Raw genomic sequence first — 288,358 nt, 5'->3', positions numbered from 1 at the left:
CCCTACTGTCTGACTAAATAATAAAAATCCATAGTTCCCAAATTTTTGTTTTATTCTCCCAGCTATCTTTCTCTGTCTCTCAAAAAGTGAAGGCAGGCCCATTGGTAACTTCCTTTCTCTCCACCTCCTTATGTCAACAGAGATGTTGCGTGATACCCGTAAACCTCCAAGAAACTTACTAAAAAAGTTTAAAAAAGCACTCCTATGTACAATGCTACATATAATAGATGCGACAAAAAATGTATTTATAGATTTTATTTATGGCTGTAATTTGTAAGCACTGGAAAAGCACTGCTTGTGGAAAAGGTTTTCAGAATTTGGGAAAGACTGCAAAATACCCACTGAAGTCTAAATATAATATGGTAATAGTGCACCACAAAAATACAGAAGACGTAACTACTACAACAGAATGCCACACAACAAATATGCACAATGTTTCTTGTCACACGTAATCACTTCAGTAATATAATGGTAAACGTTGTTTGTGTATGATATAAATGTGTTTGTTGTTACGTCCATCTGGCAACACAGCTGTCTGTAGAATACAAACAATTGCAGCCTGATTACAATCTCGGCCCTAGGCAAGGATGCCTTTTTCTATATATAACCTATTGTTTCCAAATACTATCAGAGGAGACACTTCTACTGACTTTGAGAGGACCCTGCATGCTAAAGCTTTCTTCTAGCAGCTGATTGACTTCTCTATGAGAGGTATCTAGTCTGTAACCAAAACAGGGTCCTACACTTGTACCTGGTTAGGATTTGCATCATAGGAGTACCCTAGATTGTTATAATATTGTATATTTATATATATCCATACACACCTTTTAAAAGGAAACATCTCTGGTGGTTGGGAATATCCTCCTCAGTTCAGTAGATATACGCAATGTATTAGCTGTTGGCTGTCTAAGCGTGAAAGGATCTAATTACCACTGTGATACCCTACTCTGTAATTCATTTTTACATAACATGGGGCAAAACACCTCTAAAAACTGCAGATATGCAGTTACTCAGAAACCACTACTAAAGAGTCTCACACTAGATGGTGGGGATGTTACCTTCATGGTAGAGGCAACAAAGCAACTAGAACAATGATATTCTACTTCTGGTTTACCTTTGCAGCTGCAGATGATGTCCCAATGGTATTTCATGAATATGAAGTAGATGAAATACCAGCTGCGTACACTACATATGAGGCAATAGGAGTTCATCTCACTTACCAAGAACGTGCTAATAGGTGTAAAGGCACCCTTCCCCAACACCATCGAAAATGTGAGACTGGGCCACTCAGCAATGAGGGGGGTGACATTGCAGTCCTAGATGGATACACAACACATTGCAATATTTTAACCACTGCCCAAAGGCGGGGATTATATAATAATTTAGTCAAAATGTACAGATGCTTTACACAGTTTATGATGTGAACATTACCATTTACTCCTGTGTGGGCTGTACCACCGCAAACACAAGGAGATGATGGACAGAGCGCTGAAACTTTTCAGACACTCGCCCCCAGTCACAGATCTGGGTTGAATCCATCATCATTCTTTAGCTCACTTCGTCACCTCAGTTCAGACCCAGCTATATGCAAATCAGTATTGACCCAGTGCCTCATGGGAACAGTCCAGCCCAAACTGCCAAGCCAGGTTCTCCTTGAACCAGAAACAAGCATCTTAGGGACCGGTTTCTGGGTAACACCCTTCATCAGCCAGGCTAGCTTGAATCCAGTGGCAAAGTGAGCAAGGGACCCATGTCTGGGCATACCCTGCCAATTTAGGATGAACAAAGCAAACACACAGAGTGTTGTGGGGATTCGATCATGCACAGAACTATGGGCAGGAAACCAGGACCTCAGTGACTTGTGGTGTACCAAAAAAACCCACCTCAGTACCCAGAACCTCTATCCGACTAGCATCAGTGTCTCATTCATTCTCCGTGCTACAGCGAAGCTACCAATGATTAGACAACCCAGAACAAGCGACTTAGTGAACTCTCAGGAATAGTGGGAATCAAGAACTCTTTTTCATTTTTATTCATACAAGTCAACATCATGAGTAATCAGAGACACAGTAAAGTTTAAAATGTTTATTTTAACTGCGTCCTCTAAGATGCAGCATTTTGGCTAACATAAGCAGGCAAATGATTAGAAATAAAACAATCAGCATTGTTACAATTCCATAAAACACAAAAGGAGAAATTATATTCTAATGATAGTGGAAACATGTCTTAAAAGCGCCTTGTGTACCACCCTCATCTAGCTAGGAGCTAGGTTTATTGTGAGTTTCCTCTGTACAGTGTTGGGATAGGTTATTTTCGCAGAGAAGATTGTTTAGAGTTTGAATTAGCATTTTGTTGGCTTTGTTCCAGTGTATGTTAAGATCACCCAGGATTAGGTTGTTAGCGTCTTTGAGTGCGCAATGGGCAATCAGTTCGGATAAGTGTTCCCCGAATGTGGGGGTGTTGCCAGGTGGGTGATAGAGAAGGTGGCAGACTACTGGACTATTATCCTTAGTCTTAATGTTTGGCAGAGAGACATTCAAAGAGATATAGTTGCAGGTGCCCATCTCAACGATGTTGATGTCGTCCTTGTGGATGATAGCTACACCTACACCTAAGTGATCTTTTCAATCTTTGTTAATGATGGTAAACCCTGGGGGCACAAGCTTATCCAAGCATGGTGGGGAGATTTCATTTAGCCATGTCTCTGTGATGAACACAATGTCTAAGTCCTGGGAGAGGATGACTTCTGCTAATTCCATTGCATGCTTGGGGCTGATCTACAGTTAATGAGCATGCAGTTAGTGGAGAGCTTTTTTTGCTAGGATACTTTCCAGATGGGGCCCTAAGTATGGTGAAGAGGGAAGGGGTTGTCTTGTGATTTTAGGGGGTAGTCTCTTCTAAAGCCTGTTTCTGCGTAAGTGGAATGGAGGTCAGTGGACCGTGTCCGTGGGGCGGTGATGTGATGTTGAAGATGGTGAATCTGTGGGGGCGGTGGGGTCTGATCTTCCTCGGATAGTTGGAGGTCGTGATTCGTGGGGAGGGAGGAGTAGGTGGGGACTCAAGAGGGGATGCTGAAGGATCTCACCATGGGTGTGGGAATTGATGTTTGCTTCGCCTGATGTGGTAGGTTGACTGGGGAAAGGAGTTGAAGTGAGTGTAAGTGGGCGGAACAAAGTGCAAGGAAGAGAGAGTCGAAGGCCTCTAGGTTCTCATTGTTAGCCTGTATCAAAACTCTGCCATTTGAATAAATGGTCACAGATGTGTTACCGTTCCTAGTTGACTTGTTAGGGAGAGCGGTTGTCAGTTTACAGCTATGTGTGGTAGTCATTGTTTTAGAGATGTGATGTTGCATTCTTAATGTAGCGTTCCAGTTCTCAGGTCTATCCATGTGGATGATGAGAACCATCTTTATCTGCCCTTTGGAGGTGCAGTGTTAACGGATGCTGTCTGATTAGTCTATGTTTGAAGTTTCTTCTCGCTTTTGGGGAGAGGATAGGGGGTAAGCTAATTGTGAAGGAGTTCACGCCGTACGGTTTCAGGTGGATCGGCATGGTTGGGTTGACGAAAATTGGAGTGCCTGGTGACATTGTTGCATTTCTTTGAAGAGGGGGCCAGGCTTCTGATAGGGAGGGGGATCTCCCTTGCTCAGGAAATGTTGTCTGGGGAAACTGGACACGGCGTGTGGTTGACAGGCACGTGGGGGCCCTCACTAATACGGGAGCCTTGAGACTCGATTGGGAGAAACGCCACCGCATAATGATGGAGGAAATAGCGGGCTGTGGGTTCTAGTTGCCGCTATAGGTGTCTGTGGGTTCTAGTTGCCCTAATATGAGGTAGAAGGACGGCATCCCTCATTGATGTCGGAGCCGTGCGACAAGATTGGGAGAGTAGCCATTGCATAATGATGGAGGGAGTGAGAGTCTGTGGGTTCTAATTGCCCAGACTTGAGGTGGCAGGAGGGCAATGTGCTGGGGTCAGATGTGGTGACTTCTCCACTGCAGGTTGAGTGCAGAGTGAGGGGACCTTTTCTCTGACTGTCAGGTTCTGCTATAGAGCGATGTAACAAGAAAGGGGGAGATGCGGTGTTGGGAGCTTCAGCGGGGCGTGAGGGAGATTAGACGTAGGAGGGAAGGAGGTAGTGTGTAGGAGATTAGGCGCCTTTAAATTTGGATAGGGGGAAGGGCTTACCTGACCTATTGTACCGCCGCTTAGCTTAAACTCATTTCCAATATTTCCGGTCTCCTTAGAGGTTTGGGCAGTGGCATAGGTCGTTCAATTTTCACTCCAACTCTAAATTGATCATTAGTGAGAGCTGTTCTCCATTTTGTGGTCAGGCGTCGTTAGGTAACAGTAAGAACACCATATCTCACTCTGTGATTTCTGTCTTCACAGGGCCACCATTATGGGGTCAGGCTTCCTAGTTGTTTGATCACTAGTCTGTGCCTACTAAGATGCGCCTAGCTACAAGAGGCACTCACTTTGACACGCCTTGTTGAGCATTGCAGGTTGTTTATCAGGGCTCCCGGTCTCATTAGGACCCTTAACTGCTTTGGATGCGATCACTGAGGAGGCTGAGGGTGGCCATCCTAAGATCGGGCAAAACGAATAGGCGAGAAATGGTTGGGGAGCACAAATTGGTCAGCATGTTTAATGAGTTTGATGCAGGGGGGTGAGAACGGCCAGAAACAGGTCCACTTCCTTAGTGAGGACCAGGAGTAACCAGCGTCGCTAGAGCGATCCGAGGGTTCTCCTTTTTGACCACCATCAGTGGGTTAGGCATTCTATAAACTTCTAGGAGGACGGACTGATTCATCATCAAAGCCCTAAGGAAGTCGGGTTACGTGATATTTGATTTGTGCTTCACTAAGTGCCAAGGTGTATCGTTTATCTATGTGGAAACCCCGTCATTGCTTTAGATGCCACTCTCGATTTGCCGAGTTGGTTCCAGCATCAGCCATCTTGGGGACAGGCATTTGAAACCGACCCAAGCTCTGTGCCAGTCTGGAGTGGAATCGATCTCCTTTCTGGGCTTCCTCTGAGCTGATTGCAGGGGAGGGAGCTGCACTTTAATCCGCTAAATGCTTCGGTGTGCGGGGACAGAAAATCCGAGCGTGGAGAGTTAGGCGATTAAGGAAGGCCATCATGGGGACCGCCTGTTGCACCAGCTGGGCGATGCAGTTTGTGGAACGTTCAGCGGAGCTAAGCCAGTTGAAAGCAATTTATTTATTTATTATGCAATTTATATCGCGCAAACTAAACCCGAAGGTGTCAAGGCGCCTATCAAAAGGTCGAAATTGCAAAGCACCACTACAGGTATGCGCGTACAAAGAGGTGGGTCTTTAGGGCAGATCTAAAAGCTTGTAGAGTGGGGAGAGACCTTACTTCAAGAGGGAGAGCATTCCACCATTTAGGGGCCAGATTGGAGAAAGCTTTACCCCCCCATCTGGTCTTCCGAATACGAGGAATGGAAAGAAGAAGTCTGTTAGAGGAACGAAGATTCCTGCCAGGATTATAATGGGACAGAATAGATCCAATGCCAGTGAGGCTGGTTTTAGCTAAAGCCTTGTAGACCATGCACATGATCTTAAAAAAGATACGGTCCACAACGGGAAGCCAGTGAAGCTGCTTCCGGGCAGAGGTCGCAGAGGCACGTCGGGGTAGGTCGAGAACAAATCTGGCTGCTGCCTTCTGGACCACCTGCAAGCGCTGTAGCTGATTTTTATTCAGTCCAGCATACAGCGCATTGCAGTAGTCCAGACGAGAGCCCAGGAGCGCAACGGCAAGTTGCTTTCTTGCCTGCAAAGAGAGATAGTGCCTGATTTTCCTTAGTATATGGATGATACCCCAACAGGTCGATACAGTCCTGTTGACCTGTTGGCACATGCTAAGGATAGGATCGATCATAACCCCCAGATTTTTAGCCGAGGAGGTAGGATCAGGGCAGGCACCCAGTGAATCCGGCCACCACTCAGCTGACCAGATCTCTTCCTTTCCTCCAAAAACCATCACCTCAGTCTTCTCCCAGTTCAGTTTCAATGAATTGTGAATCATCCATTGGCCGACTGCCTCCATGCAAGATCTAAAGTTGGCGGCAGTCGACGTAACTGACTGGGAGAGAGAGACGAGGATCTGGGTGTCATCCGCATAGGAGACTACCTCCATCCCAAAAGATCTAATAAGTCTGGCAAGGGGGGTCACATAAATGTTAAAAAGGGTAGGACTAAGCGCTGACCCTTGAGGGACCCCACATTGCACAGACAGGGATGGAGATAGAAACTGACCCAGCATCATCCTTTGCTCTCTATGATCAAGAAAAGAGGAAAGGAGCCCCAGGACCGCCCCCCGAACCCCAATCTCCTTCAGTTGAGATGTTAATACCGAGGGAGAAAGGGTATCGAAGGCAGCCGTGAGGTCTAAAAGGATCAGGAGGGAGGTCTGTCCCCCATCTACCCGCGTGCGGATGTTATCAAGCACTATGGTGAGGGCAGACTTGGTGCTATGTTCCCTCCTGAATCCATGCTGGGATAGATCCAGACAGCCCGAACTCTCCACGAAGGCAGCCAGATGTTTATTTAAGTAGGCTTCTAACATCTTCGCGGGCGCCGGGAGCAGTGAGATGGGGCGAAAGTTTTTTTATACCCCAGGGTCAAGAGAGGGCTTCTTGAGCAGTGGTTTAACTACAGCATTTTTCCACTGCTGCAAGATACTGTATACCACTGATGGAACTCAAGACTCCTGCGGGATTGAACGCTGGGCTGACCTGGGTATATGGTGCTGGCGGAGTGATTGGAAGACTGAACAGTGAGTGACAGAGGGATTGCTGGACTGCATGGGTAGTGCTCAGTGGATTGTAGCAGTGCATGTGTTAGTGCCTGGGCCATTGCATCAGTACATGGAGAGTGACTGGATGATTACATTACTGTAAGGATAGTACATGCTGGATTTTGGCGGACTGATTGGATAAGTACATTGTGCTGGCTGGGTGAGTGGAGGAGTGCATAGTTAGTGACAGGCAGATTACTGGACTGCATAGGTAGTCCTTAGGGGATTGTTGCAATAAATATGTTAGTGCATGGGTCATTGCATTATCACATGGTTAGTGACTGGATGATTAGAGTGCTGCAAATATACCACATGGTGAATTTATAAGTGCTTGGGTATTGGCACAGTGATTGGATAAGTATTTGGTGCTGACAGGGTAATTAGAAGAGTGCTTACGGAGTGCTCACAGAGTGCTCACCGGGCAGGTCACTCCCCTCACAGCCGCACAGTCCCCCTGTGTGCCCTGTGCCCTGCCGTTGCTGCCACTCGTAACTAGGGTGTGCCTCTTTTTTGGTTGTGCATGCTTTTCTCCTCTGTTATTACTGTGTAATCTCTGCTGTGTTACTGTTTTTTCTTGTATTTTGCTGCCTTGTCCCCTTTTTTTGTCCCCCTTGTGCCTTCTGTGACCCCCGCTCGAGCGCCCGCCCACACCTCCGTGTTTCCTGCAGCTGTGTCCCCTGCGGCCCTGCCCTCTGTATCCCCATTGGCCACCCCGCTCCCGCCTCCCAGCTGCTCCACCCTCCCACACCCCCTCATATGGAGGCCGCGTCAGGACCATGCCCAGCGCCTGGAGCCCTGGACTCCGGAGACACCCCGACTGCACTACGATTGCATGAAGAGTGCACAGGGAGTGACAGGGGTATTGCTGGACTGCATGGGTAGGGCTTTTGGGATTGTAGCACTGTATGAATTAGTGCCTGTGCCATTGAATGCGTACATGGGTAGTAACTGGATGATTAGAGTGTTGCAAGGAGAGTGCATGGTGAATTTGTAAGTACATATGTACTCATGCAATGTCCCAGACACTAATACATTCATTGCTACAATTGCCAGAGCAGTAACTATGCACTCCAGCATTCCCCCTGTTGCTCCATGATCACTCTTCCAATCACCTTGTCAGCATTGTGTTGATAGAGCGCGCGAGGTCACCCAACCAATAATTTCGCCGCTTCCGGATTCGGGCCCATATATTTCAATTCACCATATACATTGATCGGGCGACTTCACGGGCTGCTACCAATTTGTGTGAATTCCCTACTGTTATTCCTCAGCGTACCCGACTTACCATCCACCGACACGGGTACCTATGACCACAATGGATCAGGGAGCTAGCTGTAAAAGGAAAGGCAGCAAAATACCAACTCAAATAATAACATTCAATTTTTCTGTATAATGACCACGGACAACTGGAAGTTTTTAAAATGTTTATCTAAAGTTCGTTTTCGGAAATCATGAGATTCACAAGAATAAGACAATCGATAATCAAAATAATGAAAAGTACATAACTATAGAGAAATAAAGTCAGGGTAATCATTGAAATGCTAATATGAGATGCAACGGGAATATACTATGCATTTAAGGCAAAAGTTCTTTAGACAGTTTAAGTAAGGAGGTTCTAGACCATATCAGAAAATGGCAAACCGCAATGCAAAATATAATTTCTAACAGGTAGGGTAACATGGGAACACGTTTATGAAATAAATGCAAATGACTTTACGTTTTCAATGGTTGCGGAAAGCATGGAAAATTAACATATGCAAAGGTGTGTCTTTATTAAAGCAAAAGACAGAAAAATAGAAAGGTGCAGTTTCGAGAGATTTTGAGCAATATTTATCTAGACTGGTGTGGAAACCAAACCCTGGCCACGGGTCAGTTAAGGACAGGAAACCCTCAAGGAAGGATACCCCTCAATGGACAGCAGGTGCAGAATGGACACCCAGGACAGGACAGGAAACCCTCAGATTAGGAATCAGGACAGGACCTCAGGACAGGACCCTCAGGACAGGACCGGCACCCACAGTTCGGAAGCAACGCCTGCGCTCCACCCTCTCTGCAGCTATCGATCAGGACCCCAATTGGGTCAGCGAACTCCCAGCAAAGTGCTCCGCCAGCACTTTAAGGTTCAGTAAAACCTTAGTCTATGGTCAATTTCGGACAGAGTGCTCCGCAACTCTCTGTATCTTCAGTCACCTATTGAGTGCGTTGGGTCAGTGACAGGTCAGCTAAACTAGACAAGTCGGACAATTTCCCTAGGTGAACCCAGGGTAGTTATTCTGTTTTGGGGCAGTGTACCACCCCCAAAAGTTGCAAAGTGTCAGAATCCCTCAATTTGGATTGGTCATAAGGTAGGATTTGGGTAACACACCAATCAGAACACTCTATTTGGATGCCTACTTTGCATCTCTGGGTACCGCCTAGCGAGACTGGGGTTCTCATGAGAAAGTCCAGGGAAATACAATGACAATATTACATTGTTTCGGAATAGGGACACATGACTCCGTCCTGCTGAGTTCGCAGGTCAGTTTCTCAGGAGCATCTTGCCCATCCCTGCCAGCTGGCTGAGTTCCACCAGCCACGGTTGACTTCTCCCCAGGCGGACGGTCCTGCGCAGAAAGGACCTCCAAGATGGCTTTCGGCTCAGTCAGACCCCCATTTCCCGCGGTACATGAAAAGTAAGCGAGAACAAATTAATACATAGAAATAACGGTATGAAAACACATCATTGGTTTTGTACTTTCAACTTATCACTATAAAATTATACTATGCAGTTTAAATGTTAGCTACATATACACAAACACAAGAGCATCACCACGTTATTCACGAAAGCTATGTATTACGCATGCGCATTCTATTCCCTCCAAATCTGCGAACACGTCAGGACACGTGAGTGTGACTGACGCATGAGCAGAAGCTATTTAAAAGCAGCGGCCATTTTAAGGACTCAATTAATCGTATTAGAAATACACATAGGCAAGCTTCATTTACCTCGTTTCAAACATGAAATAAAGATTAGTAAGACGTACACATTATTAATTGATTACACATGAGCGAGGTTCATGACTAAAGCACGTCGCGATGCGAAGCGTTGCTTCATCAATCCCCTCTTTGATGATATTTACTATCATCACAAAATAAATGGAACGAGATGCCAACTTCTCACACCTTATACAGCTCTATCTCTTCCAACAAGCGATTCAGCTTTTCTTTCTCATTTTTGGTAGGGTGAGAATTCTTCACCCTTTTGTATATCTGATTATTTATTTCCTCCATCTCAAGCTCATCCACACTTCGTTTCACTCCTCTCGCATTCACTTGATGTTTTCGGGTGTGCTTACGGCATTTGCAACAGACAAATATGAAGAATAGGATAAGACCTATAATTCCAATTGGCATCAGTACCTTGAACAATAAGCTTTTACCTAAGCTAGCAAGCCAATGACCTACATTTGAGAGACCATCTACCAGTCTCTTCCAGGCACTGTCAACCTCGAGTGGTTTGAGTTCCCTTTCCAAATTAGTAATGTTTTTCACATATCTTTTGAGCTGCACACTTTTGTCCGGAATATAAGTGCAACAATGTTGCGCCTTCAACATCCGGCAGACTCCGCCCTCTTTCGCTAATAAGTTGTCAAGAGCAAGTCTGTTCTGTAAAACCATTGATCTGATCGCAACCATTTCGGTATTGACCAGCAGAAATCCATGAGCTGTGTCAGTAGACAGCACATCCACTATGGTAGACAATTTGCAAATTCTGTGAGTGTTCAGAACCACTCCCACTCCAGGTATCAGTGCACTGAAAATACTACCCATAATTTCACCTACGCTTTCTCTTTTACTACGCACTAAGCCATTAGTATTTTCACTGCTTCCAGCAACTCCATTCACATGGTATATTTTCGGGAAGACAATGCCAAAATAGCTACTTCCATACCAGTGATCCGGCAATTTGAAAAAAGCCTTGTCCCCACAAATATAATAAATTCCAGGAAACACAGGCTCTGACCCATTTTTTGAAACCCCAACCCCCAATTACCTTGTAATTATGTTCGCATTCACTGGAACCAATGAAAATGTTATTATAATAGCTAGTCTTCTCGCGGTGAAGTCATAGCTTGCCTTTCTTTTCAAAATCCAGCAACAGAGCAGGTCCTGCCCCACCATTTGAGGTGCCTTCCATGTTCTCCGCCCATTTTGGCCTTTTCTGTTTTTCGTCATCTGCCTTTCTTTGTATTTTTATTCTCCTTTTCTCTGCCATGTTCAGGAACATCTTTTCCTGCTCACGCAAAGAACAAGTCAAGTTATCTCTGTGTGCGTCACCTATGTCGATATTACCTATAGTCAGAAAGTATTTGCCCATATAGCGAGTAACGTCACTTTTGGTATGTACAGAATTCAGGTTCCCACGTATAGGAAGTTCAGAGAAGATCACGTCATTGTTAGAGTAATAGTACTGTAATACAGGATATTCCATATGTCAGGGGCAGGTGATGGTATGTCACGCCTTCAGCTACAGAGGTAGGTAGCTTCATGCAGACATAGCAATCTTCAATTTCCATAGTCTCTACATAGTGTACTAACAAGTTTGCGAAAACATTTAAATGTGTCTTATTCTTAACTCCATGATAATGTAGTCCTCCCTCATCTGATGCTTCTAAGTCTCGTTTTGTTTGTTTCAGTGCTCTCTCATGTCTTGTTACACTCTGTGTTGTCAGCTCCTCACCGTCAGTATTTACAATTTCAGTAGGGTAAATATTAGTATTTTTGTTCACTGCAAAGGGAATGAAAACTGTTAGTCCTATCCAAACTAATATCAATATAACTATACTACATACACATACCTGGCAGCATTTTTTGCAACAGCTGCGACTAGGTCTACCATTCACGCTTGAATCAGACATTTTGGCTCAGAAGAAGTTTCTCGACCCCTCTTTGTGTATTCACACGAGTAGCTTACTTTGTGCAAATTCACGGTGGCTCGTCTTCTTCTTCGGCAGAGTACTCAGGGACGGGTTCTCCGTCGCTTTCGTCAGTTATATCAAGATCTTCAAATTCTTCCAAAACGAGCGTCCATTCAGGAGACTTGTACTTTTTGTTTTGTCTTTTTATTCGATCACTCCTTCTTTTGGAGGTACCTTCTTGTTGCTCAGCTATGCGAGCACTTCTCCTTTCTTCTGCACGTTTTTCTTCCACCGTTTTTATCCTTAGCCTTAATTTCTTTACGAAGCCAGGCTCAATGTGCTTTCTTTTCTTAAGTCTTTTAGTTGGCACTTGGACTTCGTTTTCTTCTCTTGCCCTCTTGTTTTCATTAGCTTGTGGCAATTCTGTTTCAGTTTCTCCTTCTTCTATCTGACTATTTCCAGGGCTAGCATCTATGTCTTCTGCCTGGTCACTAATCTGGCCTTGTTCAGGACAGTTTTGGGTTTGCCTTTCAAATGTCTCTGTTTCTGTTTCCTGAACACGTTCTTCTAATCCTATCTGATCCTGTTCAAGCACTTCGATCTCTTGATTTTCTTCCGCTCGAACTATTACGCTATGTCTAGTCTGTCCCTTCTCGCCATCTGGGGTCAGTGGAGGAGTATCAATCACTTGTTCTGTCCCTGTCTGACCTTCTCCTTCCTCAGTTTTGATGTGAATCTCAAGATCCTGAGGTTCTTCGCCTGTGCCTTGCTTTTCCTCTCTAGTCCACTCTCTACCTTCACAAAGTCGTTCTCTTGTTCTGATAGGGTCTTCGGTGAGATCAATCAATGGTATCCACTCCTCTGGCCATATGCTCGGCAGCTCGTCTTCAGCTACTTCTGGCTCAGCTTCTTGGACCCCTTCAGCAGGCTGGACTCTTGGTAGTTCGTCATCAACTATTCCTGGGCCAACGTCTGCTGATCCCGCAGCTTGACTGGTACTGGGCTGTACGTCGTCAGCTACTTCTGGTCTGGCTCCTGCAGAGTCCTCTGCTGGACGCCCTTATTCTTCAGGCTCCTCGTCTGGTAATACCTTCTGGGTGTGGCTGGCGTGTATCCAATGTGGAACCCCTGCACACTTTACTGCTGTGGTTGTTACCAGGATCACCTGACGCTTCTCTCCCCACCTTGGCTCCAGGCAGCTCTTCCGAGTATGCTTCTTTATCTTGACCCAGTCCCCCGGGACCAATTTGTGTAGAGGAGTCGTTGGATTGAGGATGGCGTCTTCTCCGATCTGGCGAGAGATAGAACGCACTTGGTCACCTAATCTCTTGCAGTATTCAAGCACCAAATCATCAGTAATACTCAACAGTTTGCTTCCTGGTACCCATGCTTGTCTCATCACTCTTCCCATCAGGATTTCATGGGGGCTCAGGCCTGTCTTGCGGTCAGGAACACTTCGGAGTCCCATCAGGACCAAGGGCAGGGCCTTCACCCAGGTCATGCCAGATGCATCACACAGTTTTGCTAATCTGTTTTTGATAGTTCCGTTTACTTGTTCCACTATTCCAGAAGCCTCTGGGCGATATGCACAGTGGAGTTTTTGTGTTATTCCAAAGGCCTTACAGAGTTCGTCGATTACATCATTCTGAAAATGTCGGCCTCTATCTGATTCAATAGTGACTGGAACCCCAAACCTAGGTATCAGTTCTTTCAGTAAACACTTAGCTACTGTCAGTGCGTCATTTTGGGGAGTAGGGAAAGCCTCCACCCACTTTGAAAATAGGCAGACCATGACAAGGACATATCGCTTCCCTTCACAACGTGGCATGGTGATGAAATCGACCTGTATTCTCACAAAGGGACCACCTGACCTCCCTATTTTCCCCAGTTCCACCATTGTTCTCTTGCCCGCGTTCATTCTTTGACATGACAGGCACCTCTGGCAGAGGGACTCTGCTACTTTCCTGAACTTTTTACTGTACCAAGTCTGTTGGAACACTAGAATCATGGCGTCCCTACCAATGTGTGATCCTTCATGTATTAATCTCGCCATTGTGCCAAGTAAATGTCTAGGTAACACAGGCATACCACTAGGGCCCAAGATGACACCATCCACACGTCTTGGTCTACACCCGTCTTCCTTCCACTTCTCTCTCTCTTGCCAAGGTGCCGCCTGCTGCCACTCTCTCACTTCATCCCATGTAGGCACTTCTTCAAACACTTGAAGTTGGCATCTGGTTCCGGGCCCCCCTCGTTTTGGATTTATGATATATCGATCTCTGGCGCACCATTGGGCCACTCGATCAGCAAAATCATTTCCCAGTGATACAGTGTCCATGCCCTTCTTATGAGCAACACATTTTACCACTGCCAGTTCCTTTGGTAACTGTATTGCCTCTAAAAGGTCTTGAACAACTTTTAAATTTCGAATAGGGGTACCTGATGAAGTCAGGAACTCCCTCTGTAGCCACAACTGGCCAAAGTCATGCACAACCCCATAACAGTACTGACTGTCAGTATACACTGTTATGCGTAGGTTTTTCCCAATTTTGCAAGCTTTTATCATTGCGATCAATTCGGCTACTTGTGCAGACTTTACGTCAAATAGATAACCTGCTTCTTCAATTTTGGTTACGGAGACTACCGCATAGGCAGCACTTAGGCCTCCTTGTTCGTGTCTTAGACATGAACCATCCACAAACAATTCCTTGTCATGTATAGGCAATGGTGTTTCTTTAATGTTTGGGCGTGGTTTGGTGCTGAATTCTGTTAAATCAATGCAGTTATGCTCATCATCCTCCCCCTCTTCCATATCCATGGGGTCGGGGAGCAAAGTGGCGGGGTTCAGAATACCGCACCTGACAATTTTTACATTTGCAGCACCCACGAGAATCCTCTCGTATTTAGTCAGCTGACTAGGGGTGAGATACTGAGTTTTCGTTCTGGTCAGTAAGATTACCACTCCATGTGAAACATACACAGTTACAGGATGTCCCATGACAATAGACTCACTCTGCTCCAAACTCGCGCAGGTAGCAGCTACTGCTTTCAGACATCCTGGTAATCCAGCAGCCACTGGATCCAGGGTGGCAGAGAAATATGCCACAGGCCTTCTGGTTGTGCCATGTTCTTGTGTTAGGACTGACAATGCACAATTATCTCGGGTGTCACAGAACAGAGCAAATTCCTTGTTATAGTCTGGCATTCCCAACGCAGGGGCTGTACACAGACAATCTCGTAGTTTGGTGAAGGCTGTTAAGCTTTCATCATCCCATTGTACAATATCCGGTGTTCCTCTCTTGGTCATTTTTATCAAGGGCCTAGCTAGGACTGCAAATCCCAGAATCCATTGCCTGCAGTATCCTATCACTCCCAGGAACATTCTGATTTCTTTCTGAGTGCGGGGTAACTGCATCTTTTGAATTATTCTCACCCTTTCTGATGTTACTTTCCTGACACCTTTCTCTATCTGGTGCCCCAGATATTTCACTGATTTTGCACAGAACTGTAGTTTGTCAGGGGCCACTTTATGTCCCTTCTCACTCAGGTGATTCAGTAGGGCAATGGTGTCAATCACACAATCCCTATGACTTTTAGACGCCACCAAGAGGTCGTCAATGTATTGCACTAGGACAGAGTTTCCAGGTAAGACCAAAGTTTCCAAACATTTTTTCAAGATCTGATTAAAGATAGAGGGGCTCTCTGTGTACCCTTGGGGGACCCTGTTCCAGACATACACGTGACCATTGAAGGCAAATGAGAAAAGAAATTTGCTGTCTGGATGCAAGGGAATGGAAAAGAATGCATGACATAAATCTATCACAGTGAACCACTCAGCATCTCATGGAATCTGATACAGAATCACTGCTGGGTTCGGGACAATAGGGCAGCAGGGAACCACTATCTTATTTACCTTTCTTAGGTCCTGCACTACTTTGTACTTGCCACTAGGCTTCTTGATGCCCATAATCGGTGAGTTACATGGGCTACTCATTACTTCCTGTATGATGTTTCCTTCTAGCAATTTTTGTATTTCCAGGGTAACACCTGCTCTCACTTCTGCATTCATTCTGTAGGGTTTAGTATTAGGGTATACTGCATTGTCCTTTATTGCTATCTGTATGGGGTCCACGTTTTTCATTAACCCTACATCTTTCCCAGTAAAGTCCCATACTTCTGGCTTCACTGCTTCTTGGAGTTCTTTGGGCAAATCCTGCATAGTCATTCGTTTAATTTCTGAGTCAGGTCTGATTAACATTAATTTATAAATGCCATCTTCATCTGGGGTCTGAATTTCAACACCCTTTGGTGTGCAAAAGATGGTACAGTTCATTTTGCACAGCAAATCACGTCCCAGTAAGTTCACTGGACTGGTGTCACAAACGACAAATCTATGCATTTCCTTAAAGTTTCCAATTGAGATCTCCATGGGCTCGGTAACAGGAGTACTAATCAATTGATTAGATACACCCACTACTTGGATGGCTTCTCCCGAGAGGGGTAGGTTTGGAACGTCCACTGTTCTCACAGTAGAACGGGTAGCACCAGTGTCCAACAGAAAAGTGACATCGTTTCCGTCAACCTTTCCTTCAATGTATGGTCCGGACTGGTCTACCCGCAAGGAGGCGCCAAGTACGCACTCCTCGTCCTCCCCTCTCAGGCCCCGTCAGTACTGGTCATCACAAAGGAAGGTATCTTTTAACAAATACTGCGAAGTTGCTGCATTTCTGTTCTCATTGCTTTCCCAGACTTCTACTTCATCACCCTCCGTAGACTTTCCCTTGTACACTTGCTTTGGTGCCCGGGGCACCTGAATCGTTTTTACCTGTGGTTGAGTCTTTCTTGGTCTTTCTTTCTGCGTCTGTGGAGTTAAATCAGGTGTTTTGGGGTTATCATCTGGCAGATAAGGACACTCGTTTCGCCAGTGTCCAATTTCTCCGCACTGATGGCAGGGAAATTTCTTCATAGCCTCTTCTCTGCTCATTTTGGGCCGGGGCTTGCCTCCTCCCCCACCCCCAGGACCTTGGTTCTGAGTGTTTTTGACCATGTTACTCAACTGTTTTTCCTGCTGTTCTGCGAGCTTTACTTGAGCCCACATAACCTTCTCCTTGAGAGCCTTTTTCTTTTCTGCCATCTCGTCCTCGCAGTACTTTGCGTACCACAGGACCTCGTCTATCTTTTTGGACTGCCAACAGATTTTGTTATCTTTTATCCACTGACAAATTTCGGGCCTTAAACCATTTACAAACCTGTAAATAAAATGCGTCATATCCTTCATCTCGATGTTATCTATACCACTGTATGTTTTAAACACCTGCAACAGCCTTTCATAATAGGAGTGCACTGTCTCGTCTCTTTCCTGCGTTGTTCTATCTATCCTGGTCCAATCAGTTTCCTTTGCGGGCACCTTATTTTTCAAATGCTGAATTACTTGTTCATATTTTTTCATCACTTCAATCGATGGTTCCCCTGTGTTAGAGTCCCTCGGGTACTCCTCACTAGGCCAGGCTATGGCTATTTTACACTCGGTCCATAGATCCACCGAGACCACAATGTCGAAAAACCCATCCAGGTCTTTCCACAGGCATTTTTGCACCTTTACGAACCTTTCCACCTGCCGGTACCAGTCAACTGGCTTCTCACGCAATTTCGGAAAATCGTTAGTAAAGGACACAATATCCTGTCTGGACCATGGAACGTGCACATACCTCCCACCTGGTACTTCCCGCATGGGGCATAACTGCTCAGGTGTGTCTACTTCTCTCAAAGCGAACTCAGGGGTCGCTTGTCTGGATCGAGCCTCATCTTTCTTTCGTGCCCACCTGTTTTTCCATTTTTCCACGTCTCCCCATTTTTGCAGAATTGCTAGCAACTCTTTAATCTGCAACTTTTTCCCCGACACATTCAGGTTCTCTATATCTTTGTCTGAGAAATCAGCTCGGTAAGGTTTTTGCAAGGGCTTGGATCTTGAAATATCTACCCCCATACTCGCTGCGGTGTCTGTTAACTTTTCGTGGAGCACTCGGGTACTTCGGGTAAGGCTTTTACAAATAAACAGTAACTCTTCTTCTGAGTAGGTATTTAATCTGTCCAATCCCACATTTCCTGCCATCAATTCCTCTATTTCTATTCTCAGCTTGTAGAGGTCTAAAGGCTTCGTCTGCGGAGTCTGTTTTTCTAATTCACGACTCCAATTTTCAATTTCTTCCGGAGTTACCAGAGAGACACTCCTAGTACCTGACGTGGACTCTAATTTAATTTCTTTCGTATTAAAAGGATTAGGCCTCTTCTGCATTCCCTTTCCTGTCTGTTTGTTTGGCAGGTCCAAAAACGCAACTTCAGAGTCACACTCACTGGACTGATCATCTATTATTAAGGGTTCCTGTCTGGGTGGTGCCATGATTGGGGTCATAACTGGAGGGTTTGGACTTCCCTGATTATTCCCATATAACGGAACCACTGGTCCAATTGTTACTGGGATGGTCAAAGCCTCAGGACTGGTATTTAACTGGGAGATTTTCTGAATTATTTCTGTTCTCTGTTTAGCTAGGGCTTCTTGCTCCCTTTCTTCCAGTATCCTTCCTAATGTTCTGTCAGGTATTATCTGTGGGGTCAGGTGAGGGGTAAAACTCGGGGCAGTAGGATGCGTTTCACTCGGTCCCCCACCATAATTTGGTTTTGGGAACAAAGTTCCGGTGCTAAATGACCTACGCTCTTCCTCATATGGAGGCTGTAAAAAGGGCATTCCTGAACTTGATGGCTTTTCTTCGTTCTCATAAAGAGGTCTGGGGAAAAAGACCCTTTCACGTGAATATTTTTCCTCCTGGCTCGCGGGCACTCTGGGATATATATTCCTCACCTCCGCGGCTCCGGGATTCTCAAAATAGGGCGGTATCTGACAACCTCCTTCCCTACTTAGGGATCTGTCCTCCTCCTTAATAGGGGGACGTCGAGGATTCTCTCCTGCACTGGAAGGTCGGGCTCCCTCATTATAAGGGGGCGGACTTCTCGTAAAGATATCATCTAACAATTCATCGTCTGACTCCCCAAGGGACCCCCAATGTTTACACTTTTCTGTCTTTTTCTCTCCCGCTGAAGGGTTACATGCTGGCATCATGGGAAACAGACCCTCAACAATCATGCTCTGTCTCCACTGTTTCATCTTTTTATCCCTGGTTTCTTGTTTCAGCCTAGGGTACCACTTGGTCAGACCTTTGTCCATTCGGGGTTTTTCTCTTTCAAAAGCCTCAATCTCCCATTCCTCTAATGCCTCATACTGCGTTAGTCTCGGTCTGGGATGCAATTCATTCATTCGGGTTCTCAAATTAAATAAAATCCTACCATTGAAAGTACCGTCTAACGGAAAAGCCAATATTCCGTCATCTTTTGTGTACTTTACCCAATTTTCCAACCACACACAGGTATTGTACCCTCGGTCAAACATCATGAAAGAGGCGGGGGTATTGGGTGGCGGAACAATCACGCCCTCTCTGGATTTAATCGGTTTGTCCGTTTTGAAGTAATTCTTCACCTTATTTACAAGGGACATTTTTCTCTTAGTTCCGTACATAATATCGTATCTATTTGCTTTCCACTGATCCCTTTCAAACCCTTGGTTTCTTGGATCGGGTCTAGTCTCTGGACAATACGAGTGCCACATACGATTTCTACGCTTAACTTTGTTTACAAAGTTACCTCTAATCAGAACCCGTCTTGCAATTCCGTGCGACCAATGGGGTGCACGCGTTCAAATATTTTCGACCAATGGGTGCGCGGCCTTTTCGCGAGACTGTTCTCACGCTTCGGCGTTCACCCTTCCTTCACAATTCCAGCCCCGCTACCCGCCCGCTGCTTCTACCAATCCCAGCGCGGCACGGAGTGACGTCAGAGACGCTTCGCGACTGACTCCCTCCCTTCACAAGGTAACGGAAACTTTCTTTCTTTCTAAAGTGCTAGTGCTTGGTTATTTTACAACGAATACACATTCGCCACAGTGCTCAAGTGTCTAGACAGGAAAGCGTTGTTTTACTGCAAGTAAACTACTTCCATTTACTTTTCACACGCTGCGGGTAGAACTCTTCCACCTACCCTTCACTCTAGCATCAGTGAACCTGTTACTTCCCTAGACCCATCCACTTTTCCAGGATATATCTGGGCCTAAGGTTTCCCAGCGGACCCTCTGCTTTCACCCAAGCTCCGATGAACCTGCTACTCTTCCGATGTGACCCTTACTAGGTTACGCCACTATTGGAATTTTGCCAATGAACCTCGTTACTAACATTTATTCACACATGTATTCAAGAAAAACCCTAGTTAGTGCTTCCCGGTCCACTTAACCTGCACCTAACTTTCCTCGAGCCTGCGACCTCAGGGCAAATGGATTCTATTCACCACTTTGCCATTCAATTCCCCGGGGAGTTCTGACAACACTGAACAAGACGGTTTACAAATGCATGGATTAATACATATAACAATATAAGAACAAGAATAACAATTTCCAAACAATTCATAAATTTCAAAAAGCAACACCTTTCAAGAGAGTGATCAGTTCCCTCGGAATGGCCGCTCTTGTAGCAGCATTAATATACTAGCAGCTACCGACTTGACTAGACTAACTAGTCCCTACCTAACCTTTAACTAGTCCCTAACCATACCTCTGCTACCAGAAAAACTGATAGAGCGCGCGAGGTCACCCAACCAATAATTTCGCCGCTTCCGGCTTCGGGCCCATATATTTCAATTCACCATATACATTGATCGGGCGACTTCACGGGCTGCTACCAATTTGTGTGAATTCCCTACTGTTATTCCTCAGCGTACCCGACTTACCATCCACCGACACGGGTACCTATGACCACAATGGATCAGGGAGCTAGCTGTAAAAGGAAAGGCAGCAAAATACCAACTCAAATAATAACATTCAATTTTTCTGTATAATGACCACGGACAACTGGAAGTTTTTAAAATGTTTATCTAAAGTTCGTTTTCGGAAATCATGAGATTCACAAGAATAAGACAATCGATAATCAAAATAATGAAAAGTACATAACTATAGAGAAATAAAGTCAGGGTAATCATTGAAATGCTAATATGAGATGCAACGGGAATATACTATGCATTTAAGGCAAAAGTTCTTTAGACAGTTTAAGTAAGGAGGTTCTAGACCATATCAGAAAATGGCAAACCGCAATGCAAAATATAATTTCTAACAGGTAGGGTAACATGGGAACACGTTTATGAAATAAATGCAAATGACTTTACGTTTTCAATGGTTGCGGAAAGCATGGAAAATTAACATATGCAAAGGTGTGTCTTTATTAAAGCAAAAGACAGAAAAATAGAAAGGTGCAGTTTCGAGAGATTTTGAGCAATATTTACCTAGACTGGTGTGGAAACCAAACCCTGGCCACGGGTCAGTTAAGGACAGGAAACCCTCAAGGAAGGATACCCCTCAATGGACAGCAGGTGCAGAATGGACACCCAGGACAGGACAGGAAACCCTCAGATTAGGAATCAGGACAGGACCTCAGGACAGGACCCTCAGGACAGGACCCTCAGGACAGGACCGGCACCCACAGTTCGGAAGCAACGCCTGCGCTCCACCCTCTCTGCAGCTATCGATCAGGACCCCGATTGGGTCAGCGAACTCCCAGCAAAGTGCTCCGCCAGCACTTTAAGGTTCAGTAAAACCTTAGTCTATGGTCAATTTCGGACAGAGTGCTCCGCAGCTCTCTGTATCTTCAGTCACCTATTGAGTGCGTTGGGTCAGTGACAGGTCAGCTAAACTAGACAAGTCGGACAATTTCCCTAGGTGAACCCAGGGTAGTTATACTGTTTTGGGGCAGTGTACCACCCCCAAATGTTGCAAAGTGTCAGAATCCCTCAATTTGGATTGGTCCTAAGGTAGGATTTGGGTAACACACCAATCAGAACACACTATTTGGATGCCTACTTTGCATCTCTGGGTACCGCCTAGCGAGATTGGGGTTCTCATGAGAAAGTCCAGGGAAATACAATGACAATATTACATTGTTTCGGAATAGGGACACATGACTCCGTCCTGCTGAGTTCGCAGGTCAGTTTCTCAGGAGCATCTTGCCCATCCCTGCCAGCTGGCTGAGTTCCACCAGCCAAGGTTGACTTCTCCCCAGGCGGACGGTCCTGCGCAGAAAGGACCTCCAAGATGGCTTTCGGCTCAGTCAGACCCCCATTTCCCGCGGTACATGAAAAGTAAGCGAGAACAAATTAATACATAGAAATAACGGTATGAAAACACATCATTGGTTTTGTACTTTCAACTTATCACTATAAAATTATACTATGCAGTTTAAATGTTAGCTACATATACACAAACACAAGAGCATCACCACGTTATTCACGAAAGCTATGAAATACGCATGCGCATTCTATTCCCTCCAAATCTGCGAACACGTCAGGACACGTGAGTGTGACTGACGCATGCGCAGAAGCTATTTAAAAGCAGCGGCCATTTTAAGGACTCAATTAATCGTATTAGAAATACACATAGGCAAGCTTCATTTACCTCGTTTCAAACATGAAATAAAGATTAGTAAGACGTACAAATTATTAATTGATTACACATGAGCGAGGTTCATGACTAAAGCACGTCGCGATGCGAAGCGTTGCTTCATCAGTGTACTTACCCAAAGAATGCTCAAATACCTAGCTCTTATAAATTCACCATGTACTCTAATCATCTAGTCGCTAACCATGTACTTATGGAATGAGCCAGGCACTGACATATGTAGTGCTACAATCCCCTGAGGACTACCTATGCACTCCAGCAATCCCCCGTCAGTCTTTGACCACTATAGGTGTTATAGTTGTTTGGATTAGTACATGGCTGGGTGTCACAAAACCCCACTCACCTGAAAACCAGGTACCGCAGGAACGACGAGATCCTCCCCTCTCACCTCCAAACCAATCATCCACACATAATGTATCTGTATGGTTGAAATCACAAGCGGCTGCGGCCGTTTCTGGGTTTTCATTTGAGGCTCCTGTCATGTTTAAATCATAAGCGGCTGAGGCTGCGTTTGAGTTTTCCTTTTGCGGCTTCTTGTCGAGCCCCCAAAGGAATATACCGAATTCATAGATTTGGTAATCAAATTTGGACCACAGACTCCGAGAAAGACATGGCGAGAAAGGGAGGGTGGATATCCCATGAGTATTACAGTAGAGAAATCCCAAGAAAGAGGAGCAAAGACTAGCTACAGAAGAACATATGCAGATAGGAGGAGTTAGAGGTCCTCTCACGAGAGAGGAGAAAGACAAAATATGTAATCTCAACTTATGTCTGTATTGTGGAAAGGGAGGTCATTTCACACGAGAATGTCCTGTGCGCCCTAAAATTGGAGAGCCCCAAAAGATAGTGGTGCTTGTGTGGAAAAGGCAAGATGCCTCTGTAGCCAGAGTGCCCAAACACTTTACCATCAGCTTAACTCTGATATTATCCAGTAGCAATCGAGTGACCCATTTCTGTCCTTTTGGAATCTGGAGCTACAGGAAACTTCGGGGACAATAAATTAGCCTCTTCTTTAGGAGTCCTTTGTATACAGAAAGAAGACCCTGAAACGGTCAGAGCAGTGGATGGGCCAGCATTTTCCTCAGGACTCATCACTAGACATACGGCACCTTTAAGTTTGGTTTGTGATAATGAACATTCAGAAGAAGTCACTTTTGATCTCATAGACACTCCAGCCTTTGGGGTAATCCTTGGGTTACCCTGGTTGCAAAAATATAACCCCAAGATAGATTGGGTACGGAGAACTGTGACTTTAGATTCCCATTTTTGCATCCAGAATTGTTACCAAGAGGCCGTTGATTGGGCTTCTCCGTTAGCCTGTGCCTCTTGTAGCATTCAAAAGCTTGACCACCTCCCCCTCTTTTATGACCAATATTCTGATGTTTTTAATGAGGTAAATGCCACGGCACTACCACCGCATCGCGACTTTGATTGTCGCATTGATCTAGAATCTGGAGGCATATTTCCCTGCATTAGCATCTGTGCTCTGTCAGAACCCGAGACTACTTATCTCAAAGAATATTTGGACAATATGTTGCAATGTGGTCTTCTCCCCTCTTCTTTATAGTGAAGCGAAAGGGAGGTCTTCGCGCCTGTATGGATTAAAGGTCACTAAATAAAATCACCATAAAAAACAAATATCCGTTACCCCTCATTCCAGTATTATTTGATCAAATCAAAGACGCCACTGTGTTCACAAAAATCAGTTTGCGAGGAACGTACCACCTCATAAGGGTGGAAAACGGCATTCCGGACCAAATTCGGACTATTTGAATACTGTGGGCTATGCAATGCCCCTGCGGGATTCAGGGGCCGGATGTAGGTCGGTCGGTAACGGCCGAAAATCGGTATTTTCGGCCGTTACCGAGCGGTATTCATGATTTGGTATGTAGGGGCATGTGTAACTGATTCGGTAAAATTACCGATCGGTAAATTTACCGATCGGTATTTCTACCGAATCGGTAAATATGAGATGTAGGTGGGACTCTTCTGAGTCCCACAAGCCTTACAGAATCGGTATTTTACCATCAAATCAATTTGATGGTAAAATACCGATTCCGGTGTGCATGCACATGTGTGCATGCACACCTATGCCATATGACAGGCAGACCTGCCCTTAGGGCAGGTATGCCTGCCACATGGCACCCGAGCCTATTTTGGGGGTGCCAGAGGGTGTCAAAGTGACACCCCCTGCACCCTTGTGAAATTCGGTATTTACCTATTCGGTAAATACCGAATCGGTAATGCCCATTCATTCCTATGGGCTTCAAATGCCTATTCATTCCTATTGATCACAGCCCTCCGCTGCGCGGGAGCGCGCGGGAGCATCCCGTGATAAGCCCGGGACAAGGGCGGGACCGTTTGTGACCATTAGTCGCCGGGAGAGGCTGGGCTAGGCCACCCCTCCTGGTCCTATGGTCCCGTGCTTCAGCACCCGCACAGATTGTTTAGTGATCTTGTTATTCGTTGATAGCATGACTGTGAGCAGTTACCAACTAAGGGCTGAATGTTTATAGAAATATCTTTTTGAATATCTGTACTCCCCTAGGGTGCTGCATTGTGTTATATCCAGGGTAGCATTGATAAGTGCTAAACTTACATCTAGTATTTAGATTTCCACCTTTCTTCATGATTGTATAGGAATGGGAAGGCGTAATACTTCGAGATCTGTCCCTGCACCCAAACAAAATGCAGCCGTTAACCCTCAGCTTCCTAGCTTGACGGCGATAGATCGCATACTGCAAAAAACAATCGGGGTGGTGGCAAACGCCATAGAAAATACAGAACGTCGCATGTCACTGCCTGTGGGTTTTCTTTCTACCTTGCCCCCCTCTAATATATCAATGTTTACCACCAACTCCCAAGATTCAATATTGGCACCTTCCTTTGTTTCCCTTCCAGGTATTCGTCAGGTCACAGCGGCTCAAGTTTTATCTCCTTTGAATAGTAATGTGCCTTCTGTGACATTACCTCTATCTCCACATGATAGGTTGTCTCAGACCCCGACTACCCCTCCATCCCAGCAAATGACTCCAAAAATAGCGAGAACTTTGAAAGATCATTAAGCTCGACCTCGATTTCTGAGGGAGACCAAAGCATAAACAGTCCCCGTGTAATCACTAGAGGACAACTGGCTAGGCTTAGGTCTGAACTTGTCTTTGGAGAAAACCTTTTTGACCAAAGATCTAAGAGGAGCGTAGGAGATGACAGGAAGAAGAAACAAAAAAGGGCTGAAAAGCATAAAACACCACAGGATAAGAACAATAGTAGCTATGTATCAGATTCTGCAATCACATTAGCTGAAACGGGTGGCCCTATACCCGGAGAACTCTTCTTGCAAATATTGGAGGCTCTGTTGGAGAAACCTTCTGCCCAACCAACAGTGGAACTCCTGACATTAATACTATTCCGCTGTCTGGTGAAAATCTAAACTTAGAAAGTCCTCCGAGTCCTCCTAAAGATATTCCTCTCATTGCCCACATTGAACAGATCATGAAGTCCCTTATTCTGCCGGTACATGAGAGGGTAAAGGAACTATCAAAAAGACTTGATATCTTTGAACAAGGGACTTTTGACAACTTCTTTTCAGTAAAGGCACTTATTAAGTTACATTAAAAAAATAGCCCTCCTTCTGACGAGCAGAAGTTGCAAGATCCGTCCCAAACACCTACTATCGTTCCTCCAAACCAAAAAGGTCTCCCTGGGATAATGGGTAGTAGTAATCTCCCAGCATCAATCCCAAAAAAGGGAAGTAAACCAAACCACGACAAACAGAAAAAAGGGACAAGGGGTGTAGAGAAAGTGAAATCTCCCAACCCCAAGGAGACAAAAACATCCCCACTAAGGTGGCAACAACAGAAAGTAAGGGTTGTATCCACACAAACTCAGAAAGACAAAAACACTCCTAATAATGTCGCAAATGAGAGGAAAAATCGGACTCATAGATCGGGTGATATAGATAGTGAACAGCTTAGCTTTCCCAATATTGACTTGCCTCCCGCAAGTTTGCCCTATGTAGTTGTTTTGGTAGGAGTTCCCCGGCTACTGCCTGGTAAAACAGAATCATACTCCGAATTAAAAAATAAAACTACATATTGGTTGAATAACAATATGTCTTTACCGAGGCAAATAGATGGAAAGGTTCTATTTGTTAGAAGAGTTAGCTGGTTGGGTAGTAGAGCAAAGGATGTCCCTGGCGATTGTATCCTAGTTAACTTTCGGGATACACGCGCCGTAAAGTTTATTTGCAACCATCATAATGGGCCTGGCAATAGTGGAATAAGAGCACTTGGTTTGGGGCACTTCTATCTGCAACAACAAGTGCCTTCACTCCAATGGCAAAACTATGGATACCCACCTTGGGGAGGGCTTCCCAATGATCATTGTATTCACCCCATCTTAAACTCTGCTAACAGGCGAGAACATTATGGCCCTGATTTAGGGTATTGACATATCAATTCCTCTTTATCCCACCCACAAGATAACCTTATAAGTGTCTTTAGCAGTATATCCAACTGACCAGGGAGATGCCCTGCATTTGGCCATATCCCCCGGGCTTATCCCAGCTATAGAGCCAGTCAAAACAGAACCTAACCCCCTCAGAGTACGACTGGACTCTCTAATAAACCATGCCCCAGATACTACTGAATTACTCAAGGTTATCAGCTGGAATATAGCAGGTATCCATAGAAAATTAGGCTCTCCAGACTGGAATAACTTGGTGGAGGCGCATAAGATTTGTATTTTCCAGGAGACTTGGAGCCTGAAACCGCTCCACAGAGCTGGCTATGTCACCTACTTTCTACCTGCAACACCCCCAATTACAGGGAAGGGCCGCCCTTTGGGGGGGCTTCTCATTTGGGTTAGCATTTCCCTTGGGCTGCCACATCACACAAAAGCAGAGCAACTCCCCAGACATCCTTAGAATCTCGTTGAGGGGCCCTAACAGGGGGCGAACCATTGAGCTATTTAACATCTATGCCAGGGGAACAAAAAATGGCTCTCTGTCTCCAATATTAACCATCCTTGAAAGTGAGCTCAGAGATTGTAATGATGGCATCCAAGTCCTGGTCGCAGGAGATTTTAACTGTACATACGAGCCCCTTGCGACAGAGGATATTTTGGACCTAGGTGAGGATGGTGTAAGGAGGGGTATACCCATGCTATCCATTCAACCAATAAAAAGATGGTCCCAAAGGGCGATTCAGCTAAACGCATTGACCATGGATTTCGGGCTGAGAGCTGTTAACGGCCGAACTACTTCGGACCCCATGGGTGCTGTCACATTCAATAGGGCGAACCATACGTCAAGGATTGATTACATCCTTCTTGATTTTATGCTTTGGAAGTTTGTCCAGGATATGGTTGTTCTACCCACTGTAGATAGTGACCACAACTCGCTTTCATTAACTCTTAAGAGTTTGTGGCACAGAAAAACTAATGGAAAAACACCTAATAAATTGGAGCTTGTCCCCAAAATTTTTCCATCCAATTGTGGAAGACGCCTTAAGTGGTGTAAAGTAGCCCTAGACGAAACCAAGCTAAAAGCCATATACACATAGCACTAACAACTTCGTAAAGGGAGTTGGATACTACCCTTCTAGCCCACCTAGTTCCGGGTAGGGTAACGCTTGTCTTCCAGGAAACCATCAAGACTGTAGGGAAATTATTCCTGAAGCAAGTGTGTGGGGGTAAGACCATAAGGACCCAGAAACCAAAGGGTGCCCGTGACCGGTCCACCTCCACATGCAGACATAAAAAGTCAGCCTTGATTAAGGCCATCAAAGGCAAGTCATAACCCTTGATACAGTGCGCTAGAAAAGAGTACAAGCAGGCTATAACAAATGAAAAAAAGGAGTGGGAAGACGAGTGTTGGCAAACCTTAAAAGAGGCTAGCTCTAGCAAGGATGCCAGGCACTTCTGGGACACCATAAGAGCCAGAAACAGACCAGATAGCGACCTCATTACATGTAACATCACTAGCCAAGCATGGTTTGACCACTTCTCAAAATTATATACCTGCCAGCATGGGACTAGCGTCTTAGCTACAACTAACACTCATGTTTTGGAGGGCGACCCAAATGAGTCCCCCTTCACAACTAAGGAAGTGGAATATGCTATTAGTACCATTGTGCCCCAAAAAGCAGCCGGCCCAGATGGCATCCCTGGGGACCTGCTTCGTTCGGACAAGCTGAAATGGGGAAAGTTTATTCATTCTTTGCTTACTGCAATCTATAGAGGTGCTGCCATCCCTGAGTCCTGGAAAGGGGCCGAGGTTGTGCCGATTTTTAAAAAGGGGCTGAGGGATGACCCCTCCAATTATCGGCCCATAAGTTTGCTAGACACAACCCAGAAGGTTGTTGGTAAGGTGCTGTTGGAGAGAATACTACAATGGATTTACAAAAATGAAATTCTCTCCGATTACCAAGCAGGGTTCAGGGCTGGGATGGGAACAATAGAGCAAGCGTTTAGATTAATGCTAATTTACTGGAAGGTGGTGGTCATAGGCAAAGGCAGTCTTTATCTCGCGTTTATCGACCTAAAGACTGCCTTTGACCTTGTGCCTAGGGAGATTCTTTGGGGAGTACTCGCCGACATGGGGCTCCCTCGTTACATTCTCTCCATGTTGGTCAGGCTCCACGAAGACAACTTTGCCCAAGTAAGATGGGGTACAGAGGGTGAGAAAACCAACAGAATCCCGGTAGAGAGAGGGGTTCGCCAGGGATGCGTCCTTGCTCCCACCCTCTTTTCATTATATGTTAATGGTGTGGTTGGGCATCTGCTAAAAGATCCTTCAGATGAACCATCCCTGGCGGGCGAGCGAATACCCACCCTCCTATTTGCGGACGACACGCTCCAGTTGTCCAAATCCCCTATGGGCCTTCAAAATCTCCTTGACAACTTCCAGACCTTTTGTTCGGAGCGGTGTCTAGTAATCATTACGGACAAAACAAAATATCTGGTGATGAACCCCCCAAAAAAACTTGGCCGAGCCCCTATGCTGAATCTCGTGCCTTTGGAAAGGGTCACTGTGTTTGATTATTTGGGCATACGAATATCACATACTATGTAGTGGACCCCACACCTTAGCAAAATGCTGCTAACCCATAAGAGGGTAGCCGGGGCATTGCTTAAGGAGCAGCGTTCCTGTTCAATAAGGCCAATAGCCCGAGTCATTGACATTTATAAAGCAAGGGGAGTTAGCTCTGCTCTTTACGGGGCAGAGTTATGGGGTACCAATAGTATAGATGAATTGACAAGGTCCGAAAACAAATTCTATAGGGTCCTTATGTCACTTCCCCAGAGCACCCCAATGATACCGCTAATCCTGGACCTAGGTTGTCGCCCCATTAGCGATCTGGCAAAGCTGCGGCCATTGCTCTTATGGGCTTGGCTGTGGCGAGTACCCAAATTGGCCAAATATGCTAAAGGGCTATCTGAAGTCATGTCATTGCCTGGATGGCATAAAGTAAAGTGGCTAAAAGATCTAAAAGCTCTGCTTGGCGATTTGGGCCTAAGTGAGGCATGGGTTGGTAGGTCCTGTCCTCCGAAAGCAATTCTAAAGAGTCTTTATTGGAAATGGGTTGCGTTTCGAACTAGTACTAACCATGCTGTGGGCAGGCTTACGGACGAATTTCTGAAGTTTAAGGATCTGTCGATCCTGGATCTCTACTTGGATATTATTTGGAAACCATTTGATAGGGCTCTCTACTTCAGGTTTAGGGCCCGGGCTCTCCCTGTGCGTGCCCTCTCAGCTCGCTGGAAACCCCCGGCTCAGACAATAGTATTTTGCCCTATTTGCCCAACTAGGCCAGAAACTATAGCTTATTTTATGTTTGAATGTCCGGAGTACATGCATCCAAGAAACAGGTGGCTTAAACCATTGTGTTGGTTGTTAGGCACTAGGTCTCACAACGAGGCGTTGCGTATCCTAATGGCAGACTCCTGGCCATTGTATGCCTGTGGCCTGTCTCAATTTCTTAAAAAATAAGAGAGTTTTCCCAGAAACCAGAAAGGACCGGGCATCAATAGTATAGAACAAAAATTTCCTTTCTGTGCTATTATACTTTTAGTTGGTGACCAAATGGCCTACACCATAGAACATAGTCAGTTACGAAATCACATTATAGCCCAATCCATTCAATGTTACTGTAGGAAGGTGGATATCTGACTATGGTTACCCCCAAACTTTTTGCCTGGTGTTTAGCTGGTTTTTGACATAGTTGGCCTGGGATCCTTCTATTCAGGGCCCCAGGCTAATTGCTCTCTCCTTAAAATGGACTCCATGTACCTTAGGTACATACACAATTGGAACTGGTTCACCTTATTGGCCCCTGTAACAGTGTACCCAGGTACCCAGGGCATAGGTGCTTCCAAGGCCTACCAGGGGCTGCAGCATGTATTATGCCACCCCTGGCCTGGCCTCCATATTTGACACAACTGGCTGATCACTCAGCTGGGGTAAGTTGGTGTAACCACCCCTTACTTAGGTGTAGTATGCCTATACCTAACCTAAAATGGACACATATGTTCCTATCAGCCACTCCTATGGAAGGCCTCATCAATCCTGGAGGCAGAGTGCTTGGAAATATGTGAGATGGTGCTCTGGTATGAGCTGAGCCTGTCTGCAGCTTTCGGAACCATGTCCTTTAGCTGTTTCATGATACTGCCATACCATATACTCTTAAGTGCATTATAATCCTCGCGGTTAAATGCTATCTTGGGTTTGGCTTTATCAAAACATGTCGAGTAAGGTGTCATACGAATTGGAATACTACCCCCTCGCCAGTTCTGGCAACGGGGGTAGCATTCCACCCTTCTAGAGGGACACGACATATACCTAGCCTGAACCCCGGTTAAAGTTAAACAGAGCCTCAGCATCACAAGATGGATGCTGCCACCGCAGACACAAGTCTGACCTCCTGCTGCTGGGAGTCCTTCCAGCGAGGGCAGCTTGGACAAAGGGTTTCCTGCCTTGGGAGGTGCTAGCACCACCCCAGACAGGATTTTGTGTATTGGTTAGGACAGGGCTGAATAGAATCAGACATGCCTGGGGCACACAAGGTGTCCCCGTGCATAGGCCAGTTCAAACCGTTGCTGGGGCCTTCCTGCCCCAGTCCTGGCGCGAAACTGGACAAAGGAAAGGGGGTGTAACCACTCCCCTTCCTGGTTCCACCCAGAGGAGGGACCTAGTAGGTGATCCGGCCCCCCAGATTCGAATAAGAGTGGGAGCTGTGTCCTGAGACTTCAGATCATCCTGAATCAACTTGAAATACAGAAGAAGACTGGACTTCGACATTCTGCTGCTCTGAAGACGGAAGAGAATCTCCCTTGTGGCCAAGGAGTGACCACCCTGTGAACACAGGCACCAACCAGCAACTCGACGTCTGCTTTGCCGCCACCTCCCGCCGGAGCCCGAGCCCAGAGCCTGACAAGACCCAGACTCCCAGACTTCTCACCGCCCGATCCACAGTCCCTGCAAAGAAGGGACCCGTGGAGGCACCGAGAGACGTGGGACCGGACATCTTGGAAGACCCCCGAAAAGCTGACTGCGCAGCATCAGAGGCACCCTCGACGCTGTGCTTTGGGGTTTGAGAAGCCCTAACCTCGAGCAGCCCTAGCACTAAAGATCAGCCCCCCAGCATCTCCACGATCTGCGTGGGGCCCTTTTGTACCATGCCACTCGATGCGCCATCCCGGCCACTTGCCACGTGGCTAGCGGCCATCTTGGCGACGAAATCTACAACTTTCACTGCAGGTCTGGTTGCTCCAGAATTGCCCCTGCTCCTGTGAAAAGGAGCACCCGCTCCGACCTTGCTGATCTGAGTGAAAAGCCTTTCTTGATTCCTGCGTGGCTTGCATTAGCCAAGGCCTGTTTGCTTCCATCCGGTTGCCGACACCGCCAACAGCGAGAAGCCTGCGAGGGACAGCTCGTGACCAACTCCTGGACGTCTTCAACCCCTCGTGTCCACGTGGCTGCAGAGAGAAGCTACACCTCGACGCCTGTTTGCACCCGACATCGCCTGGTTCCACTCTGGTTCCACGGTAGTCACTGGCTAGTGACTTTGAACATTGTCCCCTCTGCTTTCAGGTCTTCACGACTTCAGATCCACCCTTGGATCCACCGGAACTCTTCACCTCGAGTCGCCTGCAGCATCTTCAGCTCCAAGCACCATCGACCAGCGTGACGAAACCCGACACTACTTCGACCCTGTGCACCCGCTTCCTGTGGGTGAGGTAACTCAGCTCCGCCGGTGTTCCCACACTGGTACACACCTCTAGGGCCCGTGTCTTAAGTTTCATCCTTCTAGGTCACTCGAAAAGTTCCTTTTTAACTAACTTTGTACTTTTTACGCACCATTGACATTGCATTGGTATTGCGTGCACTTTCCGCACTGCACCCGAGTCCCGCGGGCCTTTCCCGACTTCATCACTGTTAGTCTCGAACAGCTCCAGCGATTCCCCAGGCCCTAAGCCTCTTCACTTTCCTCATAGTGGTCCTTACACCACTATTTTTGTATATGGTTTAGGTGGCCCCTAGGGATCATCCATATTCGTGCAACTTTTGTGTATTTAAACTGTGTTTTGTTTTAACGCTTGTGCTTCTGTGCTCATAAAGAGTATAGTGTATCTTTTGAGAAATACATCTATATATATTTTCAATATATATCTGTGTGGTGTCCTTTCATTTGGTATTCAAGGGGATTGTGTATGGTAAAACAGCTTGCTTCACATGCCTTTACAGAGTTTAGCCTAAGACTGCTTCGTCCATGCTACCCCTAGGATAGCTTGTATATAAGGTTGACTTTACAACCTGCACCATAAGGGTTGCTTGGCATGGTACAAGGTGATCACTAGAACTAGTGAGCATCATATACCAGGCCAACTTCTCACATTGGTGAGCAGCGGATTGGGATTTGAGCTTGCTGTTGTTTTACCATTACAATCTTTGAAAATATCATTTGAAAGATCATACAGGTACCTGATAGGTACACTAAAACAAGACTAGATATACTTAAGTTCTACTGAACTTAGTTGTTGTAGAGGATAGGGAGTAGCACACCCTGACTACAACTACTAGATAGGTTTTGTAGGAAAACACAAGTGTAGGTAGATTGCAACACATCCACCACACTAGAGCAATGTCTGGAGCAGAGGGATCCACTGGACCCATCTCTGTTGAGAGTGACCCTCCAAGGGCACCATCCAAATTTGCTATCTTTCCATTTAAGGAACTGAGGCAACTGTGTTCCATGAGAGGAATCAAAACAGGTCCTATTCCTACAGCAGGACACCTCAGAGAGCTATTAGACCAGTCTGAAGCTCTAAAGAACCCCAAACCAGGCCCCTCAGGGACTGGCGAGGAGGTTTCTCCTTCTGAAGATGATAACCCTGATACCCCTGCCCCTGTCATCCAGATAGATGAGGAAGACCAGACCCCTGGGAATACTCAGCCTGAGGAAGAAGAAGAGGAGGAGGAGGAAGAAAGTGATTCTGATGATGGTAGAAATAGCCAGGTGTTAGTCAGCAGGCTTAACCAGGCTAACTTAAGCTTATTTGGGACTGAAGGTGGGTCCAGCCCATTCAGACCCCCAAATGGACTTAACCAGGAGCATAGGAGGAGGAGGAATCACTCAGGTGAATCCAATACTTTCCATGTTTCTAAAGGTTCTCATGGTAACTCCAGAAGGGAGTTGACTAGCCCTCAGAGAAGGGAACATGAGGCCAAAATGAGAGAGGCTGAACTTAGGATCCAGAGACAAGAATTAGAAGTTGCCCTGGCCAAAGAGAAACTTGCTAGAGCAAGGCAGCCTAGAGAGAGTGGATTAGGATCCACTGGTGGCAGCACTATCCCTAAGGATAAAGACAAGTCCTATGACAATAGAAACCTGAGTAAGATTGTGCCCCCCTACAAAGTTGGGGATGATATCCACAAGTGGATGACTGCACTTGAGAGAGCTTGCAAAGTACAGCAGGTCCCTCAGGAGCAGTGGGCAGCAATCTTGTGGCTCTCCTTTGAAGGTAGAGGCCGAGACAGACTCCTCACAGTTAGTGATGGGGATTCTAGAAACTACCTGGTCCTGAAGAGTGCTCTGATTGATGGGTTAGGCTTAACCACTGAACAGTACAGGTTAATGTTCAGAGATACCCAGAAGACACAGACTCAGGACTGGTCTGAATTTGTTGAATGTGCCACTAAGGCTCTGGAGGGCTGGTTGCTGGGAAGTAAGGTTACTGACTATACAGGATTGTATAATTTAATTATGAGAGAGCAAATCTTAAGTAATTGTCATAATCAGCTTCTACATCAGCACCTGGTTGACTCTGATCTGACCTCCCCACAAGAATTGGGTAGGAGGGCAGACAAATGGGTCAGAACCAGGATCAGGCCTAAGAACCAGGGTGGTGACCAAAAGAAAGAGACTACCAAGCCTCAAGAGAAGGGTGGGGACACAAGTAAGGAAAAGACTTCCCCAGGGCCCCAAAACTCCAAGGGTGGGGGTGGGTCCCAAGACACTTCTTCAACCCAGAAAAAGCCTTATTGTCATGTCTGTAAATAGGTTGGGCATTACAAAACAGACAGCTGTTGTCCCAAGAATGGCATTAAAGAGAATATACCTCCAAAGCCAGCTCCAACACCTCCTGTTACTGTCAGCAGTAATCCCCCAGGAAGTGGGAGCACACCCAGGAATCTGGGTGGGTTTACTTTTGGAGGACAGCTGGATTCTGGCCTAACCAGGTCCCCTACCTCAGATACTCTTGTCTATGAGACTGGCATGGGGTTTGCCAATTTCACTGCTTGCCCAAACACTTTGAGCAAGTATAGACAGGAGCCCCTCATCAATGGCTTGAAAGTTGAGGCCTTTAAAGACACAGGGGCTAGCATCACCATGTTGGCTGAATGTCTAGTCCCCTCAAGGCAACTTTTACCTGATGCCACATATCAGGTGACAAACATTGATGGAATAGAAACCAATCACCCCATGGCAGTAGTAAATCTTAGCTGGGGAGGTGTCACTGGCCCAAAGAGAGTGGCAGTGTCATCAAACTTGCCTGTAGATTGTCTACTGGGGAATGATTTAGAAATCTCAGCCTGGGCTGAGGTGGAACAAGAAACCCATTCTAAAATGGTAAATCTCCATGGAAAGGTTAGTGGGGCCGTGATGGCTACAGCCCCAATCCAAGATGTCCTTCCTGAAAAGGTTGGTAGGGCTGAGCAAACCTCAGCCCCATCTTTAGCTAACTTCCCTCCTGAAAAGATTAGCAGAGCTGTTATGATAACAGCTCATACCCAAACTGAGTCTCCTCCTGAAAAGGTTGGTGGGGCTGTGATGGCCACAGCCCAAACTCAAACTGATACCTGGGTAGTGAAGCCTGAAATGATGGATCACTCCACCCAAAATGAGAGCATTGAGGAGGAAGAGAAATCTCCCTCCCACCAGACTTTAGGAAAGGATCAGCCTCCTCAGGGAACTGATCTTACCCCTGATGAAGGAACTGTCCCAGAGGTTGTTAGGCCTGGCCTGGCAGAGCCTCTGATGGCAGTGGACCCTTCTCAGGTGGGACCCAGTCTGGAGCAGGTAGCCTGCCCCTCTCTACCTTGCCTTAGTCAGCCCAGGGCTGCAGAGGACAAGAAGGACAGTGAGCCCCAAAGGGCCCCCTGTCAAATAAAGTACCCCCATCAACCGATTAGGAGCACCGTAACTAGTAGCCCTAGTGAGGTGAAAACTTTAAAAACTCCTGAGGGAGCCCCCTTAAAAGTAGTTAGGGACCTCCCACAGAGGGATTCTGTTGGGCACAGCCAAACCTGGGACCCCAAGGGCCCAAACCTGAGCTGTCCCTCCAGTAAGCCAACAAGAGGGACTCAGCCTCCAGCTTTAGGTAGCCAGAGGTTGACCCTGAGAGCACAGTGCAACTCAGTCAAAGAAAGAAAGGCACACATGGTGGAGAGTGATTGGAGGAAGCTGAGTCCTACAGAGGAATCTCACTTCAGTACTCCATCCCAAAACCAGCCTTTAACTTTGCAAAGACACACCACGGGTAGAGATTCCCTATGGTGAAGACCCTCAGATACCCTTAGGGTGAGGGATTGCTTAGTGGACCATGAGACAGGGGGTAACCAAGCCAGAGCTGGTACTTCCTTATATGGCCACTTAGGCAATATAGGCTTACCTGGTCAAGGATAGCCTTATCTCCTTTCGTTTGGGGGGGGGGGGGGGGGGTTATGTAGGAAGGTGGATATCTGACTATGGTTACCCCCAAACTTTTTGCCTGGTGTTTAGCTGGTTTTTGACATAGTTGGCCTGGGATCCTGCTATTCAGGGCCCCAGGCTAATTGCTCTCTCCTTAAAATGGACTCCATGTACCTTAGGTACATACACAATTGGAACTGGTTCACCTTATTGGCCCCTGTAACAGTGTACCCAGGAACCCAGGGCATAGGTGCTTCCAAGGCCTACCAGGGGCTGCAGCATGTATTATGCCACCCCTGGCCTGGCCTCCATATTTGACACAACTGGCTGATCACTCAGCTGGGGTAAGTTGGTGTAACCACCCCTTACTTAGGTGTAGTATGCCTATACCTAACCTAAAATGGACACATATGTTCCTATCAGCCACTCCTATGGAAGGCCTCATCAATCCTGGAGGCAGAGTGCTTGGAAATATGTGAGATGGTGCTCTGGCATGAGCTGAGCCTGTCTGCAGCTTTCGGAACCATGTCCTTTAGCTGTTTCATGATACTGCCATACCATATACTCTTAAGTGCATTATAATCCTCGCGGTTAAATGCTATCTTAGGTTTGGCTTTATCAAAACATGACGAGTAAGGTGTCATACGAATTGGAATACTACCCCCTCGCCAGTTCTGGCGACGGGGGTAGCATTCCACCCTTCTAGAGGGACACGACATGTACCTAGCCTGAACCCCGGTTAAAGTTAAACAGAGCCTCAGCATCATAAGATGGATGCTGCCACCGCAGACACAAGTCTGACCTCCTGCTGCTGGGAGTCTTTCTATGCGAGGGCAGCTTGGACAAAGGGTTTCCTGCCTTGGGAGGTGCTAGCACCACCCCAGACAGGATTTTGTGTATTGGTTAGGACAGGGCTGAATAGAATCAGACATGCCTGGGGCACACAAGGTGTCCCCGTGCATAGGCCAGTTCAAACCGGTGCTGGGGCCTTCCTGCCCCAGTCCTGGCGCGAAACTGGACAAAGGAAAGGGGGTGTAACCACTCCCCTTCCTGGTTCCACCCAGAGGAGGGACCTAGTAGGTGATCCGGACCCCCAGATTCGAATAAGAGTGGGAGCTGTGTCCTGAGACTTCAGATCATCCTGAATCAACTTGAAATACAGAAGAAGACTGGACTTCGATATTCTGCTGCTCAGAAGACGGAAGAGAATCTCCCTTGTGGCCAAGGAGTGACCACCCTGTGAACACAGGCACCAACCAGCAACTCGACGTCTGCTTTGCCGCCGCCTCCTGCCGGAGCCCGAGCCCAGAGCCTGACAAGACCCAGACTCCCAGACTCCCAGACTTCTCACCGCCCGATCCACAGTCCCTGCAAAGAAGGGACCCGTGGAGGCACCGAGAGACGTGGGACCAGACATCTTGGAAGACCCCCGAAAAGCTGACTGCGCAGCATCAGAGGCACCCTCGACGCTGTGCTTTGGGGTTTGAGAAGCCCTAACCTCGAGCAGCCCTTGCACCAAAGATCAGCCCCCCAGCATCTCCACGATCTGCGTGGGGCCCTTTTGCACTGTGCCACTCGACGCGCCATCCCGGCCACTTGCCAAGTGGCTAGCGGCCATCTTGGCGACGAAATCTACAACTTTCACTGCAGGTCTGGTTGCTCCAGACTTGCCCCTGCTCCTGTGAAAAGGAGCACCCGCTCTGACCTTGCTGGTCTGAGTGACAAGCCTTTCCTGATTCCTGCGTGGCTTGCATTAGCCAAGGCCTGTTTGCTTCCATCCGGTTGCCAACACCGCCAACAGTGAGAAGCTTGCGTGGGACAGCTCATGACCGACTCCTGGACATCTTCAACCCCTCGTGTCCACGTGGCTGCAGAGAGAAGCTACACCTCGACGCCTGTTTGCACCCGACATCGCCTGGTTCCACTCTGGTTCCACGGTAGTCACTGGCTAGTGACTTTGAACATTGTCCCCTCTGCTTTCAGGTCTTCACGACTTCAGATCCACCCTTGGATCCACCGGAACTCTTCACCTCGAGTCGCCTGCAGCATCTTCAGCTCCAAGCACCATCGACCAGCGTGACGAAACCCGACACTACTTCGACCCTGTGCACCCGCTTCCTGTGGGTGAGGTAACTCAGCTCCGCCGGTGTTCCCACACTGGTACACACCTCTAGGGCCCGTGTCTTAAGTTTCATCCTTCTAGGTCACTCGGAAGGTTCCTTTTTAACTAACTTTGTACTTTTTACGCACCATTGACATTGCATTGGTATTGCGTGCACTTTCCGCACTGCACCCGAGTCCCGCGGGCCTTTCCCGACTTCATCACTGTTAGTCTCGAACAGCTCCAGCCATTCCCCAGGACCTTGGCCTCTTCACTTTCCTCATAGTGGTCCTTATACCACTATTTTTGTATATGGTTTAGGTGGCCCCTAGGTCTCATCCATATTCGTGCAACTTTTGTGTATTTAAACTGTGTTTTGTTTTAACGCTTGTGCTTCTGTGCTCATAAAGAGTATAGGGTATCTTTTGAGAAATAAATCTATATATATTTTCAATATATATCTGTGTGGTGTCCTTTCATTTGGTATTCAAGGGGATTGTGTATGGTAAAACAGCTTGCTTCACATGCCTTTACAGAGTTTAGCCTAAGACTGCTTAGTCCATGCTACCCCTAGGATAGCTTGTCTATAAGGTTGACTTTATCAATCAATCAATCAATCAAGGACATTTATAGAGCGCACTACCTACCCGGAGGGTCTCAAGGCGCTTGGGGGGGGGGGGGTGCTGCTACTGCTCGAACAGCCAGGTCTTGAGCTTCTTCCTGAAGGAGAGGTGGTCTTGGGTCAGGCGCAGGTCGGTCGGGAGGGAGTTCCAGGTCTTGGCGGCCAGGTGGGAGAAGGACCTTCCTCCTGTTGTCGTTCTTCGGATGCGGGGGACGGCGGCGAGGGCGTGACTGGCTGATCGGAGGTGGCGTTTGGGAGCGTAGAAGTTGATGCGGTTGTTGAGGTAGCTCGGGCCTTGATCGTGTAGGGCTTTGTGTGCGTGGGTGAGGAGACGGAAGGTGATCCTTTTGTTGACGGGGAGCCAGTGCAGGTCTCTCAGATGTCCGGAGATGTGGCTGCGTCGGGGGATGTCGAGGATGAGTCTGGCTGAGGCGTTCTGGATCCGCTGGAGTCTCTTCTGGAGCTTGGCGGTGGTTCCGGCGTAGAGGGCGTTGCCGTAGTCCAGTCGGCTGGTGACGAGGGCCTGGGTGACCGTCTTCCTGGTCTCGATGGGGATCCACCGGAAGATCTTCCGTAGCATGCGCAGGATGTTGAAGCATGACGAGGAGACGGCGTTGACTTGTCTGGTCATGGAGAGGGAGGAGTCCAGGATGAAGCCCAGGTTGCGTGCGTGGTCTGTCGGTGTGGGTGCGGTGCCCAGGGCGGGGGGCCACCAGGAGTCGTCCCAGACGGAGGGCGAGGAGCCCAGGATGAGGACTTCCGTCTTGTCTGAGTTCAGTTTCAGTCGGCTGGTTGTCATCCACTCGGCTACATCTTTCATCCCTTCGTGAAGGTTGGCTCTGGCAGCGGCGGGGTCGTTGGTCAGGGAGAGGATCAGCTGGGTGTCATCGGCGTAGGAGATGATGTTCAGGTTGTGTTGGCGTGCGATGGGCGCGAGGGGGCTCATGTAGACGTTGAAGAAGGTGGGGCTCAGCTAGGATCCTTGAGGGACGCCGCAGATGACTTCGGTGGCCTCTGACTTGTACGGTGGTAGACGGACTCTCTGTGTTCTTCCGTCGAGGAAGGAGACGATCCATTCCAGTGCCTTCCCCTGAATTCCGACGTTGCTGAGGCGCTGCACTAGGGTGCGGTGGCAGACAGTGTCGAATGCCGCGGAGAGGTCTAGGAGGATGAGGGCCGCTGTTTCTCCGTTGTCCATCATGGCTCGGATGTCACCGGTGGCAGCGATGAGGGCGGTCTCGGTGCTGTGGTTGGCTCGGAAGCCAGACTGTGAGGGGTCGAGGGATCCATTTGTCTCGAGGAAGGCGGCCAGCTGCTTGTTGACGGTCTTCTCGATGACTTTGGCTGGAAACGGGAGGAGCGAGATGGGGCGGTAATTCTTGAGTTCGGTGGGGTCCGCTGTTGGTTTCTTTAGTAGAGCGCTGAGTTCGGCGTGCTTCCAGCTCTCCGGGAAGGTGGCGGTGTCGAAGGAGGTGTTGATGATGTCCCGCAGGTGGGGTGCGATGACGGTGTCGGCCTTGTTGAAGACGTGGTGAGGGCAGGGGTCGGTTGGAGATCCGGAGTGTGTGGAAAAGTAAATTTTGCCATGTTATATGTGCCTACGTGTTCCCCATACTATGCTATATGTGCATGATTGATATGCATGTATCCCCCTATGATCGATTAAAGACGCAATCATAGTTGTGTCCAACTCTAGTATGCCAGTTTCCAGTTCTCGTGAAAGCAACGAGTATTAGGCCTAAGTTGCCACTTTTCACAGTGTGCACGTTAATTCATTGAATTGTCCCCGTTCCTAGGCCTTAAAAGGGCCCGGACACCAGATTAAGCTCCAGTCTCCTGAACCCTCTCCGAGGAGCGATACAGCCCCCACCTGCATCCCTGACCCTTCACTTACTTCCTGCCTCACAGTGCCCGGCCCGGCCTGGCTCTGCCTGCCTGTCTGCCAAGAGTATGTTATGCTTCTAGTTATCAGTCCAGCCCTCCTTCTCTGCATTCCTAAGCTACTGAATCGCATCAATAGTTTCAGCCATGGTCTAGCCTTTCTGTCTCCATGTAAGAGAAATACTGTATTAATATTCATAGAATATTCCTAGCACACGCAATACATGTAGAATACTGCATGCACCAGTCTTAGTGTCAAGTAGCCTTTGCCCTGATAACTTTTGGATTCTATCAACATGTTCTCCAAACACCAGGTACCAGATATGCTATAGGTACATGTCGTCCTGACACCGCAGACTTTAGTCTCCTCTCCTAGTGCAGAAGTCATAGCCCCAGTTCTCCCTGGTAACACGTCATTGCCCGTTTGCGCGCACCACTAGGTTAAAGGTCCCAGCTGCTCAGGTAGCCCCCTCCATGTTTCCGCCCCATTTATGACACTTCTGTGACGTTTATATCACATGTCTATGTATACGCCCTGTACACGCCTTCTTGTTACACCCATTTTGTTCTTATCTTTTGCGACTGCTACGAGTTACGCCTACTGCTACGCCTATTGTATGCAATGTAATGTAATGTATTATACTATATATATGCTGCACTGTCGATGAGGCATTGCAGCTGCCATCCATTCTATTTCCGTGCAGGCTATCCCGTTCCTGTCCCTTCCCTTATGCCTGATTAAAGCCTGTTAGACTCAGATACCTCGAATCCTGTCTCTTATTTATTGAGCTATCTGTTTTATTCACTGTATTCAAAAATAGTACCGGTAATTAATTATTTATTTACCACATAATGGCGCCCGAACAGGGACTTGCCCTTTCCCCACATGCCGGCGAAGCCACGCAGGCCCCCTGACCCTCTGCAGCCGTGACGGAACCATACCGTGCACGTGCAGATATTTCTGCTTCAAGTATCCCTCAGGCCCACGGAGGAGACGGAGGTTGTGGTCCAGCATCCAGACGAGGCGGTGAGGAAAGCGGCGAGTCCCGACCAGAGCCCAAGCCGAGAGTACAAGGTCCGAGGTATCCGGAGGCCCACCTGTAACTGAAGTCCGAAGTTCGTAGTCCGACGTCGTAGCAGTCCAGTCCAGTCCAAGGCCTTCCGTTCTTGCTGCCCGGTGAGTACCGTTGCTGGGGTAGTATCTAGACAGGGTCAATTAATTTGTCTCTGGTCCAGTGGGTTTGGGTACACAGATCCAGTCCGAAGTGTTCACCTAGGTGGATACGGGTCCTGACGTGTCTCTTTATGGGACCGGTATGTTTCGTACTGTTTTAGCAGTGCATCTAGTAATTCTAGTAAGTTTCGTTCTCGAGAAATTCATGTGTTCCTGTTTTCAGTATATCAGGTAATATTCTGTCCGAACTGTTATTCTAATGTTATTTAATGTGTTTTCAATGTCGTGGTATGAGTGATTTGTTTTTCTATTCATTATTGTGTTTATCGTGTATTGTATTGTGTTTGGATTCAAGTCTAGAATGCCTCTGTTTTCCAAGTTACTTCAGTTAAAGACCAGAAAAGGGTTACTCGAGGAAGCAGTCCCTGTCCCTCCTAGGGACAGTCCAGGACATTTTATGTATCACAAGCATGGCTTAGATGCCATAATATATCTAGACTTGTGGGCGGACTATACCAAGGAATTAGAAGAGAAATATAGATGGCCCACATCCGGTACATGGGATGCCGAGTGCATCATGCGAGTAGAAGAAGCATTATGGAAAAAGAAAGCCAGACAGTCCCAGAAAGATGCCATCGAGTTATGGCGCAAGGAATCTCATAAAAGAACCGAAAAAGAATTCAGAAAAACAGAATTAAGTAGGGAATCCTCAGAAAGAGTTTTAATCGAAGTAGGTGAACGAGTTAAAGCAGAACAGTCAGACAGACAGAGAAATGCCCTTATTAAGGGTATGTATCCTCTTCTTGCCGAGGGCTTGCCAAAAGCAACCCCGGAAGCACCCTGTAATTTCCCGCCACCATTGGTCCCGATTAAGCTACGTCATAAACCGACCGCAGCTGATATTTTTCTCTCGTCCTATTTGGACGATACAGTCCCAGAATATGCAAATCCTGTTCCGCCTGCTCCCGTAAATAATGTAATTCCTGCTCCTCCAGCCACTGGTCCCGTGGGTCCAGTTAATGTTACAGCACCTGTTACAGCACCCCCGGCCCAGCCCACAGTACATGTACCCGTTTTACCAGTCGCTCTGCCAGCACGTACAGTACACACCGACGATTCTAGTTTAGGAGCCGCGGGGGGAGATTCTCCTGGTACCCCGCCTCAACACAGACGTATGACGCTACATGAACTAGCGTTACAGCGTACGCCAAAAGTGAATACATACGTAGATATCAAGCGAGCACTTACCGAATGTCGTTATGATCCAGTTCCAGGTGATGGTACCATGGTCATATATTCATTACGTTTAAGACGGGTGACCGACTATTTGGACACCCTGCCCGATATGAGAGAACATCTAGACAGAATATATCGTTTTATCCATACAGGAGTGAATCCAGGAAGTGTTAACGAAGCCATGGTTCAGAGAAAAGTCGAGACTCAGCTCATGCTTTTAAAGTTTTTGATTAACTGTTTAATAAGAGAGCAAGATTGTCCGGAAAAAGATCAAGAAGAAATGAAAGTCCTGACCAGGTGGAGTGACAATATAGCTGAGGGAAAACACAAGACACAAAATTGTATAGAGAGTATGTACAAGAAAATTCGTAGGGAAATAATAAAGTTACATGAGAAACGCGAAGCAATACAAGCAACCGAGAAAGAAGACGACTCTTTTACTGAAGAGGTAGACGACGAGAATCCATCCAGAATAGCGTATGTAGGTAGAACTAGACTTTCCGACCGACATTCACGCCTAGATCACAAGAAAGTTTTTCCTCCTCCAGCACCAGAACAGTGTTCTCTTGAGCAAGTATTCCAGGCTACCAATCGCATTCTGAAATCACGAATAGGTTATAGTGAGCTCAGTACAATGCATGAACAAGAACTAGCCCGATCAGCAGTCTGGTGGACTACTGATTCTACCACTTTTCCAGACGAAATAGTGGCACAAATGTTTCTGAAACTGCCCCCAGCCGAGCAGCGACTGGTGGGTAAGTATATGATCCAGCATCTCATTTCACTGTATGAGGAACAGCATTCTGATCCAGGTCCTCTACATGATGTCTTGAACGAGTTACTCCAGTACAGATGGAAAGGTCTAGGTACCGATTTAATTAGTGTCATTCTAGAACAGCGCCACAAATACCGATCGTTTCTGAATCCGCATTTTGTTCACGTCTCACCCCCAGAGAGTAAGCCCTTCTACATAGACAGACAGAACCCGTTACGAGAAGTACATCCAGTCAAGAAAGAGGGTGGTGGTCTAGAACGAGTATTTGTTTACACCCCCATCACAAAAATGGAACTCTTAGAAATGAAAAAGTTAATTCCTTGTCACGATAAAGATCCAGCAGGGTTCCACCGTGAATTAAAAGACATGCTCCGTATGGGAGAATACACGTATCCAGATATCATTAAAATGTTAAAGGTCCTGTTGCCTGCGGGCATATATGAAAAACTCAAAGAAAAAGAATGGGAGGTGGGAGAGAAAAAGGAAGATTGGGATGCCATCTCAGCCTGTAAACAGAAACAAGACGAAGATACTAGTGATTTTTATTCTAGATTTGAAAAATGTTTTATTATTAATAGTGGTCTGAAAACAAGTAGTGAATCATACCCTCATCTTTTTGTTACTAAATTAGTCGAGAATTCAAGTCCACAAGTTAAAAACCGAGTATTGAAAGTAGAAAGCACCTGGCAAGCTAATACTCCGTCACAGATGCTTCAAATGCTCCAGTACCACCAGAACAGAATCAGAGAAGAGCAGGAACACGAAAGGAGACGTATGAAAGACACGAAAATGAAAGTACTAGTTGCACAGTCTGTTCCACAAGACAGTCAGAAGAGGGGTCCGAATCAAGCCAGTCATCCTGCAGCTCCCGTTAAAGGGACCTGCAATTACTGTAAACAGCCAGGTCATTTTATAAACGAATGTGCAGTTCTGAAACACAACATAGCTACTGGTAAGACCAAAGAAAGACCACGTCCGCCTAGACAAGAACAAGTTTCACAGACTTCTCAGCCACCGCAGAATGCACAAGAGTCAGTTACCGCACCGCAGCCTATCGCTGCAACACAGCATGTTACACAGCAGATGTACCAGTATGCACAGTCAGAGTATCCAGATTATCAGCCATATTCATGAAACAGCCTAGAGAGGGAGGTAGGCTTGCCTCTCATCGAGATTCCTGTAGATCAAGAGGGTCCCTATGTACACAGTCAAGTATTAGGGAAAGACAGAAAGTTTCTGATTGATACAGGGGCAAGTAGGACTACCATCAGTCATGACGAGGTTCCAGGGGCTCCACTCTCAGGCTCTAGAAATGTTTCCCTTGGATTTTCAGGAAAGCCTATTGTTAATGAAATATCGAAACCAGTTACTCTAGAAGTCGGTCCATTGTCCCGAACTACAGATCTGTTACTCACGAAGTCTTGTCCAGAAAATTTGATAGGCATCAAGACATTAAAGGAATTAGGAGCAGTAATTTGCTGCTCCCCAGAAGGAGTCCGCCTGTTCTTGCGAGATTTTAAAGGTCATTATGTATTACGTGATTTTGATCCAAGATTATTGAATGTACCACAGCATTTATGGGCGCGAGGTCCAACTGATGTAGGTTGTATGCATATCACACCCCATCGTGTGACTCTAAAGCAAGGTGTTGTTTTACCACGAATCAGATAGTACAAATTGCCACCTGAGGCTGTAGCAGCCTTATCCAAAATTATTGACGAGCTTATTGCCCAAGGAGTGGTTGTAGAAACTGACTCCAACGTATGTAATTATCCTATCATTCCAGTCCTGAAACGTACTGATCCAAATGCACCTCCAGTATATCGATTAGTGATTGACCTTCGAGAACTTAATAAATGTATCATACCCCAGTACCCAGTAGTCCCAGATATTTCTTCTCTATTGACAGCCATTGATTCTGAAGCTACATTCTTCTCAGTTATCGATCTCAAGAACGCATTTTTCAGTGTCCCCATTCATCCAGACAGCCAGTTCCTTTTCGGATTCTGTTTAAATGGAAGAAGCTATAAATTCACACGAGCACCTCAAGGTTTCACAGAGAGTCCTAGTATTTACAGTCAAGCACTTAAAAGACAACTAGACAATATTCACATGCCAACTGACACTGCCCTACTCCAGTATGTCGATGATCTACTGATCACAGCCCGTTCTGAACGTGACTGCGAACGTGCGTCACTTACAGTTCTGTATTTTCTAGCCGAGATGGGGCACAAGGTGTCCCCTTCCAAATTGCAATTCTGTGTCCAGCAAGTGGTCTACTTGGGACACTTACTGTCCAAGAGGGGTAGGCAGTTGACACCTGACCGCATCCAGTTAATAGCACGTCTTCCACAGCCCAAGACACAGAAGGAGGTACGAGCTTTCATCGGCCTCACTTCTTACTGCAGACAATGGATTCCTCAGTATGCATTTCTAGCCAAGCCACTGATACAGTTAACGACACAGGAGGCAGCCGTATCGACTGTCCTCCCTTGGACCCAGGAACATACACTTGTTTTTAATGAGTTAAAGAAAGCTTTATGCCAAGCACCTGTTCTAGCAACACCGAACTACAGTAAGCCTTTTACACTTTTTGTCACTGAACGTGATGGTACTGCATTATCTGTTCTTACACAAGATCAAGCAGGACAATACAAGCCCTGTGCTTATTTTTCTAGCACATTAGATCCAGTGGCCCAGGCTCTGCCTGCGTGCCTCAAGTCAGTTGCAGCCACAGCTCTAGCCATCAGACAAAGTGATTCCATAGTGTTAGGACACTCTCTGACAGTACAAGTTCCACACTCCGTGGAAGTTCTTTTAAATCGAACCCAGACTCAACACTTGACAATTGCACGTTTAACAGGTTATGAATTGACACTGTTTCAGCCACACATAGAAATCAGACGCTGCAATATTTTAAATCCTGCTACACTGTTACCGTCAGTTACCTCAAATCCTGCCACACATGACTGTGTGGAAGTTGTTAACACTATGACAAAGCCAAGACAAGATCTGACAGATATTGCATTACCTGATCCAGACCTGACACTTTATGTGGATGGTTCATGTATGAGAACAAGTACAGGAGAACTTGTAGCCGCGTATGCAGTGACTACTGACACCGAAGTTATAGAAACACATCGTATTGACACCCTGTCTGCTCAAGCAGCAGAGCTAGTCGCTCTGACCCAAGCCTGCATACGTGCCAAGAACCTGAAAGTGAATATATACACAGATTCACGTTATGCATTCGGAGTCGTACACGACTTTGGAGTGCTCTGGCAGGAGAGAGGTTTCATGACTTCTCATGGAACCAAGATTCAGCATGGTCTCCTCATTCAAGCTCTGTTAGATGCAATACATTTACCGACAGCTATCGCTATCATGAAGTGCAAAGCACATACGAAAGTCACTGATATCATTTCCCAAGGTAACGATCTAGCAGATCGAACAGCCAAGCTCACCGCTCAGACTCCAGACATTCCAGTTAACATGACACTGACATGCATTCCAGAACAGACTACTTGTATGACAGTTAAGGACCCTACACAAGATGTCATAGATATACAGTTACATGCTACTCCCGATGAAATCAAGAAATGGTCCAAACAAGGAGGGGTCCAGACAGATCAAGGATGGTTGACGAAGGGAAAAGCCATATGGTTCCTCCCCGACTCTATGGTTCAAATCATTATTAACACCGCACATAGTCCAGCACATTTAAGAGAAAAAGCCATGTTAGACAGTATTCAGAACCTTTGGTTCAACAAGCATTTACGAGCAGCAGCCAAACAGAAAGTACGTACCTGTATGATATGTTGTCAGTTCAATCCAGGTAAAAGTGTCCCGGTGGAACAAGGTGGATTCCAACCTCCTGACCACCCTTTTGAGGTCCTCCAAATGGATTATATTCAGATGGAGCGATGTCGAGGTTTCAAGTATGTCCTCGTAGTTGTATGCGCTTTGTCCAGGTGGACGGAAGCATATCCAGTTCCAGATTACACAGCTGCGACCACTGCCAGGCAGTTGGTTCGTGAGTATTTTCCCCGCTATGGATTACCTAGGGTCGTGTATTCAGATAACGGCCAGCCATTCTCATCCGAGCTCATGAAACAAGTTTCCCTTCTGTTAGGGTACCAGTGGAAGTTCCATTGTGTACGCCATCCTGAAGCAGCCGGTCTCGTAGAGAGACATAACCAGACTTTGAAAATCCGCATTGCTAAAGTGTGTACAGAAAAAGGTGTAGATTGGTTAGTAGCTCTGCCAGTTGCTCTTTTTTATATGAGAATGGTTGCACATTCCAGATCAGGTCTGTCCCCGTATGAGGTCGTATTCGGCCGCCCTCCAAACATGTGGGGTACACCTATGCCTGAAAGATTACAGACGTTTCCAGTAATATGCTGACAGATTACCTAGCTTCCTTGATGTCTGCCCTACACTCTTGTCGTTCACAGGTTGCCGCTGCATTTCCAGACAACACTGAGGTGAAACCGCATGAAGTCGTTCCGGGAGAATTCGTCCTGGTGCGCAATTTTGATCGTTCAAGTCCGTTGGAGCCCCGTTGGAAGGAGCCCCAGCTGGTGTTATTGACAACAAGGACCGCCGTCAAGCTCGAGGGACGCAAAGGCTGGGTGCATACCAGCCACATCAAGAAATTCCATGGATTGCGACAAAAGACATTTATCAAAGACTGCCCTATTCTTAAGGACTGCCCAAAGACAGACTCTGAATTCAAACTTCCCCTGTTAGAGAAAACTCCGCAGCAGGAGTATCAAGCAAAACTCCGGTCTAGTAAAATAAGTCAGCCAGTTTAATTGTCTAAGTCCCTCTCGGGTGAAACGGTTAGACAGGTTCCTGACATGTATGAGACAGACCCACACAGTGAGAGAGTTAGTCAAAACTCTAAAAGATGTATTATCGTTCTATTCTTTTTGTTATTTTTGAGTCTTATGGTTACATGCATAAGTTATGCTTTACATTTATGTTTTCCTATTTCACATGTACATATGTTTTCTAATGTTATAGTAGAGCACACGTTTAGTGATCTGCCTCCTCACGAGCTATCCTATCGTCTTGCTATGCGTAACAACACATTTATCCGAATGTTGCACTATTCACACCAGACCAGCAATGCCACTAATTGTTGGGTATGTGGTCGACTCCCCCCTTTCCAGACACCGAAGGGAGTTCTGCCACTCTTTCCCTATCCGTTTTCACATAATGGTTCGTGTGGAGCAAGGTCCACGTTAACATCATCCTCCACTGATATGTCCTTTCTGAATCGAACATGTTTCCCAGACAAGCAAGGTCTTTCCCATAGAACAGGGTTAGATCTAGAAAATGAAGTATATGATTTAGGTAATTATTCCTCGAATTTCATGGTCCTGAATGTTCAGTCCGATACTACTCCAGATTTGCCTGCTATTTCAGTACTACCAGTCAAAGGCGAATTATGTGTCAGAAAGAATGGTTCCACACATGTAGGACATAGTGATTGTACTACTGTGGTCGAGTAAAGTGACAGTGGGAAATATATTTTCAAAGCCTCACGTCATTCTTATTTTGTGTGTGGTCAGATCGCATATGTCCGTCTGCCCCTCGATTGGGATGGAACATGTTATATTGCCTTCCTACTGCCACCAGTTTTTCTAGCCCCATCTGATTATCACAGAAACACACATCTAGTACACGTTAGACATAGAAGGGAGACCGAGTCCCCAATTGTCGATCAAACTGAAACTGCTCTAGAACAATATCAAGACTTCAATAAAGGTTTCTTTTTCTTTATAGGACCTGTCCAGAATAGTAAGTTAATACGTAGGTTAACAAGAACCCTTGAAGCAGTAGTGAATGAGACTACTTCCGCTCTAGGTAACTTAACCGAAGAACAATCTGCTATGCGTTTTGTTGTGCTCCAAAATCGTCTCGTTCTTGACGTCATACTGGCCGATAGAGGAGGAGCTTGTAGAGTCATCGGATCTAGTTGCTGCATTTTCATTCCTAATAATGCGCCGTCTGTTTATTCAGCTATAACCAGACTTCATAAAATTGCCCATCAGTTACACCAGAATCCAGGCACCTGGACATGGTCCGGTTGGCTCTGGAGTATCATATCTGCCTGGGGATGGAAAGTATTGTCATTCCTGGGTATTGCAGTAATGATCGTATTCAGTTGCTGCCTCTGTTTACAATGTGGCCCTGCGATTTGCGGCATGTGTGCTACCTCTTGTATTCCTAGTCCTAAATCCCGTTCCAAGACAATTCGAAATGAGCAAATGATGCTATATGAACAGATAGATGGTATCATGAATATTGATGTTTCCTGATGGAAACGTAGGGCACAAGGAGGGAATGTGGAAAAGTAAATTTTGCCATGTTATATGTGCCTACGTGTTCCCCATACTATGCTATATGTGCATGATTGATATGCATGTATCCCCCTATGATCGATTAAAGACGCAATCATAGTTGTGTCCAACTCTAGTATGCCAGTTTCCAGTTCTCGTGAAAGCAACGAGTATTAGGCCTAAGTTGCCACGTTTCACAGTGTGCACGTTAATTCATTGAATTGTCCCCGTTCCTAGGCCTCAAAAGGGCCCGGACACCAGATTCAGCTCCAGTCTCCTGAACCCTCTCCGAGGAGCGATACAGCCCCCACCTGCATCCCTGACCCTTCACTTACTTCCTGCCTCACAGTGCCCGGCACGGCCTGGCTCTGCCTGCCTGTCTGCCAAGAGTATGTTATGCTTCTAGTTATCAGTCCAGCCCTCCTTCTCTGCATTCCTAAGCTACTGAATCGCATCAATAGTTTCAGCCATGGTCTAGCCTTTCTGTCTCCATGTAAGAGAAATACTGTATTAATATTCATAGAATATTCCTAGCACACGCAATACATGTAGAATACTGCATGCACCAGTCTTAGTGTCAAGTAGCCTTTGCCCTGATAACTTTTGGATTCTATCAACATGTTCTCCAAACACCAGATACCAGATATGCTATAGGTACATGTCGTCCTGACACCGCAGACTTTAGTCTCCTCTCCTAGTGCAGAAGTCATAGCCCCAGTTCTCCCTGGTAACACGTCTTTGCGCGCACCACTAGGTTAAAGGTCCCAGCTGCTCAGGTAGCCCCCTCCATGTTTCCGCCCCATTTATGACACTTCTGTGACGTTTATATCACATGTCTATGTATACGCCCTGTACACGCCTTCTTGTTACACCCATTTTGTTCTTATCTTTCGCGACTGCTACGAGTTACGCCTACTGCTACACCTATTGTATGCAATGTAATGTAATGTATTATACTATATATATGCTGCACTGTCGATGAGGCATTGCAGCTGCCATCCATTCTATTTCCGTGCAGGCTATCCCGTTCCTGTCCCTTCCCTTATGCCTGATTAAAGCCTGTTAGACTCAGATACCTCGAATCCTGTCTCTTATTTATTGAGCTATCTGTTTTATTCACTGTATTCAAAAATAGTACCAGTAATTAATTATTTATTTACCACAAGTGGATGGAGTTCATCATGCGGATGGTGTCATCGGTGCTGATCGGAGTCCAGGCGCGGAGGGTGGTGGTGGGCGGCGTTGCTGCGGTCGTTGTGTGCGATGGTTGAATGCTGAAGCTGTTGTGTATGTCCGCGATCTTGTTGTGGAAGTAGGAGGCGAGGGAGTTGCAGAGGTCTTGCGATGGGGTGATGTCGTTGTTTCCGGCATTGGGGTTGGAGAGCTCTTTCACGATGTTGAAGAGTTCCTTGCAGTTGTGTGCGTTGTTGTCCAGCCGGTCCTTGAATGCAGTTTTCTTGGTGGCGCGGATCAGTTGGTGGTGCTTCCGGGTGGCAAGCTTGAGGGTGGTCCAGTTTTCCGGTGTTGGTTCCCTTCTCCAGACTTTATCGAGGGCTCGGCAGTTCTTCTTGGAGCTCTTGAGTTCGTCGGTGAACCATGGGGCTTTCTTGCTGCCGGGTCTGCTGGGCGGGGTCCTCAGAGGGGAGAGTTCGTCCGCGCAGTTGCTGATCCACTTCATGAGGTTGTCGGCGGCCTGGCTGGGGTTCGCTGAGCTGGCGGGAGGGTGCTGACTCAGGGAAGCGGCGAGCTGGTCGGCTGTGATCTTGTTCCAGCTTCTTCGGGCAACCTGTTGCTGGTGGTGGTGGATCGTCGTTCTTCTGAGGGTGATGTGGACGCAGCTGTGGTCCGTCCAGTGGAGTCCTGTGGCGTGGCTGAAGGCGATGTCTTTGCTGGATGAGAAGACGGCGTCGAGTGTGTGTCCGGCGAGTTGGGTGGGGGTGGTCACCAGCTGCTTGAGTCCCAGGTTTGCGAGGTTTTCCAGCAGGGTGGTGGTGTTGCGGTCGTCGTTGTTCTCCAGGTGGAAGTTGAGGTCCCCGAGGAGGATGTAGTCGGCTGAGGGGAGGGCGAGCGGGCTGATGAAGTCGGCGATGTCCTCGCTGAATTGTGTGCGTGGTCCCGGGGGTCTGTAGATGAGGGTGCCTCTGAGGGTGGTCTTGGAGTTGACGTGGATCTGGAAGTGCAGGTGTTCGGCGGGCGCGATGGTGTCGTCGGTGTTGGTCGTGATGCGATGGTGTTCCTGTGAATGATGGCGATGCCTCCTCCTGTCTGGTTGACGCGGTCTCTCCGGATGATCTTGTAGCCGTCCGGGATGGCGATGGCGATGTCGGGCGCTGAGGAGGCGTTCATCCAGGTTTCCGTGAGGAAGGCGACGTCTGGGTCTGTGGTGTCGAGCAGGTTCCAGAGCTCGACGGCGTGTCTGTGGACGGAGCGGGTGTTGAGCAGGATGCACTTCAGGTGGGTGCTGCTGGTGTTCTGCTCGGTGGACGCTGGTGCAGTGCAGGTCCGGATGCAGGAGAACTTGCAGGACTGGCAGATTAAGGGTCCGTGGGTGCGTCTCGGGGTGGCTCGGTAGCATCCAGGGGTTCGGCCGGCGTTGAGTGAGTTGAGGGTGGCGGCGTCGTACGTCCTGCGGGTGGGCTGGGGTCTGCGGGGGCCAGGGGTCCTGGCGCTGGGCGCGGGCCAGGCGCGGACGGGCGCAGACGGGCTTACCTTTGGCGCACCTTCGGCGCTCAATCGGTGCTCCCGCTGCGCGCATCCGCTGCGCGGTCGCTCTGGGGGCGTCATAAGAAGGGAGCAGTGAGGGAGGGTCCGCTGGGGGGCGGGTAGCGCGGGGACCAATCGGCAGGCGGGGGGGGCGTGTTCGGGGCTGTTACGGCGGGAAAAACTGTGGCGGGAAAAGCTGGGGGCTCGGCTGGCGGCCCTTCGGCGGCTGGGGCGCTGGGGCGGCCCTGCGGCGGCTGGGGCGTAGGCTCGGCTTCGGCGTCTGGCAGCAGGTAAGGAGGAGCGGCAGGGGGGTGTGGGGGCGACCAGGCCATGGGCGCAGTGGTCGCTCCTGGAGAGTGGAGTGGGTCCCCTTAAGAAGGGAGCGGTGAGGGAGGGTCCGCTGGGGGGCGGGTAGCGCGGGGACCAATCGGCAGGCGGGGGGGCGTGTTCGGGGCTGCTACGGCGGGAAAAACTGTGGCGGGAAAAGCTGGGGGCTCGGCTGGCGGCCCTTCGGCGGCTGGGGCGCTGGGGCGGCCCTGCGGCGGCTGGGGCGTAGGCTCGGCTTCGGCGTCTGGCAGCAGGTAAGGAGGAGTGGCAGGGGGGTGTGGGGGCGACCAGCACCATAAGGGTTGCTTGGCATGGTACAAGGTGATCACTAGAACTAGTGAGCATCATATACCAGGCCAACTTCTCACAGTTACACAACACAAATGTTCACTATCCAGCTCTCAAATTTTATTTTAATTGAAACATTTCATTATATTTAAAACCACAATTTTATATAGCATTCATGTTACTTTGTGATCAGGATCCTGTGCTCTGGTACATATATACAAACTATTCTAACAATCCCGATTTACGGTTTACTAAATCAGAGTCACTGGTCCTCCTGTCGTTAAACAAGATTTATGCTCAGGTCACAATATAATACATAAACCAAACATTCAATTATTAAAATGAAATTAAATATAAAACAGTCCTTTGTCGACGCGTTTCGGTGCTGTTTGTAGTATTATAACACCTTCCTCAGGACGGACACATTTTTTATAAAAACAGGTTTGATCTTCTTTCTATGGAATGAATGCACATAATTACTAAAAGTTTATAGAAGAGAACATACGAACAAGACATTGTGTGCTAGTTGTAATGTTGGGCTGTGATATGGTTCAGTTTTATGAATAAAACTGACAGGCTTACTTAGGTTAGTTGTATGTCGGTCCTTCTTTATCTTTAAGGGCCAGCGAAGATTCATATATGATCAGGAATCTTGTTGGATGTACGTATAATTCCACGATAGAAGTTTCTATAATTTTAGAAAAACTATCTTAAGCATAGAGCCAAATGTGATAACCGTAACTATCTCACATTGTTTTAGATTGAATTATAATGCCCACTTACTTAAAAACGGGTCAGCTTGATTTTGCGGTGTCTATGCTTTGGGTTACTGTGTAATTCAATCTGCACACGATGGTTCCGTTAGTTCATGTGTCCCAATTGCCTGTGAGATTAATTAAACATTTGCTTTCAATAATACCTTTATTCGATTTTAGCCCCCTCATTCTATAGCTTTAACTGGAGGCTCCATACCTGTTTGTTCATGGTATGTCGATTACTACGTCTTGGCTGTAATCCCACATCAGTCACTTTCGGGACGGCGATACCACTGCCAAGTTGATATCTGAATAGTAAGATTCACTTATTACACACATTTTTTTGGCATGTCATGTGCAACTACAGAGTTATTTCAAAGTTATTTCATCCTCACTTGACTTATTCCTCTGTTTCAGGACATACTTCATGGTTTCTTTAGTCTATAGTTGTATATTACTGCAAGTTGGTTGCAGGGGTCGTATAAATCGCTTTTCTTTCTAAAGCCTCCAAATACCATGTTTTTGGGGCTCAGATGTATGTCCTACCTGGCTGTTGTTACAGAGTATGTATCTATACATGACCTGTAGTCCGTCCAAAATGTAATCACTTTCCTTATATTCATGGTTCTACCCTGTAGTTCGAGATGGCATTTATTTAAAGGAATTTACATTTTATCTCGGGTGAGAAAGGTGTTTTTCTATCTAGCCCTCTTTCCCAGTTTCTATTTATGGGTTCACTGCACTATAACACCGTTTAAGGGCAGAGTATCTACCCGGCGAAGATACATAACGCTCCTATACCCCCTCGGGTTTACTCACGCTCCTTACCTCAGGTTTTCTCGTACCGCTCCCGTCTGACACCTTTCTGCTTCCCGTGCTGTATGGGAAGTGGTGCATGTTGCTCTCTATTTATGCTGACACCTAATCACTGGTAATTGGCGTAATTGGCAAAATTAGCCTCCGTTAATCCCCGGCACCTGTGTGTGGAAAAACGGTCGCCATGATTGTAGTTTTTTTCAATGCGTGCCTGTAGTTTTTCCTCACTACTCCTCTCCACACAAAATACTTCTCACGCCCAGACATTGCCGTGGTTTAATGGCTATAGCATCCAATCTGATGGTTATTGTCATTAATATATTATTTACTTCACACACGGAGTAATTATTGGAAGTTGTTTGAGCATCGACATTAATCTCCATGTACACCTGTGTATTTTTGTATACGTAACTACGTTTTTTTTTTTATTTATTAATTAATATGCCGGCTCTAATAGTGTTCAGTTTCGGCACAAGAGAGCTCATGTTCATTTGCTTGAGTAACTCCACGGATCTCGTCCCGGGGGCATATCTTAATGAACCTTCGTGGAAGGAGAAGTGAACCCAGTCCTTCTTTCATTTCCGCATGTCCACCCTCGCTCTGCCTCGTATTATCTATAATTTGGCTTAAGTAGTGCGTGAACCCATAAATAGAAACTGGGAAAGAGGGCTAGATAGAAAAACACCATTCTCACCCGAGATACAATGTAAATTCCTTTAAATAAATGCCATCTCGAACTACAGGGTAGAACCATGAATATAAGGAAAGTGATTACATTTTGGACGGACTACAGGTCATGTATAGATACATACTCTGTAACAACAGCCAGCTAGGACGTACCTCTGAGCCCCAAAAACATGGTATTTGGAGGCTTTAGAAAGAAAAGCGATTTATACGACCCCTGCAACCAACTTGCAGTAATATACAACTATAGACTAAAGAAACCATGAAGTATGTCCTGAAACAGAGAAATAAGTCAAGTGAGGACGAAATAACTTTGAAATAACTCTGTAGTTGCACATGACATGCCAAAAAAATGTGTGTAATAAGTGAATCTTACTATTCAGATATCAACTTGGCAGTGGTATCGCCTTCCCGTAAGTGACTGATGTGGGATTACAGCCAAGACGTAGTAATCGACATACCGTGAACAAACAGGTATGGAGCCTCCAGTTAAAGCTATAGAATGAGGGGGCTAAAATCGAATAAAGGTATTACTGAAAGCAAATGTTTAATTAATCTCACAGGCAATTGGGACACATGAACTAAAGGAACCATCGTGTGCAGATTGAATTACACAGTAACCCAAACCATAGACACCGCAAAATCAAGCTGACCCGTTTTTAAGTAAGTGGTCATTATAATTCAATCTAAAACAATATGAGATAGTTACGGTTATCACATTTGGCTCTATGCTTAAGATAGTTTTTCTAAAATTATAGAAACTTCTATCGTGGAATTATACGTACATCCAACAAGATTCCTGATCATATATGAATCTTCGCTGGCCCTTAAAGATAAAGAAGGACCGACATACAACTAACCTAAGTAAGCCTGTCAGTTTTATTCATAAAACTGAACCATATCACAGCCCAACGTTACAACTAGCACACAATTTCTTGTTTGTATGTTCTCTTCTATAAACTTTTAGTAATTATGTGCATTCATTCCATAGAAAGAAGATCAAACCTGTTTTTATAAAAAATTCGTCCGTCCTGAGGAAGGTGTTATAATACTACAAACAGCACCGAAACACGTCGACAAAGGACTGTTTTATATTTAATTTCATTTTAATAATTGAATGTTTGGTTTATGTATTATATTGTGACCTGAGCATAAATCTTGTTTAACGACAGGAGGACCAGTGAATCTGATTTAGTAAACCGTAAATCGGGATTGTTAGAATACTTTGTATATATGTACCAGAGCACAGGATCCTGATCACAAAGTAACATGAATGCTATATAAAATTGTGGTTTTAAATATAATGAAATGTTTTAATTAAAATAAAATTTGAGAGCTGGATAGTGAACATTTGTGTTGTGTAACATTGAATGGATTGGGCTGTCTAAATTTCTATCATGGGCATGGCATCTTAGAAGCAAAAGGCTTAAATGAAATGTTTAATCAGTTTTTTAACTAATTACTCGAAATGTTTTTTAACTTATAAATATTGAATGTAAACATTTGGTGTAAATAGATTATTTCATGTTCTTATTTCCAAAATGTGTTTTTAATGTGAAGCTTTTATGATATGTTTTTATCTAAATAAAGCCTTTTTGACTTGAATAAAATAGTTGTTTGGATTAGTACATGGTATTGGCTGGGTGGCTGGATAAGTGCACGGGAAGTGACAGTGTGATTGTGGGACAGCATGGGTACTACCTAGGAAATTGAAGGAGCAAATAAGAAGTGTGTACGTGGTAAGAGGACAGTATGGGTAGTGCATAGGGGATTGTAGCAGTGATCACTTAGCACCTGGATCATTGCATGAGTGCATAACTACTGACTGAAACATTAGAATACTGCAAGGAGAGTGCCTGCGTGAATTTATTAGTGCTTGGGTATTGGCAGAGTGTTCGGATTAGTGCATAGTAGTGGCTGAGTGACTAGAGGAGTACACAGGGAGTGACGGGGTGATTGCTGGACTGCATGGCTACTGCCATGGGAATTTAAGGAGTGAATGAGAAGTGTGCAGGTGGTTAGAGGACTGCATGGGTTGCATACAGGGATTCTAGCAATGCATGTGTTAGTGCCTATATCATTGCATGACTACATGGGTTGTGACTAGGTGATTAGAGTACTGCGATGAGAGTCCATCTGCATTGGCATTGTAACTTCCAGGTCTATGTTCCACTGTATAGTCCATACCCTGTAGGGGAATGGACCACCTCAGAAGTTTGGAGTTTTCACTCGTCATCTGCTTTAGCCATAAGAGGGGCTTATGGCCAGTCTGAACAGTGAAGTGAGTGCCAAACAAGTATGGCCTCAGCTTCTTCAGAGCCCAAACCACAGCAAAGGCCTCCCTCTCAATAGCTGACCAACGTTTCTCGCTAGGGGTCAGCCTTCTGCTAATAAATGCTACTGGCTGGTCCTGACCTTCATCATTCAATTGTGACAGCACAGCCACTACCCCCAACTCAGATGCATCTATTTGGACAATGAATTCTCTGGAGTAGTTAGGACTTTGTAGAATTGGTGCAGTGCACATGGCCTGCTTTAGGTCATCAAATGCCTTTTGATAGCTGACTGTCCACTGAACATTCTTAGGAATTCTTTTAGAAGTTAAGTCAATCAGGGGTTTCACAATGGATCCAAACCCCATGACAGATCTTCTGTAGTACCCAGCCAGGCCCAAGAAAGCTCTTACCTGAGTCTGGGTAGATGGAGCAACCCAGTCCATGATGGTCTGGATTTTGCTCTGCAATTGTTGAACCTGGCCTCCACGTACAAGGTGGCCCAGGTACACAACCTGACTCAGCGCTATATGGCACTTAGTATCCTTGATAGTTAAGATTGCCTTCTGCAGGGCCTCCAAAACATTTCTCATGTGGACCAGGTGATCCTCCCAGGTGGAGCTAAAGACAGCAATATCATCCAGATATGCTGTACTATAGTCTTCCAGGCCTGTTAGGACTTTATTCACCAACCTCTGAAATGTGGCAGGTGCAGTCTTCAAACCAAAGGGCATTACCACAAATTGATAGTGCCCACTAGGGGTAGAAAATGCTGTTTTGGCTTTTGCCTCACCAGCTAGTCTGATGAAATGATGATCAAATGATTACGCACTTATATAGCGCACGACTACACGTAGGCATCTCGGCGCTTGTACGAATACCGCCAAGGAACCCTTCCTGGCCTTTCCCTGTGAGGAGCCCAATCCTGGGCACCCCCAAGGTGAAGTCAGGCATCCTCAGCGTTGTTGGGGCCATTGTAGAGATTACGCAAGCTATTGATCCTCTCCCTGACCAACGACCCCGCCGCCGCCAGAACCAACCTGCATGAAGGGATGAAAGATGTAGCCGAGTGGATGTCGACCAGCCGCCTGAAACTGAACTCAGACAAGACGGAGGTCCTCATCCTGGGCTCCTCGCCATCCGCCTGGGACGACTCCTGGTGGCCCCCCGCCCTGGGCACCGCACCCAAGCCGACGGACCACGCACGCAACCTGGGCTTCATCCTGGACTCCTCCCTCTCCATGACCAGACAAGTCAACGCCGTCTCCTCATCATGCTTCAACATCCTACGCATGCTACGGAAGATCTTCTGGAGGATCCCCACCGAGACCAGGAAGACCGTCACCCAGGCCCTCGTCACCAGCCAACTGGACTACGGCAACGCCCTCTACGCCGGAACCACCGCCAAGCTCCAGAAGAGACTCCAGCGGATCCAGAACGCCTCAGCCAGACTCATCCTTGACCTCCCACGAAACAGCCACATCTCCGGACATCTGAGGGATCTACACTGGCTCCCCGTCAAGAAAAGAATCACCTTCCGGCTCCTCACCCATGCACACAAAGCCCTACACGACCAAGGCCCGAGCTACCTCAACAACCGAATCAACTTCTACGCTCCCAAGCGCCACCTCAGATCAACCAGCCACGCCCTCGCCGATGTCCCACGCATCCGAAGAGCGACAACAGGAGGAAGGTCCTTCTCCTACCTGGCCGCCAAGACCTGGAACTCCCTCCCGACCGACCTGCGCCTGACCCAAGACCACCTCGCCTTCAGAAAGAAGCTCAAGACCTGGCTGTTCGAGCAGTAACGGCACCCCCCCCCTAGCGCCTTGAGACCCTACGGGTGAGTAGTGCGCTATATAAATGTCTTGATTGATTGATTGATTGATTGCCCAGAGGTGCAGAGTGGGACTCATGATTAGAATAGGCACCGAGGCGAGAATTATCAGGTCCGAGGAAATTGAGCCCAAGACCTGCCGAGGCGGGAATTGAAACCTGGTCCCTGCCAGACTACTGCATCAGGGTCTGCCGCTCTAACCATTGAGCCACACTTCTCTACATCTCTGATCTGCCAGTAGCCAGCTGTAAGATCAAATGTGCTCAGAAATTTGGCTGGTTCCAATATATCTATAAGGTCATCTGCTCTTGGGATTGGATGGGCATCAGTCCTAGTGACTGCATTGAGACCCATGTAGTCAACAAAAACCTCATCTATCTCTTACCATCCTGGGTGTGAGGTTTTGGTACCAAGACCCCTGGACTAGCCCAAGGGCTTTCTGAGGCTTCAACACATCTCAAATCCAACATTCTATGGACTTCTGTTCTGATACAGTCAGTATTACAAAGCAATAACAGTCCCTACTACAAAAATGCAATGCCACTATTACTACTTCTGTGATTACTAATTAAAAAACACAATATGCATCACAACTAAAATGTGGTTCTAAGTATGTGCAATACCCCCTGTACTGTTAAAAATGATGGATTTGGTTTTATAAACTTAGTTTTTATGCATTCAAATAATTGATATTCGACAATTGTCTACAAGTAGTTTAATTCAAATCTTAGATATTTATTGAATGGTTTTTAATGGAATTTTATACTGAAATATTGTGATCTTATGTATGTTTTTATGTATGCTTTTATGACTTAATTGTCGAATAAAGTATGATGAAATTGAAATTGGTTCTAAGTATGTCAGTAGAGCACTGCACAAAACAAAAATTACTTAAAAACATCACATTTGCTTATAAAAAATGAGGGATTAGCCTCCACATATTAAAACAGTATACATTTCATTTACAGAAAAACAAAACAGTCAACGCAGCATTTCGGTGATTTCAAGATGTAACACCTTCTTCAGGATGGTTTTCTATACAAAGATTTTCTTTTTTAATTATTTACAGGCTCCACAAAACAATGACGTACAAATACAAATAATTAGCAATATCTTTATTTGTCTTACATTAAAAACTAAACAGCAATTCCGAAACGTAACCAAATTCCCCACACTTGTTTCTTTATCTGGGAATTGATTGAATATACCAACAAATACAGAATTACATGCATGATTAATACTTCAACATTCATTGTATTAAAAATTGATCATTATACATATCATTCTATCAATAAACTCATACTTGCCAGGAGAAATCAGACTTGCATCAATTTCTTAATGTACTCACAAGACAATAAGGACCAGTACAAAAAACATACCTCTAGTCTTTACTTGGAGACTAGTTATCAGGCTTTAGTTTAAAGTCAGCTGTATGATTTGCGTTATTGCCGGTCCCGGTATGGGTAAAATACTATAACCTATTAAAACATCAGTAAACAGCACCAACTCTTGTATCGATGTTCAAAAATAATTTTTTCTTAATCTTGAATAAGTACATATTCACATCTATGCATAACATCACAAACCTGCTATATGGCAGTCACTAGCAATACATGTGCTGTACGTGGGACGTATTTAATTAACTCTGGGCTCGCGCATCACAGTTGAAAAAAATAAAAATAAGGAGCTATTGTAAATATTGACAGTTCACTCATGATCTCATCAGTGAGTCATACTAAATTGCAGGTGACTCAGTGAAAATCACAAAAGATATGTACGTTTCCTACTAACATTGTGAAGAATTGTATCCGGAATTGGTGAATTTTATCTTCTTAGTGGTGCTAATGATTGCAGCTCCTTGGACCTTGCCCCACTGTGTCTGGTGGTCTCATTTCATAGCGCGGAGCCTCGACCTTTGACCCCAGATGCATTCACTTATAAACAGACTCGCATCGGCTACTGCTCGATATCCTGATTGGGAAGCTGTACGTGGATGTTGGCAGGGAGGCCATCAGACCGTTTGAAGGTACGTAATGGGAACGTCACCGATGGTCCCCGTAAACCGGGCTATTGTATGAGACCCCCCCAGTAGCGAGGCTTTAAGCCCGAATATACGGTACTAAGTGGCAATTTTGACCCCCCCAGTAGCGAGGCTTTAAGCCCGAATATACGGTACTAAGTGGCAATTTTGACCCCATCAGTAGGGTGGCTCTAGGTCGTGAGAAATGATACCATCTGGTAACATTAGGACTCCGGGGTTTACATAATAGGTGCAGCAACCCAAATCCCTTGAGAGATTAGAGGTAAACCTACTCCGCGATATCTACTGCGGTGAATGATATCGTTCGCCTTATACGTATTGGGAAGGATAAATGAGGAATAAATGCCCGTAAAATAAAATAGAGACAGGGCTTCACGATTACGTAACTCAGCAAATAATCTCACCAAGAACCCATTACGACCTTATCCTGGGCTGGTTTAAATACAGCCCATATTTTTATTAAACTTATATTAAATAGTGACCAACAATACAAAATGATAAACGATACTAAGTGGTTACATTAGGGCCCGGGGGTTTGTGGAATAGATGTCGCAATCCAATTCATTTGAAAGACTAGAGGTTAAACTATACCGCGATATCCACCGCGGTGAACGATATTATGCGTCATATATGCATTGGGAAAGAGTAATGAGGAATAAATGCCCGATAAATACAATAGATACAGGGCTTTTATGATTACGCAATAGAGCATGGAATCGGACCAAGAACCCATTATGACCTTATCCTGGGCTGGTCTGAGACAGCGCATATTTTAATTTTAGGAGAAAACTTAGATTTAATAGAGAACAACAATACAAAATGATTCGAATAACACAGCAATAAGATGTTAGAGATTTAATGAATACTAAAACATCTGTCATATATTTTCTTTATAGACTCTTAATTATAAAAAAAAAAAGTGGTCCAGACAAAGTGGGGCAAGGTCCAAGGGGGTGCAATCATTAGCACCACTAAGAAGATAAAATCCACCAATACCGGATAAAATCTCCAACTTATATATGAATTTCATTGATTTAAACTTGGTATTTACTAATGCATTTCTGTATTGATTACTGATGTGACACACATTTTATGACTTTGCATCTGTAAACAATGTTTACATTTAATAAACTTTCTGATATGGAAACGTAATCACTGTTTGTCTTCCTTTTGGAGTCCAATGTGCTTCACATTATTTAAATGTATTTATTTGTTGTCCAGTCTCACTTATGAGCTTTAATTCAACACATACAACTTTATGGGATCTACAATTAGCACCAAGAAAAGTTTAATATGGTCAAACTTGCACTCTGAAATACCAGCTATCACTAGCTCAGACCCAAAGGCGTAACATATAGAAATGCACGTACAATGAATGCTGCTTCTGTCAATATTTCTGACCAATGTATAAAAATCTAAATATCCAAGTCTCAAAGATCAGTTGGAAAAATGCTACAAAAGAACCCTTAGAAATATTTTTTTCCCAACATAGAAACAACACCAACAGAAACTCCACATGAGTGCAGCTAGCATTAGCCACCTTTGCTATGAAAGCTATCCACAAAGGTAAATCATTTATGTGAGTAAATCTAACAATATGATTTACTTCAACACTGATTAACTTTACACAATTGTCTAGTCAGAAACTTTGAGCGTAAAGTTACTCAGAAGTATAGCATAGAGTGGTGGAGTCAGAATAATCCTAATTAACAACTGTATAGATACTGAGTGTAACTTACAACTGTATTTTATGTCTGGTAAAGTCTTCCCACTTGGGCTTGAGTGTGAAGACTCTGCATGGCAGGAAACATGCCTTGACCATGAAGATGATAGAGGTGAGAGGTAAAACTTGCCACTGTCAAGCTTCACACAAAATGCATGCAGACGACCCTTCAGAGAAACTGGAACTACGTGCCCCCACTGTACCACTTGCATTACCACCACTACCCAGACTACCAGCACCACCTGCACTACCTTACCCACATCTACCACTTGCGCTACCTTGCCTGTCGTATAGTTCCTAGGAATCCTCTGGACCTGTGCGTTTTTTGATGACCTAAACTGAGGGCTTGGTGTCCAAACCGCTTCCGGACATCCCCACAGAATGTCAGCTGTTAAACCAGCTAGCTCTACAGTGCCACTACTACCCCTGTACCTTACAGTGGTGTAGGTAGTTTCTGGAATCCACTGAACACGACAACCCTGATTCCTCAGGGATTGTGGAAAACAGTACAGTACTTTTCGCTAGGCCTGGGCAGTAAATTCTCACGGAATTTGGGTAATTTCGCATTCCGCGGAGAACGCGAAATTGCCCAAAATTCGGCGTTCCGCAACTTCGCGAATTTCTTTGCTTGTTCGCGTTCTCAAAAGCATGTTCGCAAGACATTTCTTCCCGAGCACGCAAACAGCAATTGCGAACAGTAAAAAAGCATTGCGAACAAGCGATTCCGCGTGTTCGCAGAATTTCTGCGTGTTCCTGGAGATTTTTACCGTTTCGCGGAGATTTGCCTAACGCGATTACGCAAATTCCGCCCACCCCTACTTTTCGCTTAGTCACTCCTGCTTATTCTCAGAAAATACACAGGATGGCGATTAGGATGTTTCAATAAGTATTGGTCCAGCGTCAGTCTTGTGCAAAACATATTTGCTGAAAAAATCAGGAAACAGAAGCATACAAAAGAAACTGCAAGTACCAATATAGTAAATAGTATATACATTTTTGCCATAGCTTAGAAAGATGAACATATACAGTTCAGATAAGACAATAGCTCTTGCATATTCCTAAAATGCGCGCCCTAAGTACTTTGCCTAAATGTACCTAGTCTAGATATGTAGGTGTGGCATGTATATGTGTATAGTTATGTATGTATATGTAGCCAAGAATTCCCTCTGGAAGAACCATCCCCCTCACCTGATGGTGAAGAACTAATGACCGCGTCCTTGCTTCAAAAATGACGCCCCGCAAGGAATGTCAGACTGCTGCCTGTCGATAATTCGGCATGCAGGACCCCATATGAGCTTGGGAGGAATTCTCCTCTAATTTGCAGGGGGAAATAAGGGTCTTATGTACTTGAGTGGTCACTCCAGGGTTTCTTCTTAAATCAATATTTTTTTATAACTATCTTAAGTGTTTTTCCAAAGCAATCGTGCACAGTGGGCTGTTGGTCAAGGATGAAAAAAGTGGTGACCCTTATACAGAATAATTATGCCCTGCCTGAGGCCATGTTTATGTATGTCACGTACAAGGCTTCGGATAGAAGACTAAGAGCCTGATGTAGAAGAGACAGGAGCAAGCTACTAGGTAAAAGGTCACCTGTTTAGAAAGGGGCAAGACATGACAAGACTATCCTAAAGGACATGCCAGCCCACATCCACCACCTGGACTACGTTCCCCACATCCACCTCCTGCACCACCACCAAAACCTGTTCCACCTTCTCCACATCCACCACCTGCACAAATCCAAACCAATTTAAAACATGTGAATTCAATACTCAGAGAATGACTCTCGGCATCCGGAGCATTCCCCCAGTCAAACTTTCTATGTTCACACTTAATTACTTTTTTGAAGCTTGCTTTCTTCCAAAGCACCACATCCAATTCCACTGTACCCTGTGGAGACTGTATCCATCTTTTTGATTCCTCAGGTACAGAAAGTGATCTGAGGAACGTACTGAGGTTGCCTGGCACTAGCTGGTGGGTGGGGGGACTCGTAACCAATAGAGTAAAAGCCCCAGGGTTACCCTACCCATGTTTGCCACAGTTTCTGTTTGCCCTACTGCAAATAAATCTGTTGTACCCCTAACTACCTAAATCTAACATTGAAAAACCATAATTGCAGAGTCTGTGTGCCCACCTTGAGGTGCCATTAGTAGCACTGCATTGTCTCCCATAGAGCTCAGATCATTTCAAGGTTTAATCAGTATTATAATGAGTATTTGAAGTATGATTCTAGATGTTTCCTAGCTGAAGATATCATTATTAAATGTAATAGTGCACCCCGATGTTTCTCCTCAGAACAGTCAGGCTTGCTACATAAAAATAGCTTTTAGGTGCTGGTCACTGCGAGGACATCATTAACATTAACATTCTGTATGTCCTATTTAGGAAACCATGCACCTGCCTAAGTAGGGGTGCTTTATTATCATTTAAGTCCAAGATTTTGATCTGCCAAATGTTTTTTTTGACAGGCTGAATTCCAGTTTTGACACTGCTACTGTCAGGCTGCAATGGTAGGCCTGAAGCAATGTAGTGGATGGCCTGATAAGTGCTGCAGTCGACTTGTGGTAGTAAACTTACAGACCCCAGTTAGACCGCATGTCATACAGTAGACGCTCAAAGGCAAGTTGAATATGTCATTAAGGAGAATGAATATACCAAGGAGGAGCGCAGCCACTTCACTACTAGTAAAGTTCACATAGTTCCACAGCCAGCAAAGACAGAATGGGCACAAATATGGGGGTGTAGAATGCAAAGCTGGTCAATAACTGCAGTTCTTTTTACTGTTTCACGGAAATCGTAACTGTAAATGAGGTTGAACAAATATTAAAAAACATGGTAAGAAGTATAAAGGGAATTAGTCTATAAAAAAGAGGAAATACAAATGAGCCAATAAGGCTCCAAACCTAAGAGGCCACTGTTCAAAGTAGAATAAAGTCAGAGGGTGTGTGCAACTCAGGGTCCTTTTTTCAAGGACCAATGTCACTGGCCATTTTCACTGTTGGTTTTGATCATGCTTTGGAGATTGTCCTCCGACGCAAACATAAATTGTCTGGTAGCATTAAGACCAATCGGAAAACAATTATACAGAGGGGTAGCAAGGGAACCAGGGATCAGAGACAGACTGACATAAGGAAATAAGGCCAGACTCCATTTTAAGAAGACTGATGCTCCATTTGCTATATTTTTTAGAATCATAAGCATGTCTGCCTTTGATGTCTGTCCTTATCTTTCCAACAACCAGTGAAAGAGTCAAGTTATTTAGATATAGACATCAACAAGACATCGGGGGGGATTCTCAATCATGTTGCGTTGGGTTAGCATCACAAAAGTGATGCTAACCAGAACAAATCATTTCTCCTTATTTACTTTCCAGTGCATAACTTGTGCAACTCTGGAAAATACCCAAAAGTAACGCAAAGCATTACTTTGCATCAAGGGGGCATTACATAGGTGGTACATGGGCGCTTACTCATGCAACCACCCATGCTTTTTGATACTTAACCATATCTAATAACATTGCCAGACAAGGTTTAGTGCCAAAAAGTATCACTGTTTAAAAGCGGGCATTGTTATATGGCTGTTAGGGTCTTTGTCGACATTGCTAAGTAGGCATGTGCTCTCCTGCTATAATGCTGCTTTAGCGCACGTTACTACATGACTTTATTTTGCAAAACTCTGTGTGTACCTTTTACAGGACAACTGTCTGCTTTCTGCATTCTCTGCCTGTTCCTGAAGTTTAGTCTGAACACGGTGTGCAAGGTTGATAAACAATGCCCCTTGTTATTCTGGTCTGGTCAGACTCTAGTACCAAGATAAAACATGCTACACACAGCTGCACTGCTGGGCACTGCACTTTGATATTATGGGGATGCGTGTTGTTCAAACAAACACTTGGAGAGGGATCTTTTCACGGAGAAGAGATATGATGCTCCTATGAGTAAAACGTCCATCTAGGCACTAGGTATGGAGTCTTCTGACAAAGCCCAGAGATCTTCCTTTATATAATGAACTACAAATTACCATGGGGAGGGTGATTAGGCCTTATAATCTTTTTTCCACTGTCTGTATATAATGACATCCCCCTTTAAATTCTATGAAATTGTTACAATGCTAACTGTTTTAAGTTTATGCATTTTGCTGTTGGCAGTGGCTCATATACCGCATTATAGAGCACAATAGTTAAAAAAAACATTTTGAACTATAACCACCACAGTTCTTATTGTGGACAAGTATGAGTGACTTAAGCAATCTTTTACAGCTAGAGTCCTAGGTCCTGGCAGTAACTGGCTGACCCATTTGTATGGGGCTCAACGTGCACTTATAATCTCCCAGGAAGATCTCTGGGTGGGCGGACCCGATCCAAAATGCTCTTTGGTATTAAAATGTTTGTGCCAGACCTTGATGGTCTAGATGTTGTGGTGGCTTATGTTACCTTTGACGCAGATACTCATTCTATTATGTTAGAGGACCTACAAAAGACCTCTGACAGCTATGCAACTGAACATTTGCCCTCTGCCAATGATATGGCACTGCTGATTCTGGACGCAAGCTGGCTTCGTAAGATTGGAGATCTGCTACGAGAAAATCTGAAGAAAATAAAAGAATGTGGTCCCTCTCATCGTACACTGGTTCCAATACTTGGATTCAAGGGTACTCATACAGTCATTTTACCACCCTTACCTGGTCGCAAAGAAACAGATACATTTAAGTGGACAATGTCAAGTTACACCATCTGGCCAATTCTGAATAGTGTATCCCCTGCAGTTTCATGCAACGCTTTCTCCTTGACTCCTTGTAAGAGAGAACAGGAGTGTGACCCATAAACCAATCGGGATTAGGGTTCAAAGGTGTAAAGACAATACAGTATCCCAAGAGGTAGACTTCAAAAGACAATTTTTGTTGCATGCACAAAGCATTACATGGACAAGAGAAAAGGAGACACTCATTCAGATGATTTTCATGTAGAAATTATTTTTGTATTGTAATGGTTAAAGGAGGGTAAGGTCATATTCAAACAATTTATACTGCACAAAGTTGGAAAATTCATATGACAACCGACAAAACTTGGTGCTCAATATGTACAAGTGGTATGTGGCGACGCAAGTGAGAAGGTGGACAGCGTGAACGGCGCAAGGTGAGCAAGGTGAAATATTTATACAATGAGTGGCTAGGTGTGTGACAAAGTTATAGTGACTTTTCATCACAATTCACAATTTCAAAGGAGCCACAAAGAAGGATGCACCTAGAGTTGCGCTGTGGAGTCGACGGCGTTTCGGTCCTTGATCAATGTGGACCATCTTCAGGACATGGTTATCTCGTTTTCAGTGCTGTGCAGGAGAGGAGTCTCGATCAGGGCGGGGAGATCCGGCAAGGTTCGTCTGGCCGCAAGGGATCTGATTAATCCGGGGGGCCGGAGAGACAAGGGCGAGCGTCTAAGTTAATTCGCAGCAATGCTTGTAGATCCGGCGGTCAGGGACCTGGATAAGTCTAGGAGCTTGGTTCGGAATGGATCAGTATGGGCACACCAGCCGAGGGTCAGGCTGCCAGCGAGCCACTCATTGTATAAATATTTCACCTTGCTCACCTTGCGCCGTTCACCTCTACCATTCTACCTATTGGGATACTATCTCCTTGACTCCAGCGCATTTATCTTCTTCAACGAATCACCATATCGCTGAGTGTGAGGTGGTCACTAATATTGACCTTTTGCCTGTCCTCCCACCATCCTCATCCAACAACAAAGTCAAATATAGTTACCCTGCGGATGAGTCTCAAAGTGAGGTGCCAACCAGTCCTCGAACAACATCAAACTGATGCTGCCCTACCACCTTTGATGAACATGGGTGTAAGAAGTTATTTTGTGGACCATGCAAACTTCCCTTATGACGCTTCCTCCTCGACTTCCACATTGGCACTTCTACCAACAAAAACAAAGCATTTGTATCTCTTGGTTCACAAAGACTTATCTTGTCCCACCCTCGACCCACATCTGGTTGGTACTTATCCTGATTTTCCTCTTCCTGTCAATTGGATTTGTGACAGTATTTTTCTTGCTCATCAATGGTCATTATTTGCCAGAATGCTCTGCTGTAAACTTGGTCGATAGAACTCTGGCCCCTCACACATCATCCTGTATCATGAAACGTGATCAAGCTCTTGTGAACATTTCGGCTTTCCCAGTTGCAGATGGCTTCGTATGGGATAAAGCAGCATTTGAAATTCCTGGCCTGACGGAAGTCCTCGAGATACTATATAGTAACACCGGAAATGCTGGACTGCCATGAGGCACAGGGTCAGACTGATTTGCATATAGCCATGTCTGAACTGGGGTAAAGAACGGTGATGGATCAAGCCCAGATCTTTTGACTGGGTGTGAGTGTTTGATTGGTTCAGATGCTCCGTCCATCACCACCCGCTTTTTGTACCGCTTTGGTCGCCATAAGTGTGGCAGGGTATGCTCAGACGTGAGTCCCTTGCTCACTTTGCCACTGGATTCAAGCAAGCCGGGCTGAAGATGGCTGGAATGCCAGAAACCGGTCCTCGGAAGCTTGTTTCCGGTCCAGGGAAGGCATGGCTTGGCAGTTTGGGCTGGACTGTTCCCATGAGGCACAGGGTCAGACTGATTTGCATATGGCCGTGTCTGAACTGGGGTGGCAGAGTGGGCTAAAGAACGGTGATGGATCAAACCCAGATCTTTTGACTGGGTGTGAGTGTTTGATTGGTTCAGATGCTCCGTCAATCACCACCCCCTTTTTGTACCGCTTTGGCCGCCATAAGTGTGGCAGGGTATGCTCAGACGTGAGTCCCTTGCTCACTTTGCCACTGGATTCAAGCAAGCCGGGCTGAAGACGGCTGGAATGCCAGAAACCGGTCCTCGGAAGCTTGTTTCCGGTCCAGGGAAGGGATGGCTTGGCAGTTCGGGCTGGACTGTTCCCATGAGGCACAAGGTCAGACTGATTTGCATATAGCCATGTCTGAACTGGGGTGGCAGAGTGGGCTAAAGAACAGTGATAGATCAAACCCAGATCATTTGACTGGGTGTGAGTGTTTGATTGGTTCAGATGCTCCCTCCATCACCAGCCCCTTTTTGTACAGGTTTTAGAGATGACATTTTAACCATGATAGAAAGGTTTATTTTATTATCGTGGTTCGGAACATGCATTTGTGCTGTTGTAATTGTATTCTGTGTGGTTATCTCAGATATTCTGAACAACAGAGTGCACCTGTTGAAATAAATACGCTTTTTAGCGTTACAGCGGGCGCGCCGCTGGCGCGCAAGCCCGTCTGCGACCGTCCGCGCCGGGCCGTCGCCAGTCGCCGGGACCCCTGCCCTTTTTTCCGCAAATCGCATTGTGTATGCACGGGATGAGCTTTTGGCTTGTGAAGTTAAGTGTCCCTCTCCTGTCTGGGTTCCAAGTGAGGAGGCTGTTCACTGTAAGTATTGTGCCTGCCACTTCCCATCTAAGGTTTCACATTCCCGTTTGGGAGATGGTATTGTTCTAAAGCTCTTGAGCCTGAACTGTAGATCTCTAGCCAAACATCATGGAGAGGTTTTCGATCTCCTAACAGAAGAGGCCCCGGATGTCGTATTTTTGACCGAGACATGGCTCACGCCTGATTCGGTGGCTGAAGCCTGGCTGGCCCTTCCTTCGGGATACAGGTTATATAGTAGTTATATAGTTATATAGTTATATAGTATATAGTATATAGTAGAGTTATATAGTATATAGTATATAGTATATATATAGTATTTATATATTATATAGTTATATAGTAGAGGGGGGGGCATTGCAATAATTGCAAGGGAAGTTTACAGCTGCTCCCTGAGTAAAGAGAACATTGTAGGCTGTGAAAGTGCCCAGTTTAAAATCACATTGAACTATAATTTCACTCTGACTGGCCTCCTCATTTACCGCCCGCCAGGCCCATCTGGTCCCTTTAGAGAAGTTGTGCCCAACAAAGTTGCGCAATATGCATGCAGGACGGCTAATTTTACTATTCTCAGGGACCGCAACCTCCATCTTGATAACTGCAGAGCGGGTGACATTGCAAGCTTTCTGGCTGATCTGGAGGCCTATCAGCTAACCAAACAGATGCAAACTAGTACTCATGTGGCTGGTCACCTGTTGGACCCTATTTTCTCCAATCTAAGTTCTTGCACGGTTTTATTGCCCGTCCCGCAGGCATGGACCGACCACTTTTTGGTCCCCTTTACCCTGCGACTTCAGGTAAGAGGTGATGTGATTTGCCCAGCTCCTATTTTAAAGCATCCCCGTCCAAACCCTGGTTTTCACCGGCCCTGAGAGAGATGAAGCTCGCCTGTAAAAAACTTGAAAGGCGCTGGCGTCACTCCTACTGCCCCATTGCTAAAGAAGCCTTGCGGAAAGCCCAGAGGGATTACTATGCCCTTATTAGAACTGCGAAGAGTGGGTACTTTGCGGATAGGATTACTAAGGCCAACAACAACAACAGGGGGATTTTTTCTATTGTTAATAGTTTCCTCTACCCTTGTGCCGAGCAACCCACAGTGTCACCCTCTGTAGCCTGGTGTGAGAGCTTGTCCACGTTCTTCGATCAAAAGATAGCCAGGATTCAGGCCAGTCTGTGGACCACATGTCTCAGCGAGAGTCCCTTAGACCCTGTGCATCTCTCTTTGCCATCTTCCAGGACTTTCTTTTTTGAGGAGTTTATTTCGCCCTCTGAGGACGACACATTAGTGGTTGTTAAATCCCTGAAATCAGGCTCACCCACCGACCCTTGTCCAGCTTGGGTTCTCAGGGGGATGGCAGAGGTGGTTAGTCAGGAGATTACTCAAATCATCAGTCTATTCTTCAGATCAGCTACTGTTCCAGTTGACTGGAAGCAGGCCAAACTCCTGATTCTGCTAAAAAAGGTTAGCCTAGATCCATCGCTACCAGCTAACTATCGTCCAATCTCACTTCTACCAGCGATGGCCAAGGTCTGTGAAAAAATGGCCTTTCAGCAACTAAATGCTTTTGTTGAAACATCCCAGGCTCTCCATCCTGCCCAGTCTGGTTTCCGTGCCTCTCATAGCACGGAATCGGCTCTGGTTGAAGTTTCCGAGGCCATTAGGGACTGTTTGGACAATGGCGGCAGAGCGGCTCTAATATTATTGGACATCTCTGCCGCATTCGATTTGGTTCCCCATCAGCTGCTACTGTCATATCTGGCAGTCATTGGTGTCACAGGCTTGGCCTTTGAGTGGCTTAGCTCCTTCCTTGCATCTCGGTCCCAGCAGAAATGGCTACCCCCTTTTTCATCTTCAGCCAAACCTCTTTCAACGGGGGTGCCTCAGGGGTCAACTCTGAGCCCGCTGTTATTTAATGTTTATCTGACCCCCCTGATCATTTTGGCTGAACAACTGGGAGCAAAGAAAATCGCCTATGCTAATGTCACACAGCTGCTGTTCACTTGACCTGGCGATGACCTGGACATGGGTAGGATTCAGGCCTGTCTGTCTGTCCTCCGTTTTCAACTGGTTGGCCTCCGCCCAGCTGAAGTGCAATGAGGACAAAACTGAAATTCTTCTCTATGGTCAGTTTCCCCCTCGGTTCAGAGAATTGCTATGGCCGGCTGGTTTTCCACTGCCCAGCTCTGTGAACATCCCAGCCAAGAATCTCGTTTGAGGCCCACATTAAGAAGCTGACCTGCGGGTGCTTTGGCACCCTCAAGGCTCTGCGGAAAGTTTTTCCTTTTCTTCCTAATTCGGCGAGAGAGACAGTGGAGAGAGCACTGATCCTCTCGCGCCTTGATTATGCCTGCAGATAATCCAAAATGCGACAGCCCGGCTCTTATTCAACATCTCCAGGCGAACGAGCGTTCGACTCCACTTGCGTAGCCTGCATTGGCTCCCAGTGTCACAGCACATGATCTTTAAGACACTCACTTTTGCACATAAAGCCATTTACGGCCAAGGTCCAGCTTATCTGAGGAAAGGCTTTACTTTCTATCTTCCCAATCGGCCTCTGCGCTCCGCCTCTCAGTATTTACTGGCGGTTCCTCGGTTTCAGCGCTCTCGGCTTGGGGGCCAGTCAATTGCTGTTAAAGCCGCCACTTTGTGGAATGCCCTGCCTTTGATTCTTCGGTCTAATCCGAACTTCAGTCTTTTTAAGAAAGCATTAAAAACGTATTTGTTTAAACTTGCATTCTAAAGTTTTTCTTTTGTCTGGCCTCTAGCATCTCTCAACCCACGCCAGGATACTCATGTAGTAATTGAGCGCGCTACAAAACCGCATATAACATAACATAACATAAAGCGTCCTTGGCACAAGCTCGACTCTGGCCATCTTTCGACATGGCTGTCTAGCCACAGGCCTCAATTGCCGTCGGATATTGATACAGCTTACTCTTGCTTTAATGAGTGGGTAACTTCAGGCTTGGACTGTTGTATTCTGGCGAGGCTGGGAGGGAAATTTTGCGAGCCATCTAACCCTTGGTTTGACGACGCATTAGTCATGGCCAAAAAGGGTTGTAAGCAGCTGGAAAGCGCCTGGAGGCGCTCCTACGATCAGGCGGCAAAAGGAAATATCGTGCCGCAATTATTCAATACCATAAGCTTATTCAGCAAGCTTGAGCCAAGTTTGTGGCCGACAAAATCCTGGCCAGTACCAACCCTGCCAAAACTATCTTCGCTGTGCTGAAGAGTATGAAGAGCGGAGGTATCACGGGGACCTCTGCGATCTCCTCTAATCAACAATGCACAGAGTTGGCCATGTACTTTGTGAACAAAGTCAACAAGATCTATCAGGGTTTACCTACCCCTATCTCGCATCAGGCGGGGAGGGACACGGGGACTTTGGGTTTCATGGGGGCTAACACCTTGTCATTCTTTCGCCCGCTGACTCAGCTGGAGTTTGAGGAACTCTGCTCAAAGATTAAATCTGGTTCACCGGCGGATCCACTGATGCCTGCTCACTTTCGCCAGTTTAATTCGCTTCTTTTTCCGCTGAATTTCAATCTGGTCAACCTCTCTCTTTCCACAGCATCTGTCCCCAGGGCCTGGAAACATGCTAAGGTTATTCTTTTGCTTAAAAAACCCTTGTTGGACCCCGCAGAGCCAGCTAACTATCGCCCGATCTCCCAACTGCCATTCCTGCCCAAGGTGATAGAATCGCATGTGAATTCCATTCTATCCAGGTTTGCGGAGCAGAATGACATCTTTGACCCATCCCAACATGGCTTCCGTGCCCGTCACAACACTGAGTCTGCACTATTGGTTGTCACGGACTCCATTCGGGCGAACCTGGATGTCAGAGACTCAGCGGCCTTGGTCCTTTTGGACCTAAGTGCCGCTTTTGACACTGTCTCCCATGTGATACTCTTAAAACTCCTGCAGGAAATTGGCATTAGAGACATGGCTCTGGAGTGGCTACGATCTTTTTTGGAAGATAGATCATTCCAAGTTCATGTTCCCCCTTTCCATTCTAAAGAGCTCGCCTTGCGCCAGGGTGTACCGCAGTGGTTATTGTTAAGCCCCTTACTGTTTAACATTTATGTCCAGCCTCTGGCTGTGTTGGCGATAGAAAGGGGTTTGGCACTGGTATCATATGCTGACTAAGCATGGGCTGAAAATTCGTTCAGCTCGCGGAATTTGCGTATTTTCCGCGATTTCGCAATCCGCGAATCTCGCGAAATTGCGGTAAAATCCACAAATCAGCGGGGACGAATTTTCAGCCAAGCACTTACAGGGTTACAGCAGCAGGTGCAAAAGTTGAAGCTAATTTTGTGTAACCTTTTACAAAAGGGTTACAAAGAAATGAACTTCAACTTGGGCACCTGCTGCTGTAAGCCTTTAAGTGCTTCCTGGCACCTCGTTGCCTACTTGCAACTATTCTCTGACCCTGCTCTGACCCTTGAAGCAGGGTCAGAGAATAGTTACAAGTAGGCAATGAGGCGCCTGTCACGAAAATCAAACCTCAACAGGAAGCACTGACAGATATAAAAACAAGCATTTGCAATGCAATCGGTCTCGCATTAGGAAAGTTTGAGCTATTGGTCTTGCAAATGACAATTTTTTTTATTTATGTGTTGGTTTTGAAAATAGCTAAATTAATAGCTTTGTCATTTACAATGCCAATAGTTATAACTTTCGCAAATGTGACACCTAAAGCATTTGTAATGCAACATGTTTTGTATTTACGTGACTTAGCTGTATTGATATTACAAATTACAATGGCTTTTAATTTTTTTAAATAATTAATACTTAAATAAAAGTGATTTCAATTTATAATGGCAATAGCTTAAACTTTTGTAAATAACTTTTGTGAAGATTATGTTCAGTGTATTTTATTGTGACGAAAATCCAAGAACAGAAGTGAAATATTAACATCTTTTTGTGACATTTGTAATAAAGTTTGAAACATTGAGAGAACATATTTGAACCAGTTGTTGAATGGTTGCGCAGATTGATGCTGGGGTGGCGCTGAGTGGTGCTGTGGTGGTGCTGAGTGGTGCTGTGGTGATGCTGAGTGGTGCAGTGGTGGTGCTGAGTGATACTGGGATGGTGCTGAGTGATGCTGGGGTGGTACTGAGTGGTGCTGTGGTGGTGCTGAGTGGTGCTGTGGTGGTGCTTAGTGATGCTGTGGTGGTGCTGAGTGATGCTGTGGTGGTGCTGAGTGGTGCTGTGGTGGTGCTGAGTGATAATGTGGTAGCGCTGAGTGATGCTGTGGTGGCGCTGAGTGATGCTGTGGCGGCGCTGAGTGGTGCTGTGGTGGTGCTGAGTGGTGCTGTGGTGGTGCTGAGTGATGCTGTGGTGGTGCTGAGTGGTACTGTGGTGGTGCTGAGTGATGCTGTGGTGGTGCTGAGTGATGCTGTGGTGGTGCTGTGGTGGTGCTGAGTGATAATGTGGTGGTGCTGAGTGATGCTGTGGTGGTGCTGAGTGATGCTGTGGTGGCACTGAGTAGTGCTGTGGTGGTGCTGAGTGGTGCTATGGTAGTGCTGAGTGTTGCTGTGGTGGTGCTGAGTGATGCTGTGATGGTGCTGAGTGTTGCTGTGGTGGTGCTGAGTGGTGCTGTGGTGGTGCTGAGTGATAATGTGGTGGTGCTGAGTGATAATGTGGTGGTGCTGAGTGATGCTGGGTTAGCGCTGAGTGATGATGTGGTGATGCAGAGGGAAGAAAGCCACGAAAAGCAGTCTAACAAAGGGCAGGAGGGCAGAAAAACAAGGGAAAAACGAGTCTAACAGAGGGCAGAAGGGCACAAAAAAAAAGTCTAACAGAGGACAGAAGGGCAGAAAAACAAGGGAAAAACAAGTCTAACAGAGGGCAGAAGGGCACAACAAACGAGTCTAACTGGGCAGAAAGGCACAAAAACGAGTCTAACAGAGGGCAGAAGGGCACAAAAAACGAGTCTAACAGAGGGCAGAAGGGCACAAAAACAAGGGAATAACAGAGGGAAGAAGGGCACAAAAAACGAGTCTAACAGAGGGCAGAAGGGCAGAAAAACAAGGGAAAAATGAGTCTAACAGAGGGCACACGGGCACAAAAAACAAGTCTAACAGGGGGCAGAAGGGCAGAAAAACAAGGGAAAAACGAGTCTAACAGAGGGCAGAAGGGCAGAAAAACAAGGGAAAAACGAGTCTAACAGAGGGCAGAAGGGCACAAAAAACGAGTCTAATAGGGGGCAGAATGAATCCCACCCTGCGTGTTTGTCCACGAAGATGCCACCTTTTTGTGCAATACCTCTACTCAACTGGAGTACTTTCTACTGCCTAGTCAGTAAGTGCTCCCTCGTTGGCTTAATGTATAGGGGCAGATTTACAATAACTGGCGCATCCCCAGGGATGCGCCAGTTATTGTGCGCCGCAGCTCCGCCACCCATGGTGCGCCGCATTTACAATGCGGCGCACCATGTGGCAACAACGGCACAGATGCGTCACGCATCTGTGCCGTAAAAGCAGCGCATTGCTGGATCTGTGTCGCGCTTGCGAAGCAGCTCCAGCAATGCTCTGGGGGGCCCTATCTCCCCAACGCTGCATGAAGCCTTGCGCCTGCTTCAAGCAGGCGCAGGGTTTTGACGCAGCATTGGCCTAAAAGTGACTGAGTGAAACTTGTAGATTTCACTCAGCCACTTTTAGGAGGCGTTCCTGCGCAGGAACGCCCTCCCCTGTGCCGGAACGCCACCTGATGGCGCAGGGCTTTACAATGTGACGCATCTCTCAGATGCGTCACGTTGTTAATACCCAGCACCATGGTGCATCTTTTGTGCTGCTGCTGCGTCACAAAAGGTCTCGGTAGAGGGTGGCAGTGGTAAACCAGAGGGTGGCAGTGATGAACCAGAGGGTGACAGTGATGAACCAGAGGGTGGCAGTGCTGAACCAGAGGGTGGCAGGGGTGAACCAGAGGGTGGCAGGGGTGAACCAGAGGGTGGCAGTGATGAACCAGATGGTGGCAGGGGTGAACCAGAGGGTGGCAGTGGTGAACCAGAGGGTGGCATGGGTGAACCAGAGAGTGGCAGTGGTGAACCAGAGAGTGGCAGTGGTGAACCAGAGGGTGGCAGTGCTGAACCAGAGGGTGACAGTGGTTAACAAGAGGGTTGCAGTGGTGAACCAGAGGTGCTGTGATGAACCAGAGGGTGGCAGTCGTGAACCAGAGGGTGGCAGTGGTGAACCAGAGGGTGACAGTGCTGAACCAGAGGGTGGCCGGGGTGAACCAGTGAGCGCTGTGATGAACCAGAGGGTGGCAGTGGTGAACCAGAGGGTGGCAGGGGTGAACCAGAGGGTGGCAGTGGTGAACCAGAGGGTGGCAGTGCTGACCAAGAGGGTGACAGTGGTTAACCAGAGGGTGGCAGTGCTGAACCAAAGGTGCTGTGATGAACCAGAGGGTGGCAGTCGTGAACCAGAGGGTGGCAGTGGTGAACCAGGGGGTGACAGTGCTGAACCAGAGGGTGGCAGGGGGTGTTGGGAAGAGGTGTGGCGCCACGGCCAGGGTGACTGACTCCGGAATCTGGGGATCACGGTTCGATCCCCGGCACCGGCAGCAGATTAGCCCAGCACCATGTGACTCTGGGCAATAGCTTGCTTAATCTTCCCGACGGCCCCCAGCGCCTAGGGACCCTTACGGGTGATTGTGCGCTTTACAAATGTGGATTATTATTATTATTATTATTATAACCAGAGAGTGGCAGTGCTGAACCAGAGGGTGGCAGTGGTGAACCAGAGGGTGGCAGGGGTGAACCAGAGGGTGGCAGTGGTGAACCAGAGGGTGGCAGTGATGAACCAGAGGGTGGCAGTGGTGAACCAGAGGGTTCCTGTGCCCATACACGACCGAATGGGTAACTTCGCCATGCAAGCGGCTCGCGAACACGCAAAAAGCCCCGCGAACACGCAAAAAACCCCACGAACACGCAAAAAACAAACAAATCCGCAAATTCGCACGAATTCGCGAATTTTGCACATTGCGAATTCGATTTCGCCCATACCAACTTGATCAAGTTTAAGGAGGACCTATCTGTGATCGCGGATTGGATGGGACTGCACTGCTTACAGCTTAATGCTAGCAAATCCGAGATCTTGTTGTTTGGGAGAGATTAGGGGCTGTGGTCTGAAAGTTATTGGCCTGACCGTCTTAAACCTGCCCTTTTGCCCAAGGAGACAGTGAACAATCTTGGCATTTGGTTTGACAATGGCCTAACATTCGACGCCCAATCCAAAGCCGTGGCTGGGGCTTGTTTTAGTATTCTAAGGGGCTTGAAACCGAATGTCCGCCAATTCATTCTTCATGCGACAATCTTGTCTAGATTAGATAATGGGAACTGTCTATACTTAGGTGCGAACAAAGCTAGCGTTAAGCGTCTTCAAAGGGCACAGAATGCTGCCGCCCGCATGTTGATGGCCCTCCTGTACACTTGCTCTGTTTCCCATGTACTCCAGAAACTTCACTGGTTGCTGATAGAAAAGCGCATCTAATTTAAGGTGCTTTGCTTGGCGCATAAGATCCTGTCACCTCAGGCACCGGTGGGACTGACGGGGCTTCTAGAGTTTTATGCCCCGCAACATCCTTTAAGATCTGCCGCCTTAGTTTTGGTATGCACCCCACATGTTTGAAAAGCAAGAGCGGGCGGCCACTCCATCCGCAGCCTGGCCGCGCAACTCTGGAATTCACTTCCTGTTTCCATCAGAGTGATCCAGAATCACTGGCTCCCCGTCAACAAAAGAATCACCTTCCGCCTCCTCACCCACGCACACAAAGCCCTACACGACCAAGGCCCGAGCTACCTCAACAGCCGAGTCAACTTCTACGCTCCCAAACGCCACCTCCGATCAGCCAACCACGCCCTCGCCGCCGTCCCCCGCATCCGAAGAGCGACCACAGGAGGAAGGTCCTTCTCCTACCTGGCCGCCAAGACCTGGAACTCCCTCCCGACCGACCTGCGCCTGACCCAAGACCACCTCTCCTTCAGGAAGAAGCTGAAGACCTGGCTGTTCGAGCAGTAGCGGCTTCCCCTTCCCCCCCCCCCCCCCCCCCCAGCGCCTTGAGACCCTACGGGTATGTAGCGCGCTTTATAAATGTCATTGATTGATTGATTGATTGAATCATTTTGCGTTCCGGAAGGCCATTAAGACCTGGCTTTTTCCGGCTTAATGCTTTTGCATCTGGTTTTCGTCTGGGAGTTCATGGTCTGCGATGGGACGCCCCGTCGCTGGGGCAGCCATGCGCAATATAACTCTGACAAATAAAAAAATAAATATAATTTAGTAAAACTGTCTTTTTCTTAGCACAGCGATTGTGTGCTATTAAAGGATATGAAATATGTTTGTTTCACGGTGCCCCTGGATCCCTGTTTAGGGACTGCTAGTAACTCAAAAACATTGACACCACTTCAAATATATATTGAGTGTGTTTATGCAGGGCTAATAAAAACTGTCTTTTACATTCAAGCATTGGTACATTGAACTACAATCACTGGAGTCTCCTGTCGGTGTGGAAGCCAACCTTGTAGAGACTCAGTTTATGCAACATCGGCATCCAAAATCTGGACTTGAATTTTTATTTCAAATCCTTTAGTAGTTTATTTTTGATATACATGTTGCTTGAGTTCAAAAACCATTAGATAACAGAAGACAAGAGGCGTTTGGCAAAACAGGAACAGTTTATTTAATTAAACATTATGGCAGGGGGAACCGTTACTGGCACAGGGTCTGAGGGCTGCCTCAATTCACAATCTGTAAATCACTTTCCGATATACAAAACATGTTGAATTGTAAAAGTTTCCAGCTAACCATATATAGTGAAGAATGTTTAATGCTGCTTGTGGAATCATGAATTAATTTTCTAATGGTTACCACGGGTGGGTTTCAACCAGACATAGAAACAATGTGGCCAGTTGTTAACATGTCCTGCTCACCATTTTTTGAAGCGGGTGATCAATACGAATGTATGACGTTACAACGCATACATTTACAACCCATGCCCTTACAATACAGTTTTTACACCGCAACATTCCTTACGATGCATACATTACATTGCACACCATTACAACTACTTTTTTAAAACTACATTTACTACGCGTTCCATCACATCGCTTTCTACCTTACAATGCATACCATTCCAACACATACCATTACATTGCATTTAAGGTAAGTGTTGGATAGCAAAGGGGTAAACATTACTATTCTAACTCCAGGGGGTGCAACAGTAGGGTAAGGGTTGGATAGTGTAGGGGTACCATGCGTTTTAATGGTATGCATTGTAATGACATGCGATGTAATGCCTGCGTTGTAGTGGCCTGCGTTGTAGTGACATGCGTTGTAGTGACATGCGTTGTAGTGTCATGCATTGTAGTGACATGCATTGTAATTGTTGCGTTTTAGTGACATGCATTGAAAAGGATTTTGCGATGTAATGATTGCGTTGTGAATGTAGTGCAATGTGACGACTACGTTGTAAAGGTTGTTTCCCGATCACTAAGTGTGCTAAGTCCTGATGGGCTTTGTGTTCCTAATTCATGAGGCATCTGACTACTATGGTGTTTTTAAGGAGCGTTTGTCCCCCCCTGGCCCTGTATGCTTTACTGGGACAATCTCCCTTGTAACCCTTTTTAATGTTGCAATGCCTATCTGTGGAATGGATCAAGAGTTTCCTGCCTGAGCATTAGCCTGCCAGCTACGCACCCTCCCACCTGAAACCTATCAGTCAGCAATCCAAGGCCTTTATCTCAGGGCCTGCTTGACTACATATTTTCAATTTGGGGCTGATGTAAAGTTCAAAATGGGTGATTTTCCTAATAAGGATGAGATATCATGTTCACAGATGGATGTATTGTTTTGAAGATATCTGTAATAATCATGGGTCCCTCCTAGAGCAAATAAGGGAGCAACTATTGCTGTAGGTTTGCAAAACCTGACTCTTATTTCTCATTCTGTGGGTTTTCTAATTCCATTTGAATCAGTATTTCTTCATTCATCCCCTATTATGATAGGATCCAGTTACTCAGCATTTGAAGCTTTGATGCAGGGGGCAGTTACTTTTGTAATAGCTGCCTTTGAGATGTTTAACTCATCGGTGGCACTTGAGGTTATAGACGGTGTCTCCAGGCAGTGTCAGGCAGTACAGTCACCTCCAAATTGTAGGACTTACAAATATTTGTAAAATCCTTTAACTTACCAGGAACACCAGAACAGGTCCGTTGTCACATACACATAGAGTAATGTCCAACTGGGACCCCTGCGCACTCAAGGGGCCACACGGCTATTCTTGGCTGGCTATACACCATTTGCTCATCCTGACACATTAGATTTTGTAGGGTTTTAAATTACACAGTAGCCTTCTACAGGAGACTTGTACAGTTTGTGTTACGTACTATGATATGGAGACCTACTTTTGCAATGGGACCGGCAGTTCCAGCACAAGTATAAGCCATTAGTCAACAAATTATTAACGCTATCATGGGAAAAGCGACAGCATGAAGAGATTCCCAGCTGGGTTGCTTGCAAGATTACCAGTTAGAAGCAGTTTATCTCTTTACAACACCCCAAGACAAATATAAAATATTGACTTTGTGTCTCCCACTAAGGATGATACCACCCGACGATGGAGATCGCCTTCATTGGCGGTTCTTCCTGAGGTACTGAAACAAGTAGAAAATGAGCACAGAGCTGCACCAGCTCTGGACTTAGGATTAAATGAATATGGAACTTTCCCCAATCATCCGGAGCAACATTAAGGGAGAGGCTTTGGTTCTGGCCATATTAACCTTGGTGCTATGTCTGGAGCATTCCAGGAGTGTGTTTGCTCATCACATGGCTAGCAACAACAATCAACATGCTACTGCTACTAAATGAACTCTACATTCCAGAAAGAATAAATGCACAACCTAAGGTACAGGAACTACAGCCGCATCTTTGATCTGACTGAGCTCAAAAAAATCTGTACACTGCAAACATCACTGCTTATCTAGTGCTGGAGCTCACAGCTTGGAAACAGGTTACTTATCAGATAATGGGATAGTGCAATTGCCTCATGTATTCAAAGGTTCAACAAACAATATAATAATACCGGCACCTTGAGACCCTTTCAGGTGAGCAGCGCGCTCTATAGATCCCTGATAGATTGATTGGTTCTCTTTCAAAAGACTGGGATACCGAGACTCTAATTCCAATGTAGTCTGATTTACAGAATATCTGATTTGATAAATGAAGATCCTTATTTGAATTTGCTGAATTGCAAAGGACTGCCTTGTTATGAGCATTATTCATAACTACATACATAAATCTAGCTGTCCTAGGGACATACACAACAACACAGGGTAGGAGCATTGTGAAGCTCCACCTCCTAATAGTCACCCAGGCGTTGTAATCCTTGTCACTCACATCTCCAGCATTTGTTGCTAAGTGAAAATTCCAAAGCTGGACAAAATAATCTTTCCCAAGGTTCAAACATTAAACAGCCTTTTAGCGTAGAGCCTCCCTATAAGATACTATTTAGAAAACATAAGCAACATTTGCATTAAAAAATGTTTACAATATTTGAATTTCCACTTATCCCATAGTCTCCCTGATATACACTATATAGGGTACATTTTAAAAGGAGTAATTGACTAAAAAATATGTATATAAAATATTGTTATGTTCAAAATGAGTATACATTACTGGTATGAAATTAATTTAAATGTAAATTAAAGAAAAAATGCTATAGTATTATTAACTTAATTTTAATTTAAATCTTTTCTCAAGTTTGAATTAGAAGAAATGCCACATGAAGTGGAAAAAAACTTCTGGTGTGCATCAGTCATTAGCTAAAGTAGAATGTATTAAAAATATGTTAATAAATTGCTAATTACATTTATTGCTGCATGCTTTTTTAATGTGCAAAAGAAGTCAAATATGTTTTAATGTGTACTATTTTATTCAATTATCTATTAAATGAATTATTGCTCCCCCTCCACGCTCGGGACACCACTAGAAAAGAGATGCTGTGTGAGTGAAGCCCTGTAATTTATTACATCTCAACAGAAGCTTGTCCCATTTATTACAAGCAGATTCAACAAATATGAGATTCAAAATTCAGAAATGAAAACAATGAAATAAACTTGTTTAAATGAACAAGAAGCATTTATCCCGGCTGAAGGGGGTAATCAATATTACAATGAATGTCTCTGCTAAGTGTAAACCTGGTCTTTTGAATGTGGGAACCAACATTCCTCAAAGATGTAAATAATCCAGGCCTCTTGAAAGGGCACCGATGTGTATATTCTCTTGAATTCTCTAGAGCTGCAGGGTTAAGTTCTGAAGACTCCACCTCAGCACCAATGACTGAGCGAATGTGTCAACCCGAATCACAAAAACAGCTGGACTGCAACCAATAACTAACCCACTGAGCAATGTTTACATAAGACATGTTTCAGGGAATGATCAGCATGAGACATAACAGACACAGTTAGTGAAACACCAAATCCTCTTTCATGAATGAATAACACACTCCAAGATCACTAGAAAATAGAGTATTTATTTTAAAATGTTTATTTTAAAATTCTATTCTAGTGCACACAATATGAATCTTTACAGGTTCTCATGCCATCTCCCCTGCAAGAGTTCTCCTGTCCAGCTTGGCCGCAGTCTTCCAGCCTCTGTTGCCTTCGATATGTGTCTCGTCGGCTTGTTCTCTGCTTGTTTTTGACTCTTTGTTCTCATTTTTCTGCTTCTTCTCGTATCCTGCTTATTTTTCTGCCTCTTCTCTGTTTACTCCTGCCCTCTATTTTGCCTCTTTCTGCTCATTCCTGACCTTTTTAACCCCTTTCTGCTAATTTCTGAACTCTGTTTTGCCTCTTTCTGCTTCTTTCCTCTCTTTTCCAGTCATTTCCCTCCTCCCACCACCCAGCATCTTGCCCTCCCCCTTCAACAGTCCTCCTGCCCAGCTTGTTCCCAGTCCGTTACCCTGCTGCTTTAGGTTTGTGCCTTCACTGATCATTTTCTGGTCATTTTCTGTCTTTTCTTCTGCCTGTTTTCTAATCCTTTTTCTTCCTCTTCTCTGCTCACTCCTGCCTTCTATTTTGCATATTTCTGCTCATTTCTTTCCTTTGTTTTGCATCTTTCTGCTCGTTTCTGACCTTTATTTTGCATCTTTCTGCTCGTTTCTGACCTTTGTTTTGCCTCTTTCTGCTCGTTCCTGACCTTTGTTTTGCCTCTTTCTACTCATTTCTGACCTATATTTTTGCCTCTTTCTGCTCGTTCCTGACCTTTGTTTTGTCTCTTTCGACTTCTTTCTGATCTCTGTATAACCACTTTCTGCTTGTTTCTGAGCTTTGTTTTGCCTCTTTCTGCTAATTTCTGACCTTTGTTTTGCCTCTTTCTACTAATTTCTGACCTTTGTTTTGCCTCTTTCTACTAATTTCTGACCTTTGTTTTGCCTCTTTCTACTAATTCCTGACCTTTGTTTTGTCTCTTTCTGCTTCTTCCTAACCTCTGTTTAGCCACTTTCTGCTTGTTCCTGACCTTTGTTTTGCCTCTTTTTGCTAATTTCTGACCTTTTTTTGCCTCTTTCTACTAATTTCTGAGCTTCATTTTTGCCTCGTTTTGCTCGTTTCTGACCTCTGTTTTGCTTTTTTCTGATTGTTTCTGACCTCAGTTTTACCATTTTCTGCTTGTTTCTCAACTTTTCTTTGCCTCTTTCTGTTCATTAGTTCCCTCTTCTCGCTGTTTCCCTCCTCCTGCTGTTTTGCTCCTTGGCAGCCTCCAGAAAGACTCTCAAGACCTGGCTTTCTGATGGATCCACAGTGCCCAGATACCCCTAGGGGTGACATTGCTGTGCTATATAAATACCGATTGATTGGTGAATTGTAACAACAAAGATGGTAAACATTAATGCAGCAAATACATTTACAAATAGTGTAAACAGCAAATATTAAATGTTGCATTGTATTTTGAACACCAACAACTTTATTTACAACCTCTAGGAGCATTAACAAAAACAATCCCCTCTAAGTTTCAAATGTGGTTCAGGCTTGCATTCCTGAATCAGAACAACAATGCTATTTATCAGTTTGATACAATCCCACTATTTGAGCCCACAGGATCAGCTATGCATATGTGGTAAGCACTCCCGCTAGACAGACAGACAGCCAGGGAAGGCAGTTTGTCTCCCAGGAGCCTTCAGTTAGAATGGATGCTGTGATTGTGTCTGTTGTGTTCCCCCAGCTATTAAGTTCCACTCTAATCTTTAGCTCTCTGTGCACAATTTTTATGAGATAATTGAGTAGCTTCATGAAAAACATTCAGAAGAAACCATCAGCAGAGAGTGGTGAAAGGCCCTTTCAGCTACTTTTATTTAATTAGTCAGGGATCTTTCAAAAAGAAAATGTAATGAAACATGCAACCATCAATTTTCTAGAAAGATCTGCTATTTCATAATAATGATTTAAAAATGAAATGTTCAGGTCTAATGAACACTATGAATACATTTACACAAGTTTACTTAATACAGATGCAGGAGAGAAAAATGTGAAAAGAATAAGCACTTGATAAATCCATATTCACTCTTGATTATTTGATTAGCACATGTTGTTTACACAAAGGAAAGGCCCTAATAGTTTCTAAACAGTGACTTTCATCTTAAAGCTTTTTTGAAAATTATTCAATGTCTTGTTCTTTCTGAGTTGTTTAGCCTGTCTTTACTAATCCACAAAACCCTTTCATTCTTTAGCATGCTATACACATCCCACGTATGTAAGGAGCATATTTAAATATTCTGATTACTTCATATTGATCAACAGTGCTTTCTTTAGATAAAAATCGCCTAATTTTTTATTCAGGTGTCTCTAAAATACAACATTTCTTACAGAGCACATAATATAACGTGTATTTGTACATTTCACTGAACCTCCAAGGTTATGTTAGCATTGAATATAATATGATCCTCATTACCCACTAATTTTTATCAACCACAGAAGGATGAAAGTCCTGAGTAGATCCGATATTTGAACCTGTAACCATTAGATGAATCATCATTTCAGGGACTAGATGTATTTGTCTACTAAGTTACTAGAACAAACTGCCATGATGGTCTTGTCTGCTGCAGACATGCCAAAGATGAGGTTGTACTAATAAAAATGTTGTGTATATCAATTGTAGAAATGAAATTTTTTCATTTCGAAATAGGCCTTTGCATTAAGTACTGTTTTGTGTTCATATCCGGCCTCCAAAGGATGATGTAACATTTAGGAATGAAGATACAACCCAATAGTCCTGCACCTGAAGACAAGATGGCGAAGATCTCAACGGCGACCAAATACTTCCCCTGTGTGCTGAGATACGCGGGTATGAAAGAGATCCAGACTGCCAGAAACACAAGCATACTGAAGGTGAGCAACTTGGCCTCGTTGAAACTCTGAGGCAAATTACGTGCATAAAATGCAACCACAAAGCTGACAGTGGCCAACAAGCCCAGATATCCCAACATCAGATAGAAGAAGAGAACAGAGCCCTCGTCACTCTGGAGGATGGTGATGTCCTGTATCTGCATCTTCACTAGGAACGGAGGATCAAGGAGCAGCCAGACTGTGCAAATCAGGACTGGAGCAAATGAACACAGAAGGACCACACTATAGGGCACTCTGGTCCCGAGCCACCTTGAAGACCGGCTGGTGGGATCGCGAGCATTAAACGCTATAATCACTGTGATGGTCTTGGCCAGAATGGTGGAAATGCTGATGGAAAAGATAATCCCAAATGAGTTTTGGTGGATCATGCAGGTGGCCTTCATGGGCTGGCCAATGAAGGTGAAGGGAGAGAGGAAGCAGAGCATGAGGCCGATGAGAAGCACGTAGCTGAGTTCTCGATTGTTTGCTTTGACAATGGGCGTGTCCTGGTACTTCTTGAGGATGCAGAGAACAAGAAGAGTGATTAGGATGAGGAGGCTGGAGAGGCATGAAAGTGTGATTCCCAAAGGTTCCTCAAGGGAGAGGAACTGGAGAGTTGTTAGAACACATCGGGTTCGTTCTTCATTGGGCCAGTGGTCTTCAGGACAAGGCCAGCAGTCAGGGGAATCTGAAGGAGAGAAGGGATTTGATTACTGATTACAATTTCTCTAATTAGGAAGTGTCACATTGATACTAGGGAGAAAGTGCATCATTGTGAGCCAATAAAACACCCTTCTGTGGGTGTCACAATCAGTGCTTCAGGTCTACTAGTAGCCTTTAATTTACAGGCCCTGGGCACATTTAATAGACTCTACTAAGGACTTATAGGGAAATTATGTTTGCCAATTGTGAACAAGTCAATGAAACAGTTTTTAGGGAGACAGCACATGCACGTTGGCACTGGTTGGCATTGGTAAAGTGCACACAGTCAAGCAGGCAAAACATTTGGGGGAAGACCACTCTAAGGCTGACAGGTATACTAACAGGTTAGTGAACAGGTAATGCATTGTGATATAGTGTTATTGAAAGAGATGAGACTTTACTCTTTCTTAACATTTTGCAGAATGGGGGGTTCTAGTGGATAAGGGAATGTTGTTCCATATACTAGGTACATAGATGGAAAAGACTTTGTGATATAGTATGTTTTTTTCTGTATAAAGATAAAACTTAGCTCTTGCATAAATTGTAGCAGAATTGGGGTGGAACTGGTAAAGGTATTCAGACAAAATATTGAATTAAAAAATATCACCATACCAGAATATTGAGTCTAAAATATTGTGATAGGGAAATACAGATAGCAAGAATATCGATGTAAAGAATATCGATATAAGGTAAGTAATACAGAAGTCAAAAATATTGTTTTAAAAAATATTGTTTTTAAATATTGTTCGGTGCTCTTACAATGTATGTCACTGGTTCTAGCATAATCTGTTGCTGGGAATAGGCCCGTGGTTAGAATGGAGATTTCTGTGGGGTTCAAAGCTAGGAAATTTGATATCAGTTGGTTGAAGTGCTGCAGTATTGGTATGCCGTGTTTCTGGGCAGCTCTGTGTTACAAATAAACTTCACTCTACAATGACCAGAGTGTGGATGTCTTGTGTATAAATTACAACATTTTTATGTGGCGACGAGTTGCGGAACTGCCGCAGGGCCCATGCAGTGTTGGCATGTTCTTCCGATAGTCAGCTGGTGACTGCTACTTCTGTATTCTGTTTCTGGGATCCAGCCATTGTCTTTCGAGTTTTACACAATATGAGTTCCAGGTGTGGGTCATGGTAAGCAGCCATTTCATGGCATTCTAAGAATGACGTTTTTGTTTGTGCCTTCTCTTTGACTTCTCTTGTGGATCTTCTACCCTACGTGGTCCTGTCACACTCCGTGACCCCGGCCCCAATTGGACTACACTCTTCCATTGGCTTAGTGTTGTTGTTGTGCATCTCTTAGTAATCAATCTCTCGTATTGGAATTCTGCCTCTTTAATTGCTCCACTAATGCACACGACCTCAACGGTTATTTTTAAAAAATTCATCGTGCTGTTGCTCACGATCTCCCTGATGCGTACGCTGGTATATGTTATTCGTCCGATTTGCATGGCTGATTCATTTATTACTGTACATCATTTTTTCTATCAAGTTGAGTTAAGCTCATACACTGGTGCACACGGTCAGCTTTTTTTTTTTGTGTTATTGTTTACGGTGCAGAATTGATTATTTTTGTATTCCTCATCTTTATTGTTATATTGTCTGCATTATTAAAGAAACTATGCAGTCAGTAAATCCTCTTCCTTCATTTTTGGAATCTCCAGGTGAGCCACCTGTGGGTTCAAAAAACGGGTTGGATAAATTTGAAACTTACCTGGGGCTATTAGAGCCTCAAGGTTCTGCCCCGAAAGTAAAAAGCTTTTATTGTTTCATTCATTGTGGTTTGAGGGACATGCCATTTGTAAGCATTTACCCAGTATTGAAGACTCAGAATTGAACAGTTGAATGACTACACAGAGTGTGTAAAGAAAATTTAGAAACGCTTTGATGTTCAAACCAGCATTGTCTTTTTGAGACACAAATTTCCCATGCGGAAAAAGATGAAATTAATGAAATGAATGAAATGAAATGAAAATAATTTTTATGGAGCGCGAACAGCTGCCCTGAGGCGTCCAGGCGCTAGTGAATAGAATGAACCCTCTGCTGAAGTAGATCACTGGGGGGGTAGGTAATTTTTAGTTAAAGAGAAAGGTTTTTAATTGTTTGCGAAAGGTTGGTAAATTGGGATTGGACCATAAATGGAGGGGGAGAGAGTTTCTACAGCTTAGAAGAGTTGTAGGAGAAAGAACGGCCTCCTGCCCTGGATCTTCGTATCTGTGGGACAGCGCTAGGAAGGCTTTGGAGGAGCGAAGCTCTTTCTTGGGGTGGTAAGGAGTGACCAGAGAGTGATTGATCGCAGGGCCAGATTTCCAAAAGGCTTGGTGGGTGATGCACATGGCCTTGAACTTAATTATTTCCCTAACGGGGAGCCAGTGTAGAGTTTTTTGGCCCGGGCCTATAGGGTTTCTGCGGGGGATTCCAAGCAGTGTGCGGGCTGCACGGTTTTGGAGTTCAGGCAGTATTCAGGTGCCCCTAAATACAGGGCGTTGCTGAAGTCAATACGAGACTGAATTAGACCCTGGATGACTACCTGTTTTGCCTCAAAGAGGAGAAGTGGGAGGATTGTTTTCATCGTCCTGATCATACCAAAGCATGTTGCTAATAGTTTGGTGACTTGTGTGTTGAATGTCAGGGATTTATCTTGCCAAATTCCAAGGCTTTTTATGTTGTCTCTGGGTGCAGGGGGGGCACCTAAACTGGGGGGCCACAGTAGCTCTATGGTGAAGGGGGCTGAGGGGCCGAGGAGCATAAGCTCGGTTTTATCCCCATTGAGCTTTAAGCATGACTTCGGTGGAGCAGGGTCGCATGGGGAGCCAGATGTTATTTGGCACATTAAAGACTCGAGTGTAGCTGTGGGAGGTGGGCTATGATGTTATGAGGAGACTCCTCTGCTTCAGTTACTGGATAGAGTCATTGGGGGGTGGATCTGGGTCAATATCTAGAAAAGATGTGTAGATCTTGTTTACCTTAAGGAAGAAAAAATCAGCCAGATCGTCACATCGGGGGGGCTCATTGGGGTTGGCGATCGGCGGGGGGGGAAGCGTAGTTAAACTTTTTACCGTTTGGTACATTTCTTTGGGCTTACATTTGGCTGCCATTATTTTATCCTCGTAGTAAACCGATTGTGCCAGTTTTATTGCTGATTTATAGGCTCTAATGGCCTCTCTGTAAGTGGCTTTGTTCGTGGCAGCGTAGCTCAGGCGCCACTTTCTTTCCAGCCTCTTGCAGGTGCGTTTTTTGTCTCTAAGTTCTTCTGAGTACCAGGGCGCTGTTTTATGGTGCATTTTTGAGCGAGTAGTACGGAAGGGCAATATGGAGTCTAGAGAGTTCGTGATACAGTTGTCGTATTCGTTGTTGCCTTTAGAGGGATCGCCATTGAATACGGGCCTAGTTTTGGTAAGTGCGTTGGTCCAGTCATCCAGACAGAGTTTGGATGAATTCCTCATTCTGCGAGGGATATGGGAGGGCGGAGCGCACTTGCTCGTTTTCCAGGTGAGTGGGATCAAGAAGTGGTCAGTCCATGGAAGACGACTGAGAGTACCAATTGCTAGCTGTGTGCAATTGCTGAAAACAGGGTCTAGTAAAAGGCCTTTTATGTGTGATGGGGAGGAGACAAGCTGCTATAGTTCGACTGCCGCTAGGCTGGTTGTCAACTCTGTAGCGATATTGTCCTGTGTGTTGTCGAAGTGTATGTTGAGGTCGCCCAGTACTGTAAAATTTGCCGGTGAAGTGATTAGTTCAGCCACAGCAGATGGTAGCGCTGTATGGAATTGTTTGAGTGCTCCAGGAGAGCGGTAGATGAGAATGCCGGTGAAGCTTTTGTTAGGGGAGAATTCAATGACAAAGTGCATTGTCTCACAGTCTGCAATGAGCTCCGAGGGGCAACGGCAGGTGTAAATGTCTTTATAGATGATAGCGAACCCCCCACCTTTCCCCTGGACGTGGTCCAGGCGGGCAATCTGGTAGCCTGGAATAAGGGCTTGAACCAGGTTGGGCTCTGAGTCCTTGGTAAGCCATGTTTCATTCAGGAAGACTATGTCCGGCCTGAGCTCATCCAGCAGCATTGATATTTTCAAACTGTGTTTCGGTAGGGATCTGCAGTTTAACAGCAGCATGTGGTAGTCCCGCATTTCATCCTTGTGAGGAGGGCTGATGAGCTCTGTCTTACAATGAGGACACAGGTGGGGAATTTCCAGGGGGTGAAACGCTTGGCAGCATTTGGTTTTTGCAGTGTGCCTCAGTTGGTAAAGAGAATCAATGCTGTAGTGCCTCTTTGTTTCCAATGGTGGGTAAGGGGTGGGGGGGTGGCCCCTAGCCCCGGCCGGCCACAGACGGGTGCAGACGGGCTTGTCTTTGGCGCGCCTTCGGCGCGCTGGCGGCGCACCCGCTGCGCGTCCGGGGAAGGCACATTGTTTTTAAGGGCAGGGATGGGCGTGGCCACATGGCAGTGGGCGTGGCCTGTGGGCTTCTCGTGGAACGGCGGCAATTGTTCTCCGACCCGCGGCAGCACTTTAATCGGCTGCGCGGGGAGAACAGAACAGATTTAGGAGAGGTAGTGCCCAGGGGGAAGTGAACACTACACAGGTAAAAACAATCAATTACAGTTTTAAAAATCGAGCGTTGCTCCCGGCTTTCCACCTCAGGAGATTGGTTCAGCTAATGCGAGCGTGATGGTTCAGCGCGGCTTATATAGTGAAAAAGGGGCGTGGCCTCACAGCAGTGGCCGTGGCCTGTGGGCTTCCCGTGGAATGGCGGCAATTGTTCTCTGACCCGCGGCAGCGCTTTTATCGGCTGCGTGGGGAGAACAGAACAGATTTAGGAGAGGTAGTGCCCAGGGGGAAGTGAACACTACGCAGGTAAAAACAATCAATTACAGTTTTAAAAATCGAGCGTTGCTCCCGGCTTTCCGCCTCAGGAGATTGGTTCAGCTAATGCGAGCGTGATGGTTCAGCGTGGCTTATATAGTGAAAAAGGGGCGTGGCCTCACGGCAGTGGCCGTGGCCTGTGGGCTTCCCGTGGAATGGCGGCAATTGTTCTCCGACCCGCGGCAGCGCTTTAATCGGCTGCGCGGGGAGAACAGAACAGATTTAGGAGAGGTAGTGCCCAGGGGGAAGTGAACACTACACAGGTAAAAACAATCAATTACAGTTTTAAAAATCGAGCGTTGCACCCGGCTTTCCGCCTCAGGAGATTGGTTCAGCTAATGCAAGTGTGATGGTTCAGCGCGGCTTATATAGTGAAAAAGGGACGTGGCCTCACGGCAGTGGGCGTGGCCTGTGGGCTTCCCGTGGAATGGCGGCAATTGTTTTACGACTCGCAGCAGCGCTTTAATCGACTGCGCGGGGAGAACAGAACAGATTTAGGAGAGGTAGTGCCCAGGGGGTAGTGAACACTACACAGGTAAAAACAATCAATTACAGTTTTAAAAATCGAGCGTTGCTCTAGCTTTCCGCCTCAGGAGATTGGTTCAGCTAATGACAGGGGAAAGAGTTGATATAATATGTTTCTGCTCCTAGGAGGTGAGTGGCTGATTGTCATTTTGAACATTTTACAGACCAGTTGGTGAAAGATCAGTTTATTTGTCACTGCTCCAACAAGGCTATTAAGCAGAAACTGTTGTCACTAGATAGTCCTTCATTCAAGGAAACTCTACAGATTACCAAAAGCCTTGAGACATTGCAGTTATCAGTGAAGACATTCATAATACGGAAGACGGAAACTGTGAATGATTTAAGATAGAAGAGCAAAAGCTCTAGTAACACACAACCTAGGGAAAGCACGAAAACTGATATGTTTTTCCAACAATCAAATATGTGTTTAAGGTGTGGCAATCAGTCACATGTTAGGAGTGGAACTTTGTGTCAAGCAAAAAAGTTACATGAACAATTTGCAAAGCGTTAGGGCATTTTGCAAAAGGAAAGGAAAACAGTTTGACAAAAATAACACTGTAGTGGCTAATCTGGGCGATGAATTTTCTGAAAAGCATTTAGAAAAATGAAGACCTCCAGGACATGGTATTGGTGGTAAGTGTGGGTCCAGATGTGAATATATCAATAGGAGATAAATAGGTTAAATTGGTGGTTGATTTGGGTGCAAGAATAACTATGTTGACTCAGGAGTTATTCAATGAATTGAAGTTCTAGGTTACAATAGAAGGAAGATCTTTGGGAAGGTGTATGCCACAGTGAAAGAGTTGTGCATCCTTGGTGGGTTTCAAAGGTTTGTTTTAAAAGAGTTTGAGGCCCGGCACCAGTGAGGAGGTTTCTGTAGTAGATGTTGGCAGAGTTTGTATGCCTGAGTAGGGAGTGCACAGCGCTGCTGTGACACTCGCCCAACTCATTATCTCTAAAAACATGCGTTTACCTATATTCTGTCTTTATCATTTTACTTTGTTTATGAAGTGTGGGTAATTATTGCTGCTAGTTTTGGCTTTCTACCTCTGCATTTTAAAACTGCTCACCGGCGTCAGTGGTCTCCTGACGTCCCGCTCCTTAGTCCACCACACCAATTAGATATCTGACCTTCTGAGTCCAACGATACGACCCAGCGGCACTCCACGCTCCCAACCCAGGATTCAACAACAACTGCAAGCTAGCATTACCAGCCAACACCCACGGACCCTTCAGATGTCACCGCTGCCATCACACCTGCAGCACCGCCAAGACCACATACCCGGCACAAGCCGCCCGCAAGACGACAACCCAACTGAAGCGCCCGCAATGCATCCTCTCCAACATCCGATCCATCCACAAACACGCCACCAAAATCTGAGGGACCATTTTCATCGGGAGACCTGGGGGAACGCTGGGTGGTAGGAAATTTGTGTGAGCCCGGTGATGCCATACTTTCCCACACAAAATTGTGTGAAAAAACTAAATTTTTCAGCTAAAATTGAGGTTTGCAAAATTCTGGGTAAGGGAACGTTGAGGGATCCACGCAAGCCATATCTCCTTGGAAGCCCCCGGGTGTTTACTTTCCAGAAATGTATGGGTATGGTAGGTTTCCATAGGTGCTGGCAGAGCTAAGGTTAAAAAACTACAGCTAGCCACTTTGCCAAAAAAGGGTGAGTTTTCACTGCGAAATTGAGGTGTGACCACGTTACGTTTTGCTCCGTTTCCTGTCGTAGGCACTAGGCCGACCCACATTTTTCTCGGAAGACTTTGAGGAACGCAGGGTGGAAGGAAATTGGTGGATCCACGCAGATTCCAGAACTTTCCAACACAGTTTGCAAGGGATTCTGGGTAACAGAACCTGGTGGGAGGCAGTCAAGTCACCAAATCCTGGATTCCCCTGGGTGTCTACTTTTCAGAAATGTATAGTTTTGCTAGGTTTCCCAAGATGCTGGCAGAGCTAGGGTTCAAAAACAACAGCTAGCCACTTTGCCAAAAAAGGGTAATTTTTCACTGTGAAATTGAGGTGTGACCATATTCAGGTACATGCATCATTATAGTCATTTGCGATTTCTTAATTGCGATTTTTTAAGGAATCGCAATTAAGAATTCGCAAATGCCTATGCATGTAGAAATCTCAGAAAAATGTGCGATTTCTAAACATTCCTTAATTGCGACTCGCAAATTGCGAGTCGCAATTAAGGAATCCCTCCCCATTCATTCCTATGGGCCTAGAGGCCCATAGGAATGAATAGGAAGACATTTTCATTCTGCGAATCGCAATTAGCGATTTGCAAACGGAGAATGCGAATTCAAGGGTGCAGGGGTGTCCAAAGGACACCCTGATGCACCCCTGAAATTGATATGTGCACCCATGTTACGCACACACATGTCCCACAGTCCCGGAGGCATGTTTGTGCTTAACATGGGACTTTAAAAAATGCATTTTTATGCTTTTTTAAGAAAAATCGCCATTTACCATCACCTTACATGTGATGCTAAATTGCGATTCTTAATTGCGAAATCGCAAATCTTTTTACTTTCTTGCATTGCATTTAAGGAATCGTAAATTGCGATTCCTTAAATGCAATCGCAATTTTAAAAATCACAAATTTTGCGATTTCTTAAATTGCGAGGGGCTACTTGTTTCATGCATTCCAAAAGCAATTTTTGCGATCGCAAACGGCCGATTTTTGCGATTCACACCGTTTGCGATCGCAAAATGCTTTGATGCATGTGCCTGTTAGTGTTTTGCCCCATTTCCAGCCGCAGGCAATAGGCCGACCCACACAAGTGGGGCACCATTTTTCTCGTAAGACTTTGGGAAATGCAGGGTGGAAGGAAATTTGTGGATACACGCAGATTCCAGAACTTTCCACCACAGAAATGTGGAGAAAATGTATTTTTTTTGTCAATTTTTTAGGTTTGCAAGGGTTTTTGGGTAACAGAACCTGGTGGAAGGCAGTCAAGTCACCCATCCTGGATTCCCCTGGGTGTCTATTGTTTAAACAAATGTATAGGTTTGCTAGGTTTCCCTAGGTTCCGGCAGAGATAGGGTTAAAAAACTACAGCTAGACACTTTGCCAAAAAAGGGTCATTTTTAACTGTGAAATTGAGGTTTGACCATGTTGCTTTATGCGCCGTTTCCAGTCACAGGCACTAGGCCACCCCACACAAGTGGGGTACCATTTTTCTCGGAAGACTTTGGGGAACGCTGGGTGGAAGGAAATTTGTGGATACACGGAGATTACAGGACTTTCCACCACAGAAATGTGGAGGAAATGTGTTTTTTTTACAAATTTTTAGGTTTGCAAGGGATTCTGGGTAACAGAACCTGATGGGAGGCAGTCACTTCACACCATCCTAGTTTCCCCAGGGTGTCTACTTTTCAAAAATGTATAGGTTTTCTAGGTTTCCCTAGGTGCCCACAAAGCTAGGGTACAAAAACTACAGCTAGGCAATCTGCTAAAAAAGGGTCATTTTTCACTGCGAGATTGAGGTGTGACCATGTTGCGTTTTGCGCCGTTTCCTCTCGCGGGCACAAGGCCGACCCACACAAGTGAGGTACCATTTTGATAGGGAGACTAAGGGTAATTTTGATTTGTAAATGAACTGTCATTACCTATTGAATTTTTATGCATTTCTCCCTTCCAAATGAAAGACATTGTGTAAGAAAGAGGTAATTTTGAAAAATGACCAATAATTCTCATGCTAGTATGAGTATTCCCCATTTTGAAAATGTGCAAATATGTACTGTTTCTAAACTCTATAATTTGTACCCATTTCAGAAATACATAGGTGTCTTTCATACCGATTTTTCCATGTATACATTTTCAAAGAATAATTGCACTATACCCGGTACATAATAAAATACCATTGCAAGTTGCTGCAAAGTTTTTGACTCTGGGTTCGACGGGTTCTTGGTGAACATACAAGTCCTATATATCCCCACAACCAGGAGGGTCCAGCAGATGTAATGGTATATTGCTTTCAAAGAGCAATCATATTTACAAGAAGTTACAGGTGAAAACGTTGACCAAAAAGGCTGTTTTTTTCAACTATTTTTCAATTTTTCCTTAATTTAACTCTTAGTTTCTATAAAGAAACCTTCATGGATTTAGACAAATGGCCCTTTTATGAATTCAGAATTGTATCTACTTTTCTAAAATGTATAGCTTTCCAAGATTCATTATTGCTTTCATACTTATTTTTACCATTACCTGGAATGAGGTTGTAAGCACTAAAAATAGCCAAAATAGGATATGTCCCAGAAAAATGCCAAAACTGTGTGGAAAATGTTGGTTCTCTGACAAAAGGCTGTCATTCCCTAAAAGCTGGGAAAATTGTGATTTCATCCCCACAAACCCATTTTTGATCTATAAATTCTGATGAACTTGCTGCCCTCAGTAAATCTGCCCTCTCCTCCCAAGCTGACCTAGTTGAGGGGCAATCACTTACCAACGCTTACAATTCAAGCATCTCCGACATCATGGATAACATTGCTCCACTCCAACAAAAAAATGCTTCAACAAAGATATCCAAACCATGGTATAACGATAACGACAACTTAAACATGGAACACCGCAACTTAAGGGCAGCTGAAAATTCCTGGTGGTCCAATCCCTTCTCGGATCAACTAAAATTCATTAGAGAGATCAGGAGCTCTTACAACAAACAACTCAAGAGTGGTGAGACTGACTATTTCAGATACCAATTTAATAAAGCTGCAAACCGCCCCAAGAAACTTTTCAAATTGATCAATTGGCAATCAGTTATCGGTGATAACCACTTGTATCCTGGTGGCAACCCACCTTCATGCAACGATTTTGCTGCTTTTCTTCACATCTCCACTGACCTCACCTCTAAGAAGGCTCTATTACCTTCTCCCAGTACAGCCTCATCCATTGACCCCATTGAAAAGCACAATTTGACTACCCCGACCACCCAGAACAATGCGTCATAGGGCTCCTTTACCCCATTTAGTGAAAATTATATCTAGCAGTTTCTGCAGAATAACCAATTCAGTGACCCGTTGACTCCCTCCATCTTCAAAGAAATCAAGCTTGCACATTCCCAACTAGACAAGGATCCTTAATGCTTCTCTTTCTCAAGGCAACGATCCCTGACTGTCTAAAAGCAGCTCAGGTATCTCCTATACTAAAAAAAACTAACACTGTCAAATCTGATCTCAATAATTTCCTCCCCATTTCCAACATCCCCACCCTAGCAAAACTCATAGAAAAATGTGTACAATCCCAACGTTGTGCTCATATAGACAACTACCAACTCCTAGACCAACATCAATCCGGCTTTAGGAAGGGTCACAGCACTGAATCAGCTCTCACTCACGTAATAGATGACATTCTAAAAATGCTTGATCAAAACGAATCCTGCCTCCTGATGCTCCTGTACCTTTCCTCTGCTTTCAACACAGTTAATCATGACGACTCTCCTATCCATCCTGAAAAACAGAATGGGTTTCTTGGATCGTGTGCTAAAATAGTTCCCATCCTTCCTACATCACAGATTACAAAGAGTCAAGGCAAACCATTCTCTTCCTAAGCCCACTCCTATACTCATGGGGGTCCCTCAAGGGTCCGCTCTATCTCCTATTCACTTTAACCTTTTCTTAGAACCTCTTGCAAATTCACTAACCTCCTTGAACATTCTTTTTTACATGTATACGGATGACACACAACTCTATCTGAAAATGTCATCCCAGGAAAACATCATCTCACTCAATACTACCTTAACATCTACTCAAAACTGGTTAACCGAGAACCACCTCCTACTCAATACTTCCAAAACGGAATTCCTGCTCATCTTCCCTCCGAACCATATCCGCAAACTAGACCAATGGCGACTCACCTCACTGCTTTCAACTGCACTCCTCTTATCATAAACTCAGCCAAGTCACTTGGAATCACCTTGGACAAGCACCTAAATATGACAAATCATATCAGCAATGTATGTAAGGGATCACATCACTTGTTGAGATCACTCAGAAATATCCAACCTTTTCTTCCACTAAATGATTTAAAGCAGGTGGTCCAATCGCTCGTCCTGCCGAGGCTAGACTACGGCAGTGCTACACTCTATATGGCCTTCACAAATATGCCCTGGCTCCACTAAGGGGTTCCCTAAATGCTGCGGTGAGACTGGTCACAGATATCAAATGAAACAAGCATATATCCCCTGTACTAAAATCACTCAAATGGCTGCCCTGTGAAGCACGAATCCAGTTGAAGATTGCTGTTCTGATGTACAAAGCTCTTCACTTCAATACTCCCTTGTACCTGGCTCAAAAACTTCAACTATCCTGTGGGGTAAGAGCCTCAAGAAGCGCCTCTACCTTCCTCCTGAAACCACTCATTCTTAACAAAAAGAGAACTTGTCACAGAGCTTTTTCAGGTGCCGCCCCAAAGATATGGAACTCCCTTCCACCGGAGGTACGCAGAATCTCTTTAGTGACAATGTTCAAACTGGAAGCCAAAAGATTCCTATTGAACAAATTCTTACCCTAAGGGCGATAGGCTTCACTTGCCCATTGTCATCGTTCCTACTACTATCGTACCACCATTTGTTACGGCTCTTCTTTACTGCATAAGCATGACCCTTACTTGTCGTCCGCCTACACTTGCTGATTGTGCTACCCTCCGGGGTACATTTGTCCTGTAATCTGCGAATGTATTATTATTATTTTTCCTTACTTGTTGTGCATATTGCATTTATGTCCTTCCTTCTATTCATATTGTAAAGTGCTCTGATATCCTTCGGGATCTTGTTTGCGCTGTATAAAACTTTATAAATAAATAAATAAAATAAATAAGTAACTTGAGATTGACCCACATTTCTGTGCCACTTCTTCCACCTCAACCAGCGCATTTAGGGGGTCTGGAGTGACTACAAGGATGTCATCCATGTATGCTAATAATGTTGTTTGTAACTGTTAACCCTCACCTGAATAATAATGTCGTTCCTTGATAATTGTTTTATCAATGGGTCGATATAAAGGACAAAGAGAATGGGGGAACAGTGACAGTCGTGTCTTGTTCTTCTAGTGATTGTTATCCTACCTGACTCTAGGCCCACGATTTGAAGTTGGGCAAATATATAATGATAAAAATCCATTTTAGCCTTGATCATCCCTGGGCCAAACCCCTTGCACTACAGAGCTCCCGAGAAATAATTCCAGGACACTCTACCAAATTGTTTTACCGCGTTGAGGTGGATCCTACCCAAAGGGTCTCCAGTTACCTGAGCAATATCAAATAATGTATGGCAAGTCTGACATGTTCTGTGGTCCCTCTGCCAAGTATAAACCTGTGCTTACTAGGTGACATCTTCTGGGCATGCTGCGAGTATTTTCAAGTAGAGTTTGGCCTCAGAAATGATCAAAGAGATAAAACCGTAGGAGCCCAGTTTGTAAGGTGGCTTATCCTTTTTCCTCAAAATTACTATATTATTGCACCCACAAAACCAACTAAACTCCCTAAAACATATCTAGTAGCACCATAGCCAACTATGTATAAAATGTCTTATAAAACTCTAAGGGTATTTTATTGGAACTTTAAAGCATTAGTATCTTACTCCAAAGTAATTTGAATATAATTGAATTTAAAAATATTTATTAAGCGCACAATTACCAGGCAGTTTCTTGGCGCTGAAGGACGCGGACCCTAGGAGGCAGAGAAGCTGATGCTAAGGGGAGAAGGCTTGCAGGAATAGAAAAGTTTTAAGTGCCCCGCGGAACTTAAGATAGCAGACTGCAGATCTTATGTGGGGGGGAGGATGTTCCAGAAGGTAGGGGCAAGTAATATCAGATTCTAACGCCTTGATCTACTACTGGACCCTCTCCCACTAGAACACAATTCCCAGCAGGCTCTGCTACTGGGAGAGGACCTGTTGCTTTATTTTTCCCACCACCAGCCCTTCATAACCTACTACATCCATCTCTTCCTGCATTGTGGGGCATCTGGACCCTCTCCTATCAGATCACAACTCACAGCAGTATCCACAACTGGGAGAGAACCTGTTGCTGCTATCTTCCCGCTGCCAGCTCTCATTACAGGGTACCTCCTTCTGCATCACAGGATGCACACAGGCAGTGCCTGTGCAAATCCCAGGCCAAGGGCATGCCCTTCCATGCCTGCCCGAGCCCAGAGAAGGCTGGGCTGGATGACCCCTCTTTTGTTGCTATTTTCACGTAAGTCCTGCCGCTTCTTCACCACATCGCTCTCTCCTACCATGCCCATGTCCAGCATCTGTCTCTCTCCCTCTCTGGCATCTGCTCTCCTCAGCTGCCAGCCTCCCTGCTTGGCTCCCCCAGCACCCATGCAGTGTCTGCATGCTTACCCACTCCCTGTGTAGGCCCAGCCTGCTGCTGCCCTGAGCCCGCCTCATGCCACAGCATCACCAGTGCTCTCCCCTGTTATCCCATGGTTAAGTCGTCCCCTGTGACTTTGCCTCCTGCCACTGTGTCAGGTAACCCCTCTGCAAAGGTCCTATCACCCCCTAACTTCAGTTTCCTTGTCCCCACGGCACGGAGACCACACCATGAGCTCACAATGGATGCACGCAGAGGGCATGTTGTGCGCATCCCTGGACTGCACCCTTTGCCAGGACCCCAACCCCCACAAACCACTTCCACTTCACCTCAAACCAACTTTGAGCCCTGAACCCTAACCCCAGAAGCCAGGACAACAACACCTGTACCCATGCCTCCTCCAGGATTTCAGAAGACCCTTTCTCCTGCCATAACTGCTGCTTCACTTGCACCACCAAGGAGACCACCTATGCCTCTCCAATCAGCTACACCGTGTCACCCACACCCACCAAAAAGACTGATGCAAACAACTCCAGAAAGATCAACTACCTGCTAATCAATGCACACTCACTCAGAAAACATAGCACAGAAATCTGGGACATCATCACATCTCACATTCCGGATTCGGTCTTCATCACAGAAACCTGGCTGAACCCCTCATTCAATCGCCACTCCCGACGTATTCAAGATTTCTCACTGAGACCAATCCGACAGAAATGGCAGAGGCATGACCATAATCTAAAAAGAGAACCTCCAATGCTCAACCACCATAGATGACTCCACCTCCTTCATAGGACACCTCCACTTCCTAATCCATACAAATAGCAAAAACACCATCAAAGGTAACCTCGCCTACCAAACTCCAGGACCTTGCCTTGCCTTCTGCAATCCCTGACTTCATCACCCCTTTCCCCATTGACTCAAATCTGTACTTATTCTTAGGAGACTTCAACTTTCACCTTGAGAAAACTGAAGACGGCAACATGGCCGGCCTCCTAGAAAGAATGGCTAACCTCGGACCCAAGCAGATAGTCACCAATCCCACCCACACCGCAGAATACACACTTCACCCTATCTTTTCAGTCAGAAACTGAGTAAATACCCACACTTGGAAGAGCTCACCTGATCTGATCACCACTGCATCCACTTCATCCTCTCAGAACTCCCCAACATCCCTGCTCCAGCTACCAGTGAGATACGGCGCAGCTGAAAAAAGATTTCAGAGAAACAATGGCCTCAATTCCTGCCTACCCGCCACCACCGAAGACATATAACAAGAAAAAAAAGACTTCACAACCTGAATCACAGCAATCGCAGATGAAGTTACACCAAGGAAACCCATGTAAATGTAAATTGATACTTGAATATTGCACTACTCACCCGCAAGGGTCTCAGGCGCTTGTACAAATACCGCTGTGGGACCCATCCTGGCTTTCCCTGTGAGGTGTCCACTCCTGGGCACCCCCAAGGTGGAGGCCAGGCATCCTTAGCGTTGTGGGGGCCGTTGTGGAGATTAAGCAAGCTTTTGCCCAGAGTTGCAGTGTGGGTACATGGAATTTTTATTTAAGCCCAAGACCCGCCGAGGCGGGGAATTGAACCCTGGTCCCGGGCTTGACCACTGCATCAGGGTCTGCCGCTCTAACTATTGAGCCACACTTCTCCATGAACTCTAACAAATGAACACATCATCTCAAATAGTTCATGGCAGAACTGAATACCTAGAAACGCAACTGCAGACAGAAGGAAAGAAGATGGCACACTACGAAGACACTAGGGACCCAACAATGATTCAAAGAGGCCCTCAACCGATACCAACAACTCCTGAAAAACACCAAAAATACCACCCTAGCCACCCAAATCACTGACAGCTCTAACAACAGCAAGGAACTGTGCAACATAGTCAAGATGTTTACCAGCCCTTTGGCTACCAAAAACATCACCACACCCTTGTCAGCCCTCTGCAACACCCTTGCAGACTTTCTCTATAGCAAAATCCACACTATCTACCAAGACTTTGCACCCCAAATACAAGCCACGGACAGCATCAATATCTTTACTCAAACCAACACCCACCCACACCAGTACACCTCGTGGACACCCTCACAGAGGAGGAAACAGCATCCATCATGAGATCCATCAACTCTGCAGCCCCAGCATACCCCTGCCCCTACCACACTTTCAACCTTGGCATTCAACTCATCAACAAGCACGCACTAAGGTCCTCAATGCCTCTATCACCACAGCCCACTTTCCCAAGCAATGGAAACATGCCAATGTGAAGCCACTGCTGAAGAAACCATCTGTGGACCCAGGAGAACCACAAGCTACCGACCCAACTCCCTGCTTCCCTTCCCAGTCAATGTAATTGAGAAAGCTATCAACATTCAGCTAACTAGACATCCGGAAAATCACTTCCTTCTGGACCCATCCCAATCAGGTTTAAGAGAAAACCACAGCAGATAGGCATCTTTAGTCGCAGCCGCAGATGACATCAGAATATCAGAATACTGCTTTATTGCAGAGAAACTGCTGCACACATCCTCCTTGTCCTCTCAGCAGCTTTGATACCGTGTCCCACCACGCACTGATCAACTGACTCCACCAGATCAGAATTCAAGAAGTAGCCCTCAAGTGGATCACATCCTACCTCACAGTAATAACACAGAAGATCATCCTCTTTTCCTACTCATTGCTTACTAAGAACATCACCTGCGGTGTACCTCAAGGCTCATCCCTCAGGACTGACCCTCTTCAAAGTATGGGGAGAGGAGTTGGCCTAACAGCTAGGGCGGTCGACCTTGAATCTGGGGAACAGGGTTCGAGTCCCATCCTGTGATTCATCCTTTCTCTGACAAACAGACCCAATGAGCACAAAGATATGTTCCAAAGATGCATAAAATGCAGGATGTCTAGAAGAACTACACCTGTATCAAGCTCAACACAGACAAGACAGAAGCTCTCATCTTCATAAAAGGATAGGACCTCCTCTGAAATGATGAATGATGGCCATCTGAGCTGGGCGGAACCCCCAAACATTCCAGCAACCTCAACATCATTCTCAATAGCCAGCGTTCCATTAAGCAGCAGGTCAGCACCGTCTCCTCCGCTTCCTTCCTCACCCTTCATATGCTCATGTCTTCAAATGACTCCCACAGAACACCAGGCCTCCTGCCATACAAGCTCTTATCACCAGCAGACTTGACTACTGCAACTCCTTCTATGAGGAAACTTCAAAGCATCCGGAACACAGCAGTAAGAATCATCCTCAACCTCCCAGACTGACGCACATCTCCACCCACCTCGACAAACTCCACTGGCTATCAGTCTTGAAGGGTTATCTGTTTAAGTTGGCCACCCATGCTTACAAAAGACTACACAACAAAAGACAGTCCTACCTGAACAAATGAGTGCATTTCCACCAACCCACCTTAGAACTCCATTCCGGATCCCCGTCCCTAGCAGCTACACAACGCATCCACCAGGAAAACAGAAGAGGTCACTCCTTCTCCCTCCTGGTGACTAGAACCTGGATCTCCCTCTCGCTGCACCTCATAGATTCGCCTTCACTCCAGCAGTTCAGGAACGACCTGAAGACCTGGTTGTTCAACAAAAAATAACCGACAGAGTGATCCTGCAGCATAAATCACCAGCGCATCGAGACCCTCATGGGTAAAGCAACCGCGCATTACAATTCCTGATTGATTGATTAGTTGATTGATTGATCTCACCAACATCTACGAGTAAGCCATCTACCTGAGCTAATGTAGGTATATTATGCTCCCAATGTAAATCCCTGCACTTTAATGATACAAGGCAGCTCTGTGACCTAAGTGCCATCTCCCTTTTTAATGCTTTTGATGTTCCCGTCAACATCCCTTTGCTGTGTACGAATGGCCAATAAACTACCTACCGTCTCCCCATTTTCTTAGGTTTCTCCTCTGTGCAACTGGCAATTATATGCCGGCTTTCTAGCATAATACCTACTGAACATAACTTTTACCCCCGCCATTTTTTGTTGTATCTCTGATGCATCATCGCCTAGAGTAATCCCCTCAATATTTAGTATTTTCCAAGTAGCTAATTGATCATACAATTCCATAATCTCCTTAGCCTGTAGAAGATGCCAAACAGACTTTCTATGTGGACACGAAAAGTAAGTATCCCCGGGGCATGGAGCTTTAATTCAGTCCCATATATTCACCAACCCATGGCTTCGCATGAGATGTTTCATAGCTCAATACGCCTGAGGTTTTCTTCCCTCGTTCCTTCTCTCACCTCCAAGTGGTGGAATTCTTTACCATCTCATCTGAGAAATCAACCAAATCTGTTAAAATTTAAAAAAGACCTTCAAAACCTGTCTTTTCTCAACTCTTCAGTTTCCTGTGTGGAGACTTGTAGAATCCTAGTCTATTGGGACACAGATCAATAACTGTCATATCATGTTTCATAACATTAGCGCCAAGACATCTTTTTGGGATTAGAGCACTTTACAATCCATATAACATGACTGTGGCGCCTTAACACTTCCCATAAGCTAATGTCAGCATTAAATACCTCTTAAAGACACATGTCATCACCTTTATGAAAATACAAGGGTCAGTGACCTCACCGCCAACTCTTTCAGAGTTGAAATATGAGCAGGGACTCAGTACAGGGCAGGGAGCTCCATGAGACTAGAGAGAGCTTTTCTTTCTGAAAACTCAAGAATTAAGATCATTGTGCATACGGATGTGCCTCTACAATCACTTCCATAAAGTGATGTACCAAACACATACATTCTTATATTTATATAGGAATGTTCTGAAAACATAGCTATGAAAATATGATTCTTACAAAGGGACAAGTACCACGTCATTAACATCTTCAGCAACCAAGAACGGGCCCAGAAGAGGTCATGCATTGGTTTTTCTGAAACTGAGTTGCCTACAAGACACATATTAGATCATAAAATCTACAAATTAATGTATAAGTTGCAGACAAAGCTTCTTAGAAACAAGAAATGGCACCCACTGCTCTGTGTTTCCAAGTATGTGCTGCAGACATCACAATTTGATCAAAATATAATCAGTCAATCAATCAATCAGGGTTTGTACAGTGTGGCTACTCACCCCTGAGGGTCTCGGGGTGCAGAGGGGGTGAAGGGGGAGCTGCGGATCCATCTGGGTGCTGGCGTTCAGCCGAAGAGCCAGGTCTTCAGGTACATGAAATGAACCCACTCTGATCCTGCATTCTGAAGAAGAACATGTTCATGATACAGCCCAGAACAGCCAAGTTCAATGTTCATTCCCATTGCTGCTATACCAAAATGAAGCTTAGAACCTGTGGTGCCGAAAAAAGATTTAACGCTTAACTGAAGTACTTATACTAATTACAGTTTTGTATATATTGAGCTATAGTTCTTCTTTTTCCCAAGTCAAAAATGCCCCAGTCCAGGGACTGCTGCATAGAACACAAAGGTAAAGTGGCTTCAGCAACTCTCAGAACACAGTCCTGTATGCACGGTCCAACTGCGAAAATAACCTTCATTAATGGAAGGAACTCAAGACATTCTGAAGACAGTATAACTAAAACATATCCAGAAAAATTCCTTAGCACACGTTTTATCTGTTGCATTCAAACATTAATGGTATGAAAACATCCATGCCCTAGGGTGAGACTGGACAGATAGAAAGAACAGTTTGAGTCTTGAGAAATGAGGTAGGCAGGCAGGGGAGGGACATAATGGACATTTACTTTGATGGGTGACTTCAAGGAAAAGAAACAGAGAATAAAATTAAGAGCAAGAAAGAAGAAAGGAAGACTTAACAATGAGTATGAACAAGGAATGAAGCAAATAACAAACACATTCCCTATGAGCACCAGAAAACAGCATCCCCTTCATATTTTATGGAACATTAAAGAGTAAACAATGATAACCACTGACTATAAAACATTTGGAAAATATTGGAAAACACTAAAAATACCCCACCAGAATTTTCTATAAATAGAAACTGAAATTAGGAAAGCCTATGCATAAGATTTGAAAATGGGATGATGCTGCATGCCTCCTATAAACCAGCTTAACCCCTTCGCTGCGGCGGCTATTCCGCCGCAGCGCTAAGGGGGAGGCGGGGCCGCGTGGCGCTCCCGTACTCATGACGGAACCGCTCCGTCACGGCCCTCAGGTGAGCTGTGCTTTTGACGGAACGGGTCCGTCACGGCCCTGCCCGCTCTTTAGAACATCAGCGCAGGCGCGGAATTCGCGCCGCGCAGGCGCGGCAAGCGGGCCGTGACGGAACCGTTCCATCAGCAGCACAGCCCACCCGAGGCTCGTGACGGAACGGTTCCGTCATGAGCATGGGAGGGGTTAATGGATAGTCAGCCAGATTACTTGTTATACTACCTCTCCGCCTGCGTTTGTATCAATATATATATATTACCTACTGGCGATCGCCAGTAGGTATATATAGTTAGGATTTTTTTCCTATGGGATTTTTGAAAATTCTATGTCGAATAACTTTGGCGTTTGAGGCCAGAATTGGCTGAAATTTTCAGGAAAATGGAACATTTTGTTTCTGAGCAGCCCCTGAAAATTTGGGGGGGTTTCGTCAAGGGGGGGCCGAGAAAAAAGGGGGGTCCCAAAACGTGTTTTTCCCATGCAATTTTCCATAGGGCAGTTGGCCTCACTTTTAGCCTGAACGGCTGAATGGATTTACACCAAACTTGGCAAAATTGTAGGGACTGGTAGCCCGATGTGCCTTTGCTATGTCTCAAGATATAGGCTCCAGTGGTTTTTACGAAAATTAACTTTGAAAAATATATATTGGGCTACATTGGGCTATATATATGTTGGAGCCCAAATGTAGCCCAATGTAGCCCAATGTAGCCCAATGTAGCCCAAAGATGGCCACCAGAGACAAAAAAAAAAAAATGTAGCCCAAATATCAGCCAGATGTAGCCCAACTATAGCCCAATGACAGAATGTCCCAGAGTGTTCTAAAGAACAACTAGAGTGCTAACAGTCCTACTTATTACAAAGGTATGGCACACCTGAAGCCATCTTGATTGGAATAAAGTGGTAACTCTTAAAACATTTAATTTAAAAAGGAACAAAATGAGGGGGTTCATTTTGCCATAGAAAGTATGATTAGCGAATATATGACGAAATCCCGCATACCATCAGTCCGCAAAAAAAATCCCGCATGTACTATTAGGCCGCAAATTAAAATAACGAAAACTTTTAGAACGAATATGCCTTTAGCATACACTAAACAACTAAACTACCCTAAACCCTAATACACTACCCCCAGCATGACCCTACACTACACAAACACTACAACACTACCCTAAACCCTAAAACACTACCCCCAGCATGACCCTACACTACGCAAACACTACAACACTACCCAAAACCCTAAAACACTACACCCCAGCATGACCCTACACTACGCAAACACTACAACACTACCCTAAACCCTAAAACACTACCCCAAGCATGACCCTACACTACGCAAACACTACAACACAACCCTAAACCCTAAAACACTACCCCCAGCACGACCCTACACTACGCAAACACTACAACACAACCCTAAACCCTAAAACACTACCCCCAGCATGACCCTACACTACGCAAACACTACAACACTACCCTAAACCCTAAAACACTACCCCCAGCATGACCCTACACTACGCAAACACTACAACACTACCCAAAACCCTAAAACACTACACCCCAGCATGACCCTACACTACGCAAACACTACAACACTACCCTAAACCCTAAAACACTACCCCCAGCATGACACTACACTACGCAAACACTACAACACTACCCAAAACCCTAAAACACTACACCCCAGCATGACCCTACACTACGCAAACACTACAACACTACCCTAAACCCTAAAACACTACCCCCAGCATGACCCTACACTACGCAAACACTACAACACTACCCTAAACCCTAAAACACTACCCCCAGCATGACCCTACACTACGCAAACAATACAACACTACCCTAAACCCTAAAACACTACCCCCAGCATGACCCTACACTACACAAACACTACAACACTACCCAAAACCCTAAAACACTACCCCCAGCATGACCCTACACTACGCAAACACTACAACACTACCCTAAACCCTAAAACACTACCCCCCAGCATGACCCTACACTACGCAAACACTCCAACACTACCCAAAACCCTAAAACACTACCCCCAGCATGACCCTACACTACGCAAACACTACAACACTACCCAAAACCCTAAAACACTACCCCCAGCATGACTCTACACTACGCAAACACTAGAACACTACCCAAAACCCTAAAATACTACACCCCAGCATGACCCTACACTACGCAAACACTACAACACTACCCAAACCCCTAAAACACTACACCCCAGCATGACCCTACACTACGCAAACACTACAACACTACCCAAAACCCTAAAACACTACCCCCAGCATGACCCTACACTACGCAAACACTACAACACTACCCAAAACCCTAAAACACTACCCCCAGCATGACCCTACACTACGCAAACACTACAACACTACCCTAAACCCTAAAATACTACACCCCAGCATGACCCTACACTACGCAAACACTACAACACTACCCAAAACCCTAAAACACTACCCCCAGCATGGCCCTACACTACGCAAACACTACAACACTACCCTAAACCCTAAAACACTAGCCCCAGCATGACCCTACACTACGCAAACACTACAACACAACCCTAAACCCTACAACACTACCCCCAGCATGACCCTACACTACGCAAACACTACAACACTACCCTAAACCCTAAAACACTACCCCCAGCATGACCCTACACTACGCAAACACTACAACACAACCCTAAACCCTAAAACACTACCCCCAGCATGACCCTACACTAAACAACCACCACAACTCTACACTACACTAACACAACACTACACTACACAACACTACACTACACTACACAATCACTAACCCACGAAAAAATTAACACAAACCCACTTACCTCTCTCGTCATCGTGGTTTTCACAACGCAAATGCATTTACCATACATTCCTTTAAAACGTAATTCTTTGTAAAGGCATGCGCGATAAATGCACATGCGTTTTGAAAAAATGCGGGATAATGGTATGCGAGGTCAATGACCTTGCGGGATAATGGTATGCGGACTGAAAGTCTGCGGGATAAAAAATGCGGGAAAATGGCTGCAAACCATGATTAGCAGCAGACTTCCCTGGTGAGCACTAGCTTTACTACAGTGATCTAATGAGCAACTAGAGTGCTAACATTCAGAATTTATGGCAAATGTGTGACACATCTGAATGCCTTCTTGATAGAACCAAAGTAAACAAGCATTGAAAATGCAATAGATCTCGCCCTTGTTTAAGTTAAAGCCATTCTGTTTGTAATGAGGTGGCTTTTTAGCTTTGCTTTTATTAGTGTTTTTAAAACTTTCATGTAAATAACATGCATATGTATGCATATATGTATATGTATGCATGCATTTATATTTATATAGATATGCAGATTATATATGTTTATATATGTATATTACCTACTGGCGATAGCCAGTGGGTATATATAGTTAGGATTTTTTCTCTATGGGATTTCTGAAAATTCTATGTCTAATAACTTTGGCGTTTGTGGACGGAATTGGCTGAAATGTTCAGGAAAATGGCACATTTTGTTTCTGAGCAGCCCCTGAAAATTTGGGGGGGTTTCGTCAAGGGGGGGGCCGAGAAAAAAGGGGGGCCCCAAAACGCGTTTTTCCAATTCATTTTTCCATAGGGCGGTTGGACTCACTTTTAGCTCGAACGGCTGAATAGATTTACATGAAACTTGGCAAAATTGTAGATATGGTTTGCCCGACGTGCCTTTGCTATGTCTCAATATATGTGCTCCAGTGGATTTTGAGAAATTAACGTTTAAAAAAATATATATATCTGTGACAGCGCTCCGGTTAGCACCCCGGTTCGCGTACCTGACGCGTAACGGAACTTCGCGAAGCGAAGCTGATTGGCTCTCCGGTGTCTGTCAACATTCTAAACAGTCCGGAGCGGCCGCCATCTTGTCTCTCGGTACGATCGAGAGACAAGATGTGGTGAAAAACGAAGGGGGAAATGAAGGAAAGGGGGCAAGGTAGACCACTCCTGACCCCCTGGGATTGATGAGAGGGATATTAAAGTGCCCCGCGGGGCAAAAAAAAAAAACAAACAATTTTTTGCGATTTTACGCCATAGAGGCGCGTCCCGGTATGCGAACCGGGCAGCTCACCGGGCAGCTAACCGGGCAGCTAACCGGCAGCGTAGCTGTCAACATTGTAAACAGTCCGGAGCGGCCGCCATCTTGTCTCTCGGTAGGTTCGAGAGACAAGATGTGGTGAAAAAAGAAGGGGGAAATGAAGGAAAGGGGGCAAGGTAAACCCCTCCTGACCCCCTAGGATTGATGAGGGGGATATTAAAGTCCCCCGTGATTTTTCGCGGTAGAGGCGCTTCCCGGTACGCGAACCGGGCAGCTAACCGGCAGCGTAACGGGAGTCCGCCATCTTGTGTTTTTGGAGCGTCCGGTTCGCGTACCGGGTAGCGTCCCGGTAAGCGTAACAAGGGGAAAACCAAGAGAAACAGTAAAAAAAAAAATTAAGGGAATAGATTTCCAGCAAACTTGGCAAAATTGTAGGGACTGTTTGTTTGATGTGCCTTTGCAAGACCTCAAGATATGTGCACGTGTGGATTTTGTCTAATTAAGGTTAAAAAAAATATATATATCTGTAAGCGTGCTCCGGCACGCTTACGTTACGGGTTTTGTTTGCGCTGCAGAGCCGATACGTCACGGTTATGCGACGCGTCATGAGGCGTCTCACGTGGCTACGTGATACGTCACGTAATAAAGAATATATTTTACAGCTATAGATATTAGCTTTTAAAAAACCAATGAAATTCACTGAAAAAACCATAGGTTATAGACCATATATAGTTAGGAATTTGCATTTACAAAACCTTGAAAATTCACTGAAAAAACCATAGGTTAGAGACCATATATAGTTAGCTGGACATTTTATTGACATGAAACCAATGAAATTCCATATATAGTTAGTTGCACTAACTATATATCGTGCACCTGCAATCCACTGCTGATGATGTCACATATTACATCATTCATGACATGGTCAGTGACATCACTGATGACATCTCAAATGACATCACTGATGACATCACTGATGACATCTCAAATGACATCACTGATGACATCATGACACACCAATACCAGTTACTACATAGGCACTCACTGATTCCTATGTCTACACACACATTCACTCATTCACCCATACAATCACTCATACATACAGTCACTCATTATTACAACACTATCATATGCACTCATACACCTATGCAGACACTCACACACTGCCACTCATCCATGGAGTTACTCACACACCTAGTCAGTCCTGTAAAGAATCAATCACACTTCCATTTCCTCATCTATACAGTTAAACACAGAACACCATACTTCAGTGACATCACTGATGACATCACTGATGACATCTCAAATGACATCACTGATGACATCTCAAATGACATCACTGATGACATCATGACACACCAATACCAGTTACTACATACGCACTCACTGATTCCTACGTCTACACACACATTCACTCATTCACCCATACAATCACTCATACATACAGTCACTCATTATTACAACACTATCATATGCACTCATACACCTAGTCAGTCCTGTGAAGAATCAATCACACTTCGATTTCCTCATCTATACAGTTAAACACAGAACACCATACTTTTCACACATATACTAACACATACTTACTCTCTTATACAATCACTGATACAAGTACACATTGATATGCACAGAGTCACACACCTCCCAGCCAGCCACACACACACTCAGTCTTCCATACATCCACTCATTCTTCAATATGTAAAACATATTTAAACTTTACAAAAACACACAGACACTAGATGACGTCATCAGTGATGTCATTTGAGATGTCATCAGTGATGTCATCAGTGATGTCATTTGAGATGTCATCAGTGATGTCATCAGTGATGTCACTGACCATGTCATGAATGATGTAATATGTGACATCATCAGCAGTGGATTGCGGGTGCGCGATATATAGTTAGTGCAACTAACTATATATGGAATTTCATTGGTTTCATGTCAATAAAATGTCCAGCTAACTATATATGGTCTCTAACCTATGGTTTTTTCAGTGAATTTTCAAGGTTTTGTAAATGCAAATTCCTAACTATATATGGTCTATAACCTATGGTTTTTTCAGTGAATATACATATATATTACTGAAAACATCATGGGTTTCAAGGATGTTATAGTTAGAAATTAGCATTTAAAAAACCTTAGAAATTCAATGAAAAAAATAGGTTTCAGGGTGGTTATAGTTAGTTGGACATTTCACTTATACAAAATCATAGAAACTCCCACGTTATCGTTAGTTCAGCTAACTATAACTCGTGCCCGCGCAATGCACTGCTGATGACGTCACATATTACGTCATCCATGACATGGTCAGTGACATCACTGATGACATATCAAATGACATCACTGATGACATCATCCAGTTACTGTGTGATTCTCTAAACTTTAAATATGTTTTATATATATGCCAAGGTGTATTGAAGAATGAGTGGGTGTATACGTGTCTGTATGGAATATTTAGTATGTACGTGACTGACTCTATAAGTGAGTGATTACATGTGTCTTACTAAATGCATGGGTTATTGAATAAACTGTATGAATGTGTGTATCAGTATGTCTGTTGTTGTGTAAGCTGCTGTATGTGTTGGCCAGTAGCTACATGAGTGTCTTTATGTGTTATTGGTTGGTTGCCTGAGTATTTGTATGGGAGTCTGAGTGTCTGTGTGGGTGGGTGGGAGGTGTGTGACTCTGTGAATAGATGTGTGAGTGATTGATTCACTGGGTGAATGGTTTCAAGAGTGCACATGGAAACAGCTATATGGGCGGTGAGTGTGTGTATGGGTGTGTTGGTGAGAGATTGGATGTCTCAGTGGTACATGTCCAAGTAACTACATTTGTAAAAGGCAGTGTATGTGAGACTTGGATTATATAAATGACTATACGTAAGAGTCAGTGACTGTGGGAGTGGCTATATGGATGAGTGTGTACTTGTATCAGTGATTGTATTATAGAGTAAGTATGTGTTAGTATATGTTTCAATAAGTGAGGTGGTGTGTGTGTATAACTGTATAGATAAGGAAATGGGACTGTGAATCATTCTTTGTATGACTGACTAGGTGTGTGAGTAACTGCATGGATGAGTGACGGTGTGTGACTATCTGTATAGGTGTATGAGTGCATATGATAGTGTTGTATTGATGAATGACTATGTATGAGTGATTGTATGGGTGAATGAGTGGATATGTGAGTATACCTAAGATTCAGTGAGTGGTATGTAGTCACTGGTATTGGTGTGTATATAGTTTCAAAAATGGTAGTCTATATTTTACAATGGGTGTATCAAAGGTTATATTACGGTATGAGGAGATGCATTGTATTATCACATGAATGTTTTCAACAGTGATGTCATTTGAGATGTCATCAGTGATGTCACTGACCATGTCACCGCTGAAGAGTTCCAGGGAGGAAAGGAACAGATAGTTCCAGTGGAACGGCAAATAAGCTCCTCAATGGGAGTCTGCAAAAGCCATCGAGTCAATGCTCGGACCTCGGAGCATTGACTCGATGGCTTTTGCAGACTCCCATTGAGGAGCTTATTTGCCGTTCCACTGGAACCATCTGTTGCTCCAACCGTTTCCATCCCAGAATGAGGGATTGCCCCTGCCCCTGACGTGTTCCTTTCCTCTCTGGAACTCTTCAGCGGTCACTGCATGTATAGGCCGTTGTATTAAGCAATAACTGTCGACATTGTCTTCGTGGTATATATCGAGACATTAATCAATATGTCCTGATGATGATCCCATACTAAATGGGGATCGAAACGTCATCAACACTGTACGCTTGATGATTTAAATGTTTTAATGTAAAATCACCTAAAGTGTACCACAATACCAATTGTCTGTTTTAACTCGAATAACCTGCAGACTGCCCTCCTTCTTGCCTCTCACTTATATGTACGTCATATGGTTTTTCATATGTGGTAGTTGGACACAGGCTGAGTACTACTTGGAAATCATTTAATATCTTGGTTACATATTATATTTGTTAATAAAACCTGTCCGGCTGGACAGTGAATATAGATTTGATTCACGGTCTGTATTTATTGTTTTTTTCTATCTTTGTTAATGTTTGGGACCATTGTCCTTCGAAACAGTATATATTCCCAAGGTCCCAGACCGATTGCTACTTTGGGTTCCCTTGTCCCTAATAACAATGTGAGGTGTTAATGACCACTGCATCTGGTCTAGACTGCGGTTCGCAGGGTTCACAATTCAGATTGAGTGATGATTGTTTAATTACAGAATCCAGTAGTTAAGTAATTAGAAAGTCTATTCAAACATACACAATATTGTTTTATTAGAATATTGGACTGTTGGGAGCTTCATTGAAAACAATGGAGTAGGTCTGGGCTTATAATGGCTGGTATAAGGCTGGAGTTCCAACATTCCAATGATTCTTTGTTCACTGCTGTGGCTGTGAACAAAGGCTTCAGGGAGCCTGAGGGGATTCCAATCCCCTCGCTCTCCCTTAAGGCTTTCTTTTACTTGTTAGAACATTCTATCCTCTAGTGGCAGAATGTTCTAATAGCCTTATAGCCCTTCGTAGCTGGGCTTTACTGGCTATTAAAGTCCCCGTCCCTTGTTAAAGGTGCACGCCTTTGGCTTGGGCCTTTAATGTACAATCTTTAATGTCCAAACTGTTCCTACATTTTTTTAGAAGTTGCAACACTATTGTACAGCACCACGATGGAGTTGCAAATTCATATGGGAGTTCAAAAAGATATAACAAATAAATACAGCACTATTTTTTTAATTAAACACCACTTCTAAAGATAGTACTGACGGGTAAATTTAATGAAAGAAAACTATTACTCATATATAAATTACAATTTCACATTTTAAAAGCAGAGTTAACTTTTAACCCTTCCCCCATTCTGCTTCATGCCAGTTTCCATAGTAACGGTTAATGGAACATTCAACTGAACTCACAGGTCACAAGTTCACCATATTTTCAAGTTAACCATACAATGTTGTAAATACAAACAGCAGTTGTGGTTGACTTGGCAAAATATGATCATATCCTTTCTATTGTACCTTTCAAACATTTTTTACTAACCAATAAGAAGTATGCTTTTAAAAAAAGTAAAATGCACCCTATGTTTGAATGTAGAATGTTCTTAAACAGCCAATCAATTCTCAATTTTTTTTAAATTGCATTTTGTCCACCATTTTACATACCTCTCATTCTACCAACTGACTACGTCAGCTACAGACATCTCTTCATTACTTACAGCCATCCCTTCCAGATGATTACAGTGTGGATTGTAGGGCACAGCTATGTTTTCTGGTATTGACAAAGACCTAGCTTTGCAAAATGTGGATATTAAATGGATTGGACAGAGAGGATTAAAGAGGCATACATTAATGCCTTTGGTTACAACCTATTTGCATCTCCAACCCCCTGACCTCATGATTGGGCACTGTGGTGGCAATGACCTAGGCACATTGACTGGTGTAGGTCTGGAAATGCTAATGAAGGACACCTTTGCAGATTTGATGTTGCTTTCCCCCCAAACTGTCTTTGTATATGCCAAAGACATCAATGGAAGTGGTCCAATCAATTTTGTCCTACACAAATGTCAATAAAGCTGTTTCTGCGTACCTCAGAGACCAGAGTATGGTTCCATCTATAACAACAATCTACGTTTCCATATGAATGACATCTACAGAAGTGACGGAGTACACTACACTGATCAAAACAACAGAGTGTTTCTCAACAACCTGGAGCTCTGCATCCTCTCTTACATGTAGCTACAACAATCTCCCAATGAAAACAAGGGCTCTTTTTAGAGCCACACAATAACCCAACACATAAAAAATCTTGTTAATTTTTACTTGGAGTCATGCAACCAGAGTAACTTACGGAGCCGCGCACCCATTGCGTTCATACCAGTGGGCCATGCACAAGCCGCACACCCATCGCGTTCACAGTAAGGGGGCCATGCCGAGTGCTGCGCACCTATTGCGTTCACACTAGGAGGCAGAGCTGAGTGCCACGCTAGGGTCGCGACTCCAAACTTTGACGAAAAAAAACCTGTACACTTCCATTAATTTATATTTGCCCATGGTACCCCATCCCCCGGGGCATTGGCAAATCAATTTTTCTTTATTTTTAAAAAATGGAGGGGGACAACGTTGCCCCCCTCCTAGACCATTTTTGGCCCTGGGGACCCCAACCCCGGGACATGGCCAGACTTTTGCTTTTTAAAATCATTTATTTATTTATTTGGAGGGGGGCCACCTCTGGCCAATACCTAAATTCTATTATGGCCCCCGAGACCCCATCCCCTGGGCCATCCCTTCCTTTTTTAAAATATTTATTTTATTTTCACAGGGAAGGGGTCATGTGGCCTCCCTCCCGAGCCACTTCTGCACCGGGGATGGGCTCCGTTAGGGACTGTGGGGTGAGCCCCAATGCTCCACAGTCTCTCCGACTCCCCGCCTCCTGTGGGAGCTGCATTGCTTTTCCACAAGGGGGCTGCTGACATGCAGCACCCTTGTGGAAAAGCAATTCTGCTTTGCTTCACTGAAGCAAGAGCAGGTTTTCCTGCTCTCGCTTAAAGGAAGAAAGCAGATTTTTCTATGGCAGGGCGGGATCTGCATGCTCCCGCCCTGCCATAGCACACAGCAGTATCCTGGGGGTGGCACATGGGACACTGCAGGAGCCGGCCCTGGGGGGTCCCCAGGGCCATCAAGGGCTCCATTAAGGAGACGCGTGGCCCCCACCCAACCTTTAAAGCTCCAGGGAGGTGGTGATCCCCGGGGTAGTGTGGGTGGCTCGAGCCCCCAACACTAATTATTTATTACTGCCCTGAGGAAGGGAAGTTCCAAGGGCTTGGGGGGGGCACGAGCCCCCTGCCCTTATTTAATGAAGCCCAAGAGAGGTGGCGGTTCCCGGGGAAGTGTTGGGGTGACCCCCACACATTCTTTTTTTAAAAAGCCCCAGGGAGGTGGCGGCCCGCGCACATAATCAGCATAGCCCGGGGAGGTAGCAAGCCCCGGGGCTGCAAGGCCCCCCTTGGGCCACGCTTTTATTTTTTGACAATGCCCCCGGGACCTGCCCCACCCGGGGGCCTCATTAAAATAAAGTGCTGGAACCCGAGCTCCATTTTTAAAAATAAATTCAGCGGGATTCGCGACCCTAACACAAATTCTGCCAAAATGATATTAAAAAATGCTTTTTCTTACCCTGGGGGTCCTTGTGAGATCCCCTGAGCAGGCCTAGGGGGTCAGGGTATTTCTACCCTGCCCCCTTTTCTTCTCTGTTATCTTTGTTTTACAGTTTTCTTGTGATTCAGTTCTACCGAGTCACAAGAAAACTACCAACAGTTCCTGGTTTGGACTGTTGGCAGCCGATGAGAATGAAGCTCGTGCTCTGGAGGGTTTGAGAACCCACCACGCCCCTAGATATATAAATGTATTCATGTTATGATTTCTCAGAAACTACTGAACAGATTTACACCATTTTAAAAAAAAGGGCTCTTTCTCTACCAAGACCAAGACCTACCTTACTGCCAAATTTGGTGTAATTCCGTTCAGCACTTCGGGCTGTAGCTTTGTTTAAAGTTTCCTATGGAAATTAACATGTAGAAAATGCGTTGTGGGATGCCCCTTTTTTCTTGGCCCCCACTTGTCGAATCAGCCTGAATTTTTGTTTTTGTTTTTTAAAATGCAGGCCCTGGGGAAAGGGTCCCCAGGGCCCCAAATAATTTAAAAGGAGGGGGACCACACAGCCCGCTAGAAAAAAATGCCGGTATTGGGTCTAGGCCCGCCCCCTCCCTGCAGCAGTCAGCAAACGCGTAACCTGGCACGTTGTAAGTGGGGGATTAAGTCCCCTTAACCCCTTCGCAGCGGGGGTAATTCCCCCGCTGTGCTGGGGGGCGGGGGAGCGTGCACAGCGCCACGGTGCTCGTGACGAGCTGAGCACATCACGCAGCACGGTGGCGCTGTGCTCATGATGAGCTCAGCTCATCATTACCGCGCCCGTTTAATGGAACACTCAGCACAGCATGGGAATTAGCCCAGTGTGTGAGCGTTCCAATGGTCAGGACGAGCTGAGCTTGTCATGAGCACTGGAGCACCGTGCCTCATGAACAGCTCAGCTCGTAATGAGAACGGAAAGTGTTAAATACTGAGGTTCCGTGTGGGCCAACTAGCCCACCAGGTGCCTCCAGTATGCACCAGGGAGCTGCATTGCAGAGAGGTGCTCAGAGGCCATGCCCCTTTTACACATCTCTGCAACGCAGCTCTGTGGCACTTACTGGAGGTACCTGGTGGGATAGTTTGCCCCCAGGGACCCTCAGGACTCAAGGGAAATTATTCCCACAATTTACAACGCACCAGGGGACGCATTTGCCCAGTGGTGCACGGAGTGGGCGGGGCCTGACATACCAAGTGTGCAAATGCACCCCATGGCACATTGTAAATTGGGGGATTAAGGACCCTTCAGTCCTGAGGGTCCCTGGGGGCCATTGAGCCCACCAGGCACCTTCAGTAAGCGCTAAAGAGTGTGTTGCAGACAGGTATAAAACGGGGCTGGCCTCTGAATACCTCTCTGCAACGCAGCTCCCTGGCGCATTTGGAGGTACCTGGTGGGCTAGTTGGCCCCAGGGACCCTCAGGATTAAAGGGGACTTAATCCCCTAACTTAAAATGCACCACAATGCGCATTTGCAGACTTGTAACATCAGGCGCCGCCCCCACCCTGCACCACTGTCAAACGCACCCCATGGCCCGTTTTAAGTTGGGACTACACACTTCAGTTCAGAACTGCAGGGCCTCATTCTTAGTTGCGAAGAATAAACTGCAGTCTGCCGGTCTCACTTATTCTCTGGTCAAGCTAAAAGTTATGGTGAACCACACCAGCTACTACTTTATGGAGCCCACAGATGCCTGGGAATGGGCGGAGCAGCACCAGTATGAATCCCCAATGCTGGGAACACCAGGGACGTGCAGAATACTGGCTACCCTGGTTGCAGAATGAGTCATCTTTGGGGTGAGAATGGTGAGATCCCATCACCTGGCATACCTTTCCCAGCTCAGGCCCCATGAGGAACAGAGACAGGCACTCACAGGGGCCACCAATATGTGGGTAGAGAGAGCATGCCACTCCATGGATGATGCAGATAGGGCAGCATCAGAGGCTGGGTCAAGTGCCTCAGACCGCGCACCACCATGACTGGTATCTCCATTGTTACCCCACCAAGTATATTATATTGGTTTTAGTGAATGTGGGTGTGGTTCCTGCTGCCTGGGTGTTGCGCACCAGGAAAACTATTGCCTCAGTGAGCTTTTAACAACGCCATGATATCATGTCCTACCTACACTACATCATCAGAGTCACACATAGGTGGGGTTCTCAAAGGGACAAACCCTGATGGCTTAATACACACAATATTAGCAGTGTAAAAGACCACGATTTCACTTTTAATCTCATAGTTCTTAATGGTTGGCCAGCCCGCCTTACTCTCCATGGCCTTGCCACGTATAATGGTAGGATGCTTGGCACTGCATGCTACACTGCTACCATACATGCAGCCTGCCCCCATACCACTGCCCCACCTCCACTGTTTACCCCACATTACCTGGACTGGGTCTGTAGCAATGTTCAGGTGTTGTTTCTTTTTTGACAACAGATTTTATTGATTTCTAAAAGTTCCACAAGGGAGGAGCCCAGCGAGCATAATACAATCAGAATGCTAAATAAAGTATCCTCGGGTACTGTATAACTCCCAACCCAAAGGTCTGCGAAACATCGGACCACGGAAAACTATCCACCCCCCTTGATCACACCATAGAGACTTTGATAACGTTGTACACACAAACTAAAGGAGATCCTGTCCACGTCTTCTTAACACCAACACTTTACACAGCTAAATCATTCACCATGGGTCAGTCAATAGGGTCCCTAGTAAGTGTCTGAGACATTAAGGACAAATCTATACCCCTATACTTTGCCCACTTAGACCAAATCTTCCCATGTTCTGGAGGCACAGCCGTGCCTGGAACACTGCAACCTCCGCTGATATGCAGCTATCCAGGGCCTTTTTCCAATTGGCTATACCAGGCGGTGACGAGTCCTTCCAGTGCTATGCTATGTCACGCTTGGCCAGAGTGAGCCCCAAAAACAGCAAATGTCTTTTAAACCTGTTCCCCGATGTCTTCTGTGCTGTGTAGGAGTGCCAAATGAGGGTCTGTCGGGACATCCCACGCTAGTACCCATCCCATGCAAGATAGCACATCAGACCAGAAGTGCTGCAATGCACCGCAGCTCCACACCGTGTGCAGGAACGACCCCTTGTCCACACCACACCTGAGACAGATAGGAGACCCAATTACCCCTCTTTCCACAGATGGAGATGTGTGTCATAACCCTGTGGAGGTATTTAAATTGGATTAGTGTTTATCTGGTAGAGACAGCCGCGCCTCGGCCCAATCGTCGTCCGTCAGAGCTGGGAAGTCAGCCTCCCTAGTCATCCGGGTCCAGTGAATAGTGGTCTTGGTGTGTGTAGTGAGGGTTTGGTAAATATGTCAGATTTTGTGGGCCCCTAAGTCTCCCATCAGTAAGCGACCTTCTAGTGGTGGAACTCTGGTAGCGACTCTAGTCACCGAAACAGAGTGGTCAGTGCATGACGAAGCTGCTGATAGTGATGGAACTGTGACTTATGAAGGTCATAATCCGCCTGTAACCTTTGAAAGGATTTGAGAGTGGTCCCCTGCATAATATCACCAAGCTTGGATATGCCAATATCATTCCATCTATGAACCCCCACCAGCGACGAGACAGGCCGAAGGTACGTTCCCTGTCAGAGAGGAGTGGCACACGTCAACTTACCCCACCAACCCACGAACCTTACCACCTGTCTCCAAGTCCGAAGACCTACCCGGCAAGCAGGGGGAAGTGCCTCCAGGGGGGAGTTACTGTATAGGAGAAGTAGCATGGGGGTGACTGCCTTGGCCAACCACTGTACCACAAAGGCTAGGTCTGCCTGGGAGCCATACCACCACTCATTGATCACCAAGAGATGCAAAGCCCAATAGTAAGCACAGACATCAGCCACTGCAATTCCACCACAGCACGTGGACTGTGTGCACTTCACGAGTGCGACACGAATCGCGCCCCCCCTGCTAGATGAATCTATTGAGGAGTGCTTTAAGTTGGCGGAACCACAACGGGGGATAGGGAACGGGTAGTTCTGGATAACCCTGGACGTAGTACTAGGCTACACTCGTGGAGCGTGCATAGTTTGCGCTACTACGCACTACGCAAATTGCATGTAACACAGTGCAAAAACGCATAGCAGGCATGTTTTACTTGCTCACGGTCCTCATTGTCAAGTTGGCGAGCGAGCAAAATCAATATCCCGGCAATACTTTTTCCTTGTTCGCGATCAGCAACATCAAGTTGCTGATCGCAATCATGGAAAATAAACCTCCCGGCGAGATTCTTAACGCGGGGAGGTCAGGTTTCCCATTGCGATTGGTTATGTCTGCTCGCGACCGCTTGCGATGAGAAACTACCAGTCCATGTTGAGAAAGCTGCTACTCAAGTACAAATCTACTCAAGCGGCACTGTGCAAGATGCTGTTTTCAATGATTGCACAATGCGGACAAGCATCCGACACTGTGCAATCAGTGCGAACAGCATTTTCCCTACCGCACTATGAGGTTCGCGTAGCTACTCATAGCTACACGCAGCATGCGTAGTGCGAAGTGCACTTTGCGTAGCTAGGCGTAGCGCTATTACGCAAACTATGCCCTGGGTTAGTCCTGGAGCCTGTATAGTAGGCATGGCAGAGTCAACATCTTAAAAATTGCGGACCTGCTGTATAACGATAAAGGTAGTTGAGACCATATTGTTGTCTCATCCCTGTTACGGCGGGGAGTAGCGGTGCTATGTTGTGCGCCCAGGCATCACCAAAGCCCTCGCCCGCAATGATCAGTGAAGATGCCCAGGCTTGACTGCACTGTTTGCCATAAATAGAGAACAGTGTAGATTTGGATGGATTGGCACTGAGGCCAGATGTCTCCCTGAAGACTCCAAGGATTTGGAGAACATGAGGCCCGGAAGCCCAAGGGTCCATCATGAAGAATAGGACGTCGTCGGCATAAAGCGCGATCCTGTCCGAGTACTCTGGTGTCCAGTCCATCCTGTCCAGAGTCCAGTCGCAGCCACCCAGCTAAGGGCTCGATTGCTAAGGCAAATAAGAGAGGGGACAGGGGGCACCCCTGCCACGTGACCCTGTGAATCAGGAAGGAGGCCAAGCAGCAACCACCTGACAAATTGAGGCCGTGGGATCCGTATACAGTAATTTCACATATGCCAGGAACCTGGGCCCCAGGTTAACGGCTTCTAGGAACTTAAAAAGGTAGGTCCAACTTAGAGAGTCAAATGCTGAAGAAAATAGAAATCTTCTCAGGGGTCTCACTGATACACCTACAACAAAGAAGAAATTGGTACAGAAGCTGTAATATCAAAAAACAAATTTTAATAACCTCAGATGAGGGAGACTACTCCAGACAGTACCCTCAGGAAACTGTATGAGGCAGTCTAAGGAGTACAGAGAACAGGAGCCTAATATATGCTTAGGTTACCTTAGTCAGCATAAAACCAAAGGGAGGTCCTGGCACATGTAAGCATGCAAAATGACTAATATAGGTATACAAGATTTGCTTGCTCAACAAAGTGGGAGGAGAGTTATTTCTCCTTACATCAGCAAGAATATCCTGACAGTTATAACATAAGAGCAGGTGCATTCTACTGGATAGGCCCCTCCGAGCATGTGCAAGGCTTTGGAAGAGGGACACAGCACATGGCGAGCACATGGCTGACCTGACTAAAATGGCTGCCAAGTACAAAAAGGCTTTCAGCTCATACTAACAGATCCGTGCAATCTTTAACAACGCCTTGTCAATGTTGGGGCGGCCCAAACGAGGGGCTTCTGCTACGGCGCTGTGGACCCGCCTGATATTGTGCCATGTGGAGCGATGTGGCATGAAGCTGGACTGGTCTGGATACAGCAGGTCTTGAATACAGGTGTGGAGGTGATCCGAAGGACCGTTCCAAGTAGTTTGGGCTCAAAATTCTGCAAGAAGATAGGACGGTATGAGCTCGGATCTTCCGGAGGGCACCGGGTTTAAGAAAAAACACAATTTTGGTGTGTCGCCATCAGAAGGCAGAACACGCTGCTCCAAGGCTTTTTGTAATGCCCCAAGCATGTGGGTCCCAAGGGTCGCAACTTGCGAGCACAAAATCTCACACGTAAACCTGTTCGGGCCTGGAGCATGGCCAGGATGTGTATTGGACAACGCCACATGCAGCTCGCCTGGGATGATCGGCCTATCCAGTTCGTCTTGCACATCATCGGGCAAACGGCAAGTAGGGATATTGGAGAAAAAGGCATCAATGAGTGGCTAGGCTATGACCTTGTGCTCCTCACAGAGGGTTGCGTAGAAGCTAGTAAACGCCTGGACCATCGCCTCAGGGGAGGCGCATATAGTGCCATCTGGGGACCGCAGGAGAGGAACCCGTGCCAGGGACGTCCGAACCTTGCACAGCCTATGGAGTATCTGACTGGACTTGTCGCCCCACTGATAGATCCTGTATTGGGTCGCCAACCACGCCTCTTTAGCACCGTCTGTATGCAACTGATAGAGCTGCTGCTGGACTTGTAATAGGTTCTGATGGGTACTGGAATCAGCGCTCCCTCCCAGCTGGGACTGCAGGTGTATCTGACAGTCCTCCAGTTCCCGCACCTGCGCCCAGCATCACATTTGTTCCCCCGGAATGATAACTGATGTCAGCCCATCTAATCGTAGGCTTAAGGGCCTCCCAGAGAGTGACTAGGGTCGAGGAAGTACCCAAGTTGAGGCTGAGATATTCCACGATAGCGCAGTGCAGCATCTCTTGATAGTCGGCATCACAAAGGAGCCATGGGGACATGCGCCACTCATAGGAGACCTGATTAGTCTACAGTTGAATGGGCGAGTGGTGGAGAGACCCCTGGGGGGTATGGATGTGTGTGCCGCTCTGTGTAGGTAGCTATGTGGGAGGAATATATAGTCTAGGCGTGAGAGTGTTGGATGAACCGATGATGCACATGTGAACCTTGCCTCTGAGACATGAAGCACCCGCCAAGAGTCAGTCCAGCCCAGTCTGTGTGCCAATGTATTCAGTTTGGACCTTGGGGGGGTGTATCTGGCAGCTGAGCTCACCATCTGTCAAGGGGAGCAATGGTGTCATTCCAATCCCTACCCAGAATCTTCTAACCACCGGGAAGGTCCGCCCAGAGCTGGGTAAGTTTATTTATGAACGTCTAGCCTAATGGTGGAGGGGCATATACACTCCAGATGTGATCTGTTCACCGGCTATGGTACTGGAGATAATAATGAAGCGCCCCTGGGATCTAGCCCGTGTTGCATAACCTGAAGCGGTACTCAGTGGTGGAAGAGTATCACCATACTTCGTGCTCCCCTCATGAAGCCAGAGTGGTACACTGTAGTGAACCTGTATAGGGATAGACAGGGGGCTTTGGTGCCCAGAAGGTGAGTCTCCTGCAGGAACAGGATATCAACCAAGTATCACTTCACTAAGTGAAGCACAGCCCCCGGTTTGACCTTGATATAACAGTCCCCAAACATTCCATGCCAGAATATTGAGTTCCTCCAGCGGAGATCTATCTGTGACTTGAGTTATCTCTACCCTCTAAAGTATGCAGTGACCAATGGTGCAATGATGACCTGACATGGAGAAGTATGTCTGGTGCTCAAAACACAAAGCAAACAACCTGAAATCCAACATGACCCCGCCACCCCCATACATCCAAAATCAAGGAGTATCTGTCACTGTGGAATCCTCTCCTAGCCCCCCAACATGATGCCCCAGGCAAGTCCCCCAATGGATTTCCCCCCACCGAACATTACCCAAACCCTCCAGGGCGGTCAGCGACCACAGCTTCAATAGAATGTTCTGCAAAAAAGTAAAGCCAGAATATGCCCCTATCCAGAGCAGTCTTGGTCCGCAGTCCTCGATTGACCCTGGGAGCGCCAATTAGAATGGGACCTGTGGTGCCTTGTCGCCGTGTCCCTGTCCCACCGACCACCTCAATGGGATCCCTGCGATGAGTCCGAGACCAGCGGTGGCGGCGAGTGCGGCTTAAGAGTATGTTTCTCATTGGTCCAAGTGAAAATCTCCTCTGGGGAGTCAAAGAAGAGAGATTTGGCATTGTATTTCACCTTTAAGTTAAGTTCCTGAAGACGTCGCTTGGCTGCCACAAATGACTGACGTTGCTTCTGCACCAGCCTGGTATAGTCCGGGAAGACCATAATGGGATGGGATTCAAAAGACATTTTGTCCTTGTGGAGCCGGGCCTAGCGAAGGATCGCTGCCCGGTCGGCGTAGCTGAGGAGCCAGGCGACCACAGGCCTTGGGCGCTCCCCAGGACGCAGCCCCTTAGTCAAGGCGCGGTGTGCCCTCTCCACCACGAAACAAGGAGACATGGCCTCTGGTGGCAGCAACGCCTTGAGCCAGCCAGAGAGAAAATCATCCATGGAGGTAACCTCGCAGTCCTCCGGAAAACCCACAAGGCGGATGTTGTTGCGCCAGGCACTCCCATCTGCATCCTCGACACACGACGCCAGCTCTTTGGAGACCGAGGTAAGTTTGTCCACCTTCTTCTAGAGTGCGGATACAGTGTCCTCCACTGTGGAAACCCTGGTCTCCACCCCATTGATCCGGTCTACCGCCTTTTGAAGGTCCTGATGGAGAAACAACACCTCATAATAAACAGCCCCGATCTGGGTCTCAAGTGTAGTACTGGATTGATTGATAGCCGCAAGCCGTGTTGCTCTGTCGGAGTACAGGCCCTCAGCGACCTCTTCCCCTGTCGGAGGGGTGGTATATTGATCTATGGTGGGTGGCTTAGGGGCAGCAGCGCCGTGTTTATCCTTGCCCACCGTGAACAGGAAATCCAACAGGGGGCCCACGCTAGGCCTGTAGCCCTCGCCTGCAGGTGTGGAGGTGCTGGCCACCTCGCAATGAGGACAATGTTCAGCAGAAAGTGGAAAGTCGCGCAGCACCAGGTCTAGCTCTGGAGGGCGCCCCTGCCCCAGATAGACCCAGTTCGGTCCAGGCTGCAACTAGGCCGGGCTCCCAGTCACCACAATGCCCCACTCTGGACACTCTGTCCACTGGCTCCAGGGACCAACAGGGAAGGCGTTGGATGAATATCTCAGGGGCACCAGGCAAGTCAGGAGGGGATAGCCTCCAAAGCACAAGCAACTGCCTCAGAAGGGGTCCACGGCCAGATGAGAGGGCGACCACAACCCATGGAGCATAGGCCCCGGCATCCCCACAAGTATCCCCGGATGCACCAAACCTGCAATTCCAATGTATCTGCCGTGTTCACAAGGCGCAGTCAGCCACGGAATCCAGGGCCTCCACAAGTCCACGGGGGTCTCCTCTTCACCTCCTCTTCGTGTCCCACTGGAAGCCCAACAAAAGGGTCCACTGTGGTCCACTGTGGAGGCTGCAGGTAGAGGAAGCAAGCCACCAGCGGAATGTGCGGGTCAGCAACAGGCTGGTCCCAGCCACCACCTTCACGATCTTGATCCCCACAGATGATGGGTGAGGTCTCGCCGGCAGTCCACCATTCACTGCCGCCACAGCGCAACCACCCAGTGCATCCTCCATGTGGCTCAATCCATGGAGCAGCCGATGACGAGGGAAGGCTGCCGACCCCCACAGTGCAGAGGGTCAAGCCGATGCGGTCGTCAACACAGCCGGGGCTTCGCCAGGAGCCGCGCTGGCCCCAAGGGTCTCTGCACTCTGCTCTGTGCCACGCAGGGGGCAGGGGATGGGCCCGCAGCAAGGGCGCCACAGCCACAGTCCAACAAAAACACACGGCTGCAGACCCCCGAACCCCAGATCTTCCACTAGCCTCCGTCTGTTGCTCCACGGGGAGGTCGCAGTCACTTCAGCAAGGTCCACACAATCAGCCTGAGGCGATCGACAGCTGCAGCCCGGCCCACACAGCATGACCCTGCATGGTCTCCGCTCTCAGCCGCCGCCGCTTCAACACCAGATCTAGGGCCCCCTGTACACCACCGGCACCAGTATTCACCTCAGGGGTCCCGGTGTGCACCGCTACTCGAGGTCCGCAGCAGCAGCGTCTGGGGTCAGGATGACTGCAGGATTAGGGCTCTGAGACAGCAAGGGATAGCGCAGCTCTAGAAAGATGGGTCTGCCATGCTTGTCCACGATGCCACTCCCCCAGGCGTTGTTTCTATCATGGAATGTCCGAGGGATGGGTAAATCATGAAAGCAACATCCAGTAAATCAGTATACCAAAAGAAGGGGTACACACATAATTTTACTCCAAGAGACACACATTGCTAGGGGGTGGTCAGTCACTTCCAGATGCCCTGAAGAGGCCATTGCAACAACACAACATATTCCTGGTATGCCAGGGAAACGCTTATATGGGTTAAGCCGTAATACCCTTTAGGAGCACGTGGGTTAAACACTTGATACACGGTTTGAATCACCCCCGGAAGGACGATATGTATTTGTAGTGGGACAATTGGATTGTAAAGATGTCTTGCTGGGGAATATTTATTAAGTATGGGCGAAATTTGCAAATTCGCGTTCCGTGAATACGCGCGAAATCGAATTCGCAATCCGCAAAATCCGCGAATTCATGCGAATTTGCGGATTTTTTGTATTTTGCGTGTTCGCGGGGTTTTTTGCGTGTTCGCGGGGCTTTTTGCATGTTCGTGGGACGCTTGCATGGCGAAGTTACCCATGCGGTCGTGTATGGGCACAGCACCCTCTGGTTCACCACTGCCATCCTCTGGTTAATCACTGCCACCCTCTGGTTCACCACTGCCACTCTATGGTTCACTCTTGCCACCCTCTGGTTCACCCCTGCCACCCTCTGGTTCACCACTGCCACCCTCTGGTTCAGCACTGCCACTCTCTGGTTCACACCTGCCACCCTCTGGTTCAGCACTGTCACCCTCTGGTTCACCACTGCCACCCTCTGGTTCACCACTGCCACCCTCTGGTTCCTCACATCACCTCTGGTTCACCACTGCCACCCTCTGGTTAACCACTGTCACCCTCTGGTTCAGCTCTGCCACCCTCTGGTTCACCACTGCCACCCTCTGGTTCACCCCTGCCACCCTCTCGTTCACCACTGCCACCCTCTGGTTCATCACAGCACCCTCTGGTTCACCTCTGCCACCCTCTGGTACAGCACTGTCACCCTCTGGTTCACCACTGCCACCCTCTGGTTCACGACTGCCACCCTCTGGTTAACCACTGTCACCCTCTGGTTCAGCACTGCCACCCTCTGTTTCACCACTGCCACCCTCTGGTTCACCACTGTCACCCTTTGGTTCATCACTGCCACCCTCTGGTTCACCACTGCCACCCTCTACCGAGACCTTTTGTGACGCAGCGGCAGCACAAAAGATGCGCCATGGTGCTGGGTATTAACAACGGGACGCATCTGAGAGATGCGTCACGTTGTAAAGCCCTGCGCCATCAGTAGGCGTTCCGGAGCAGGGGAGGGCGTTCCTGCTCAGGAACGCCACCTAAAAGTGGCTGAGTGAAATCTACAAGATTTCACTCAGTTACTTTTAGGCCAATGCTGCGTCATAACCCTGCGCCTGCTTGAAGCAGGCGCAAGGCTTGATGCAGCATTAGGGAGATAGGGCACGACGCAGCTCCAGCAATGCGCTGCTTTTACGGCACAGATGCGTGACGCATCTTTGCCATTTTTGCCACATGGTGCGCCGCATTGTAAATGTGGCGCACCATGGGTGGTGGAGCTGCGGCGCACAATAACTGACGCATCCCTGGGGATGCGCCACCCTTTGTAAATCTGCCCCTATACATTTAGCCAACGAGGGAGCACTTACTGATTAGACAGTAGAAAGTACTCCAGTTGAGTAGAGGCATTGCACAAAAAGGTGGCATCTTCGTGGACAAACACGCAGGGCGGGATTCATTCTGCCCCCTGTTAGACTCGTTTTTTGTGCCCTTCTGCCCTCTGTTAGACTCCTTCTCCCTTGTTTTTGTGCCCTTCTGCCCTCTGTTAGACTCGTTTTTCCCTTGTTTTTCTGCCCTTCTGCCCCCTGTTAGACTCGTTTTTTGTGACCTTCTGCCCTCTGTTAGACTCATTTTTCCCCTTGTTTTTGTGCCCTTCTGCCCTCTGTTAGACTCGTTTTTTGTGCCCTTCTGCCCTCTGTTAGACTAGTTTTTGTGCCTTTCTGCCCCGTTAGACTCGTTTTTTGTGCCCTTCTGCCCTCTGTTAGACTCGTTTTTCCCTTGTTTTTCTGCCCTTCTGCCCTTTGTTAGACTGCTTTTAGTGCCTTTCTGCCCTCTTTTAGACTCGTTTTTCCCTTGTTTTTCTGCCCTTCTGCCCTTTGTTAGACTGCTTTTTGTGCCTTTATGCCCTCTGCGTCACCACATCATCACTCAGCGCTACCCCAGCATCACTCAGCACCACCACATTATCACTCAGCACCACCAGAGCATCACTCAGCGCCACCACAGCATCACTTAGCGCCACCACATTATCACTCAGCACCACCACAGCACCACTCAGCACCACCACAGCATCACTCAGCACCACCACAGCACCAATCAGCACCACCACAGCACCACTCAGCACCACCACAGCATCACTCAGCACCACCACAGCATCACCCAGCACCACCACATTATCACTCAGCACCACCACAGCACCACTCAGCACCACCAAAGCATCACTCAGCACCACCACAGTATCACTCAGCACCACCACAGCACCACTCAGCATCACCACAGCAACACTCAGCACCACCACAGCACCACTCAGCACCACCCCAGCATCAATCTGCGCAACCATTCAACAACAACTGGTTCAAATATGTTCTCTCAATGTTTCAAACTTTATTACAAATGTCACAAAAAGATGTTAATATTTCACTTCTGTTCTTCGATTTTCGTCACAATAAAATACACTGAACATAATTTTCACAAAAGTTATTTACAAAAGTTTAAGCTATTGCCATTATACATTAAAATCACTCTTATTTAAGTATTCATTATTTTAAAAAATTAAAAGCTATTGTAATTTGTAATATCAATACAGCTAAGTCACGTAAATACAAAACATGTTGCATTACAAATGCTATAGGTGTCACATTTGCGAAAGTTATAACTATTGGCATTGTAAATGACAAAGCTAATAATTTAGCTATTTTCAAAACCAACACATAAATAAAAAAAATTGTTATTTACAAGACCAATATCTCAAACTTTCCTAATGCGAGACCTATTGCATTGCAAATGCTTGTTTTTATATCTGTCAGTACTTCCTGTTGAGGTTTAATTTTCGTGACAGGCGCCTCATTGCCTACTTGTAACTATTCTCTGACCCTGCTTCAAGGGTCAGAGCAGGGTCAGAGCAAGTAGGCAACGAGGCGCCAGGAAGCACTTACAGGCTTACAGCAGAAGGTGCCCAAGTTGAAGTTAATTTCTTTGTAACCCTTTTGTAAAAGGTTACAAAAAATTAGCTTAAACTTTTGCACCTGCTGCTGTAACCCTGTAAGTGCTTGGCTTAAAATCCGTCCCCGCTGATTCGTGGATTTTACAGCGATTTCGCGAGATTCGAAGATCGCAAAATCGCAGAAAATCTGCAAATTCCGCGAGCGGAAGGAATTTTCAGCCCATGCTTAATATTTATGCACTGAATGTAAAGCAAGGTCAATCAGTAGCCGACCTCTCTACACTGCTAATTGTCCAAACCCATTTACCCACTCCTAGGAGCAGACTACAATTATGTTTTAGACATACAAATTAATCTGTCACACTCCCTGCTACCTAACTCCTGCTTAGCTGGTACAATGTCCTACCTATCCCAGTGTACTTCATATTGGTCATTGACTGATAGCTGGTACATGTTACACTAAAGCACTAGGGAATCCTCCTAGTACTCACCAGCACATGAGTTACTTGAACGCCTCAACCAGGTTCTACAAAGTTGCACCCTTCAGCTGAGTTTCAATGGGGCAGCATATCAGAATATTTAGAAATAAACCCTCTCAAACCACAACACAACCCTTCTCCATGTAGCCTGGGGAGTGGCCATAAATGCTTTGGTGTCTTACATTGCAGATAACTGGGGTTCTGCCACCAACCGGCTAGTGGATTGGGTGGTATTAAATTCAGTCATACGTGACACACTGTGGTGGGCATGAGACATGTCATTCAGCAGTAATTAATACAGATAAAGACTGTATTAGAAACCCTTGAAAAGGATGTATGGGATTACCCCTCCATGAGGGCCACCTTGACTGATTGGAGAGAGTGGCGTTTGTGCCTGATTGCGGTGTATTGGTTACGTGGCGCATTACGCTACGATGCACACTGAGGGGGACAAGGCACGATGTTTGTTGGTATGGCTACTGAGGAATGCAACTGCCACCACCCCAGTGAACATGATTTGCATCTCTCCGAAGAGACTAACAACTAGTCAGGGTGAAACACATGAGGCATTTTGTGCTTATTATTGTATGCTCTATAACGACCCCCTATACAGAACCACAAATTCTGGGGATCAGTTACATTGCCCACTCTGGAGCAGGGGCACTGTGAGACTTTAAATGCTGGCTTAACACAGCAGGAACTCTGAGGTGTAATTCAAACCTCTCCTGTGTGTAAAACCACAGGATTAGATTGATTCCCCATTGAGTTTCATAAAACTTACGAAGGATTTTTGGCCCCAGGTTGCTGGAGCTATATGCGGCTACCCTTACTGTGGGACAACTTCTCCCGACCCTCCATGAGACATTGTTAGTCTCACTCCCAAAGCTTGGAGCATTGATTGGACCTGGTTCACTTAAATAAAATGTGGTCCAAACCAAATAGATCAAAACACTTAACATCCTTAGATTACATAGGACACTGGAGGAGGCTGAAAGTCTCTGGCTTTTTGTGTGGTGTTAGACCTAGAAAAAGCATTCGATATCTTAGACTGAGGGTATATGTTTGCGAATCTGGATGCGCTGGGCATTAGTGGCAGAAGTTAGCACCCTAGAAAATACCTTTGCACAGTCACTACAGCCAGGGTGACAATAGGGCAATGGATATCGGTTGATTTCATGGTCGGCAAGGGTATGCGTCAAGGCTGCTGCCTCACCTCCCAACTATTCTCCATGTCGATGGAGCTGCTAGGCCGGAGACTCTGGCAAGCAGGCCATGACTGGGGCATGCTGATAGGAAACATGATTCCTGTAGTCTTCTTATTCACTGATGATGTTCGAATCTAGATCTGAGACAATACATTTGGTATTTTTGAAACATTTAATATTCTGGGCTCCTTCAGATCAGCTTTGGCACAAGGGATATTTTGGTCGGAAACCTGCTTGTACCTGATCCATCCAGATTTCCCCATGCAGCACGCTGTGGTGGACGCTCATGCCCTCCAATGGGAGCCCTGCACATTTAGGTATCTGGGTATCAATGTTTATCATACGTCCTGTGACCTCATAGATGGGAGTCTCATGAAGGCAATCGTGTATCTCCACTCTCTATTAACCTTCTGGTGCTCCCTTACCCTCACAGTGCAGGGCAGAGGGCGCTTTTTAGGATGGTAACGCTTCAGCGCATATTATATAATTTTGTTAACTTACCGGTGAGCATTCCCTTGGCGGTATCATGAACTCAAAATATGGCCTTAGAGCCTGAACTTTGAGGATTACTACCTGGTATCTCAGCTATATCTGTCCACCCGCTGGCTGGCAGGGAGAAACATAGTGCAGCTGGGATGAGCCCCTGGAATGTGGAGGTAGCAGGTATTATGTCTACCTAGGGCAGTACTCCCCTCCCCTACTAGTGGTCTACTACAGGTAGCTTATGAAAGTGTGAGAATTCAGAGAAGAGATAGTCTGGGAGGGATTGGAGCTTTGGAAGTAGGTGGGTGTATGTACCCTGGGCAACCTGTTCCTGGATGGAGCCCTTATCCCCTTTGCTCAGCAGGTGGACACTGAAGGCCTCCCAGTAGGCCACTTTTTGGCCTATAGGAGGCTAGTGTGTGAAATGGAGAGATTATGGGGTACAGCAGATTTGAAACCTTACCCGCATTAGGTGGTACAAGCCATGTACACAGTGGGTTTCGACCATTGGCAAATTACCTGGCTGACCAAGCCCTAGCTCCTACTCTGCAGGATCCTCTGTATACTCTCTGGTGGGCTTGGGAGGGGGACTTTGTCCTAGCTTTAACCTCACCTCAAAAGAATGGGCCAGAATAGTGTTGTGCCCTCTAAAGGTTTCCCAAAATGTCCTCTTCTAATGTACACAATACAACAGCCTGCACACCTCATCCTGGCCATGTTCCATAAAATCTATCCACAGGCTTCATCTGCCTGCCCGCGCTGCCGCACAACAGGTTGGGATATGCTCCATTTTTCTAGAGCTTCCCGATTCCTCACAGCCTTTGATAGGAGTCTGTTGTATTCTACCTATTGCATATTCCCATGTATGCCTTAACCCACTTAATGCCCTTCTTGTGGAATGTCTCTGCACTGTGATGCACTACGGAATGTTGGGTGCTGGTTGAAGATAAGCACAGTTATGATGGGGCTGAGCTGACTGCAGGCTGCTCCTGGTGGGGCTTATTCCAGGATACTTAACATCTTACAATAAATCTTCATGAAATACCTCAACCAGCTTGGAGTCAATTACTACATTTTGATGGCGACGATTTGATCTTACCTACGTGTTCAACTCAAGAAAGCAAACTTCAAGAAGGCAAGTCTTTCAAAATCTTTATCTATCTTCCAACTTCAAACAAAGACTCTGGCACCAAGCCCCACCAGTGACCATTTCACCGGTCGCCCCCAACTTCTTCGTGCCAGATTCCTGTTCACATGTCTCAATAATTGGACTTTTCAACCATATCACATAACCAGTTTGGCTCTATGGATTAGCTGTTGAATGGGCCTGCCATACGTTGTATGATATTCAAGCTCTGTTCCTTTCAATCTCAAACAAATCCAAAAATGGGAGTTCATCCTGCTTACGTCTCCCTTCTACCTCGCACTGCCAGCTAAGTGATGTTGCGCAAGGACACCTGTTTATGTCAAAACCCCATCCATCAATAAGGCCCTAATGGTTTGGTGTTTAATTGAGACGCAGACTTTACAATTCCTGCTGCCTTCTAGTACCTACTACTCATACAATATCTCCAGAGGGATGGTAAAGGCAAGGATTCATTTCTACAACCTACGGTGTATTTTTAAAACTGCTGTGGCTGTTTTCAACATTTAAACTTCTGCTGCTTTCTACGTGCCATGTTGTTTGAAACAAGTGTAATCAAGATTTAAGTGCAGTGCTGGAGTGGCAGTGTTTCCACAGTATCTCAAGATTGTAACAGATTTCATCCAGTTGTTATGCCTTCAAGTGGTTTAAGACGTTTCACAAGCCTGGTGATAATCAATGGTTCAGTCACACCATTCATCTCTTCAAACTTGGCTGACATCCCTGTTATTGAATCTCATACTTCTTGCCATTTCCTGCCACCTCCTGCTGCACTCACAGTACCTCAACTATGATGTTAAACTGCCTCAAAAATCAAGAGTTGCCAGCTCCTGCTTCCACGACGTCTAGCTGTGTGCGCTACAAAAGAGTACCTACATGACATTTTGAAGTGCTCTTTGCGTCTAAAGTAGGAACAAAAATTTCTACATAGGATCCTGCAATAAAAGGACCTGTCAAAATACTGTCAACTGTGAACATATTCGACTAAGTAAACATCGCACGAAGCAGAGCTGTACACATTTACAACGTTGATACTTCAAATCAAGCAAGTATGCAGCTACCCAGTTATGAACTTATGGGGTAAGTCTATTTTTTCTCAATTGTGGCCCAGTCCTCTCCTCGACTTTTGGGCAGTTCAAGCAGTCTGAAGAAATAGCAATATCTTTTTTGTAAAAGTCCCAACCTTCAAGATGTCTCTACAAACTACCTAGTACATTTGATCTACAGTAGCATCCGGATTTGTTGAGACATATTTTTGTCTTTTACGGTCTCAGGCACTTGAAATATTGTACATATCAACCGCTGTGCATATTTTTGAATTCAAGCACGAGTCTCACCCGGCACGTGCACACTCACCGGCAATTTTTTCATGCTCAGCTATTCCAGTCTGATCACTGTTCTCGAGGCTCCGTTGCTACAGAACCTGGAGCTCTGTAATAGACGCATTGCAGCACGCCTTCACCAGGAGCCATCCGGCGCAACGTACAATGCGTTCGGCACACTGTGATTGGCAACGTGCTCCTCTTGTGCCTCTGCCGTTTTCATTCTATTTACCAATCACATGCAAGGTACGCACCTTCAATTATTGTTGTTTGGGAATCACCTGTCATTCCCCAGTGTAGATGCTCCCCAGTGAAGACACGTATCTACCCGAACGTTACTTCAATAATTCAAAGGTACTTTTCAATTTCCACGCGCTAAGTTATCTTTGGGACCCTTCAAGATCTCCTCTTGTGTTTTCTATTGAAACTGTTTCTAGTGCTATATAAATGACGTTCTGCAGAACACTGAGGAAAATAATTCTCTTTGAACACAGAGACTTGTCAGTTGTCAAAGCTTCACAGGAAAGCACAGTCAAGTCAAAACAAAGTCTCTTAATTTATTGTTAACAGCGACACTTGGTGGATATTGGTAGTATTTTGAGTGCTTCCATTTCTCAATATGGATTTCTTTCCAAAGGCAAGCAGAACGAATCTCTTGAAATAATTAATTGAGGATAATAAAACCTTCTGTCGCACCTCTAATAACTGTCAAAATGTCGGAAAAAGTATATCTGAACAGGCTGATACATTAATGAAACACCAAAGGGAGTTCATCTGTCTGATGGTGGTTGAATGCATAGCAGCAAAACCAATCACATTTTAGAATTATATTCTCAATGTATGGTAGACTGTGAACTCCATTTTAAATTCATGTACATACTCCTTGTTGGAGTTCTTGGTGTTTTTTTATTTTTTCCAGTAAAGGGACGCCTCGACTCGAAATCAACTACAAAGACCACATTTTGCTGTCTTGAAAGGTACTTTTGGAAGTCATGCCATCTTCAGGTCCTATCAAATTTCAAGTTCTTCTCAATTGTCAAATACCATATTACTCAAATTACATGCTCTCAAGATTTCTATTACTCTACATTCTCACTGTATTTTATTTATGAATGTACTTGCATACTTTCAATTCATCAATTATATCAATAGAGATGCATGTGATAGTTCTATTACTCCATGGTTTAAGTGTATTTGCATGCATGTTTGCAGGTTTCTCTATTTGGGATTGCGCATTTCAAATTGTCTTTTTCTATGTGCACGGGTGTCTGTTGCATTTTCTAGTTGGACTGTAAATTTCAATTGTTCATTTATCAATGTGCATGCATGTGTTCATTTACTCAAGTACGAGGTTCAATTCTATTCTTGTTTTCAAGTTGTGCAGTATTTTTCTGCCAAGGTCTGTACAGTTCAATTCTCAATTCATATACTCAAGGACGGGGTTCAATTCTATTCTTGTTTTCAAGTTGTGCAGTATTTTTCTGCCAAGGTCTGTACAGTTCAATTTTCAATCCATTTACTCAAGGACGGGGTACACTTCTATTCTTGTTTTCAAGTTGTGCAGTATTTTTCTGCCAAGGTCTGTACAGTTCAATTTTCAATCCATTTACTCAAGGACGGGGTTCAATTCTATTCTTGTTTTCAAGTTGTGCAGTATTTTTCTGCCAAAGTCTTTATGGCTCGATTTTCAAGTTGTTCAGTAGCTCCCGCCTTCCAGAATCAAAGCCTATTGAATAAAAATTTTCACTTCCTTGTCCCAGCTACTCTAGAAGTTCCATGTCTATTTCACCTGTCAAGTGTGTCAATTCAACCTGTGCTATGCCTTTGGTGAGGGCAAGCATGTCTCGAAGTGCTCCTGCACACATCCATTGTACCTGCCTACCAGTTAGTTTTACAGTGCATCAAGAATATACTATTCTTCCCATTTTGCAGTACCTCCTCCCCTCTGTCAACCAGTGCTCCAAGTTTTGACATAGGACTTTAGATCAACTAGATTAAAGACACGTTGGGGACACGCACCTTAACTTGTACTTTAAATGTGCCTGGGAGGGTGACGACTCTATTTGTAGACATATTTTATACAGTGGGTAGACAGAGCCATGAACTTTTACGACGCAGATGTTTCATTTCAAGCACATTTGCTGCAGTGAGTCAATTTTAAGAAGTTTTGGTGTGTGGTTGACCTTACAGCCACCCGGCACATCAGTTCGGTAATGTGTCGCCATCTCAGTATTGGCGCCTCACATCAAGATTTTGGTCCTCTTTCTCATTCAAGATGTTCACCATCGGTGATGGCAGTGTTGAACACGAGTTCTATCTCGTGTTTCTAGCCCTAATCCAAGGAAATATTTTACGTGCCTTACTTTCTTCTATGTCGTTGTGGTGCATGTCAAGTCCACTGGTCATGCGTGTTTACATGAGCACGACTTTGACTCCCTGGAATTAATTTTGCCTCAACATTTACTCTATTTCTCTTCATGTGCCTTTAAAAAAAAAAAAATCATAATAATAATTCTCACGTGTCTGACAGTGTGTCTAGGACATGCTTTACAAGCCAGGGTGTTTACCTCATGCTCTTCCACACCGGCAAAGTTTTGTTTTCCTGCCATGATGTTCTTGTTAACTGTATCTACCTTGGACTTCAATGCTTCACTATGTGCAGTGTGGTGGTATACTTCTTAATTTCAAAATGCTATTATTTGCTAATGTATGGTTTCAAATGTTACTGTAAATTATTCTACTGTTATTTTTGTGTTTTTAATTCACATGCATGCCTGGACTTGACTTTAATTTTTCAAGTCAAATGTTTTCTCAAATTGTTTTCTTACAAGGTTGCATGTGTGTAATTTTGTTCAAATTCAATGGTATATTTCTACTTGAGGTTGTCCAGGTTGCACTTTACTCAATCCTTTATATTTTTCGATTTGTGCATGTCAGGTGACCTCTGCTTGAAGTTTTCCAGGTTTGCACATTCTCAAACTTATACATTTTCAAAAGTGCTATTACATACTGTTTAATGCCTTCATCCCTCTATTTTCTATTTGTGCAACGCTTCTCAATTAGCCTAGCATTTTCACGAAGTATTGCAAAGCTCAACTCCTCGATGTTTTCAATTTCTATTTGTGCCGTTTTCTCTATCTATAATTGCACATTTCAATGTATGTCTTGTTGGGAACGTTTGTCAAGTTTTTATTGTTTATTTTGCTCAAGGTTTTCCAGTTTGTACATTCTCAAAAGTCTTAATATCAATTTTACAGTATTCACTTGGTGGGATTGCAGTTCAATCTAGTTTCTAGTCTATTGTATGAGTTCTCGCTTATCTAGTCTTGTTATTTTACATCGTTGTTTACAGGAAAGGAATGGGTCAATTTATATTATTTATTCATTTCCTTCTCTGTATCACTATGAGTTTTGTACTCTTAAAGTCAAGTTGTTTTACATTATATTTAATTTAGTTTCAATGCTCCTCTGTTAATTGTTTTGTTTTGGAAGAAAAGGAGGTATGTTGTATTCTACCTATTGCATATTCCCATGTATGCCTTAACCCACTTAATGCCCTTCTTGTGGAATGTCTCTGCACTGTGATGCACTACGGAATGTTGGGTGCTGGTTGAAGATAAGCACAGTTATGATGGGGCTGAGCTGACTGCAGGCTGCTCCTGGTGGGGCTTATTCCAGGATACTTAACATCTTACAATAAATCTTCATGAAATACCTCAACCAGCTTGGAGTCAATTACTACAGAGTCATGAATGCCCTGGCCACAATCACAGGCCGCACTGATCACAAAGGCATGACTTGGAGCATTTACAGGTACAGAGCGACTGTGGGCCACAAACTGCTTCATCAATTTGTCATTGTTTATGATGCATAGATTAATAGCAATGAACTGGAAGGCTGACATGCTGCCAAAGGTATCCCATTGGCTGTCAGTGACTCTGATGTGTGGCAGGTCCAAGGCCACAGTGCTCCAGCAAGATGAGGTGCATGGGATATGGAAGAGCAATGGACTGGGATGATTTGCTGACCACCCTCTCGAGCCCACAGGACAGCCCCATCACCTCAGACAGGTCAGCCACATGCTGCAACAGCCTGCCTGACTCTTTTCAGGAGTATAAACCCCTCTTTTTCACTTCCCCCTCTTAACCCCTTCCTTGTGTTGCCACCGCGCAGAGAAGACACACTTTGAGTCATATATGGTGAGTCTAACCCACACTTACCACGCCACTGGGAATCCATGGGGTAGACTGCGGGCCATGAATACACAATACATGTTTTACTTTTTGTTGTTCCCTTTCACAGGTTGACACAGGTAGCCAGGTAGAGTTTTGTAGACTTCCTTATTGGTTCCATGTAAATATGTACATCAGTCCTTATTCCTGTTGCCAGCTTTCACACCAGCCCCACCAGGAGCAGCCTGCCTGCTGCTCAGCCCATCTCCAAGTGCCTCCACTCATCCACTCAGGCACCCAAGCATTCCATTCATCGCAGTCACACCAACATTCCAATACCAGCTCTCACTCTGGCTGAGCAGCTAGGAGAAAACTAGGCTGGGTAACATGCATACACATTATGAGGATATAACAGTAGCCCATTCTTTTTAAATAAAAAATGAAAGTGTAGGAAACCATGGGAATAACTAATAACAGGAAAATATACAGAATATGGAAAAGTTCAAACTCAGGGAAGCAAAGGTAAAAATAACTCCACAAGAGAAAGAATGCTGCATAACTAGAAGGGAAAGGAAAATAATTGCAAGCAAGATAAACCATTGACAAACCATATACCCATCCTCCCAATAAACAAATCCAAAATAAAGGGTGGACCACAACCCAGGACAAGCACCCAAGACCAACTGGCAAGATGGGTGAGACAAAACACACATGTACCACAAGAGGACAACACAATGCGTACACTCAGTGACGTGCAGGGCGACTTACACCCAACAACACCTGAAGAGCAGGGCCACTTACACAAACAACAAACACATGAAGTGAAGGGCCACTTACACAGAACAGAATTACACAGAACAACAAACACATGAAGCGCAGCGCCACTTACACAGAACATGCGTAATTCGCTGAGTTTTCCTACACTGAACTCAGCGAAGTTACAAAAAAACTCTGCGAAGTTCCGCAAGTGGCAGAGTGCAGTGCAATCAGCAGTTTGTGCTGGTATTCCTGCAAAATCTACCCGAGCAGCAGCACGTGTTCGCAAACTTACCGCTCGTGAACGCAAGCGGGGAAAAAACTCTGCTGCACATCGCAAAGTGACGTTTTCTGCACTCCGAGAGCTCTGCGGAGTGCAGAAAACTCTGCAAACTCCGTGAACGTAGTGAAGTTCACTGCCCAGGTCTAAACAACACGTGAGGTGCAGCGCGACTTACACACAAGAATACAATATGTGAGGTGCGGGGTGACTTATACACCCAGCAACAACAAAGTGAAGCACGGGGCGACTTACACACAATCACCAAACACAAAAAGAAACATTGAGTAAGAACCACATAGAAGTTGAGAACCACCCACTAAGAACTAAAACCACCCTTGCATAAGGGAGTACCATGTAAGCTATAACCATAACCATACTTCACGTAAAGAATACCAATATGACAACCACCCACCAGAACTCAAGAACCTCCTATGTATAATGAAGCATATCCTGTGACATCACAAAACCTTGAAGAAAAAAACTTTGAAACAATGTGAGCACTACATAAATACCTCATGTAATATTATTAAAACCTATAACTCTCGCCGGTGAGCGACCTCTCACCCGAGTTATGCTATTCTGGGCACACAGCAAGGAAATTCAGGGCTGGCCTGGAGACACCAAGGGAGTTCAAGAAAATCTGTGTTTTCCCCAAATTGACCCACAGGCTGAAGGCACAGGAGTCACAAGGGGACCTCTAGCAGTTTCACAAAACAACAGTTTGCAGGGCACAGACTGTGAGGAGGCCAAAGTCCTTTAAACTAAATATGCACAGAGTTTGGGACTATTGATAGCCTAACATACTTAGCTGGGGGATGCCAACAAGCATATGCACTTGCAAATGTACGTGGTGCGCAGGGTTCAGGTTATGAGGACCTCATGAGGGATACTGGCCTTAAACTCTGTGTGAGGGCAGCTAAACTTCAAAGAATGTAGGAACCCACCTCCTGTGTTGCTGGAGCCTTTGGAGTCTGCAGGAGCTGAGGATCAGCAGACCAGTCCGTTGCATAATGGTGCCTGCAAATGAAACAGAGTGATTCCTTCACCCCAAAGGGAGATACATCAGTTGTCCTTGATGCTCCATAGATCCTGCATGGAGCATGTATGGTGCACGGGCACACACAATGCTTTGGACAGAGTGGGAGACGAAGTCAAGCCCATTCGAAGTCCAGCGAGGTCCAGAGTGTCCAGACGGTTGAACGTCAGTTGTTTGTTGATCAGAATCTTGTCCATGCCGAATCTAGAGTCCTACAGCCAGGTAAGCCCTATTGTACCGACGGGAGAGGGTTGGACAGATTATGGGGACCCTGCACGGGGAGGGTCGCGGCAGTGGGGAGGTTACTCCCCTGTTATTTTGTCTAGTTTTGCACCAGAGCAGGAGCCGATGGCTCCCAGGACTGGTTTGAACTGTACTATGCACAGGGACACCAAGTGTGCCACATATGTAGACATTCAGGCACATTGGATGTACACCCACCCAGCCCCAATACACTAAATCCTATCTGGGAGGTGGTCACATCTCCCCGTGAAAGGATGCCTATTGTCCTGCCTTCCCCTGCTCGAGTTTGGCTCAGCAGCAGGAGGGCAGAAATGTGTCTGTGGTCGGCAGCAACCATTTTGTGCTGCCCTGGTCGAGAAGGCTGGTGCCGGGTAGACCAGTGACCCTACGAAGCTTGCTTCAGAAGGGTGGAATCATACCTCCCTCACCGGTTACCGTTGTGGAGGTATGATTCTAAGGTGTTTGAGACCAAACATAACATGTTTTGTTACAGCCGGTTTCGAGGCTGCATTGTATGCGAACACCTAATTCATCTCTACCTATATTTCTGACTGCGTCACTGCAACCCTGTAGAATTGTCTCCGAAGGCTGCAGAAAATCACATAACAAGCAACCCAGAACTGTTTTTTCCCTAGTTAGGGCTTATAAGCCAGAGATGTAAGATAGCAGGGGCAACATTTATTTAAAGAGATGGTAACTTCATGATTCAATCATCTGTTACTAACACTATGGCCCTCAATCAACAACCTATTCTCTTGTCCAATAAAGCAGCTAGCCACATCTACATGGGAGACTACAAAGCAGCTAAATTCAGAGCAGAAATTACACACTTCCAGGTCATGTTGCAGAATCTGCATATTCCTCAAAATAACTTTCACTGTTTAATAAGAACTGATTACTCACCCTTCTCTCACAAACTAACTGCAGTCATTCAAACAACTCAGTGATGACTAGGAGAGGGTGGTACATTTTGCCCTGTTGGGGGAGTTTGTTAAGTTTTGCACACTTAACACTCTGCTTGAAGTGCGGAGGGTGGCAAAAACTCTGCCAACCACTACATGGTGAAGTTTATCACCCACCCCAAAAATATACAATGGAGGATGGCAATTGAATTGGAGCTCACCACACTACAAACAGAGTTTCCGCTTCAAGAAATACACAAATGATTACTTACTTAATCTTTTGATGTGCTACTGTAGGGGGGGGACTCTAGAAATGTCTCCCACTTCAAAGCTGGCAACAAGTATAAGTACTGGGCCATAAGAACCAAGTTTTCAGTGCATTCCCTGACCTGTGAAAGACTCGGAAGGACTGCTGTGCTGCTCTACTGAAAGAAGGACTGCTTCTCTGCCGCCCTGCTACTCTGCTGCACTGATCTGTGAGAAGGTCTGGACCTGCATTTTGAACCCAGGGCCACCTGAGTGACTTTAAGTTGGTTGGCCTCCTAATCAGAGCCCCAGAGACAGAAAAGGCTTCAACCACCTTAAACCATGCACTTGCTGAACCAATTGGTTTCTGCTCAGTGCAAAGTTGTCTCTGCACTGAAAATCACTGCAGAGACAGCACTGACACTTTTCAGGCGCACACTCTAAATATGCTATTTTTGACCAAGACATGATCACAAGAAAACACTCTGGCAGTTCTAACCTACTGGTCCCACTAGACTGCTCAATCAAATGTCTTGACCAAGAGGAGAGAACAGGTGAAGTGGTTCTGACTATTAGCATATATGCTATCCAAGCCAAATGAATTTGATTTGAAAACCTCTCCACATTTCATGCCTGGAACAGAAATTCAAGACAAGACCACAGTTCCAACAAAAGCGCAGATTATCTATCACATATTGGGGGATAATAAATAAGCCTGGGCGGAAAATTCCGTTCCGCTTGCGGAATTCGAGTAATTTTGCATTCCGCGGAGAACGCTAAATTGCCCAAAATTCTGCATTCCGCAGCTTCGCGGAATTTTGTGCTTGTTCGCGTTCTCAAAATGCGTGTTCGCGAGATGTTTCTCCCCGAGCATGCAAACAGCGATCGCAAACAGGAAAAAAGCATCGCGAACAAGCAATTCCGCGTGTTCTTGGAATTTTTGCGTGTTCGCAGAGATTTTTTACCATTTTGCGGAACTTTGCGTAGCACGACTACGCAAATTTCGCCCACCCCTAATAATAACGCATTTATTGAATGAGGGGCAAAACTAATCACTGGCACAATTCTTTTGTTAAGAGGATATTGACATACACTTGAGCAACCCTATGGACTCTAATGGCTCTCAGCTAAAAAACCTTGTTAATAGAATCAACATGACACATCTTTAAAAATATCCATTCTGCTTATAAATAAGGGTGTCCTGATGGCTGAACCTTTCACCGATGAAAACCCCTTCATTTAATCCAAGTTCTTTGGTACCTTGTCCAGAATACTTGACATTCATGGCACTCCTTATACTGTAGGAGTGATGCGGACACAGAACAGGGTTCTATCTCATGTTTAGCGATTCCTGATAAACCACTGACTCCAAGGAGGCTGCAATGGTCGCAGAAACAAAGGTGAAGAGATCTAAGACAAGAAGACATTTTAAACATGTTTTTCTAGGATTTTGGTAAATAATGCCATAGACGTTAGTGCTACTCCATGGACCTGCTTGAGTCTTGAAATTATTAGAAATGCAGTCCTTGGGCTTGTACTTTTCCAAACATGACCACGTCCCACTCCAAGGAGCACTAGTTACGCATGTGAATCAGACTTAAATGGTACTTACCTGTCTCATTTGAAATCTCACCAGCAGAGCAGGGAACACAGTCAAAGCAGCAGACAGGCCAGCCTTTCCTCGCAGACTGTCTAAACCCAGGGAAGCAGCTCTCACTGCAGAAGGAACTGGGAGCCTGGGGGGAAAGAACAGATACAGAGTGAGAAATTAGAACCATAACACACATGATAAAAAATAAATATATAGAGTGACGTATGTCTTGGTGCTAAATGATGATACCACACCGTATTGACCATGCAATAACACAACATACCATACGATTCCACAATAAACCAAACCATGCAGTACCCCACTGTAGCACAGCACACTGTAACATATCATACCTTCTGCTCAGCAGGAATCCAACAACGTCTTCTTATCATAAATAGAAATACATCCCGACTTCTAATCCTGCTTGACCTCTCCACAGTCTTTGACCCAATCAACCATCAAGTTACTGGTTAACACCCTAGATACATGCATGCACTTTTCAGACACAGATCATAAATCAAACACATTGGGATAAAAAAAATGAAAAACTCCCCAACGCTTGTGGAGTGTCACAGGGCTATATCTTCTTCCCAAACATCTTGAACCTCTACATGCTGAAGGACAAGATCAAGATCGATTGATACTCTGAGAACTCTACTTGAAATAGTCTTCAACCAACGACATTCAGAGACTCCAACATGTTTTGAGCTAATCCAAAATTGATGTCAAATACCAAGGTAAAGCTCAAACTGACAAATACTGAATTCCTCTATTCATCCATCACTCCAAATATTATCACTACTGATGTTTCAAAAATTAGACAGGTAATATTTTGTTTGTTTTATTTAACGCTTCACCAACAAAACCAGGACAAAATAGTACCAGGGTCTGATTTATTCAAAGTGAAACCCTGCTTTACAGATGCCCATTTTGCAAAAACAGTTCAACCACTGTAGGGAGGCAAACATTTCAGCAGATTGAGAACATCATGGGTGAGTGGTCATATGTGCGTTCCGCAAATGTGTTGAGGCTTACCCCACTAAGTACAATACGGCCATTACAACTGCAAAAGTACTTCTTGAAGAGTATTTTCCCCGATTTGGTTTCCCCAAATTATCTGGAGTGACAACGGGTCTCTTTTTAATGGGAAAGTGATTGAATTTGATTTGTGAAGGTTTACAAATTAAACAGAAATTTCATTCTGCCAATCATCCACAGTCAGCAGGTGTAGTGTAGTTCCTATATTCCCACTAGGCGCTGCGCATTGGAATAATACATCCTGTAGTTTAGACGTAGGACTGAGGTCGACTAGGTCTCTACCAAATCTATTAGACTTAATTGTGAGTGCCAGCTAGCTCAGAGGTCACTAGAAACTTCCTCGAATTTACAAGAAGGGATTAGTTTCTGACAACCGCATAAACATGACAACTTTGTTTCCCAAGAATAAGAAATCAATCTCTAGAGTCGCGGAAACAATAGATAGCTATTTTACTCAGTCATTAGTGCATGCTTCGTTTCACAAGAGGTGCTGAGAAAACAGAGAGATGGGCATTTTCAATAAAAAGTATTTATTAAACAGTCTTCTTTCTCAAGCATAAGAAATGTACTGCTACAATCATAATACTGGTAATAAAGTATAGAGTATATAATACGAACAGTATTATAAAGTAGTATTGTAAATGCATGATATGGTTTCTAAGCCATACATTTCCTTAAAACAGGTAAAATACATACAGTGTTAAAATGATGGCTAAAAGTACTCAACTGGTGCTTCTAAAATACGCCTACCCCGGTGTACCTGACCTAAGTCTAGCACAAGGGAAGAAGTAAGTGAGGAGTAGTTTAAGCTTAGTATTTTCTGCCAAGAATCTAATCAAGAATTCTCTAAGGGTCTAATCAGCTCCGTACCTTGGTTTAGAATGAAGGAGGTCTTGTATCTCTCTCTCAGGACTCGATTTCCCAGCAACCCACAAGGGTAGCCTGGAAACACTGGAGCTGGATTTCTCGGCAGGAGAAAAGACAGAGTCTCTCAGTGCATCAGCTGGAGGGTCGGCTTCCTTCGGCACTTGCTGCTGCAGGGCATCGGGCAAGTAGTTAGTCGATCTGCTCCAAACCACCGTGTGTCTGCTTGGACAAATCTAGGCATATTTATACTATGAAGGTGCCGAGTTTGACGTGTGATTGGACTTAATAACGTCATAGAAGACTTAGTTCTTCGAAAACTCCATGATTTCCTAGGTAAATTAGTATTCAGGCAAGGGGAAGTCCCTAGCTGCTGAAGGCGGGTTTTTCGAAGAAATCGTTGCTGATTCTTGAAACATAGTGGAAGTTGCCATGCCGTATTTGGGCTTCATAGGCTCAGTCTAAATATGGTAATGATTTCTATGGCTATATAAGGATAGGATAATCCGCATCTATATAAGGGTATGAATCGGCAACATTTACACTAGGGTCCTAGATTCATTTACAACACCCACTCCACGATCTTAATTTCAATAAAACTAAACCTGTAAGCACTGAACATATCTAAAGCTGGTGTATACAATCCCACCCAAAATACAACATATAAAATTGAATTTGAAAAGGCTTGTTTGAATGTAATGAGTATAGAATAAGCAAGTCTTTTTAGACATGAAGCACAGCATACATTCTATCATTGTAAAATATATTCATGAAATGTGTCTGAAGTTTTACAGAAGGGAAAAATACATTTTCTTGACCATCCCATATCATACTTTATAAGACATTTTTGTTCTGATTATTGGGCCAAATATAGTCATTAGGAAGTTTTTCAAAAGAAATCTTGTTCTCTGAGAATAGTTCTACTTTAAGCAGATTACTCTGTGCCAAAAGTTCTATTTAGGAAAAAAGTTCAAATTAGTAGATTGTTTTGAAAAATGAAGGCCGAATTTCAGAGTTCAGAGAACGCTGTGTGAAATAATCAAAAGTTATTCTCAGGAGTGTCATGAGAAAACATCAGATCATCTAGGCTGGCAAAGAAACCGTCTACCGCAGTAGGTGAAAGTGGAACCACTTCAGTTAGCAGATGAAAAGTGCAGAAGTGCGGATTATCGCCGTCACCGTTTGATGCATTAGCAATGTTCGTAGTAGATGGTACCTGTATGCCTGTAGTTTCTCGTATCTCACCCTCAGTTAGACTTGCCGGTGAGACCTCAATGAATGCCGTCATCAGAAAAGGCAGCCGTTGGAGGCAACACGATGCATGAGCCGTTACTGGACCTAGCAAAGCGTCAACATCCGATGGCAGTACTGATGGAAGTGTAAGACAAATGTCCAACACGCATTCCTGTCCGCAAAGCAGGCATCGAAGAACAGGTAAGATGCAATCTTGGCAGATTGGTCTGAACGATAGAAACCAGGTTGTGTTCAGATCTCTTAAACGAGCCAAGCCAAGAAACTGTGAAATTCTCTCACGATACCTCATGGCAAGGAGGCATTGTTCCATGGTAGTCTGGGTGTTGCTGGTAGCCGGACTTTCCATATCGTAGCAGAAGGAATAAATATAGAATTCCTGCTATTAGTCCGAAGATTAAAGGCAGGCCGTCGAACACAGAGTGCACGAAATTTGGAAAAATGCAGAGGACTGCTTAAAATGGTGTTAACAGTCCTAAAAAAATTGTCTTAAATACATGTGCGATGCCGCTGGCATCAGACATGTTTAAGATTTGACTTAACATTTCTGCAAAATGTACTGGGCAGTTTATTGATAATAATACATGTATCTCTGCAGAAGACATTGCAACCTGCAGATCATACGTTTCTCTAGACGAGGTCAGTGGGACTTTTTTTGTAAAAGAATGACTTTCATTCTGCTTAAAGTATCAATTTGTATAGAAGAGATATTCAGTGAAGGCCATAAGTCTGTCCCTCTGTCTGCCTTGTACATTGGATACAATACTTGCATACAACAAGTGACCATGTACGACATACTAACTAGATAAGCTTTTCCTGGCAACACGCCACAACCTCTGTGATCATTCAGCATAACGTAACTGCCATTGGATAGTTGCCTGAAAAATGTGTTCTATCACTGTGGGGGGTGTCCCATGCAGATGGCATGAAAGGTTATTTTCAGAACCGTCATAGGCTCCATGTAAATTAATACCTTAGCACAAAAGTGTATCGCTTAGTGAGTTCATGCAATTATTACCACTAAGGAATACCTCTTTTTCCTTATTCCAACACTTATGTTTGTAAGGTAAAGTCCAGGTCGACTTAATGTATTCTTTACCCAACCTTTCATACAGCCCGCTGGTATATGCTGTAGACAATACTCGAACTGGAAAATCTTCACTGGTATCGCAATGCTGCAATCTATTATCCATTCAATGACAGGCTTCTCAGAAACTGTTAAGGGTAATCTTTCCAGTTTTTCAATGCTCAGCACCGTATAGTCTGCTCTTTTTTGTGCCAAAGACATTTGTTTATCTGGAAGGTTAAATATAGAAAACAATGACGTTGTGTTGATTAGACGCCATGGCACATAGCCTGAACGCAGATTTTTCAACGTCCAGCCCAGCTGCATTATAGAATGTAATTGAGACTGGCCATGTTGTAACATTAGCAAGTCCTTCTCTGTTATGTCAATTGCAGATGATACAATGCTGTCCAATGAATATATTCTGGGCGACAGAGTTGTTAACCCATTGTCTACTAAAGAGAGTGTTTTCTCCAAATTAATACGATCAATTTCTCGTATTCTTTCTGCAGTTTCTATTTGCGTCACTTTCCAAGCCTCGTTGTACGCAGCATATATACCGGCGTATATGAAATCTTTTTGACGTGGTTTGCGAGGCCCTTTTAAGAAATCTCGCAAATCATTGCCTTCTTTAAGTAAAGATAAGTGTTTTTTTATTTCCGGAAGTGAAGATTTCTGTAGCCACTCAAGGCAAAGTTTTCCTACACTGTATGTTGTTACTATCCCTGGATGCTGTCTCTGGGAATATCTTGGATCTGGCCTTTTCATTTTGAACCCCTGTGTTTTTTCCAGGAATATATCATGTCAGTTATTAGTGTCTGTGGGCCAGATTAACAATTTTTTCCAATCAGGATTAGTTCTGTTCTATTTTAAAATATAGGGTACGTCTACCTCCTCTTCTGTAGCATTATCACTGTCAGATGTGGGTTTAGGTATAGACAGTTTATTTAAATCTTTTATCTTAGCTAGGCTAAGACAAGAAGTTTGTTGAACAGTGTCATTTAAAAACATTATTTGTTCTGGTATAATGCAGGCTCTGAACAGGGCTTCTAAACCTTGCACCTGCCAGTCTTTTGTGCCCCAGACTGTTTTTGTCTCGATGTTGTCTTTCCAAAAGTCAAAACCTAATGTAGACAGCTGAGCATAAAAGTTTGCAGAATACATTTGTTTAGTATTGGTCAACATTGTTTTCATTCCTGTCTTTTTCTCATTTTTTAAATAAAATGTTTCTGAATTTGTAACATTAAACCCTGTGAAGTATGGAAACTTTTCATAAAATGTTTTTGAGCTGCCTTTTAGCGGCGTTGGACAGTGTTTCCATTGATTATATGTATAAACATGTCTAGGGTTTGCAGATTTATGCAAATAATGGAGACCATAATGATTAAAACAATACATTTGTTCATAATCTGATGAACCTTGTAAGTATTCATGTTCAGTAAATTTAGCTGACATCTCTAAATCTTCATCATATTATTAATAGCCTCAAAGTCCCAATCATCAGAAAATGTGTTTGGTGAAACAAAGTCACTTAAAGAGATCTTGAACTGGTGCAGAATCTTCAGAAGCTCTACCGGGCCATAGATGTCATACTCAGTTTTGTCCCATGCTATACCACCAGGTATAGGAATGGCTGTGATGTTCATTGATGACAGATCTTTTCTTTCACGATGGGAAGATATATGAGGTTTCAGGACCAAGATGATTTTCTGACTTTCTGTGTCCATTGTATTATATTTTCCATCTATCATTCTTCGCAAGCTCAAAACCAGAATGAGCCAGAGGAGGAGGAAAAGTACTCCTAACAGAATCCAAAAGTTTTATTTGCGGTCTCATCTTCGGGCTCACTGGGATCCTCAGAAATTGTATCAAAGTTGATGAAATAGCCAGAGGCAGTTCTGTCAATTGTTGGAATTGCATCTGGATTGTTGTTAATCTTTGCAGCTGCTTCTTCCTTTGTCATATGTGTATAGTCAGAGGCTACATCATTGTAGACAGGTGTTTCTTGACGAACTGTTATTTGGGTCTCAAGAGGCACGAGTTCCATGGCTTTGTTACATAGTCCTACTTTTCTCACTGCAGGTTTATCAAAGGTGATAAGTCTTTCAGTTTGAACCTCTTGAATAGTAGCGAGATTTGGTCTTCTGCTACTTCTTGGGAGTCCACTTGGCCTACTACTTATTATTTGCCACATGATTGTGGTTTGACCAGGTCGATGGACAAAACTTTGTTCTCCTTTTTACCAGAAAATGGCGGTAGTACTACTGATCTTGTTCTTTGGATTGCCAAGACAGGTACTGCTTTTCTGTAAGAAGGCACAAATTCCTTCTTCACCGCGATCTTCTCTCTGACTAGATCTCTAATCTTTAAATCCAGACAGGTCTTGCTGGGACAGGTGGTTTTTCTACAGTGGAGGTTGGCTTTTGTGTTGCGTTACTTAGACTTTTTCTTGTTTCGTTCAAGTCCTGTAAAACAGCCAAACGATCTTTGACATCAAAGGGTTTTTGTTCCACCATTGAAGTTTGACAATCGAGGTATTCGATTAACATTCTAGTACCAAACAGTAATTCATATGGAGTGATTCCACCCAGAGAATGTCTTGGCAGATTAACTAAGTTGGACACTTATTAGATATTTGACCCACCCATCACCCAAACCTAATACCTTAGCTGTTATGGATTGCTTTAAGTCACGTTTTTTTTCTTTCCACTACCGCATCACCCTCAGGATGGAAGGGACTAGAATACCGCAATGCAACGCCCAAACTAGTCATGGCCTCCTTGTAAGCTCGAGAGCTGAACGCAGGACCCTGGTCAGAATATAGCGTGCCTATTGCGTATGTGCCGATAAAGATTCGCAAATCCTTTATAACAGTTCTGGCGTCAGCCGAGCGCTGGGGCCACATCCAAATAAATCTTGTCCTAGTAGTTGTGGGACCGCATCCGTTCAACGTAACGTTTGCGTGTAGATAGTCTAATGCTGTCTAGCAATGGTATCTGAACTGGGCTGCCTACTCTGTAGTCAGGTATCTGGTGGTTTTCCCTGCTGCGATTTCTGTTGCAGTTAGGGCAATAGATTGCGAAATTGTACACATCAACTCCCAGTCCCGGCCACCAGTACATCTTTTCTAATTCTATTTAAGATTTCAAGATCCCGTGATGTCTCAGACCCTCTCCCATATGTGCTTCGTGTATGAAAGCAGCTCCCGATTACTGTTTGGAATTACTCTGTCCCCCACTCCAGGTATTTGAGCAAAAGGAACAGAGTTTGAATCAATTATGTATGTATTTGTGAGTGGATAGTTTAGAGGTGACGCTGCATAGCTGCCTTCCATTCAGGTTTTTACTGCTAGTAACATTTTACCGTCTATTACTCTTTTCGAACGAGTGATTGTAGCTACGGAAGTCGTTTGCACAGCTGCCTTTGCGGCTTCATCAGCCAATTAATTCCCTGTAACGTGAACGCCATCACGTTGATGACTCAGTGTATGAATCACGTGAGTCTTTTGTATGTCTTTCTGCAAAAGAACTACTTGTTCCCACAGCGTTTTATGCTTAATCGTGCCACCTTCTGAATTTTTGAAACCGTTTCAAACCCAGTTCTGCAAGTGTTTGTTGTAAGATTCAACTCAGAAATACGAATCGCACACTATTAGTGTTGGGAATTCGCGATAGGTTTTTTCAAGCATCATCTTGAAAGCTTGTAGTTCAGCTCGCTGAGCTGTACAGTCTCCGAGTGATTGAGTTTTAATGACCATAGGTCTGAATTTACCTTCGCGCCAACGACCTTTAACGATCGCGCACGCAGCACTATAGGCTTGTTTTCCCCCAACTGCGGGCTGTGCTGATCCGTCTGTATAGACTATACATCCGTAATGTTCTAGAGGCAGAATCTCGGTCGGCAGGGGACATTCGTACTCGTATTATAGGAATTCTTGTGTTTTTAAGTAGGGGTCAAACACGTATTCAACGTCTGTTGCAGCAAGAGAGTTAACCCATTGTATTCATCTTGGATGTAAAGCTTTTGCATTGGGAATGCTTGGTTTTGTCACTACCTCTAAGGCAGGTACAGGTGCAACGATCATTATGCGCTGACCCTGTGCAAGAGCTCTCTCTTTTGCTACTGCAGTTTGAACCGCTGTCAGAATTTTTTCTGTAGAAGTGAATTTTATTTCCGCTTGTGTGTACACGTGTGATTTGTATGCTATTGATACCTTTTCACCTTCATTATAAGTCAGGTACTTGTATCCGCATCTCACTGGGATGATTCAGATCACAAGGTTGCGTGTATTATCACGTGTATCTAATTGTGTTTTTGCTAGCATGTCTGTTTGCACTGTACGCACAATTTCTGTGTGCTTTTTAGTCCAATTAGTTGGTTTGAAATCAGGTTTGATTAGTTCGTAGAGGGGTTTAACCCTTTCTGCGTAATTCAGAACAAAAGTTCTTCCAAAATTCAGGAAACCTAGAATTGACGGTAATTTCTTCAGCGTTCTTGGAGTTTGGAGCAGCACACATTTTTCTAGAAAGTTTCCTGCCAGGCTTTTGCCTTCACTTGATAACTCATATCCTAAGAATAGGACGTTGAGGTGGGCAATTCGTGATTTCTTAAAATTGAATTTGTACCCTTCAGAAGCAAACCCAAGTATTATGGTGTTCACTCTTTTCAAGTGCACGCCCAAATTATCATCTGTAAGATAGATGTCATCGACATATGATAATACCTCATCATCGTACATTTGTAGTTACCCTGGCTGAAAATAACCCTGGACTGTTCTTGAATCCCTGGGGGAGACAGCTAAATTGTCGCTGTGTCCCCATAATTGAGAAAGCGGTCAAATGCCTGCTTTCAGGTCCTATGTTTTGACAGAAAAACCCATTTGAAATGTCTAATATGGTTTTATATTTTTTCCGCACAATGTCATTCATCAGTGCTGCACTATGTGCATTTTGTACTGCAAATGTTTTACAACAGGAGTTAAGATGTCTGTAATCCAAAACTAGACAATTTGAATTGTCTGGTTTGGAGACAGGAAACAAAGGACTGTTCATTGATGAGGTGCATGTTTCAATCACCCCTTGATATTCAAATTGATTTAAAATCTCCCTTAACTGTTTCTTACAGCCTGATTCATGTAGGCAATAGCGCTCGCAAAAGGGCCAGATTCTGAGAATCTGGCCCTTTGCGAGTGCGATTTTTGCATTTGGTATTCACAATCCCAAATGCAAAAATCGCTATTTAAGAATTTGCATATTTGCGAGGAATGGCATTTAAGAAATATCTAATAGAGATTCCTCAAATGCTATTCATGACACATCAAGAAATTGCGATTTTGCACTTTTGGGGCCGCTATTTACCGAGAGGTCAGACCTGTCGGTAAATAGCAAAAACTCAGAAAAATGCTTTTAAAAGCATTTTTCTTAGTTGCATGTTGGACACACACATGTCCTTTGGACATGTGTGTGCGCAACACCTGTTCAAATGTGCATTTTAGGGGTGCTACAGGGCGTCCTTTGGACACCCCTGGCACCCTTAAAATCGCTATCTTATTTGCGAGTAGCAAATTGCTACTCGCAAATAAGGGATACTCCCCATTCACACCTATGGGCCTCTTGGCCCATAGGAATGAATGGGGAGTTTTTGCGAGTAGCAAATTGCTACTCGCAAATAAAGAACATGTAGGAATCGCTATTTTATTAGCAATTCCTACATGAATGCCGTTTTGCGTGTCCTCAATAGCGAGTCGCTATGATTCGCTATTAGGGCCACGCAAAACGGCATGTACATGAATCAGGCTGATAGCTTCTTGCTTAACTGGATACTGCCTTTGTGCAGTAGGTTGATTTTTTAACTGGATTTTATGGTGAGGGGAATCCTCATCCCATCCTGTATGATTTGTATATCATGCTGGAGATTGGGCCACAGCCCATTTTCTGGCATATGTGTATTTTTTATGAATAGGAATGTGATTTGAGAAGGCTGGCATAATTACTTCCTCACCATGTGGGAACTCGCTAACAAATTCAGAAGGCCAGTCTTTTTCAGCTAGAAGTATGTCATAGCCCTTAGAGAGTTTCTCCCAAAAGAATGCTCTTATTTTTCAAGTTATGTCCCCCTCCATCTGGAGTGTTACTTCATATAACTTGTGAGGTACACTAACCCTGGTATTGGCAGTTTCAACCTGAATGCATTCATCGAAGTCCACTGTCTCCAGATGATCCATCAGGATCCTGTGAACTATTGTGTCTTCTGCTGCAGTGTCTAGCATTGTCTGGGCCCACTCCCTGTTCTTGAGTTGTGTCCTCAAGATCCTCGGCATGTCTGATTTTTATGCTTGCTACCTTCTTTTTTGTGAATTGTTTTTTTAAATTTTTTGGAACGTGCTGTTCTTCTTTGGACTTCACGCGTTCCTCTTTCTGTTCTTATCGTCCTCTCCTCTCTGATTTCTGCGTAGAAGTCTGAAAGGTACAAGAGGAACGAGTATCAGTATCTTGATATCTATCAGGCTTTCTTAAAGTATCCCTATTTCTAAGGTTACACCTTCTTTCAGAGGGTTCCCGTTGGGGAGACCTATCTCCCTTCTGGGGATATCTTCCTCTGGACTGAGAATATTTCTCCTTAGGAAGTGACGGTTTAGTATTTTCCCACTTCTTTTTAGGAGTAGTGAGATTATTTTTAATAAATACCTTTTCATGATTTTCAGTTAGCTGGGGTTTTAATGGTTTCCCTCCCAAACTATCTCTTCCTAGTTCTTCATAAGATTTTTCAATAATTCTTGCAAGCTCATATGGTTGGTCTGCTATATTTATTTTAACTTCTGGTGAATTGCCACAGATGCTGCTTCACCTTTGATGTTGGCTAATAGTATAACCGAGATCTGTTCGAATTCTTTCAGTAATTTCATACCTAGATTTAAGGCCGGTTCTGGACCGTATTCATTTTGAATCTGTCTCAGAACGTCTGGTATCACCACCATGGACGGTATACCATGTGTTTTTGTGTAGATTGAAGCAAAGACTGTACCCCAAGTGTCACAGTCCTCCACATGTGGTGCTATCCCCATTGGTAAACAGATTGTCAGAATTCTGTGTTTCTCATGAGGTGTACCATCAGGGAATACTGCCCCAATTTGAGTAATTTTTTGTGCTAACCTAAAACGGAAATTGTTCCCTTTTGGCAGGCATTTTACCAATGACTGATTGTATAGTCTGTGGTGTGATTTTGTTTGCGTTCCCCTGGTGAGGGGTGTGCTGTGGAATCTTGACTGAAACTGAAATTTTCAAAAATCCAAGAGATGACAGGGTTGAAATGGCTAGATGCTCTACCGTTAGCTCTTCTGTCAACAAGAACTACAGCCTGTTCTAGAACACGCTTGTCACCTGACAAGGTCATGTTTGGACTTCTGGCAAGTGTCTGGGGTGTTCCATGTCCTCGTAAATACTCTGATATTGAACACACGAGCTGCTTGACTATCTTGGCCAGCTATTTCTATTCACCAACAGGTATGGTAATCTTTACCTCCTATACCAGAGGGGTCGGCCACGACATTCAGGCAGGCGATTATATTTTGGTGGAGCCCTGATGGAAATGTCCTGAGCAGGTTCTGGTGGTGACACGGACGGCTGTAATGGTTGCTGGTCCAATGAACTGGGTGCATGCCACCCATTGCTGGAGGATTCCTTTGCCGTTGTCATATGAACAGTGGGTATTGTCGACAAGGAATGTGAGCAAGTGCCCAGGATTGTCCCCTTCAGCGATGCTCAACTAACCTGGACACAAACAGACAAGGAGAATGACGATGTTTTGAATGACTCTGTCCCACCGGAAATACGAGCTATCCAGGAGCCTTTGTTCATTGATCACACAGTGCCTGGGGCTGCCAGGTACAAATTGCGTCCTCGACTGAGAGCTACTGAATCAAAGTAGAAAAAAAACTAGGGACGGACTTAAGATAGGTAGTACCGAACAACTTTACCAACAAATACATGAACTAAGGGAACATTCTGTACTTGCAGCAGGTCACTCCTACGTTTGGGGGCATGTTTGTTTAAGGAGCCAAGGTGGCTCCCCCGCCCCCATTAGTTTTCCGAGCCAGATGGCTCCAGCAAGTGCCATGTTATTTTAAAGAGTCCCTAGCAGGGCCCAGAGTGCACAGTTGTGCCAGGGCCCATTTTGTCCTTTCCGCCGCAGTTCATTAGGGGACACCTGGTTATTTCAGAGCCTAGAGGGCTCCAACGTTAGGCAAGTTGTTCTGAGGGCCAGTGAGAGCCCATGCCGCAGTTTTAACTTCACAGCTGCCTAGCAAGTTTAGGTATTTCATTCAGGGGATATGTGCTTTTAGATTCAGGAGTGGAACGCACTCCTTCGCCCCTACCTTGGCCTTCCACAGCTGCGCAGCACTTAGTGCTAGCTGCAGCGTTTGGGCCTCCCAGTTCTTGTTCACAGCTGCCCAGCAAGTAGTGTGCAGCTGCCAAGTTTAGGTTTTGGCGCAGTGGCGCAACCTTGACTTTCGTTGCTTAGGCAGCAGCCCTGACTCTCTGGACATAGAGCGTTTGAGCCCCCTTATTTGAGATGGCCAGTTGGCCAGGGGGGATTCTTACATTAATAGGGTGCAGGCCCTAATGTGATTTATGTGCTAATGTGATTTATGTGCTATTGTGATTCAAGTGCTAATGCTTTTGGGTTCTAGGAAATGTATGAGGTATAGTATGTTTTGCGCACCCTGTTTTGATACCTCTAGATATGGTTCATGCATAGGAGGCTGTTTTACCTGTTTAGGTTTGTGTTATGGAGATTATACTTCCCTGTGTGACTTACACCCGTAGTGCAATGTTTACTTAGGCGGTTTGGGTCTATTGTAGTTAGACTCGTGGGATACTGTGCATGATGGATTTCATGTCACAGACTGTTGCAAACTACAGTGAGTACCAGTGTTTACTGGTTGTACGTTTTATGGCCTATCTTACTTTTACCAAGTTATCTATTGTACTATTTCTTTACCAAGTGCTGATGCTGACAGTGGTCCATGTGGCCATGTCATATGTAAATAATCCCTTGTAAGTATTGCCTGTGCCAGTTGGCACCAATTATATTGTGTGATTACTATCTGATGTGTTTTGAGAATACAAATGCTATTTTTGATATAACCTTGTGTGGAGTTACTTTTGTGGGGGGCCTGGGATGTTGTTGCTGTTGTGTGCGTGCGCAAATGCTTTACACATTGCCTCCGGGATAAGCCTTACTGCTCATGTCACGTTGCCAAGGGGGTGAGCAGGGGTTATTCTTGGCGTGTAACTTCCTTGCCCTGACTAGAGTGGTGGTTTCTGCCTGGCTTTGGCGCGAGCCTCAGCCAACCAGAAATCCCATTTCTAACAATAACATAAGTGGGTTGGCAGTGCAAGGAATTGACAGTCCCAGAGAGGCCAGTTATTACCCTGCTTGTTGCCCCATTGTGAACAGTACAGATACTTCATTGCATATAAATTGTTCAGGAATAGATTTTAACAAACATATGGTTCTCTTAGTAAATAAAGAGGATCCAAGTACTTTCAGAATGAACTCCAGGTACGCTGCTGTGGATTATGGGGGGCCGATTTATGCACACCCAGGGTTTTTCTTCTTGCCCAATGGGACCTATTCCAAAGTCTATAATGGTTCAGACGATGTAGCCCTTGGAATGGTATTGTCTTTGGGCGTGTTCTGTGAATATGCCAAGCGTCAAATAAGATGGGTTAAAAGGACACTAAAGAAAGAATTCTGTGAGGGAGTGACTTATATAGAGGTCAATAATTACAGCAATGGTATCACCTTTAGATACATCCTTTCCTCTATTTTCACATTGGGTGATACTTCCTTGGCCAGGATTGAGAAGGCTAGAGGATACTTTGGATGTAGCTGCGAATTCTATTTAATACTACAGTGGCAGCTTTGTGCAACATCACCTCTCAGTTGGAGAGTATGTGGATATATTTGGAACAGACTAGATATGCAGTGGATTTTATTCTAGCTAAGAGTGAGGTAGGTCATCCCCTCATAGAAGACTTAGTTCTTCGAAAACTCCATGATTTCCTAGATAAATTAGTATTCAGGCAAGGGGATGTCCCTAGCTGATGAAGGCAGATTTTTCTAAGAAATCGTTGCTGATTCTTGGATCATAGTGGAAGTAGCCATGCCGTATTTGGGCTGCATAGGCTCAGTCTAAATATGGTAATGATTTCTATGCCTATATAAGGATAGGATAATCCGTATCTATATAAGGGCATGAATTGGGAAAATTTACACTAGAGTCCTAGATTCATTTACAAGGTTTGGTTGAGAAGTACAATGGTCCTCTCAAACTGAAATTGGCAAAAATCCAAGAGATGACAGGGATGAAATGGCCAGATGCTCTACCGTTAGCACTTCTGTCAACAAGAACTACAGCCTGTTCTAGAACACGCTTGTCACCTGACGAGGTCATGTTTGGACTTCTGGTAAATGTCTGGGGTGTTCCATGGCCTCGTAAATACTCTTATATTGAAATCACGTGTTGCTTGATTATCTTGGCCAGTTAATTCTATTCACCAACATGTACGGGAATCTTTACCTCCTATACCAGAGGGTTGGCCACGACATTCAGGCGGGCGATTATATTTTGGTCAAGATCTTCCAGAGGAAAAAAAGTCTGGAGCTCTTATGGAAAAGTCCTGAGCAGGTTCTGGTGGAGACACAGACGGCTGTAATGGTTGCTGGTCCAAAGAACTGGGTGCATGCCACCCATTGCTGGAGGATTCCTTTGCTGTTGTCATATGAACAGTGGGTATTGTCGACAAGTAATGTGTGCAAGTGCCCAGGTTTGTCCCCTTCAGTGATGCTCAACTAGCCTGGATACAAAGAAACAAGGAGAATGACGACGTTTTGAATGACTCTGTCCCACCAGAAATACAAGCTATCCAGGAGCCTTTGTTCATTGATCACACAGTGCCTGGGGCTGCCAAGTACAAATTGCGTCCTCGACTGAGAGCTACTGAATCAAAGTAGAAAAAAGATTAAGATAGGTAGTACGGAACAACAGTACAAACAAATACATGAAATAAGGGAAAGTTCTGTACTTGCTTTGCCTTTGTTGTTTGAAAATTACTCAGGGGAAAAAAATATACTTTGAAAGTATACCACCTTTATCGACGTGGGATAGATTAGGAGAAGAGCTTAGGACAGAGTAAGCTCCACTGCTGGTGCTTAAGAACACCAACTTATTGATGGACAATAGGAGCCTGTGCCAGTGAGGCTCTAACGAAAACTAGGAACATTTACATTTGCTTGCATTTTCCTTCTTTTGAATTGACTATGCATTCCTTTGGCAGTAAGGTTGCTGAGGATTAACAGCCAATGGTTACTGTACAACGTAATATGATGCGGTCAAGGAAAAGTAAAATAACATGTGTTGTTCTTTGATACTGGTGATAATACTGTGTGGGGTGTCATGGGTTTTTGAAGATGCTCAAAGCGTGCCTTTACGCATTAAGTGTAAGGTTATTTTCCCGAGATGAACTAAAAGAACTGCCCCAAGTAATGTGTTCTTGGAAACACATAAGAGGTTCTTTGGTGCGGGGACCGCCTGTTACCCCAACCAATCTGTCACCAGTCTGTGGACTGCATATCCATTGTCACTCGTAAATTACACATATACTCTGCCACCTCAGTTTACAGAAGTGAAAGGAGTGTTTGGCTTTGGTTATACCATAGAAAGCCACTGGGAGTGGGTTATCCTGGTTGTTATATGGAAAAACAGAACATAACTGTTGGACTTGGCCCTTCTGGCAGGTTCACCCCTGAACTTTTTGCCTTTTTATTATTACATAATTATAGCGATTTCTGGTCTTTGCGCACTTTAGCATTGTGGCCCAGTGTAAAGTGTGTGCACTCTCTGAGTGCATGTGGTGAGACTGGCCTGCCCTCCCATAGGAATGCATGGGGAATATGTGTGTCCATGGTAGTTCCTGATGTGTGGGGAGTGCAGGGTCGAGTTTGGTATGTGCGAACTCATGAGATTAAATGCTGCACGATGATGTGCGCAGATTTATTGTGTCTAGTGTAGAAGAGCCACTTTTAAAAGATGGCATGTCTGTGCAGTGAATGTGAATTGACTGTCTGGCTTGTGATTGGCTGGAGCTGGCTCGTGTACCTGGCTCCAGGAGTCAAGATGGGTCTGCCCGGTGGTGAATGGGGAAACCTGCATGTCGATAGCAGGGAGGAGTTGCACCTGGGACCTGAATAGGGCTCAGCCTTCCCTCCACAATGCTGGCTCCACCCCCTGTGGTGTGTCTGATGTCCCTGGCCTGTCCTGTGAAACGGAGGTGAGGGGCTGAGCAAAACAAAATTGCTCCAGAACCAGTTGCATCTGGTCCACCCCTTGCCTGCACCTTTGGAGACAAAGGATTTTGTGTATAAAAGAGGAGCTGTGACCCCATGAAAATGTTCTTGTGTTCAACTCGAATCTACCAGGGGCGTGCTGCTGATGGGGCCCAGGGGAAGGCTTGCCTCTCTGGGACCTGCCCAGCCCCTGGATGCTGGAGGAATTTCCTTGTTGGGAGCTGTGTTGCTCCATCTTTGCTGCCCAGGACTTCTGGAACCTATTGCCTCTTTTTTGGACTTTACCAAGGCTTGTTACAGCCTTCCTGCGCTTCTTTTCCAGACTGGGCGCAAATCTGATTTGCTCCCCCCAGCGAGGGAGAGCCTGGGGGATGAGCCGTGCGGCGCTGCAGACATCCCCGAGGGTGCCCACCCCGCTTATTCGATTCATCATGGTGAGCAGGTGCCCACCCTGCGTTATGCCCTTTTATTTAAAACTGCAGGTGCCCACCCTGCATTGAGGAAGAGTGTCCTTATTTTGAAGTACGGGTGCCACCCCGTTCATGCCGCCATAGAGTCACTGCCGCAGCCCGAGCTGCTTTGCGAAACGTTGCCGGGCCGCTGCCTACCGTGACCCGAAAGTGATGAGGTGGGTGGTGCCAGTGCCTAGAGCACGTCTGGAGCCTCGCGGGCTCCCATGCAAAGTCCTGGTCCCCGAGGAGAGATGACCGGGTTAAGCGTGGAGCATTTATGGGGGCAGGGCTCCCCAAAGTGAGGGAGAGCCCTGCCGGCGCCACCGAGAGAAGCAGAGGGGCTCGAGGCACATTGCCGGTGTCTGCCCTGCCGCCCTATGAAGAGAGCCTCCCCCGCGCCGAGCCGGTAAGTGAAGCCAGCTGGGGGAGGGTAGTAGGGAAGCACCACGTCGGTGCCTCCCTTCAGGGCAGCCTCGCTTGACAGAGGGCTGCCCCAATGAGACGTCCTTCATTTGTGGAGCCCCGGCGAGTGGGGCTCCATGTCGCCTGGGGCCAAGGTGGCTCCCCCGACCCCTATTAGTTTTCCGAGCCAGATGGCTCCAGAAATGCCATGTTATTTTAAAGAGCCACCAGCAAGGCCCAGCGGGCACAGTTGTGCCAGGGCCCATTTTGTCCTTTCCCCCGCAGTTCATTAGGGGACACCTGGTTATTTCAGAGCCTAGAGGACTCCAACGTGTGGCAAGTTGTTCTGAGGGCCAGTGAGAGCCTATGCCGCAGTTTTCACTTCAGGAGTCAGGAGTGGAACGCACTCCTTCGCCCCTACCTTGGCCTTCCACAGCTGCGCAGCACTTAGTGCTAGCTGCAGCGTTTAGACCTCCCAGTTCTTGTTCTCAGCTGCCCAGCAAGTACTGGGCAGCTGCCACGTTTAGGTTTTGGCACAGTGGCGCAACCTTGACTTTCGCTGCTTAGGCAGCAGCCCTGACTCTCTGGACATAGGATGTTTGAGCCCCCCTTATTTGAGATGGCCAGTTGGCCAGGGGTGATTGTTACATTAATAGTGCGCAGGCCCTAATGTGATTTATTTGCTAATGTCCTGTAGTGTAGCTCCTATTTTCCCAATAGGCTTTGCGCATTGGAATAGTACCTACAGCAGTAAAGGCCTAGACCAGACGTTAACTAGGTCTACTACTGTCGATACTAGACTTAAGTTTTGGGTTTGCCAGCTAAGCTCAGAGTTCGCTAGAAACTTTCTCGAATGTTCAAGGAAGGAATTAACTCCCCTGATTAGACAAGAAGGGATTTAGTTTCTGACAACCATAGAACATGACAACTTTGCTCTCCCCTAATCAAGAGTCAATCTCAAGAGTCGTGTGAGCACAAGGCAATTATTTTACTCAGTCAGTACGTGCATTCTTAGTCTCATCAGAATGTAGAGAAAAGGAAGAGACGGGCGTGTTCAATAAAAAGGTGTTATTTATTGATCAGTCTCTTTTCTCATACATGAGAAATGGATCGATATTATGGCAATACTTATAGTTAAGTAAAGTGCATACATTAAAAGCAATAGTATAAAATAATACTGTAAAAACATTGATATGGTTTCTGAGCCATATGATGTTTGAAATGATTAAAATATATTTACATACACATATACATTTGACTAAACGTACTCAACTGGTGTTTCTAAATACGCCTACCCCGTGAACCTGACCTAAGTCTAATGCGTGGGCGGGAATAGAAAGTTACAGTTTAAGTTAAGTTTGTTTTTGCCAAGTGAATAACTAAAGAATTCTCTGTGAGGGGTTATTCAGTTCTGTACCTGGAAGTTAGGATGAATGAGGAATGGTGTCTCTTTCTCTGCTCTCGATATTCCAGGCTGCCTGCGAGGGCTGCCCAGAAACGCCGGTGCTGGGTCTCTCGGCTTGAGATAGCAGCGCGTCTCTCAGCGCGTCAGGAAGGCGGGGCTGCTGCCAGCGGGGTCTGCTTCTGCTCTCGGCTTCGGCAAGTATGGCTGCTCCGTCTTGTCACCACGCCTGTGTTTGCATAGGGCAAGATCGGCAATATTTATACCTTAAAGGTGCCGAGATTGACGTAAGGATGGACATAGATACGTCAATAAAGATGTCATACGACTTGCTCGTTAGCACATTCTTTACTAAAGTTCTCTGTGAAATCAAAACAATGGCCGCACGGATTTACCAGGTTGTCATAGGTTTGATTTGTTATGAGAACGTCGTATGCCTTATCAGGGGCTGGAGGAATGTCGCTTGTCTAATTAGATCTCAAGCGTTATGACCTAATCAGATAACACGTTCCTGTGCCGTAGTGTGACTGCGTCAGATAACGGTATCTGCATCATGGGGGCTGTTCTTGCCTCATGGGCTGACTGTTAGTTAACTTGATAGTTAGTTTAACCAGAATAGGGTCAGGAATAGGGGGATCGATTCAGAACCTATAGAAATACACGACACCCACTCCACGCTAACTATGGTCATATCTACTAATCTATGCATAGTATAACATAGTACAACATACTATAGAGTATAGTGTATACCTTACCACCCCAAAATACATAAATGCATTTTGAAACTTTCAAATATACTGAAAAATTGCAGTCATATATATTGTATGCACTTAAGCTATGAATTAAATGCAAAGTAAACACGCATTTTTATGCATTATTGCTTATTGGTATATGAGAAATACACATGAAATAGCTCTTAATATGGCTATACAGAAAGGAAGTCCGAGACCATTTCATCACATAATAAAATATTTGTGAACATACCAGCGGGCAACTAAAGTTTATAAAGTATCTAAAAATAGAAATCTTAGTTCTCTAGGAATAGTTTCTTACTTTAAGCAGAAGATAAGTGTCCCGAAAATTTTGTAAAAAATAATTTGGAGCTGCTAAAAAATTGTTGTCCGTGAACTGGTGGGAAAAATTGTTCATGTGACTTTATTTTTAAAGTTGAAGGCCGAATTCAGGGAACGCCGTGTGCGAGCTTGCTCAAAAGTCTCTATTTCTGTTCTGGAGAGAACATCATATCATTAAGGCTTTCGAAAAAACTGTCAACAGCTTCATGGGAAAGTTCCACTAAGTCGGAAATAGGTGTAACCATGCATTCATGCGCATGATTGTCTCCATTGACATTCTGATTTGCATTGCTGACAGAAGGTCGTACCTGATCGATGCTGCTTTCATCTTGAACTTCACTACTCTTCAATCGTAGTGGTGAAGATTCCAGGAATGCCGTCATCAGGATTGGCAGCCTTTGAGGGCAGCACAAAGCGTGAACCTTGGTAGGAACCAACAGTGTATCTGCATCCACCGGCGCATCCGATTGTAGCGTCAGACAGGTGTCTAACACGCATTCTTCTCCGCATAGCAGACACCTTAGTACAGGTAAAACACACCTTTGCCACATTGGTCGAAATGATAGAAACCAAGTCATGTTCAGGTCTCTAAGCCGGGAGAGTCCCAGGATTTTTGATATCCGGTCCCGGTATCCAATGGCTAGGATCGTATCTTCCATTGTCGCGAGAGTTTGATCTGTGACATGGGTTGCCATAACGAAAAATAAGGACTAAGAATAGGATTCCTGCAATTAGTCCCAGGATCAGGGGATGTCCGCCAAAAATCGAATGGACGAAATCTGGAAAAATACCCAGTATGGCTTTGAATGGTGTTAATGCCATCGAAAATACTGTCTTAAATACCTTTGAGACCCCTGTGGTATCAGAAATATTTAAGATTTCGCTCAGGATTTCCACGAAATGTACGGGGGAATTAGTTGATAATAATGTATGTATCTCTGCAGTCGTCCTTGCGACTTGTAGATCATACGTTTCTTTTGATGACGTGAGCCTTGTAGGCGTCTGAAGAAGCACTGTTTTCATTCTGCTTAAAGTATCTATTCGAATAGAAGTATTTTTCAAATTGGGCCATGCCCTTGCCTCCCTGTCTGGAAAGGAGCTGGGGAACAAAGAACGTCCACAGCACTTGACCTTCGCCGTTGTAGTGACTAGATAAGGAGTCCCGGGCATAAGACTACAACATCTGCGGTCTACAATAAGAATGTAACTCCCATTATAGAGTCTTTGAAAGAATGGTTCTATTTCAGTTGCAGGTGCGCCTTGCTGGTGACATGAAAGGTTGTATGAATTCCCTTCACAGGCTCCGTGCAAACTAATACCGTTACACAGAAGCGTGCCGCTTAGTGACATAGCACAATTGTTGCCACTAAGAAACACTTTCTGTCCTTTATTACTGACACATGCATGTGAATAGGGTAGGTTCCAAGTTGTTTTAAGGTACCCCTTTCCCAATTTCTCGTACATGCCAGCCTGTATATATTTTTGGCAGTATTGAAACCTGAAGGTTGAGATTGGAATATTTATTATTCCGTGGATTATCCATTCACTGACAGGTCGTTCTGACATTGTCATTGGTAATCTTTCTAGTTTTTCAATGCTCAAGATTGTATAATCAGCACCCTTTTGCGCCATACCGATTTGTCTATCAGTAAGGTTAAAGATTTGGAATAGTGACGTTGTGTTGATTAAACGCCAAGGCACATAGCCTGAACGCAGATTTTGTAACGTCCAGCCAAGCTGTACAATGGAACGCAATTGTGACTGACCATGTTGTAATAACAGTAAGTCTTGCGATAATATATCGATTGCTGAAGACACAATGCTGTCCAATGAAAAAATTCTGGAGGACAGAGTCATTAACCCATTGTCCACTACAGATAGTGATTTTTTCAAATTAATACGGTCAATTTCCCGTATTCTTTCTGCTGTCTCAATTTGAGTAACCTTCCAGGCCTCATTGTATGCTGCATATACAGAGGCTGCTATGAAACGCTTTTGACGCTGTTTGCGTGGTCCCATTATGAAATCACGCAAGTCAGCACCATCAGTAAGTAAAGTTAGGTGTTGCTTAATTTCAGGCAGTGTGGAAGTTTGAAGCCATTGAAGGCATAATTTGCCCACACTGTAGGTTGTTATTATCCCTGGGTGATGTCTTTGGGGATATCTTGGGTCTGGCCTGGTCATTTTAAAACCCTGTGTTTTATTGAAGAATCTATCTTGACAGTTATTTGTATCTGTGGGCCAGATCAACCATTGTTTCCAATCAGGATGTGTTCTGTTTTGGTTTAATATATGGTTTACGTCTATCTCTTCATCTTTAGAAGTGTTGCTAAACCGTGTCGGCTTTGGAATAGACGGGTTATTTAAATCTTTGATTTTGGCTAAGCCAAGACAGGTGGTTTGTTGAACAGTGTCATTTAAAAATATCATTTGTTCTGGGATCATGCAGGCTCTAAACAAAGCTTCTAAACCCTGTACTTGCCATTCTTTTGTACCCCAAACACTTTTCAAATCAACATTTTTGTCCCAATAATCAAATCCAAAAGTATTCATTTTTTCAAAGAATGAATCTGAATATATCAATTTTGTGTTGGTTATCATGGTTTTCATCCCTGTCTTGTTTGACAATTTAAAATAAAATGTTTCAGCATTACTTGTGTTAAAACCTGAAAAATATGAATATTTGTCATAAACGGTTCTTGAGCTCCCTTTTGGAGGTGTAGCACAATGTTCCCATTGATTATAATTTAAAACATTTCTAGGTTGTGCAGATTTATGCAAAAAATGGTTACCATAATGGTTATAGCAATACATACTATCATAATTTGTAGAACCTTGCAAATAATCATGTTTTGTAAATTTAGCAGACATTACTAAGTCAGACATCATGTTGTTAATGCTTTCGAAGTCCCAATCATCAGCAAATGAGTTTGGTTTTGCAAAGTCACTCAAGGAGATCTTGATTTGGTGTGGATATTTCAGGATCTCGACCGGACCATAAATTTCATAGTCAGTGTTGTCCCAGGCTACCCCACCAGGTATAGGATTGGCTGTGAAGTTGGCTGAAGAAATTTCTCTTTTCTCGACGTGTGAAGATGTGTGTGGTTTGAGGACCAAGTTGATGTTCTGACTTGCTGTGTCCATTTTAGCATATTTTCCCTCAATGAAGCGTCCCAAAGTAAATACCATGATGAGCCAAAGTATGAGGATAAATGCACCAAAACCCACCCAAAATTCAAATCATGGAGAAATCAGATATGTTTCTTTCAGTTGTTTCAAAAGTTCCTTAGCTTTGTCTTTAAAGGATTTTGATGATGGCTGTGTCTTTGATTCACTGAGGCTTTCAGAGGAATCATCGAAGTTGATGAAGTACCCGGATGCAGTTCTGTCAATTGTTCCAATTGCTTCAGGATTTTTGTTTCTTGCATTGTCACTCGGTACTTCATTGTAGATTGGTGTGTCTCTGCTAAATGTTTTTATTTGGGTTGTCAGAGGTCTTAGTTCTATTGCATTGTTGCATAGTCCTTGATGTTCTTCTGTAGGCGTTTCGAATGTGATGAGCCTCTTAGTTAGGACCTCTGTACTGGTAGCAAACCTTGGTGTTCTGCTACTTATTGGGAGTCCACTTGGCCTACCGTTTGTTATCGGCCACATGTTGTGGTTTTACCAGGTCGATGGATACAACTCGGTTCTCCTTTTTTCCAGCAAGTGGCGGTAGTACAACTGATCTTGTCCCGTTGACAGACAAGACAGGAACTGCTTTTCTATAAGAAGGCCCAAATTCCTTCTTTACCGCGATCTTCTCTCTGACTAGATCCCTGACTTTTGGAATCCAGACAGGTCTTGCTGGGACAGGTGGTGATTCTTCAGTGGTCGTTGGCTGTTGTTTCAACTGTATGTTGCTCAGGTCTTTTCTTGTTTTGTTTAAGTCCTGTAAAATAGCCAAACGGTCTTTGACATCAAAGGTTTTTTCTTTCACCACTGAAGTCTGACTATCAAGGTCAGAGATCAACATCCTAGTTCCAAATAATAATTCGTACGGACTGAATCCCTTCAGAGAATTTCTTGGTAAGTTATTTAGACTACGTTGGACACTTATTAGATGTTTGACCCACCCAGCTCCCGAACCTAATATCCTTTCCATTATAGATTGCTTTCTGCCTTGGTTTTTTCTTTACACCATCCCGTACCCTCAGGAAGGAAGTGAGAAGATTCCCGCTGGGCTGTGCTCATTTGGCCATGTTTCCCCCCCAGGCTGGTTTGCCTGAGTGAAAACAATGGTCGAACGTAGCATGCTCTTAGCGTATATGCCATTTAGACTCGCGAATCTTTGTATAACAGTCCGGACGTCAGCCGAGTGCTGGTGATCTACATTATAAGTGGAAACTAGCCTGTATATGTTAATCGCAAGCCATTCTTTTTACTGGTGATGTTATCTGCAGTCAGATTCCACCGTATTATATTTTTTCTCTCCCCACTGCGATTTCTATTGCAGTTTGGGCAGTTTTTTACAAACATGGTATGATGTAGGCTCATGCCTGGCCACCAGTACCGTGATTGTAAATCTTCCAGAGAATCTTTTAGTTTGAGGTGTCCAAGACCCTCACCCATATGTGCGTCTGCGATTAACAAGTGTCTCCTGTCCATGTTTGGAATCACTCTATCCCCCACTCCAGGGATTCGAGCAAAAGGGACGGAGTTTGCATCGATTATGTATGTATAATTGAGTGGATAGTTGATCGGTAACGCTGAGCAGTCGCCTTTTGATGACGTTTTCACCGCCAGCAATGTTTCACCGTCAATGTATTTTAATGTACGCTTTTTTCGAACTACGGGAGCCAATTTAGTGGCTGCCGCTGCGGCTGTTTCAGCCAATGAATTCCCTACAACGTGAACGCCATCACGCTGATGACTCAGTGAGTGAGTCACGTGAGTCTTTGGTAGTTCTTTTTGTAAAAGAGCTATTTGTTCCCAGAGCAGTTTCTGCTTTATTGGTGCATCTGTGTCATCTTTGTAACCGTTTTGAATCCATGTCTGCAAATCGCTGTTATATGATTTGACGCAGTAATATGAATCTGACACTATAAGTGTCGGGAATTCGCGATCCGCATTATCCAGCGCCATTTTCAATGCTATTATTTCAGTTTGTTGTTCTGAATTAGTTTCTACTGAGTGTGATTTTGTTAATAGAGGTTTTAATATACCTCCGCGCCACATTTCTTTTGTAATCTCACATGTGGGGTTGTATGCTTGTTCTCCCCAAACGGATGGTTGAGCATGTCCGTCTGTATAGATTACACAGGCGTAATGTCGTAGAGGCAGAATGTCGATTGGCAGAGGATACGTCTTTTCATATTTTAGATTTTTTAATTCTTCTAGTTCTGGATCAAAGTAGTAGTCTACTTTGTCCGTTGTGATTGAATTCACCCATTGTATCCATTCCGGATTCAATGTTGTTGTTGGTAAATTACACGGTGTTGTTAGTGCCTCAAAGGCTGATTCTGCTGTTCTGACTGTGATATGTCTACCATCAGCTATGTCTTTTTCTCTAGCTATTGCGGTTTGAACTGCACGAATGATTTTTTCTGTATTACTGACTTTCTGTTCAGCTTCTGTATACAAGTGTGATTTAAATGCAATTGGTACCTTTTCTCCCTCATTAGAGGTTAGGTATGTGAATCCGCATCTCCCTGGGATGACTCGAATCACAAGATTGCGTGTGTTATCACGTGTTTCTAATTTTGTTTTAATTAGCATGTCTGTTTGTAAGGATCTCAAAATTTCTGTGTGTGTTTGAGTCCAACTGGATCTTTTAAAGTCTGGTTTTAATTAGATCATAAAGGGGTTTGACCCTTTCTGCGTAATTTGCAATGTATGTTCTTCCGAAATTTAGGAAACCTAGAATTGACTGTAGGTTTTTTAGTGTTTTAGGAGCTTGGATTACGGCACATTTCTCTAGGAAATTGTCAGCCAGGCTTTTGCCTTCTCTTGATAACTCGTATCCTAAGAATAGGACCGTCAGATGGGCAATTCTGGATTTTTTGAAGTTGAATTTGTAACCCTCTGCAGCGAACCCAAGTATTATGGTGTTCACCCTTTTCAAGTGAGTCTCCAAGTCATCATCTGTTAAGTAAATGTCATCGACATAAGATAATGCTTCATCATCATATAGTTGTAGTAATTCTGTTACTCTCGCTGAGAATACCCCCGGGCTGTTCTTGTACCCCTGGGCTAACCAACAGAATTGTTTTTGAGTGCCATTTACTGAGAATGCAGTTAAATATCTGCTCTCTGGTGCTATGTTTTGACAAAAGAATCCATTGGAGATGTCCAAGGTTGTTTTGTATTTTTTGCGCACTATGTTATTCATTAGTGCAGCACTGTGTGAGTTTTGCACTGCAAAAGTTTTGCAACATGTGTTAAGGTGTCGGTAATCCAAAACTAGACGGTATGAATTGTCTGGTTTGGAGACCGGAAACAAAGGGTTGTTCATTTGTGAGGTGCAAGTTTCAATCACCCCCTGGTATTCTAGCTGATCTAGTATTTCATTTACTTGTTTTTTAGCTTCTTGCTTAATTGGGTACTGCCTTTGTGCAGTAGGTTGTGATTTTAACTGGATTTTGTGAGGAGGAGAATCCTCATCCCATCCTACATGATTTTTATATAAAGCAGGTGCTAAGGCCACTGCCCACTTTCTAGCAAGTGTGTATTTGTGTATTTTTTATGAATCGGGATTTGATTCGAGAAGGCAGGCATAATTACTTCTTCGCCATGAGGGCACTCCCTGACAAACTCTGGTGGCCAGTATTTTTCAGCTAGAAGGATATCATAGCCCTTGGAGAGATTATCCCAAAATAGTCCCCTTATTTTCCTAGTCTTATCTCCCTCTATACGTAATGTTATCTCGTATATCTTGTGGGGCTTGCTAACTCTGGTGTCTGCAGTTTCCACTTGAAGGTATTCATTCGTGTCCACTGTCTCCAGATGATTCATAAGGACTTTGCGAGCTATGCTCACCTCTGCTGCGCTGTCTAGCATTGTCTGAGCCCACTCTCCGTTTTTCAGTTGTGTCCTCAGTATTCTCGGCATTGTTAACTACCTTGATACTGGCTACCTTCTTTTTTGGAAATTGTAATTTCTTTTTTAGCTGAGCAGGTTCCTTGTCTTTGGACTTGGCGTGCTCTTCTGATCGTCCTCTTCTTTCCGATTTCTGCGAGGAATTCTGAAAAGATTGAGAGGGACGTGTATCAATGTCTTGATATCTATCAGGTTTTTTAATATTATCCCTATTTCTAAGGTTATATCTATTCCCAGAGGGGTCACTCTGCGGTGACCTCTGTCTTTGGTTTGGAGATTTCTCTCTTCGCCTAGGAGACCTTCCTCTGGACTGGAATTTCTTTTCTTTAGGATTGGATTGTTTATTTCCATCCCAGTTCTTTTTTGGTGAATTATTATAAAAAAATATTTTTTCTGGACTTGTAGTCAGTTGCGGTTTTACTGGTATTCCACCTAGACTATCTCTGCCTAGTTCTTCATAGGATTTTTCTATGATTCTGGCAATTTCAGCTGGTTGGTCTGCTATATCTGTCTCTTTTAACCTTTGGCGGAGCGCCACGTTTGCTGCTTCACCTTTTATGTTGGCTAGTAATATAGCCGAGACCTGCTTGAAGTCTTTTAGTAATTTCATACCAAGAGTTAAAGCAGGTTCTGGACCGTATTCATCTTGAATTTGTTTTAGCACATCTGGTATTACCGAAATGGATGGAACACCGTGCGTTTCTGTGTAGATGGAAGCAAAGACTGTACCCCAAGTGTCACAGTCCTCAATGTGTGGTGCGATTCCCATTGGGAGACATATATTCAGAATCCTGTGTTTTTCCAGCGGGGTGGTGTCAGGAAACACCGCCTCTATTTGGGTGATTTTCTGTGCCAACCAGAATGGTATCTGTTCCCGTTTAGCTGGAACTTTACCTAGGCAGGATTGGATGTTCTGTGGTGTAATTTTATTTGTGTTCCCCTGGTGCGGGGTCAGCTGTGGAAGTTTAATCGCTGGCTGAATTGTAGAAGTCCGCATTACATACTGAACTAATTGTCTATGAATTTTTAGTAGTTGTTTTAGCTGTATTAACAGCTCTGCTGCAGGCATTCTATCGATGTCTGGATGTGGTGTGTATCCGGCTAAGACCGGCCACGTTGCTCCTGGTCTTCCTAAAGGACCGAGCCTTGTGATGTGATTGTTATGTATTAGGGCGCCATCAAATAAGAGCAAATGCTCTTGGAATTTGAGTGGTACTTCCACCTCCTCGAAAGGAGTGTACGTTTCAGGAGGTTCCTCTACTTTGTAATAGTGGAAGTACTTTGTTACAGCATTTGCTGCCGGAAAATGTATCCATGAATAGTATACCTCTGTCTGCCGATATTCGTGTGCCTCAATTACGAATATGACTGTGCCACCTCCAGGTGTCAGTCCATTTTCTATAAGTTTTAAGGTTATAGATCTCCTTTTAATGACCGGAATGAGTGTTATATTCGGGTCTGCTGCTTGCATGGTAGCATCAGCATCTGCGAGTTCAGTTGCTAATCTGACTGCCTCTCTTTCTTCATCACTGTCTGTCATTTTACCGACAGGATGGTATTATGTTTGTTTGCAGATCAGGTTTCTTATGGAAACAGAGATTAGATGCACAATATTTTGGAACAGTGTATCCTTCAACGTTGACTAAACCAAGAACCATACATAGGAGTTCCCTCCTGCGAGGTTTTGGAGGATATAACCTTTCACCCACTCCAGACGTCTTTGGAGTATTTGGGAAAAGGGGTCTGAGTGAGAAAGCACGACTGAGTTACTCTAAATGTCTTACGTTAGTTTTATCGCCCTTCCAAACATGTTGGGCGCCATGTAGTGTAGCTCCTATTTTCCCAATAGGCTCTGCGCATTGGAATAGTACCTACAGCAGTAAAGGCCTAGACCAGACGTTAACTAGGTCTACTACTGTCGATACTAGACTTAAGTTTTGGGTTTGCCAGCTAAGCTCAGAGTTCGCTAGAAACTTTCTCGAATGTTCAAGGAAGGAATTAACTCCCCTGATTAGACAAGAAGGGATTTAGTTTCTGACAACCATAGAACATGACAACTTTGCTCTCCCCTAATCAAGAGTCAATCTCAAGAGTCGTGTGAGCACAAGGCAATTATTTTACTCAGTCAGTACGTGCATTCTTAGTCTCATCAGAATGTAGAGAAAAGGAAGAGACGGGCGTGTTCAATAAAAAGGTGTTATTTATTGATCAGTCTCTTTTCTCATACATGAGAAATGGATCGATATTATGGCAATACTTATAGTTAAGTAAAGTGCATACATTAAAAGCAATAGTATAAAATAATACTGTAAAAACATTGATATGGTTTCTGAGCCATATGATGTTTGAAATGATTAAAATATATTTACATACACATATACATTTGACTAAACGTACTCAACTGGTGTTTCTAAATACGCCTACCCCGTGTACCTGACCTAAGTCTAATGCGTGGGCGGGAATAGAAAGTTACAGTTTAAGTTAAGTTTGTTTTTGCCAAGTGAATAACCAAAGAATTCTCTGTGAGGGGTTATTCAGTTCTGTACCTGGAAGTTAGGATGAATGAGGAATGGTATCTCTTTCTCTGCTCTCGATATTCCAGGCTGCCTGCGAGGGCTGCCCAGAAACGCCGGTGCTGGGTCTCTCGGCTTGAGATAGCAGCGCGTCTCTCAGCGCGTCAGGAAGGCGGGGCTGCTGCCAGCGGGGTCTGCTTCTGCTCTCGGCTTCGGCAAGTATGGCTGCTCCGTCTTGTCACCACGCGTGTGTTTGCATAGGGCAAGATCGGCAATATTTATACCTTAAAGGTGCCGAGATTGACGTAAGGATGGACATAGATACGTCAATAAAGATGTCATACGACTTGCTCGTTAGCACATTCTTTACTAAAGTTCTCTGTGAAATCAAAACAATGGCCGCACGGATTTACCAGGTTGTCATAGGTTTGATTTGTTATGAGAACGTCGTATGCCTTATCAGGGGCTGGAGGAATGTCGCTTGTCTAATTAGATCTCAAGCGTTATGACCTAATCAGATAACACGTTCCTGTGCCGTAGTGTGACTGCGTCAGATAACGGTATCTGCATCATGGGGGCTGTTCTTGCCTCATGGGCTGACTGTTAGTTAACTTGATAGTTAGTTTAACCAGAATAGGGTCAGGAATAGGGGGATCAATTCAGAACCTATAGAAATACACGACAGTCCAGGCAAGCATGGCAACAGGAAAGGCACATGGTTCACCGACGACCTCAAAGAACCGAAGAAATTCTGCCGAACCCTCAAGAAAGCCTGGTGCCAAAAACAGACTACAGAAAACCTGACAGCCCTCAAGAACGCCACTCGCAAATACCACCAGCTGATCCGCACCACCAAAAGGACATCGTTCAAAGAGCGGCTGGACAACAACATACACATCAGCAAGGAACTCTTCAGCATCGTAAAAAAGCACCACAACCCCAGCACCAGCAACAACGACATCACACCATCACAAGACCTCTGCAAGTCCCTCGCCAGGTTCTTCCACCGCAAAGATCGCCGATACACATGACAGCTTTGGCGCCCAGACCCCACCTCCAGCCACCGAACCAATGCCCCTACCACCACCCTCAGCGCTTGGACTCCCATCAGCACTGAAGACACCACCCATGTGATGAACACCATCCTCTCCGGCTCTCCCTCCGACCCATGCCGTCACCAAATCTTCAACAAAGCCGAGAACATCATAGCACCCCAACTCCGGAACATCATAAACATCTCCTTCACATCTGCCACCTTCCCAGAGAGCTGGAAGCACGCAGAGATCAACGTCCTATGGAGGAAACCCACAGCGGACCCCAAAGACCTCAAGAACTTCCGCCCCATCTCTCTTCTCCCCTTCCCAGCAAAAGTCATCGAGAAAACCGTCAACAAACAGCTGACCGCATTCCTCGAGGCAAATTTTTCCCTCGACCCATCCCAGTCTGGATTTCGAGCCAACCACAGCACCGAGACCGCCCTCATTGCAGCCACCGACGACATCAGGTCCCTGCTTGACAACGGGGAAACAACCGCTCTCATCCTCCTGGACCTCTCAGCCGCCTTTTATACCGTCTGCCATCACACCCTGATAACCTGCCTCCACGGCACTGGGATCCAAGGAAAGGCCCTGGACTGGATCACCTCGTTCCTCTCCGACAGAACCCAGAGAGTCTGCCTCCCCCCTTCCGCTCAGCGGCCACCGAGATCATCTGCGGCGTACCCCAACGCTCAGCCCTACCCTCTTCAATATCTACATGAGCCCCCTCGCCACCATCGCACGCAAACACAACCTCAACATCATCTCTTATGCCGACTACACCCAGACCAAATACCCTGCCACCGCCAAAGTAAGCCTCCAGGAAGGAATGAAAGACGTCGCATAATGGCTGAAACTCAGCCGTCTGAAACTCAACTCAGACAAGATGGAGGTCCTCATCCTCGGACCATCCCCATCCGCCTGGGACGCCTCCTGGTGGCCCACAGCACTGGGCACCGTACCTACACCCACGGACCACACACGCAACCTGGAATTCATCCTGGACTCCTCTCTCACGATGACCAAGCAGGTCAACACCGTCTCATCCTCATGCTTCAACACCCTGCGCATGCTCCGAAAGATCTTCCGGTGGATCCCTACCGGAACTAGAAGGACGGTCACCCAGGCCCTCATTACCAGCCGAATGGACTACAGGAACGCCCTATACGCAGGAACTACACTCAAACTTCAGAAAAGACTCCAGCGCATACAGAACGCATCCGCACGACTCATCCTCGACATCCCTCGCCACAGCCACATATCTGCCCACCTGAGAGACCTGCACTGGGTCCCCGTCAGCAAGAGGATCACGTTCAGGTTCCTCACCCATGCACACAAAGTGCTCCATGACATGGGCCCCGAATACCTCAACAACCGCCTCAAGTTCTACACACCTACCCGCCAGCTCCGCTCCGCTAACCTTGCTCTCGCCACCATCCCACGTATTCGCAGAACCACCACCGGAGGAATATCGTTCTCCTGCCTGGTGGCTAAAACGTGGAACTCCCTCCCTGCCCACATATGACTGACCCAGGACCATCTCACCTTCAGGAAACACCTCAAAACCTGCCTATTCGAGCAGTAGCAGCACCCCCCCCCTCCCCTCAGCACCTTGGGACCCTTACGGGTGAGTAGTGCGCTCTATAAATGGATTGATTGATTGATTGAGTGGTGTTGTCTGTGCTATAGTTGGTAGTCAGTGTGTGGTCGGGATCAAGAACATGGAAAATAATCTTACCAAACACATTTTATTTATTCTTAAAAATGTCAGGAGAATGGAAAGTGGGAATTAGAGTTGGTCCCTTTTTGGCAGCTCGTGCTAAAAGGAGGGACTGTTAGAATAGACCCATAAATTCTTACGCAGTGACTTGTATGGGTTCGCATTTACGGCACCATTTTCTGTTTAGATGTCATTGTGAATGATGATCTAAACTAATCCTTTACTGTTTCTGCAATAATGAACTGTTTGTGCCAGTGCAGAGCTTTGCCACCCAATAGAGGCCCTCTCCCACTTGTCTGATTACAGGCCCAGGATGAAACAACCTTGGACTGTGCTAGTTTGTGCAAGATACAAGACCTGAAACCTTTTTTGAATTTCACTGTCCAGCTGCGTCTGCCTGGAAAATTCCACTGTGTGCGTGTCTTTGCCCAGCTATGAAATGTCCATAATGTATCTCTCTGCTTCCTGTTCTTTAGTTCCCTCTTTACCACTCTTCGAGACTGTGCAGACGGGGCTCCACTCTGAGTGAATCTGAATAAAACAAATATTGGTATATTCTCCACTGTTTCTCTGACTCTTCATTTGATATTGGAGTCTGAGAGGTGGTCTGAGGTGACCCGGGTGGCCAAGCGGGTCACTTCTTTCAGTGTTAGTTTGCTTGCTGTTGGTGTGGTTAAATTTAACTTGTTGGTTGATTGAGAGAATGAGACCACATCAAGTGGCAGTGGTGGCTAACAGGACGGATATGTGATTAAATCTTGGTCGTATTTTAGGTGTCTCATCATAGAAGTAGGTTATAGGCCTAACAATCTTGATTTAACCTGGTAGTATGCTGTTTAGTTTCACTTCCCAATCGGTGTTTAGATGATAAAGGAGAGAGGGGGAAGAGGAACAGTAGCAGGTGGTACAGTATTCTCAAAAGATTGCCAATCTTATGATATCTAGCCAAAGTAAAATCTTTTAGGGACTTCAGAGAATCTTGAAAAAGAATGCAAAATGCAGGTTGGTTGGCATCTGAGGATTTGTGAGAAACTGGTTTGTTGGTTGCCTGGGGTGTGAGCCCTGGACAAGCAAGAGTCAAGATCCCTTGCAGAGTGAACCACAAAAAGCCACAAAATACATCTGTTCTTAACCCTGGGTAACTTGGCAGAAAAAGCAGTCAGGCCATGGAAATGTATTAATGCAGCGCACAAACAGTATTAAATTTAAAACCCAAAGCAGAATCCCACACCAATTTAGAACCATTGAGTCAATTCTAATTAAATATTTGACACCAAAATGACAAAAATTCAATCAGTAGAACTAGAGTTATAAAATTTTAAAGTTTTAAGTAAAACGTAGTACCTAAAAGATCAAAGCGCCAACCATCAACATCTATTCATGCCAGACAGAGACAAAGTGAAAAAAATATGTCTGACCTTGATAGAGCACGGTTTGAATACAAGAAGTGGATTAGGCTCAGTCAGCACTAATCTTCAGACTTAAAAGATTTTTTGAGAAAATAACATGAGAAAGAAACGTTCAGTGGGGCCAGGCTGCAAGTGGTGTCCAATGAGGGAGCATTGTCATTGGAGAGCCTTGGATCAAAGCTGCAGTGAAGATCTTATTGCAATGTTGAATATCTCCAGCAGCTCGAGGAAGTGGGCTTGAACCAAAATACAATTTCACAAGGTTCTAAACTCCTTTGGCAAAGGACCGCTGAACAGAATTTTCTGCTGCAGAGAACGAATGAGAAGCCTTGAAGTCAATCTGTCAAGCGATGCACCTTGGGCGAATAGGCGAGCAGGTTGGTACTGATGTTCTCCTGATTTATAGAGCAGTTTTGGCCAAGAAGTTTGTAAGTCCTCAGTTTTAGGATGTGGCCATCAGGGCATATTTAGCAACACAATCAAGGGTCCAGGACTGGTGGTACACCACTTGGGGGATCATGACTCACTCTGGCTGGGTCCATGTACAGTACCAAGATTATGGAGCCTTTTGTGTCCATGTGGCTCTGACAGGAGGCCAGCAAACTACCCCTTAGATTCACTCTGGTATTCCTGGGTTATGCTGAAAAAGCATGGTTCCACAGCTGGGCTGGCCTCTGAGGGTTCAAGGCAGGCTCCAGGCAGCAAAGCAGTCCTTACAGAAATAGTCTTGCAGAGTACACAGCAGGTCAAAACAGTAAGCAGCCCTCTGAGAGACCTTCCATAGTGAACTGAAGGGTGGGTTTGAAGATCATATTTTTATACCTTGGTTCCCTTCTTCTGGAAAGTGGAAAATGCTTCTAGAAAGGTTCTTTGAAGTGCATGGAATTTTCAGCCAACCCGCCCTGGCTTCTCATTAACTGCAGTGACAAAATGGAGGTGCTACGTTCTTTTTGTGAAGGCAGAGCACCTCTTATTAAGATGTAAGTCGGGCTGCGCTCAGCTACGTTCTCCTATCCTGACAGCAGATGGCCCCTTTGGGCTCTCATATTCCCTCTATTTTGTAACTGTCTAGAGGGAATACACAAACACCTCTGACCACTTGATCTCAGAACTGCACTCTCCCCAGCAGCTCTGCTGTCTGGAGCGCACCTCATCCACCTCCTCCTGGTAGGTGTTTGAGGATGCCCAGGTGGGCCTCATGCTCACTCATTACACTCTGCCCGTTCTCCCTGCTCCTGGAGTCTTAACATTTTCTTCTTTTTTCCACTGTAATTTCCAAATCATGCCTTTCTGTTAATTGTTTTTGGATTGATTGCAAAGTAGCATTGCCCCTTGGTTTTTATACTTGTGTTTTGTCACTCCCGCTGCTGCATCCCCTGTGGCCCCTTCCACCTGCCGGGTCCCGCTCCCCCTCCCAGCTGCAAATCCCTCCCTCTTTCCAATTTGTGGTGCCCGCTGCGCAGTTGCGCCATTGGCGCACAGCTGGGGCCCCAAAGGCAAGACCAGCGCCATGGACCCTGGATCTCGAGTCATCCAGTTATATGATGCCTCCGCCTAATCATACTCAACCCCGGATGGAATAACAACTGCCAGCAGGCCACGCTGAGCACGACCCCAGGACAGTTTTTGTGCCACAATTGCCACCAGTCCTTCACCACTGCCAGACTGCCAACAGCACTGACACCCTAAGATACATCCTCCTCAACGTGTGGTCCATGCACAGACATGCTGTGGAAATCTGGAACCTCCTGTACTCACTCTAACCCGACGTCACCTTCTTTACAGATACCTGGACCAACGCCTCTTCAGCCCCTGACATCGCCATCGCCATCCCAGATAGGTACAAGATTCAGAGGAAGGACTGCCCCAACCACCTGGGAGGAGACATCGCCATTCATGCACAAAAGCTCCCTTTGCATCACCACCTCCAGTGAAAACTTTACTTCCACTGAACATCTGCACTTTAAGGTCCAGACCAGCCCTAACTCCACACTCTGCGGCACCCTTTGCCTGCAGACCCTCCGGCCCCCAGACTTCCTCGCTGACACCATCACCGACCTCATCACACCCCACCCCATTGCCAGCACGGACTACATACTCATCGTAGACCTGAACTAACATCTCGACAACCCCAGCGACCCCAACTCCACCAACCTCTGTGACAACCTCGCCAACATCGGACTAAAGCAACTCGTCACCACACCGACCCACAAGGCAGGACACACTCTCGACCCCATCTTTGCTGGGGGTACATCGTTCACCTCAGCCACACCACACAGCCCCCTTGGCCCACCCACTACTGCGTACACTTTCTTGTCAACAAACCTAAGCCACCTGAGCCTGCTCCACACCCCCATGTAGGAACTGGAGGAGAGACACCAAAGAACAACTTAACTCCACCCTCAATGACAGCACCCCCACCGCTGCAACTGACCCTAACTGGGCAGCCATAGAATACCACATTTGGATGGCCAACATGGCAGATAAGCTTGTCCCGCTATGCAACCCTGACAAACAACACCACAGAAAAGCAGCCTGGTTCACCACTGACCTCCAAGAAACCAGACGCACCTGCAGATGCCTGGGGAAACAGCAAGATTCTGGAAAACTACACCACCTACAAGAACACGAAGTTAGAATACCATCAACGAATCAGAACCACCAAAAGAACCTTCATTCACAACAGAATCCTCGCCAACTCCAGCAACTTCATGGAACTGTTCAGCATCATCCAGGAATTCACCAAGCCCTGCAGCGAAGCCACTGACATCACCCCCTTCCAGGACCTCTGTGACAAACTCTGATCTACCTGAAGATAAAGAACCTCTACAACAACTTCAATGACCACACATCTGCCCCCACAGTTAGCCTGCCCTCCGGCCATGCCAACCTGGCCACCATCCTTGCCTGGGCACCGATCAAGACAGAAAAGACTACAGCAACCATGAACGGCATCCACTCCAGGGCCCCCATAGACCACTGCCCACCATGCATATACCACGGAGCTGCCATCACCATTGCACAGGTATTACAACAGACCATCAACACCACCTTTGAGACTGGCTCCTTCCCTGATGACTGGAAATGCTCAGAAGTCAGACCCCTGCTCAAGAAGCCCTCAGCAGACCCAACACTCCTCAAGAACTACCGACCCATCTCGCTCCTCCTCTTTGCGGTGATAGTCACTGAGAAGACTGTCCACGCAGAACTGACAAGCTTCATCGGAGACAACGCGTTCCTCGACCCTTCTCAAATCGGATTCAGTTGCAACCACAGCTCCAAGACCGCCCTTGACATCCACAAGCTCCTCGACCAAGGCCACAGCGCAGCCCTGATTCTACTCGACCTGTCAGCAGCTGTCATCACTGTCTCCCACTGCAATCTCTTGGTCTGACTACACAAAGCCGGAATGCAAGGCACAGCCCTCGACTGGATCCAATCGTTCCTCACCGTCAGAAGCCAAAGGATCAGAATGCCACCTTTCCTCTCTGAACCCACGGAAATCAACTGTCAAGTATCAAACACCTGAACTTTGATTTTCCACAGGAGCAGATGATATTTCCTCGATCCCCAACCCTACTTCCACGAACTTCAATGCTCACGAGCAGCAGAAAGGAGGAAAGGGGATAGGGAAGAAAAGAGAGACTGCCACTGCTTCACTTCTTCTGGACTGGACTGAAGTTGTGCTCCTCAAAAACTCCTGGAAAACAAATACACCATGTAACAACTACCATTGCATACAGTAACCCACTTCTAGTAACCTCCCATTGTTACCTGTCCTTCCACAGTGGTTTTCTGCTCTCTATGTGTACACACACTCTGACCATCGGAAACCCCCCTCTCTCCAATGTCTACCCCTTCCCCCAGAGCAACCTCTGCCACGGAACCCCCAACATCCTGTGCTGGGCACCCGCAACCCTCACCCCAAGCTCCCCCGTCATCCTCCTCCTAACAAGAACAATAGCCCATCTCTCCCTGATCCCTCACTCCCCATAACCCAACAAGTCACATCCACTAACAGTATAAGTCATCCTAACTCCGCCACCGCTCGCCCTCGCCAAAGAGATCACCCCCAGCTGCCACCCACACCCCGTCAAGAAGAGACAGATCGCCGCCTCGCCAGTATTGAATGCCTACTCTCCACCTTACTACAGGGCATGAGTCTCATCCTAACCAACAACTCGTCACTCCCCCTCCACACCTCCTTCATCCCCTCATCCCCCCATACTCCCCTTTAACCTCTGAATCCCCTGCCCCCGAAGCAGTCAGTCCCCCTCCTATATCCCCAGGCCTCAAGACCAAGAAGGGCTTTCGAAGCCATGTCCCCGGAGGAAGCGATCAAGCTGGCCTCCTCCTATTCCTCCCCTCCAAATCTCAACCTGCACTCCGCAATCCAGGTAATCACCTGGACCAGAACAGAGCTTCCTGTCCAGAAACCCCTCAGACCCCCCTCCTTCCTCATCACCATCCCCACGGAACCTATGAAAGAGACCCACCGCACTAACTGCATGCTCATAAATTGCAGGTCTGCCACGAAACACGCTACAGAACTAGCCAAATCCATTCACACCCATGACATTGACATTGCCTTAATCACTGAAACCTGGCTCAATGACTCCTCGCCTCAACGTCGCCGCCAGACTACTAATATGTTAAAAAAAAATCTACCACATTTCACTGCATCTGAAACCTCTGAACTGGCTTCCTCTTGAAGCCAGAATCCAACTCTAACTGGCATGCATCACTTACAAGGCTCTACACACTAAATCCCCTCAATTTCTCACCCAGAAACTCATGGTGTCCAGAGGAGCCAGAAAGTCCTGATCTGCCAGAGACCTTTTGCTCCAGCCACCCCACTTTCGAAAGAAAAAAACCTACAGTCATGCATTTTCTGGGGCCGCACCAAGAATCTGGAACTCACTGCCGCCCATCATCAAAAGAATTCCCTCTCCGGTACTCCTCCGATCCTGGATGTGCTCATTCCCCGAGGTTTCTCTATCATCAAGAAAGATAGAATAGACCAAAAAGGCGGAGGCGTGGCAATCATAAACAACAATAACCTATCGGTGTCCGAAACCGATAACATCATATACAACTCATTCAAATGCCTAACCGCCAACATCAACACCTCCAACAATAACCTAGTGCACTGCCACCTCCTATACCATCCCCCAGGCCACTCCGTCACATTCACAGAACACCTGTCAGACCTAATCGCACATTGCTCTCTCTGAGATACCAACAACGTCATTCTAGGCAACCTTAACGTCTACTGGAATGATAAAAAACAATTCTCTTGTACAAAGCCTAAATGACCTTCTCCTTTCCAACAACCTCACCCAGCACTGTTCTCAAGAAACCCACAACAAAGGAGCTATCCTGGATGCCATCATCGCCAATCATGACGCACTCACCATAGATCACATCCTGCCGGTCGACTGGTCAGACCATCACCTCATCCTATTCCACCTCCCTCATCAAACCTTGCCTCTGCTCTCCATCTCTATTCCCCCTTCATGTTTGAGAAACTTATCGCAGATCAACACAGAGGAGTTAGAAGAGAAAATGTCCTCCTGCCTGCCCATCTCCCTGGAAGGCCTCTCTACTGAAAAACTCACAACCCACTACAACGTTACCATGTCCTCCATCCTTGTTGAACTATCCCCCTTGAAACTGAAAAATCCGGGAACATTCCCTCTAGATCCTGGTTCAACAAGGACATTAATGAGGAAAGAAGGCAACTTAGAGCCTCAGAAGGTCTCTTGAGAAAGGACCCGTCCTCCAACCGTCTCGAGGAACTCAGAGTAGCAAGGAGAAAGTACAAACAACATATCAATAACAAAAAATCCAACTTTTTCTGCTCCGCGCTGGACAAGGCCAAACACAGACCAAGAGAACTCTTTGACATCATTAAAAAACAAACGTCTAAGCCAACGACAACCCTCAAAAACCATATGCGACAACTTTTCGCCAGCTTCTTTAACGAAAAAATCAACTTGATGGAACTCTCTCTGGGCCTTAACCTCCTTCCCCCTGAAAAAGACTGCTCTCCAACAAGCGAAATCTCCACAAAAATGCGACCAGCAACAACCTGGTCTTCCTTTGAACCCATCTCAGAAGCGGAGATCCTCAAATGTATCTCCTCCTCCAAGCCATCGTCTCACAACCTCGACCCCATTCCCTCTCAAATGGTCAAAGAGCAGAAACTCACCCTGGCTCCATTTTGGTGCGAAATCATAAACAGCTCCCTAAAAACTGGCACCATTCCAGACTGCCTTAAAGTCAGCCAAGTCACTACTCTTCTGAAAAAACCAGGCTTAGACGCAACTGACCTGAATAATTTCAGACCTATCTCCATATTCCCTTTCCTTGCCAAAGCCCTTGAAAAATGTGTCCTCCGTCAACTGAAGAAACATATTGACACCATAAATTTGCTTGACCACCACCAATCAGGCTTCAGAACAGGCTACAGCACCGAAACCACAATTCTCAACATCATGGACGACATCTTCAACTCCCTCGACGCAGGCCACTGCTGTCTCCTCATCCTCCAAGTCTTGTCACCTGCTTTTGACACTGTAGACCACAGTCTTCTCAACAAAGCTCTAAAAAAACGGGTAGGTGCAGAAGTAGTGGTCCTCCAGTGGTTCTCCTCCTTCTTCCAAAACCGCTCCCAACGAGTGAAAATCAAATACTTTGCCTCCAAACTTGTCCCCGTAAACAGAGGCGTCCCTCAAGGCTCCATTCTCTCCCCTCAACTGTTCAACATATACATGGGACCTCTCACCTCCATTCTGAAAAAAGCGAATACCCCCTTTCAACTATATGCAGACGATACACAGATCTACCTGGAAACCTCCTCCATTAATTACATTCAAAGATTTATCAATACCCTCAAAGAAGTCCAAGAATGGCTATCAATAAACTACCTGAAACTCAATCAGGGAAAAACCCAGATCCTCCTCGTCTCCAACAAGGAAGAAAACCCACAAATCGTTGAATGGTTGAAAGCCATTATTGTCCTCAACAGAAATCTCACCCCGGCAACCTCGGTCAAAACACTGGGAATCACCCTTGACATCAAACTATCGATGTCAAACCACATCAAGAACTCCGCCAAGAGCGCCTTCCTCAATCTGAAGCTCCTTAACAAAATCAAACCCCACATCCCTCCCTCGGACCTCAAACAAGCCACCCAATCCCTGATGTTGTCCAGACTGGACTATGGGAACGCAGTTCTCTCCGGTACAGCTCGCTCTCACCTAGCCCTGCTCAAAACCACCCTCAATGCTGCAGCCATATTGGTCTCCGGAATCAAGAAATTTGGCCACATTTCTCCTGCACTCAAAGATCTAAAATGGCTCCCAGTCAAAATGCGGGCCAGCTTCAGAACTGCCTGCCTCACACACAAAGCCTTGCACACACGGAAACCAGAATACTAAGCCTCCAAACTCAAGAAAGCCAGACAAGCAAGAAGCCTCAGGAGTTCCAACTCCTTCCTACTCATTCCCCTAAAAAGGCGTAAACAAAAGACTGCTGCCCGCTTTTTTGCAGGAAACGCTCCGAAAATCTGGAACGCCATCCCAGTCAACATCAGAACCATCCCTTCCTTTCCAAAATTCAAATGCCTCCTTAAAACCCTCAACCTCTACCGCGCCTTCCCGAACACAATTACGTGACGCTCTCACCTCCACAGGCTGCACCTGACAGCGTGCCCTCAACGGGCAGCCTTCAGTCATCGACTAACCACTACCCACCTCCTACACTATCTCTGAACTCTCATCCCCTGGGTCGGCACCGCGTAGAGAACTTTTCCAGCATCAGTCTTGCCTTTCCCTAGGATTTGAGGCTACCTCTTGACCCCTCTTCCTCATTGCCACAACTCAGCCTCCTCAACCTCTCTACCTCAACGGTGCACCTTTGGCACTCAGCAGAACTGTAAAGCTTCTTTTTGAACTTTTTCCGTATTCTTTTTCCTACCATGCCTTTGTCCTGTATTTTGTCTCCTCTTCATCATGTTGTAAAGCGCTCCGATTCCCTTGGGTCTGGCTAGCGCTATAAAAAACCTCTAAAATAAATAAATAAATAAATAAATAAATATATAAATAAATATACATAACTATATCTACATGCATGTATTCTTATTATAATGGTATTTTTATGCTGTGAAGAAGTTGAAATGAATTTTCCAACAAGGAAGACTTGAAATTCCAAAACGTTCTTTTGTCCTCACTTTAGTAAGGACAAACTTCCTCTAGATTTACTGTGAATAGTCTGTCAATTGATTTTAATACTTAAGCTCTTAAATGGCTAGAGCTAAATTGCAAACGCGAACAACTGTCTTTTGCTACAATCTTCTCGATGAATAAACTCGATGAGTACTGAAATATCTGATAGAGACTTATTAAAAATATTCCCTGAGGAGATTTTTCCTCTGAAACCTCCACTGCGCTGTCCTCGCAGATGGGGAAGCAAATATTTCTTTAAATAAGCTTCCAAACGGGACTCGTCTCCTTCTCTCACAACTTCTCTGTAAGCTGAAGCTAGAGATGCAACTCCTCTCTTGCAGTCAAAAAAGAACTCCTTGGCATGGATGCAGAGCAGCTAAACAGGAAACGCTGCCTTTTTCTGAGAAACTGCAGTTGAAGTGCGCAGCGCTATTAGGAAGCGCATCCGAGGAGAACTGTGGGGGATCTGCCTGCGGAAACACTAGACCGCCAACTGCAACCACAGTCGCGGGTGGCCGTCTTGAAATTCTGCATCCACGTAGAAGTTAGCAATCGAAGCAACAAGGCAACCTGCCTTAAAGGAATGGATCTGCGAATCCTTGGATACAGGTAACAGGGCTTATTACAGCCTACATTGCGATCTTTTAAGAGTTTCTTTGCACTAAACTGGCCAGTCCTGACATCAACTGCGGAGTCCCACAGGGATCATCACTCTGCCCAACCCTCTTCAACATGTACATGGGCCCCGTCGCTGCCATCGTCCTACAGCACGGCCTCAGCATAGTCTACCATGGGGATGATACCCAGCTCATCCTCTCCCTCACCAAGAACTCCACCACCACCAGACTCAACTTCTAGGAAGGAATGCAGGACGTCAAAGCCTGGATGAGCAACAGCTGCCTGAAACTCAACTCAGAGAAGATGGAAGTCATCGACCTCTGAACCACCCCATCGGCATGGAACAACACCTGGTGGCACACATCCTCGGCAGCCCTCTACCCCCATGAACCATGCCATAAACCTTGGCATTGTACTTGACTCCTCCCTCTCCATGAACCGACAGGTCAACGCCGTAGCCTCAAGCTGCTACAACCCCCTTCGCATTCTCCATAAGATTTTCAAATGGCCCCCCGAGGCAAGGAAGACAATCACCCATGCACCCATTACCAGTAGGCTGGATTATGGAGGAAACACCCTCTACGCCGGCATCAACAAGTCTCTACTCTGCAAGCTCCAGACAATACAGAACACCGCTGCAGACACGTCCTCTGTATCCCTCAACACAAACACACAGTCGACACCTACGCAAGCTCACTGGCTCCCCGTAGAGCAAAGAGTCACCTACAAGATGCTCATCCATACTTACAAATGCCTACACAACACTGTTGCCGCCAATTCCAGTCCCAGATAGGGAATAGAGTCCACCATGTGGATTCCAGACAGCCATTCTTCCCTAGGGTTAAGTGTAGAAAATGATGGATATAAAGGTAAGATGAGCGATTTACCCACATTGACTCGAAAGTCAGACATTTGGATGAAGGAATCTAGTAATATTAAGAGGAGAGTTTAAGGCTTGACGTAGGGGTTATAGTGAAATTTCAAATTGGTTGTTTAAACTTCATTTAGGCTGCAATAGCATGCCTGGGTCAGGTTCTAAAGTGTACAAAGAGGGTATGAAGTCCCTCAAGGTCTGAGTAAATAACGAGAAAATGTAGTTGGGGGAATTAACGCCACATGGTGGTCGTTCCATGTAGGAGGCAAAGAAAGGGAGGGGAAATGTCCCTTAGTGGAACTCAGGCTCTCACACACCTAGCAAGCTAGGTGTCTTGCTTCATCATATGAGCCTGCCCCTCATCAGGGCGGCACTACAATACCTGACGGGCACCCAGTACAGGGCTCAATGGCGGTGTTCTTTTGGGTGAGGGGTCTAGTGTGTGTAGATGTGGGTGGGTGAATTAAAACAGATCGGTTAGTCCTAGTGAAATTTTACTCTGCAAGGTAAACTGCCTGAGTAAAAACAGAAAGAGTGGCAGTTAACTAGATCTAAGGTTTCTAGCTGTGTATGCTCTACTCTCTAGAGGTCAACATGTTTCGTGCTCCAAGCGTCAAGAAGATCGAAGCACTTCATCAGGACCAAACATAACTATCTACACAACATGATAAGTGGGAACCTACATACCATGTAGTAAGGACGGTACCCACGACTGCTGCCTATGAGGGTTCGCAACAGAGTCCGGCGGTCTATGTGGACACCAATGTTTGTCCTACGCTCAATTAACGCATTGTCCCTGACCTACCCTGTCGCCGGAACCGAAATCAGGTTCTAAAGTGCCACTTAAGTGGGTGTCACAATAAGTGCTGGAGGCCCAATAGTAATATTTAATTTACAGGCTCTGAGTATATGATATGCCACTCTATCAGGGACTTATAAGTAAATCAAATATTCTAATAGGGGTAGGCCAATCAACTCATGTTTAGGGGAGTAAGAACAAGCATGTTACTACTGGTTAGCCGTGGAAGAGTGCACAAAGTCCTAAGGCCAACAAAAACTAATTTAGGCACTAAAATGGAGAAAAGTAGAAAAAGGTTTGGGGAAAGATCACCCTAAGGCTGACAGGTCTAACACGATTGGATAAAGACCTTACAATGGTCATTTATGGAGATAAGTAGCCTATATTTCTGGTTATAGTCTCAGATGACCATAAGGTATTTTGTTCCCTTTGAGTCTAAGAAGGTAATGTCTAGTGTATTAGTCCAGGAGGGTATATATTTCATAGGGGGAATATCACTTACAACGCAACTTTTACCACGCAGTGCCTTTACGACGCAACTTTTACAACGCAAACCATTACAACAAAATGCGCTGGGGGGCGCTCTAGGATAGGGAATGTGTTTAATGTACTATCCAACACCTTCCCTACTATCCACGGGGACTGGAGTTGGAATAGTAAATTAAACAATTCCCTACCCAGCGCCTAAAAGCATTATGTGTTGTAATGGTATGCGTTGTAAAACTCGCGTTGTAAAAGCATGCGATGTAAAAGCATGCGTTGTAATGTCGTACATCCATTTAATAGAAAACGGTTGATCAGTTTACATGGATCCTAGTTTCACAATATGCTGTTAGTAACTATTTAGGGTTTTTGCATTAACCATCAGGGTTGGATGTTTCTGGAATAAGAGCGTAGTTTTGGATAGGTGGGGGGGCAATAGAATCTTTAAGGTGGTGTTACATGCATCCTGGAGTCTTATCTTAAATTAGGCTCTATTCGTTTTTGGTTTGTTACATAATATAATAATGGGAAAAGAATGTAGATGATTAAACAAGAATGGGGGGTTATTAATTAGCACAGGAAAGTGCTGCGCCTACAGTGTGTCATTCTTTGTCAAATAGTAGAAAATTGAAGCAGTACAACAGGTTCGAAATGGGGAAAAAACCAAAGCCTGTGCACACGCATTCATGTGATTTAGAAAGTCCCAATAGAAATATTCTTTTGTTCCCTTTTTATTCTGGAAACAACACAGGGTTCAGCCAACAGGTGTTTCATATTTTAGGGTGGGACCCCCAGACTTCTTCAGGGCTGGAAATGACAGAAAAAGGACTCATAACATTTGAGTGTTTTATGAAAACATGTCACAATTGGTGCACACTGTGACAGTGTGTGATCTAGAGGCGTTTCACCCCAATATCTGGGTGCTCATTGATAGAATTCCCATTGGGAAATTTCATTCAAAAGAAAACGAAAGTTGGAATCAAACGTGAAGTAACCCCCAGGATGTGGGGAAAGTGGAAGGTGAATAGATAGTAGGGCCAAGTTCAAAACCATAGTGTCGTATCGTTCCCAAGGTGCTGGAGGTGTGAGTAGAGACAGACAATATGGTGGCCTACGGGGGAGAGGTGAAGTGTGGCTCCCCTAGAGTCAGACATCCTGTTAAGTGAGTGAGTATTCCATGCATGTAAAATGTATGTTTAAGAGTGATACACCGGAAGCTCAACTTTCAAAAAGGCCTACGTGTATGGCTACTTAAGTTGTGAAGGTCTATGCCTATAACACCAGTAAAAACAGACTTCATCACTCTACACTGATATATGCACGATGGTTACAATTACAACAACCATTCAGACTAGTGTGCCACATAGCAACGCCTCACCTAATATCTGGTCTTAATTCCAACCTGGTTAGGTCTTTCCAAAATATTAATGCAACTCCCCAATCTATTGGGAATGATAGGTCCCATTAGTTTCATGAACATATCAAATCTTAGAGATATTTTTAAAAATCAGCCATCTTACCTTTAAAAGTGTAACATTCTCAATTCTTACGAAAACTGAGAGTATTTATGAGATGTTCTGAACAGCGCTGTGTGTCTTGTGCAACTGTAAAGACCAAAAGATCCAATTTCAATATAAAGACAGAGCCTGGGAAAGGGGCTACGCAAAATTAAACAATTTCCGCTGGAGCATTCGCTTGTAAAACACTATACTGTGCAAAACGACCTGAAACAGGTATGTTTCAAAGATCAAGGGGCCGATTCACAGAACTAACTTAAGACAAAATCCTAAACCTACTACATTTGGTATTTAGAGAAGGCATTTAGTAGTAGTAAAGTTAGGATTTTGTCTTAAGTTTGATTTAAGACAAACTTAAGACAGACTTAAGACAGACTTAAGACAGACTTAAGACAGACTTAAGACAGACTTAAGACAACATCCTAACTTGAGTCTAATTCAGTCCCTGGTTCATCCAGATCAATCCGGCTTCATGCCAGCGTGAAATACCTCATTCATGTTGCAACAGCTGCACGGCATCCTGGGTCATGCAGCTGGGATCCGGGAAGATGTACTTGTGCTCACGCTTGATGCAGGAATGGCTTTCTACGGGGTTGAAGTCTGACTAAACAAGGCTTTGGTCCTCTCTTCCTGTCATGAGTATTGATGCTCTACTCTGATCCCCTTTCCCAGGTAATGGTAAATGGAACCACATCCTAGGTTTTTCAGCTCCACCATGGCACACAAAAGGAATGTCTGCTCTCCCCAGTGCTTTGCCCTTGTCTCGGAGCCATTGGCTGCTTGGATTTAGAACTGACCCCCTGATCAGGTGCTTGATGGACTGTGGACTGGGAGACAGGGTCTCCCTTGATGCAGATTACCTTCTACTCTATGTCGCTGACACAATCTTTATTCTTGAAAGAATAATGAACACTCTCACTTTGTTCCATCAATATTCCGGTTATGCTATTAATTAGAGTAAGTCCCCGATCTATCTTCATCATGGCTGAGTACCTCACTTACCCCATGACTGTGACCGCACTGACCCCAAAACTGTTAGGCTTGTGTTCCTACAGACGTGTTCTGCTACTTGGGATTTATATTACCAGAGGACGAGGCACCTTCCACACTCATCATCTGGAGTCACTGCTTCCATACTGGTGGAAAGACATCCAACATTGGAGAAGCTTGCCTTTGTCACTTATAGCCTTATTTAAATTGATGGTTCTGACTCATTAGGTCTCGCTAAGCCAACGCATGCGCTGTCGACGATACATTTAGTGTTTGGACTTTCAAAAGTCCTACCAGACGCTTTTGCTGTCCTCAAGCGTGCGGGTACGTGCACAATGGTGAGCAGAGGCGCCGTATGACTTTCCTCTCTCATCATGGCGCGCGCACACCACTCGCCAGTTTGCGTGTTTTTTTAAAACATTTTCCTTTTGTGCGCGTGCACGCGCGCACACAACTCCCGGTCACGGCCGCAAGTCTTGCTCGCGATCACTTTCACACACACCATTTTTTTTTACTGAGCACAAGGAGCCTACGACAAAGCAAACTTCAGGGCTATGAGCTCAGGATGAACACATCGACCCCAAGGTAAGCCAGCCTTTTACTTACTTGTTCAGTTTCCTTGCCCGTTTCATGAAGCCGGCTGCAGAGTGATGACCATGTTTACAAGTGTCCACCGGGCTCCCTGCAAGACCAAAGCCCCCTCCTGCAGCCTCTGCTCTGAGCTTTACATCACCACGACTTTTAGTCAAGTGCACCACGATCATCTATTTTAGAAAAAAAGAGGTTGCGTGCTCATCTTGCGGTCACAGTGACGTGTGCTTACTGTTCTTTCGTAGTGATGTCACACGTGGCAAAGATGGAGCACTGAGATCACAGAAGTCTCATCTCAGCATGGGCGCGCTTGGTTTACATGCAGTCTTTCTCCCCCGCATTACTTTTCACTCAAAACTACTCTTTTTCAAGTCTGATGCTTGCAGTCTGCTCAAGATCAAACAGTGTGGCAAAGGTGAAGTGCCGAGATCATGGAAGTCTCATTGATCCTGAATTATCAACAATTCTATCCACAGATCACTCCTCCCGCTGTTTTGGTCTTGTGTCTCCCAATGTCATGCCTTGTTGTGAGGGTGTGTTAAGATGACGCTCTATTATCTGCGTGTTGTGCTTGACTGTGTCAAGGTTTGGCTTGGCTTTGGTGGCGGGAGTGGGGTAGCTCTGGGCCGGTTAGTACATGCATGTATAACCCGCTGGTCCCTGGATCAGAGCCTCTCTTGATACACACTTGACAATAAGCAAACACCGCGGAAGCATCTGTCACCGCAGTTTCACTAAAGCGCTGCCCTCCTGCCTTCTTTACTATGATTTACACATGTATCCGTTACTGGTCAACAACCAGCGCCCTTTGTATTCCCAGCTATTTGTGCTTTTGCATTGATGTCGTTTGTCATCTCATTGGCTCACTCCAGTGTTACAGAAAGGGAAATACATACAACACATATCCAGGCTTTCACTACGATGACGTACTTAGTTATGCCTCAGTGAAATGTGAAGCAATATTTGCGCTTATAAGATGTCATCACGGAATCGCTATTAATTATCTAAGTACATTTTTTTTAAACTCGGGGCTACAACGATATAACAGGTTTTGATGCTTTCACTGACACCGTCAGTGAGTTACCTGACATCTACTTCCAAGTTGGTGAGTCATCCGTGATGTCACATAGACACGGACATTAACTCTGCAGTGTTGTGATACGTGATGTCATAGTGGAGCAGATAGGATGGTCATCATTTTAGTGACATCATCAGTGGTGCCACTGTGAAATATGCTAATGTTCATTTTAGTGAGGTCATAAGTAAAAAAATATCTGTTTTCCCTGCACTAATTTTTTAATCACATCATCAGTTCTATTACATTTGGTCAAAGTAACAACATTTTAAATGTAATATCATTAATGAGTTTAAGTGAACAGTTTATCAGGGATTTTTTTCAGTGATGTCATCGGGGATATATATATTTGTTTTATTTTGGTGATGCAGTTTGTGATGTCACATTGCAATATGTAACAATATCTGCATTTGGTAATGTATCAGTGACGTTATGTCATGTGAATCACACCAATACCTGTCCTTTGGTAAAGTTGCACCATAACCATAAAAAAATACAAAATATTTTCTAAACCACATCATGAATGAGTGACAGGTAACAATTAGACCAGCGACTAGAGATGGCGTACCATACATTGTGATTTAAAATGGTGTTACTTATGCATGCACATACATCTTTCTGCTGTATTACAATTGGCTTTCTTCTGTTTGCATCTCTTCTTTTAGATTGATAATGCGGTTTATATAAAAATTCATATTACCTATAGTTAACCTGCTATCTAAAATGTTCAAGAAATTTGTTCAGGTGGACCAATTGCATGGCAGCTTAAGAATTCAAAAGCTGTTTTTTTTATCACGGACAGAATTGGGTTAAAAACAGGGATTTACTGCACTGTAAATGATTCAAAGACATACAAAAGAAAGGTAAACACTCTGTTTACTAAAACATACACCTACAAAATAAATGTACCCAAACAGGCTGTTCATTTAGCACTTCAACAAAAACAATCTTTAAAACGTCTCCCAAGAATTTGTTAGCACCTAAACAAGTCCAGGGAGGACCTGGCTTGGCAGTTCGGGCTGGACTGTTCCCATGGGGCACAGGGTCAAGACTGATTTGCATAGGGCTGGGTTCAAACTGGAATGGCATGGTGAGCCAAAAAACGATGGATTTAGGCCCAGATCTCTGTACTGGGGTGAATGTAAGACATTGTTCTGCATTCTGTCCATCACCTGTTGTTTGTTTTTAGCACCTACACAAAAAACAATCTTTGAAATGTCTCCCAAGAATTTGTTAGCACATAAACAAACAAGCACTGGCATAGCCAATAGGTTTAGACTTCGGGACCTTATAAGTGATTTTGCCACGAAACAGTTGCACCAGGGAAATTGTGCTGGATAACTAAACACCTATAAGGTCCCAAAGGCGAGACCTATTGGCTATGCCAATGCTTGTTTTGTTATATGTGCTTTAAAACACACCCTACCCTGTCTGAGAATCATATTTCCAGGCTATCAAACGCAAAATCAACACACCGCTTTGGAATGGAGGTCCCACACAGATAGCCTCAAGAAACTGACAAGGAGCTAGTAGTTTCTTACCTGTAACTCCAGTTCTGTAGTAGGGGTATCTCTGTTATAGTCATAATCTAGTGAATAGTCCCGCCCATGTGCGCAGACCCCGGAGCAATCAAATTAGTCTCTTAAGTTGTCTTGTTCTGCAGTCCTGCATAGACCCTTAAGAGAAAATCAAAGACAAATAATGCAGCCTAAAATTACAAGGCTACACTGGCCAGCACTTCATCTTGAAGTGAAAAAGATAGCCAAATAATTTAAAATTTTACACACTTTGTAAAGTTTCACACCTAAAAAAACTCCTCTTCACAAAAATCCCTTGTCATGATAGAGAGGAATGGTTGGACAGACAAGCCCCATAGGAGTGCATATTGAGGTGATTTTTGCACTTCAATTGATGGTCCCAGTCGTGATGATTTACGCTGAGGCACCCAGACTTTGACACTGCCTGGAAAATCAGTGGTGGTTGGACGGGTTCCTAAAGACAGACACGAGGTTGCTACATGCATTTGTGTCCTGCCACAATGTTTATTATTTACTGGCATTGCCTTACTGTTTGCCTTACATTTTATTCCTGCCTTCCTAATATAGCCATTTCTCGTCTCAATTTATCGCTTTCTTTAAAACCTCAGGAAGACACCCCCATATTAAAGAAATACTGACAGATTTCTATGCTTCTCTATTCAGCAAAACCATTAGAGACCCAAGTTGCTTAACATCTTTGCTCTTTTTTTGAGGAATCTTGTTTCCTTGATTCCAATCAGGGTGGCTTGCTTCCTGCCAATCCAACAGAGATAGTCATCCTCTCTCTAAGGTTTGACATGAGGAAAGACATGAATAATGGTACCGCTCAGGTCCTGGAGCTATTACTTCTCTCATATGGTTTCCACTTTCTCCGTGGGAACTGTATGCTTGTTTGAACAACATACACATTGAGATGGTGCTAGGCTGAGTCCATGCACCCCCTCCGGATATGTTGGCTGACGGTCCTGCTAGGTAAAAGTACCCTTACACCTAAAAGGGTAACCAATGGTTTGTGCAACCTCAGAACATGACCACCCTGACTCCCCAGGGAATTGTGGTAACAGATCTAGAACCTTTTACCACAGGTTGATAGACAAGAAAGATACAAGGGGACGTGTCAATGTATATTGAACAATTGTGTTTCCTGTATAGAATATATGCGCTGCAGTGATTAATGGACAGAAGCAAATAAATTAAACCAGCAGTATGAGGACATTGAAAAGAAAGAGCAAGTCCACCATTGTACTAAAGAAAGCAGTATGTGTATATACACATAAGTGCTGTGTATAGTGTACTGCTACTATGTTCCCCTAACTTAGTTGCCTAAAGCGGGTGTTCTGCCAAGAATCCTTTACTGGATGATCAAATTCCCCATTACCTGAAGGTAAGTGTGTGCAGGTCCCCATTTTGGTCACAAGTTGGACATCCATCTTCACAGAGGATGAACAGGAATCAGCTTGGTTGAGACTCAGACAACAGCTATAACCTTGCAATGACCGTAGAGTGGTCCTATCATTTGCGCACGGAAATGCATATGTATTTATACCCATACTTCTGTGCAAAGGCTTCCACCATGCTTGTATTTAGTTATTGTCTTGCGATAGTCATGTTACCTCATGGTTAAAAAACAAGCAATAGCTTTTGTGCAATGTGTATCTAGGCCATGCACCAAATGTTCAAGATGTTGTTAATGTGTACTTACAAACTGGAATTTCTAAGCAACGTGGATTCAGTGAAACTAATCCTGCAATGCCGTGCAAGCAAATGTGTGTCAAAATTGCAGTGTTTCTCCTGGGCCTAACCCAACCACGTGACACCCACTCCTCAGATATGAGTAGACAAAAGTTATCTATTATTTATGATATCAAAACCAAACCAATGCTACTTTTTATATGAATATCTGAATAAAAGATGCTAACATTATTAGAAAAGCCAAAGAATACAGAAAGTCATCATTAAAAATACAAAAGTGAATAAAAGCTAATTATAAAAATATATTTAGGATATTAAAAACAAGCAGAATTAAACATTCCCACTGAATGGAATAGCCAATTGTTTATGTTTTCCAAGAAATAGGCAAACCATTTCTATTCCCAGTAACTGGAAATGATGATCCCAGAGACACACATTGGAGCAGGTTTACAGAACAAACACGTTCCCATCCCAGCCCAAAGCAGCAGCAGGAGGTTAGACTTGTGTCTGTGGCAGCAGCATCCATTTTGTGATGCTGAGGCTCTGTTTAACTTTAATCGGGTAAAGCAGTAACTACATGTCTTCTCCCTCTAGAAGGGTGGAATGCTACCACTGCCGCCAGAACTGGCAGGGGCGGGTAGTATTCCAAAGTGTTTGACATCTTACATGACATGTTTTGGTAAAGCCAAACCAAAGTTAGCATTAACCGCGAGGATTATAATGCACTTAAGAGTATATGGTATGGCTATATCATAGAACAGCTATAAGGACATGGTTCCGAAAGCTGCAGACAGGCTCAGCTCATGCTAGTGCACCCTCTCACATAAAACCAAGCACTCTGCCTCAAGGATTGTCGAGGCCTGCCATAGGAGTGACTTATAGTCTGGAAGTATGACAATGTAGAATGGTTTAATCTGTTCTGCATAATCTGCGTAATCTGTATGTTCTGCCAAAATTGTGTAATCCAAATATGGATTGTAACATTTTAAACATAGCTGGAGTATGTAACAATGCACACATCTCAAAGAAATGTGCTGCAAGGCTTTTGCGTTAATTCGACAGCTCATACTCCAGACTCAGGACATTGAGGTAGGCAATCTTTGATTTTTTAAAGTTAAAATTGCAGCCCATGTGAGCAAATCCCCCAATTATGCAATCCACTCTTGTCAAATGTATTGAAAGGTCATTATTCATCAAAAACATGCCATTGACGTAGGACAATGCCTGGCCATCAAATTGATGTAATAGCTCTGTCACTCTAGCTGAAAACATCTCAGGGCTACTCTTATATCCCTGAGGTAATCAACAGACTTGCCTCTGAGAGCCCAGTGTGCTGGATGCAATAAAATACCTGCTTTCAGGAGCTATTTTCTGGCAAAAAAATCCACATGAGATGTCTAGAGTTTTTTCGTATTTTTTCCGCATTATATTGTTTATTAGTGCCCTGCAGTGCGCGTTTCGTACTGCAAATGTGCAATTAGCTGTGTTTAAGTGGTTGTAATGTAATACTAGAAGAGTAGAATGATCAGGTTTCATCATAGATAAACATAAAATTATTAATTATAGAGGTACAACTTTCTATTACACCATGGTATTTAAGTTGTTGGAGTAATTCCCTAATTTGCTGTTTAGCCTCATTTTTAATGGGGTATTGTCTTTGAGGTTGTGGGGTCACCTCAGTGGTATTTCATGATAAAGGGTACAGTCATCTCATCCCACATGGTTGCAGTATAAAGCTAGGGAATGCACTAATGAAAATCCTTGGCATATGAATGTTTTATGTGTTCCAGAATGAGGCTGAAGAAGGCAGGATAAATGATCATTTATCTGTGTGGGCAGTTCATTCCTTTTCAGTCACAAGAATGTCATAGCTAAATGACAAGTTCTCCCAAAAGAGAACTTTAATGGGTCTCTTTATGTTCCCATCCATCTGGAGTTGCATCTTGTATAAAAGATGTGGAACACTTACCTGTGAATCTGGTGTTTCCAACTGGATATGTTCACTAAGCGCTACTGCCTCCAGAGAATCCATCAGTTTCCGGCAACCTATAGTGACCTCTGCTCTGCTGTCCATCATGATCAGAAGCAGCGTCCTAAATATTTGTGGCATGCTAGATATCAAGTCCAGCTACCTACTTTTTTTAAATTTAGGTTTAGATGTTTGTCTGTATAGTGTATGAAATTATACTATTGATAAATTATCAACATCAGAATGAGGAGTGTAAAAAGCTACATCTGGCCATGCTGCTCCCTGATTGCTCCCTCATTGCTACGGGGCCTAGTCTAATGTTCTCTGTTGTGTGTGGTATGGTGCCATCAAACCAATTTCTGTGTTCTTGGTATGTTAAAGGTATTTCTATTTCTTCATATTGTGCATACTTGTTTGGAACTTCATCTTGTGTGCATGTGTGAAATAGTTCTATTGTTTTGTCTGCTGCTGAGAATGTATCCTATGAATAGAATACCTCTGTACTATACGCTTCATGAGACCCAACCACGAAGATCACATCTCTATACATTCTTGCGATACTATGTTGTAACAGTTTCTGAGTAACCACATGTCTGCAGTTCTCATCGATGTTAAGTTTGTCATCGAAATACATAATTGTGAGTGCATTTCAGAGAGGGTAGCACAATGGGAACATCCTTTTAATAGTCTAAGCTTGAACAACAACATATAACCAATCCAGAGGGGTTACTTACTCATCTGAGGAGGATAACCCCTACCACCACAGACATCTCCAATGAACAGGATTTCGCTGGCTGGGACCTCAACAATAGCATTTCAGCATGGAAATACATTAGTATTGATACCCATGCTTCCAGGTTGAGGCATCAGCCAGGCTCACATTTGATTTTTGTCTTGTGATAGTCATGTCGCCTCATGGGTGAATAACAAACAACAACATTTGCACAATGTGTATCCAGACCTTGCACTAAATGTTCAAGATATCATAATAGTGTACTTACAAACTGGAGTTTGTAAGCAACGTGGATTGAGGGAAACAAATCAGGCAAGCAAATGTCTGTCAAAAGTCATTGTGAAGAAAATAAGGCAATTTAAGAAACATGTAAAATGGCAGGGCTTCTTTCCAGTGCTTATGCAGCCATGTGACACCATGCCATAGTGATCGTCCATGTGAGCACCACAGGATTGCAGGGCACTGCCCTTGATTGATTGGCCTCCTTTCCTAAAGAACTGGTCCAATCAGTAAATCTTCCCCCGTTTCACTCCGTTAAGGTTCAAATAACTTGCGGTGTAACCCAGGGATTCCTCTTACCCCCTTGTTTGTTCAATATTTATATTTGCCCTCTAATACATTCCCTTCAGGAGGAGAAGATGAAAATATACAGCTACACTGATGATATACAGCAGATTTTTTCAGGCATTTTTTCAAATATTATGCTTTAGAATCAGGCATCGACAAATAGTCTCCATCTGAAGTTAAATGCTGACAAAAATGAAATTGTGGTCAGGAACAAACTGCATCAATTGAATCCCTCCCTTTGCCCTCCTGGGAATGGATCACTTCCCACACCCAAGGAAGCTGTTTAAAGTCTTGGGATGGTCATTCATGAAGATCTATCCCTGAAACATCAAATACGAGCTGTGTCTTCCTCCTGTTTACTTCAACTTCGGAGAATAAGGAAAATTAGAAGATGCCTCATGGTGGTACCTGTCATCCAATAGCCTAACTGATATCCCGGATTGATAATTACAATGCGCCATATCTGGGACTCCCTATTGACCTCAATACCATGTTGTAATTAGTTCAAAATCAGGCAGCCCGGCTGGTCTTCTGTCAGACTAGACAATGTTTAATAAGTTACACTGGCTTCCAGTACCTCAGAGGACCATTTTCAAATCAGCCTGCATTATTTTTAAAGATCTTCAGGTTATAATCCATCCTTCCTGCCCTCTAGAATTCATTGCTACACCCTTAATCACCATCTTAGATCAGCTCATCATAATTCACTCACTGTCTGAAGAAGTAAAAGAAAGGAGCTAGGACGGACCCGATTTTCTGTATTGACGCCTCACACCTATAACATTCTATGCCCCAACATAGGTTCATCAGGCAATTATGTGGGATTTAGAACATTCTTAAGCTTAGGGATAACTCAACTGCTAGTTGCTGCTTCACCACTACCATAGAGACAAGAGACCTATGAGTTCCCTATTGCATAACAATGTTATCTTCCTTGCCAAACTTACCATATCCAAAGTAAACAATCACACACAATCCCACACTTACTCATCCACGGGCCCTTCACTACCAATACAAGAAGTAAAGGGAAGACATCCATGAGAATACAGACAAACTCCACGTCAATGATACATCTATCACGACCAATGGTGGCTTTCTCTCTACCCGTATCATATCGAAAGTGAAAAAAACACACATAATTCCATACGTACTCATCCACCGGGCCCTTAATTTTCCGATAAAACAGATGCGCCAGCCCTTTTATGATATTCCTACCTCAGTGCCCCCATGCACCAGTTTTACTCAATACTCTCTAAAAACTACATACAGAAATGGTTTGCTCAACATTCTACTATACATTTGTATCCTTGCATTTCTATTTCTACTTACTGACCTCAAAGATGTAAGACATTTATGAGAGGTTTGTGGCCAATGTGGAGTACATTTGCCCCTAAGTGGAAACTGAAAAGCTGTACTCATTCTCAACAAACAAGTGCCTCAAGTTTCCCAATCATTTTATTTCTTCATATTTCTTGGACATTGAGTCTAAAATTATTGTGCTTCCATTACCTCCATAACCTGAGTCAGCATATCATCTGAACCTCCTACGAATACGAGGAAAAATCTTGCACACTTCCTTAATGTGGTGACCAAAAGTATGTTTTTCCCATGCAACACTCGACTGCACTCCTTTATCTGCACACTAAATGCAAAGTTTTATTTAACATGGCTCTTAATGATTCTACCTTCAAAATACATCTACTAACAAGTTCAAATAGGATTCTGCTGGAACTTTGAAGTAGATTGTCCTCTAAACGTATAAACACCTACTGATGAAGGTAAGGGTTTTAAGGCTTCGCTCCTTTTTCAGAAATGTAACCTACAAGAAACATCCACTGAGCCTGATTCGTATTTACACACATTCCATGCATATAGAGAACTAGACCTTGATATCAAGTCTTATCCCACATCTCTCCTAAAAAAATGAAACTAACTTCCACTACACATCAGAACCTCCTGCTTAATTCTTAAGCTCCACAAGATGTTGAAGATGTTGAACACCAGCAGACTCGACTACAGCAACACACTCCACACCGGAATAAACAAAAACATCACCCGCAAGCTACAGAATATCCAGAATGCCGCTGCAAGACTGGTCCTCAACCTACCAAAACACTGCCACATCTCCCAGCACCTGCGCACACTCCACTAGCTCCCCATCGAAGCTAAAGTCACCTTCAAGATACGCACCCACGCACACAAGGCCCTCCATGGCATCAGACCGGAATACCGAACAGCCGACTAAAATTCCACGCACCCCAAAGGACCTTACGATCAAGCCAACTCTCCATTGCCTTGGTCGCCCACACCAGAAAGACCAGATCGGGGGGCAGCTCCTTGTCCTTCCTCACGGCTAAAGCCTGGAACAACCTTCCGCTCCATCTCAGACAGACAACATCACTTCCCATCCTCACAGAAACCTCAAATCCTGACTCTTCGACAGACCCCCTCCTTCATGAAATGGATCCTTCACACCCTCTTACCTTTAGCGCCTTGAGACCCTTATGGTTGAGTAGTCGTGCTTAACAAACGTCTGATTGAATGATTGAAGACCTAGCTTTTCCAGTAGCGCCCCCTTCTGCCTTAGGCGAGGCATAAACCATCTGCTCAGTTCCAGAATACCCTCCCAGGTGATTTTGCACAACGGGGTACACTTACCATAACTACTCTGTTTCCAAACATATCCAGCAGCCCAAAGTGTCACCTCTAAGACAACTGGAAAGGCAATCAAGGACAGTGCACAGTGCACAGCGCACTGCACCACACCACACAATTGGAAAAAATACACCAGAAAGCCTTACAAGCATGGAGATGAAGACACCGGCTCAGGAGGAAGGCATAGTTAAAGACAACAAAAACAAATAGTGTAAGTACTGTAATGACAATCACAATCCTAATATCACAGCCAGTGTGGCTATCCCAGCACACAATTCTGCAGCCATTATTAACAGGTGCCATATAGATACGCTTTGCCTATATGCTGTGTTAAGTTAGCATGAGCTTATTAGAAGTTTCAACTCCATTTTTCCTTTCTGCTGCTTTTGCACACGACACATAAACTGTTGTTTTAGCTTTGAGCCTAGTAGAGCGCTTTGATTCACACGAGAATAATATGTTATTACTCTGATATCAGCTTTGCTTATTGAACTGTGTCTGTACAGTGAGTGCTGAAGCATTCAAGGAAAACTCGACACAGTGGTTGTTGTGAGGTCTGATCTTCGCACCTTCCTAGACATAACATACATGCAGCGGCAGCCAAATTCTGGCTTGAGGCGCGTTTTATATTGCTTCACGCAGCGCACCCACACACACTTGATGATGCTTCGCATGCAGAGAGCTGGTGGAAGATGATGTGATCCCTTACCACTAGGATCTGAGGTATGGGGCCGCCCTGCTAAAACCCAAAGAGACCTTCTTAGATATATTATAATATGCTAATTAGGGAGGGTGAGAATTAGGTGTTGTTAAACCCGATTCATTTCAGCATTTTAGCATGTTGTCACCTTTCGCATTCTATGGACTAGTAACTATGCTGATTACTTTGCTTCTTATAATATGTTTGCTGGTATTATATAAGATACAGCGCTTGAGAACCCTGCATTAGTAAATAAACATTTCAAAAAAGCTTGCGTCCTCATTTACTCCTTGTTCTGGATTGAAATGATTGTATGACGAAAGAGTGTTCATGTGTTCCACGTGACCTGAGGTATTCTAAGTTCATGTTCTGGTTTGTCTAAGCATTGGGAGTTTGTAATGACCAATAAGACACTGTTGCTAGTCTGGTAGGGGATTTTGGGTACTAAGATGAGTTTTGGCACACCCTAATTCACTGAGGTTCCAAGTCTCTTTGCACAGTTCTGTAGGAGAACAGGTTCCCTGCTACAAAGACACAGGCTCAGGAGGAAGGCATAGTTAAAGACAACAAGAACAAGTAGTGTAAGTACTGTAATGACAATCACAATCCTAATATCACAGCCAGTGTGGCTATCCCAGCACACAATTCTGCAGCCATTATTAACAGGTGCCATGACACGTACTAGAGATGGTGCATCCTTTTCTCACCATTTTAAAAAGCTTGAGAAAACAACAACAAAAGGGCATTCATTAATCCCCAGGGCTGAAGGTTTGGAAACTCTATAATGAGGAAGGACTGAAGAATTGAAATACACAGGCAGAGCAAATGCCGCTTTGAGAATGGCTTTCAGGCATTCTGTCATTCTGTAGAATGACTAGCAGAAGTGGTCAAATTGAACTGGTGCTTGCCGGTGGGAGCCAAAAAACTAGCAAACAAACTATGGCTTTAGGCCCAGAACTCTGTACTAGGGTTGAATGTTTGACATTGTTCAGCATTCTGTCCATCAATTGTTCTTTTTGCATCTGTCTCCATAAGTGGGATGGGTATGCGTAGATATTGGTCCCATGACCCCTATGCAACTGGAGTCAAGTTAGCATAGTTGATGAGGGCTTGTACCCCAAAACCGATTTCAGGATGCTTGTTTACGGTCTGGGGAGGACCTGGTCTGGTGGGTTGGGCTGGACTGTTCCCATAGGGAGCAGGGTCAAGACTGATTTGCATATGGCTGGGACCAAACTGGAATCGCATAGTCAGCAAAAAAAGATGGATTTAGGCCCGCTCTCTGTATTGAAGTTAATGGTGGACATTGTTCAACATTCTGTTCAACAATTGTTCTCTTTGCATGTGGAATTGCATCAAAGTCTGTTGGTGGGTGCAAAGGAACTCCCATGCAGCACCCATGGAAAGCCTCCCAGGGGAAAAGTAAGGCAAGCAGCACTTTGTGTTATTTTCTGTAACAAACCAGTACAACGTGTGACTTGCGGTGTATTGTACATCTCACCAGTAGACTTTTCATTGGGTCTGAATTTAAAGAGTACACAAAATCTTTGTTAATCTATGCTCATGTCCTAGTGAAATGGCATCCCGGAGTCTACCATTCAGGAGAGCAAAACAAGCAGAAGAAGAATATTGAGCCTGACTGGCTCAATATTAATTTCAAATATCTAATATGTTCTTAGATTATGTATTCTCTTGTGTACTCTTTATTTTCTTTTTTGATGGTGAAGAGGGATGATAATGGTTGCAGGAGGATTATAGCTAGCAAGGGGCAGATGGTAACCTTGTCAGATCTTGGCAGGCAGAGCATACATTGACCCCAGTGGTGGTGCTTTTTCCATTATTTCTATTCTTGTATTTTCAAGAATGTTTTACTTAAATGACCACTGAATACTAACAGGTCTCCACTGCAAAAGCCCCATTCCTCAGCTGTTGCTCACTCCTCCATTCTCTCAGTACCCACACTGAGACTTGCAGAAGTGCAAATAACACATCAGTATACATATGTGATGACTCCTGCTCCTAAACCAATCCATGCGGGATACTGTCAAGCTACTTAAAGTGTGGTTTCTTTCTAGAGCGACACGGCCTTCAAGTTATTTCAAAAGGACTGACTGTTATTCAACCTTGCCTCAGTAACACAAAAGAAAAGGAAATGCCTTTTATTTGAAAAGATTAGTATTTTTCATAGATAAGCAATTTGTGAGAACAGTTCTCAAGAGCCCTAAGTTTCTTTCTGACTTGAAACATTTATTTGCCCAACTCTGACCACACTGTGCTTCAAATTTAAAGGGTTGCCTGCTAAACAGTTTGATAAAAAAAAGGGAACACGGGATCCGGAATCAATTTGGTCCTTGCATTAAGTGGTACTAGCTGCCTCTTCCCACCAAGAAATCCCTCAACGATTCCCACCTGGTTGTCTCCTGTGTTCCACATCATGGCATCTTCCTCTATCCTGATCTGCTTCCCTTCAGGGGCGCTGGAGTCATAGGTCACCACCTTCACCAGCCTCATGGAACCTTCAGAGATTAGCTGGATGTTGATAAAATCAAACACCGCCGGCACATCACCATTTTCATCAAACAAGATTTCCTCTCCAGAGCTGGTGTTAAAGCGCACACTCTTCACATAGTGCAGCATCTGAAATTATAACCAACAGGACTCTGTGAAAATATTAAACACACTGATTTATTTCATCTTCTCTATCAAGATGATTCTTGTATGTAGCAAGGTTATTGGGTGATTGTAGTGTAAAATATATAATAGGCAAAGAAATCCAGACAAATGCAGTAGGCAACGTACCTGGTGGTGAGGACAGCTTTGGTCCACGCTCCATATGTGTTACCCACATGGACAGGAGTAAAATGGATCCCCTGCATAGTTATGCTTCACTTCCACAATGATAAGCACTAAGCACACAATATCTTGTTATTCAACTTCAACGGATCTCCATCCACCCCACGCTGGGACTGACAGACCAGAGGTTTAATCAAAATATGTCCCTTTTAGGGTACGAAAAGCCTGCAGGACACCAATATATATGTATGTGCAATTTAACCCTTTAGAGCCTGTAGCATCCAGCCCAGCTCTGGAGCATATCAATCACTATACCACAAACAGAGCTCTGGATAGCATGTCTTTATTCTTCAGCATGCAACCATTAACTGAACGCACTGCCATAGTCTTTTTTGAACATGCCAATACACACCCTAAATACCTCCTAACTAATTGCGTAACTTTGTAAGGGGTCCACGTAGGACCACAAGGGTCCTATTGCACTTAATCACATGACACAACAGGTCCGACTTTGTTAAATAAAAAATACGAACAACATATATACATTATAGTTTCTCAATGAGCCATCGATGTGCTCACATCAATCTTCCAGATAAAGTAGTATGATTTGAAGGAGTCACACTGTCATCTGGCATTGTAGATGTTGAGTCAGATGAATGAACTGGGAAATCAGATGGGTTTGTCTCAGTCATAAGGTCTTGAGCCGACGAACATTCACACCGATGGTTGAACTCTGATGAGCTTCTCATAATGGACTTTTAGGGACATTGAACATTTGCCATATGTTCATTACTTGCCACAACTCTCCATGGTTCAACATCAAACGACTTGTGATGACTTGTGTTTTTTCACAACTCTTAAAGCTTCAGCATCCAGCGGAGTGGTAATCTTTTGTTTCTGTTGTTGTTTAACTAGGACCCAGTCTCCATCCTTGAAACCAGTGCCCGAGCTCATAAGCCCTTTCTGCATCGACCTTCATGATACTTTTGTGAGAAGTGTCCGTGACTTGAATCTCGTCAATGTCTATCACTGGGATTGTGGTCCACTGTGGTAGCTCTGTCGCAATGGCTCGTCCCTACATCAAGGTGGTAGAACTTTCACCTGTTATGGAATGGGGAGTCTATCGATAGGCATGTAGAGCAGGTCGTACGCCTGAGCTGAGATTTAGTCCTTTGAGCGCAGAACATTGAACCACTTTCTTCAGGGTGCTCATAATTCATTAAACCACACCATTGATCTGTGGCCGGAGAGGTGTGCTTTTCTGATCCTTGACAATCAAGCAACTAAGGAAGTCCTTGAGCTCTCTGCTGTTAACACGTGAACCATTGTCAGACTTAAGAATGGAGGGAACACACCACGCTGCGAAAATATCATCCAGTATCTCAATGACTTTATCATGGGTGATCAGAGATAAATTGTCCATAAAGGGAAGACTTGAGTACTCACCAATAACTACCATGAGATGATGACAATTGTTTAAGGGTCCAAGAAAGTCAACTGTTATTCTCCCTCGCGCTCATTTAGAAAGGTCAGACATACTTAGCTGATGCTATGTGGTTATTGGAGATGAGCAGTTACACAGGTGACACGTAATCAGGGAGGAAACCACACTCAGGGGCATATTTACAAGCAGATTTAGTGACGTTCCGGTGGCAATAGGGGCTTTGCCTTATTTGCAAGAGGTTAATCACCATGGCTAAATGCCGCCCTGTAAATAACGATACAGAAAAGGGGGAGTGGTGATGAACAGAGTGTCTGAATTAAGCAGACCACTCTTACCCAGTCCAAAGATCAGGGCTTGATCCATCACCGTTATTTATCTCACTGCCCCATCCCAGCTCAGAACCTGGCTATATGCAAATTAGAGTTGTTCATCACCACCCCCTTTTCTGAATCATTTTGCCCTGTAAATAAGTCACCCTTTCACACCATACTTAGCTTAAAAGGGGTGGGCAATGGGTGCTGTGGTGGGCGTTCCACCGCAACATCCATTGGTTTTGACGCTGCCCCATATTTACAAGGGTGGTGCCAGAATTAAGGCAAGGAAAAGCTGGTCTTAAACTTGTGCAATGAGGATAAATGCTTTATTTCTCCTCATTTTTGCAGTTTCTATGTGTGCTGCTCAATGCTTAATTTAGCACCAGCGCAGTGGGAAACACATGGCTGTACCGTAGTCTTGTAAATACGGTGCAGCCCTGCGTTTCTGGAGTGGTGAAGCACGGTGTTAAGCCAACAAGGCTAACGCCGCACTCCGTCACTTTATTGTAAATATGCCCCTCTGAGTCTGAGGGCTCTCTTGATGGCTACAGTGCCGGGGAATCCTTTGTGAGCCAGTTCATAAACCTGTTAGCTCAAACTCTCCGGTATGACAATCCTCGAACCTCTTACTATAATGCCTTCTTCAAAGAAGACAGTCTCTGTAAACCGGGTGTGTTGCACACATTGTAATGTATTCATGGCTAATAATCAGAATATATATTAAATACTTGTAATTGATATGAGGTAATTGGCAGTTTGCCGCTTGCTGCTCCAGGTGCTTTAACACAGCACAATCTTTTGTGAACAGATATGTACTCTACAACAAACATGTAAGAGTTTATATATGGATATATACATATGTGTACAGAGTGAAATGGCAGATAGGTACTGGGGGTGGTACAAGGATATCTAATGAATGTTGATTATACATAAACAGTGTCTTATCGGTTACCATGACTTCAGAAAAATGTTGCCTATGGTACTGGCCAGTGTAAAGACTATCCTGGAAGCAACGATTGATCAAACACTTGATGAAAATAGGTGTTTGATTTCTTTATAGTGTTTGGTAATATACATTTTCAGTTGAGGAAGACCCTTGGACCTCAGTTTGTCTTTCAGATGACAGTGCCTGAGTAAGTTAACCAGTTACATATCCATTCACAGTAGACTGTTTAATGTGTTCTCTTGTACATGTATTCTGAACCTCTGCATGTGTTGTGTGGTGGGCTAGGGAGAAATTTTTAAGGCATCGAAGTTCAAAATATCTGTAAAATAAAATGAAAATTACTGGGCTGGTATTAAGGTGACAGCGACCAATTTTTCAGTCTAATGCTGGAACGTATTTGTAGAGATACGAAAGTTGTTAGAAGAAATTATTATTATTATTATTATTATTATTATTATTATATTTATATTTATAGAGTGCGCAGCTACCCGGAGGTTTCCCAGCACTAAGGACAGGTTGAGGGAGGGCACAGTAGAGAGACTTCGGGCCTGGGAAGGATAGCCTATTGGTTAAACAGCCATGTTTTTAAATTCATACGGAATTTGAGGTAACAGGGTTCTGTACGAAGGTGGAGGGGGAGAGAATTCCAGATGGAGGGCGCTAGATAGGAGAAAGAGCGTCCACCCATTCTTGCTCGATTAATCCTGGGTACCTGAAACTTATACTGGTTTGAGGAACGGAGGACCCATGAAGGGCAGTATTGGTGAACTAGGGTTCTAAGATAGGGTGGTGTCTTGCCTGATTTAAATCTGTGCATATAGCACATGGCTTTGAATTTAGTGCGGCTTTCAATTCGGAGCCAGTGAAGGTTACGTAAAGAGGTGGAATTGGAGGATTTGTTAGGCAGTTTACAAAGTAGCCTAACCGCTACGTTTTGTACCATATGAAGTTTCCTCGTTACTTCTTTACAGGCTCCGAAGTACAAGATGTTGCCGTAGTCCAATCTAGATGTTATCAGAGCCTGGACTACGTTTTTTTGTGTGTCCTGAGGAAGCATCCATATAATCTTCCTGAGCCACTTAAGGATAGTGAAACAGGTAGCAGCGACTCTAACCGCTTGCTGTTTCATGGACATTTGGTCATCAAAGATGATGCCGAGGTTGCGAGCAGTTTTCGAGGGGGGGGGGTAGAGGCCCCATCTGAGGCGGCCAATCGTGAGGACCCCACAGGGCTACATTTTTACCAAAAAGAAGAAGTTCAGTCTGTCCCCTGTTGAGTTTAAGTTTATTTTCATGCATCCATTTGGCAATGTTGTTGAGTCCAGAGCAAAGGGAGGACGGGTTAGAGTGTGCATTGGCGGAAAGTGAGTAGATCAGCTGGGTGTCATCAGCATATGAGTAAATAGTCAACCCAGCTTGTTCCGCAATGGTGGCCAGGGGGCTAATGTACAGGTTAAACAGTAGGGGCTTCAGGATCGAGCCTTGAGGAACACCAAACTGAGAGGTATTCGAGCCATTCAAGAGCAGGCCCAGAGATGCCGCAAACTTGCAGGGTGTTGAGGAGGATGGTGTGGGAAACCGTGTCAAACGCGGCACTGAGGTCGAGTAAGATGAGTGCCAAGGTTTCCCCATTATCAACCTGCCGGCGTATGGTCTCGGAGACACCTAGAAGTGTCCATTCTGTCGAGAATCCTGCCCTGAAACCTGACTGAGAATTGTGAAGGAGGTTCCTTGATTCAGTATATTTAGTGAGTTGTGTGATGATGTGTTTTTCTAAAATTTTAGAAAAGACCGGAAGGAGCGAGATCGGGCGGAAATTTGAGGGGTTTTATGGATCTGCATTAGCTTTCTTTAGCAAGGGTACTATCATAGCATGTTTCCATGCTTTGGGAACCTTAGCTTCACTTAGGGAGATGTTTAGGAGCTCCAAAATGAGAGTGAGGGTAGGAGTGTCCAAGGTTAGTAGAACTTGTGGGGGAAAGGATCCATGGGAGAATCTGATTTGATATTACTAATGATCTCACGTAATGTGGACATGTTGAGAGGGTCCCAGGTTACTAAATGCTGATAAATATTGCTAAAAATGTGGTCCTGTAAGGCATAATCAGTGTGAGTAACCGATTTAAGAAGTTCAGGTGTTATGGGATGGGGGTTGGGTCCTCGAAGCCAGCATAGATGTTGTTTATTTTGTTAATGAAGAATTCTGCTAAAACGTTGCATTGTGTAGAGTCCAAACATGGGGCTTTGGATTGACAAGTAGAAATTGAAGTATAGAAGTTGAAATAGGTGCGCAAGTGACTGGAGACTAAGAAGCTGATAGCCATTCTCAATTTTGGAACTTGATTAAAACAAAAGACAGACAAGCTAAACAAAGATATACAATGATACACATAAGAGAAAGTCTATCCATAACAGTATTCAACTGGAAAAAAAGAGGTCTGTTATTACATTTTCAGACACATACACCACAGACTCAGAAGGAGACAGCTCTAGGGTGTCAGATGGCCCCGGACCAAACCAAATATCCACTAGAGTCATGCAGGTAGAGAACTATCAGAATCCCTCCCTTTTTCTTTTTTACCCAGAGGCCAGTAGAAAGGACGAAACCAATGCCAGAGACAGACCAGAGGGAGCTGTTACCATCAAGACCCTCGACATCATTATTTGAATACCAGGAATCATCAATACTAGAGACCATGAACGAGACAAAGGACGCAACAGATAATACCATTCCATTCTTTAATTTGTCATCAGAAGACACTGGTCAAAAAGAATATGCCCTACTAACCAGAGGACTTTCCTTTGTACGTAGTACTAGAAACAAGACTTTCAAGTTAAATCAAGATGTCTTCTCATACATCAGAAAGAAAAGAAAAGTTTAAAAACATTCTTCATGCAAACACCTTAGAAAACCAAGAATATAAGTGTTCAGGTTGCAAACAAAAGTCCACATTCGTGCGCACCCGTGATATGCTGGGTCCGGAGGTTGCAGTAATTCAGAAGGCAGTATACACCTTAACACAATCACTGAATACATTCCCCCATCCCCTCCAAACTGACCACAAGGTAGGTAGCTTTCCTTAAAATCTGCAAAATTCAAAAATGACGCTAAAACCCAACAACAAGCGAGGGGGCATAGTTGTTATAGACACCTGCAAGTATACTGACAAAATACACACTATGCAGTTCCAGAACATTAAAGAAGAGCAAACCAACGAGAATGTGATATTTTGAAAAAAAAAAAGGTAGAACAACTCACTAAGAGAGCGATAAAAGCAGGGGCCATATTTCAGAAGGAATGTGAATTGCTGATTAGGGAGATCCCAGTTACACCCGTCCTGTATGAAGTTCCAGAACCTCATAATGACATAGAATCAACTCCATTACAGAAGCCCCATCCAAATATCTGGAAACATTTATTTGTCCAGGGACTATTCCCTATGATTTATATCTTAGGGATACAATGGACATTGTCTCTAAAGCTGAAAATGCGTCTTTTAATCGTCATCGAGAGATCTTGTTAACATTATATATTGAGGCGCTGGATACAAATATTCCACAGAAAGAAGCGATAGAAGCATTAAAAGCCTCATGTGAAGAACACCTGGGGATAGACCATTTAAAAATAGTGTTTTTCAACAACTACTTTGAAGTTAACGGAGACATCTATCAGCAAATCAAGGCAAATCAATGGGACCAGCATGGGGTCATCTCTTGCCCCCAGCCTTTCGAATAACTTCAAGGTAACGTACTAACGTAGACACATCTACAATGAAGCAGCATCCATTTTTTAGAATGTGAAATATTGGTCACATCTCATAGAAAACATTTTCTTTGTATGGTCAGGGGAAGAAGAGGCTCTGCAAGATCTCAGGAGTACAGGGCTACCTACAGGTGAGTGTTTACAAGAAACCTACTGTGCAGAACACCGTATTACAGCACTCCAGTCTCCATACTATTAGCCAGGAATACTCAATACCGTTTGGATAATATCGGAGGATTAGATGTAATTGTTCCACAATGGAGGGGTTTACGCAACATGGAGAAGAATTGTAGAGCAGACTATTGCACGGAGGTTATCCCAAGCATCTCGTCAAACACCCTTATCAAAGAGAAACATATTCCAATCAATACTCCTTCCTACAAGGAAAGAATACATGAAAAGAAGATAGACTAGCATATACTCTTATCAATCCAACATAAATTATAAAGTCAGGAGGATTTTTGGATAAAATGGAACATTTTGAATACCAACGTATTTGCGTTCAGGTGCAGTGCAAACCTCAGGGACAAGTTAGGCCATACCAGACTGAGAGAAAATGTTGGAATCTAATAAGGAACCTACGGTGGCACCACTTTGATATTAGGCAACCATCATTGTGGCACATGCCACGCATGTGAAACAGCTTTGGTGACAGAGCAATGGGCATACAGAGGTTGTATTTACACCCTTAAACACATGACTAACTGTAGGAGTCATAATGTGTTATGTCCGTGTGGCCTTGGGTACATCAGAAAAACAGGCCGAGAGTTTAGAACTCACTAGGGAGACCACAAATCAGCAATCAGGACTAAGAAAATACAAGTACCTTTGGTCCAATACTACCCAGAAGCACAACATTCAGGAAATGACTTTAAGTGGCTCATCCTGCAGAAAACCAAGCAACGGATAAGGTGCCAAATGACAGAGGTGCAAAAAGAAAGGTAAACCTTTGGGATGTTCTTCCTTAGTACAGTCAAAGAGGGTCTCAATTAAGAAATAGTGTGGACAGTTACTTACCCAACACTTGAGTATCCCTTCTTCTAATCATCTCAGCTCACCCATAGAGCAGCAATCAACGCTGTTATCACCAGTCAAGAACCTTACTAAAGATATAGGTGGTCATTAACTTGGAGCCTTGATAAGATTTTTTGCGAAATCCATTCATCAACAGGACCCCTTTTTGCCTCAGGCTTAGATCTTGTCCAATTACAATACCAACATGATAGGCAGTAGCGGCGGCCTCTCATGCCAAGAGAGTGGCCATTAAAAAGTTTATCTTTGGTTATTATCCATTAAGTTATTTGTAGCACAGTCCGGGATATGAGTGGTGTTTTCACAATGAAAAATTATTCTCTGGGATGGAGAAGTGTAGGGGTAAAATCACAAGGTCATAGCTGTCTAGGTTTCAGATTGCTTATGTGTGACATTTTTATAATTTTAGTGTAATTATGAGTGACATTCAATGACTATGAGTGACACTTTCTTGCTAACAGTATGATGTCACCAACACGTAACGGTAGCATGGCATAGCCCACAGCCTAGGTTGGATACCTGTTTGCCATGAAGGGTGGTAGAGAAACAATAAATTAAACAGAGATTCTCTGCATTTGTCAGGCCTAACCACCATGACTGGTAAACAATCAAAATAATGGTACAATCAGATCATGGTCAATTGTCAGAGTGTGTCCAGCCTCTCTGCCACGTGTGACCTGAGGCTGACTACAGGATGTGAGAGGGTCCCAGTAGGGATCTACTCCCTACACAGTCCTCCAGTTAGGCCCCTCTTTTACTGCCATTTACACTGACCCCTTTTTTGGCATGTTTAGAAGCTTTATTTTGCGGCTGGACATCCTCATCTAATTGAAGCAATGGTTTGACAGGGGGTGCTTTTTCACATTCATTTGGTGAGTGTGTGGTTTTGTGTTTCGATCTTCAAATCTCTGAGGTGTGTTTGGCCTGCATATGAGCTTCTATAATAGTTGGATTGTTCTGCATCAAAATATGCTGAGGCTCCTATTCCTCCCATTGTACGTTAGCTCCATTTTGTTGCCGTTGAGAAAAAGCTCAACTTTTATGCTTCCATCGCAGCAAAGGGAGAAACTGAAACTGCACTGTTTTATCGTAATTCAGGATACCTTTATTTTACTTAACTATCTCACGCACTGCAGTAATGTGGGAACATTACTGCAAAGGTGTGATTCTAATGTGAGATGCGTGGCACTTGACAGGGATGCAAGATTTGTAGTATCCATAATTAGTTGACCCCCACCTCTCTTGATTACGTCTCCTTCCCCTTGTAAAATTAGGCAAGCCTTTTGCCACCCCAGATATATGGAGTATACCTCTAATCCACAGGCATACTTCCACAATGAAAGATTTCTTCCAACTGATTCCTGATATTCCTACCTGTATACTAGGCCAGGTGCAGCTGGCTTAGTATAATTACAGTGATCTTTTGTGTGTGTAGGACTTCCAGCACCCTTCCAATATGGTGCCCATACTCCATTGGGTTACGTCCTTTTTTTCCGACGCACCAACTTGCCCAACAAAGCTGCACAAGTATGTTTAATGCACTCAAGGCCGGAGTGGAAACCGAAAGCAGCCCAGGCAATTATGTGGGACCAGCCACCACCAGGGTTATGCGCATCGCGGTGGAGGTATCAACAATGTAGGTTCTTACTACACAATCTGTATTTGATATCGTAATCAGGTAATCAAGTTTTTTTGGTCTGACCATGGTTGTATTTGTTTTATTGTTTATACTGCTTACATATCATACCCTATAGGCCTACCAAAATCTATGTTTGATATTGTGCGGTTCTGAAGAAGGTGGATCAGCAGTGTTTTTTACCCACCGAAATGTGGATGACTGTTTTGGGAGAGATCCTGTACTGCAACAAAACAATGGCAGAATGTGGAAGTCTGTCCTCATTGTAACTTGTAGTGCATGTGAAGTGTGGTTGGCATGGGGTCGAGTGGTACACAAGAGAGGCTTTGTTTCCTGTGAAGGAATGAGTGAGTGGATTGTGAGATGGGACTAATAACAGTTACATACATAGGGACTCATTTATGAGGCCCCTTGCGCCATCGGAGCGTCACTTTTTGTGACGTTCCGTGGCGCAGAAGCCTGTGTGATATTTATTAGGCAGCACTGAGCCACTTTTTTTTGGCTAAATGCTGCCTGATAAATATCAGTCCCTATAACGTAGTGTTCTGCGTTAAAGGGGCGTGTAATGGGTGTTGCTGGGGGCGTTCCCAGCAACATCCATGGCCTTTTGACCCTGCCCCAGATGTACAAGAAATCGTAAATCTGAGGCAGTGCCAAAAGCTTACGCCTCCCCAGGGGAGGAGTAAGGGGGGCGCAATGGGAACATATATCTTTATTTCTCCTCGTTTTTCATTTTTCTATGTGTGCTGCATTCTGCAGCACACGTACAAAGAGGAAAAGCCTCTTTTGATTATTTTTGTACAGAAAGGCTTCCCTTCCTGTCCAAAAATGATCATTCCCGCAGCGCAGGCACGCTTGCGCCATTGTGCAAAGGTGCCTGCGATGGCGCAGGCAGCCCATTGTACGCCGGCGCATGGGAAAAGGACAGGAATGCGCCATATCTTATAGAATCGGCGCATTCCGGCCTTTTTCTTTTTCCGTAGGGAAGCGCAGCGGGAACGCCTGCGGCACTGACTTACGGCAACACCTCATAAATGAGGCCCCTGATATTTATTTAAATGTACAAAGTTTGTATTGAAAATGTACAAAAAATGTCTTTTGATGATGTGGAAAAGAGAGAATATGATATTTAGTAATTCAAAATAATATTATGGATTTGTAAATGGCATTGTATGGTGGTATGCATTCACCTCTGTTAAATACTGATCCAAGGAAAATATACAAATAAAATAAATTAATATGACAAGGCATCTATGGTCCTAAATTGTTTCCAGTCAGTCCACTGAGCACTTTGAGTTGCTACTGAAGAGATAGAGGTCAAGTGGGATTTTGTGCTTGTCTTTGTATTGCCTTTTCATTCATAATTGTGGTATCTTCTGAGGAAAAACAAAGGTCTTTGCCATATATTTGTTTTTAACATCATACGAACTGGACCTGAGCCGGAGGGACCTCTTTGAATTTCAAAGTATAACCCTGTTCCAATATCTGTAGCACCCCTCCACCTGAAACATTTTCTTGCTATTTCTTAAGAAAAAGGATACATGTTGTTCGCCCATGAGCTCGGCATAATCAGGAACACTTCCTGGGCGTTGGTAGAGGAGGGGGACACTGGCCATTCTGACCCCTGCTAGCATAGGGTTGATTGCACTTGTTCCTTCAAGCTTCAGTGTTAATCAGGAAGGCAGTCTGATGCCTTTTCCTTGTATTCCTACAAGGAGGTTCTGATTTAACTTAGGTTCTGAAGAGTAGTTTTGCTGGTTTTTGATTTTTACAGGCCCTTCAAAGCCTATCCTCCAGTCCATCTCCAAAAATGTTCTTCCAGAGAGAAGCTAGTGGTTAACCCTGCCTTCCAAGCACCACATGGTTTCCAATCCCGTAGATAGCTTTGGCAACTGGCAGCCACTTTGGAAACCCCAGGAAAGGTGGAGCTTTGAATGCATCACAGGAGACATAGACAAGGAACTTGGCCAGCATTTCCATGTTGGAAAAAGAATGGCTAAAGTTAGAGTATGAAAGTATTTTACTAGGGGTTGAGAAGAATATACTGCATGTAGTGTTGCTGTTAAGGTCACATTTACTCCTGAATAGTCATTTTTCAAGGCTTCTCTCACTTTCAGGTTCACAAAGTCTGTCTGCAGGACATCTTCAGCAAACACTATGGAGACACCTGTGAGATTAGCCAATATTGGGTTTATCTTTCGAGCTGTAGGAATGTTCATATCTCCCTTCGCCAAAGGGTAAAAGTCACTCAGCCTCTGTGGAAGATTGCTCTGGTTTCCTCCACTCTCTTGAACGTAAGCCCATCCCTTCCCTTTGTGTAGACAAATAAGTCATAGGGAGAACAGTTAACTGTTTAAATAGGCCAGTGCTAGTCACTTAGGAGTCTAAAGATTATTGCCCAGAGACATAAAAAGAAAAGAACAGCTTTTTGAATACATTTACTCCCATGAGTGTTTTCAGGGACCTGCACCTCCTCCTCATCAAACTTAGGAGATGACAATGAGGGAATAGATGATGGGAAGAAACTTTAACCGAAGAAACAGACGCTGTGGGGGAAGTTGCAGAGGGCTGGGTCCTGCAGTTATTCTTCCAGTTGTGAGGGGCATCTGACAAGGAAACATCACCATATTGCATTTGTTCCCCAGAATGCTCCAATCCCTGAAATCAGGAACAGTAGTAGCCCTATTTTGCCTGAGTCTTTTCTCATCACCACCCTTATCTCTTGAACAATGGCACCGTTTACACGAGCGCTTCTTGTGCTCAATGATGCAGAAGACAGAACAGAGGAAAGACTGTCCTTATGTAGTGCATCCGGAGGAGCCTTTCTGTCCTGACAAATGCCTGGCCAAAATGAATAAAGAAAGAATATATACAATAATACATTCATTATTTCAATATCAATTACTATATAAAATAAAAATCTTTATAATTGAGATTTAAATAATGTGTTAGTCAACTTCACTCATTGATTTTTCAAGAAAGTTTATGAGGACAGCCTGGAAGCCCTATCTGTGTGTAGAGGGTCAGAGAACGAAGACAGAAAGAAATACCAGAGCTCTCAGTATCCAGGCCTCCATTGGCTTCCAGAAGACTGTACCTCTTGTTTCTTCAGTGTGCACACCCCCTTACCAAGGGAAACACGTGCCTGAGGACAGGCAATCTCAACGCCACCAAAGAAGGGTCACCACAAGACCCCAGAGGGTGAAGATGAAAGCAGAGCGTTAGCTATGGGACAGGCAGCAATGTGAAGAGGCTGCTGGGGGAGTGAGGCATTAGCCTGGGACCACAGCAGCACAGAAGATCCGCTTCAGGAGGGAGATGAGCACATACACCTGTTGCAGCCCTAGTGTTTATCACAGCACTAAAAAAGGCAGCAGGGCACGCACAATAACTGATCGCACCCCCCCCCCCACAACCTCATTTACGCCTAATTTAGGCAGGCGCTGGGTTAAAATCATGAAAAAAGTATTGAAATATCTGCAACATATTGGAAAGTATTTTCCTACAATAAATGATTCAAACCCTCACTTCCATTATATCTGATGGCATTTAGAGGGGAGCATATACTATATATATAGAACAAAGAAGTGGCTACCTGCATAAGAGCTCATCCCTTTACTCCTGACACAGTGCCTCGCGCAGGTTCTGACTAAGCAGGAGCTAAAGGAACTCCAAGAGACCTCAACTCCCAGAACTTACCTCAACGTGTCAGTAGAGCAGGCAGAGGAACAGGAAGTGTGATGGTCACTGCATCGCTGTTGCCGTATTGGTAGGAGGGACATGGAGAAGGGTGATAGCGTGTCTTTTTGTTGATAGGGTTCAGGTGGGTCATGTGGTGCCTGGGTAGAGTGTAGACACCTCATATAGTAGGTAGTGGTACGGCAGCATGGGTTGAGGAGGTAATGTTGGGTTCTGGAAGCTCATGACTCCCCTGTTGAGTAGGTCCGGCCGGGCAGCTTTGCAATCCTACAGCTGACATAGACCTTGGATGGAACCGCAGCTCTGTGACTGATGTAGTAAATGAGCTACAATCTCACCGCAGCTGAAGCAGTAATCAAAGAGAGTGCACAGACACCTTTGCAAGCAATAACTGAGCTCCATCTGAAAGCCAGTGAGGCATGCAAGTGCCCCAGACTGCACCAGGAAGAGCACTGATGCTCCCCAATTTATCGGTCCCTTTGATCTTTGGTGTGAAATGTGTCTGTGTTTGTGGATTTGGTTCCATGCAGATGCGTTACAATTATCGCCTGAGTCCTAAATATTGTTAGCAAAAATATCACCCCATTTCAATTCATGATCCAAAATCTATACCCATTACTAAAACAATAATTAGGGCAGGATATTTATGTCAGAAATATTTTTTTGTACAGAATATTCAGATTTTCAACTACTTGGGCTGGTCTGTTATGGTCCAGTAGGTACATTTGGTGTTGGATGAAAGTGGGTTAAGAATAGATGCTATTTGGCTAGAATAGATTAGTAATTTGTGGATACACCTGGGCCGAGCATGGAGTTCAGCATTTCTCAGAAGCTCTGTGTGGCCCGTGAAAGAAGGAGCTTTGAGTGAGTCGTCAGGCAGCACATACTGAGATGCTGGGCTCATCTGTGGCTAAGTGCTCACACTGCCAAAACCACCTTGGGTAATCCAAACTACTGGCCACTCAGAGGTGTTATGTGATCTATGAAGGTCAGAGGGCAAATCACAGCAGCTGGATCACAGAATACAAAGCTCATACGAAGAAATCAACATTAGGTGGAGTGAAGAGGTGTGGCTCACTGGTTAGAGGCGGCAGACCTGTAAGCAGAGAATGGCCCGGGACCAGGGTTCAATTCCCGATGCGGCAGGGTCTTGGACCAGGGTCAACGGACTCGATAATTCTCGCCTCAGTGCCTACTCTAACCAGGGAACACACTCGGTAACTCTGGGCATTAAGCTTGCCTCATCTCTACAAAGGCCCCCCACAGACGCCAGGGATGCCTGGTTTCACCCTGGAGATATCCAAAAAGGGACCATCTCACAGGGAAAACCAGGACGGGTTCCCCAGCGGTCTACAGCGCCAGGACACTCGGGTAGAGTAACAGTGCGCTTTATAAGTATACCACATTTACATTTTCACTACTGATAAGAATGTGATGGTTTCTGGAATGAGTCCAAAGGATGTTGTCTGGAAATCAAAGTCCAAGGTGAAGCAAGGCCTATGATGTCAGTTCATTTTAGTATTTTAGCAACAATAATGGGGCGACCCAGTGTCCCTCAGAACCTGGGCATACGTGTTAAACAAAAACAATTGGTTCAGTTGTGGTATATAAATTACTTTATAATACTTAAGCAGCACAAGTTTACTTGTAGAAAACACCAACAATTTAAGGAAAGAAAATGACATAACACACACCGAGATATAGAATTAAATGCTGTATTCAAAAAGGTCAACTATCCAAGGCTGTCGCAATATACCAGTTCAATTGCAAAAGGAATAGGTGACTGTGGTGAAAAACGTGACATGTGGTTATTGGTGACATAAACAGTATACTATATACAAGACAATTAAGCGTGAAACAGAAAGGGGAAAATAATTTCTGTTTGTCCTTATAATTGTGGCACATAAGCTACAAGATCCATGAATTATTTGAGCCGTAATCATGATCGTTGTGCAGACATATGTGATGCGTCGACGTTTAAACCCTGCAAGTTGCGCAATTGTGTAAAGTGCGTCAAGATCGGTCTTCTTCAGGACAGGAGTGGGGAAAGGCAGCCGAGTTGAAGATGCTTGAGTATGTCTACAGTAGTGAATGACCCTGTGTTACTTTGTAGCCAAAGAACCAACAGTGCCCGGGCACAATCATTGGAAGACCGTTACCTGTTACGCCAAGCCACGAGGGCCCCCCAGATCTTATCATAACTTGTGCTGTCACATGCCATATCAGATTCACTATTAAGAATTATATGTTTCAGGCACTACGTAAATGTCGGAGCATTTACATCTTTCCAGGCCCTACATATCTCGCGCCTTGCCAGGATAATGACATAAATGATGAATTTAGAAGACAGTTCATTAAGGTGGTAATCTATCTTAAGTCCGAGAAAAATAATCCCCGGAGTGACCTCCACTTGTTGATGGAGCACGTCCTCCAAAAATTCCTGTATCTTAATCCAATAATGTATTATCCTTGGGCATTCCACGAACATATGGAAATCATCCACGGCCAGGTGCTTACACCTAGGGCAATGGTATTCTAGGCCCGTGATCTTAGCTAGTTTTCTTGGTGTTATGTATACTCTATGTGTAGTGTATCGATGGTTTCTTTTGAGGGCAGCAGGTTTAACAACTGCCTGCAGCATAGTAAAGGAATCCCCCGAATGCCCTTAATGTTGTTGGAATTTAGACTGGTGACATTACCCCATAGTTTTTGAAGTTCAGATTCTGTCACTCACCCGACCTCTAGCATGGCCCAATACCAGAAGGAGACCTCCCGCTTCCAATTACCCCTCCTTGAGACTGAGTCGAAGTTTGGGTTTGATTGTCCACAGACCCAGGATTTCGTTGTCCACCCTCCTGACAGCTGATAATACTTAAACCTGGTGAGTATCTCACCTGTCATACTAGAAAGGGACTCCCAAATCAAGAGCTGCAAATCTTTCTGGAGGTCCCCCCAACAGATTGAACCTGCCATTTTCAGGGGCCGGGACAATTGATCGTTAAGACAGTCCGGCATACCGGGAGAGTCCCAGATCGGGGCCTGGAATGCATAGTAGGGGATTTTTAGACTTTTCCTAATATATAGCCAGTTCTTCAAAGCAACACCCAGGATCTTAAGCCTAACTTTTTTGTAGCACTTGGGTCACCAAATTTAAAAAGAAAAAACTCTTGCTCCTGAGGAATATCATGCAATAAGGCCTGAAACAATAAACCCAGTGAGGATGCATCCGTCTTATTGGCCAGTATTCTGAAGTTCTTAAAATGAAATGAGTGACAGTAAATAAGTAAATCTGGTAGAGCTAGCCCTCCCGTGTTTAAACCTCTCCTTAGCTTTTTCCGGGAGATTCTTGAAGACTTAGTATTCCAAATAAAGGAGCTAATTTTTCCTTGTAGTTTCGCGATATCTGGTGTCATAAAGGATAACGGAATTGAATTAAATAAAAAAGTTATTTTTGGCAAGGTGATCATTTTTATCAAGTTAACCCTCCCAAAGATGTTTAAAGGGAGGCTTGACCACCGCTGAAGCAAATCACAGGCATCCTTGGAAACTCTAGTCCAATTTATTTTAGGTATATCTGCAATTTTTTGAGCCAAATATATCCCCAAATACCTCATTCGTGGTTTAGCCCCTAATGTTCCCGCATCTTGGTTCCATTCCATGATCTCAGTTTTGTCTTTATTTATTTTGTACCCCGAGATTTCCCCAAATGATTCAGCCTGATCTACTAATCTCGGGGTGGCTTCAGCTGAATTAGAGGTAAACATAAGTAGATCATTGGCATATAGAGCAAATTTCCAGATCTGCAAATTTAACAGGTTTAATCATAGGATCGGACCTAAGCTCACAAACAAAAGGTCCAATATATGAATTGAAAAATAGAGGTGATAAGGGGCACCCTTGCCTGCTGCCACGGGAGATTATAAGCCAGTCTGTTAAAAGTCCGTTAACTAGAATTTTTGCCCGAGGGCTAAAATAAAGAGACCTGACTGCTGACACAAAATTAATAGGAAATCCAAACCCAGATAAAGCTTTCCACAATTATGACCAGTTCACTTGGTCAAAAGCCTTAGCGGCATCAATGGCTACTAGGGTCAATGGAAGCTTCTTATCCATTGCCACGTCTATTGCCACGATAGCTTCAAAGGTTAATTCGTTTAACTGCCTATCAGGAATAAAGCTCCTCTGATCCGGATGTAAAATTGTTTTGATAACTCTTGCCATTCTCGCTGCCAAAACCCCCGCAAAAATGTTGTAGTCCGAGTTTAGCTAGGAAATTGGTCTATAAGACTCAATTTTTAACAGATCTTTTTTGGGCTTCAGGATCAGGGTAACTGTGTCTTCAGACCATGATTTAGGAACAGTCTCTCCTGATAGGTAAATTCTATTAAACAGAATAGTTAAAACATAAACAACCTTATCAAGAACTATCAACTATAACTCTATTGGAAGCTCATCTGGGCCAGCTGCCTTACCCCTGGTCATTTTCTTAATCTGGTTTTTAACTTCACTCTCTTTTATGCTTGAACAGAGAAAAGCTCTATCCACCTCAGATATCTGAGGCAGCCCTAGCTGGTTCAGCCAATCTTCCGCTCTCTGAGGTATAAAACAGGTGTCTTCTTTATTCAGATCTTGCATAAATATTCTCGCCTCCTCCCTAATTTGATCATCTTCATGTGTGATAGCTCCTGTACTACGCTGGGATAGACTTTTAATCTGATGTCTAACCCTATCTGACCTGGTTTTTCAGGCCAGAAAGCGCCCACATCTTTCACCGTAGGAAAAGTTTTTAAGCTTACTGGCGTCCCACCTATCTTTTAAGATCTTATCTAGGCTTGCTTGAAATTCTGCCCATAAACCATACAGCTCACTTTGTAAGCGTAGTACAGTATTCTGCTGGTCTGCCGATGCCCTCTGGAGTTCCTGTTCTTTTTGCTTAATCTTAGAGAGGCGTTCTTCCTCTGTCCTCCTCCTAGATTTATTTCTCCAGATCATCAGTGTACTTAGAGATCCTCTGAGAAAGGGCTTAAATGCCTCCCATACCACCTGATCATTTGTGGTACCACAATTATTCCTCTACCTGATTCCCTAAGTCCAACTTAACCTCATCCTTTAGTAATATAGACCTATCTAGAGCCCACCTTCTCTGACACTCTTTTTGCTTAAGGTTAACTACCAACTCCACCACAGAATGATCAGAGAGTAGGGATGGGATATATAGGATAGAGTCTACTACTGAAAAAAGAGACTGGTCTAATAGGAAAAAGTCAATTCTGGAATGGTGTCTGTATTTCCGGCTGTCCCTCTGGGCTGGTCACCCCCACGCACCACGCACACTCCTCGCGAGTGAGCCCAGGCTGCCCCCCGTTCCCGCCAAGTGCCGCCGCCGCTCGCAGCTGGGTCCTGTGACCCTGTGACACCGCTGTTGGCGCTCGTGACCCTGTGACACCGCTGTTGGCGCTCTTGCCCCACCTGCGCCACGTCTGTATTTACGTATCCGATTGTTTTTCTTCCCCCGTGTGTTCTCTGCTCCCTGTCATTATACACTCCCCGTGTTAATGTACTTTGTTCCTCTGTAACTCCGATTGCTTTTTTACCCCCTGCGTGGTTTCTGCTCCCTGTTTATTTTCAGTTTCCCCCGTATTGTATTATTGTACCACTGTGACTTGTCGCCCCCGGCCCCTGCCGCGCTTCCCGCCACCTCCCCGCTCCCCGCCGCTGCCCCTTGCGGCCCCGCCCCTCCCTTTGGCAGCCCTTCCCATTCGCCGCCCCGCTCCCGCCTCCCAGCTGCCCCTCCCTTGCTCCGCCCCCCCACTCTCCACATATGGCAGAGTGGGCAACGCGCAGCATGCACGCGCAGCGTGCACACGCAGCGGGCGCGCCAAAGGTAAGCCCGTCTTCGCCCGTCCGTGCCTGGACCGCACCCAGTGCCAGGACCCCTGGCTCCCGCAGAGACCAGCCCACCCGCCGGACCTACGACGCCCCCGTACTCTACGCACTCAACGCCGGCCGAGTCCCAGGATGCTTCCGAGCCACCCCGAGACGCACTCACGGACCCTTCTGCTGCTACTCCTGCAAGTTCGCCTGCACCCGGACCTGCACTACTCCAGCACCAACTAAGACCAAGATGCACAACAGCAGCAACCACCTGAAGTGCATCCTGCTCACCACCCGCTCCGTCCACAGACACGCCGTCGAGCTCTGGAACCTGCTCGACACCACAGCCCCAGACGTCGCCTTCCTCACGGAAACCTGGATGAACGCCTCCTCAGCGCCCGACATCGCCATCGCCATCCCAGACGGCTACAAGATCATCCGGAGGGACCGCATCAACCAGACTGGAGGAGGCATCGCCATCATCCACAAGAACACCATCCGCATCACGACCAACACCGACGACACCCTCGCACCCGCTGAGCACCTGCACTTACAGGTCCACATCAACCCCAAGACCACCCTCAGAGGCACCCTCATCTACAGACCCCCGGGACCACGCACACAATTCAGCGAAGACATCGCCGACTTCATCAGCCCGCACGCCCTCCCCTCCGCTGACTACATCCTCCTCGGGGACCTCAACTTCCACCTGGAGAACAACAACGACCGCAACACCACCACCCTGAGGGACAACCTTGCAAACCTCGGACTCAAGCAGCTGGTGACCACCCCCACCCACTACGCCGGACACACACTCGACCCAGTCTTCTCATCCAGCAAGGACATCGCCTTCAGCCACGCCACCGGACTCCACTGGACGGACCACAGCTGCGTCCACTTCAGCTTCAGAAGGACCACGACCCACCACCACCAGCAACAGGCTGCACGCAGAAGCTGGAACAAGATCACAACCGACCAACTCGCGACCTCCCTGAGCAAGAACCCACCCACCAGCGCAACGAACCCCAGTCAAGCGGCCACCAACCTCACAAAGTGGATCAGCGACTGCGCAGATGACCTCGCCCCCCTGAGGACCCCGCCTAGCAAACCCTGCAGCAAGAGAGCCCCATGGTTCACCGATGAACTCAAGAGCTCCAAAAAGAACTGCCGAGCCCTCGAGAGAGCCTGGCGCAGAGACCCAACACCAGACAACATGACTGCACTCAAGCTCGCCACCCGAAAACACCACCAACTGATCCACGCCACCAAGAAAACTGCATTCAAGGAACGACTGGACAACAACGCACACAACAGCAAGGAACTCTTCAACATCGTTAAAGAGCTCTCCAACCCCAACGCCGGAAACAACGACATCACCCCTTCGCAAGACCTCTGCAACTCCCTCGCCACCCACTTCCACAACAAGATCGCGGACATACACAAAAGCTTCAGCACTCAACCGACGCACATCACGACCGAACCACCGCCCCCCACCACCACCCTCCGTGCCTGGACCCCGATCAGCACCGAGGACACCGCCCACACGATGAACTCCATCCACTCCGGATCCCCGACCGACCCTTGCCCCCACCACGTCTTCAACAAGGCCGACGCTGTCATCGCACCCCACCTGCGGGACATCATTAACACCTCCTTCGACACCGCCACCTTCCCGGAGAGCTGGAAGCACGCCGAACTCAGCGCTCTACTAAAGAAGCCTTCAGCCGACCCCACCGACCTCAAGAACTACCGCCCCATCTCGCTGCTCCCGTTCCCTGCAAAAGTCATCGAGAAGACCGTCAACAAGCAGCTGGCCGCATTCCTCGAGACGAACGGGCCAACCACAGCACCGAGACCGCCCTGATCGCAGCCACCGATGACGTCCGAGCCCTGCTCGACAACGGAGAAACGGCGGCCCTCATCCTCCTGGACCTCTCCGCGGCCTTCGACACTGTCTGCCACCGCACACTAGTGCAGCGCCTCAGCAACGTCGGAATCCAGGAGAAGGCACTGGAGTGGATCACCTCCTTCCTCGCCGGAAGGACACAGAGAGTCCGCCTCCCCCGTTCAGATCAGAAGCCACCGAAGTCATCTGCGGCGTCCCTCAAGGCTCCTCGCTCAGTCCGACCCTCTTCAACATCTACATGAGCCCCCTTGCCAACATTGCACGCCAGCACAACCTCAACATCATCTCCTACGCCGACGACACCCAGCTGATCCTCTCCCTCACCAACGACCCCACCACCGCCAGAGCCAACCTTCACGAAGGAATGAAAGAGGTAGCCGAATGGATGAAGAACAACCGCCTGAAACTGAACTCAGACAAGACGGAAGTCCTCATCCTGGGATCCTCACCCTCCGCCTGGGACGACTCCTGGTGGCCCCCCGCCCTAGGCAGCGCACCCAAACCAACAGACCACGCACGCAACCTGGGCTTCATCCTGGACTCCTCCCTCTCCATGACCAGACAAGTCAACGCCGTCTCCTCGTCGTGCTTCAACATCCTGCGCATGCTACGTAAGATCTTCCGGTGGATCCCCACCGAAACCAGGAAGACGGTCACCCAGGCCCTCGTCACCAGCCGGCTGGACTACGTCAACTCCCTCTATGCCGGAACCACCGCCAAACTCCAGAAAAGACTCCAGCGGATCCAGAACGCCTCAGCACGACTCATCCTGGACATCCCCCGTCTCAGCCACATCTCCGGACACCTGAGAGACCTGCACTGGCTCCCGGTCAACAAGAGAATCACCTTCCGTCTCCTCACCCATGCACACAAAGCCCTACACAACCAATGCCCAGGATACCTCAACAGCCGCCTCAACTTCTACGCTCCCAAACGCCAGCTTCGATCGACCAGCCACGCCCTCGCCGCCGTCCCCCGCATCCGAAGAGCCACCACAGGAGGACGGTCCTTCTCCTACCTCGCCGCCAAGACTTGGAACTCCCTCCCGACCCACCTCCGCCTGACCCAGGACCACCTCGTCTTCAGGAAGCAACTCAAGACCTGGATGTGCGAGCAGTAGCGGACCCCCCTCCCCTAGCGCCTTGAGACCCTCCGGGTGAGTAGTGCGCTATATAAATGCCATGATTGATTGATTGATTGATTAAAAGGAAAAATCCTTTTTACATCCGTTTCTTTGCTCTCCAGAGGTCTATCAAATTAAAATCTTTGATAATATTTCTCAGCTCGATGTGTGATTTACGAGGAGGAGTATATTTAACCCTTGAAGTACGATCCAGGATTTAGTCTAGGATCAGGTTAAAATACCCCCCTAAGATGATAGGTATTGCCATATCAGAAAGGCTAGCTTTTAAATTCAAGAGAGCCCCTGGAGCATCTTGATTAGGCCCATAATATACTGCACATACCTACGGAGAGCTTCCTATTAATAATGATGCAATCAGCCATCTCCCAGAATGATCTGTCTTGAACTTCTCCACTTTAATCCCCGCATTAATTCTAATTACTATTGCCACTCCCCTCGTATTACCATTTTGTTCTGAGCAGAGAAGATCTCGGACCCACCTAAGCTTACCGAACACTAACTTGCACTCTTGTGCTTTTAAGTGGGTTTCCTCAAGCAAGCAAATATGGGCCCCAGAGTTATTCAAATATTCACACACTCTAGACATCTTTCTCCTATCTCCTAATACATTAACATTCCAACTAATGATCTTGATTTTATTGGTAATGCTGTTCATCTTGGGGTTTCTTTGGATGGACTAAATTCTGCTCCCGCCCAGCAATTATAACTTTCTTTATTTCCATGGTTGTATGAGGATTGATTTTTTTCCCATTTTTACACCCACCACCCATACTGCCCACCCACCCCCCTTGAGGAACCCCCCCTTATCTTCTTTGGTGATCTTATCGCCTATCGGGAACCCTCTGAATCCGACAACAGGATCTGCCGCCTTGTATATAACACACTTTTTAATATACTGTTACCCTCCTTAATTTTTTTTAACTTGTTTTCCCCTTTGCTTGTTTATTTATTTATCCTTTTTTATATATACATATATTTTACCTTAACCTCTGCCTCCCCCCTTTTTTTTCTTTTGTATATATGTGCATAAATCTATATGTATATGTATCTATACACAGGCATGTATGTGGAAGAGCCCCATTACAATGTATATCCCAAAAGTCAATTTCAAATTGGAGTCTAGACCCTCACAATCAGAAGAAAAGGAAGAAGAAAACTCTCTAATGTGAGCTTTCTTTCATCAGAATCAAAAATGTATCAACTTCTTGAGTGGAAGTAAAGTTATAAGTCTTATTTTCCACATCACCCTCAGTGAGGCCGGAAACTTCATCTGGACATGCGCACCCAGGCTCCTTAAATCAGACATTCTGGACCCTAGCTCCCATTGACTTTGCGCTGTAACTTTGCCAACATCGGAGCGAATAAGATATTTTATGGAGTCAATCTGAAGGGCTGTATCGATAAGTGCTCTTCCCAGTATCAACTCCTTGACTGCATAGGTGTGGAAGTTGATTAAGATTTTTCTAGGAGCTTTTCTGTCTGGGTGCTGTCTAAAAGGATCTCTATGTGCCCTTTGAATTTCTTTTTCAAGATCAATATCTGATCTATCCTTTAATACTCATTCTCTAAGAAGTTTACAAACAAGTGATTTAACATCCCCATTCTCAGCTCCCTCTGGAATCTTCAAAAAATGTTAGTTGTTTCTTCTGGCCTGGATCTCCAACCTCTCGATATCCATTTGAAGTGATCTATTCTGGGCTTTCAGTCCCGCTATATCTTTGGTGTGTACTTGAGCTACTTCTGAGAGTGTGGCAACTTCCACTTCCAACGCCCCCGTCCGCTTACAGATATAATCAAATTTAGTTTCCAAATTAGCGCACTTCTCATGTACTCCCTTCTGATTGGCTTCGGAAATTTCAAATTTGGAAAGTAAGTCCCCTCTAAGGGACTGTAGGAGTGACTCTAGCTGTAAATGTCCACTACCCAGATCTCCAGGTCCTGTCTTGAGATTGGCCATGTTGTAACATTAGCATCTTGTTCTATTATGTCAATTATGTCAATGGCAGATGTTACAATGCTGTCCAAAGAATAAATTCTGGAGGACAGAGTCGTTAACACATTGTCCACTACAGAGAGTGCTTTCTCTAAATTAATACGATCAATTTCTCATATTTTTTCTGCAGTTTCCATTTGCGTTATTTTCCAAGCTTCATTGTACGCAGCGTATATACCGGCGTATATGAAACATTTTTGTCGTTGTTTGTGAGGCCCGAGTAAGAAGTCTCTCAAGTCAGCGCCTTCTTTAAGTAAAGTCAAGTGTTGTTTAATTTCTGGGAGTGTGGCTTTCTGTAGCCAATCAAGGCATAGTTTTCCTACACTGTATGTGGTGACTATCCCTGGATGTTGTCTCTAGGAGTACCTTGGATCTGGCCTATTCATTTTGAACCCTTCCATTTTGTTCATGAATCTATCTTGACAGTTATTCGGGTCTATGGGCCACATTAACCATTGTTTCCAATCAGGATTGGTTCTGTTTTGTTTTAAAATCTGTTTTACTTCTACCTCCTCATCTGCAGTGCCATTACTGTCAGGTGTGGCCTTAGGTATGGACGGTTTGTTTAAATCTTTTATCTTAGCTAAGCCAAGACATGATGTTTGTTGAACAGTGTCGTTCAAAAATATGATTTGTTCTGGTATAATGCAGGCCCCCGAACAAGGCTTCTAAACCCTGCATCTGCCATTCTTTTGTGACCCAGACAGTTTTTGTCTCAATGTTGTCTTTCCAAAAGTTCAAATCTAATGTAGACAGTTGAGCATAAAAGCTTGCAGAATAAATTTAGTTAGTATTGGTCAACATGGTTTTCATTCCTGTCTTATTTATATATTTAAAATAAAGCGTTTCTAGATATTTCACATTAAAACCTGTAAAGTATGGACATTTCTCATAAAATGTTTTAGAGCTGCCTTTTGGTGGTTTTCGACAATGTTCCCATTGATTATAAGAAAAAACATTTCTAGGATTTACAGATTTATGCAAATAATGGTGACCAAAATGATTATAACAATACAGTTCTTCATAACTTGTTGAACTTTCTAAGTGTTCATGTTTTTGAAATTTTGCTGACATTTCTAAGTCTGACATCATATTATTAACAGTTTCAAAGTCCCAATCATCTGAAAAGGTGCTTGATGAAACAAAATCACTTAAAGAAACCTTGAACTGGTGTAGATTTTTCAACAGTTCCACCGGGCCCAAAATGTCATAGTCAGTTGAGTCCCATGCTATACCACCAGGTATAGGAACGGCTGTGATGTTCACTGATGACAGGTCTCTTCGCTCACGATGAGATGATTTGTAAGGTTGCAGGAGTAAGTTGATGTTCTTACTTGCTGTGTCCATTGTAACGTATTTTCCATCTATCATTCATTCCAAACTCAAAACCAGAATGAGCCATAGTAGTAGAAAAGTATGCCTAATCCTATCCAAAATTCAACCCATGGTGAAACCAGATATGTTTTCTCAAGTTGATGAAAGAGTTCTGTTATTTTTTCTTTGAAAGTTTTATAAACTGGCGTTGTTCAGGTTCACTAAGATCCTCAGAAAAGTTATCGAAGTTGATAAAATAGCCAGAGGCAGTTCTGTCAATAGTTGGTATTGCATCCGGATTCTTTGAAATCACTGGAATAGCTTCCTTTTTTGACATGTTTGTATAGTCAGATTCTACATCATTGTAGACAGGAGTTTCTTGACAAACTGATATTTGGGTATCAAGAGGGACGAGTTCCTTGGCTTTGTTGCTTAGTGCTTCTTTCCTCACTGTAGGTTTATCAAAGGTGATAAGTCTTTCAGTTTGAACCTCTTGAATAGTTGTCAGATTTGGTCGTCTGCTACTTCTTGGGAATTCACTGGGCCTTGATGTTGTTGTATCTTGATTTTTTTAGAAGCTGTAAAGAGAACAATAGTTGTTTGTTATATTTGTTTTTTAATGTTTTATTGTTTGTTTGATAGTTTGTGATATTTATTGGTTAATTTTTATACTTACTTAGTATTATATTTTTCTTTAATGGTGCTTTTGTCCTTGTTTTTAAACTGAATGTGTGTTTTGATGTTTTTTTTAGGTGCAGTTTTTGTGCGGTATAATCTTTGAAACATAAAAGAAAACATGATAGTTTTAGTTAATTGGATTTTATTTAAATGTAGTCTCTACTTTCCTTTTATTTGTAAATAATCAAATACACTTACTCTTTTTAGTTGATTAAGTGTCTTTTGTTGATGTTGTGGTCTTGTTGATTTCTGTAGAAGCTGTTAAGAAAAAAGTATTTGTTAGCTATGTTTTGTTTTTTATTAAATGTATTACTTTTAAATAGTTTACTTAATTTGTTGCTTAAGTCATATACCTACTTTGTGATATATTTTTTATAATGCTGATTTTAATGTTGTATATGTAAATCTTTCTGTTGAATTTCCTAGGTGGAATTTTAGTGAAGTTTAATCTGTGGTATGTAAAGGAAAACATGTTACACACACTCACATACAAGGCCTTACACATACTGTCTAGTGTAGTAAATAATCCAATCTCAGACACTGCCACACAGATACACAAGGAGGGTGTGGGCTAGCTCTCAGCCCCCTCCGATACACATCAGAAATAAAGAAATCACATGAAAATCTAGGGAAACACCCAAAAGACCAGTAAGAAGAAGCCCAAAGTGAGGTCAAAAAGAACTCTCTAGAATAAGGGCGTACTCAAGACAACTGGCACCATTAGGGAGGGTCCTACTGCACACCATGTACAATGACTTAATGGGTATACACGTGAACCTAGAGTGCATTGCAATCATCAAAAACACCAAATTATGGCACACCCCCTCTTTACACAGCTACCCACACAAGTCCTCTGACCTCCTGGTCGGAGACCTGCTCTCTCCCTCAGCAGCTCTGCTGTTGTGCCGCTGCCATTGAGAGGTGTCTGGCAGGTGTTCGAGGCCCTCCTCCACCCACAGGTTCCTGCCTGTGCCTCATCCCTGGTATTCCAGTGGGGGAGACTTTCTCTTCTGCTGTTTCCATAGTTGTCTGTCTGCCTTGTTGTGCCTGTTTTGTCTTTGTGCCTTTTGTCTGTCTTCAGTTATTTTTATGGTAATTGCTGTGCCTGTCTATTTGCAACTATGTTCTTCTGCCCTTCTTCATTTTGTGCCTGTGCCCTTTTTTCTCCTCCGTGCTGTTTTTATCACCGGCCTTTTACCACCGCTGCTCCCCCAGCCCCTCCTACCTGCCATTCTCGCTCCAGCCTCCCAGTTTAGCTTCCTTCCCCCTCCCCTATTTAATGGCAGCAGCTGCAAGGGTAAGCGAGCAAGACCTCTGACCTCATGGTTGGAGACCTGCTCTCTCCCCAGCAGCTCCGCTGTTGTGCCGCTGCAGCTGAGAGGTGTCTGGTATGTGCTCTCTCCCTCACAGGCTCCTACCTGTGCCTCATCTCCGGTGCTCCAGTGGGAGAACTTTACTCTTCTGCTGTTTCCACTGTTGTCTGTCTGCCTTGTTTTGCCCATTTTGTCTTTGTGTCTTTTGCCAAACTCAAACCCCTTTGCAACCCCAACAGACAATGCCCCAGGAGAGCCACCTGGTTTAAAGTCGATCTCCAAGAATCCAGGTGCACCTGCAGACATCCTGAGAAGAAGGTGATACAGCAAAACATCAGAAGATCACACCACACACAAGAATGCCATAACAGAATACCACCATATTATTTTGTCTTTGTGTATTTTGCCTGTATTTAGTATATTTGTCTTGTAATTTCTTTACCTGTCTGTCTGTAACTCTTTGTTTTGTGCATGTGCCATTGTTTTTTCCCTCAATGCCTGCTTTTTTTTCTCCCCGTCCTGTTTCCAGTCCCGCCTCATAGCTGAGCTTCCCTCTCCCCTCCCAATTTAATGGCGGCCACGCAGAGGACGTATGCAGTGGGTTTGCAGCTGGCACTCCTAAGGCAAGCCTGTCAGCCCCCGTCTGTGGCCTGACAGCAACCAGTCCCAGAGACCCTGGATCTCTGACCACCCACCACTACGACTCTATTACCCTCCATGCACTCAACCCTGGAAGAAACAACAACTACCATCTGTCTACAACTAAATTCATCCAGTTGTCCTGTGGAGACTGCAGCCAAACCTTTACCACCCTCTTTAACTCCACAACCAACACCACCATGCCGAACACCAGCACCCCTGAAGCCCTGAGGTGCATCCTTCCCAATGTGTGCACCCTGCACAGACACGCCATAGAGATCTGGGACCTCCTCAACTGCACCTTCCCTGATGTTGCCTTCTTGACGGACACTTGGAGCACCTCCATCTCCAGATACAGACCAGCTCCAGATCCACCCTAACCGGCACGCTCCCCATCAGGCCCACGGGACCTTGACCTGCTTCACCACTACCATCGCTGACCTTGTCACACCACATGCCATCGACTCCACAGACTACGTTCTCATTGGAGATCTCAACTTCTACCACGACAACCTCAACAACCCCAACTCCTCCACCCACCTGGACAACCTTGCCAACCTTGGACTAAAACAACTCATCACCACTCTCACCACAAGGCAGGACACAAACTTGACCCAATATTCGCAGAAGGTAACAACATCTATATCAGCCATACCACGCAATGCCTCTGGATGGACCACCATTGCGTACACTTCCAGATCGACAACCAACTGCCCCAAACCTGCACCATGCACACTGCGAAGTAACTGGAGCAAGGTCACCGAGGAGCACCTCAACCCCACCTTCAAACGTGACTCCCCCTCCACGTCGACCAACACCAACCTTGCAGCCAAAGAACTACACAGATGGATCTCCAATTGCGCTGACAAACTCAAACCCCTTTGCAGCCCCAACAGACAACGCCCCAGGAAATCCACCTGGTTCAAATCCGATTTCCAAGAATCCAGGTGCACCTGCAGACATCCTGAGAAGAAGGTGACACAGCAAAACATCAGAAGATCACACCACACACAAGAATGCCATAACATAATACCACCATTTTCATCCAGAACATGATCACTGCCAATGCCATCAACTCAAAGGAACTCTTCAGCATCATCCAAGATCTCACCAAACCCCCCCAGCGAGGCCACAGCCATCAACCCTTCCCAGGACCTCTGCAACAAGCATCTGAAAATCAAGTCCATCTATGACAACTTCAACAAACGTACACCGGACACTGAAACCACTCCCCCCTCCAACAACGCCAGCCAAACCACCATCTCTGCCTGGACCCCAGCCACCACCAAAGACACCGAATCAACCAAGAAAGGCATCCACTCAGGAGCACCCACGGACCCCTGCTCTTTGCACATCTTCCACAGAGCCGACACCACCATAGCACTGGAACTATGATGCACCATCAACACCACCTTTGAAACCGGCACCTTCCCCGATGACTGGAAACGTACAGAAGTCTAGCCCCTGCTCAAGAAGCCCATGGCACACCCTTCAGAGCTCAAAAACCACCAACCCATCACCCTTCTCCCACTTGCGTCCAAAGTCGAAAGACCGTCAACACCGAACTAATGACATTCATCAAAGAGAACTCTATCCTCAACCCCTTCCAATCTGGATTCCACAGCAACCACAGCACCGAGACCACCCTACTCACCACCACAGATGACATCAGCACCTTCCTCCATCAAGGCCACACCGCAGCCCTGACCCTACTCGACCTTTCCACAGCCTTCAACACCGTTTCTTACTGCACACCCACCACCAGACTCCACGACACTGGCATATGGGGAACTGCCCTCGAATGGCTCTGTTGCTTTTTGACCGGCTTGACCCAAAGAATCAGACTGCCACCCTTCCTCTCCGAACCCTCAAAGATCAACTGCAAAGTACCTCAAGGATCTTCACTCAGCCCTAAGCTCTTCAAAATCTACATGGCACCCATCGCCACCATCGTCAGACAGCACATACTCAATATAGTCTCCTACACCAATGACACCAAGCTCATCCTTTCCCTCACCAAGGATCCTGTCACCACCAGACTCAGCTTCTAGGAAGGAATAAAGGACACTGCATCCTGGATGAGCAGCAGCCACCTGAAGCTCAACTTGGAGAAGACAGAAGTCCTTGTCCTCGGACCCTCGCCCACAGCTAGGGAACATACTTGGTGGCCTACCCCCCTCGGCAGCCTGCCTACCCCCATGGACCATGCCCAGCATCCTACTCAACTACTCCCTCTTCATGACCCAAGACTATCACCTCCACCTGCTTCAACACCCTCTGCACCCTTTGCACGACCTTTAAATGGATCGCCCCGAATCAAGAAAAACCACCACCCACAAACTCATAACCAGCAGACTGGACTATGGAAACAACCTCTGTGCCAGATTCAACAAGTCTCTGCTCCGCAAACTCCAGACCATACAGAGCACCGCAGCTAGACTTGTCTTTCTCATCCCTTGACAAGAACACATCACCCAACACCTGTGAGATCTCCACTGGCTCCCAGTCGAGAAGAGAGTAACATTCAAGATATTCACCCACGCCTTCAAATGCCTCCACAATACCAGGCTCCAATACCTCAACAATAGAATCTCCTTCAAAATACCCAAGAGATTTGCCAAACTCTCCCTTGCAAAAATCCTGTGCATCTGCAGAGCCAGAACAGGAAGAATAGCCTTCTCCTCCATCACGGCAAAGACCTGGAATGAGCTCCAATCAACATCAGAGGTGCCCCCTCTCTGAACATCTTTAGGAAGACATGGCTCTTTGACTGAATGGAGCTGCTTACTCCCCCCTCCCAGCAACTTAAGATCCTCATGGGTGAGTAGCATGCTTTACAATTCCCTGATTGATTGTGCGAGTGTAGGTTAAAAGGCATGCCCACCATACACTCAGTAAGGAAGGGTGGATATTTTAATTTAGCGACACCCATAAAACATTTGTTAAAAAACGGATGCCCAGTACATAAGAATTAAGGCAACCCATGAATAAATACCCGCTGTTGTAGAAAAGTAGAAAGAGTAGATACCAAGATTGCGGCTACCTTCTAGTGAACCACTAAAATAGCATGTATGAAGTAAAAAGCACACCCCAAAAAAAGTGAAGGCACAGGAATGCCCAAGAATGACTAATGATAATGCAGAAGGATGTAAATGTTGTCTGAACTTAACCAACAAGCACCAGCTCTTATCCAACAGGTCTATTATCAAGCCACTAAATTGCACCATCCTTACAGCAGCCCACCATCTCTTCAGCAATCACTTCCATAATCCTACCAAGACCCAAGTATGCAAGCCAAAGACCTCAATCTTTTCCCACAAACTATTTTCACAAACTTTAAACCCCACCAAAAGTAAAAAAAATCCCCGATCATCAGATGATCCATCCTCTAGATGGTCAGTGTACAATAAGTTATGTATTGCTGTACAAATGTATACCCTCTGTTTACTGTGGGTGTGGCTAAATCCATTTGTTGGCAAAGTCTGCCTAGTCAAATGGGCTCCACTATGACATTTGAGCAGCATCTTTATAGGGACCTCTCCCATGTCACTAGCATCCTACACACACTGCATTGCACACTCTTTCACAGTATCAGCATGTGAATGCTGTGGTTACCCAGACATCAGCCAGGTCATGTTACGTTTGTATATTGATACTGCATGCAGCATAGCAACCGAAAAAGCAAACTCCTTTCTCTATCTGTACCTATATAGGATTAGGGCCAAGGTACAACCCAACAGAGGAGAACCCTGTAGAGTAGTAGTGAACATGACCCATTACACGGCCAATCCCACAGCATTGAACTATTTCACTGAGCCTGGAGATATTTAAACAGAGCTAGATAGGATGGGCATAGTAGACTTTCAAGAAAGATATTCTTGGTGGTAGCAAAGCTACAGCACCGGTGCACAAACATGTCTGTTCTCTCTTTCGTCTGGGTCCCCCAGGGCAGCCAACAAGGGTCCTTTAGGATGTCGGGCGGTGGCACCACCGCGTTGCTGGCTGGGCAGAAAAATGCATTTTTCCACCCACGAGCAGCAGGAAACACATCCCCCATATTAGTATTGCAAAACATAGGTAAATTCCTGTCCGACGCGGTGCGACGGGCACGGACATCAAAGTGCATCCGCCACCGTGGCAGAGTGAGCCAATGGAGACTCACTGCCATGCGGAATGACATCCACTCCGCTCCACCAATTAGATGGCCCAAACAAGCAGAAGCACTGCAGCGGAGACACCGCCCAACCAGAGATGGCGGAAACTCGACAGTGGAACGCGATACCAGTGTTCCAGTCCACACCACTCGGTTGAGACCGCCATGGACCCTGCCCTTCACGTCTTCTCGGTGCTGTACCTCCTACAGCACTATCAACTCATGGACCTCCGCGGACACCGCCACAGGTATGCAACTATACAAATACAAAACACAACACACGGGCTGACACAGGGTCCAAATCTACAACAGACACCCTGCTGGGGGCATCAACACATCCACAAGGGCACCCACAACTTACCCACCTGCCACAGTCACTCTTCTGCATCCTGGACACACATTGACTACGAACTTGCAGCAATGTCCCGGTCACGTCACCGCAGCAGTGAATAAATGCACACAATGCAGAAGGCAGGGCCAGTCCAAGGCATGGGCATGGCACAAAGACCCCAGGGACACACCTCCCCACTACACACCAACACACCCCATGAAGGTACAGGCCAGGTGCCCATCCTTTGCACTCCCATGCACAGCAACAAGCCAGATCATTCCACACCCTGCACCACACAACAAACAATCAGGGAGACAGCCACTGCAGGAGTGGTTGCACAGGAACACACAACACACAGCACAGTGACTGGAGACACACGCACCACAACACCACCACAGACATGGAAACAAACATGAGTACAAGCACCAAATGAACACATACAGTGAACAAACATACAAATGGACACACAGCCTGCATACTCACACATACATACCACACACACACACACACAGACACCCAAACTGTCAACAGCAATGGAGCACAACAAATCAGCAATCCAAAGTGGGATGTACACAAATGGAAGGCCATGGGGATATACAACAAGCATGTGCACATCTGATCCAAGACCAGGAACAGAGAACACCCCCCTCAGACCATCAAACCACACATGGCTGCTACAGTCAGTGAAGTCAAACCACAGGCAACACAGTGCAACAACACAGGGAAACAGCAATGCATACCAGGTAAAGGCACAAGGAAGGAAGAAAGGCCTGGAAGTCAAACTGGGAACAGCCACACACACATACAATCACCTCACAGGAGTACACCTGCAGCACAACACACATGGCCCATATACATACTCCATTACTGGCAAACACCAGGAGAAATGTACACACATACGCCCCCTCACAACAGCAGCACACCAGTGCCACACACACTGAAGGCTGCCAATATTTGCCAGTACATACACACACAGACACACACCCTGGGTGCAGTCACAAACATAACATATACACAGGGATGCCAGAACAGATGTCTGCCCAAAAACAACACACAAACACAAAACACAACTGAAACACATACAGAACCCCATCAGAAACAGACATACCCTGTCAGCCAAATTGTGGAAAGGCAATGGGAACACAGACACAACAGGAGTGCACAACCTCATCAACCATGATCAAACACACACAATATACCACAAAACACAAAAGAAGTGCACCATCACAGAACAACACTGCCACATCAAACCAACTACAGATGCACAGGCAAATAAAATGAACAAACACTGCCGGTCATCAGGGGATGCACATCAGGCAATGCCAAGGCCACATACACACAGCACTGTATGCACAACAAGCAGTGTGTGCACACACCAAGCATAACAGTCACACACAGACATGAGTGACACAACATCAACCCACACAACACAAATCAGCACAGCAAAAACACAACAGCACACCCAGGAAGTGAAGCAATACCACAGCCAACATACATACATCCAACACAACAACAGATGCACAAATATGGGATAGAAAGGGAGAACCATCTCGACCAGAGCACTGGGCTGCACACACAGTTGAAGTGCACATGAGCAATCCTGACTGATAAATAGCACAAGAGCATCACATATAATCCATTAGATCAATGTCCAGAGTGGAACATTTCTCTTGGCCCAAGAACTGCACCACAAAGCACAGTGTCACAAATGAAGTGATGGGGAGGAACACACACATGTAAAGCAAGAGTACAGCTGACATCAAAGTGAAGTGTTTTGCATGTCAGTAGTCGACATGTAAGGGGTATACCACACACAAATAGAGGGAGTGCAGACTCACAGTGGGTAGGAATACGTGGAACACATAGGGGATGGCATTATACCACACACACCATGTCATACAGGAGGATAAAAGGCACCATGTGCCTGCAATAGATGAGAAACAAAACCACAATGGCAGTGTGGAGCAGAGGGCTGCACAGTCTACACAAACAGACTCAAGACACATGGATGCTCAAACAAACACAACACTGATGTGCAAGTCACACACTCTGCACACTCACAAGTGACTAAACCAACAAACAGGAGACAGACATAACAGCACAGACACACCAACACACTGCACAGTGCACGACAGACACCTCACACATGTGCATACAACCACATCCACAGGGCTGAACAATCCAAACAACAGGCACACAACTCCTGAGTGACACATGTGTGTCTTTGACAATCCAGGGGCACACACACATCCACACCCCCTACAAAGTCACACCCTTCACACTGCACACCTCTTGACTACCGAAGAGCACACATCTCATGTAGGCCATGGGACCAGGACTGAGGTCCATCACAAGATGACCATAGACATACAAAGCTGGGCACACATAAAGGAATAACACATATACATGATGATCTTGCCCAGCCTGCATGCAAACCTGTGCACATCATCACACCCTGTGCTGGCAGTGTCCCCCAACCTGACATGTGAACAATGTAGCCAACAATAGCAAACCACGAAAAAGAGAACTGCATGACAGGTAAAATTGACACCGCAGATAACACAACTATCAGTGAGTGAATGGACTGAGGTCCCTGTCACCCCTGTGAAAAAATGTGATGCGGGAAAAGAGCTTAGCAATGTTGAAGTGCCACATAGAGCATGGGGCACAGTCAACCAATAGCACACACACAAGAACTTTAATCAGCAAGGACACTGACAAAACAGACAACAGGAGTAACTGTCTTTATTCACATGTTGCACAGATGTGACAGTAGAACAACAGTAGAGAAGAGCAAGGCACCAAATTCTGAACATATGCAAGAGAATCTGCACAGACAAACTCCAAACAGGAAGGCCAGTGGCCAGTTCAGGGTGCACAGCAAATATATGGGAGGCTGGACAGGATAGAGTCCAGCAGAGCAAAATGGCCAGTGTTCAGGGCAGGGTACACAGTAAGTACATGAGAGGCTGCACAGGGTAGAGTCCAGCAGAGCAACATGGCCAGTGTCCAGGGCAGGTTACACAGTAAGTACATGAGAGGCTGCACAGGGTAGAGTCTACCACAGCAGAGCAACAGGGTCAGTGGCCAGTTAAGGGTGCACAGCAAACATAAGAGAGGCTGCACAGGGTAGAGTTCAGCAGAGCAAATGGGCCAGTGTCCAGGGCAGGGTGCACAGCAATTACATGGGAGGCTGCACAGGGTAGAGTCCAACACAGCAGAGCAACAGGGCCCGTGGCCAGTTTAGGGTGCATGGCAAGTACATGAGAGGCTGCACATGGTAGAGTCCAACACAGCAGAGCAACAGGGCCGGTGGCCAGATCAGGGTGTACGGTAAATACATGAGAGGTTGCACAGGGTAGAGTTCAACACAGCAGAGCAACAGGGCCCGTGGCCAGTTTAGGGTGCACAGCAAGTACATGAGAGGCTGCACAGGGTAGAGTTCAACACAGCAGAGCAACAGGGCCCGTGGCCAGCTTAGTGTGCACAGCAAGTACATGAGAGGATGCACAGGGCAGAGTCCAACACAGCAGAGCAGCAGGGCTAGTGTCCAGGGCAGGGTGCACAGCAAGTACATGATAGGTTGCACAGGCAAGGGCAGAACAGCAGTGAATTACAAGGCCATTGGGCATGGAAAAGTGCAGAGTCAGGACATGAGAGGCTGCACAGGGAAAGTGTTTGACTGTACCCTTCCATGGGCAGCAACACAGTCAGTGGGTAAACAATGGGCAGGACTGGCCCACCTGTATGAGAGACAGGTGTGTGAGGGGGACTACCACTCACTCTTGGCTGTCAGGCAGACTTGGAGCTGGCTGTGTGTCGGGACAGCAGGAGCACTTGACTGGGGAGAGAGAGGCCCAGGTGATGTAGGGCTATCAGTGGCTTGGCAAGCTGGAGGGCTGTTTGGACCAGGTGGTGTAGTGGCATGTGGAGGTGGAGTCATGCAGACCTGAGACACTGTGTGGGTGTGAGAGGTATTAGGGGTGCCGTTCCACTTCTTGGGAATTCAAAATGGCTTCCCTATACTGGGGTTAATGGGAACTGGTGATGACACAACAGGCACACACACCAACTGTCCCGCATCAGGTGCAGGCACTGGCACTCCGTCTGGTGATGTACTGGATCCTGCAGAACGCTTCATCTGGCTACGCCTCTGGACCACCTTCCCCTGTTTGCCAGGTGTACCCCTACAGTGCCCTCCTTCCCCTGTTTGTCAGGTGTACCCCCTACAGTGCCCTCCTTTCCCTGGTTGCTGCCAGGTGTACCTCCTACAGTGCCTTCCTTCCCCTGCTTCACTGGGCTTGGAATTGGAGTTGATGTGGCGGGGGAATGTGGCCCTGAGCTCTACCTAGGTGTACCCTTACCATACAACACATCCTCAGTGGACACAGAAACTGCACACCTAGCTTTGCATGAAGTTTTATGGACAGGCGAGTCCTTCGCTGGTGATGCCTCTGTGGCATGTGAGCCTAATGTCTGCTTCTTTGCTTTTTCAGCCTTGCTCTTCCATGACGGGCTCCTGTCTTTGCATTCTGTGGTGGCTTTGCTCTTCTGTGGGGATGGTGTCTGCGGGCAGGCCCACTTGGGTTGTTTCTGCTGGGTGCTTCTTGTGCTGTATCGTGACTGTGACGCATGTGAACCGGGGTCACTATCATCAGATGTGGCCACTGACTGGAGGGTGGCCAAAGTCCCTGGAGCAGGAATGGGAGTATGTGCCTGTTGAAGGTCAGACATCACTGTGGACGACAAAGCGTGGACAGTACGGTGCAGCCCACTAACGTCAGAGTGTATGCCTTCCATGTAGGCAAACCACCTGGCCTAATTTTTGTCATGGTCACTGAAGGCATTGAGCAGGGCTGTCTGGCCCACACAAAGCTGGTGCAGGAGCTCAACAGACTCAGCACTGAGAACAGCAGGGGGGACAGGTGCAGGCTCAGCAGTGCCAGGTGTGAATGTAACTTGTCCGCAGCCACTTACATGACACAGCACTGCACCACCCCATAAACATCACATAGGCCACCGCTGCCACAAGCCCTGTACACATGCATCCGCTACCAGCCAAAGTCACCCTCCCCAAATACTCACCCCTACCTTCCTGCCGATGCTCCTTCAGATGTGCATCCAACTCAGGAAGAGTCACTGCCAAGATGCGGCCCATCATTGTTGTCATGCTGTGCAGTGGCAAACACCCAGTGTGTGGAAGCAGCCACAAGGTTATCTGTGCCACGTTCTTTGCCAGCCGGCTGATGTCATCCCACCTCTTGTGGCAGTGGGTGCGTCATCGGTTGGATACCTCCAGAGATCGTACCTTTGCTGCAATGGCCCTCGACACCGCCTTACGCTGGTGTACCTTGAGCTGCAGGCATGGAAGAAAAGAGGGGGACATGATCAGTGACACAGTGTCATGTACCAACATCTATCAGTACAGCAGAAAGTCACAGACTCATTACCAAAAATAATCTCTGTCCATCCCACCCTGGGGTACATCTCACAAAGGCACTCTGCATGGGCTAAGCAGATGTGATTGCATGCATGTATGAGGGTGTACGGGGTCCCTGCTAATCTCACACACATGCAGGATGACAGCACTGAACCCCCTCTCTGGCTTGCAAACATCTCCAGTCCTATGCATGTCTGGCCACTACATACATCACATATCGACCTGTGTCTGTGTGTAGACTCACTGTCTGCATGACTCGGCAGAATTCAATGAGCATGTCCTGTGAATATATCTGTGTGTTATGTGTGTGGCATCGGGGTACATGGACCCACCAGCAAACAATAGATCTACACAAGTGTGGTTGTGTGCAATTAAACAGGGCTGATATGGTGCATATTTGGCTTTCAGTGTGAATGAACAAGAGTAAGGACACAGTAAGTGCAGTCATGTGATCTTATCTTGGTGGGCGGGCACTGTGCAGAGCCTCTGGGTTCACACTGAGTCAGACAACAGGGGCACACAGAGCCATTCAGCCAAGCAATCGCTGTCCTGGCACCTGCATGTCCAACATACTCTGTTTCTGTATGTCTGACAATGTATTACACTCCACTCAGACACACAACTGCAGGCAGGGAAACCTCTGACATTGGGACACATACGACTTCCCCCTGGAGACAGCATGTTTGTCAGTGCATGACACAACCCCCACACCCTCAGACATATACTGCAGCAGTCCAACTGCATGTCTGCCCCACCTGCCCTACACCTACCTTTTTGATGACTCACTACAATATTTGAGGCACCATACAGCTTTGGTTACTGTGCGAGCACCGCGTCCACCGGGACCTCCAGCTCCTCGCTTGTGAATGGACTGGCACGGATCTTCTCTGTCCTTGCCATCCCTGTGGACATGGAACACCTGTGGTAGAATTGGGTGGTGAGGGATCTCTGGCAGCAGGCTCTGGAGGCAACAGCAGATGAGGGTCTCTGTCAGCAGGCTCTGGAGGCAGCAGTAGATGAGGGTCTCTGGCAGCAGGCACTGGAGGCAGCAGTAGATAAGGGTCTCAGGCAGCAGGCTCTGGACGCAGCAGCAGATGAGGGTCTCAGGCAGCAGGCTCTGTGAACAGTAGAAATGTGAGGCTCACTCCCACACATATACAGCCCCCTGGGGTCGTTTCAAAGTTGCCAAGCTGCAACAATTGGTTGTCCAGGTCTGCCTCATTCAAAAGCATCCAATGACCACCTCCGCGGTGGCGGAGCAGGCCTACTGCGATTTTCAAAATTGCTTCGTGCCAAAACAATCATCGTTCCCATTGGCTGTAGGCAATGCTCCATGGTGGTGATGCACCGCAGGGGCCCGGGCTGCGCTACTGCGATGGTGAATCTTTCAAAAGCATCCAATGACCGCCTCCGTGGTGGCAGAGCACGCCTACCGCGATTTTGAAAATTGCATCCTGCCACCGCAATCATCGTTCCCATTGGCTGTAGGCAATGCTCCATGGCGGTGATGCACCACCGGGGCCGGTTGGGACCTAGCACGAGTTGGGTGGCGGAGCATGCCAACCGCCATTTGGGCATGTTTCCATGCCAATGACTACTGCACTTGTGTGAGGGGGTTTGCTGGTGACACACCACCGGGGTCAGGGGGTAGTTACTGTGAGTTGGGTGGCGGAGCATGCCCAACGCCATTTGGTCATGTCTCCATGCCAATAACTACCGCACTTGTGTTAGGGGGATGCTGGTGACACACCACCGGGACCAGGCGGTAGCTACCGAGAGTTGGGTGGCAGAGCATGCCAACCACCATCTTCCCATGTCTCTATGGCTATCAATACCACACTCGTGTGAATGGGGGTTGTTGGTGACACACTGCCGGGGCCAGGCAGTAGCCACAGCAAGTTGGGTGGCGGAGTATGTCCACCCCCATTTGGGCATTTTCTCCATGCCAATGACTACCGCACTGTGTCAGGGGGGGTTCTGGTGACACACCGCCGGGGCCAGGGAGTAGCTACCGCAATTTTGGGCACATACAATGGCAATGTCCATCGGACACTCTTCAACAGTACACAGTGGCTACATGCTGAGGGGCACGTCATTGTGCACACAATGCCAATGTCCCATTGACTCCACAGGTGCCTACACATGTCATGGTTGTGTATATGTGACGTACATTGGTCTGTTGTCCCTACCATGGCAAAAATGCATCAGATGGTTGTTGAGGCAGGACAGTGTGGTAGTGGACTCAACAATGTGTACACCTATGAATGTGTTGCGGGGCAGTGATGAACTCGGCAAGGATTGTCGCACTGTATGATGTTGTTACTTACTTGTGCTTTTCTGTGTGCTCATACACGCAATTGTCAGTACACCGCCAATTGTGATCATTGTGTTGTGGATGTGTGCCAAGTTTGAATGATGAATTGAGGTGTGACAGTTACAGCAGATGAGTATGAGACAGTTGTGTTGATTTGTTGCACAATGGCTGTATGCCACGCACCTAGGATGTACATGTGGAATGTGGGCATGAAAATATGTGCATTCACATTGACCCATGTGGTGTTTGAGGCACTGGTGTATTGTAAAAGGAGAGGTGGGCCCTCTGTGTGGCTCAAATGTCCACCAATGTTACATGGTGTGTCACACATTCCTCAAGTCAGTCTTTGTTTTTTCTGTTTCATCCTGAGCGGGATATGCTGTGGCCATCTCATGATGGATATCATTGACATGTGTCCACTTTCATCTCAACTAGGAGGAGACCTAATCTGATACATCACTTGACACTGCTGGAGGACATGGAGGATGTGGCGATCATTCGCAAATTCCGTCTCAATAGAGCCACCCTGAAGACCCTTTGTGATCTGTTGGAACCCCACCTGCAGCCTCACCGCACATACCCTACAGCTTTCACCCCAACTTACAAAGTTATGGCAGCCCTCCATTTTTTTTGCCACTGGATCGTTCCAGGAGACCGTGGCTGGTGCTGCAGGAATGTCTCAACCCATGTTCAGCATCGTGCTGCGGGATGTTCTGTCTGCCATGATGATCTACAAGGACAGATATATACATTTCCCCAGGGGTGCAGAATTGGCAGGTGTGAAGGGAGACTTCTATCCCCTTGGGCACATCCCCCATGTTGTTGGGGCCATAGATTGCACACATGTCGGTTCTTGCGCCACCACAGGCAAGTGAGCACATTTTTCGTAATAGAAAACATTATCACTCAATCAATGTGCAGGTGGTGTGCCTGGCAGATATGACCATCTCGCATATGTGTGCCAGATTCCCCGGCTCCGCCCATGACTCATATGTCCTGGAGAACAGCATTGTGCCCCGGCTGATGGCTAATCTGCTTCCCGAGCGTGCTTGGATTGTCGGTGAGTATGCCTAGTCAAATGGCGTTCTGGGTGTGTGATCTGCTGTCCTCAGCCTGTGCAACATTGCATTGTGTGTTTGTCATTCCTCGGTGACTCTGCATATCTCAGCCGTCCATGGCTGCTGAGCCCACTGCGTAATCCCAGGACCCCGGCTGATATCAGATACAATGAGGCCCATGGCAGGACACATCGTGTGGTTGAGCGTACTTTTGGCCTGCTCAAGACACGTTTCTGCTGCCTTGACAAAACTGGAGGTGCACTGTCATACTCACCTGGGAAGGTGTGTAAGATCGTAGTGGCATGCTGCATGCACCACAACCTGGCCATTTGCAAGGATATTCCCCTGCTCCTGGATGATGATAAGGACCCAAGGCCACCACCTGTACAAGAACCTGAGTCTGGTGATGAGGACAGTGGAGAGGAGGAAGGAGGTGACATGCATCAACAGCTCATCACCCGCTACTTCACTTGAAGGTGGGTGAGAAAGTACAACATGTACATTGTCTGGTGTGATTGCTGTTGTCGCGAAGGGCTATCTGCAAATGGTTCAGACAGCCATATGTAAAGTCGCCTGTGTGTGGATATGTGACAGTGAGATGTAATCTGCGAATGTAAATGGGACATGTTTGTTGACACTTGTTGCACATTGTGTTGTCTTCATGTTTGGTTACGTAAATGGTTTGTGTAGTGTAATGTCTGTGATGCCACACTCACACCAGTGAATGTTGATCTGTTGTGTTTCCCTAGGCACCTCAAAATAATCCATTCCGACATACAGTACATCTTTCGGATACATTAAGGTAATTTTGAAGACTGTACATCTTGCACTAAAGACAAAGCTGACACAATAGAAGTGTGTAAGGTGTTTTATTTACAAAGTTGACATGTTAGGGGGAAGGCAGATTAACTTAAGGGTGGTGAGTTGACAGTCATGGTAAATGAGATGAATGAGTAGACACCACATCGATGTGGTGACCCAGTCCAACAGACAGGTGCCATTCACAAGGCAGTGTGGGGAAGGAGAGTTCAAACAGTTAATGCAGTGGGGAAGAGGATTGGCATCAGGGCTGGCGCCGTGACTGGCGTGTGGCTGGTGCTTTGCCTCCAGAGACTCCCAGGCTCTTCTTTGGATGGCCCCTTGGTCGCTTCGCCGGACTGGGCCCTTCTGTGGTGCCAGCGGCATCTGAGGACTCACCCCTCTTAGTGGCCGCAGGCGAGGATGGTGAACTGTCATCCTGTAGCACAACAGTGGGGGCTGGAGGTGTTGTTTGAGACACAGGCCTGTCCCTCAGTAATGCCAGTTGCTTGCCCATGAGGTCCATCATTTGTCTGATGCGGGTGTCGATGGACCTCATCAGCAGGATGAGCTCACGTAAGAGTTTGTCAAACCGGCCACTTTGTCCCTGGACCTGTTCGTAGGCCCCAATGACTCGGGTGAAGTGGTCCAGGGATGGGGTCTCAACCTTCTGATGTCCGGTGGTAACCCTGGCCCTCCCACCTGCCCTGCTGCCACAAACCTGTTGCCTCGCCACTGTGGGTCAAAGCACACTCTCCCTGTCATCCACAGTTATTGGTGTGGGCTGGTCATCCCCTGGGACAGGGAGGCTGTTGCAGTGGGGAGGATGGGGTCCTGGGACCTGGTGCTCCCTGGCACACCAGATGGGCTGCCCTCGAGCTCATCGTCCTGAGAATCCTGGAGTCCACATCTGAGAGTCCACTTTCCGGGGGTGGAGACTGGCGCTGCTGGTTATTGATGTTGTCCTCAGCAGTGAGTTCTTGGTCACCTGTGGATTAGATGGGGAATGGTTGGTGTTGTGCACTCAGCAAGAATTATGTTAGCTTTCTGTCATCCAGTGTCTGTACATTACACAATTGACTGATCTTCACATCTTTTGCTATGTGCAAATACTGTGCCTCATAACATGATGCCGAGGTACATACATTACTTGTACATGTTATCAGGTGTCGATGCATAGCATGCAAATCATGCTGTGATCATGTTCAAAGGGACCAGTTGCAATGTAGGGACCAGCACAAATGAGTTTCATGGTTCTCTCATTGTTGATTCGTATGACCTGGCTGACGTCACATCTGGCCATGGAGTGGCCATTGTATTTTACTGCATGACTTTGTCCTGTAATGTACATATTTGGATTTATAAGCCCACACATACTTTCTGTTTTTTTACATGGTCCTTGCTGATTCGGCCACATGGCAATGCACTCATCAGTGTGTGCTGTGCATGGTTGTGCACAGTCTTTCTTTTGCATGTCCATTGGTGTGTGACTCTTTGTCATCTGTGACAGTTCCCTTTGCTTACCTGTGTGGACACTGTGCTTGTCAAGGGAGATCACTGGGCACATTTGTGCATGCAGAGGGCTGGCGTTGCCATGTGGCACCATTTCATTGGTAGCAACAAAAGATTGGTATGCAGTTCCTAAAAGGGATAAAGGTATAGTGACTAATGTGAGAAACTGACTGATATTCAGTAACCACTGGTTACTGAATATCAGTCAGTTTCTCACATTAGTCACTATACCTTTATCCCTTTTAGGAACTGCATACCAATCTTTTGTTGCTTTCAGTACGTGGGCACGTATGCTGGACCTGTGTTAAAATAGCCCTCTTCTGTCTCTCCCTTGGTTTACACCATTTCATTGGTAACAGATGTGTGGCTGCACATACATGCTACCTACCTGTTAGGTGAAGCAGAACAATGCAATGGCTGCCACATGCTTGTGGGTGGGGGGTGGGCTCCATCCTGCTCAGGGGTGGGACAGGGGTACCTGATGGGAGTTGTAGTGCAGGTGTACCGCCCAAACCAGCCCTCCTAGGGAAGATGGATACCTACCTTTTAGTTTGTTTAGTGTACTGCAATGGCTTGCAAGTTCTTCTGGGTGAGGGAGTGATCCATCCTGCTGGGGTGTGGGACAGGGGGCATTGTGGCAGTTGTAGTGCAGGCCTCCCTCCCTGACATAGGCCTCCCAAGCAAGATGGCTACCTACCTGTTAAGTGAGGGTGAACATTACAATGGCTGAAAACTGCTTCTGCGTTGGTGTGGAGTGCTACATCCTGCTTAGGGATGGGACAGGGGGCATTGTGGGAGTAGAAGTACAGGCCTCCCTCCCCCAAACATGCCTCCCAAGCAAGGTGGCTACCTACCTGTAAATTTTATGAGGGTGATGCAATGGCTGCCACATGCTTGTGGGTGGGGTCGGAGAGTGATCCATCATGCTGGGTTGTGGGATAGGGAGCATGGTGGGAGTTTTAGTGCAGGCTTCCCTCCCCCAAACAAGCCACCCAAGCAAGATGGCTACCTACCTGTAAGTTTGATGAGGGTGATGCAATGGCTGCCACATGCTTGTGAGTGGGAGGGAGGGATCCATCCTGCTGGTGTGCGGGAAAGGGGGCATGGCGGGAGTAGTGGTACAGGCCTCCCTCCCCCAAATAGCCCTCCCAAGCAAGGTGGCTACCTACCTGTAAGTTTGATGAGGGTGATGCAATGGCTGCCACATGCTTGTGGGTGGGGTGGGGGAGTGATCCATCCTGCTGGGGTGTGAGACAAGGGGCATGGTGGGAGTAGTGGTACAGGCCTCCCTCCCCCAAACATGCCTCCCAAGCAAGATGGCTACCTACCTGTTAGGTGAGGGTGAACCTTACAATGGCTGAAACTGCTTCTGGGTTGGTGTGGAGTGCTACATCCTGCTTATGGGTGGGACAGGGGGCATGGTGGGGGTAGTTTTGCAGGCCTCGCACCCACAAACAGCACAAGCCTGTGAGATGGCTACCTACCGATGCGTTTGGTTGTTGTACTACAATTGCTGCCACATGCTTCTGGGAGGGGGGTGAGCTCCATCCTGCTCAGGGGTAGGACTGGGGCGCCTGGTGGGAGTTGTACTGCAGGCCTCCCACTCCAAGCCAGCCCTCCCAGGGAAGATGGCTACCTACCTGTAAGTTCATTTGGTGTACCAATGGCTTCCAAGTGCTTGTGGGTGTGGGGGGTGCTCCATCCTGCTAGGGTGTGGGACAGGGTGCATGGTGGGAGTAGTAATGCAGGGTAACTGTGCTCATGCTCCCATGGTAATATTGCTAGCTACGCTGAACGTAAATGAGAGTGAGTGACTGTTGGATCTGTGAGACAGGTTTATGTGGGTGTGTGGTGCAGATGGATTGGATTTGTCTTGGGTGGTGTGGGTTTTTGGTTGTGCAAAACAGTACATATCTGTGTGTTGGTTAACATTTGTTTGTACTTACCAGCCTCCACTCCCCCGGATACTCCTGAGAGACTCTCGGGATGCAGTAGGGCAGGCACCTTCTCCTCCCATGGTGTGAATGTTTTCTGAGGGATGGAAGGGCCACTGTCAGTCTGGTTAGCCAGCTCCCAGTTCTTGCTCCTCCTCTCTTTGACAACCCTCTTGAGATCATACCACCGCTGCATGATCTCCTTCTTGGTTCGCGGGGTGTTTCCTGCTGCATTGACCCTTTGGACTATCCTTTGCCATATTTGGGTCCTTGTGACTAATGGTGTCTATTGGACCAGGCTACCAAACAGTTGTGGTTCCACTCTGACTATCTCATTTACCATGACTGTCAACTCACTCTCTGGTCAGTGAAGGGGCTGGTTATATACTCAGCTATGTGGGTGTGTCCCAATGGAGTTTTGCTGTCAGGTGTGTTGTGGGAATTGTCCTGGAAATTGTATATTTCTGTTTGGCATTTGTTTGTTTCATTGTGCTGTGTTTGGTGTATTTGAGCGGCATGGCTATTTTGATTTGTGCAATGTTTGCCTTCGTTGTGGTGTTGTTGCTTTGTTCGCCATGTTTTGTACGGTTGGTCCGCTGTTGTGGCTTTGCTGCAGCCCTTCCCCTGGCTCTCCCATTCAATCCAGCGTGCGTCCCCGGCGGTGGTAAACAGCAGATCGTATCACTGGACCATATGGGATATCCTAATTTCCCGTGCGGTGTCCCTGCTATGCTTGCGGCTGGTAGTAGCTTTTCCGCTGCGTTTCCGACTGCCGCGGTCGTTTTTTGATTGTCACCGCCCACGTCGGGTGTTTTTTATGTGCCCGCTACCGCCGCGGTCGTTATTTTTTGGCAGTTGATCCTAATTTGACTGCCGGTTTATCCATGGTCCCACCGAATGTTTGTTTTCCGCTTCCATGGCAGTTGGGGCGGTTTTCTGCCTGACATCATATCGGGGCCCTTAGTGTCTTCTTTAATAACAAATGGATGCCAGAAATGGAGTTCCGTTGTAAGGCCATCCACCTCAATGAAAATCAGTGGAAATGAGTCTGGTAGGGGATGACCAAACATAAGCATAGATAACCCATGTCAGGAAATATGGGATACTAAGATAGATAGGTACATGTTGTTAGAGGGGAAGGGGCAGCCCCTAACAGTACGTAAACGTATACTGTATTTCTTGTGTTTCAGAGGTGAAGGAATTATTCCACTTTGCACACATGATACCTGTGGTGCAATACTGCATGTACCAGACATGCAATGGGGCACCTCTACACTGATCGATACCTACTGGTAGTGGGGTGAATTTGCATACACCCAGCTTGTCCCTGGATGGCAAGGCTTATGCTCCCACGTTACAATACACACCCCGACCAAGGTTAATCCTGAAGATTGGACCAACATCTGCTACAGAAGAAGACACCTCTGTTGTATCAGGTCCAAGAGAAAAGAACTGATACGCATTTTGCTGGGCTCAGTTCATGGTAGAATTCAGACTGTTTTCTGACACACAAGTCAATGCAGCAGGGCCCATACCCTTCTTCACTGTGCAGATGAAAGCAAAGGCCCTCTGGTTTCAAACATTGAAAATGATGAACAGGGATGGACCCAGCCTTAATGCAATCAAGGAAGAACTAAGAGCCATCCGCCTCATGCTGATGGAACACCAATATGTATTGGATTTGATGAGTGCAACAGAGGGAGGGATGTGTGCCAAGGTCGGTGCGTCCTGTTACACATCTTTGACAGGCAATGACATAGACAATGAGACTTTGACCCTTACCATCTAAGGACTGCACTGTTTACAAACAGGCATGTTATGTTATTGAGAATTTGTAGCGTGCACGTTCACCAACAGGTCTCTTGGCGTGTGTCAGGAGGGAGGTGCCGCTGAGCAGGGTAGATATGCCAATTGATTTTCCCAGGACCCCTGGTGTTTGACTGGTCTGTGTATGTCATTGAGGCCTGTTCTCATCTTCATATTGTTCTTGTGTGGTTTCCTACAAGTTGGAGATTCCTGCTTAAAAAATGCAGTCCTCAAATTGGGTAAAATGCATGTAACTATGGAAGTAGCAATATTTAAAACTGAAACAAAATGACATGACTGCCATGAAGTATGGGGAAAATTATTTAGTTAAAAATTCAACTAGAAGGGGAATTTCAATATTGAAAAAGTTGATGTTGAGTTACGTAATGATCCATGTATGCATGAAAACTAAAACAAGTCACTGTTGCCAAAATCACCCGATATGACCTCTCCCTCAATCCTGAGTCAGAAATACATGGTCAGGAAGGCCCTGCAACCTAGACATGAGGCAATGGATTGCCAGATCACAGGTGGGGTGACATGGAACCAGCAGGGCAAATGCGCAAATATTATAATCCCAGATCATTATCACAGATAGGCAGCGGCACCACAAGGCTCTTGGGAGATAGGGCCCAATAAAGCACACATTGCCAGAGCGGCGTGTGTTTCCAAAATACCATAAAGGTAGATGCTGCATGTAATTCATAAATTCTCCAACCACTTTTTTTTAATTTTTTATTGAGCAGAAGGAGGTTGAAATACAATTCATGAATGAAGAATTTAGAGCAATGGAAATAAAAACAAAGTTAAGAGAAAGCTTCTTCTTCAAATAGGGTCACACAAGAGTAAAAACATGATTGAAGATCAAGTTAAAAAGGGGGGAGAGATTTAAGATACATAAAACTCGAAAGCAGTCATTATTGTAATCCTTATTACACAAAATATTGGTTAAATATTTTTCAAGTACAAGCAATGTGCAACATCCGCAAACTTTGATCATAAAGTGCAAGTGCAATACAGTACAGTCCCACCTGCTACAGGCAATGTGCAACATCCGCAAACTTTGATCATAAAGTGCAAGTGCAATACAGTACAGTCCCACCTGCTACAGGCAATGTGCAACATCCGCAAACTTTGATCATAAAGTGCAAGTGCAATACAGTACAGTCCCACCTGCTACAGGCAATGTGCAACATCCGCAAACTTTGATCATAAAGTGCAAGTGCAATACAGTACAGTCCCACCTGCTACAGGCAATGTGCAACATCCGCAAACTTTGATCATAAAGTGCAAGTGCAATACAGTCCAGTCCCACCTGCTACAGGCAAAGTGCAACATCCGCAAACTTTGATCATAAAGTGCAAGTGCAATACAGTACAGTCCCACCTGCTACAGGCAATGTGCAACATCCGCAAACTTTGATCATAAAGTGCAAGTGCAATACAGTACAGTCCCTCCTGCTACAGGCAATGTGAAACATCCGCAAGATTTAAGTGTAAAGTGCAAGTGCAAAATAGTGCAATCCAACCTGGAACAAAGTGCTTAAGCTGAAAAAAAATGTTTTGCTTGTTTAATTAAGTCTAGCAACATTTCATGACTGCTTTTAAAAAAAAAATTCATGTAGGTTTAGTTTTAGTATTCAATCAAATTTTTATTTGAACCTCCCTTTTATTGCCTCCAGATTCTCAAAGTACTACCATTTTCTTTCAAAACTTCTAACTGCTCCCACTCTACAGGCATATGCTTTTTCGAAATTCCCGGACCTCCTCATTTTGTTCAACCCTTTTAAATGGGATGGAGGTTCCTTGGATTTCCAATTTTGGAGTATTAAGGAACGAGCAACTGCACAAGAAATAAACACAAATATTTCCTCGTTATCATTGAGAGTACCTCAATCTTTCGAAATACCAAAGAGGTCCAATTCCGCTGAGGGTATTAGTGTTTTCCCTAAAGCCTCCTCAATGTCTTGGAGAATGGCCTCCCAAAAAGATTTCAGTTGAGGGCAAGAAACCTTTTCTCAAGAGCTTCTGGCGTCCAGTAAGCTAGCCAGCGGGACAAGAAGGCCATCCTCTTAAAATTAGCGGCACGTAGTGATTTATAGCCTAACAAACTTATAGTTTCCCATTCCTTATGTGTTAAATTACATTGAGTTTGTCTAAATATTTTCTCAAGATGGGTATCCACCGTGTCTAGTTGACCGGCACAATGGAGCCTTTTGTACCGATTTCCTATGCCGGTGATTTTTACCAGCTCACCCATTGTGGGGAGATGTCCGCCGATAGTTTGTCTCAGAAAGTGAACGATTTGTAGAAATTCAAAAAACGTTGGTTGCATGTGAGTGTTTATTCTAGCCAATACTTCTTGCCATGAGATGATTCTATTCTGGACAAAGAAGTGTCTTAACTCCCGAAATCCCAAATTCTCCCAATTTAGTACTCGGCTACTACTAATTTGGAGGCCCAAACCAGAACACTCTCTTAAGCTTAAAAACTGGGAAGCTGAGGAGCTCTGATTTTTCTTAAAAAAGGACTGTAATCTAGATAGATGTTCTTTTATGGTCTTATATCTCGTCCTTTTAGGAAGTTTTGCGATCTTTAAAAATACCTGGGTTTGAGAATCGGACTCTTGTAGCATTTTTACTAAGAAGAAGTTATCTCGTTTGTTTTTTGGACCTATCAGACCTGCCACCAAGTCTAAAAAGGCTGCCTCATAATATGTTTTTATGTGTGAAAGAGCAAGGCCCCCCTGGTTGACTGGGAGTTGAATCACGGAAAGCTTTACCCTAGGGGTCTTTCCACCCGAGACAAAACTTCTGATCATAGATTCTATATCTTTAAAAAAAAAAATAGAATTCAATTTAATAGGGACATTGCTAAACAAAAATATTAGTAAAGGTAAGATCGACATCTTGATCAGGGATATCCTACCAATCAAGGAGAGAGTAATTAAAAGCCATTGAGAGAGAAGATTCTTGATTTTATTCTTCATTCTCACATAATTAAGGAGATAGAGTTGATGGTAGTCACAGGTCACATATATGCCTAAACATCTAATTGGGTCTCAGCTTACGGCCTGAACATGCAAGCATGATGGAAGATGACTAAGACTGGTGTTTAAGGCGAGGACCTCTGTTTTTTTTTTTTTATTGATTTTATAACCTCCTATTTGCTCATATGCTTTGAATTCTTTTAACATGCTTTCCAAGCACTCAATGAGTCAAAATGAGTATAGTTATATACTTGCAAGGAGCTGTTTTGTTGGCACAGAGTTATATTTGTGACGGAGAACAGTGAAAAGAAAGCCTGGATGTCTGAATAAAAGACATTGGACATTTTCACATATAACTATCCTAATTTGGACTCATTGAGTCATTTATGAAGTATTGAGCAGAAGTTTTCTTTTCCAATTGAGGAAGATTTGGTTGCTCTCCCTCCTCCTGAGCACTGATTGGAATATATGTCCTTTGAAATAACGAGTGTTTAACTGTACCAGAATTTAGTGTGCACCATTTTCCCAGCCATCACCATTATTGCATAGATGCTGCATGTAGTTAGGAACACTCAGCCAATCAGGACACAGCACACGCAGTGATCACATGTTCCCAATGCCGGACATCTAGACATGTTATCCACTGGTCCTGATAGTGTCCATGCAAGGTCGAGACCCACCTGCATTTCTTAGCAGGTGGGAATAATTTATAAATCCATGACTAGGCCCACATGACTCTTCCTAAAAAGGATATATGAATTGTTTTATGATGCTACAAGAAATGTATACAGTGGCGATCATATCAAATGTACTTTGAGACAGTCCTCAGACCCCGACTCTTTACCTGTGCTCCCAGGCAAAGTGTTTGATTAAACTAACTGTTCCTGTTTTGCTAAACACCTTTTGTCTTCGTTTTTTCAAGGTAAATTCACATTTGGGCAACATTCTGCTTCAACACTCTGAATATGCTGAAGATGATCTTCAAATGGTTTCCTAGCAGCACCAGTAAAAACATCCCTTACGCCTTTGTCACCAGAAAGTTAGGCTATGGGAACACCCGGAAAAGAATAATGACTAAGGAACTCACCAGAAGACTGTAGACCAGGCAGATCTCAGCAGCCAGACTCATCATAACCCGACTACACAGAACCCACATCATACCACAACTCAGAGAGCTCCACTGGATCTCCATAAACAAATACACTCAATTCAGACTCATCATCCAACATTCAACTTGGGCGTGCTGTCTTACCCTCCCCCTGTTGAAATATGCCATGGTTGTGACCCATGGTGTCCCTTTCTGGGCCTCCCCGTTCAAATGTTGTCTTTATTGCTTGTACCCTGTAATGTCTTCTCTATTGCTTGGACCCTTGTAACTATACATCTACCTTTCAGTGAAGTGCTCTGATACCCACTGTGGTCTTGTCCGCGCTATATAAAAGTCTCAAAATGAATAGAATAAATAAATTCAAGTCCCTACACAACTCAGACTCCGCCTACCTGAACAGCTGCATCGCCTCCACCAACCAAACAGACACCCCCGCACCACAGGAGCCCTACTAGCACCCATTCCACACATACACAGAACAAGGAGTCATATGTACAAAGCCCAAATTGCAATTTGGTAAGGCAATTTGTATTTAACGAGTCAGTATTTGGAAGGGGTGTGTTTAAAGCATCCCTTCCATATACCAAATTGAAGTGCTATGCATATGTTTTAAAACCTAATTACATTTTTTGTTTACCAACACCTCATGGGTAGTGGTAACCATTTAAAAATGGGGCCCCTTCCCCCTTGTGAATGCTGAAACAAATACTGTTTAAGAGTAGGCAGTGGTTGAGTAGTCAGTGGTGCAGCAGAACACTGCCTACTCTTAAAAAAAGAAATGTAAACATGTCATTTTGTTTTTTTAAATACAGCCTGTTTTCCTTTGAGGAATTGCAGATATGGTGGTTTGCTGCTGACCTCAGCAGGCCAACATCCCTGTGATGGCTGCAATCCATGATGGGGGTAAAATTAAGACCTACGTATTTAATGGTCATAAGATAGCACTACTTGTGACCTCATTAGGATTCGCTCTCCGAAGTTCATATATTTTCATACATTAGGAATTGCATTTTCCTATTTGCGATTGGGTAAAACGTGCAAACAGGAAATCACAACTCCTATTTTTTATACGTATTGTACCCTGGATCCGAAGGGAGAGGATTCTCCTGCATTGCTCCTAAAGCATGGAACTAACTCTCATTTCACATCAGAGCCGCTTGCTCTCTTCTTGATTTCAACAAGAAGCTGAAGACCTGCCTATTGAACATACACCCCCTCTAAACACAGCTGGTCAGCCCTAGGATACTCCCACAGGTAACATAACATACCATATATCTACCTGTTCAATCGACTATTCAATTCTAATATCATACATAACCTCTCCCACAATTAAGCAAAAGTTTGCGTACAACATCTGCCAGACCAATTGTCTTTTCCAGTCTTCGCTTGGTATTGAGGGCAACCCGACCTAATTCTTTCGCTCAGTGCACATACTTTTAGTTATATGTATATAGTGCAAACTGTCTCCAGTGAAAAATGGAACGTACAGAAAAAGTGACATATTGTGACATGAATAGAAGTAAATTCGACCATACAAAATGATAAACTATAGAAACAGCCTCCTTATACAATAGTAGGGGCTGTTTAAAGGTTTGTCTTTAATTATTGTCAATGGCGTTTCGACCCCTATAACAGTAAGGGGTCTCTTCAGGACCTGTTGATGTAGGGACATCTATAAAGGGGAATGCCTGTCAGCGTGACAAAAGGGCACCACAGGAGGTAAGAAGGTAGGGAGGGTACTCACATGGGACCCAGCCAGGTGCCCAGTGAGGGGAGACTGACAGGGAGGGGTCAATGGTAGTGATCCAGAGGTGTGGCACTGCAGGTGGAACACAATAATATGTGTGTATGTATATATATTTATTTATTTTTTATATGTTTTATAGAGCGCGAACCAGACCCGTGAGGGTATCAGAGTGCTTTACAGTAGAATCAGGGGAAAATATAACAAGGGGGAAGGGGAGTCCAGGGATAAAGGAACAAATAGAAACAGTATATGGTAAAACAACACAATCATAATAATCAACTACTATACTGGATAGGAGCAAAAACGATGCGATAAACTAGAAAAGCAGTCTCATCACCCGGAGGGGTAGTTCGAAGTGCAGGGAGGGTAACATAAAGAAGGCAGCCACAGTAGAGTGCACTGATGATAGGTAAAGTCAGGTTGAGGGGGTGATTGTAGTGTGAGCTTTAGGAGAGGAATTTGCCCATTAGGAAAGATTTGGTCTCTTTTTTTAAGTGGGCTACAGACGGTATCCTTCTAATGGCGGGTGGGAGTGAGTTCCATATTCTTGGAGCGGCCCCAGAGAAAGCCCGAATGTATGTTCTTTTTTTCTTGAAGCGTGCGGGTTGGAGCAAAAGGGCACTGGCGGACTGGGAGTTTCTGCTTCCTCCAGATAATACAAGTTTCTGTGCGAGAAAAGCAGGGGACTTGGAGTAGAGGGCTTTGTGGGTGATGCAAGCCAGTTTGAATTGGATTCTGTCCTCGAGAGGAAGCCATTTTAGAGCTTTAAGGTGGGGCGAGATGTGGTCAAACTTCTTAGAGCCAGTTAGGAGTCTGGCAGTGGCGTTGAGGCAGGCTTTCAAGGGTGCCAGAGAGGTATTGGGTAACCCTGCGAGGGTGGAGCAACAATATTCTAGTCGAGAGATGACTACGGCCTGGATAGCTGCTTTTAGATCAGGAGGGTCGAGGAAAGGTTTCAAGTTTCGTAGGTAGTTTCGGTGAAATCTGGCGGTTTTGGCCATCGCGTTGATATGGCCCCGCATGTTCAGGTTGCCGTCTAAGGTAATTCCCAGGGATTTAGCAGAGTCCACGATGGTGGGAGAACAGTTTATTGCTGTGATAGCCTTGGTCCAAGCTTGAATGTCTCTATTGCCGTTAGGTGGTGAGATTAAGAGAAACTCTGTTTTTTGGCGTTGAGTTTGAGCTGATTGGATGTGAGCCAGTGGACACTTAGTTTTAGGGCCTAATTCAGGGAGCGGATATCCTCTTGAGAAGAGATATTGATGTAGAGCTGTGTGTCATCGGCATACATGTGATAGGAGATATTGGCAGTGCGCGGCACCTCGGAGAGCGGTTCGAATTACAGATTGAAAAGGATAGGGGATAAGGTTGATCCTTGGGGGACTCCAACTGTGATCGGAGAAAGTAAGAGGTGCTTTATGCACTGATGTAAACCACTCTGACCTGTGGGGGTAAACATCCAAATACTTTTTCTGGCAAGGACACGTTGATCGGAAGGTGATGCTCCCAATAGTGAAATAGTCAACGTGTGCATCCGCTACGTATAAAAGTAGAATTGCGTGAGTCCACCCACCTTGTATGATGAGAGGGCTCATCTTCTCTGGAATGTTTAATTCCATGTCCACCAACAGCTGAGGGTCCTGGTCTCTGGAGTTTGGACATTAGTGCAGCTGCTCTTCAAACATCCATTAAAACAATACTTTTGTTCCCGCCTTAATGGCTGAATTAAAGGGACAAAATATTCTATAAAAAAGTTCTTTCCTTCAAGTCAAGCTAAAGTCAGAGAAGTCAGAGAAGATCAACCACATTGGTATAGTAGCCATGAAGCTTCCGGCTTGAAATATTATGACTTCACACAGTGCTCTGATTTTATGCAGAGTAGTGTGAGACTGCATCCAGAGATTGCCATCAGGATTGGGTGGTGGGTGGTTTTAGCAGCCAGCCCACAGCAGGTTGTTGATTTAACTTCACTTGTGAATGAACAAGATATTTGGCACACTCATGAAATATTACCAGACAAGACAGTTTGTTATCAACGGTCATAAACAAATCACATTGAACAGGCTCCTAATTGAGCCTGCATTATACCACAAGGCACTTCATTTCCAACCCAGAAACTAACAAGAGGCCAGGGACTGGAACTGAGAACTGAATGGGAGGAAACCAACAAACATGATGAACGGAACTACAAGTGCTAAGTAAGCACAACAAAAGAGTCAATACAACTAAATATTTGCTTCTGGGCAAAATGATTACATAGGACTCTGCCACCAGTGATCTGAAAGTGACTTCAGACCTAGTAAGGAAATAGTGCAGGGGTCTTGTAAGTTTCCACTGACCTGTTTTCCATCTTGTCTGGCCCCACCCAGAAGCTCAAGTGTTATTTCTGTCCCTACTCTTAGTTCAGACAGGTAAGCCTCTTCCTCTAGGATGTTTGCAGTGTCCTAATGATTGCTAGGGTTCTCCTGTTTGTCTAATTTTATACTGAGAAAGCTGCAAGTTCAGATTTTGCTGACTCACACTTCCCTTCTCCTTCTCTGCTTTCAGTAAAAACCTTTTAGGTGACAGAATACTCTGCTTTGGGAAACTCTACAAGTGAAACAATGGATCATGTCACAGCCCAGTTTAGGCAGCCAAGTCCATGTATCATTTCAGGATTTGCAACTGAGATAAAAGCAGAGAGAGATTGAACTAAAGACTCAAAAATCAACAAATCCGTATCCCTTACCTGCCAAGGCTTTGGATGTTCCACCTCAGCACAGCTGCTGTTCTGGAAGGGTCCCATCCCAGGTGTGCATGAGATCAGGTCCTGCAGAGCTTGTGCCAGGGCATACACTGCCAGATACATGTGATACGTGTAACTCATATCAGACAATACAAACATTGACTCCACATCGTCAAGCACCTCTGTGCCAGTGCACTGCAGCTCCCCATCCCTTGCGTCCACTGGCCCTGATCCTGAAGAGCTGGCATTGTTTGTCCACTTACACCCAAAGGCTGCCTCCCAGAAGGCATGGATGAAAATATCTTCAGGAAACCTGGAGGGGTGAAGGCTCTCTAGGAAAGGCTTGAGTTCAGACATGTCTGGGGCATGGAGCGCCATTACCAGGGAACCATTCAATAGTCTCAAAGAGGACCTTGGAAAATAATCTGGAGATATTGTTAAACTAGTTGAAAATATCCACATTCTATCAGTAACGTTCAAGTCACTCAGCTCCTGCAGAAGAGGTTTGAGTTCCATCTCATAACAATCGCAGATGATAACCCTGGCAGAAGAGCTCCTTATCCTCTCAGCGATGCTCCTAATCCTCGACTTTGAGTAGTTGTCATGGATTTTCTCCCAGAATGAGACACAGACTCCCACGCTCTTCAGGTCTTCCCCCAGATATTTGCTCCTCATGTAGCAGGTGTCATTGTCTTCAAATAAAAGTCCTATCCAAGTCCAACCAAAGTTCTTCATTAACAGTGCAAATGCCGTAGACTGAGGTCTCATGGGTGGTACCGTGCGTAGAAATGATGGGAACTGAGCCTTGTCACTCAGCACATCATGCACTGCTGCATAGCCGACCTAAAAGGGAAGCACAGTACATAGACTGATACTTTGGTGTGCTATGGCAAATTCTAAGAGTTTTAATTTTACTCCATTCAAAGCAAATGGTGACATATTCATTTCAAAGATTTAGTGAGGTAGCACAAGATACTATTTAACATAACTATGAATCAGCGAGGCAATCTGAAAACAAATCAGATGTTTTCACCTTTGAATTAAATGCTGAAATAAAAAAAAACATTTCATGGTTTAAGAAAAGGGAGGCAGAAAAACAATATGGTGAAGAGGGGAAGTTGCCTGAACAGTTTTATTTAGAAGTTGATGAACTAAGTGAAGCAGCTGATTTATCTGTGGCACTTTCATAGACTGTGCTCATTAGCTCACCAGAGTCTTTGTCACTAGTGAATACTTGGAACCATTGACCTTATCCCACAGACACAGGGTGAACTAGACACACATAGGTGGGCAATATTACACCATTGATTATCAGAGAAGGGAAACACTTGTCTCCCTCTGCGAATCAATTTACCAGACAGTCCTTATCCAAGCATAGCTATATACATCTATAACCCTACAATGTGCTGCATAACTCTTTTTTAAGTACATCAATAAAGTATTTATAGCCAGCAATAGGTGGTTTGTTCATTCTTCAGGGTGACCTTAAGTTACAAATCAACATACATCCTATTCTCACAATCCTGGGTTTGGCCCCAGGGGTAATTTGACTCATTACTAAGCATACTTGGCATAACTAAAATATCCATCATCGGCGGACCCAAGTGGGGGAAAGAGGATGAACAGCGGTCTATGATGAAAGTGTGACAATAATACAGCATTCCCACAACAGTCCTGGGTTCAGAGAATTACTTGTAAACTCGGAAAATGAATGCTCTACAGATAAATTAGAAGGCACATCATATATATCTTTTAAATACAAAATATTATTTTTTTCTCTTTTTCGTAAATACCACATTTTGGGTCAAGACCATACAATTCAAGTGATCTACACCCTGAAGAAGGCCTCTAGGACCCATGGTGGCTAGAGTGGAAGGCCGAAACATGCTGGTACTTGCAGTGGAAATTAAGCGGCAGTTACCCCTCCTGTATATCCGCAGAACGCATTAATTTTAACCCTGTCAAGGGGAACCAAGAATAAAGGTATTATAAAGGTATGTCATTAGACAGCTTTATTCTATCACTTTTCTGCACTAAAGATCCCTCCTTTAGGGAATTTTCTTCCCTGTCACAAACTTACTTTACTTTTCTTTTCTCCCTCACCCCTAAAAAAACAGTGCTCCGTCCAGTGCGTTGGTCTGCGCCTGGACGTCTATGATGAAGCATGCCACTGCATAGTGGGTGAGGGCAGTATTATAAAATATTTTGATTTTCCTCCTTCATATGGTTCTCACGAATTAACTATGCCCACATAGTGGAGTGGACAGGAACTTTATAATTCAAATTGGGTTAACATCCCTCACCCTGTTTTTATTAGTCCTTGTCTCTTTTGCGAGTTTATGATATTGAAAAAGTCTCCTTTTTTATTTTTGATCACTGAAATATGATCAGATATTCCAGTAAGGAAGGTAATGTGTGTACGATTATATGCATGATAAATTAAAACCATCGCAACAACATACATGAGAAAAAGTGAAAAAAACAAGGTTAAGAATAGAAAAGTAAACAGTGGCCCGTCAAAACATGTTACCCAAAATGCATTGTTTTCTAATAATAAAAGTTTAACATTGTTTATTCATCGGGTGACAGAGTGTGTAAACTGCCATATGGTTCCTCTATGTGCAAAATTTGGGATTTCACTCAATGTTTTAAAACGTTGTAAAATTAAAATAGATATGTCATGAACCGACAAGCTGTTAGTCTTTCTTCCTCTTGTCAATTTAATTCAGTGTTAGTCTTGGCATCTTTTGGCATGTTCCTCACTGCTGACCAGTGGTAAAGTGCAAGTGCTCCTGTAGTAAAATGTGTTAAGGATTGATGTTTACTTGCTTGCCCTATTTGATTTATGTGTCAGTCCCTAGTAAAGTGCACTGTGTGTGCCAGGGACTGTCAATCAAATGCTGTCGGTGGGCTGCAGCACTGGATTGTGCCACCCACGCAAATAGCCCGTAAAGTGTAACTCAGGCCTGCCATTGCAGAGCCTGTATGAAGTCTGGGACTGTCATGTCGACTTGGCAAGTGCTCCCACTTGCCAGTCCCTAAACCTTCTCTTTTCTACATGTCAGTCACCCCTAAGATAGGCCCAAGGTACCCCTATGGTCAGGGTGTATTTTATGTGAAAGGTAGGACATGCCCTGGTGTGTGTGGAATGTCCTGATAGTGAATTACAGCCAATTTAGTGTTTCACTATTGCACAGGCCAGAATGGGCAGTGTGATTATAACATCTTATAATCCTAACTGACCCAGGGACCCAGGGAACGTGGTAGAAAAACAAATTTAATTTGCCTGAACTCAGAATCTAATCGCCGTTAACGTCAATGGGGAAAGCCTCTGTTGAAAAATTAAAGATAAAGTTCACTTAGGAGAGGACTTTGAGCAAACCCGTTTAGGCTTAAGGGGCTCTAGGGACACCATGTAGTACTTGAGTTACCTTACCCAGGGAAGCCGGGTGCATAGGTGACTTTTGGTTTTGGGAATTGTCGTTGATTTCAATAGCGATCTGCCGCAAAGTGCTGCTGCCGTTGAAGTGGAAAGTGTCCGGTGTGCTCAGAACCTAAAAACAGAGGGGACAGAGTCCCTGATCTGCCCCAAATCTGGCACAAAACTGGACAAAGGAAATGTGTGTAGACACCCCTCTTTCCAAACACTCCCATAGGTGGGTCACGATAGATAAATGCCCACCGATGTCGGGTGATTTCAGGGTGAAGAGGTGAAGCTTGACTCTGCAGCCACAAGGATCAAGAGGCGTCGACGATGACCAGGAGCTGGATTTGAGCTGTTCCATGAAGGATGTCGAGCGCTGCGGTTTTGGTGGCTGGGTTGGAACCAACAAACCATGGCAAAATCAACCCACATAGAAAGAGAACAAATGCTTCGGTGCGGACCAGCAAGGTCTGTGGGACTCACTAAGTGATGGAGAGTCAGAGCACATCTGGAGTCACCAGGGAAGCCCATGGAAAGTCAGAGTTTCCTTCACAGGGACCTACCAGTCGACAGACCAGGGATCGCGAATGGCCTCAATCAGACACACTCAGAACCGGCTCACAGAAAACTCATGGAGTGTAGGCCAGCAATCATCAGTACAGATGGTGCTCGGGGCTTGGGCTACAAGTAACCCAAAGTACAGCTTCAAGAGATGTTGTGAAGCTGATGCACGTACAAATGTGCACAGTGGGCAGGAGTTCCGGTTCCACATTACTCACGAGGGCTGCGCGTCTCAGCTTGGCTGAGGACTCGGGTCGGTCTCTGAGAAGGCTGGAAATTCACCTCCTGGGCTGCAAATAATTCGGAGCCCATTGGGAGCTTTGGCGATGCAGAGCGATTTTGTCCAGGTGTAATCTAAAGTCCTGTTGCCAGGGGTTCCTTACTTATACCCAATGAAGGGGTTAGACATACTCTGGTTACCACAAGAATATAATGCACTTAAGAGTATATAGTCCGGCTGAATCACAAAACAGCCCCGGAGAATAGGTTCTGAAGGCTGCGGAGGGGCCCTGCTCATTCATGGGTGCCCTCTCGCACAAAATCCAGCACCCTGGCTTCAGGATTGATAAGGCTTGCCATAGGGGTGACTGATAAGTTTACATGTGTAGTGATTTAAGGTAGATATCGGTAACCTATATCTAAGTAAGGGGTGCATGCGCCACCTTACCCAGGTTGCAGTAGCAGTCCTGTGGTGTCATTTTGGAAGGCTTCCCAGGGGTGGCATAATACATGCTGCAGTCCCTGGTAGGCTCTGGGGTACCTATGCCCTTTGTACCTAGTGTACCATATACTAGGGACTCACAAAGGTACCAGAGTAACCAAACTGGAGTGTACCTTAAGTACATGCAATCCTTTTAGAGAGGAAACAGCAAGGCTTGGGTCCTGGATAGCAGGGCCCCAGCCAGACTAAAGTTGAAAAACAGTGAAACATCAGCAAAAAGTGGGGGTACCCATAAGAGCAGATCCTACTCCCCTACAGCACTGCACGCCGCACCGCTGCACTTCGCACCAGAGCACCTGACGCCTGCCGACGCCAGCGCTCCTGACTCCTTCAGAGAAGAGGTCAACCTGCAATGCGTGTGACTTCGAGGGCCCTGACAACTCGTGCACCAACCTCTGTAACAGACACCTGCGGATGCTGTTCTTTCAAGAGCTCAAAAAGAGTTCGCTGACGCCCTGCATTTCTAAAAGGTACTGTTTGCGGCCCTTCCCAACACCGTAGGTGGCCCGCGACGCCACTGTCAGCCAGGACTGTTTGGATTTGTTTCCTCACCACGCTGTGATAGCCCCGGATGGAGATGTTGACATCAAGGAACTATTTTTAAAGCTTATTTTGATAAGTGAAGATTTTGAAGCACTATATTGTAGATTTTATCATTTTGAGTCTTGTCTTTAGTATGTAAAAATATTGGATATTTTTCTAAACTTGTGTGGTGTCCTTTTGTAGTGCTTACACTGTGTTACTGTTGCTTATGTGCAAATGCTTTACACACTGCCTCTAAGATAAGCCTGACTGCTCGTGCCAAGCTACAAAGGGGGTGAGCAGGGGTTATTTTAGGAGTGTAACTCCCTTATCCTAACTGGGAAGAACGGTCCGTATTTGGACAACTAGGGACCCCCATTTCTAACATTCAGTGATAATGTGCAAATTGTGCAGAGATGTGCAAAGTAGGGAATAGTTAGGGTGTAAGTAAAATATGTCTGTGCAAATTAGGTAGTGCAAATTAGGTAGTGTGTATGCTAATAGGGCCATGAGAAGAGGTAAGCAACCATTAGACTTGTAAGTTATATTATATCTGTACAAATTAAGCAGTTTATGTGCTAACCGGGCCACAATTATAATTGCAATTACATTATTCCTAAAACTATTTCATTTGCACTAAAGATTTATGACCAATGCAGAATCAGGGGGTTGGTGGGATATTTTTATTTTTAAGTAGTAAACACTGATTCCAACGCTGAGTCCTTTAGATGTATTTCCACTATATAGCTTTGGTTTGCCTATGGTCCTGAATCTCACTAAGGGCCAGCTTAATTGTATGTCTTCACCTGAGAAGCATGCTCTTACCAACTGCCTGCATGTCCATATTCTTTTGAGATTGAAGAGCGGTCTCAACAGTGCTCTGCATTTTCTCAAAAGATCTTTGCTTAGCAAGTGGAGTACATCTTCTCTCTCTTTCCCACACAGCTGACAACCAGATGGAGACTCGGCATGCTTCCATGTTGGTAGGTGGAGTCAAGAGGGTGTAGACAATTTCATAGAAATGTCTCCTTAGAGGTTTTGATGAAGCCACCTAGATAGGTTTGAGGGTCCGCCTTTCTGTATCTGTGCAAGATACCAATCCATGTGCCCTTACCGCTAGTGTTGCTTTGTCCTCCAACAAGCAGACCCTTCTCACAGTCTTGTTGACAAGTTGTTTTAAGCTGTTGTGAGTCACAGAGGTCTCCCATAGGCCGAGCAGGCCAAGCTGCTCTAAAGGGCCATCCATGTATGACCTTGAAGCCCCATTTCTTTTTAGTTGACACTTTGGACCATAGATTGGCATTTAGTTACCCTGGCTCTCCTCTACTGATCTTATGCCGAAATTAGATGTACGCTCATTTACGAGCCAGCCCTTGCCTCTGCATACCAAATTCTAGTCTGATTTGAGCTGGAGGGGTGTGTCCTTGTAAAATGAAGATCATTCGAAGAGCTCCTGTCAATGTAGCATCTAATGTGACTGCATCTCTCCCTCTCATGGCCTTGCTTCCGTAAGTGATTGTTGGTAAAAATGCTCACCTGCATCACTTGGACCAATGAAGAATAGCTTGTGCCAGTAATTTTGTTTTTTAGGTTTTTACATACCACTGCTTATGCATTAATTCTTTATTGCTTTCTTTTGGGAAACAAATGTTCCTTTGCTGTCTATAATTACTCCCAGATATTTATATTTTTGACCAATTTCCAACAGTTGTTTAACCTTCCATTGGTTTAATTGCATGACACTTTTTATTTGTCCAGATTTATACTCAGGCAATTTTTGTCTTGTGTCTAGTAGATGTTGGAGGCCAATTGGGGTGTGACTGATTAGTACCAGATTAACCATATATAATAGATTTGAAAGGCCAAGGCCGATATATTCTAATAGAATATGCTCTATTCTGGAATGGTACACATAGAGGCACCCTGGGTCTGTGGTCTGTCTGGAACAGCATCTCAAGAACATGGAACCCTATTCACTAAGGTGTATCCATACATGTAGATTTGCTACAAGTAAATTTACTCTTACACTTACAGTGACTTTACTACCTTTGTCTTTACACCATTTACTAGTGTTAAGTTACTCTCTTTTGAAATAAGGATGGAATCAAGAAAAGCTTCAAATACTGCCATAAAGTTATATTAGGAAGGACAATCAGGGTGGAGATCTCCCTATGGTGAAGAATCAGGAAAGAGTTTTAAAGTTTATTAACCTTTTAAAAAAAATTGCAAACATATTTTTTGTTAAATATTAATTAATTGTATTTATTTCTTTTAAAAGTAGAAAATTAGGGGGCGTGGCTAGGCGCCCGACGGCAATGGTGGCGCCTGAGTGAGGCTCTGCTGTGGCTCCGGAGATGCAGTGTTTTCCTGCCCGGTATTGCCTGTCTGGAGGACTCGTAATTGTACTGGAATACTCCGTCATGCCTTCGCGGTGCCCGGGAGCGTTTTCCGTGCAATATTGAAAGAGAACTTTGATGCAGTAAGTTCCGTGATTTTCCTGTTAACGCGGCCGCCATTTTATGACGCCTGGCACTCCTTTGCAATCTCTCCTCCGTGACGGCTTTCATTACCCCCTGCTTATGGATTTCTGCATGTGGCTCCTCTAACTGTTAGCTTCTGAGACTTTTGCTCACGTTGCTGTATTCGGAACTGGCTATTCTTTTTGCACCTCGCTGAATGTGACTTTTGCAGCAGTTTATAATGTCGCCCCAGAAGGAACGGGGCCGCCATTTTGTCCAGCCTCTCACATTTTCTCACGCTCCCTTCTGTGACTGTTTCTGGGAGCCTGGGATGAGGAAATCTACTTATATGTGTATATTTAGCTGGCTGTTGATGTTCCTGATTCTGCTGATTGCCCTGTGACTCACCACTTTGCCCTTCAGCACGTTAATACTCTGCACCCTGCTATTATTTGGGGCTGGCCCCTCAGTGACTATCAGTCGTGCCTTTGGCTGCCACCACGTCTTTCTACACGTTTCTGGTGTGTTTTGGTGTACCTTGTATGCCTCCTCTATATTATCAGGAGCGCCATATACCCTCCTTTATGCTTTAGTGGCCGGCACACCCTGCACAATAAGCCTGTGATTTTATCACTCAGCCAGTTTGCTTTTTTCTTCGTTTTTTGCATTGTTGTGCTCACTTGTGCGTTAGTGTTTCCAGTTTGTTCCTGATTGGCCAGCGGCTGCGCATTAACCTTTCTCATGGACCTTATCCGGTGTTAAATGTGATCTTCTTCACTTTGGTGACTACTTCTGCGTCTGGCATAGCCTCCTTTGTGAGCCTTTCTACTCTCCAAGACATTCCATAGGACAGCCCTCTTGCGACATATAATATATGGGCAGGCTCAAGTCTATGTTACATTTGCCTCATACAACAAAGACTGCTTTTGTGAAAAATTCAAAAGTCTTCTCAGCCCTCTCCAAACTAGAAGACTCCCTCGCCTCGTCTGGGTCAGATACAACAATGGAATCTTCCCAACTAACACTGGAGAAAGCCAAACTCAAAAGACGGAAAAAAGACCCTCCTTCTCCACCCCAGCAGCCTGCGCCTGTCTCTATGGAGCTCTTATTGGAAGAAATAAGATCCTTCCGTCATTTCTTGGAGGAAATCAGATCTCTCCGCCCCTTTATGGAGGAAACAAACGTTAAACTTCAGGCTCTCACTGACAATTGGAAGCAACTTGACACAAGAGTATCTTCCACCGAGCACTCTGTTGCGTCTCTTCAGGATACTTGCTCCATAATGCCCCATCTAAATTCCGAGGTGTCTGCCCTTCAGAAACAGGTGGAGGAGTTGGAAAACCGAAACAGACGGAATAATCTCCGCCTCTACGGCCTGGCAGAGGGACTTGAGGACTCAGACTCACTTGCCTTCTTTAAATCGTTCCTTCCTAAATTGCTCCATTTGCCAGAGGGTACAAGTCTCAACATCCAGCGCGCCCATAGACTAGGCCGTCCACCCACTCTCGCTTCTTCCAAACAGAGACCAAGAGGTGTCATTCTCTACTTCCTAGACTACACTGACCTTCTGAAGGTCTTAACAGCTGCCAAATCTTCTTCAAATCTGACATGGTCAGGCTCCTCATTATTCTTCGCTCAGGATTATGCAAAAGCCACTGCCAGTCGTCGGAAGGCCTTCCTAAACATGAGAGAAGATCTCCGCTCGATGGGGGCAAGATATGGCCTCTACCACCCCTGTCTGTTTAAAGTTACATATAATAATAACACAACTACCTATGAAGATCCGGTGCGCCTTCAAAGCTTTATCAATGCTCATAAGACTTCTGCCATGGATTCTTCTGGCCCTTCGTCTTCCTTCCCTGGCTGAGTTGCAGTCTTAATTGGTTTTACAGTGTTATTACACTTAGTTTCTCTTAGTCTTAGCGCATTGTTTCTTGTTTTCTCAGGAATGCATTGTTGTTCGTTGTTACTTGTATCTTTTATTCGACTCTTGTTTGTTTCTTAATATCTAGTTTTCCTCCTTCCCCTCCACAGGAACCTTCTCCTCCTTTAACGATGTATCCCTGGATCCCCGCCCAGCTGACCTTGGATGTGTTGCCTTGCCTATGTGGTCCCATCCCCTCCCCATCCTTCCTCATTTTCTCCTTTTGTAGGTATGTTGGTCTTTCCTTTCTCCCTTATGTTCCTCTTTTCGTTCTGTCTACTCTTCTTCATAACTCCTCCTCTTTTTTTGTACATAGTTGATGATCTTATTTGCCTATGTTTTGCTCATTATTGTATTCTTGTAATTCTCATTCTGATGATTTTTCTTCTCCTTCTCTCGCTTTCTTTTTCTCTTCTTCAAGTCACACTTACTGTTTTCTCTCCTTCTTCCATTTTTATTCCTTTCCATTGTGGTTCTTACAGTTTACTTTATATAACATGTCATTGCTTCTTTACTTCTGTTGACTGTTTTTCGCTTCTCCTTTTATTGTTTCTCATGGGCTTTTTTTCTAAATTGATTACTGTGTTAATTATTGATTACTTTGTATAATATGTCACTGAATATAATTTCTTGGAATGTTAAGGGTATCAATTCCCCAATTAAACGTCAGAGAATTTTGTCTCACTTAGCTAAACTAAATGTTGATATGGCATTCGTGCAGGAAACTCACCTCTCAGATGTTGAGTCTGCAAAACTTAAAAGACGGTGGGTGGGTGAGCTTTTTTATTCACAAGGTGATGGCAAGCGTAACGGGGTAGCAAACCTATGCCGCAAGTCTCTCTCCTTTTCTATCGTTTCTCAAGAGTCGGATACTAATGGCAGATGGACACATGTCAGATTGTCTTTTAGAGGTGTTCCAATCTCTCTCCTCAATGTCTATGTCCCCACCGGTGGCGAGCCTCTTTTTTGGACTGAGCTCTCCCGCCACATTACCCGGTTTATGGATGATAACTTCATTCTTGCTGGGGACTGCAATCAACCCCTAGACCCTTTTGTTGATAGGAAATCTGATGCCCATTATATTCCCAACAGATCCCACAAGCTCTTCCAACAGGCCATTTCTCAACATAAGCTCATTGATGCTTGGCGCATCTGTAAACCGACTTTAAAGGAGTTTACTTTCTACTCTCCCTCTCATCACTCCCAATCAAGGATTGACTACATTTTTGTCTCCCATAATATTGCTCAAACCCTTAGCACCGCTGAAATTGGTCCGATTTTACTATCAGATCATGCCCCTGTTTTAATTAACATTGATGTTCTACCTAAAGCTGTTGGACCCAAAAGATGGCGCTTCAACAATACTCTTCTCTTAGACCCCAAGTTTACTGCCTCCTTTATCACTTTTTTTGATGAGTTTTTCTTGCTCAACGATACCCTCTCTATTCCAAAACATACTATATGGGATGCCTTTAAGGCTGCGGTGCGGGATTTTATTATCAGTTTGTGGCAAAAAAACGCAAAGCCGCCCGTAAATTTACCGGGGATCTTTTATGTGACATTAAGAGATTGGAACACGCCTATTTTACCTCTCACTCGCAAGATAATCTGACTGCTCTTGTTGCTGCTAAAATGAAGTTCAAAGAGAAATCTACAGAGGATGCCTCACTGTGTTTGCTGAAATCCAGTGCGAAGTTTTATGGAGGTAGGAACAAAGCTGGGGAAATCCTCGCTAATTATTTGAAGGTCAAGCATAATAAATTGAACATTGAATCCATTTATGATACCACTTCTGTTCTTAAGCACAAGGATGAAGATATTCTCACTGACTTTTCCCTTTCCTATAAAACTCTGTACTCCTCTGAAACTCAACCATCTCCCCAGTCTCTTGCACATTTCTTTTCTACCATCCAGAAACCTGAACACTTTCCTCTTGACCTTTCTCACTTGGAATCTGACATTTCCCAGAAGGAACTACTCACTGCACTTCAACACCTCAAAATGAATAAAGCTACTGGACCGGATGGTTTCACAGTTGAATTTCACCTTCATTTTTCAAAGTTGCTCATTCCAAAACTCCATTCTCTTATAGACACGTTTGCTGCCCCTGGTAGCTCTTCAGGGACCTTTTCCGAAGCTCACAGTTGTTTGATACCCAAAGAAGGGAATGACGTAAAATATTGTAAAAACTATAGACCAATCTCCCTAGTAAATATAGATTATAAAATATTCGCTAAGTCATTGGCGGCACAACTGGACCTTTTGCTTCCCGACCTTTTGGGAGAGAAGCAGTCTGGTTTCATGAAAGGTCGATTTCTTTCCGACAATACTAGACTTTTGTTCAACATTTTGTCCAAATCCCCTTGTCTATAGCACCCCCTGGCAGCGATTGCCTTAGATGCCGAAAAGGCGTTCAATAGAGTTGAATGGTCCTACCTTTTCCATACTCTTGAATGGTTAGGTTTCGGTCCCAGATTTATTTCCTTCATTTCCTTATTGAACTCCCACCCGCATTCTGCAGTATGTGCAAATGGTCATATTTCCTCCTTTTTTGATCTTGGCAGAGGCGTACGCCAAGGCTGTCCCCTTTCCCCTTTTCTTTTCAACTTGGCTTTGGAGCCTTTCCTGTCCAAACTTCGTCAGAACCCTAACATTCATGGATTTCAGACAGCTAATTCCCATATTAAACTTGCTGCCTATGCAGATGATATTTTACTCTTCATCTCCGACCCCGCACACTCAATTCCCGCTTTTCTGGAGGAAGTGCAGAATTATTCCCTGATATCTGGTTACACACTTAATAACGATAAATGCGAGATCTTGCCCCTGACGAAGTTTACCTTTAAATCCGACTTCAGCGCTTCCAATTTTACTTGGAGCTCCTCACATGTTAAATATTTGGGCCTATACATTACCTCCTCTATTTCTGATACCATCTCTCTTTGCCTTAATAAATGTATTCAAAAGATATCGGACCTAGCGGCCAGATGGCATCCTCTCTACTTATCTTGGTGGGGTCGCCTTGATACCATTAAGATGATGCTATCCCCCATAATTCTATACACAATTTCCAATATGCCTCTGCCCATTCCCTCTAAATTCTTCAGGAAAATCAATTCGGTCTTGTCTTCCTTTTTATGGAATAATAAAAAACCCAGAATGGCCCTTGACAGACTTATTCGTCCCGCATCAGAAGGCGGAGTTAACTTCCTGGACTTCCCAGCCTATCAAAAAGCTTTTTTGCTGCTGCAAGCTTTTGGTTGCAGGACCCTGCCTCCCCATGTCCCTTATGGGATACGGTTGAGCGCTTTTTCCTATCCCCCTTTTCCTTTGCTGAATACATTTCATTTTCACGTAAACCGTGACCTGATCAGAACGGATCGCTCCACCTCGCTCCTGAGCCGCCTGGTGTTCGTGGCTGCCTGGTGTCCACATTGCTCCCTCCTGGGCTGCCTGGTATCGTTGTGCTCATTGCTGTGCCTGCCATTGCTGTTAAGCTGCTTTGATTTGCCCATCTCATCATTTATATTGTGCTCATTGCTGCGCCTGCCATTGCTTTCAAGTTGTTTTGATCTGCCCATTTCATTTAATAATACTGCTCCGCTTTGCCTGGTATCGCCGCTTTTGCCAGATTGTGCCCCCCGGCCCCGTCCTGCATTGTTATTGTGCGATTTGTTGTGCCTCTCCTGCTCCCTCACGGCCCCTCCCCCGCAGCCCTCCGGCATCCCCAGACCTCGCAACCCCGCTCCCGCCTCCCAGCTGCTTCTCCCTCGCTCCGCCCTCTCCATGATCCATTTATTACAGATGCCTTTACGCACATCGTTCACGCGCAGGGGGCGCGCAATATGCTCGCCAAAGGTAAGCCCGTCTACGCCCGTCCACGCCTGGACCGTGCCCAGCGCCATACCCCCTGGCCCCCACCAAATGAACTCCACCCGCTTAACTTACGACGCCGCAACCCTCTACGCACTCAACACCGGCCAACTCCCCAACTGTCACCAAGCCGCCCCAGGACGCACCCATGGACCCTTCACCTGTCATTCCTGCAAGTTTTGCTGCATCAAGACCTACACTACGCCCACTAACGCCAAACAGAGCCCCGACAATAACCACCTGAAATGCATCCTGCTCAACACCCGCTCGGTCCACAGACACGCCATTGAACTATGGAACCTACTGGACACCACACCGCCGGACGTTGTCTTTCTTACAGAAACCTGGATGAACACCGCATCAGCGCCCGACATCGCCATAGCCATCCCGGACGCCTACAAGATCATCCGAAAGGACCGCTTCAACCAAACAGGAGGAGGCATCGCCATCGTCCACAAGAACACCATCCGTATCACAACAAGCTCCGATGACACCTTCATCGCCGCCGAACACCTCCACTTCCAGATACACACCGACCCCAAGACCACACTAAGAGGCACTCTCATCTACAGACCACAAGGACCCCGCACACAATTCAGCGAAGTGATCACTGACTTTATCAGCCCACACGCCCTCCCCTCCGAGGACTACATTCTCCTAGGGGACCTCAACTTCCATCTGGAAAAGAATAACGACAGCAACACCACCACCCTGCTGGACAACCTCTCCAATCTGGGACTCAAACAACTGGTAAACACCCCCACCCACCGCGCCGGACACATGCTCGACCCAATCTTCTCCTCCAGCAAGCACATCTCCTTCATTCACGCCACAGGACTCCACTGGACGGACCACAGCTGCATCCAATTCAACTTCAGGAAGACCACAACCCACCACCACCCACAACAAGTCCCACGCAGAAACTGGAACAAAATTACCACCGACAAGCTCACCACATCGCTACACCAAAACCCTCCCGCCAAACCATCGGACCCAAACCAAGCAGCCATCAATCACGCACAATGGATCACCCACTGCGCCGACGAATTAGCACCCTTGAAAAACCATCACAACAAACCAGGTAGCAAAAAAGCCTCCTGGTTCAATGACGACCTCAAGAACTCCAAAAAGAACTGCCGCACCCTCGAAAAAGCCTGGCGAAAAAACCCAACCACAGACAACATGACCGCCCTCAAGAACGCCACCCGCAAACACCACCAGCTGATCGATCCACCAAGAAATTAGCATTCAAGGATTAACTCGACAACAACGCCCACAACAGCAAGGAACTCTTCAGCATCGTCAAAGAGCTAACCAATCCCAGCGCCGGCTCTAACGACATCACTCCCTCTCAAGACCTCTGCAACTCTCTAGCCTCATTCTTCCACAGCAAAATCGCAGACATACATAACAGCTTTGGCGACCAATCCACCGCCCTCACCACCACCGAACTGAAGCCCCCCACCACCACCCTTGACGCCGGGGACCCAATCAGCACCGAAGACACCATCCGCTTGATGAACTCCATTCACTCCGGATCACCAACCGACCCATGCCCCCACCACATCTTCAAAAAGGCCGATTCCATTATCGCACCCCATCTCCGGGATATCATCAACTGCTCCCTCAACACCGCTATCTTTCCAGAAAGCTGGAAACATGCCGAACTCAGTGCTCTACTGAAGAAACCCACAGCAGACCCGACTGAACTTAAAAACTACCGGCCCATCTCGCTCCTCCCTTTCCCTGCCAAGGTCATAGAGAAGACCATCAACAATCAGCTCGCAGCCTTCCTCGAATCTAACGGCTCCCTCGACCCCTCACCGTCCGGCTTCCGAGCCAAACACAGCACCAAGACCGCCCTCATCGCAGCCACAGACAACATCTGAACACTTCTCGACAACGGGGAAACAGCGGCCCTCATCATCCTGGACCTCTCCGCAGCGTTTGACACGGTCTGTCATAGAACCCTTGAACAACGCCTCAAAAATGTCGGGATACAAGGAAAAGCACTGGACTGGATCATCTCGTTCCTCGCCGGAAGAACCCAGAGAGTACGCCTCCCCCCTTTCAGGTCAGAGGCCACCGAAGTCATCTGCGGCGTACCACAAGGATCATCGCTCAGTCCCAGCCTCTTCAACGTCTACATGAGCCCCCTCGCATCCATCGCACGCCGACACAACCTCAACATCATCACCTACGCCGACGACACCCAGCTAAACCTCTCCCTCACCAAAGACCCAAACAACACTAAAACTAACCTACACGAAGAGATGAAAGACGTTGCCGAGTGGATGAAGAACAGCCGCTTAAAACTGAATTCTGATAAGACGGAAGTCCTCATCCTAGGATCATCACCCTTCGCATGGGACGACACATGGTGGCCACCGGCCCTGGGCCGCGCACCCAAACCAACAGACCATGCTCGCAACCTGGGATTCATTCTAGACTCCTCCCTCTCGATAACCAGACAAGTCAACGCCGTCTCATCATCATACTATAACATCTTACGTATGCTCAGAAAAATCTTCCGCTGGATCCCCACCGAAACAAGAAAGACGGTCATCCAAGCACTTGTTACAAGCCGTCGGGACTACGGAAACACCCTCTACGCCGGAACAACAGCCAAATTACAGAATAAACTCCAACGCATTCAGAACGCCTCCGCCTGACTTATCCTAGACATACCCCGTCACAACCACATATCCGGTCACCTAAGAGACCTTCACTGGCTCCCAGTCAACAAGAGAATAACGTTCCGTCTCCTCACCCATGCACACAAAGCCCTATACGACCTGGGACCCAAATACCTCAATACGCGCCTGACCTTTTATACCCCCACCCGCCAACTTCGATCGTCCAACCAAGCCCTCGCCGCGATGCCATGCATCCGAAGAGCCACCATGGGAGGAAGATCCTTCTCCTACTTAGCGGCCAAAACCTGGAACTCTCTCCCCATCCACCTCCGCCTTACACAGAACCACCTCTCCTTCAGAATCCAACTCACAACTTGGCTATTTGATAAGTAACGAACAGCCCCCCCCCCCCTCAAGCGCCTTGAGACCCTCTGGGTGAGTAGTGCGCTATGCACATTTTTTTTTACTTGACTTTTGACTTGACTTGAAACCTTCTTTAATTCCTACTCCCATTCACAAATTCACTACCAAACTCCTCCTATCGTCCAAACCTGCTCCCCCTGCTACTCTTGCCGATATCCTTTCCTCCACCATTTGGCATAATGTACATCTTCTAATTCATAATAAGCCTTTCTACAGGAAATCCTGGAGTCATAAGGGGCTAGTCTGGATTTCGCAATTATTCTCACACTCTACTTTTCTGCCCTTTCTCCACCCTTTGTCTTCCTTTGACTTACCTGCATCCTTTGCACCTAAATACCTACTACTTAAAACAACGGTACTGGCAATCTACTCTCGACTCTTACAAACACAAATTCCTTCCTCCTCTCCCACCCCTGCTTCACGACTTCATTCTCTCCTGTGCACTACCTCCAACGCTTCCACTATTTATAAATATCTTCATGTTCATGAGTCCATTAGGCCTAAATCTAAGGTGGAAGAGCAGTGGGAACATGACTTTGACACAACGTGGCCTACTTCCCAGTGGGAGAGGATATGGACCAAGATACGTAAATCGTCCAGAGCGGCGACCCTAACGCAATCCATGTTTTTCATTTATAATAGGCTGCTTCATACGCCTTTTACCCTAAACAGGCGGATCTCCGCTGTTCCGGATGTTTGCTAGTCCTGCTCCTCTCCGCATGCCACCTTATTTCACATGTTATTTGTTTGTAAATCTGTCCATGCTTTTTGGATACAGGTGTGGGCTCAGATCAATGTAATTTTTCATACTTGCATTCCTTTCTCTCGAGCTCACATTTTCCTGGGAAGCCTTTCACCTTGTTGGGAGGGTACCGAACTTGATGTTCCCATTATTGACCTATTGTTGGCTGTTGCGTTTCAACAGATTACAATAAATTGGAAGGACTATTCTAATCTCTCCCTTAAAGCATGGTGGTACAATGTTTGTCACAACCATAGGCTAGATACTGCTTTTGTTTTCCCTATCCAACTGGCAGCGAAACGTGCAGAGTTCTGGCTTCCTATTACGCTGTATCTGGATAATTGTGCCAATCATTTATTCCGTCCACAGCCTGCCCGGCAGGAGGTTCCCAAACCCCCTTGAATGCCCTTCACATTTCCTTTTTTTCTTCATTATTACCTATTATGTATGTATTCTTACTTGAACATGTTATGCGACCACTGTACTTCACATGTATAATTGTAATGCCCATGATTAGCTTATGTTATTGATTTCAATGCAATGTTTGTCTTGATTGTTTTTTTTTCTTTTCATCTTACTTTCTTTTCCCTTTCCTTCAGTTACCCTTGAATTATTCATACACTATGTACTGATACCTTGTTTACTAACCAATAAAATTCTTTTTTTGAACTTAAAAAAAAGTAAAAAATTAAACAAATGATTATTCTGACTATATTAAATTAAAACAAAATTATGTTTCAGAAGTTTAAATTAAAAAAGTAATATTTTTATTATGTATTGTGAAAAGCAAAAATAAATTAATTCAATAGTCTTGCTGTACCAGTTACTGGCCATTTGAGGACATGTGAGGTGAATGATTTAAACCTGTTCTGAGCTGGAATACATTTACTACTGTGTTGGGTCCTTTTTGGGTCTAATTGGTAATTTTGAAGTGCAGTTTGTGAATAGAAACAGCTTTACTTTTTTGCAGGTGGGTGCATATCCCTTATCAAACTCTTCCTTAGCACCCCCTTAACCCATTCTTGCCCCATCCCTTGATGACTCCCATTCAGTGGTTAGTATTCCCCATTTTCCAGCCACTCTATGCGTCCCTCCCATATTCACTCCTAAAACATGTTTACTTTGCAGTCATCTAATAGAGGTTTGTGAATAGTTTTTTGTACTACTTGAAAAGTAGTACTGTTGGGGCGTGGCCCAAAAGGCGACCGGAGCAGATGCTTGGTGAGGAGCTCCAACATAGTCTGGGACCAAAATCCTGAAAAAACAGGGGAGAGCCTGTTTTTGCATGTGACCACATCTAATCCATCATCGGAACCAAACCCCTTCTTGGCTGGAAAGTTCTGACTCCCAGAGGACTTCTGTAAGAGCAACCAGGGCCTGCTGCTTGAGAGTCCGCTCGGCCCTCCTTCTGAGAACAGAGACAAAGAACTGCATGAGAGCGGTGACGCGAGTGAGAAGGAGAGCTAACCTAGTAAGGCGGTGTTTCTGCCAGGGGATGTGCTGTGAGAGTGAAATAACCACATAGCCCCCTGGAGCGACAACAGGAAGTAACAGTGCTTGGGAAGCGGCTGAGTGATTGAGTGCATGCTGTTCCTAGAAGATGCTAGCAGCCGAACTGAAGAGCTGCATTGCGGCACAGGTCCATCAGTGAAAGCAGCACCTGGCATTAGGCCGCTCATGAAGCGGTGGGCGAAACCTGGCTTAAATAAGCATATAAGACAGTGTGACTAAGGCGGAGCCTTGATAGTCAAATGGAAAATGCCCCCCAAGGTGAGCCCTGGCGACCACCTGGACGATCTACACAAGGTGGTGGCCCTGAGGAGAGGATCTGAAATGAGGCCGTAAGAAGAGGAGAATCTATCAGTGGTTCAAGCACTGGGCCCAGCTGGTGATTGTGGTGAACATGGACATTGAAGACTGATCACCAGGAACCTTTGAAGCAGAGGATTGCTGGGTCACTTTGGAAGATACTAATGGCCTGATAGTATGTGGACAATAGAGCCTTGAGCAACAAGCATGTAAAAGCAGTGACACAACCCCAACAGGAAAAGACTCTTGAAGCCAAGGTAAATTGGGATTGCAAACCCCCATTTGGCATAACAGTGGGCACGGGGCCTGATAAAACAGAGTGGGACTATACACACATTAACGATCAAGACCCTCTCTGACTAGTCAGCAGGTATCTGATCCAGCAAAACAAGATGGCCTCACATGAATGGGTAGTTGCGGGCTGTGACACGGTTGTTGCTGCCACGTACTGCTGGATAAGGAATGCAGGCAAAACATAAGGGAACGGCCTTGGGCACGGGTGCCACAGTGGTTCCAGCACTTTGTTTGTACGGTTTGGTGATCAATCCTGCTTCCTCAATATCAAAACAGTCCCCCGCTGACTGAGAGTCATGCCGGATGGGTATACTGGGACCACAATTGAACATAGAGTGAATAAGCAAGACCCACGAATAGACCCCACTGACACATCAGACCCAAAGCACCAGTGTAGTTATAGCTGCAGCATAGGAAGCGGCTGTCAACAACGTATTAACTTCAGCCCTACCACATGCAAAAACAGTCAGGAGAACAGAATGGGAAAGGCTAGGCCTAAACAAGGAAACACCCTGCCAGATGGGGGAACCCCCCAGTCCATAGTACAAATGGAATCGTAAGAGACAGACGCCCACAGAAACTCCATACATACACACTTGGATAAAATTCCAGAAGCCATCGCTGACACAAAAGCTGCCTTACAACAAGACATAGGGACAGTATCTGTGGGCCTGGGCCAGCTACAAGCAGAACACCACAAACTTGTAGATATAATGAAGGAAGTGGAGCAGGCGATAGAGGAAATAAAAACAGGAAGATACATTGCATAAACTGGCTGACCTCACAATCAGAGTGGCAACTCTGGAGAGGCGGGCTAAAGATGCAGAAGGAAGAGACAGCTGAAATAACATCATATTGGTGGGGATACGGGAGGACACAGAAGGAACAGACATGGTCAACTACTTAGAAACATGGTGCCAGAAAACAATGACCCAGGGTACACTCTCAAAATTGATTGCATTAAAAAGAGCACACAGAGTCCCATCGAGACCTCTGGCACCTAAAAGGCCCCCCTGCCCAATGATGGTGAGACTGTTATACTACAGAGATGGAGATGTCATAATTCAGCATTCACGTACAAATGGCCCGTATGTGATGCAGAACAATGAAGTGTCCATATTCCCAGACTTCACAGCAAAGGTCCAAGCACTATGGGCTTCATTCCTGGGGTCCATGAAAGCACTGCGAGCAGAAGGCATACAATACTCCCTGCAATATCCGTCCTGACTTCGACTACAATTTGACGGAAGAACATACTTTTACGACACTCTAGAGGAAATATGGTCATGGAGGGAGATGTCTAAAGGATGTATGCAACCTCCAAATCAATAGAAAGACAAGCTATTGTGCCCCAAGGAATCTGAGTATATCAACCCGCAGGTCCCCACTGCACAAAACACTTAATCACAAACAGTGCGCGAACACCAAGTGGCACTGCAAGCGGTGGCAGAGGACCTGTCAACACCTTAGGAGGAAAGAGAAACAGCGATATCCACAGACTACGACACAGGCAGTTTGGACTCAGGAGCATCAATGTGGAGTGACATATAACTCCCGGCGGTGACTCTGGGCTCTGTGGATCAACTAATTTAAAACGGACCTGAGGGAAGATCACAGATAAGTTGGAACCAGTGCGTGGAAGATGCATAAAGAAATGGGACACAGAAATGTTGTTGAGTTAACAGGTGAGAAATGTAGGGAATCAAATAATCAGCAAACCAAAAAGGCTTCTAAGGGAGGGCTGAAGATATAATATTAAAGAAGGATACATAGAGAACTGTGGAGGGGAGAAGTACCAATGGAATGGTGGAGGAAACACAAATTTAGCCTGGGCAGGGATGGGTGATCCCAATTGACGTCTAAGGCCACAACCCAACTAGACTACCTTCAATATGGGAACTTTGGGAGTCATATATTTTTCTTATTTTCAACTTCTCTTACAGGTTTGAGTGGCAGGCAGTTGCGAAGCTGTCAGAGGGATGGAGAGTTACTTGCTTATGGGGGTTAGTGTTTATCAAAAGGCGCTAGAGCTGGTGAAATATGAAGGGATTGGAGGTGGGGGAGAGGAGGAGAACAGGGGGACACAACAAAGTGACTGCATTATAGACTGAATGCATCCTTCAGGAGATCAAGATGATGTGCTGGAATGTTCGAGGCCTATGGTCGCCTACTAAACATCACAAGATACATAGTTATCCCACTAGGAGGGGTGCAAATATTGTCATGATGCAGGAGACACACTTGACTGCAGAGGAAGGCATCAGGCTATGGCGGAGATGGTGGGGCTACTCTATGCAACTTCTTATTAAGATTTCTGAGGGGGTGTACTAAAATGGATCTGAGCCGGCACTCCATTCCTGATGCAACACACACACATAGATCTTTTAATTGCGTTACCTAGATTGCTCAACCCCCCCCCCGCTATACCTCAATAACACGCCGATACCACAAGATTAAGAGTTAATAGAACAATATACCCTGGAGAAATAGAAATGTTTATGAGATAACGTTTACCCGGTCATTTGAGCATTTGTAAATTTAAATCCTAATAAAAACATATTTAAAAAAATGAGTAGTACTACTGTTGTACTACTAAATGTAATCCACAATGTACTTTGTGACAAGGCCCTATAGATTTGTAAAAAGGTCCCAACTTCCACGTAAAAGGTTGGGCACAATGCAGGATGGTAATCATCTTGACCTCTCTGGTAGTCTGGCACTGAAGATCAGAGATCATAGGGTTTGTACAAAGCAAGGCACATTAGCCATAGAGTTACAGATAAAAATCAAGAAACTGAAAAAGCCATGAGAAAGACAAATTAGAGAGGAAAGGTAATTCCTCAGAGAAATATCCTGAAGAAGGTGAGCATGGTGCCCTAGCCCAAACTGAAGATGATGGTATAGAAGGGGAAGACCAAAACGCTCCACCCTTTCCAAAACCCCCTTCACCATTGGGAAGTGATAGGGATCACTCTAGCAGACCTTGTACTGGTAAGGTGGTAATAAGGCTCGAGGAAGAGCTTGATCTCCTCTCACTAGAGTAGAAAAATATTGAACGTAAGAAAATGAGACTAGCCCTTGTAAAAAGAATGGCCATTATGTGCTTGAAGCTTAAAGCTAATGGTGGCAGCAATGTAAATAGGGGGAAAGACAAATATTTTGACCCTTAAATCCCCAAATGTTGCCATGATGCTGACATTAATAAATGTTTTTCAGCAGTGCTTAATTTGTAAAATGTTCAGTACGGGTGCTCAAATTTGTGTAGGAGGCCATACCCACTTCCCTGGGCTCCAACCACTTCCTTCACAGGCTCCATCCACTTAGTCTATTGGCTCCAGCCTCATCCTCAACGGGCACTCCTGAAAGCCAGATGTAATGCCTGATCTGAACTTCAGCAAGGGAGCCTTCCTCAAGTAAGATTTTGATAGAAAGTTCTACCTTCCCAAGAAAACTTTAAAACAATGAAATCAAATGTGCATTTAAAGCACAACTTCAGGATAAATTGACTAAAATGACTAGTACATTGAAAAGGGACACATGCCATATTCCGGTGCTCTATGTGTCGATTTGGGGAACGGACATTACTGGAGTACTACGCGCTTTGACACGTTGACCACTTTGACACCGTGATACAAAGACTCTACGAAGCCGGCATAGAGGGGACCGCTTTAGACTGGATCGCATCCTACCTTTGAAACAGAACTAATGTCATCCATACCCCACCTTTCTTATCCAAAGCATACTCCACAAAAGCAGGGGTCTCTTAAGACTCCATTATCTCGCCCAAGCTTTTCAAAATCTACATGAAGTCATTACCAGTACTGATGAATCAATTTCACTTCACATGCTATAACTATGCAGATGTGTAACTGTAACAAATGATGGATGGGATGCTGAATAATTCAAACATTCTCCCCAGTCAAGAGATCTTGTTTAAATCCATTGTTTGTTTGCCAATCATTCAGCATTCCATCCATCATATGTTTCAGTCACACTTTTTGCCCTAAGCAGCATGGATATGCCCAGACGTGGGTCCCTTGCTCACTACCCCACTGCATTGAAGCAAGCCTGGCTGATGAAGAGTAACAAACCCCATAACCGGTCCCAGGATGCTTGTTTCCAGTCAAGGGAGGACCTGGCTTTGCAGTTCGGTCTGGACTGTTCCCATGACGCACAGGGTCAAGACTGATTTGCATATGGCTGGGTCCAAACTGGGGTGGCGTAGTGGGCAAAAGAACAATGGATTTAACCCAGATCTTTTGACTGGGGGAGAATGTTTGCATTGTCAGCATTCCATCCATCATTTGTTTGCTGTAACACTTTTCACCCTAAGTGGGATGGGTATGCCCAGACGTGGATACCTTGCTCACTGTGCAACTGGATTCAAGCTAGCCTGGCTGATGAAGGGTTTCATACCCCAAAACCAGTCCTAGGAAGCTTGTTTTCAGTGCAGGGAGGACCTGGCTTGGCAGTTCGGTCTGGACTGTCCCCATGACGCACAGGGTCAAGACTGATTTGCATATGGTTGGGTCCAAACTGGGATGTCATAGTGGACAAAAAGAACAACCGATTTAACCCAAATTGCTTGACTGGGGGAGAATGTTTGAATCATGCAGAATTCTGTCCATCATTTGTTGCAGTTACACAATAACTATGCAGATGATACACAAATACTCTTTAAACTAGAATGCCCCAAGACATTGGAAAATCACCAGTTTCCAGATGTCTCAGGGCCGTGGATCAATGGCTGACTTGATGCCATCTGAAATTGAATGCTTCCAAAATGGAAATACTTATGTGTGGCAATTGGAAACATTATTACCCGCTTGCCACCTGGCCTGATGAACTGGGATCACCACCTGAAGTATCAAATGAAGCAAGAAACATTGGAATGACCAATGACTCCAAGCTACTGATGAATGCCCAAGTGGACAAACTAGCAAGATCAAGCTTTGTTGTTATAAATAACTGTGGTGAATCTTCCCCCATTTTGGATTTCCACACAAGGTCCAAGCTACCTTAACATCT

General features: G+C 45.4%; 1 protein-coding gene across 1 annotated transcript; it reads right to left on the bottom strand.

Moving 5' to 3' along the window:
• Nucleotides 1-87,634: 87,634 nt before the first annotated feature.
• LOC144751989 (extracellular calcium-sensing receptor-like) lies at nucleotides 87,635-270,416 on the bottom strand. The gene is made up of 10 exons (XM_078639948.1): nucleotides 270,285-270,416; nucleotides 267,374-267,496; nucleotides 263,946-264,785; nucleotides 259,043-259,103; nucleotides 251,647-251,763; nucleotides 236,851-236,992; nucleotides 235,495-235,696; nucleotides 207,951-208,178; nucleotides 146,879-147,002; nucleotides 87,635-88,536 (listed from the first exon to the last, which is right to left on the bottom strand). Exons 1-10 carry the CDS (start codon nucleotides 270,414-270,416, stop codon nucleotides 87,635-87,637), a joined length of 2,871 nt encoding a protein of 956 aa, XP_078496074.1.
• Between the last annotated feature and the right edge of the window lie 17,942 nt (nucleotides 270,417-288,358).

The sequence above is a fragment of the Lissotriton helveticus genome, chromosome 4_2 (assembly GCF_964261635.1).
Source record: "Lissotriton helveticus chromosome 4_2, aLisHel1.1, whole genome shotgun sequence".
In the NCBI taxonomy this organism is placed as follows: Eukaryota; Metazoa; Chordata; class Amphibia; order Caudata; family Salamandridae; genus Lissotriton; species Lissotriton helveticus.
Note: the sequence above shows the minus strand (reverse complement) of the source record. Positions and strands in the feature narration are given on the sequence as shown.

What these genes read in the sequence shown, in the direction of transcription:
- LOC144751989 (XM_078639948.1), bottom strand. Translation starts at nt 270,416, where the DNA reads ATGGATGGCCCTTTAGAGCAGCTTGGCCTGCTCGGCCTATGGGAGACC. An exon ending in AGGACAAAGCAACACTAGCG is followed by an intron (nt 267,497 to 270,284) that starts GTAAGGGCACAT and finishes CTCTGTTTTTAG; the next exon opens with GTTCTGAGCACACCGGACAC. An exon ending in TGTAGTTCTTTGGCTGCAAG is followed by an intron (nt 235,697 to 236,850) that starts GTTGGTGTTGGT and finishes CCTTCTTCTCAG; the next exon opens with GATGTCTGCAGGTGCACCTG.